General features: G+C 51.6%; 2 protein-coding genes and 1 pseudogene across 3 annotated transcripts; 1 reads left to right on the forward strand and 2 right to left on the reverse strand.

Moving 5' to 3' along the window:
* Window positions 1-9,018: 9,018 nt before the first annotated feature.
* Window positions 9,019-185,629, forward strand: COL26A1 (collagen type XXVI alpha 1 chain; the record flags this gene model as incomplete). The annotated part of the gene is made up of 13 exons (XM_082645850.1): window positions 9,019-9,176; window positions 53,627-53,749; window positions 84,415-84,518; window positions 162,682-162,743; window positions 168,197-168,353; window positions 170,863-170,961; window positions 171,639-171,791; window positions 173,648-173,731; window positions 175,700-175,752; window positions 180,018-180,053; window positions 181,217-181,264; window positions 183,133-183,217; window positions 184,032-185,629. The coding sequence occupies 13 exons, from the start codon at window positions 9,019-9,021 to the stop codon at window positions 184,190-184,192; spliced, it is 1,323 nt and encodes a 440-aa protein (XP_082501976.1). The 3' UTR covers window positions 184,193-185,629.
* LOC309817070 (histone H3.3A-like) lies at window positions 25,394-25,957 on the reverse strand (annotated as a pseudogene). The gene has a single exon. The product of its transcript is annotated as a histone H3.3A-like (transcript).
* Window positions 185,630-215,439: 29,810 nt separating the features above from the next.
* On the reverse strand, window positions 215,440-223,454 carry MYL10 (myosin light chain 10; the record flags this gene model as incomplete). The annotated part of the gene is made up of 6 exons (XM_082643503.1): window positions 223,374-223,454; window positions 222,759-222,834; window positions 221,725-221,829; window positions 218,259-218,337; window positions 215,818-215,866; window positions 215,440-215,538 (listed from the first exon to the last, which is right to left on the reverse strand). The coding sequence occupies exons 1-6, from the start codon at window positions 223,407-223,409 to the stop codon at window positions 215,440-215,442; spliced, it is 444 nt and encodes a 147-aa protein (XP_082499629.1). The 5' UTR covers window positions 223,410-223,454.
* Window positions 223,455-285,914: the final 62,460 nt, after the last annotated feature.

Consider the following 285,914-nt stretch of genomic DNA (forward strand, 5'->3'; position numbering starts at 1 on the left):
GGATTTGGTGAAGAGCTGCATTCTGAAGAAGGCTCACCAGGAGGAGACTGAGTGAGGATAGAAGTGTCTTAATTCATTCAGGCTGCTATAATACCATGAACTGGGGGGATGATAATTCTCATGGTTCTGGAGGTTGGGAAGTCCAAGATCAAGGTGCCAGCAGATGTGGTGTCTGGTGAGGGACTGATTCCTGGTTTATAGAGGGTCATCACCTTGCTGTGTCCTCACATGGCCCAAGAGGGGAGGGAGCTCTGTTGGGTCTTTTATAAGGGCACTAATCCTATTCATTAGGGCTCCACCCTCATGACCTAATCACTTCCCAAAGGCCCCATCACATTAAGGGTTGGGATTTCAACATATGAATTTGGAGGGGACACAAACATTCAGTCTATGCCAAAAACATGCCAGATAGAGAGAACAATCTGTGCAAAGCCATGGCAGTGGGAAAGATCTCAGCCTGTTGAGGGAATGCAGGTGTTGCTCTGTGGCTGGAGCATGGGGTGGGTGGGGGTTAGGCGGAAGTGGGGGTGGTGTGGCAGCAGGACAGACAAGGAAGGCAGGACGGGAACAGGTGGCAGAGGATGTGAGTGCCCAGTCAAGGAAGTGAGGATTTTCCCTGTGATGATGGGGCAGCAGCAGATGTCTCTTTCAGCAAGAGCGAGGGGATCACAGAGTGTTTTGGAAGGAGCTTTCTGGCAGCCAGGCAGAAGAAAGGGCGGAGGGAGGGGAGACAGGAGGCCAGGGGACTTCTTAGGAAGTTATTCTAAAAGCTCATAGAGGACCTGACAAAGGCCAGACAGAACAAGGGCAATGGTGGTGGCCGTGAGAGCTGGCAGGGGTGGGAGTGTGCAGGGAATGAATTGAAGAGTTATCTAGAATAGATGGGACTTGGAGACTCCATCAGCTATTGGGGCAGGGGGACTGGATTTCAGTTTGGGTAGTGGGGGGCGCAGTAACACTGTGATACGGATTCCAGGTGGAAGAGACACGGTGGGGCTGGCCCACAGGGCTGGTGAGTAGGTGTCCTGCTGCTTCTCCAAATGGACAAGTGGGAGCTGACATCCAGCCTGGGCTCTGAGGGCTGAGCCTGACAGGGGCTATGTCCACCCAGAAAACAGGGGGCACCTTTCCCTAATTTGCATGAGCATGGGCTGGCAGTGGCCCTAGCGAGGCGAGTTCAGTTTTAACGTGCTGAGTTTGGGGGCCTCCAGGAGATGAGGATGCAGTGGTCCGAGGGGCAGTAGGTGGCAGCAGCCTGTGGTGCTTAGAGGATTCGGGCATTCAGAGCAATAGGACTGAGCACCACCCTGTCGGCGATGTCCAGGGTCCAGCTTTCGCACGCACCTTTGATTTTTGGTCTCGGATCTGCAATCCTCACCACATTCAGCCCTCTGACTTTAGACCTGCTTATAAGAAGACCTTGGTCCCCTATTGCCACCCTTAGCCTGGGGGCTCCCCAAAGTCCCACAAACGACTCCTCCTCATGGGTTTTCTCATGAACCCTGGGCTTCCAGCAGGGAGCTGAGTTGAAGATGATTCCTAGAATCAGGGGTGGGGAGAGAAATGTGTAGGGGGCCAGAGCCCTCGCTCACCTGGACAGCTGCCTTTGGGCAGTGGCCTCTCTCCAGCTCTAGAAGGGGTTTGTGCCTGCACACACATGCGTGTACCTGGTGTGTGCACAGGTGTGTTGAGCTGAGCATGCCCCTTCCCCTCCATCCCAGGTCCTCCACTCCTCAGCCCTTCCACCACAGCACATGATCCACCTTCACTCCTTTGCCAGGCTACCACTCACAGCGCCCTCCCTGCCTCTCAGCTTGGTCTAAATCCTTCCTCTTGTTTCAAGGCCTCTCTCAACTCTGCATGGATGTCCCTGAACCAGACCTTCAGCCCCCACTCGTTCCTCGGAGCTGCTGACTTTGGATCATACGGCATCAGGGGCAATGCCTCTTTATTTACATCCTTCTTAAGGATCCTGTAGGTCCAACTAAGGGTGAAAGTGATGCCTAACTTGGCTGGCCACCACCAGGGCCAGCATCTACCCTCACCTATGAAGTTTGGTTGTCATGGATTAGGACTTAGTGAGAATAAAGGACACAGCTGGGAAAGTACAACCTAGGTCCTGCAAAAATGCAGTGAGAATAAGGGACACAGCTGGGAAAGTGCGACCTAGGTCCTGCAAAAATGCAGATGGACAGGCATCAGAAGGTCCAACCTAGCCCTCATGCGGTCATTTTGTAACAGCTCCTGCAGGGCAAAAGACCCCTTTGCACCAAGGCACCAAACCACACATACGTCCTCAGTGTATTAGTCAGGAAACCCTGGGTGATGCTGTAACAACTTGACCCTAACATCCCAATGGCTGAACAAAACAAAAGATGTTCAGTGCTAGTTAGAGGGTTGGTGGTGGGGAGTGTCTTCTGCACTCAGGGATCCAGGCTGACAAAGGCCCAGCCTTGGAGAACATCTGCTGTGGCAGGGACAGAGAGGGCTTGGAGAGAACTCATACTCTTTCTTTCCTCTTTGTCCTGGACGTGGCACAGCTCCCTTCTGCTCAGAGCTCACTGGCCAGAGCTAGTCACATGACCTTGCCTAACTGCAAGAGAGGCTGGTAAGGGAGGTCTTCTTTGTGCCCAGAGATGACAGGAGATCCAGATGTTGGTGAGCACTGGTAAAGTCTACCATACTTATTCATGCCTGTTCAGGGAAAATTCCAGTTAATTAAATCCCTTTCTTGCCTCTGAGGTTCAAGAATCACGGTCTCAGAGCCATAGGTAGTGCTTTCTGCTTAATTATAATGTTTCTACTAGGTGCTACCCCACTCTCTGGTTGGATCCCGCTAGTGATGGGGAACTCACCCCTCGACCCACCATGCAGCTAAATCCAACTGTGGACAACCTATTTCAAAGTTCTTCCTTATATTCAGCTGACATCTTCCATCCATTGGCCCCCAATTCATCCCTGTGGCTCAGAGAACAAGTTTAATTCTTTTTTCCTGCATGTTTTTTTTTCCCTTTTCCTTTTCTAAGCCCAACGTCTCTCTTGTTACCTACCTGCCCTGATGGCTCTCCTTTTCACTCACAGTTGGTTTGTTTTACCAGCAAGCTCTCATGTAGGAGCCCTAAGTGCTGAACTGCAGAACTGGGCAGTGAAGGGGGTATGGAGAACCAGGGTGGGGAGCCCTGAGCAGAGCCCCCACCACAGACCCCCAGCTAGGGGCAGCTAGAGAGGGATATCATTGACATGGGTTCAATGTGTCTAAACCCCCCACATCTTCATGCCTATGCGAGGATAAAGCTTGTTAAGCCAACACTCCCCAAGTGTTGTCTCTTCTTTATTTTATAGCTGTAATGGACTGAATGTTTGTGCTCCCCCCAGACGCATGTGTTGAGATACTAACCTCCAAGGTTTTGGTATTAGGAGGTGGGGTTATTGGGAGGTGATTAGGTCATGAGGGTGGAGTCCTCCTGAGTGAGATTAGTGCCCTTATAAAAGAGACCACAGAGAGCTCCCTTGCGCCTTCCACCATGTGAGGACACAGTGAGAAAACAGCTCTCTGTGAATGAGGAAGCAAGTCCTCACCTGGCTACGAATCTGCTGGTGCCTTGATCTTGGACTTCCAGTCTCCTGAAGTGTGAGAAATAAATTTCTGTTGTTTTTAAGCCCCCTCGTCTATGGGATTCTGTTATAGCAGCCAGCCAGAAAAAGACATCCCCTTTCTTCATTTTTTCCCAGTAATCTCATTAAGTTCTTACGGAAGCATTTGTTTAGCTGTGGCTGCATTAGTCAGCAGTCAAACTTCTTATCACCACGCTTGAGTTGGGCTTTTGGCATTGGCAGTTGGGCAGACTCCATGTTTTTAATGTTTTTTAGGTTTTGCTTTTAATACTTCATTTTCCCTTCCAAATTTGTGTTTAAGATCATGGGCTATGGTGGTAGCCATCTAATTTGCTGTCTACTTTTTGTGTGTGTGTCTGTGTCATCATTTATTTCTTACAAGAGAAGACAGAGACAGTCGACTTGCTAAAGCCATACATGAATGTTAATGCAAAAAAGACCTAGATGCATGAAGTATTTGTCTTAATTTGCTGTCTTCTGCACGTCGATTTCACTGCCAAAGTTTAGGGAAACAGGTATGCTGAGCAAGGAAGTGTTCCCTTTTATAGGGTTGGGTGGAATTTTGCGGGTGTCCAGGTAAAGAAGAAAATTCAGAGTCGGCATCTTCCATTATATCCACATTCTGCTCATATTTTGCCCCTGGCCAAGTACAGAAAGCTTGGAGCAAAACAAAGAAGGCCCTTTGTTGCAACTGTCCCGCTATGTTGAGTCAATCCAGCCCATTCCTGTGCTGGCCTGGGATCTGGAACAGCTGGGAGGATGGGCTGCTAGAGAGATCAGTATGAAAACCAGGCTGTCCCTACTATTGCTTCCCTGAACTTCTGGGAGAATTGCAGGATCCATGTCCTATAAGGGTACTCATGGGGGAGGGGGAGATTTCTGTTTTAGATTAACAGGAGGGTTTATCATGCCAGAAGGTCAATATTTACCTTGGCTTCAGCTTGATGAGTATTTACTTCTCCGTTCAGTTGGTCTCTCTGCTGACTTCAGCAGAAGTGAAGATCTGCTTTTTGTCTGCCTAAGAGGATGCTGACTGATATTTTCTTATCAGAAGGGCCTGGAAACATAGTTGCAGAGGAGCCCACTTCTCTAGTGTGTGTTTGTTGGGGGGTTTGTCTACCTGCACCAAGAAATCTGATCCCTCTTTGTACAAACAACCCCGTTTCTAAGGCGCTTTTGAACTTACAGACGGGGGAGAGAGCACAAGATCACAGACAGATCACTTCTCTCATCTCCTTGTATGATGAAAAATGGGGAGATTCTGAGAACCCTGATTGTCTGTGTCAGAGTTGTGGTGAGAGGTCGAGGAATTAAGGGCTCAGTGGCGCCCTGCTGACCCTCATTGGTCCAGTTTCCATTTTATCGAGGTTTGGGGGTGGGGGCACGCTGTATGATGCCTGAAGATCACCAAGGAACAGAGGAGGAGGGAGCCAGAACTACGACCCCGGTCCCAACTCCAAGGCTTCAGTGCTTGATTTCTTGGGCTCTTGGGAACAGTGGCTTCTGTCTCTCCTGGGACTTTAGCATGTATTTGGTGAGTGCCGCGGGCACAGTATAGAAATACAGAGACCAGTACTCGTGTGGAGTTTGGATCAGGGGCCAGCCGGGGTGGCTGACGTTTGAGGAGGCACTGGACCTTCTGAGGGCACCAGTACGCCCTTCAGTTAGGGGCTGCTCAAACTTTCCCGCTTTTGCCACCACTCACAAGTATGTTTTATCTTGAAAAATAATGCAAATGGCGCATTCTATTCAATACTATTCCTGTATTTGTTTTAAAATAAAGTTTCGTTTTAAATTGTCTACCACAGAGGAAGATGTACGAGGTTTATCCCGGGGCTCCAGAGTCTCCTGAGAAAGCTCCAAGCACTCCTGGGTATAAGCCCACTTGGGGCTTTGAAAAGGGGGCCATTCTTCAGTTTTATCCTTCACCAAAGCTCTGCAAATAATAATCATTAACATTTATTGAGCATTACAATGTGTCAGGCACATGATTCCAAGCACTTTGTGTGAATAATTCATTGAATTCTTTTAGCAAACCCATACATTAGGTACAGTTATTATTCTGATTTTATGGATGAAGAAGCTCAGAGAGGTTAGGTAACTTGTCCAAGGTCACACAGCTGGTACCGGTTGGAGTTGGACTCTACTACCTGATGTCCTCTGGGGGCGAGGGAGGGGTTAGAATGTGATACCACAGAATCCTTCTCCATTCTTCTCGGTTCCCACGGCCCCCCCTTACGGGACTGCTGCCGCTGGAAATCTTGCCTACAAGAGTGATGGCTTGCTAGGGTTGGGTTTATCCACAGCTGCCTTGGTGATAGGAGTGGAGGATGAAGGCAAAGTGAATTATAGAAGGCCACAACTGGAAAGGTCTTCAGAGACAAGCCAGTCCACTCTTCATTTTACAAATGAAGATGCTGGGGAGAACCGGAGAGGGAAGGGGTTTACTCCAGGTCACCCAGCAAGTCAGCAGGGGCACCAGGAGCAGACCTGGGGCTTCTGCATCTGAGTGGTGTGTGTGATATCACATTTCTTGATTTTCTGCATCTTTGTCTTTTTAATCCCTTGCCCTCTAAATGGAACCTCCTCTTGTTTGCAGAGTATTTCTCCAGACTGCCTGCTGGCTTTTAAAAATTTTTATTTATTTTTGTCTGCGTCGGGTCTTTGTTATGGCACGCAGGATCTTTCATTGTGGCCTGCAGGCTTCTCTCTAGTTGTGGCAGGGGCTCCAGAGCACAAGGGCTCAGTAGTTGGGGCGCGTGGGCTCTCTAGTTGTGGCGTGCAGGCTTAGTTGCCCCGCAGCATGTGGGATCTTAGTTCCCCGGCCAGGGATTGAACCCGCGTCCCCTGCACTGGAAGGCGGATTCTTAACCGCTGGATCACCAGGGAAGTCCCCCTGCTGGCTTTTGAAGGAAAAAAAAAAAAGCCCATTTTAATGCTTCCTAAAGAATAGTGTAAGCGTCCTGAGGGTGAGAACTATGTTATTTGCTTCTCTAAGAGTGTTCACTGCACCAGGACAGTGCTGGACACACAGAAGTTTCTCAATACATGTTCACAGGGCCAGAATGAACTTTTTGTCCTAGAAGTGAAACAGAGGACCAAACTAGACCTGCCTTAGTCCTGAAGTTTCTGGGATGTATTAATTCTTTTCCTAAAGCTTTTCATCCTAAAAGAATCCTGCAGTTACGGAATAGTGGTATCCTTTCCTGTCCTTGGCCCCTCTAGCTTGGGTGCAGCCCATGGCACTGGAAAAATGAGTTTAAGATAAAAACTAAATTCTTGTTCCCTTACTGCAATGTCTACAGCATAAAGCCAATTTACAGCAACATGGAATTCCTCTGGTCTTTAAGATCTCACTACGCGGGCTTCCCTGGTGGCGCAGTGGTTGAGAGTCCGCCTGCCGATGCAGGGGACACGGGTTTGTACCCCGGTCCGGGCGGATCCCACATGCCGCGGAGCGGCTGGGCCCGTGAGCCATGGCCACTGAGTCTGCGCATCCGGAGCCTGTGCTCCACAATGGGAGAGGCCACAAAGGTGAGAGGCCCGCGTACAGAAAAATAAATAAATAAATAAATAAAATCTCACTATGCAAGTAAAGGAGGGAAAGGAGGAAGACAGATGCTTACAAAATCCTGGCAGGGTAGGGGGGGAGGATGACCTCATCATTTATTGGGTGTTGGAAAACAGCCCAAGGAACACAGTTCAGATTCCTTTTGGGGGAGGCACTGAAAATCCCCTGATAATCCAAATTCTCCAAATCTTTTAGGCCTTGAGAAAAGGATGGAGGGCAAGATGAAGGAAGTGGTCCTAGGTGCAAGTGACGTTTCCCATTAGGGGGCTGTCCACTCAGAGATGGACTGTTCATGCCGATTCCTAGATGGAAACTCTGGACTTGGGAATTGTGGAAGTTCCATTTAAAAGGCCCAGGCAAGGGACTGCAGTCCAGTGGTTAAGACTCCACCCTTCCACTGCAGGGGGCAAGGTTTCAATCCCTGGTGGGGGAACTAAGATCCCACTAAGATTCTGCATGCCTAGTGGCCAAAAAGAAAGAAAGAAAAGGCCCAGGTAGGATTTGAGGGAATTGAATGGGTGGTTTGGGGAGAGGATAAAGGGGGTTGGAGATGATATCTTGGTATTTGTACTCAAGAGGGTACATAGGGGAAATGTACATATGGATACATATTGGGATATGTAAACAAGAGGACAAAAGCCCTGGGAGCGGCCCTTTCCCTCCACATTTTCAACAGCATCTTCCGGTTCTTCCTTTAACAACAATCCCACAGTTCTTTTACAAAATGGGTTGCAGTCCACGGAGCACTTCCATACTTGATGGCTTCTCTCCAGTCCTACTGGCATTTTACGGACTAGGAGTTCCCCACTGTTAGCAGGGACAGAGCTGGCCTCAGGACCTCTGCCAACCCTTGGTTGCTCTGGGGAGAATTAGAAAAAGACTTTCTCCCTGGGGGAGTGGGGCACAGGGTGGATTTCAGGTCCCCCCTGCTTTGTGCTGGGTACAAGCCCTATGGGGATCCTGCAGTCCAGAAAAGACCAACTTGGGGCCAGGCTGGCCTTGGGCTCAGGGTGCGATCTGAGACCCAGCCTTCCCATTTGTAAAAGGTGGGATTGTATTACATCTTCCCCCAGCTCCTTCCCAGATACGATGCCTCATGAATCTATGAGTCTAGGGACAACTTCTCACCCCACATCAAATGCTTCCTTCCTTCCCAGCTGCTTCTCAGCTTAGAGAGACAGCTGGCAAGGTAGAGGCTGGAGGTGAAAGGGGGATAGAATTCTGGGGAAGTCTGGGTGTGCAATGGTTTGGTCAAAAGAGCCTTGGACAAGGAGTGTGTATTTTTTCTGTTTAACTTTTTTGAGCCTCAGTTTGTACCTCTGAAAAATGGGAACGCGGCACCACCTTATATAGAGAGCAGTGCTGTAGGGATTAAACAACATTGCCCAGGTGAACTTGCCAGGCACAGAGTGGGTACTCCGTAAGCGCTTGCGACCCGAAGAGGGTTTGGTTGGGAAGGTTCTAAAGAGCATGTGTTTGGGGACCCAGGCACAAGATTTGGCTTTCGGGGCGCGCGGCTCCCTGGACCCCCAGCGGAGGAGGAACCCCAGCTCTGCCGCCACTGCCGCCTCCTCGGCCCCGGGCCGCCGAGGGTTAATGAGAAAGCCCCACGCCCCCTTTGACGGCGCAGAGCCCACCTCGCCGAATTTGAAAAGGCGGCCCTGAGAGGCGTGGGCGCCCCCCAGACATTTCCAGCTCGGACCTGGGCTCCGCTCGCTCACCGGCGCGCTCGCTCGGCTCCCGGCGGGGGCCGCGGGTTCGGTCCGGCCGTCGGTGCGCTCCCGACTGTCCTCCCGCCCGGGACTCCGGGTCCCCGCGGGCGGCCGCGCAAGATGAAGCTGGCTCTGCTTCTGCCCTGGGCGTGCTGCTGCCTCTGCGGGTCGGCGCTGGCCACCGGCTTCCTCTACCCCTTCCCGGCCGCAGCCCTGCAGCAGCACGGCTATCCTGAGCAGGGCTCCGGCTCTCCCGGCAGCGGCTACGGGAGCCGCCGGTGAGTAGCTGGGGGCGGCGGGACCTGGGGGCGCGCGGCAGCCCGGGGCTGGGGGCGCGGGGAGGTGGGGTTTGGGGCTTGGGATCTTGGGATTGGGGGTTGGGGGCGCGGGCTGCCGGGTCTCGGGGCGGTCTGGCGCTGGGGGCGCGGGGGCGGGGGTTGGGGCTTGGGAAAGTGGGATTGGGGGCTGGGGGCGTGGGGCGGTCGAGGACTGGGGGGGCTGGGGACGCGGAGTGATCGGGGCACAGACAGTGGGGGCTGGGGGCTCGGGACGGAAAGACTGAAGGTGCGGGGCTGGGACTGCGGTGGTCTCTGGCCGCGCCCACCCCCCTTCCTTTCCTTGCTCTCCCAACCTTCGCCCCTTCGGCTCCCGAATCCGGGTGGAGGTGGCTCAGACCTGCGGCGGGGGCGCGCGAAGGGGTGACCGTGGCTGGCTGGGGCTCGGTGGCTCAGTTCCTGGACGTTTACCGGCTCACGTGGCTCCGCCGAGCTCACCTGCGCAGCCGGGGCTTTGTGTTGGGGAGCAGGTTCCCGCGATGCCAAGGCCTTGCATCCGGGCCCCCTACTCTCACGCCGGCCGCCAGGGACACCGGAGGGGCGATTCCGTCCGGTCTTTGGGACTGGGCCCGCGGAGGAGCCTCGGCTGCGGCTCCCCAGCCACCTGGGAACGTGGTGCCGGCTCCGATCGCATGAGTCTGTGGTGGGGTCGGAGAGGGAGCAGGGTCACGGAGCCCGCGGTGCCCGGACCCACCCGCGTCCTCCTCCTCCGCCGGCAGGTGGCGCCCTGGCCACCCCAGGACGGTTAGGGCAGCAACTTCTCAATCCGTGGTTGAATTCCCCCAGAAAACGCGTTAAGTACTCAAGTAAAAGTTGCCAAATCCCTCATCTGCGTAACTCATTCGAATTTAGCTTTTCCCATTTAATAGTAATTACGACTCACACGGCTGTAATAGCCTTCTAGAACACACAACATGCATTGGTAGCATCCATCTCTTGATCCTAAAACCACCCCAGGGTTAGCTATTAGAGTATTATCTTTCCTTTAACGGAGGAAACTGAGGCTCAGAGAGAGGTCCCCCAATTCGGTGGCAACTCAGGGCTCACCTCTTGTCTTCTTTCTCCAAATCCTGTGCTTTCTATGGCACCACTCTGCTTATCGTTTATGGAGCAAAGCAAGAGACAGGTCCCAGTTCTTCTGTCCTCCATGGTGTTTACCAAGCCAGGGAGGGCTACCAAGGTGAATTCTGGCAACGTCTTGTATCAAGGAGACAGGAATATTTTGTGTTGAGAAGAGCGGTACGCTTAATGGCTGGATAAGGCGGTTCTCAGAAGAGCATTTAAAGTGCTTCAGGAAAATTTTGCGTGCAATTTTATTTCCTTCATTTTGTTTGGAAGTACTTCTCCAAGGCTCCTATTAGTATTACTCTCCAAACACCCACAGTCGTGTGGACTCTGCACACTTCTATAGGAGCATATTTTAAAAACTAAGCTTCTCAAATCGCAGAATGATACGTATAGCATGATCTCACTTACGAAAAAAAATTCGATCTATATCTAGATACCTATCTATCTACCTATCCAGAAAAAAAGTTGGTAGGAAACCATTTTTGGCAGTTACCTATAGGGAGAGACCTGGGGCTGGACTAGGGGAGAGAGTGAAAAAGGACTCCCATTTTTCCCCTCTGTCTGCTTGTGTCTTGTTTGCATGTTTTACAAGGAGGGTACATTCATGTATTACTTTTGTAATTCAAAAGTGTGTGTGTGTTGGGGGCTGGGAGTGGGGGTGGGGTGGGGGTGGGGGAAGGCTCCTGCAGCCTGGACTCTGCATGCAGAGAGGGGCCAGAGGGGAAGTCCATGAAGGGAACCAGTGAATGGGGATGGGGGTTCTAGCGTTTGGTGGGCTGGAACTTGGGGACCTCCAGAGACACTTGGAAAGGATAGCTTTAGCACAAGTAAAAAGAGGCCCAAACAAATGTAATCTTCCAGAACTCTTTCTACCAGGCTGGGAGCAGGGGGAAGGTACAATTAGGTTCAGGGAGGATCTGGATGAATTCGTGGAAAATGGATTTCTGAATAGGATATTGGGGGGTGTTAAGGACTTGGGGCAGGTTCCAGATGCTTGAGATGGGTGTTCCGGACCGTAACTGAGCCCTTCCGTGCAAAGCCCTGCGTGGGCACTGCAGGCACCTGATTCGGGTCTGGGCGAGTTATGGGCTGGAGTTGGCCTGGTGTCACATGTTCCTGTGTGTTATTCGCTCCAGAAGCAGAAGCCTTGGGGATGGCGTTTGGCACAGGGCTCTTCACAGCTTTGGCCTCTGCTTGGCTCCATACATCTGTTTACAGTGGCTTGGTTTCAGCTGATGGGCAGGGCTATAGGGCTGTTTCTTGACAAATAGTCTTATTTCATGGTTATTGCTCCTGTTGGCAGTTTGTGTTCTCCTTTCTGTGTGTGTGTGTGTGTGTGTGTGTGTGTGTGTGTGTGTGTGTACCTGTACCTACCTTCCTGGGCTGGGTGTCTGTGTCTAACACGTGCTGGGGGCATCTTGCTTTGCCCAGGGATGCTCTGCTCTGGTCACCTCCATCACAAGCCCAGGGTGGGCCCCTCTGATGAAGCTATTTTGGCAAAAAGAAGAGGACCCCAATTCCTTAGAGGCCTGTTTCCAGTAGAATCTTGCAGCCCTGTGCTTGGGCCACTCATGACTTTTGTCATCCACAGTGTTGTTCGGATGCCAAATAAAAGCTAAAGGGAACTGTAACATTAATTGACTGGCAGGGTTGCACAAGGATGGAGCCTCTCAGCTGCCCAGCCCTGTTCTTCCCAGAAGAACTTCCCAGTATAAGGATAACACATTGGTGAAACTCTTTAATGGATGTATATCTCACTCTTCTCCCCGCCTCCCTCCCCTGATCATTCCCTCCCTCCCTTTCACAGATGGTGATTAGAAGTCTTGTCTGTTGTATCCAACCCTAAAGGGTCCAACATAGCAGCGAGTCATCCGGGCACGAGGAGTGAGAACCAGAAAGGGGGCCCCGCACCCCATCTGGGGTGCACATCTCCCAGCTGTTGATGGAGAGGTTTTAATTTGGATAAAAGTTAATATTCTTGGAGTGGGAATGTTCTTCTAAGAGAAACCAGAAGAGTGGTGGGACCTGCCTGGATTTTAAGCAGAGGAAGGAATGAATACACCCAGAGGGCGGGTTCGTGGCACAGGGGATGAGGGACAGAGTTGCTTTATGCTTCTGCCCTGAAGAGTGGCACGCATTCCATAAACCTATTCCTTCTGTACAGGACCCGAGGCATGAAAACAAAGAGAGACCACATACTACAGGGCTGAATATCTACAGGTTATGAATCAAGCTAACGGATGGTTAAATAAGTAGGTCCTATCCTCTAACCTTGATGAGTAATACCTTCACAGTGACCTGGAAAGCCAAGTTCAAATGAGGAATTCTTAGATGCTTTAGAATTCTCTGCTCTGGCAAGTGGTGGCAGGGGGAAGCCTCCCCACGGCCCAGCCATCTTCACTGCTTTTTGACCTTCAACTTCCTGTCCTCTTATTGGTTGTTATGTCTCTTTAGTCTCTTTCATTGTGGGAGAATCCTCTCCTTTAAAAGAAAGCATTTCCAGGGACCTCCCTGGTGGTCCAGTGGTTAAGACTCTGCACTCCCAACGCAGGGGGCCTGGGTTCGATCCCTGGTCAGGGAACTAGATACCACATGCTGCAACTAAAGATCCTGTGTGCTGCAACTAAGACCCGGCACAGCCAAACAAATAAATACTTTTTTTTTTTTTTTTTTTTTGCGTTACGGGGGCCTCTCACTGTTGTGGCCTCTCCCGTTGCGGAGCACAGGCTCCGGACGCGCAGGCTCAGCGGCCATGGCTCACGGGCCCAGCCGCTCCGCGGCATGTGGGATCTTCCCAGACCGGGGCACGACTCCGCGTCCCCTGCATCGGCAGGCGGACTCTCAACCACTGCGCCACCAGGGAAGCCCCACAAATAAATGCTTTAAAAAAACTAATAAAAGAAGGCTTTTCCCCCTGCCATTGACTTGGTGAAGAAGGCCAGTTGTCCTGTAGAATCCCAGGTTCTAGATTTGGCTGACTGCTTCCCAGTGGTGTAAATAATTGGATCCTCTATGCCCTGTATCTCTTCTATGTTAGAGATTAGGTGTAAATGTTTGATTAGATTGAGGATCTTTTTTTTTTGGTGGTGGTGGGGGAGGACAAGAACGCTTTATAGTTGGCCCAGTGGGTCGTGTTATATCATATCAGGGGGTGTTATGGATTGAATGCTTATGTTCCCGCCATCCCACAATTCATATGTTGAAACCCTGACTCTCAATGTGATGGTATTTAGAGGTGGGGCCTTTGGGAGGTAATTATGAAGATGAAGGTTTAGATGAAATCATGAAGGTGGGGTCCCCACGATGGGATTTGTGTCCTTATAAGAAGAGGAAGAGAGACCAGGGTGCCGTTTCTCTCTTTCTCTCTCTCTCCTTCCCATGTGAAGACACAGAGAGAACTCTGCTGTGTGCAAGCCAGAAAGATGGTCCTCACCAGGAACTAAATCAGCCTTGATCTTGGACTTCCCAGCCTCCAGATCTGAGAAATAAATGTCTGGTGCCTAAGTCACCCAGTCTCTGGCGTTTTGTTATGAAAGCCTGAGCTGACTAATATGGGAGAGCATGGCAATTTTTTCCTGGAGAGCTGGGTGTCAAACCTTCACCGGAATACCACTGCCTATAGGTTCCCTCCTTCTTTGCTCTCTTTACTTTGCAATTTCTTTGGAAGCAACTAGGCTTTGATAGTGTTTTCCTTGTTCAGGATTTGTTTGATTATATCCTGATGGTGCCTGTGAATGTGTTCCCCTGTCCTCAGTGTGTCCAGAAAATTGGAAATTGGATAGGGAGGCTCGATTGGATTTTGGTTCCTTCTCCTCCTCCTTATTATTATTATTTGTTTGGGCAAAATTACCTCTATGGTTGTGTAGCCTTCTTCCATTAAGAATCATATCAGGGGGCTTCCCTGGTGACGTGGTGGTTGAGAGTCCGCCTGCCGATGCAGGGGACACAGGTTCTTGCCCCGGTCCGGGAAGATCCCACATGCCGCAGAGCGGCTGGGCCCGTAAGCCATGGCCGCTGAGCTTGCACGTCTGGAGCCTGTGCTCCACAACGTGAGAGGCCACAACAGTGAGAGGCCCGCGTACCACAAAAAAAAAAAAAAAAAAAGAATCATATCAGGGGGCTTCCCTGGTGGCGCAGTGGTTGGGAGTCCATCTGCCAATGCAGGGGACACAGGTTCGTGCCCCAGTCCGGGAGGATCCCACGTGCTGCGGAGTAGCTGGGCCTGTGAGCCATGGCCGCTGAGCCTGTGCGTCCAGAGCCTGTGCTCCGCAACGGGAGAGGCCACAACCGTGAGAGACCCGCGTACCGCAAAAAAACACACAAAAAAACAAAAACAGAATCATATCAGGAATCACACAACATCTTGTCATCTCTCCTCTTGTGATGTTAACAGGTGTTGATGATCACTGCCTAGGTCATTATTTCATTAAGGGTTACAAAACGGTCCTCTTCTAATTCTGACATTTCTTTTTCATTTAATTACTGGAATACTTGCATAAATAATTTCCCGCTTATCTACTATTTGTAGGGAATCATGTTTTTTTTTAGAAAATATTGGGGGTAGGAGTTTATTAATTAATTTATTTATTTTTGCTGTTGGGTCTTCGTTTCTGTGCGAGGGCTTTCTCTAGTTGAGGCAAGTGCGGACCACTCTTCATCGCCGTGCGCGGGCCTCTCACTATCGCGGCCTCTCTTGTTGCAGAGCACAGGCTCCAGACGCGCAGGCTCAGTAGTTGTGGCTCACGGGCCTAGTTGCTCCGCGGCATGTGGGATCTTCCCGGACCAGGGCTCGAACCCGTGTCCCCTGCATTAGCAGGCAGATTCTCAACCACTGCGCCACCAGGGAAGCCCCGGGAATCATGTTTTGAATTCATTTTTGATTTATCTTTCCATTGTTTCATTTTGCAAATGTAAGTGTGTGAGTGTGTCTTCCTTCTTTTATAAAAAAAAATTTTAATGAAGTTTAGTTGATTTACAATGTGTTAATTTGTGCTGTACAGCAAAGGGATTCATATATATGTATACATATACATAATTCTTTTTTATATTCTTTTCCATGGTGGTTTATCACAGGATATTGAATATAGTTCCCTGTGCTATACAGTAGAACCTTGTTGTTTAGCCCTTCCTTTTTTTCTCATGCAGAGGTGGTGCTCTAGTAACATTGTTCTGCACTTGGCTTTTTTTGTTTCACATTGTACTGTGGAGATTGCTCTAGATCAGGGCATAGATAGCTTCTGCATTCATTTTGTTTTTCACGATTTAAAAATTTGTGGTTGGGCTTCCCCGGTGGCACAATGGTTGAGAGTCCGCCTGCCGATGCAGGGGACACGGGTTCGTGCCCCAGTCCGGGAGGATCCCACATGCTGCGGAGCGGCTGGGCCCGTGAGCCATGGCCGCTGAGCCTGCGCGTCCAGAGCCTGTGCTCCGCAACGGGAGAGGCCACAGCAGTGAGAGGCCCGCGTACCAAAAAAAAAAAAAAAAAAAAAAAAAAAAAATTCGTGGTTAAAATACACATAAAGCTTACCATCTTAACCATCTTTAAGTGTACAGTTTGGTGGTACTAAATACATTCAGAGGGTTGTCCAGCCATCACCAGAATGTTCATCTCCTGCATTCTTTTTTTTTTTTTTTTGGCCACGCCCTGCGGTTTGCGAGATCTTAGTTCCCCCACCAGGGATCTAACCCAGGCCCCTGAAGGAAAGTGCTGAGTCCTAACACCTGGACCTCCAGAGAATTCCCTCCTGTATTCATTTTTGTAGCTCTGTAGTTCTCGGTGGTGCCAATGACTGTAGTTTTTTCAGCAAGTCCCCTACTGAGAGACATCGTGTTGTTCTAACCTTTTGTGTCACGTAAATGCCATAATAAATAGCCTTGTGAGTTATTCATTTCATATTTTTGCAAATGAATCTTTAGGATGCATTTTTTTAAAGCGGATTTTCTGAGTGAAAAGATAAATGCACGCGTAATTCTGCCAGATAGTGTCAAATTTCCCGCCATAGAAGTTACACCATTTTGTATTCCCATAAGCAGGTTTTTCTTGGGATACATTTGAAGATGACGCTTCAATGATGCTGGGTCAAAATAGCCTTGTGGGGATGAGAGCGGCCTTCCCTGGCCTATACCACCTGCCAGCCTGACCCACTCCTCACATTTGAGGGGTCTGGAGCAAGTGTACAGAGGGAAGCCCACACATTGTATGTCTAAATATTTAAAAGGTATAATTCAAGCTTACGGACTGTTAAATAAAATAAATTCTGTCATTGACCTTGACAAACACACCCTCCTCGTGACCTGGGGGTGGGGGTTGAGGCTCAGGTTTAGAAGTCTTGCCTCCATGAATTTTGTGTGGGAACTTGGCAGTGCAGGAAGAGCCACCTTCCCCTTCCCTCCGTGTCCCACCAGATACCTCGCCCTGGTCAGGCCTCACCCACACCCTGTGGACACTCTAGTCCAGCCCAGAATCCCCTTTCCTTACCCTGACAACTGCCACTTGGCCATACCTCCTGCTTGAGTGTGCCCAGCTGTTTGGGGAGGGAGTTCCAGGCCCCTGGGTACCCACCTTTGCTCCATAAGGGGGGCTGTGGTCTCTGGAGGGTCACGTCCCCTAGGCCCCATAGTCTCCTCGCCCTGTGGGGTGTGGTGTGGCTGGAGAGGGGCCAGATTGGGGTCCTTGAAACCTCAGTGCCCAGGATGGGGCTCCTCTCGCCCAGGTTTAAGGCAGTTCTGGGGGGATGTGGAGTGAGTCTTGGGGATGGAGCAAGGACACGTGTACCCTGAATCCTCAAAAGTTGGATAGCCTTTCCCCAGATGTCCACGGTCAAAAAAGGCTGCGTCGTGGTGACAGAGCTAAGCTGTGTCCAGATGTTCCCTTCCTGTGTCCTCCCTGCCATGTCCCCCGTTAGACTGTGAGCGCCAGGTGGGACATCACCCACCTGTTTGCGACCCAGCCCAGGGCCCAAAAGAGAGTTGGGCTCTGTCGGTTGTGTGGAGTGAACCAGATCGCATCCACCAAGGACCCACCAAGGCCCTGAATCCAGAGCGGATGTGGGTCCCACGGGGGGTCACTTTGCAGTCCCAGTGGCACAGGTCACATACTCTCTGTGGATGTAAAGACCCCTTTCAGAGATGACGGGGAGCTTTGGGGAAGGAGACTTCAGGGTGGCTCACAGGGACTTGCTCCTGCTCTTTTAGAAGCACAGCTATATTCTGGCCTGACGTTAGGATATTTACCCATTTTCAGACTATTCTAAGAAATGACGGGATGGATTTCAGAACTTGCTACTGCTATGGTTTTCCGTTGAGAAATTCTCTGGGAGTCAGTTTCAGAAAGGGTCTAATCCCTGCTATGATGACAGTGCTAGACCGCGCTATTTCCTCCCTGTTCTTCCTGGTCCAGCCTCCCCATCCCCACCCCCGGCTTCCCAGGCAGGACCATTTGACCAGTGCAAAGGCCAGGGCGCAATGCTCAGCAGGGTCCCTGCTTGGAGTTTAATGCTTTGCGCTCACCATCTCCAAATTCTCGATACTCTTATTCTTAAATGAGTGCTTTGTAAGTGAAGTCCGATGGGACCATGGGGCACCAGGAAATTGACCCTCAGCTTTGACCATGACCCACCTCTCACCACCTCCTACCGCCTCCCTGGGGTGGGTTCTCTGCTACTCACTCCCCACCCCTCTGGCACCCCAGGTCCACCTGGCCTCCCCCTCTCCACCCCTGCCCAGTACCCACTGCCACCCTCTGCCTCTGGCTGGAGCCTGGGTGTGGGCTCAGAGAGGGTTGGGATTGGGTGCCTGCACCCCGTGCCACCCTGGAGTGGGACATGGCAGCTGCAGTCCCGGCCCTGGGCTGGCAGTGCTACCGTGTGCTTAAAGGGTGACTCAGCAGGGGAGAGCCTCTGGCCACACCGATCCTAGTGTGTCCTGAGGAGAGATTGCAATACCCTGAAGCGTTGCCCATCCGACGTACGATGGTGGGCCCCGGGGAAGGGGATATGCCTGGCTTGACTTCCCTGCTCCAGACCGGGGCACTGTACTTCAGCCCGCTGGCTGGTGGGAAGGGTGGCAAGCGCACTTACACAGCGTGGAGTTGCAGGGAGTGGTCTGCACTTGCCCCCCAAGGATCCCTGTGCACGAGGGAGCACATAGGAAACACTAAACAAATGACAGGTTGTGAGAGACAGAGAGACAGAGACCCCAGAAGAGAGGAAAACACTTTGTATTTTACTATCTTTAATGACCCAGCTTTTTGAATGAGGGGTCCCTTAACTTCAGTTTGCCATGAGTCCCACAGATTATTTAGCTGGTCTTAGATACAGCAGGTCGCTGATTGGCTCATCACGGTGAACTGGGTGATTAAAGAATTGGGTATCCAGACCCACACTTGACTCAGGAAGTCTAGGTCCTGGAGAGCTGTATTTAATGGCCTCCCCAAGCAGGTTTTTTTTTTTGAGATTCTTTCATCATGACCCGTAGTAGGAAATACCTTTTATATGGTGCCTGAGTCCATGCGCGCGCACTTACACACACACACACACACACACACACACACACACACACACACACACACACACACACACACACACCCCTGAAATAAGTTTCACAAAATCATGCTTACTATTACCATATGTGATACTTTCTCTTTTATGGTACTCTATCTAGTTCATAAAAAAGTGCTTGCCAAGACTCAGAAAATTGATTCCACAGCCCCTCTGGCTTAAGACCTGCAGTGGGAGACCCCGTGCCCTGGGGGAATTCAGGGGTCTTCTGGCCCCATCACCCCAGTTCCCCTGCCTGGTTCTCTAGACTCTGACTCCGAAACCTCTTTCTTGTTCTTTCTGCTGAGCTGAGGTGCTTGGCCAGTCCCCTCCCCACCCCATACCTCGGCTCCACCCTCTTCTGGGGGCAGTCACACACCCCCTCCTTCAGGAAGTCTTCCTGGACTGCACTGCTCCCGTCTCTGTGGGCGGCTCCCTGTGCCTCCTGTATCCGTGATTGCTGGTGGTTTTTGTACCGAGAACTCACTTCCTGCTCTCCTTCCCCACAGATGGAATCATTTCTCCTACCTGTTTCGCCCCTAGCATGGCCCTGATGGGCCCACCTGGGACATGAGTGCATGAGCCGGGCCTGTGCCCTGAGCCTGGGCTGCCCACCATCCACCCCTGCCTCTTGGACATGTGAGCTTATCCAGGCTGGGCATTTAACCGCCCAACCTTTTCCGATCCCACAGTCGGTCGGTTGTAGGCTGAAGCTGGGGGCTGAACCATGGGGGAAGGGGTGTTCTGCCCTGAGCCCTGAATGGGAGGGGTTCTCTGTAAACTCCAGGGGGGTGAATGATCCCTTTTCCACCCCACCCCACCCCGACCTGTGGGCCTTTTCCCTGCCACTGGATCCAGGTTCCCTGGAGCCTTACATTCAGGAAGTTACTACAAGCACCTACTGCATGCTTGGTGCTGGAGGTAGTGAGATGATTGCTGATTCAGACTCAGCCTCTGCCCTTGATGAGCTCAGAGGCTGGTTGGGGAAGACCCAGGAGCAAGTGTGGAATTTGCTGTGACACAAATGTGTGCAAAGTGGGCCAGGTAGGCAAGGGACCTATGAACAAGTACCTGTTTAGGGGAGTTAGGTGTGTGGGAGTTTGGAGTGTCTTTGTGCCTCGGTTTTCTCCTCTGTAAAATGGGGACGATCTACTTCATAAGGTTATTCTAGGCTTAGATGAGTTAAAATTAATAAATTGCTTAGAGAAATATGTACTAAACATTCTGTTCGTGCTTGTGGTGTATAGTGTGCTAACCTTGCAAAGACTGCCAAGAAGGGGGGGTTTTGCAAACATATGAGACTGTGGAATCCTTTTGTTGGGATGATGTTCCAGACTCCATACCTTGGGAAACGCTGGCCTGGTGGACCAAGGCTACATGCCAAGGCCTTTCTAGAGGAATCACGTTTGAAGTGGGTCTTGTAGGGTGAGGGGGGGGTGTTCTCTGCAGTGACTGAGGGGGACATTTCAGGCGGCAGGACAGCTGTGTAAGGGCTGGAAGGTGTGACGGTGCCTGACATGTATGGTTTGTGCAGTTGGGTTCAGAGTGGCTGGACCAAGGGCTGCGATTGTGGGGCAGGTGGGGCCTTTGGAGCCTGAGGGTGAAGCCCCTTTTCTGCCAGCCCTAAGGAGCTTGGGCTTTGGGTCGAGGCTTGGTCACAGTGGGTCCTGTGTCAGCGTTACTGGTGTGGAGGAGATGGGGCCGGAGGAGGGAGGCAGCTAACAGGCAGTGTCAGGAACCATGAAACAGGGCTGGGGCAGTGGGGATGGAGCCGCCGAGTGACGAGCGCTCAGAGTCTGTGCATTTGGCAGCATCCGGCCACTTGCTGGACCACGGACAGGCCGGAACAGGTTGCAGCCTGGGGCTCCTGGACTTTCCCGGTGCCTGTGGGGTGCCAGAAGCTGGCTGTTTTGCTTTCTGGAACCTTGCAAAGACTCCCCAGTGTTTTCTCAGCTTTGAAAAGGTAACAAAGCGTGGTGTTCACGCACCTTGTGTTTTTGTAAAATACTTGTATTTTTAACATCTAGCGCAGGCTTGCGCGTATCACGTGTTCCGTGGTTGCTTTTTGAGCAAGTGAGTGAACAAGTGCCTTGACCTCTGTCCTCTGGGAAGCCGAGGGGGTGGCCTCTGCCCCCGTGCAGTTCTGTCCTTCTAAGAGGTCCTGGAGTGAGGTCGTTCTCTGTGCTCCACCCCCCACCAGGCCAGCTCTGGAAGCCACATTTAGGGGAGCCACAGAGGCCACCCGCTTTAGGGGGTCCTGCTTCTTCCTTTGAAGTAGGATTGGGTGGAAAATCACATGGAATGGCCTCGATGTAAATATCTGGCGAGGCCTTTTCTTAAGGCCCCAGGGTTTTCTGAATCTCCTCGCCCTTCCTCTGGCTGTCCTCTCCCCCCTCAGCTTCTCTGTTATTTTAAAATCCATTCCCAGAGAAACAATTCCTATGGCAATAAGAACACGGCTGCAGGCTTCTCTTGGCTTGAGCTGGTCCGACACTTCACTGCCGCTTCGAGAGTGTGCAAGCTGGACCCAGACCAGCTCTGCCTGGAGCAGGGGAATAGAGTAACAATAACTAACTGTTAGAGGATTTTCAGGAATCCTGAAGCAGATCCTATGGAAGGAGACACACGGCACGCTGTTCTCCTCTCTGAAGAGTCAGGGGTCCCCAGCTTCCTTGCCTGGGCTTCCTTTCCCTGCCTCCCTGAAACCAGGGTCTAGATGTTTCTTTGGTGGCCTGGACAAGACCACCTTGAAAGAAGCTGGACCCAGTCCAGGTTAATTCTGTAACACTTGGGCAAGAGGCGGAGGCTCCCACCTTCTGGGCCTCTGTCTGCCCTACCCCCAGCCGCGTCCGGAGTGATGGGCGGGAAGGTCAGAGCTGGCCAGCTGACTGCTGACCTTTGCCAGCTCCCCTGCTGCCTGTAACGATGTTGCCAAGCTTGTTCTGTCAGGTGTTAATGGAAGTTATGAGAAGCAGCCTGGGAAATGCTCGTGAACCAAGCTCAAGAGTTTCCTTAAGAAAGAGGGAGGGTGTGAAGAGCAGGCTCTGGAGCCAGGCGGTCTGGGTCTGAATCCCCGCTCTGGGTGGCCCTGACCGAATCATCTGACCTCTCTGTGCCTCAGTCTCATATGTAAAATGGGCATGGGTTTACTTCCTCAGGTCATTCTGGGGCTTCAATGAGTTAATTTTCATAAAGGGCTTAGAACAGTATCTAGTAGGCACTCTATGCAGCTCCATGAAATGATAAAGGCTTTCCCAGAGTGGGCAGTGTGATGATGGACCTTGCAAAGCTTGGGGAAAAGAGGAGTTTCGCAGACATCTGGGACCACTGGATCCGTTTCTGGGGAGCGTGTTGGTTGGTGTTCCAGACGCGGTGCTCTGGGGAACGCTGGCCTAGTGGGTCAAGGTTAAATGCCTCAGCAGTTACGGTGCCCTCTGCCTTTTGCAAAGGACCTCTGGCTGGGGTCATTTGCAACCTCGCCCTGCAGTTGCCCACCCGGGTGCAGTGGAGGAGCCAGAGAAATACAGAAGGGAGGGTCCTGTCAGGGTTTCGGAACCCCTGAGAGCCTGCTCAGGTTTTCAAGGCCAAGAGTGAGGGATGGGGGCTGGTCCTCTCTCCCAGCAGAGCTTCCACCACTGGGTGGGGTGGGGCGGTGGATGAGCACAGAGGGTCGCCCTCAAAATATGACTGGCGAGCAGGTTGGAGGGTCTGGGGTCCTGAGATGCCCGTGGCGAGTCAGAGGCTGAGGAGTTCTGAGGAACTTTGTGTCCCGGGAGTGTGACAGCTGAGGGGACCCTGTGTGGCCCCAGGATGGGGGAGAAGGGACTGGGGGACCCACAGTCAGGCCAGTGCTTCCCTTCATTGACTCAGCGTCTCACAAGTAACCTGAAACTAATAGGATTGGGCTGAGATCAAATGAGGAAATGTGTTTATTAAATATGCAGGCTCGTTATTACTCAGTGCAGCCTGCTCGCTGGCCGAGGGCCCCACCTTTGCAGCTCCCTCCAGCCCAGTCCGCCCTCTGAACAAGCCTGGGGGCAAACATTTTATGTCTTTGAAAGGGTCTGGTCCCCTCCCCCTTCCACATTCTGGAAGGTCAGGGACTGTGTGACATTTGCTGAGAAGTCCCCCAGCTCCTAGCACGCAGGAGGCCCGGCAGAGGGGCTTCTCTGCTTGGAGCCATTGTGAAAGGCTCAGGCTTCCCTCTTCCCCAGAGAGTACCTTCTGGAATCTGGCCCTGCTGCAGGTTGCCCGCTGACCCTGCCGGCCCTGCTGGCCCCCGGAGGCACCAGGGCCTTTGGGGAGAAGGTGGCAGTTTCCTTCTGATTTGGCTCCAGCTGTCTGCACCCCCGCCAGTTGCCTCTGGCATCTGACATTTTTGTCATTCCTGCAAGGGCTTATCTGGGGAATCAGCACTTACCTCTTCCTGCCCCTCCCTGATTGACCTCGCCAGACGGCTGATTCTCCCTTCTGAGAGGTCTCAACCTGCCTGGACACCCTCTATTTCTGGGGTCATGGGATCCTGGGCCTCGACAGGGTTTGCCAGGCTCTCTCTCTCTTTTGTCCCCTAGCTGACGATGACAATTAACTCAGATCCTGAAAGTCTTCATGCAAGAGCTCTGAATACGTACCTTCCTGGAGAGGCAGCTGAACTGATGGGAGAGACCCCTATATCAGGGGCTTGGAGGGAACCCAGTCGAACCCTGTCTAGCCTGCTTCTTGTCTCTCTGGGTGCTCTGCTCATCACTGGCTACCTTTTAATCTCAAGCTGCTTCCTGCCTCAGGGCCTTTGCACTGCCTTGATCAGTTTTTGCTTTTTCTTGGCCTAGCTAGTTCCTGCTCAAAGCTTAGAGATCCGCTTAAACATCACATCTTCAGGGAACCTTTTGCTGGCCCCCCCTCCACAAGGTAAGGTAAGGCCCTTTTGTTAAATGCCCTCAGAGCTTACTCTCATACTTAGAAGTTCATGATAACTGTAAGTCAATCCTATAATTAATTGATTGATAATTAGTTAATAGTTGTCTATGCTAAGACTGTCAATTCTCTGAGGGCAGGGATCTTGTTTGGTGCTGTATCTCTTGGTTCTTGCAGAGTGCCCGAATCACAGAGAGTATCCAGGAAAGGACTAACCACTTTGCAAGCTGTGTTAGTTTCCTACTGCTGCTGTAACAAATGGCCATAAACTTTGTGGCTTAAAACTGCACAAATTTATTATCTTACAGTTCTCAAGGTTAGAAGTCTGAAGTGGGTCTCACTGGGATAAAAGGTATTCTCAGGATTGGTCCTTCTGGAGGGTCCAGGGAAGAATCCATTTCCTTGCTTTTTCCAGCTTCTAGAGGCTGCTGGCACTCCTTGACTTATAGCTCCTTCCTCCATCTTCAAAGGGCCTCCTCCAACCTCTCTCTCTGACTCTGATCCTCCTGCCTCCATTTTATAAGACCCTTGTGATTAGATTGGGCCCACCTGGATAATAATCCAGGATCAGCTCCCCACCTCAAGATCCTTAGTTTAATCACACCTGCAAAGTCCTTTTTACCATGTGAGATAAATATTCACAGGTTCCTGGGATTAGGATGGGGCATTATTTAGCCTACAGCACAAATGGAAATGAAAAGGGAAAGATTTGGGGCCTTGAAGAGTTGGATTGAGGTTAGATTTCAAACAGTATTAAGACTGAAAGTGGCTTTGAGCCTCAGAAACCTGTTAAGACTCGGCCTTGTGTAAAGAGTCATGATAAGGGCATGGCCTTCCCACTGAAGTTTTTACAGAGGCTGTGAGGTAGGGATTTAACTTTTGCTTTTTTCCCCCTGCAAACCTCCCCTCACACTTCTACTGAAAAATCCATCTATTCCCAATAATTTGAAATGCCACTTTTTTCACATACTAAACTTCCCTATGTACACAGTCCTTTTTCTGAACTCTTAATCTGATCTGGTGCCAAAACTACACTATTTTAATTACTATATCCTTATTCTATGTTTTGTTAGTTGATAGAGCAATTCCTCTTTGCTGTTCATCTTTATCAAAATATTCTTAGCATTTGTACACTTTTTCTTTTGGGTGAATTTTATTTTATTTTTTAAATTTTATTTATTTATTTATTTTAATAGATTGATGTATTTTAATAGCAAACTTACAGGAAGAGCACAGAAGACAGACAACATTAAAAACATGTACTTGCATATAGGACAACTCAGTTAGAAAAGTATAGTGAATGGATGGAATCTATTGTATGATAAAAACGCTACAAACACCATTTAGTTGCAGTCAATAAGAAATTTACTTGTTTTAAAAAAATCCCCAAAAAATCCAAACGCTGGCATTGTCCAGAAAAATTTGACAGATTTATAATTGTTATAAAGTTGAACTGCTGAAACTTGCTCACTGAAACATTTTGACCTGCATTAATGCTTTATGTCCCCACATTTATATTAAAAATTCACACACAAATGAAAATGGAAAAACTGCCAATACCTGATTTCTGTCCCCTATTTTTCCACCTGCAATCATATACTTAGGTACCTTTTGACTCCGTGTGGGGGAAAAAATCTAACGTTCAGAACTACCAATAACAGGAAGAGAAATTTTTTTCTTTTTTTTTTTTTAAAGAATGAAATGTTTCCCATCAGAGTTGATCCTTAAGCACCTTCTCCACGTACGCGGCGCGCTATAGCTGGATGTCTTTTGGCATAATTGTTACACATTTGGCATGGATAGCACACAGGTTGGGGTCTTCAAAAAGGCCAACTAGCTAGGCCTCACTTGCCTCCTGCAAAGCACCAGTAGCTGCACTCTGGAAGCGCAGATCTGCTTTGAAGTCCTGAGCAATTTCCCGCACCAGGCGCTGGAAGGGAAGTTTGCGAATCAGAAGTTCAGTGGACTTCTGATAACGTCTAGTTTCACGGAGCGCCACGGTACCAGGCCTGTAACGATGAGGTTTCTTCACCCCTCCAGTAGAGGGCGCACTCTTGCGAGCGGCTTTTGTAGCCAGTTGCTTCCTCGGTGCTTTACCACCGCTCGCTTTGCGGGCAGTCTGCTTTGTACGAGCCATGGTAAAGAGACCTCCTGACTTACCCCACTTCTCCTTCTGCTGGAGCTCCGCGAGCTAGAGGCAGCGCTGGCGTTGGAGAGCGACAGCGGCGCGGCGGCAGCAGCGAACACAATTGAAAGATCTTGGGTGAATTTTAGAATCATCTTTTCTTGTTCTATAAAATATGCTGTTGGGATTTTGATCTAGGCTGTGTTGACTTAATGGATTAATAGAATTCAATGTTTATAATACTGTGTGTTTTTCAGTCTTTCTGCTCCATTTATCCAGAGCTTGTTAGATTTATTCTTAGGCATTTTGTAGTTTTTATTGCTATCGTGAATGAGTTCTTTTTGTTCCCTGACACTTTTAAATGTTGATGTCTGGCAAATAGGAAAGCTGTTGATATGGGGTACGTTGATTTTATGTCCTGCTACCATAAGGCATTAAAAAAATATTTTGATGGTTTTTCAGGTAGTTCTCTAGGGTTTTTGAGGTAGAGAATCCTATAGTCTAACAATGTGTGTGTGTGTGTACGTTTGTGTGTATGTGTGTGTGTGTTGGTCACTGTGTAAGTCAACATCTTGGTTGAGTTGGAAGAATGAGGCTTCATTTTTCTTTTCTTTCTTTTTTTTTTTTTTTTTTGTGGTACGCGGGCCTCTCACTGTTGTGGCCTCTCCCGTTGCGGAGCACAGGCTCCGGACGCGCAGGCTCAGCGGCCATGGCTCACGGGCCCAGCCGCTCCGCGGCATGTGGGATCTTCCCGGACCTGGGCACGAACCCGTGTGCCCTGCATTGGCAGGCGGACTCTCAGCCACTGCGCCACCAGGGAAGCCCGAGGCTTCATCTTTCTTACAAAGGATGGTGAGGTAGAGGGTTCTGAGGAGAGAGAAAGGAAAGTGGGTTGTGCTTTGATCTCCCCCAGAGTCATCTTCTCTGCTGCCTCTTCTCCTCCTTGTTTACTCTGAAGAGAGGCAGACAATGTGTGGGTCCTGGACGTGGTTAGAAGATGATGGTATATTTGCCTCACTTCTTGGTTTATAGATAGGATATTTTTGGAGTCCAAGGATCCAGGATTCACCCACCTTTCCCTCCCTTTCATCCCCCCTTTATTAAACAAATAGCCTAATAATAGACTGCGGTTTCTAGACTCCTTGTAGGGCCGATCGTTCTGATGAGGCTAAATTATTTCTGCCATTATCACGCATCTGCCCTCTCCTTCCCCATCAGTGACAACTTATTCTTCCTGAAAACAGCCCTGGTCCTAGACCATGAGCTATCAGCTTCTGTTTGGTCTATCTCTTTTTCTCTAACAAAGCCAGCATCTGTTTGAAGCGGGTGGGGAGGCAGATGCTGCACTGGGAGTGGGGAGCATGTGAATTCCTCCCTCCCCCCACCCAGCTTGTCCTATGCCGGGAAATGCAGTTAAAATGAAAACCAAGGGCCATCTTGTTTAGCAGAGCCAAGAACATGAACCTATGTCCTTCCACACTGGTGCTCAGGTAGATGGTGTTCCCTGAAAACCACAGGTGGCCCAAAGAATTCCTAAGGCGAGAGAGCAGTGTTTCAGACTGGCATGACACTCTTTTATAGACTGATGCCAGCTGTATTTTAGTCCATGCGTTAGCTGTCCAGTTGCTTCTATGGACTGGGGCTGACCGCGTGGGCCAACTCTGGTCCTCTGCCCCCGTTGGTGGGGGAATCACAGGGACAGCTAAGACTGAGTCACAGCTGTGTCCCAGAGAATACAGAGGGCCAAAGTCATCAGTGCCTGGGATCTTGGCACATCCTAGCAGGGAAGCTTCGGGGGCCTGGGATTGTCTGCCTTGGTTATTGCCATATCCCTGGAATCTGCCCATATGGAGCCAGAAATCGGTGATAAAGCCAAGTAGGTTCATGCTGGGTGGGCATCTGCCATCTGTGAGTAGGTAGGCAGGTCAGTTTATAAAGGTTCAGCCAAGTTGGGCTGCAGTGGGTGGTCCCAAAAGCACAGACCTAATACTCAGAACTTTAGAGTCAGGCAAATTGACATCAGAACCTTGGCGCCTCGTCTAGCTGTGGGCAAGTTCCTATTACCTTGCATCAGTTTACACATCTGTGAAATGGGACTAATCCTAGCCAGTTCCTGTGGGAGCATTCAGTGAGCTGTTTGAATCAGGGCTGTGTGTTCTACTTGGAATCTAGAGTGAACAGTGGCCCCTGGGGTGGGTTGTTCTGCCTTCTGGATGGCGGAGCACCTGGCCATGTGGCCGCCACGAGCAGCTTTCCCCAGGTCCTGTCCTGGCTTGCTTTATTCTTGTTTCATGTGCTTGTTCTGCAGCTGGGCTTCGAGCCCCTTGGGGTCAGGAGCCCCATCCTAGATGGCTTTGTCTGCCCCAGCAGGTAACCCGGGGCTGAGCATGGAGCGTGGGCTCAAACAATCCCTTATTGATTCAACCGCAGCCCAATTGGGACACCACAGTTGCTTTCTAGGCCAAGAAGTCCAAGTCACTTAGGATCCTGGAGTTGCATTCTAACCTGGAATGAACCAGGGAGTGAACAGGGGCCCACTGGGCCATGACGCAGTGTGAGGGTCCAGGCATTGCACGAGCAAGGGGTTTGGAAGGAAAGTTCAATTCCCTGGCTGGCCGTTGGCAGGGAGGCGGGAGGGCTGGAAGTTGTCTGCCTGCTGGCCCGGGGCAGCTGCATGTGGGGACAGCTGTCTCAGCTTCGGACATAGGATCTGCCCCAAGATTAATAACAGAGCCTGGCCATGCCCTTGGGGAGCAGAGAGGGGCTTGGGTTACCGCGCACCAGGAAATTTGCCTGCCCCACTGACAGTGGGTGGTTAGCCGGCAGGATGGATGGGCTCTGGGGGCTGGGGGGTGTCTGGGCAAGACAGCTCAGTGCGGGCCCAGCCAAATGCACCCCGACGGGATGCAAGCTGACCCTCCCAAGGGCCGCTTTCTTTCCGCTGGGCCCGAAACCGGCAGGAGCTGATCTCCAAGAATTATGTGAAGCGTTGGGAATGGAAACCAAATGTTGGTGTCAGGTAGAGAAAGCTGATGGAAGCTCTCGGCCCAGCAGGCCTGGGAGCAGCAGGGGTTGGGGCTCCGGTGGCCAGCACAGATGTTTAGGTGAAAGGGGCCTGACATCTTCTTTCAAAAAAGGTTTATTTTCCCCCTGATTATATTTATCATAGATCATTCAGAAAATATGTAAAAGTGGAAAGAAAGAAATCCTTTATAATTCCATTTTTGTAGGTTTAAAATTTTTAATTCTTATTCTGATAGAATACACACAACTTAAACTTTACCACCTTAATCACTTTTACATGAAGAGTTCACTAGCGTTAAGTATATTCACACTGCTGTGCAACCATCACCACTATCATCTCCAGACCCTTTTGATCTTGCAAAACAGAAACTGTGCAACCATTAGACACTAACCCTCCATTTCCTCCTCCCTGCCAGCCCCTGGCAACTGCCATTCTACTTTCTCTCGCTATGGTCTTGACTACTCTAGGTACCTTGTATAAGTAGAATCATACAGTATTGGTCCTTTTGTAACTAGCATATTTCATTTAGCATAATGTCCTCAAGGCTCATCCATGCTCTAGCATGTGTCAAAATTTCCTCCATTTTTAAGGCCGAATAATATTCCATCGTATGGGTGGACCACATTTTGCTTATCCATTCATCTGTTGATGGACACTTGGGTTTCTTCCACCTTCTGGCTATTGTAAATAATGCTGATAAGGACATGGGTGTACACATTTCTCTGAGTCTCTGCTTTCAATTCTTTTGGCTAGATACCTAGAAGTGGAATTGCTGGGCCATATGGTAGTTCTATTTTTAACTTTTTTGAGGAACCATCGTACTGTTTCCCATGGTGGCTGCACAATTTTATGTTCCCACTAACAGTGCAAATGGGTTCCGATTTCTCCACATCCTTACCAACACTTGTTATTTTGTAAATTTTTTTGGATAGTAGTCATCCTAATGGGTGTGAAGCGGTGGTTTTGATTTGTATTTCTCCAGTGATTAGTGATGTTTAGCACCTTTTCACGTGCTTATTGGCCATTTGTTTATCATCTGTAGAGAAATGGCTATTTAAGTCCTTTGCCCAATTTTGAATCAGGTTTTTTGTTGTTGTTATTGAATTGTCAGTGTTCTGGATATTAACCCCTCATCAGATATGTGATTTGTAAATATTTTCTCCCATTGTGTGGGTTGCCTTTTCACTCTGTTGACTGTGTTCTCTGATGCATAAAAGTTTTAAATGTTGATGTTGTCCAAGTTATCTATATTTTCTTTTGTTGCCTGTGCTTTTCATGTCATATCCAAGAAATCATTGCCAAATCCAGTGTCAAGAATCTTTGGCCCTATGTTTTCTTTTCTTTTCTGCCCTAGGAGTTTTATTCTTTTAGGACTTACATTTAAGTCTTTGATCCATTTTGAGTAAATTTTTGTAAGTGATGTAAGGTAAGGGTTCAACGTCATTCTATTACAACGTCATTCTATTACAATGTCATTCTATTACGTGTGTACAATTTTCCCAACACATTTTGTTGAAAAGACTGTCCTTTCCCAATAATTCCATTTTTGAGAGGCATATTTCCTTTGGTCTTTGCTGTGTGCTTGCATATATATATATATATGTATAATTTCGCACAGTTGAGATCACACAGGATTTGTTAAGGAGGAAAGTCAATATATTTAGTCTTGGGTCCTGCCTTTTTTGTTTTGTTTTGTTTTTGCAGTACGCGGGCCTCTCACTGTTGTGGCCTCTCCCGTTGCGGAGCACAGGCTCCAGATGTGAAGGCTCAGCGGCCATGGCTCACGGGCCCAGCCGCTCCGCGGCATGTGGGATCCTCCCGGACGGGGGCATGAACCCGTGTCCCCTGCCTTGGCAGGCGGACTCTCAACCACTGCGCCACCAGGGAAGTCCGGGTCCTGCCTTTTAACACATTCGCCTGGAAGCCTCAATGAAGCGGTCTTCAGTCATTATGTAGATATTCCAGATGCCCAGGGTTTAGCAGGGACTGTTAAACGGTTGCTGAGTGTGCAGAAATGGTTCAGAGACGGTCACTGTCTTCAAAGTCCAATAGAGGAGACTAAATGAACAATTATCACAGGAGGTCTGGAGTCACAAAAGTCTGGACAAAGGGATACAAGGAAACAGAGGCAGGAGCAATGTGGTACCCAGGACAGCTGGGGAGGCTTCCCAAAAGGGGTGACATTTGAGGTGCCTCTGGAGGAAGAAGAGGCAGAAATGGGGAAGACTGAGGACAAGGAGTGAGCAAAGGCCCAGCAAGAGGGTGGGAGGGGGCCTGGCATGGTGTGACCCTGGGTTCTGAGAACGAGAGACAGAAGCAAGGATGGAGGTGAGAATGGTTCATCCTGGGGGCCATGAGGAGCCTCTGGAGGTCTGGAAGGATTGGAGTGGAGTGATGTGGGCCACCAGATATGACGCCCATCAGAGCCTTGCAGCCATATAAAGTCAGGGGCTCATGCTATGTCACCAGTCTGCAGAGAGATGAGTACAGCTTGGCAAACAGTAAAATGGTAAAATGGCAAATGGTAAAACCTTCTGGAGAATATCTCACCATTCACAATTCACCACCACCCTCTTTCAAGGCCTGTGGAGGCTGAGGAGTAATGTAGCACAGGGGAGGTGATCTTGCCTGGGGGTTTGTTTCTGACGGTAGTATAATTTGGTGGCCAAGGGTCTGACTTGTAGTTTGAGTCCTGCCTCTACCACCTGCTAGCTGTGTGACCTAGGAGAAACCATTTCTTCTCCACAAGCCTCCATTTCCTCATCTGTAAAGTGGGGACCACCATCATATCTACCCCAAAAGTGGAGGAGAAGATTTATAATAGACTTTATCACATTAGGAATTATTATTATTTTTTAAATTAATTAATTAATTTTATTTTTGGCTGCGTTGGGTCTTTGTTGCTGCGCACGGGCTTTCTCTAGTTGCGGCGAGTGAGGGCTACTCTTCATTGCAGTGCGTTGGCTTCTCATTGCGGTGGCTTCTCTTGTTGCAGAGCAAGGGCTCTAGGCAAGTAGGCTCAGTAGTTGTGGCACATGGGCTCAGTAGTTGTGGCACATGGGCTTAGTTGTTCTGTGGCATGTGGGATCTTCCCGAACCAGGGCCCAAACCCGTGACCCCTGCATTGGCAGGTGGATTCTTAACCACTGTGCCACCAGGGAAGTCCCGGAGGAGAAGATTAAACAAGAAAAGTCTTTAAAGCACTTGGTATTATCCATCTTGGATCATGTGTTTTAACTTTTAATTTCATTTGTAAACTTTTATGCAAGTTGCATATGTACATAGTTTCAAGAACCAAATAGTTCTACAAGTCTTAAAATGAAAAACAACAGCCCTCCATCATCCACTTTCTTTCTCATGTTCTCCGGAGACAACCACTCCAACTCTTTTAACTTTTCATATTTTTAGTATTTGCACCCACATCTATTAGATACGTAGTTACATTGCTACAGCTTGATTTTTCTGTTTTGGGCATTAGGTATCAGTTTTCCACTATGAAAGAAGAGAGTGGAGCATCTTCCACACGCTGCCCTCCCCTTCACACACATTTCCTGTGCCCCCATTTTCCCAAGACACTTTATGTCACAATCTAGTTAGCACAATACTCAGGTCTTACATTCTATGCCAAGTGATAGCTGAGCCATGCAGTGTACCATGAGGGCTTTTCCTGAACACATTTTTGACACTTCTTGTTTTTGTTCACTTAGCTTTTCTGTGTTTTTATTAATTCATCTCCAAACTCTCTCCCAGTTGTGCAGATTTCCTCCTGACACTTCATGAGATATTCCATTACTTTCATCTTCTTCCAGCAATTCCTCCTTGAACCTCTGATCTGCTGTGATCTGGGCAGGTAGAAACCTACAATTTTGGGATTGCTCTTCACCAACAACCTGGGGATTTCCTTTGCCCCAGGCTTCCTCCCTGTATTGGGCACCCTCTTTCCTACTGTTCATATCCACTCTTTTTGGTTTGCTCCCTCATTGTGATGGAACACATCCTCCAGTAGCTTTCTGAGAAAAGGTGGCATGCTTACGAGGCTTAAGGTTAGGTGTTCTACCCAAGAGCCAAGGCTGAGACATTTATATATTTCTCCTGCCTGCCTTGTCCATGGGGCTTTACACCAGTGTCTCTCACTGACTTCCCATCATCCTCAGGCTAGACTGCCAGGGATCCATAAACCCAGCAATGCAAGCTTATCCCTCTGAATTCATACTTTTTATTAGTTTCTGGCTTCTTACAAATTCCTTTCCTTTCTCTCCAACTTAGCCACGCATTCAGTAATATGTATTTTTGATATTTTAACCAGCATCATTAGTTGTGCTGAACCAGGAAGGATTTTGTGCACAAGATAAGGGCCTTGGGTGGGGGAGGGGAAGAGAGACCATCTGGGGAAGATAAGAACCAGAGCCTTTCTCCAAAGGCCACAGAGAAAATTGCCTGTAGGGAATTCACACTCAAACACTCCAGGTGGGCCTATGAGTGCCAGGAACTATGGAGTTGACTGAGGCAAAGTCAGCTTTGCATGGTCCAGGGGCTCATATGGGTCAGACAGCCCCTGGGAGCAAAGACCCAAACTTCAGCCCAGTCACAGGTGCAAACAACCGGGGACAAAACCAAGGGACAAATAAGTGAACACACAAGTGAACGCCTGACCCACCATCTTCCGGGAAACTGAGGCGCTGGCCTCACCTCTCCTCAGGGGCAGGTCTATAATTCCGAGGGGTCCTGGAGCAAAGTCCTCTTCTGTGCTTTGTTCCCACCAGACCAGCTTTCCAGAAGCCACTTTAAAGAAGCCACAGATGCCACCAGCTTTAGGGGTCTTGCTTTCTCCTTTGAAGTGGGAGTGGGTGGAGAAGGAGTTTTCCAGAAAATTCCTTGAGGCAGCCTCAATGTAAATATCTGGTGAGGTCTTAGGAATTGGGAACTGCTTCTCTGGGGCTGGGAAGCTGAGGGCCCGCTGCAGAGGGCTTGGGTGGAGGGGTGGGAAAGGGCCTGGCCAGCTGGGGCCTCCCACGCACCCCCAGAGCTCCGCTCCCCTCTCTCCTCCCCTGTGGCTCCAGGTTTCCCTCCGTAGAGCATCCCCCCTCTGTAGGTCTCCTCTTTGGCCTGTGCCCTTTGCCCCCACCCTGCCTCTCCAGCCTGACCTGCTAACCAAAGCCTTCTGTGCTAGGTCAGCGCTGCCTGGCGGATGCCTGGGGGATGGGGAAGCGGAAGGAAAGGGGGATGGGGAAGGCCCCAACCTTCAGAGCCAGAGCAGATGGCGAAGAAAAGATGCTTGTTTTCCTCACCGGGGGTCCGGTTCCAGTACAAGAGGGGAGTTTCTCCAGTCTCGAGAGTTTGCTTGCACACAAGCACACGTGGGAATGTGTGTGTGGGGGGGTGGGTCACCCCCTTTTTGCTGGAAGTGCTGGGCCCTGCTGGCGATTCTGGTTGTTGTTTACCTTCCTGAAGGCCTGACTTTGTCTGGGCTGTGAATTCATCCCGGGCAGGGGCCGTGACCCACCCCCCAGTTCCTGTGTACCCTGGGTGTGTGTCAGCACAGATCTGGTTGAGTGACAGCTGGTCCCAGGAGACTTCAGACAGAAAAGAGAGTCTTCGTCTTCTCCAAGGCTCTATGGGGGAGGGAGCGATCTCTGCATTTGGACCCAGTTCTAGAGGCCTTAGAGCTTAGAGACAGCATCTGTCCTGCTCACTGAAGTCCCTGGAACATCCTCGATGCCTAATTACAATGGCAAACACTTCATTCGTGCTTATTCTGTGCCAGGCGGTCTTCTTCCTGTGCTACGTATATTGACTCATTCCGCACAATGACCCCACAGGTTAGGTGCTGGTATTATCCCCATTTTCTAGGTAAGGAAACTGCCTAGGGAGGGAGAAGTCACTCTGGGCGTCACAGCAGAGCTGGGATGTGGGAGGTGGGTGCCGAGGCGGGAGGGTTCTCCAGATTGGTGGAAACAGCTGCAGCAGAGGCGCCCCGAGGGCAGCGGGTCTGGCCCTTTGGAGCCATCCACACCCACCCCTGCGTCCTGTCTGTAGGCACCTTCCAACAGTTCCTTTCTTTTCGTATCAGTTGTTTTGTACTGCACGCCTTCTGTATTAACTAGGGACCAAGTTTCCCCAAACCAGGCTTATGGTCACATCTGGGAACCCCGGAAAGGTGGCAAAGGTCTGTGACCCAGTTCTCACTTGTCTGAACTGCACCTCCCTCCACAGGCCTGGTGTGGCCACCACTCGGCTGTGTGGCCTGGGGCCAACCCTGTGTAGGAGGTGGAATAAAAGCCCCTAAAGATGTCCACATTCTACTCCCCAGAGCCTGTGAATATGTTACCTTATGTAATAAAAGTGACTCTGCAGATGTGACTAAATGAAAGCTGTTGAGGTGGAAGATGTCCCTAGATTCCAGGTGAGCACAAGCTAATCACAGAGCCCTTCTAAGAGGGAGGCAGGAGGGCAGATGTGACGACGGAATTAAGAGGTCAGAGTGATGTGAGGAAGGGGCCTTGAGCCAAGAACTGCAGGCAGCCTCCAGAAGGTGGAAAAGACTCGGGACAGATTCTCCCCTAGAGCCTCCAGAGGGAACCAGCCCCACCGATGTCAGCCCCGCCGACACCTTGACCCCAGCTCAGTGAGACTGATTTTGGACTTCTGGCCTCCAGAGCTGTGAGATAATAAATATATATCATTTTACATTGCTAAGTTGATGGTACACCAACACACCATGTCCCCACTCTGAACCACAGTATTTTCATCTGGAGAATGGTCACAGCACCCACGTCCTGACTCCAAGGCTCTGGGGATCAGAAAGCAGGAGACCTTCTGCTCTTCTGGGCTGTTGCTGGAACTTTCTGTCACCTAAAGCAGGTTTCTGCCCATCAACGGATGAATGGATAAAGAACATGTGGTATTGGTGTGCAGTGGAATATTATTCAGCCTTTAAAAAGAAGAAAATCTTGCCATTTGTGACAACATGGATGGAACCGGAAGACAGAATACTAAATGAAATAGGCTACATGCAGACGGACAAATACTGCCTGGGGTCACTTATAGGAAGGACCTAAAATAGTCAAATTTATAGAAGCAGAGGGTGGGATGGTGGGAGGAGGGACAATGGGGAGGTACTAGTCAAAGGCTACAAAGATGAGTAAGTTCTAGAAATGCTGCGTAGTTAACAACGCTGTAGTGTGTGTTTAAAAATTTGCCAAGAGGGTCGATCTTGTGTTAAGTGTTCTTACCACAAAATAATAGTAATAATAATAATGATAGTAAACAGGGCAGGAGGAAACTTTTGGAGGTAATGGATATGTTTGTGGCATAGATTGTAGTGATCGTTTCCCTAGCATATACTTACCTCTGAATTCATCACATTGTATCCATTAAATATGTACAGCTTTTTGTATGTCAATCATACCTCAATAAAATGGTTTAGAAAAAAAAAAAAGCGGGTTTCCAGGCCTCACTGTTGTGAGGTCTCTTCTGGAGGGGAGAAACCCTTATCCAGAGGAATTCTAACCAAAAGCTTGGCAACCCCACCATAGGCCTGATGAAGAGAAGCCTTTCTAGCAGGAAAACTGCAAGTCATTAGTTTTCAGCTTTTTCTTGTGTGAACGACCGTTGGGAGGCCTGGTTCACAGCATCCTGCAGCTTGTGATGCATTTAATTTTCTTTCTTGATCCCATGGCAAAACCCACAAATAGGAGTGCATTAGCCGGCCTGGTCCTGGCGGCCGCGCTCCTGGGATGGATGAGGTGCGGATGGAAGGGCCCTCCTGAGTTGCTCTGTGGGAATCACCTGTCTGCAGGCGTTCCTGGGAGGAAAGCCCTTTCATCAGCGGGAATGGAGGGACAACGGCACTGCAGAAACAAACCAAGAACTTGAAAGTGCGTCTCTCTGCTGGATGCCAGGGGAGAGGGGCAATTCTTCTCCGGTGATTTTGTGTCTTTCTTGTGGCCGGCCCTGTGGTGCCTGGAGGACTTGGGCAAAGCCACCAGATGAAAGGCGAAAGGTGAGGGGAAGGTGGGCTGCCCGACCAGGGGGACATCTGCCCTCAATCACAGCGGAGAACAAAGTGGGGCTGAGGAATTACATTGGACCAGGCTTCTCTGGAGGCTGCAGCCTTCGGGTGGTGTCTCAGCCCTGGGGTCGTGCACACAGGGGCTCTGGAGAAAACCTTCTGGAACTTAGCTGTGTTCACGTCCTGCCCTTGCTTACAAACTGTTCTGAAGGCTCCCCCGGCCTCAGGCCAAGGCTGGAACCCCGAGGCCACTCCAGCCACATACCGCTTCTCTGGCAATTCTAGCGCTTTCAAGCTTTTGCAAATGACCATCCTCCTCATGAAAGTTCCTCAGCCCCCGCTCGGAGTCAGGCTGATGCTGGATGCTGCGGGTCCTTCCCCTCCGCCCAGGATTGTGTGCATCCTGGGAGGGACCTGGGAGGCCTGGACCAGTGGCAGCAGGAGTGAGAGGGTGATGTAGCAGCCCAGTGGGTGCTGAGGAGAGAGCATAAAGCCCTGGTGCAGGCGAGGGGGCTGAGATGCTGGGGAATGCTGCTGTTTGCTGAACGAAGGGCCGAGGTGTGGCGAAGGGAAGTCAGTTTGGTGTGATGCTGGGTTTGCATCTGAGCCTGGGGAGAGTGCAGTGCCCAGACGTCCTGGAGAAGATGACCAGGGGCCTTCCCCGTAGAGGTCTGGAGTGGACGAGCTCCCTCCAGGTGGGCATAGAGGGAGATGGGGGAGGGTTCATGGGATCTGCGGGACCCCGACATCTAGATGAGGCTCAGAGAGGGCGGAGGAAAGGAGGAGTTGACAGGGTTCAGAGAGTCAGGAGGGGAGATTTGGGAGACAGGGACTGAGACGCGGGCGTGTGGACTCCTCTTTTGAGAACTGCAACCCTGAAGAAGAGCAGGAGAGAGAAGGACGAACCCTGGGCATGGGGACCCAGATCTGGTGCGAGAGCCTGGAACATGCAGGTCACTGGAGTAAGATCCAGTGGAGAATGGACATGAAAACATGGAATATATAGGGGTTGGGAGGTGGGGGGACACCTGGCATGGCCTCCTGATCCCAGGTGAGCTGAGAGGCAGAGAGGCCACCTGCTTCCAGGTGAGTGGGAGGGGGAGCACTCAGCCCTGGTAAGCCTGGAGGAGGCTGGGGAAGAAGCCAAGGGAGTGTGTGCCTGTGGGCTCAGCGTTCTCAGTGGATTGGGAGGTGGGCGGCCTGCAGGTGGGGGGAATGGAGAGGAGGGGAGGGGAGGACAGCAGAGCATCTTGGTGGGGGACCAGGGAAGACTGAGCTGCTACCGGCATGGAGGGCCCTGGGGGGGCCAGGCAGGACGTGGCTCTGGGGGATCAGAGTCCCTGGGCAGCGGGGCAGGGCCGGGGCGGTTTGACCTTACCATCCCTCCCCGGCAGAACCAGGCATCTCCTCCTCAGGGCTCCCCCAGCAACCCAGGTCCTGGCCTGTTCTCATCACCTGCCTCCTATTTCTGTGGTCCTTCGCATCGTCTGTGTCCTTCCCCCAGATCGCAGCTCTCCTTCCTGCTCTGTCAGCCAGTGACCACGTCAGGGGCTGGTGCCTAGAGAGGGCTTAATAAAAGTTAATGGACGGGGACTTCCCTGGTGGCGCAGTGGTTACGAATCCGCCTGCCAATGAAGGGGACACAGGTTCGAGCCCTGGTCTGGGAAGATCCCACAGGCCGCGGAGCAACTAAACCCCTGTGCCACGATTACTGAGCCTGTGCTCTAGAGCCCGCGAGCCACAACTACTGAGCCTGAGTGCCACAACTACTGAAGCCTGCACACCTAGAGACCCGTGCTCCACAACAAGAGAAGCCACCACAATGAGAAGGCTGCGCACCGCAACGAAGAGTAGCCCCCACTCGCCGCAACCAGAGAAAACCCACGCGCAGCAATGAAGACCCAGTGCAGCCAAAAATAAATAAATAAATTTATATTAAAAAAAAAAGTTAATGGACCAAATGGCTTAGAACCACCATCAGGAGCTCAGAGTGTCTTTGCTCTGGAAGCCGCAGTTAGACGGGGTAGGTGGACAGTGGCTCACTTCTGTGCCTGACGTGACCCACACGGGTGGCTCTGCTTTGCTGGAAATTCTCTCCGAGCCCCTGGCTGGCGGATGATTTTGGAGACCCAGGTGTTTGCAGAACTACCTGCCTGGAAAGGATGTAGGGCTAAGGCTTTCCCTGACACCACCAGTTCTGTAGGTGGTAGAAGCCTGGCCCTGGCCGGCTGGAGGACGTGGTACCTTGCTCGGCCAGTCCAGTTTCCCAACTGTTCTGGCTTCTGGGCGAGAGGCAGTGTTGCTCGGGCCCTTCTGCCGAGGTGGGGGTGATGGCCTCTGTAATAGTCCCCCAGCTCTGATGCTGCCTTGTGAGTTCCATCCGCTGCTGAGGAGGAGGCAGAGGACCAGAAAGGGATGTACAAAGTCACACAGCAATTCCTGCAGCCGGACCCCCCAGTCCAGAGCTCTGGAAGCTCTTGTGAGGAAGACCCCTGGAACCCACTGGCTGATATCAGATGGAAAGGGCAGGATCCACTGATGTCTACCCATGTTTCCCAGCTACCTGCAGGAGGGGTGAATGGGCCATCAATGAGTAGTGCTGATAGCAAGATACCTCTAAGAGGTAGGAAGCAAAGGCAGATTTGAGAAGTGGTGATCCCAAAGAAAAGGCAAACTTCAAAAACAGCAGGATGTAATTTGGAACACTTCATTCATTCTCCTGGATTTTGCCCTTTGCAGGGGAATTGAGGCATTCCTTAGAGACTCCGACAGCTGTGGGTTTCTGGGGTGTCATGGGCCACCCAGCTGGGCCTGGTGTTTAGAGCCGGAACCCCTTTCCTCTGGAAAGGGATGCAGGTCCAGAAGGTGTTCTGCTCACAGGAGACTCGCTTGGTCGTAATTGTGTGTGATCCTCCGCGGGTATCAAATGCCAAATTCCACAGTCAGTCCCTTTCAGCCGTCACATTCCTCAGATTCTTATCAGTTTTTTTTTCCTCAAGTGAACACTGGGAACCACTCTCCCCGCTGATTGCAGAAGGAGGGGAGAAAATTAAAAACAGGAGTCCTGGCTTTCGTCCCCGACTCTGCCACCAGCTTGCCATCCACCTTGGGTCCTTCCCTTCTTTTCTCACCTGTAAAGAGAAGGGGTTGGGACAAGATGATCTTTGCAAAACCTCTTGTGGTACAAAGCTTTCGTCATCCTCCATCCAAGTCCATAGCAAGATGCTGTCTGGAAAATACACCTAAACAACATTCCGACTGCTTCACCAAGCAGGAGAATTTTCCAGCACATCTGCAGTGGTGGGAGCTTAGGAGTGGTGGCCTTTCCATGTGTCCCCTCCCTCACGGGGCACCGTTCCTTCCCCTGGATGTTGCAGCAGAGATTCTCAGAGGTGGGCATTCTGAGTTCCAAGGGGCTGGGCCCTCAGGGGAATGTTCCAGTAATTTGCACCTCCCTGCCCAGCAGTCTGCTGTATGGCCTTTGGCCGTACCTGTTGGCAGCAGTAACCATGGTGGTCACTACCACTGATTTTCCTTTACAAGTGACAAACTGCTTACACATTCATTTATTTTTGTGGATCCCAGGCTGCATGTTATTATTCCCATTTTAGAGAGGAGGCCACAGAGGCTCAGGTGCCATGAAGCCCGTTCAGCTAGGCAGAGCAGAACCAGGACTGGAGCCCGGCTCTCCTGACCCACCCACATCCTGGGCACTTTCCACATCCCATAGTGTGTGGGATCACGCAGCTAGTCAGGGGCCTTGCATGAGGCAGGGGCTCCATGGACATTTGTGCAAATCGGCGACTGATGCCCCCTCGGCCCCGCCATGCAGAGCCAGCGCCTTGGTTGGCAGTCAACAGTAGGAGTCTTGGGGCACATGCTATGCTGATGTTTATGGAAGTGAAACATTTATATCCCAAGGATCCTAAAACCCCAAACCAAGGAGCTGGTCAAGCCAGAGCAGTCTGACCCTCACAGACCCAGATATAGTCTCTGAAACTGTCCATCATCTAGTGGAGAAAAAAAATGCAGATACCATTGGGTAAAGAGCAAAGTCTTTCTTTGTCCTGGAAAAGATAGAGCTAGTTCAGGATCATGATTATATTTCCATTATGAAGTACAATCAACGTAAGTGCTCAGTAAACATTACTCATCCCCGCAATGAGTCAGCAAGGTGCTGTGCATTTGTTCTGGACCTGCCAATGGTCCTCGGTGTCCACTGGGGCACCAGGATGCATTTGGTCAGTGAGTGACCTCTGCGGAAAGCGGAGCTTTCTTGTGTCCAAGATCAGGACAGGATCTAGCAGTGTCTTTCTCAAAGACACAGTCCTTCATGGTCTTTCTCAAGTGCACCATCTCTCAAAACCACCTACTGCCTCAGATCCTGTGAGGACGGGCCCCAGGAGTACGCATGTGTAACAGGTTTCCGGGTGATGCTGAGGAAGGAAGGTGACCCTATCCACTTGAAGGAAGTTGGAAGCTAAAGCAGGAGTAAGAGTAATGTTTACTGAGCACTTACGATGTGCCAGGTTCAGGGGTTCTCATGAAAAGTGCTGGTCACGGGACCACTAAAGTGCTTAGCCAGAGAGCATCTCAGCACGTGGTCCCCCCAAACGTGGGCCGGAACGCTGACCCCATGCAACGCCTTTGGCCCCATCTTTTCACAACTTGTGGCAAAATGCTCAAAACCACATGATCTGTTCGGCCAAATCATATACTCCCTTAGCTGCCCTCCTCTGAATGGGAAATTCAACCCCTAAGTAGCTGATGTTCTGTGCAAGGCTCTTTCCAGCCTCCTCTCAGTGGGGGGAGGCCTCAGGAATTCTCAGCTGTGGAAGGTGCTAGAGGATTAATGCAGACATAATTAAGTGGGAGGAAGCCCAGAGGCTGCCTGTGGCACAGCCGTGCTCCCCGGGGCCTGCCGGCTCTCCAGCCCCCCACACACGCAAATCTGCATTCGCCCTCCAAGCCTCCTTGCGTGCGGGACCCCAGAGTCTGTGCCATCGCCCTCCTCTTTTACAGAAGCATTTGGTCACTTGCCGCAGGGCTTTCGGATCAACATCCTTTACCTCTAAAAGTCAGTGACCTTAAATGTACTTAAATTCCTCCCCAGTGTTGCCTTGAAACGGACCGTTCCAGTAAAAACGCCTGTGAGGAGATGCAGGCAAATTGATCTGCTTATCCAAACACTCCTACTGGTTTTTGTGCCCTGAAAACCCATCAGGCCTTAGTGTAACATACACTCAGTTATCCTTACATAAACAAAACCCTCACTCCGGACAGTGGTTTAGGTGGATGAGAGATGAGAGATGGAGAGCAACGTCAGCCGTAGAGACACTTACTTTGTTGGGAGACAGTGCGTAGTGGTCCATGGGTTGGCCCCGTTTGGATCCAGGTGGTAAAGACCATTTCAGGGGGCTTCCGCAGGGCCTCGGCTGGTCCTTTCATGGTCTGTGCCCGTTTATCCCAAATGGGCTCAGCCTCTGCACCCACCCACCCACCCCCGCCATCAGAGGGTCCTTCTGGAACCCCACTGACCAGGTTCCCCTCTCATTTAAAAATCTTCCAAGTCTTGGGAATTCCCTAGCAGTCCAGTGGTTAGGACTCGGCGCTTTCACTCTGGCGGCCTGGGTTCGATCCCTAGTCGGGGAACTAAGAGCCCGCAAGCCGCACAGTGCAGCCAAAAAACCCCCCAAATCTTCCATGTCTTACCTCCTCTTTTCCAATAGGGTGAGTCTCCATGCTCTTTGAGGGTCAATTGTGTATCTTCACCCTCCATCCACCGAGTGGGTGTCCTGCCTCTGCTCACCGTTCCCCTCCCAGGACAGGGCGCCCACTACAAACATGCGGGCAGCTCATTGCACCCATGGCCCACCCTCTGGAAACAGGTACCTCCCCAGCCTGAGTGGAATTCTGCCTACTGGTGGATGTCGTGTTCTGACCCGACTCTGGGCCCTCTGCGGCCCCACGAGCAAGTGTTGTCTAGCTCCCCTGCACTTATCTTGGTGGGGGGGAGAGCTGGCCTCCCAGAGCTGCTTCCCGCCACCACGGCCCTCAGCTTATTTCTGCTCAGTATATCTGAACGCTCCATTGTCAACAGGCCTCCGCTGCTGGAGAGGGCAGATGTGGACCCGAGGGGCATGGGGCCTTCCCCTCCACGTCACCAAATCTTGGGCTTCTGACCTGTCCTCCTCCCATGGACACTCACTGCTCTGCAGGCCAACCTTCCCCTCCTCCCAGCCCTGGTGTCTCCTGCTCAGAGGACAGCGGTCGCAGCCCTCTCCTCCCAGCGCACTGGGTCTCAGTTTGTTCCTTTTCCTGTTGGGGCTCATGGCAGACACCAGGTGGAGTCTCCAGGAAGCAGATTCTGAGATGCGGTCCAAGAGGGAGGACGTGTATTGGGGGCGCCTCTTAAGATTGATGCCCTTGGAAGGGAGGGGCAGAAGCAGGAGTTAGAAGGAGAAGTTGAGCTTTGTTGTGGACCCAGTGACAACTACCATTGACCTCCCGGGGGCCCTGCACCTACAATGGCCCTTCGAGTCATCCTGAGGTCCATATGACTGAGCCTTTCATCTTATGCAGGGACCAGACACTGGACGGGGCCCCAGGAAGAGCCGGCCCTTGGGCAAGGTGGTCCTGGGCAGCTGAGGTCTAAAGACCCTTCACTGAGGGGGATCTGGGTGGCATGGCCCAGGGTCCACCATATGTGGGCCAGTGCAGAGGCGAGCAGGGATGTTCTCGACGTTCTTCTGCTATTAAGACGGCCTGAGATTGCCTTTGCTTTCTGGAGGCTGCACACACCTCTGACTCACGGCGAACTTATTGTTGGCGAGAACCACTGCGCCCATCTGGGGCCTGTCCGCTGGGTGGGGGGCTGCAGTGCAGGACTCCACATTTGCCTGGTCATGTTTCATCTTGTTAGATTTGGCTCTTTTCTCTGGGCTGGGGAGCTCTAGCTTGGATCCTGACCCCCTCCCAAGACCCAGGCCCTGCATCTGCCAGGTCCTGGTCTTCCGCGGTTTCTCTCAGCAGCCCCGCTGCCTTCATCATGGTCTGTGGCACAGCCCTCTCCTGGCAGCACGTCCCCAGGTGGACAGACCACCGTATGCCGAGACCCACGCACTTAGGGTGAGCTCTAAGTCAACTCGGCAGGGTAGTCAGGGGGCTAAGGGCTGGGCTCGAATCTGGGTTGTCTGTTGACTTGTTGGGTGGCCTTGGATGTGCCTCGGTTTCCTTACCTGGAAAACTGGCATAACAGCAGTTCTGACCACCCAGGATTGTGTGAGGCTGAATGGAGGTCTGATTTAGGTAACCGCAGGGAAGAGGGGGCAGGGGACAGGGCAGGGGCCTTGGAGCCCACCCTGTGAGCCCTGCTGTGGCCTGAACTGCCCTCAACAGTTGTCCCAATGGTTTCACACATGAGGTGGGGCCATCCCCTCTGCTTGCTGTTTTGCATGTGGGGTGGTCCCCTGAGGGACACGGCTCGTAAGGGCCTGCCAGGGGATGCTGTATTTGCTGTCTAACTCTCTGCTGTTCTCACTGGCAAGGTGGATACAGCCTGGGGTTTGGAATCAGAAGGCTGATCTTCAAGACCTAAGATAAAAGGTATAAACTTCCAGCTACAAGATAAACGAATCTCAGGGATAAAATGTACAGTATGGGGAATATAGTCAATGATATTGTAAAAACTTTGTATGGTGACGGACGGTAACTAGACTTATCGTGGTGATCATTTTGTGATGTATAGAAATATTGAACCGCTGTGTTGTACACCTGGAACTAACATAGTGTTGTAGGTCAGTTATACTTCAATTCAAAAAAAAAAGAAAACAACCTAAACTGATCACTTATCACTGTGTGACCTCGAGTCTCCCCTGCAGTCTGGGGTTCCTTCTTTGTAGAATTCCTACCTGAGACTTGTTGAGAAGATTAAACAAGGTCACGTATGTGTGTGAGTTGACTAGGGCAGCCATAACAAAGTACCACACAGGGGACAGCTGAAACAACAGAAGTTAATTTCCTTAAAGTTCTGGAGGCTGGAAGTCCAAGATCAAGGTGCTGACAAGGGTGCTTTCTCTTGAGGCCTCTCAGATGGCCACCTTCTCCCTGTGTTCACATTTGAATCCAAACTTCCTCTTCGTTTTTCTTTTTTTTTTTGCGGTACACGGGCCTCTCACTGTTGTGGCCTCTCCTGTTGTGGAGCACAGGCTCCGGACGCGCAGGCTCAGCAGCCATGGCTCATGGGCCCAGCTGCTCCGTGGCATGTGGGATCTTCCCGGACCGGGGCACAAACCCGTGTCCCCTGCATTGGCAGGTGGACTCTCAACCACTGCGCCACCAGGGAAGCCCCCAAACTTCCTCTTCTTATGACACCAGTCCTATTGGATTAGAACCCACCCTAAGGCCCTCACTTTAATTATCTCTTTAAAGACCCTATCTCCAAATACAGTCAGATTTTGAGGTAATTGGGGTTAGGGCTTCAGTGTATGAATTTGTGTGTGAGGGGGACACAATTCAGCCTATAACAGTATGTGAAACTGCTTTGCCAACCATAAAACGGATCTTGGGGTACTGGGCCTGACTCTGCCCACAGAAGAGGGTCTCTGTATGGTAAGGATCCTGGCAGGCTGATTCTGTTTGCGCCAGAGTTGTTCTTCCTATCCCTGGAAGGGGCTGGGAGCTGGCTCCTCTGCCTGCATCTCTCAGGGAGCCAGTCCAGGCCCTGTGGGCTCTTTGTCATGGGTGTGGCCTCAGCGTCATCTGAATTGCCTATCCACTTGGCCATGGCCTTTAGGTTGCAAACCTCATTTCTCACAGAGTTTCTTGAGCCAAGCTGGCAGGCAACCCCACTGGAATTGGCCTCTGTAGGGGTCAGGCAGGTGTGGTCAGGTAATAGAACAGTGAGGGCCAGGTGGAGAGGGGCCTGACACAGGACACCCCCAACCTTGAGGTGGGTGGCTGCAGCCACATGAGCAAACCCCACGGTGCTAAGCCCAAGAAGCAGTTTTTGGTAAAAGAGTGAGTGAATGTGGATGGGAAAAGGTCCCTCTGGGATGTGGGGCTTGGGGTCAGATGAGCACACCTTTATGGGGCCTGCCCTGAGCCTGCTGTCCTCCGGAGCTTGTGGTCTTCAGGTGTGATGAGGGTTAAGATAGAGGCATGCAGGGGGCCCTGTGGAGCAGGGGGTCAGGGAGGGCTTCTAGGAGGGGACAGAGCCTGAATGGAGACGGGTAGGGTAAGAGTTGGCTGAGTGAAAGAAGGTGGGATGGCATGCCAGGGAGGACAAAGTAACAGCGTAAATGGCAAGGTGGAGCGTGGTGGGAGGTGACAACAAGGAGGTGGGTGGGAACCGTGGAGGATGGGGAGCTAGGAAAGGGTTTCCAGAGGCCGGGTGACAGGGCCAGATTTGTGGTTTAGGGCGCGCCCTCTGGTGGCACCTCGAGGAGACTGCAGGGAAACAGGACGGATGCTGGCCGACCAGCAGGGGCCTGGCTGTGGGAATCAGGACTAAGGGACCAGGGCTGGGATGCAGGCAGGACTTGCCTGACGTGGGGGCTGATCAGCTGTGGAGAGTAAGGGAGGGAAAATGTGGGTTCTGTGGCGACTTGCCCCGGGCGGTTCTGGGTCAGGGGACCGGGAACTTACTGGTGCTGGTCACCAAGATGGAGCGAGAAGGGGTTGGATAGCGATGGTCTCCGTAGTGGATGGATTGAAATAGTGTGTCCTGAGGTGTTCCATGGGCTATGAGGATGTGTGTCCAGGCAAGTGGAGCACATGTGTTGGGGTTCAAGAGGAAGCACTGAGGTGATGCCACACTGGGGTGGAGCAGAGCATGGGACAGTGACATGGGGGCAGACTGGGTGGTCCTTGTGGGGAGGGAGATCACTGTCAAAGCCCTCGGGCTTGGTTCAGGCTCAGGGTCCTGGGGGTGGAGGGGAAGGGGAGATCAGGTCCCAAAGCAAAGCTCAGATAGAACTGGGGCTCATGGGCCGGTGCAGGAGGGGGCCCCAGGGTTAAGGGGAGAAGGGCTGGTGTGGTTGCATCCCCCGGGTGAAATAGATGGGTTGGTTAGTTATGTTCAGAGGAGGGCATGGGCTGGCGGTGTCCTGAAGACCCCTCCATTCCATCATGACATGATTTCCTGAAAGCACTTAGCACTTGTTTTCCCAAAGGACTCTAAATTAAGGATTTCACGGCTTGGCCAAGCCACAGAGCCAGACACGTAGCGTGGCAAAAGCTGCTGTAGGAGCAGCCCCCAGGCCTGGTGGCGCAGGGCCAAGTCAGCTTCTCTTCCCCATCAGGGAGCGGGCCTGTCCTCATAAGACGGACCTGGAGGGGAGCAGCTCCGTCCCCAAGGCTGGGAGTGAGTTTCCCATCCTGGACCCTCCACGAGAGCTCAGCTGAGGAGGGTGGTGGGGAGATGATGAAGGGAGGTCGCTGAGATGATGCCCCCAAAGAAAGCCAGTCCTGCCCCATCCTGATAAAGGCTGCTGAGGCCACCCTTACTTCTTAGGCAGTTTGAAGACCAGCCGTGCCACTCCCAAAATCTCTGCCCCTGGGCCAGTCCTTCCAGTAGGGTCACAGAAGGGATGTACTTTTCCTGCCAAGCCTGTCTCTGGGTGGAGTCATCCTGTAGCCCTTACAGCCTTGTTGACCCATCACTGTGCACCCACCATGGTCAGGGGTGGCGGTGGTGGTGTGATGCCACCCACAAAACAGGAGACATAGATATGATACTCAGGAGATGGGGATCCTAAGGGGGACCCCATATGGGAGCAGACTGCCTGACACCAAGATTCCTGGGAACTGCGGATGCCTGGAGATGAATGGGGTTTAGAATTCCATCTGAAAAGGCCCGGAGCCCTCTTTCCTTGTCTCTTGCCTGCCTTCTTCATTGTTTTTGGCCAGGTTTTAATTTTGGGAAGCCATTTACAGCCCGTTAAAAGATCAAGTGTCTGGAGATGATGAATCAAGGCATTTGAAAATGTTTTCCAGTTCATAGCTCATTTCCCTATAGAAAGCTCTGACCCAGAGGTGGCTGGACTCTGTCTGTTCCAGATCGCCAGCGGCAGATCTCAGGGTGGAGCATTGTCCTTGGATTGGACAGCAGTTCATCCCGAAGAGACTCATGCTGAATGCCCAAGGTGGTACTGATACTCCCTGGTAGAGATGGAGGAGGGGTCCAGGCCCAGTTTCCCTGAGTAACTAGCAGAGGCAGTGGTTTTAATTGTACAGGTGGGACCCTACTGGCCGCCTGGGCAGGAAGGCTGGATTCCCTTCCCAGCTCTGCCTCTGATTTGAGCCATGGGCAGTGAGGTTTCATCTCTCAGTACTTCTTTTCCCATCTGCAAAATAGGAAGGACAGTCCTTACACTTGTATGAACGTTGTGGGGTTTCAGTAGCCAACTAATCAATCATGACACCTTGGGGTAGGTAGTGCCACATGGATCTGCTCATTTAGTCCTCACAATAACCTTGAGAGGTAGAATTTTTTTATTTAACTGAGGCTCAGAGAGGGAACATCACTTTGCTCAAGTCACACAGCAGACTGGTGGCAGAACCAGGTCTCCTGATGCCTTTGGGGAGAGGGATCAACTTTTGATTACTTTTTCATGTTCTTTCATGGTATTTTTGACTGTGCCAATATATTCTCCTAGAAAATTGTCCAATTGTCAAGATTTTGAAAAATGTTGATGTAAGATCAGACATAATATTTATTTACAATTTCTAATCTCTATGGGGATTTTTTCTTGTTCTTAATGTCTTCTTATGTCTTTTGTTTGTTACTCGTTAAAAATTGTCTAGGTTTTGTCTATTTGATTTTTTTTAGACCTGTGTTTGACTTTGTTGATTCACTTTTGGAAGTAATCTATTTCATTAATTTCTTTTTAACAAATTTTTATTTATTTTTGGCTGCATTGGGTCTTCGTTGCTGCACGTGGGCTTTCTCTAGTTGTGGCGGGGGGGGCTACTCTTGGTTGCGGTGCGTGGACTTCTCATTGTGGTGGCTTCTCTTGTTGCGGAGCATGGGCTCTAGGTGCGTGGGCTTCAGCAGTTGCAGCACGTGGGCTCAGTAGTTGTGGCTTGAGGGCTCTAGAGCACAGGCTTAGTAGTTGTGGTGCACGGGCTTAGTTGCTCCACAGCATGTGGGATCTTCCCCGACCAGGGAGCAAACCCATGTCCCCTGCATTGGGGGTGGATTCTTAACCACTGCACCACCAGGAAAGCCCTATTTCATTAATTTCTGCTTCCATCTTTGTTAAATCCTTTCTTCTCCTTTCTAATTTCATTGTCTTCTAATTATTGTGTTTTCTTTGCTACTTTCTTGCTTTTCTAGCATTCTGTTGGGTTAATCAAATCTTTGTTTTACTTCTTTCTTTCATGGTTTGTCAGTTTTATGTCCTCTTCCTACACTCTCTAGTATTTATCTTAAAATTAAAAAATTTTTTTAAATTAAAAAATTTAATTGTATATTTATCTACTGCACCTAAAGTTGCACAGTTTCTATATCCTTTCCTTAAACAAGACAAAAATCTCAGCAAATATTAGTTCCTTCTGTCCCCTCTTTGCCATTGTCCATATTTAGATCACCTTGGATTTTAGATCTAGGCTGTTTTTAAATCTTATTATTGTTTCTTTGTTTGTAACTGCTCCTCATATTTAATATATTCCTCCTATGCTCTCCTATGTCCATTAGTTTGTTGGAATACATCCTCTAGTAATTCTTTCAGAAAAGGTGACTGGTAAACTTTCTGAGTTCTTGTGCATCTGAAAATGTCTTTATTTTGCCTTCACCTTTGAAGAAGAGTTTGTTCAGGTATAGAATTCTGGGTTCTAAATATTTCCCCTCAAAACTTTGAAGCAGTTGTGTCACTATATTCTTGATTCTGATATTGCTCATAAGAAATCTAATTTCAGTTTATTGTAGGTGATTTGTTTTTTCTTTTCTTTCTTCAGTGTTTAGTATTTTCTCTTCATTCTGAGTGTTCTGAAATTTCACCGCAATATGTTTGTCTTTGTTCATCTTGCTTAGCACTCAGTGGGCCCTTCTGAATTAAGAATTCATGTCTTTTACAAATATCATAGGTTATCACTTATGTGTGGAATCTAAAAACATGATACAAATGAACTTATTTACAAAACAGAAATAGACTGACAGACATAGAAAACAAACATACGGTTGCCAAAGGGGAAAGGTGGGGGGAGGGATAAATTAGGAATCTGGGATTAATAGATACACATTACAATATATAAAATAGATAAACAACAAGAACCTACTGTATAGCACAGGGAACTATACTCAGTGTCTTGTAATAACCTATAATGGAAAAGAATCTGAAAAAGAATATGTATATATAACTGAATCACTTTGCTATATACCTGAAACATTGTAAATCAACTATATCTCAATTAAAAAATAAACATTATTCACACACACACAAAAGAATTCAGGTCTTTCTTCAGCTCTGGGAAATATTCTTTATTATCGCTTTAAGTCTATACTTCCCTGTGCTCTCTCTGATCTCCCCTTCCAGGGCTACTAATAGATGTATCCTGGAATTTGGTCTGTCCTCCAGGTACCTCACCTTTTCTCACACATTTTCCATCTCTATGTCCCTTTGCAGTATATCCTTGGAAAGTTCATGGCTCAGATTTCCAGCTCATCAGCTGATTCCTTAGCTTTGTCTGTTCTGTGTTTTCAGCCCATCTGTCGAGCCTTTTTATTTTCACAGTCATACATTTCATTTCTAACATATCTAATTTTTTGATTTCATAATATTTCTTATGAGTGAAAAATTCTCTCTCTTTAAGGACTTTAACTGTGCTTGAAAAAACTGTCTCCATTATTTGCTTCATTAATTGTTTTTTCTTTTCTTTTTTTTTTTTTTTTTTTTTTTGCTGTACGCGGGCCTCTCACTGTTGTGGCCTCTCCCGTTGCGGAGCACAGGCTCCGGACGCACAGGCCTAGCGGCCATGGCTCACGGGCCCAGCCACTCCGCGGCATATGGGATCCTCCCAGACCGGGGCACGAACCTGTATCCCCTGCTTCGGCAGGCGGACTCTCAACCACTGCGCCACCAGGGAGGCCCTAATTGTTTTTTCTTGAAGTGTGATGTATTATCTGTTGAGTCAGTGCCTTTCTTTCAGGGTATTGGCCTTTTTTCTTAAATAATTTGAAATTCTTGGCATTTGGGTTTTTCCATCAGCTTGTCTCTTTCTCTGTTCACTGCTGCTTGCCTCTTGGAGGGTTGGTGGTATAGGATAAAGAATGTGCAAGAATTCAGTTGTCTGACCTTGCGAGGGTCCCTGTTTCTTCTGAGGGTCATCAACCTTTGAAGCACCCATTCTGACCACACCTGCCACAAAACAAGTGAGTTCAATGCCTGATTCTTGACACCAGCAGGGATAGGGACCTGGTCCTACCTGTCTGGCTCCTTCTACCATGGTCCTTTGACAGTCACCTCTGCTGCTCCTATGTTGCACCCACCTTGAGCCCCCATCTTCCCTGTGTGTTTTGGACTGTGCTTCCTCCTTCAGTTTATTCCCATGTGCTTTTCAGTCTCTCAAGGATTCCTCAAAATATCTGGCCCACTGCTTTTTGTTTTCCAGTGCTGTTAGGGACTTATTTTTACTTTATTTGTATTTTCTGCTTTATTGAGCTCCGACTGACAAATTTAAAAAGTGTTTATTCAAGTTGTACAACTTGAGTTTTTTGGTTTAAAACATGATGATTTAATTGCATATACATCGTGAAATGATTACCATGGATTATTAACACATCTGTCATCTCACATAGCTACCTTTTTTATGTGTGTGGTAGGAACACTTAAGATCTATTCTCTTAGCAAATTTCAAGTATACAATATGGTATTATGAACTATAATCACTACATACAGATCTAATCTGTACATTAGATCCCCAGAACTTATTCATCTTATAACTGGAAGTTTGTATCCTTTGACCAACATCTCCCCATCTCTCCCATTCCTCCTCCCCTGGCAACCACTATTCTACTCTCTGGTTCTGTGAGTTTGACATTTTCAGACTCCACTTATAAGTGAGACCATACAGATTTGTCTTTCTTTGTCTGACTTACTCACTGAGCACAATGTCCTCTAGGTTCACCCATGTTGTCACAAATGGTAGGATTACCTTCTTTTTTATGGTTGAATAATTGTATTCCATTGTACATATACATTACATTTTCTTTATCCATTTATCTGTAGATGGACACTTAGGTTGTTTCCATCTTGGCTGTTGTGAATAGTGCTGCAATGAACGTGGAGGTGCAGATATCTCTTTGGGATACTGATTTTGTTTCCTTTGGATAGATACCCAGAATTGAGATTCCTGGATCATATGGTAGTTCTATTTTTAATTTTTTGAGGAACCTACCATAATGACTGCACCAATTTACATTCCTACCAATACTGTACCAGGGTCCCCTTTTCTCCACACCTTCAACAACTCTTGTTGTCTCATGTCTTTTTGATAATAACCATCCTGACAAGTGTGAGGTGATATCTTATTTTGATTTGCACTTCCCTGATGATTAGTGATGTTGAGCACCTTTTCATATACCTGTCAGCCATCTATATGTATTCTTTGGAAAAATGTCTATTCAGATTTTTTGGCCATTTTTATTGGATTATTATTACTATTTTTTTTGCTATTGAGTTTTATGAGTTCCTTATATATTTTGGATATCAATCCTTATCAGATAAATAGTTTGCAAAAATCCCAAAGCTCCCACAAAGGCATTTTTGTTCGAGAATGGCTGCCAAATTATTGTTACTGAAGGGTATTGAGTAAGGGACCTCCTCTCCCACCATCTTGCTGATGTCACAGTGGGGACTTATTTTTAGATTTTCAATATCTAGGATCTGGAGATGGGAGGGGGAGGTGTCTGCCATCTTGATCCAATCACCATATTGTTTGCACATGTCCCCTCTTCCCTGCTGCAGGCCCCAGCTCAGGCCTCCTCAGCTCTTACACACTGCACCAGAGGGGCTTTTCTAAAATCAGACCCATCTGAGTCATTCCCCACCGCGCCCACCCCCCAGTCCTTCAGTGGCTCCCCACCAGTTCATAAGACCCACCTCTGGCAGGTTCCCCGCCTCTTCCTTTCTCCTGGCTACTCCCCTTCCTCCAGCCTTCAGGCCACGCCTAGTGGAACGCTGGTCCCTGGGCAGCTGCAGTCCGTCTCGCCAACGTGCCCTTGCTCACCCTGCTCTCTCCTCTGTGAACTGTCCCCCCTCATTGCCCCCACACTTTGGGTCTGCTGACTCTGACCTTTCAGTTCTCAGCTGATTGGCCTTTCTTAGGACCTGGGTTGGGGGCCCTGCTGGGTTCCCATAGTTGCCTGTGCTCATCCTGTGGCTGTTCCTATGACCCAGCGTTCCCGTGTGTTCTCTTCATCTCGCCGACCGTCTTCCCCTCCAGGGTGGGAGTTCCTGGCAGGGGGACAGCCTTTATCACTGATTTCGCACGGAGTGTTTGAAGACTGAAATGATGCTGGGGCTTGATGGCTAGGGGGTGTGGGTACTCTCCCTTCCCCTTAGACCGGTACGCAGGGTCTCAGTGGGCCCCTTACCCAGGAGCACTGTCCCTCAGGCTTGTGGAGGGGCCCCTCCTCGGCCCACACGGCCTTCTGATCCACAGTCGGCACCTCAGGAACAGGCAGGACTGACCTGACTGTTGCTCTCCCCACAGGCACTGGTGCCATCACACGGTGACACGGACGGTGTCCTGCCAGGTGCAGAACGGCTCAGAGACAGTGGTCCAGCGCGTGTACCAGAGCTGCCGGTGGCCCGGGCCCTGCGCCAACCTCGTGAGGTAAAGGCCGCGGGGCTGACCAGCTCTGCCTTGCCTTTCTGTTCCCTTGGATGAATCCAACCCTCGCACAGCTGCTGGGATAGGGGGGTTGACTCTCAGAAACAGAGTCGGACACGCATTTATGGAGCACCTTCTGTGTACGGGGCATGGGGGGTGTGCGTGCGCAAAGATGAAAGGGACATGCTTCCCACACAGAAGAGTCCTCACAATCCAGTGGGTATTTGATGAGCAGAAGGGCCAGGTGAGGCCCCCTCACACACGACCCCACAAGCCCCGCCTCTCAAGACCCGCCCCCTCATAGGCCCGCCCCCTCAAGCCCTGCCCCCTCATAGCCCCGCCCACCTCACGCCCCGCCCCGTTCACAGTCTTGCTCCTCTCTCCAGTGCCTTCCTCTCCCAGCCCTCAGCAGCTCCTCGGCGTTCACAGGGAGAGCTCTGAATGAATGACCAGACTTTCTGGGTCTCTGCGACCCCACCTTGCAGTGCCTCATTGTCCTCTCCCCTTCCAGGCCCTGCTCCAGCTCCAGGGACTGGCTTCCCTTACGCCCTCACCCTCACACCTCTCCAGCCCCACGTTTCTGCCTCAAAGACCCTTCCTCATCTCTGCCTGGGACCACCCTCCTCAATCTCCAAATCCCTTTCCCGTCTGTGTTAAGAGAGCACTTTGTGCCCTCCACTGAAAGGACTTACTGCATGAGGTCTGTTATTAGGCAAGGTTCTCCAGAGAAACAGAACCAATAGAATAAGTGTGTGTGTGTGTGTGTGTGTGTGTGTGTGTGTGTGTGTGTGTTGGATAGATATATAGGAGATGGAGAGATTTTTAAGGAATTGGCTCATGTGGTGGTAGAGGTTGGCGCATCCAAAAGCTGCAGGATAGGCTAATGGGCCGGAGACCCAGAGAAGAACTGATGTTTCAGAAGGAATCAGAAGGCAATCAGATGACAGAATATACTCTTCCTCAGGGGAAGTCAGTCTTTTTCTGAAAGCCTTCACGTGATTGGATGAGGCCCACCACATTATGGAGGGTCATCTCTTTACTCAAAGTTTACCGCCTTGATGTTAATCTCATCTAAAGAAATACTTTCAGGGCTTCGCTGGTGGCGCAGTGGTTGGGAGTCCGCCTGCCGATGCAGGGGACATGGGTTCGTGCCCCGGTCTGGGAGGATCCCACGTGCCGCGGAGCGGCTGGGCCCGTGAGCCATGGCCGCTGGGCCTGCGCGTCCGGAGCCTGTGCTCCGCGGCGGGAGAGGCCACAACAGTGAGAGGCCCGCGTACCGCAAAAAAAAAAAAAAAAAAAAAAAAAAGAAATACTTTCATGGCAACATCCATCTGCATTTGACCAAATATCTGGATAGTGTCGTTCAACCAAGTTGACACATAAAATTAACCATCAGAGGGTCATCATGAGTTGGATATGTTTTCATCACCAGAGATGGAGAATGAGCCCATGAGTCAGGGCCTGTGCCCACACAGTGCTGTCCCCTATAGGGCTCACCATGGAGCTGACACCAGAATCAGCCTGCAGCATGAATTAGTGGGACCCACAAATGTGGCAGAGAGTCTGGTCCTGGGCCAGAATTATCATTGTTTGTTTTTATTATGAAGATAGTGATACATACTCACTGCAGAAAAAGTTCAAACATTTGGTAATAACTGAATAGGTAAAAAATGAGCATTCTTTCCTCTCCCAATGCCACCTCCATAATCCTATTATTAATATGTCATTCCAGACTTTTTTCTCCACTTATATGTATATATGTAAATATATTTTCTTTTTTTAATTTATGTTTTATTGAAGTATAGTTGAATTACAATGTTGTGTTAATTACTACTGTACAGCAAAGTGACTCAGTTATACATATATATACATTCTTTTCATATTCTTTTCCATTATGGTTTATCACAGGATATTGAATATAGTTCCCTGTGCTATACAGTAGGACCTTGTTGTTTATCCATTCTATATATACCAGTTTGTATCTGCTAATCCCAAGCTCCCAATCCCCTCCCCACCACCCTTGGCAACCACCAGTCTCTTCTCTATGTCCCTGATTATAAATGTATTTTCTTAAACAAATACTAAATGATGTTATTTTGTTCTACAACTTGCTTTTCCCCCAGAAAAATATTTTGAAATATATTCCCATAGAGCCACCTCATTTTTAACAGCTGTGTAGTATTCCACTGTAGAAAAGCATCATCATTTATTTCCCATGTCCTCAATTGATGGATATTTAAGTGGTTTCCTAGTTTAGCCATTCCAGACCATGCTTCAATTGCATCATTATATATATTTTAATACTTTTACAAGTGTTTTTTAAAAAATATTTATTTATTTATTTGGTTGCACTGGTTCTTAGTTGCGGCAGACAGGCTCCTTAGTTGCAGCTTGTGGGCTCCTCAGTTGCAGCATGCATTTGGGATCTAGTTCCCTGACCAGGGATTGAACCTGGACCCCCTGCATTGGGAGTGCGGAGTCTTAACCACTGGACCACCAAGGAAGTCCCTACAAGTGTTTTTTTTTTTTTTTTTTTTCAAACTTTTTTTGGGGGAACAATTTTAGATTTACATAAGTGTTGCAAAAAATAGTAAACAGAGTTTCTGCATAACTTTTCCTTTCACCCAGCTTCCCTGTCTTAGTCCGTTTGGGCTGCTATATCAAACCACCGTAGACTGGGTGGCTTAAACAACAGACATTTATTTCTCACAGTTCTGGAGGCTGAGAAGTCCAAGATCAAGGTGCTGGCAGATTCATTGTCTGGAGAGAGCTCTTTTCTTGGTTCACAGACAGCCCTCTTCTCAATGTATCTTCACATGGCAGAGGAGATGAGGGAGTTCCCTGGGGTCTCTTTTATAAGGGCACTAATCCCATTCATGAGGGCTCCACCCTCATGACCTAATCACCTCCCAAAGTCCCCATCTCCAAATATCATTACACTGGGGATTAGGTTTTAACATATGAATTTAGTGGGGTGACACAAATATTGAGTCTATAGCATACCCCTAAGATTAATATCTTCTGGGACTTCCCTGGCAGTCCAGTGGTTAGGACTTCGCCTTCCAATGCAGGGGGTGCGGGTTTGATCCCCGGTTGGGGAGCTAAGATCCCACATGCCTTGTGGCCAAAACACCAGGACATAAAACAGTAGCAATATTGTAACAAATTCAATAAAGACTTTAAAAATGGTCCACATCAAAAAAAATCTTTAAAAAAAGATTAATATCTTCTATAACCATAGTACAATTATCCAAGCCAAGAAATTAACAGCAATGCAATACTATAAACTAAGACCTTATTCAAATTTTACCAACTGTCCCACTAATATCCTTTTTCTGGGTTTTTTTTCCCCCATTTTTCATTTAAGTTGTCATATCTCCTTAGTCTCCTCTAATCTGGGGCCATTTCTTAGTCTTACTTTGTCTTTCACGACCTTAACACTTGTGAATGTACTGGCCAGTTATTTGATGGAGGTTATGCATTTTTGGCAAGGAGACTGTAAAAGGCATGTTGTACCTTTCTCAGGGCATCATTTTAAGAGGTACATCAATCAATACTGGTGATGTTAACTTTGATCACTTGATTAAGGTGGTGTCTGCCAGGTTTCTCCACTGTTGTGTAATTATTTCTCCCTTTTTCATTTATAAGTATCTTGTGGGGAGATATCTGAGTCTAGACAAACGTCCTGTTCCTCATCCTACTTTCACCCAGTAATTTTAGCATCCATTGGTGATTCTTGCTTGCCATAATTATTATTATGGTGTTGGCCAAATAGTGATTTTCTATTTTCATCATTTTTTAGTAGTAGAGGTTCTTAACTTGGGGTCCGCATGGTACACAAGTGTTTTTATATACTCATCCTGCAGGAGGAATGGCTAAGTAAATGGATATGTCCATTAAAAAATTGAAGGCAAAGGACTGCTTTTATTTTATTTTATTTTAAAATTATTTATTTATTTATATTTTATTTTTGGCAGTGTTGGGTCTTTGTTGCTACGTGCGGGCTCTCTCTAGTTGTGGCAAGTGGGGGCTACTTTTCCTTGCAGAGTGCAGGCCTCTCATTGCAATGACTTCTCTTGTTGCGGAGCACGGGCTCTAAGCACACAGGCTCAGTAGTGATGGCGCACAGAGTTAGTTGCTCCACGGCATGTGGGATCGTTCCTAGACCAGGGATCGAACCTGTGTCCCTTGCATTGGCAGGCGGATTGTTAATCACTGTGCCATCAGGGAAGTCCCTAAAGGACTGCTTTTAAATGCTGTGCTAGAGGGATGGCCAGTGGATCCATAATGAAGAAAAGATGCTGACCCCCTTTCCTTTTCAGCAGAGGGCTCAGAGACACTGCCCCTTCCCCTCCCTCCCTCATTTCCCAGGAGCCGAATTCCAAGAACCTCCTGCCTTTCTCATCATCAGGGAGCGTCAGATGACCAGGTCACCACCTCCTGATCCTGGGAGCATCTTCTGAGAAGGGTCTTTGGAGTCTGGTCTCTAAGTGGACCTGACAGTGTGGATCCTGCTCAGTGTTGGAGTGGCTGCCCTGCCCTTCAAACAGCGAAGCTGCTGGTTGGTCCCAGAATTCAGGCCACTGAGAAGCAAGGCTATGCCTGTCTCACAGTTCCAACCCCACCAGTCTCGCTTTTTGCAAGTGGGGAGCCAAGCTTGGAAGTGGCTCTTTACAAGACATGGGATTTGACTTCAGCAAACTCATATTGTCTTTGGAGTTGAGGCACACGGAGAGTTTATGCCTCGACTTTAGCCACAGTCCCATGTGTTGGGTGCACCCCACGGTCAGCTCCCAAGATGGAAGCAAAAAAGAGCACGTAAGCATGTGCGCACACACACACGTGCCATCGTATTGTATTGGGGTTTAGAGAATGAACTGTCGGGATTCCCTTTACTGAAAAACCTTGGAAGGAAGGGAACAGTGGGCTGGCTTTCTTAATGTCAAAATTACAGCTTGAGGTTTTTATATTTTCTAAATACAATAAGGCACCTTTAAGAAAAGCCAAACGAGCTGAGTACTGAATTACTGACCTCAACTGAAAAAATGTTAAATGATCATTAATTTTCACAACTTCCCTTTGCTTTATGACTAAGAAATTACAGGAATAATGTTTCAGAAGCGTCAGGGTCTTGTCTTTGGGGTCGGTGTTTACAGGCCTTTCAGGGAGGCCTCTCCCTCTCCTTGGCATCAGGAGCTGAGAACAGAATGTTCAATCAGGGCAGACGTGCATTTGTCACGAGCCTTCCCTCTGCCTTCAAAACTTAGCCAGCAGGAACTTTGTTAAGGAAAACTTAATTCCCATTCTTTCAAGGAATTCTGTATTTCTGATGTAATTGTCATTTCTACTTCTGTTATTATTTGTTAAGGAAGGAGGGGTTACCCCACTTTTCTTCCTCACCAGTAACACATATCTGAGTTAGAACTGCGGTGTACCCCCTTTGTGGTCTCCGGCTGCTGGCTGGGCAGGAGGGTGGTGGGTGGTGCTCCCTGGTGACCTGGGGTATCGCGTGAATCCTGCTTTCAGGTCCCAGTTCTGCTGGTTTCACATACGATGCATTGTTTTTGTAGCAGCCACCTCACTTGTGTCCCCACGTCCCTCCTATCCCCCTCCAGTTCCTTCTGGCAGATCATGGCACGACCCTACTCCAAATCTTCCAGAAGCTTCCATCTCACCTAAAAGTCCACCCCTCTCTCTGCGGCCAACCAAGGTCTCATGTGACATGGACCCTGTTCTCTTCCTGACCCCATGGTCTTTCATGGGCTGCCTCGCTTCTTGGGCTCCGGTCACACAGACCTTGCTGGCCTGGAGGCTTCATCCCTTTTCGGAGCTTCACATTTGCTTGTCCTTTTGCCTCGACTGCTTTCACCCCGAGAAACTGGAAAAGCTAGATCTCCTTACGTGATTCAGTTCTCTGCTCCAGCGTCTGTCTTACCTCAGTCCCCATAATTCTCCAGCCTTTATCCCACTTAATCTTTTTTTAAAATTTATTTATTTTATTTATTTTTAGCTGCGTTGACTCTTTGTTGCTGCACATGGGCTTCCCCTAGTTGCGGCGAGTGGGGGCCACTCCTCGTTGCGGTGCACGGGCCTCTCATTGCGGGAGCTTCTCCCGTGGCAGAGCCCGGGCTCCAGGCGCACGGGCCTAGTAGTCGTGGCATGTGAGCTCAGCAGTTGTGGCACACGGGCTCAGTAGTTGTGGCATGCGGGCTCTAGAGCACAGGCTCCACGGCATGGGGGAATCTTCCCGGACCAGGGCTCGAACCCGTGTCCCCTGCATTGGCAGGCGGATTCTCAACCACCGCACCACCAGGGAAGGCCTATCCTGCTTAATCTTATTCTTAGTATTTGTCACTCTCTGACCCACAGTGTTCATCCTGTGGTCAGCCTGGTCATCGTCTGCCTGGCCCTCTAGCCTGGGGGCTGGGGGTGGGTGGGGGCTGTCTTACTCCCTTCTGTACCCCCAGTGCCTAGCGTTCAGGGGCTCAAGAAGCCTTGAAAAAGCCTTACCGAATTGATGGTTCTATGTCGGGAGGGTGAAATGAGATAAAGTTGTCAGAACACTTTGAAATCGTGCACAGCCAGTACGTGATGGTGAGCTGTGACTACAGATCTTTATGGAGCAAAGTTCTTGTCTTCTAAACTGGTCTGCAAACTTGCGATGAGGACATGGAGGCTCAGAGAGGCAAAATGACTTGCTCAAGGTCACGAGGAGAGTCACAGGGACTGGGTTGGGTTTGATGCTGGCCCATCGAGCAGGCCCCATTGGGATGCTCCTGAGGTTTCAAGGCCCAGCTCCCTTTAACCCCAAATGAACATTTGTAGACCTCCTCCTGTATACAGGCCCCGAGGCTCCCAGAAGAGTGTGGGTGAGAACACAGACCAGTTCCTGACTTGGAGAGATGACTGTGGGCCTGGGGAGGGGAACACTAGTCAGAGCACCACAGTAACAAGTGCACAGTTATGTCTGTCCCTGGTGCTGTGTGGAGACTGAGTGGGGCCCAGACCCCCGGGGAGAGCTTTCCTGAGCTGGGGCATCCTGTGAGGGGAGTTTTCCGAGGTAAGAAAGAGCTCCAGGGACTGCCCTGGTGGTCCAGGGGTTAAGACTCCGCATTTCCAATGCAGGGGCAGGGAGCATGGGTTCGATCCCTGGTCTGGGAACTAAGATCCCACATGCCACGTGGTGTGGCCAAAAAATAAAGACAAAGCTCCAGACTGTATAGCCCTGTCTCAGTGAGATTATTGTTTCTTAGCCTCATTTTTTAAAGCATATTTTTACAGTTTTCTTAAGAGTCTGCATGCTGCAAAAGTCTGTGTGCTGGGCTGATTACCCAGAGCAGAGCCTCAGGGTGGGAGGAGCTTGGGAGGTCCCTGGGAGCCCTTTGAGGCAGAGACTGTGTCTTATGCATGTTTTCCCGTGTCTCACAATACCTTGGGCTGAAAACAATAGATGACATTGCTGAAAGAGGCTTCGATAACAGGAGCCTGTTAATCTCACAACGATCTGGAAGAGCTGCTTCCGTTTGGGCCGATGATACGCTCAAGATCTCGGCCTCCTTTATCTTCCTCTCTGCCAGCCCCTGTGTGTCTGCCACATGGTTCCCCAAGATTATAGAAGGGCGGCAGCAGCTCCAGGCATCACGTCTCATATAACAGTGTCCCAAAAAAGGAGGAAAGGGGATTTGGCATCGTTTTTTCCTATAAGAGAGGATTGTCTTTTCCAGAACCTTCAGCTGATTCCCCTGATGTTTCATTGGCCCGGATTTGTCCTCTCAGCCTGGGTTTCCCTGCCTCTAAAATGGGAGTGATAGAGTGCTCCTTAAGAGGTTGTTGGAGGATGGTTTGAAGTTCAGTGGGGAAAGTCCTGCACAGACCCTGGCTTGTAAGAAGTGCTCTGGGAATGCAACCTGAGGCCGGGCCATGGCTCAGCTAAGAACAAAAACAGACTCACAGATAGAGAGAACAGACTCGTGGTTGCCAACGGGGAAGGGGAGTAGGGGAGGGCAGGAATGGGAGTTTGGGATTAGCAGAGGCAAACTATTATGTATAGGATGGATAAACAACAAGGTCCTACTGTATAGCACAGGGAACTATATTCAATATCCTGTGACAAACCATAATGGAGAAGAATATGAAAAAGAGTACATATATATATGTATAACTGATTCATTTTGCTATACAGCAGAAATTAACACAACATTGTAAATCAACTATACTTCAATAAAATTTAAAAAAATAAATAAAGAAGCAGATCCCAGGAAAACCACTCCAAGGCAGCTCCCAGCAGGTAGTTTGGGCCTGGGTGTGCTCTGAGCTTGCATTTCTCATTCTGAGGTTAGGGTGGCAAACCCCAGCTGAACCCCCATAGCCACCTTGTGCTGTATTCTCTTGTTTATAATCCTGGCTACTCAGCTGTGTCTTGCCATATTTCAATCCGTTGTTCCCTTCATTTCTGGAAACATTTTGGATGCTTTTATTTGAGTTCACACAGAATTTTGCACAGAAAACAAGATGGCGCATGACTGTGGCGTGATCAGTGGCAGATTGCCTCTCCCAATTCTCCATTTCATCCTCCATCTTACCATCCCTTTGATCTCTAGGACATGAACAGATCCTAGATTTCTTACCTTTTTTCTTTTTTTAAAAAATTGAGACATAATTGACACACAACATTGTGTAAATTTGAGTTGTACAAGTTGATACATTTATATATTACAATCCAATTGCTGCAGTAGCCTTTGCTAACACCTTATCACGTCACATCAGTATCTAGATTTCTGGTCATGACGACACAAGAAAGAGAAAGAGGGAGGGCGACTCATTCTCATGAGAGCTGGTGCAAATTTGTCAAGATCCCCGTGAATGTTTTGATTGGGGCTGATATAGTTTAGCTTGTGCACAATGTCCCCCAAATGTGTCATCTAAGATGATGTGATAGTGTTTGAACAGATATTTGTCCACATTTCACTGGAAGAGGAAGAGGCTGTTCTCACCATCGCATACTAAAGACACCCAGGCTCCCCCCACTGCTTTTCTCCTCCCTTATTTCCTTCTTCATTTCTGACTCTTGGAGGAGTTTTCCTTTTGGTCCTGGGAATAATTCACCTGCACTCTCTTTCTATCTGTGGCATTTTGTTTACTTTGTTCTATGCATCTCACGCCTTCTTGCCATCCTTATAGCCTGTTATGGGGGTTGGGGGGTATACAGTAAGGTGGGCTTCAGAATCAAAAAGACCAGCTGTGTGACTTTGAGCAAGTTACTTGCCCTCTCTGAGCCTTATTTCTAAAACGGAGACAATGCCTGTCTTGTAGGGCGGTTGTTAGGATTCCAGGAGAGAAAGTGCTAGTTTGTGCTGTGTGCGTGATGTGTTTTGGGACGTGCTAATGACAGTTGTTTGTTAACTGTTATTTTCCGTTGGCCAGTGAATTCCTTCTTTGCCTTGGAGGTCCAGCTGCACCCTCCCAGGCAGAAGTGATAAGTCCTTCAGTTATATTCCCCCAGAATCTTATTTGGCCTCTCCTAGAGCACAGCTGGACTTGTTTTAGTTAATTGCCTGCCTGGCCAGCTCTCCTCTTGCTGGAGTCTGTCCCTCGAGGGCAGGGGGTGTCTGCCGTTCACCTTGGGATCCTCTGGGTGTTTTGTGTCTGCCTGGAGAAGGTTATCACGAACTTGGTAAAGTTTTGCCCACATCCCCCTCCTTTCTGCTTCCTGTCCCCCACTCCCCCACTGGCTGGGTTTCCCTCAGCTGGATCCCTTCACCAGAGGTGTGACACACCTCAGGGGAATTCTTCTTTAACTGAAGACTCCTGGACCAGGCTTCACCAGGTCCTGTGTAGAATTGTGGGCAGTCCGACCAGAAAAGAATAAACATGACAAGGAAGCTTGTAGAACCCTAAACGTCCTGTCTTCTTCTGGCCGTGTTTGGAAGCGGGGCTCCATCCCAATTCCCTCGTGTGGCTGTGACGGTGTGACCAAAAGGGAGGACATGGGGCCCCAGCCTAGTTGTCAGGAGAGCGGTCTGAGCCCCGGTAGAGAAGGGCTGGAATGTCGGGTTTAACCTGGCTGTTGTCTCGGGCAGTGAGCCTGCTGGTGGGAAGGGCTGGTCGGTGGGTGGGGCCAGGAAGTGAGATCCGAGGGGCTCTGGGTGGCATGTGATAGGGCACCGCCTGGGGAGGGGAGGGGATGCTCTCTGACCTGTGTGTCTGGAGCCTGTGGTCCAGTCAGGAGCCCTGTCTTCATCCCTGGCTGTTTGCTGGCCTCCTCCCCCCTTCTCCCCAATTTGGGTGCTGAGTCTGGGCCCGGATCCTAGTCCATCCCTCTCCCCCGACTCCATTCACTCACCGTGAGCTCGATCTGGAGTCGAACTTAATAACTGGATGCTGGTGGGCCTGCCCAGTCACCTGGACACGGCTGTCCATGGGCGTCCCCTCCTTGGAGTCCAGGCAATGGCCTCCTCCCTTTCCTAGAGGTGCGCTTAGCTTTGCCTAGAAATAGGTAACATGATTTGGGGTGCTCGGAAAACCCCTGTCCCCGGATATCCCTTCCCAGGAGGCCTGGAATGTCTTGTTTGTTCACTCATTCATTCATTCATTCATGTTTACCTGGAGGCCGGCTGCATGCCAGGCCCTGGCCGAAAAAGAGAGCCCATGACTATCTGTCTCTCTTCAAAGGCATGACTCTCCAAGAGCGAGGAAGGATGGTTTGAATGGTGGCTGGGGTCCAAGGTAAGCCAGGCACTTCATCCTGACAGGGGGCTTGGGAAGGCTCCTGGGACGAGGTGACATCTGAGCTGAGGCAGGGCCTCACAGCAAAGAAACAGAACAGCTGGTGGCCACGATGGAAGGGGCTCAGGGGCTCCAGACCCCTGCATGGGGCTGGGTGATGACAGATGGGGGGGCACATGAAGCAGGGGTGGGGGGACCACAGGCCCAATGCACTCAGCTGAGGAGTTGGGGCTTAGCTGGTCCTTCCCTTCAATTCTGCAGCATCTAGTCCAGGAGCCTTCAGTTAAATAGAATTATCTCCTCACTCCTCCTGCCAAGACAACTGGCTGAGGGACTGCTTTCTCCTCTGATGGGAGCACCTTGGGCAGCGAGAGCCCAAAGCAGGAGGGAGGAGGCAGAAAGGAGCAGGAGCTGCGTGAGAAGCCCTCTACCCATCACATGTGTGCCTGGGGAGTGTCCTGCTGGCTCAGAGCTCCGGGTTTTCTCGGAGGAGCAGGCTGGCCATGCTCTACCATCTGCGGAGCCGTAGGAGATGGAGCCGGACTCAGGCATGATGGGGGCCTACCTGCACCCCCTCCCCTACCCCGCAGAACAGAGTGCCTGGGTCCTAGGGCCCTTCTACCCAGGCAGAGGGGACCCTTTAAGGAGGCCACTCTGGCCCTCCTTCAGCCGTGCCCATCCTCATGGGGCAAAGAGTCCATGAGGCCAGGGGGATGTGTCCATCTGGATCCTATGCCCCGCTTCTAGACCATTCTCTGGATACCTGGCTAAACAGCCCTGAGTGGCTTCCAGGCCTGCCCTGGCCTCTTCCTTGAATCTGGGGGACGGTGCCTGTGGTGGGTGCACCCCAAGCCTTAAGAGGAGGGTGAGGGGTGGCTATTTGTGGGAGTGAGGCGCATGGATGGAGCTGGGACGTGCAGGCTGGGTCCACACACCAAGTGTGGGATGGAGCTGAGGGTAGGAAGAGAAGGGGTGGGGATCAAGGTCTCACTTGTTTCATTTGTAAAAATGATGCGTTGTATGAAGTTATTGGGGAAATTCAGTGCTGGGGCGACGGCGTGTGTCGGCCAGTGTCTTGCTGGTGATATGCTCTTGATACGTTGGCTACGACTCCCAGAGAAGAGGTATAAATACCAAGTGACTCATGAGGGGACACAGAGCTGGTTTGCTGCCGAGTGGTTGGGGCACCTGCACCAGCACCCTCCTGCTGCCCGTCCTGCTCCGTGTGAAGGCTGGGCTGGGGCCACCACAGGGAGAAGGCGTTTCTGCAATTCTGCAGAATTAGATTTGGGGATCAGCGGGACCATAATCCTTGGTGGCGCCTCTCTTTGCCGAGCGCTATGAAGTCAGCACATTATCTCATTACACCCCGATGACATTTTTATGACAAAATTGTGCAGGTGGGGGAAGGGAGGGTGTGGTTATGAAAACATGAGTGTAACAGAATCTGGGCACACTGAAGCCGATTTGGAATGCACTAGAGGACTGGCATGTGTCCCCAATCCCTCCCTGTGCCCCCACCCACTCCCCCCAGGGGCTCCACATAGGCCTCTTTGTGTTTGTTCATCCACTCAAGCGTCTCAACAAATATTTATTAAGGGCCTACTTTGTGCCCGGGGGGGAATATGATGGTGAATAAGACCAAATCCTCTCTCTGATGGAGTTTCTATTCACGTAAATATAAAAACAAGAAAAAAATATTCCCTCCTAATGAGTTCAGGAAATTAAAATAGGGTAATGACTGAGTATAAATCCGGGCTACTTTAGAGGACATGGGAGAGAGATTCTTTGAAGAGATGACGTTGATGCTGAGTCATGAATGGTGAGAAAGAGCCTCCGTGTGAAGATGGGGTGGAGATAGTTGGTGCAAAGGCCCTGAGGCCGTGAGGTCCCGAAGGAACAGAGAAAGGTCTGTGTCCAGAGCAGGTTAGGAGGATACAGAGGCAGAGACTGATCTCAACAAGCTTCAGTTTGGAATTTATTGTAAGAGTACTGGGACGTCACTGAAGGTTTTAAGTACTGATGATAAATGTCTTGATTTAGGTTTTTAAAATAATTAAACTTTTTATTTCAAGGTCACTGTAAATTCATAAGCAGTTGTAAGACATAATTTAATTGTGTTAAAATACACATAAATCAAAATTTGCCATCTTAACCATTTTTTTTTCTTTTGGCCACACCACATGGCATGCGGGATCTTAGTTCCCCAATCAGGGATCGAACCCGTGCTCCCTGTAGTGGAAGCGTGGAGTCTTAACCACTGGGCTGCCAGGGAAGTCCCACCATCTTAACTATTTTTAAGTGTACAGTTCAGCAGTATTAAGTACGTCTATACTGTTGTGCAGCCGTCACCACCATCCATCTCCATAATTCTTTGCATCTTGTAAAACTGAAACTCTATGCGCATTAAACAATAACTCCCCATTCTCCCTTCCCTCCAGCCCCTGGAAACCACCATTACCACTAATCTGTTCTCCATTTCTATAATTTTGTCATTTCAAGAATGGAATCATACAGTATATAACTTTTCAGGAATGGGTCTTTTTATTCATAATTCTCTGGAGATTCATCCAGGCTGTTGGGTGTGTCAAGAATTCCTTCCTTTTTATAGCTGAGTAGTATTCTGTAGTATGGATGTGCCACAGTTAGTTTAACCATGTGTCTGTTAAAAGACATTTAAAAACAACTGGGTCGTTTCCAGTTTGGGGCTATATTGAATAAAGCTGCTATAAACATTCAAGTACATTCAAGTTTTTGTGTGAACATCAGTTTTTATTTCTTTGGGTAAATGCCCAGTAGTGTAATTGTTGGGTCATATGGTACTTGCATGTTTAGTTTTTAAAGAAACTGCCAAACTGTTTCCAGAGTGGCTGTACCATTTTACATTCCCACCAGCAAAGTCTGAGTGATCCAGTTTCATGCATCCCTGCCAGCATTTGGTGTTGTCACAATATTTTATTTTAGCCATTCTGTGTAGTCTGTTTAATTGTGGTTTTAATTTGCATTTCCCTAGGGGCTAATAATGTTGAACATCTTTTCATGTGCTTATTTGTCATCCAGATATCTTCTTTTGTGAAATGTCTCTTCATGTCTCTTGCCCATTTTCTAATTGGATTTTTTTCTTTTTTACTGTGGAGGTTTGAGATGTCTTTATATATTCTAGATACTAGCCCATTGTCAGATACGTGGTTTGCAAATATTTTCTCCCACTCTGTGGCTTGCCTTTTCATCTTCTAACACTCTTTTGCAGAGTAAAGGTTTTTAATTTCAACGAAGTCCAATGGATCAGTTTTTCATTTTATGAATCATGCTTTTGGTGTCAAGTCTAAGACCATTTTCTCCTATTTTTTTTTTCTAAAAATTTTAAGTTTTATATTTGACACATAAGTCCGTGATCCATGTTGGGTTGGTTTTTGCATGAGGTGTGTGATTTAGGGAGAGGTTCATTTTATTGGTCTATGGATATCCCAGCTACACCAGTACCATTTGTTGAAAACATCCTTCCTTCACTGAATTGCTTTTGCATGTTTGTCAAAAATCATTTGGGCACAATTGTGTTGGTCTCTTTCTAAGTTATCTTTTCTGTTCCATTGACATGTGTGTCTGTAGTTCTGCCAGTATCACACAGTCTCGATTGCTGTAGCTATGCAAGTCTTGGAATCGGGTAGACTGATTTTTCCCACTTTATTCATCTCTTTTGAAATTGTTTTAGCTACTATAGTTCCTATGTCTTTTCATATAAACTTTAGACTAATTTTGTCTATATTTACCAAAAATCTTCATGAGATTTTAACAGGAATTGCATTAAACCTGTATATCCACTTGGGGAAAATTGGTATCTTTATTACATTGACTCTTCCAATCCAGAACTATGGATTTCATATATTTAGATATTTTTTTCATTTATTTAGATATTTTTTAATTTCTTTCATCTTTCTTCATTGATTTCTTATAGTTTTTGGCATACAAGTTCTATTCTTTTTTTTTTTGAAGTGATTGTAAATAGGTTTTTTGATACAGTTGGTAAAATTGTATTTTTGATTTTGATGTCCATGAGTTCATTGCTAGTATATAGAAACACAGTTGATTTTTGTATATTTATCTTGGATCCTATGACCTTGCTGAATCCATGTATTAGTTCTGGGAGTTTTGGGGTATATTCCTTGAGATTTTCTCCAAAGACAATCAAGTCATCTGTAAATAGAGACAGTCTTGATTCCTCCTTTCCAAGCTGTATGTCTGTTATTTCCTTTTCTCAACCTTTCACTGATTAGAACTTCCAGAACTTATAAATGAGTGGAGAGAATGCTTTGTTCCCAGTTATAGGGGGAAAGCATTTCACCATCAACTATAATGTTAACTGTAAAGTTTTTGTACATGTTCTTTATCAAGTTGAGTAAATTCTATTATTATTTTTCTCGGAGTTTTTATCATGGGCACTGAATTTGGTCCAAAAATTTTTTTTGCATTGATTAACATGGTCATGTGATTTCTTTAGCTTGTGAATATGGTGATTACATTGACTAACTTTGCAATATTGAACCAACATTGCATTCCTGGAATAAACTCCACTTGGCCATGGTATATAATTTTTTCAATGTAATACTGAATTCTGTTTGCTAATATTTTGTTAAGGATTTTTGTGTCTATATTCATGATGGATATTGGTCTGTAGTTTTCTGGTTTTGTACTGTCTTTGTCTGACGTTGGTATCAAGGTCTCATAAAATAAGTTAGGAAGTGCTCCCTCCTCTTTTATATTCTGGAAGAGATTATATAGAATTGGTATTAATTCTTCTTAAACATTTGGTAGAATTCTCCAGTGAACATCTGGGTCTGGAGATTTCTTTAGGGAGAGTTTTTCAGCTACAAATTCAATTTCCTTAATAGTTATAGGGCTATTCAAATGATCTATTTCATATTGAGTGAGCTGGGGTAATTTGTGTTTTTTGATGAATTGGTCCCTTTCCTCTAAGTTGTTAAATTTATGTGTATCATGATCTTCCCAATGTCATTCCTGATATTGATCATTTGTGTCTTCTCTCCTTTTTTCTTTGTCAGTCTTGCTAGAGGTTTATCATTTTTTAAAAAATCTTTTCGGAGAACCAGCTTTTGGTTTCATTGATTTTTCTCTATTGTTTTTCTCTTTTCAATTTCATTGATTCCTGCTCTTATGTATACTATGTCTTTCCTTGTGCTTGCTTTCTGTTTATTTTTTCTCTACTTTTTGGAGGTTCCTGAGATCGGCTGATTTAGCTTTCAAAAAGATCACTGGCTGCCGAGGGAAAAATGGACACAGGCTCAAGATGATGGTGGGTGATAGCTGGGGAAGTGGAGAGAAGTGAGTGGATTCAGGAGGTGTTCTGGAAACTGAGATGACAGAAATGTCTGATTACTTATGGGCGGGAGCACTTTGGGATAACCCTAAATTTTTGGTGTGAGTGGCTGGTTGGCTGGGCATGCCATTCATTGAGTTGGGGACACTGACAGGAGGTCACCCCTAGGAAGTGGAAAACAACAGCTCTGCTTTGGCCAAGTGAAGTGTGAGATGCCTATGGGGCATCCATGGGAAGAGGGGTATCAAGCAAGAGGTCGACCTGAAAAGTTTGGAGTTCCAGGAGACCCTGGGGCCATATTGAATTTCATGGATTCTCAGATGCCATTAGTTTGGAAGAAGTGCATTATCTTATGATCATTAAGAATGTTGCTAATTAAGCTATAGTGCACCATCAACTGTTACATGAATCCCAATGTCAGAGATGTTAAAGTGTAACAGTATGTGCATGTTAGAATTGGGGAAACTTGATGGTTGAGAATCATAAGCATTTTGATGGTATTTAAAGCTATGGGACTGGATGTGAACTTGGGGATGAATAGATGGAGAAGAGGTGCTGATTCCAGAACAGTCTGGGTACCCCAGCCTCTGAGCTAGGGCTAAGGAGATGAGAAGAAGCAGCCAGGTCAGAAGGAGCATCGAGAAAACCCAGTGTTCTGGGATGAGACTTTTGGGAGGGAGAGTGTGAGTCTTTCAATGCTTCTGGGTGGCCGACGGGATGAGGGCTGAGGAGTGACCATTGGATTTGGCAATGTGGAGTCACTGGGGACCTGGCAACTGCAGTTTTGGGGAGTGGTGAGGATGGAGGCTGAGATGACGTGGGTGGAGGAGAAAAATGAGAGGTGAGGAAATGAAGATCCAAAGGATAGAAAACTCTTTCAAGAAGTTTTGCTGTGAAGGAAGCAAGAAATGGGGCTTGGGGGACTGCCCTTGTGGTCCAGTGGCTAGGACTCCGCACTCCCAGTGCAGGGGCCCTGGGTTCGATCCCTGGTCAGGGAACTGGAACCCATATGCTGCAACTGAAGACCCCACATGCCACAACTAAAAGATTCCTCATGCTGCAACTAAAAAAAAAAAAAAAAGATCCTGCATGCCTCAAGGAAGAGCCCACACGTGGCAACGAAGATCTTGCGTGCCACAACTAAGATGCAACGCAGCCAAATAAATAAATACTAAAAAAAGAAGAAATGGGAAAGAGGGGATATATGTATACGTATTGCTGATTCACTTTGCTATAGAGTAGAAACTAACACGATATAGTAAAGCAACTATACTCCAATAAAATTTTTTTTTTAAATGGGGCTTGGTAGCTGGAAGGGAGTAAGAGGTCCAGGGAGGTGTTTTTTTTTGTTTGTTTTTTAAGATAGGAGATACAGGAGCATGTTTGTAAACTGCCAGCAATGACCTGGGAGAGAGGGGAGGCGGCTGGTGAAGGCGGGCAGAGGATGGCTGTAGGAGCAAAGCTGCCCGGGGGTGGGGGTGGGTGGCGGTGGGGAGAGGTGGGGGGTGAGGGGTTGGGGGGAGTTAGGGGGTGTGAGAGGAGTGGGGGGTGGACCCGGAAGGGAGGGGGAGGGCCTTGTCAGGGCAGCACTAGGAGAGAACGCCGGGGTGGGGGGCATCCATCACCCATGTGGGTCCAACCATGTGACACCAAGACGGTCTGATTTCGGGGCTGACTCTTTCCACCCACTCATGAACACCTCAAAGGCAGGACCACAGTGTCCTCATCCCAGAGCCTGGGCACATTAAGCTGCTTAACAAATGTTCATTAAAGAAACGTATCCATCCTCTTGTTAAATGAAAATAAAATTGTAATACAACTGTGTCCCGTTTGGATTTTCCCATTCCATGATTTTTTTATATTGGGATTTTGTAGTGTGTGTGTGTGTGTCTGTGTGTGTGTGTCTGTGTGTGTGTGTGTGTCTGTGTGTATGTAGGTGAGGATGACACCCAAAACTAATGTTCACATACAAACATGAGCCCCAGAGAATGGTGCCCGGCGCCCAGTCAGTCCAAGCTGGTATGGAGCGGGGTCCTGCCGGGCTGGGTCTGGTCTCAGGACCTGCGGCCCTGACTCGGATTTCTCAGATCATGCCTTTGGTCTGTTTAGCTGTTTGTTTGGTACTGAATGAGCACTTAAGCGCCAGGCACTAGTGTGCAAAAAGATCATGGCCCCTTCCTCTCAGAGTTGGGGGGGTCGAGTGGAGGGAGGGTCAATCAAAGACTCACAGCTATGCGGGGGAGGAGGGTTCCCTGCTATAAGACCTGGTTCTGGGGTCTCCCTGGGGGGCATTTGAGCTGAGATCTGGGGGATGAGGGGATTTCGCTAGGGGAAGGGGTGCAGGTTGGGGAGAGGGAACAGCCAGGCAGGGGGCCCTGGCCGGGGCGGGGGAGGGGGGTGGGAGTCTCTTCCCTGCTGGCTTCTCCTGGCTTGTAGTGAGGGGCTGGACCAGGACACTTCCCTGTGAGGGGCCTTCAGAACCAGTGGAGAGGACTAGGGGTGCTGCCCTCCCGTGCCTCAGTTTTCCTTTCTGGGAAATGGGGATAAACGCCCCCGTCTTGCTCTGGGGTGGAAATCATAGCCCTGGCTGTGCCTGGTTCACTGCAGCCGGATGTCTCATGTTTTCATCGCTGCCCTCCTGCCCTCCCGAGCCCCCGGTCAGCTGCTGGAGGGGGTGGGCCCCAGGGCCAGACAGATTTGGAAGGAGGAGCCCCAGGGCCTCGGGGGTTAAGTTTTCCTCGGCCTGGCTCTCCTGCCCTCAGCTCTCTCCCTGGCCCCTCCGAGCTCTTTGATGGCATTAGAGCCAACCTTTTCCAGATGTGCTGAGCCGAGGGGTTTGCCGGAACTTCATCTGCCTCCGCCAGACGGCCCCCTGCCAGGCCACCTCCCCCCTCTGGTTGGGTTGCCTGCGGCCCTCAAGGCCACATGAAGTCCTGGACTTAGTGCTTTCTTAAAACGTGGCCTGCTTTCCTGCCCCTCCTCGGCCAGCCTGTGTGGTTCGAGAAGCCCACGATGTGTCCACCTCCCCCCGACTGGACCGTGGTTTTGGGCTTGAGTGGGAGCGGCGGCCTGGGCGGGGGGACACTGCCCTCTGGGCCTTCTGTCCCTTCCGTCCGCACTTGGGAACGACTAGCTCGGACTGTGGGGAGACCAGAGCCTGGAGGACCCTGCCGGCTGCCGCAGAACTGCGGTGGGACTGCCCATCCCCCTCCCCGCCGGCCCGCTGCTATTAATCAAGAGATTAATAATCTCCTGCCTCCCTTTCTGAAACCCCCACTCCCGTTTCCTGTTGAGTCTCCAGTCTGTCTCGGTACCTCCCAGTCTGGTCCTCCTCGTGGTGGTCCCTGCTGAGGAAGTGGGGCTGGGGCAGGAGCCGGGGCCTGCAAGCTGCGGTGCCCAGTGAGGGAGGGGGGCCCCCCGCCTCCACCCGATGAGGTCTCTGCCCTGGCAGAGTCGTTCCCAGCAGGCAATGCCCGGACGATGGCCCTGTCCTGGCACCCACTGAAGGACCTCATGATGCTGTGGGGACATGGCCTTTGGAGGCCAGAGAGCCATGGCCTGGGCTTACACACCTCCAGTGACGGGCACCTCACCCCTCCTGGAGCTCTTTCTTCATATTCCCTCTCACATGACCTTGTGCACCCAGGGCCACCTTTGGGGACACACAGGACTCATCTGCACCCTATCTAGGACAGTCACTGAGTGGCTGGAGGACTGCAGCCAGGACTCTCAGAGCACCTCATGACCGCTGTGCTCACTGGGAGGGTCCCGGGGGCGCTGCAGAGGGCAAGGACCTCCTCTGACTCCTGGGAGGGGTCGGGGGGGCAGCTTCGATGTGTTGTTGAGCAGGAGAGAACATGGGGCTCCCATCAGGAGGTCTGGTTCAGTCAAACCTCTGCTGCTTTATCACCTGGAATCTGACCCCCTCTTTGGCCTCAGTTTCCCCTCCATCACGTGTGGCCATTCATCCCTGCTGGCCCCTCTTTCTCGGCCAGCAGCCTCTTGACTCACTTCCTCACCTCCCATCTCTCCTGTCCAATCCGGCTGCCATGCCAACACAGGTGGGGTCTTTCTTGAAAGCAGATCTGATCATGATGATCCTCTGAGCCACAGTGCCTGGGTGGCTTCCCCATGGCCAGGAAAAGGGTGGTCTCCCCGTGGGTACACAAGGCTGTCTGTAGAGGGGTGGAAAAACTATATCAAGTCTTGTGTTTATTTTTTAATCTACAAAATAAGAGAGAAATTAAGCTCTACTGATTTTTTATACATGCAAAGATGGTAAATAATACACATATATATACATGTATAAATTAATAGAATCTCCTGCAGGCTCAGAAATATGTTACTGATCAGGAGCATCCCTGGATGCCTGGAGAGCATAGCCAGTCTCCACGGACGCAGTCCAGACTCCTTGCCTGCACTACAGGCTTTCACAGCTGCCCCGAATGCCCTGTCTGCCTGTCCAAGCACTCTGCCCCCCAAATGCACCAAACTTCACCCACATTTCCTGGCTCTCCTGGTGCTGGTTGCCTCCTCACCTTTTTAGCTCAGCAGAGCTCCCTCAAGTGTCACTTCATGTGGGAAGTCTTTGCTGGCCACTCCTGGTGGATGGAAGTGGCCATGTCCTGCTCCCTCTCCCTGCATCCATCAGTTTCCATGGATGCCATCCTGAGCTCCTCCAGGGAGCCACCCCATCTTGGTTAGCATTACAGTTCCTGGCCTGGGACTCCATCTGGTACAAATGATTCAGCGATTGTTTTATTCATTCCACCAGTCTTTATTGAGCATGTATGATGTGCCAAACCCTGAACTAGGCCTGGGGTTAGTGGAGGAGACAGACATCAGACAAATGATCGCACAGGTGCGATCACCCTTATATACTTGTAAGGCTGATAAGTGTTTAGAAGTCAGGGTTCTATGACAGTGTAAATCGAAGGGGCTCAGCCTGCAGTGGGGTGGGTGGAACTGATGGGTGGGCTGATCAAAGAGGGCTTCTCACAGGAGGCGACACTAGAGGCTGCATTGGAGTTAGTGGACATCTTGGGCAGAGGGAACAGTGGATGACAAGCCCTGATATAGGAAGGAGCTCTGGGGGTTCAGAAACTCAAAAGCCGATTGCTTCTGGAGTTCTGAGTAGCCTGGAGGCGGGGCGGCAAGCAGCGGGGCAGCCAAGGTAGACAGTGGTTAGAAGTCTACGTGGTCATACTAAGGATTTGGTTTTTGTCCTAAGATTGAAGAGAAGCCAGGAAGGGTGCATGGAGGAGATTTGTGCTTTGAAAACATCACTGGAGCCAGCTTCTGTGTATAGGCTGGAAGCTTGGGCACCAGTCAGGGGCCATTGCTGCTGTCTGGGAGGGTGATGAGGGAGGCTGGACTAGGGCAGGGTGGGGGAGAGCAGTGGGCAGGTAGGATCTACTTGGTGAGCGATCTCCACGGACTCGTCGATGTGAGGCGCCAGAGAGGGGTGGGGTCCATGGATATTTGTTGAGTGAATAACAACCCCCTGGAGAATATATGTCCCTGAATTTGCCGAGTGACAGCGAGGGAAGTCCCAGGATCTGCCCTACAGAGGGAACAAATACACAGAGATCAGAAGTCCCTAGAATTGGTCTGTCTTGGAAAAAAAACCCAACAACCAGGGCTAGTGAGACACCAGATGGGAGACTCCGCATTGTATCTGGAGAATTTCAGGGTAGCAAGGGATCTGTATGTTTTTGCATCTCAGCCCAGACTTCACAGGGGGTTCAGAGAGGCAGGACTTGTTCAACGGCTCACAGATGGGCAGAGTTGTATTGGGATCAAGTGTTGGTGAGGATGTTTTAAACCACCCAGACTACGATATTTTGATATGGCAGCCTGAGCAAACTAATACAAATACCTAGGGGTAAATTTAACAAAAGATGGCACACTGATGAGAAAAATTAAAGAAGACTTAAATAAATGGAAAGTTATACCATATGTATGGATAAGAAGACTCAGATTATTAAGATGTCAATTCTCTACAAATTGATCTATAGATTCCATATAACCTTATCAAAATTATAGTGGGCTTTTTTTTTTTGCAGAAATTGATAAGCCAATTTAAAAAGTCAATGAGAATGCAAAGGACCTAGGTGTCCAAGACAACCTTAAAGGAGAACAAGATTGGAGGACTTACATTGCTGTATTTCAAGACTTACTATTAAGCTATATTAATTAAGACAGTGTGGTTTTGGTGCTAGGATGGACAAACAGATCAATGGAACAGAACAGAGAGTCAAGAAATACTCATATTTAAACAATCATTTGATTTTCAACAAGGCACTAAATAATTTAATTTTAGTGGGAAAATTTAGGCCAAAAGAAGGTCTTTTCAATAAATTGTGCTGTAGCAAGTGGATATCCAAATGGAAAACAATGAACCTTGACTCCTACCCAGCAGACAGTAAAATTTTAAAAATGATAAATTGAACTTGATCAAAATTTACAACCTGATCATTAAAAATACACCTTTAAGGGACTTCCCTGGTGGCGCAGTGGATAAGACTCCACAATCCCAATGCAGGGGGCCCGGGTTCAATCTCTGGTCAGGGAACTAGATCCCACATGCATGCTGCAACTAAGAGTTTGCATACCACAGCTAAGAAACCTGCCTGCTGCAACTAAGACCTGGTGAAAATAAATAAATATATACATACATACATAAATAAATATTTTTTTAAAAAACTGGTATCAAAAATACTTCCAAGTTAATAAAAAATACACCTTTAAGAAAATGAAAAGGCAAGCCACATATTGAGAGAAAACATTCACAATACATATATCTGACAAAGGTCTCTCATATATCTTACAAATCAACAAGAAAGACCCAAAACCCAATTTAAAAGTGGGCAAAAGACTTGAACAGGCACTTCACAAGAGGAGATATCTAATTGGCAAGCATGAAAAGGGGTTCAACTTTAGTCAGTAGGAATTGCAAGTTAAAACCATAATAAAAAGAGTACTGCATACACCCTAGAATGACTAAAATGAAAATGATTGACAGTATCAAATGTTGGCGAGGTTATAGAGCAACTGGAACTCATACACTGCTGCTGGGCATGTGAACTTGGTTCATCCAGATAGGTTTGGGACAAGTGTTTGTAGCATCTACTAAAGTTAAACATATAATCATCCTATGGCCCATCAATTTTATTTCTAGGTATATACCCTAGAGAAGTGAAAAAGTGTCCATGAAGACTTGTACGAAAACACTCATAGCGTCTTTATTCATCAAAGCTCAAAACTGGTAATAATCCAAATGTCCATGAACAGGAGAATAGACACATTGTGGTATATATGCATAATGGAATATTATTTAGCAATAAAAAGAAACAAAGGAGTGCTACACTTAACAGCATAGATGAACCTCACAGACATGATGGGTGAGTGAAAGAAGGCAGACACAAATGAGTGCATGCTGTAAGATTCCATTTATATAAAATTCCAGAACAGGCAAAACTGGTATCTGGCGAGAGAAGTCAGAAGAATGGTTATGTCTGGGGGCTGGGTAATCAATTTGGAAGGGGCACAAAAGGACTTTGGAGCAATGGGAATGTTGGTGTAAACATATTGAATAGGTAAGAGTTCATTGAGCTAAACACTAGATTTATCTACAGATCTTCCTCGACTTAACAATGGGGTTACATTTGCAATAAACCCATTGCAAGTCGAAAATGCATTAAATACACCTACTGAACATTGTAGCTTAGCCTAGCCTGCCTTAAACATGCTGAGAACACTTCCATTAGCCTAGAGTTGGGCAAACTCATCTAATACAAACCCTGTTTAATAGTAAAGTGTTGGCCATCTCATGTAATTTATTGAATACTGTACTAAAAGTGAATAACAGAATGGAAGGGTACCCACCGTTATCATACACAGCTGAAGGCACGTTGGGCCTGAAGAATGTTTGAAGCATTGAACTAAGATTAATTGCTGGATGATGGGGATGCTACAGCAACAAGGTCATCAATCTCTCTCTCTTCTGATAAGGCTGGAGAATAGCTGGGAGAAGGCACTGGGGCATCGGCACTTGTTGATGGTTTAGCAGGCATAGTGTTCTTTGGGGAGATATCAAGTTTGGACTGTCCGGTTTGTTTCTTCTTTCCATTTTATATTTCTCTAGAGCAAGCAAGAACATCCTGTATCTGCCTGTCAGCTCTTGCTAATGTCTCATAATTGACGTCCATTTCTTCTAACATCCTTACACCCACTGCTGATAGCAGCAAACGTCTCTGCCAGTTTCTTTACTGTGAACTTTCCTGGTGCCTCAGGCATAACTTCTTCCTCTTTCCTTCCTTCTTTCTTCCTCCAGTTCGATCAGCTCCTCAGTGGAAAGTTCTTCAGCTTCAATACCAACAATCTCATGAACATCCTCTTCATCAATGTCCAATTCTAGCTGTTTCCCAAGCACTAATGTCTTGGGACTATTTCATCCACAGCAGAATCTTAGTTAAAGCCTTTGAACGTGTTCACGCATGTCTTTAAAACTTTCTTCTAAATGCTGTTCATGCATTGCCATGTGACTCCTTCCCATGAGGCAGCGATGGTCTGGGTAGCATTTTGAATGCTAAAAGCTTTCCAAAACTCTCAGAGTGTTCGGCCAGATCCCATCTCTTCAACAGCCTGCACAGACAGTTGGTGTAAAGAGTGTGCTTTGAACGTAGCTGTGGTGCTTTGGTCCATGGGTTGAATGAGTGCAGTTGTGTCCGGTGGCAACTGCACAACCTTGACATCAGGATGCATGTCGCTGGTATGCTGTGGATGCCCTGGAGTGTTGTCTAAGATCAGCAGACTCTTGAATGGGATGTTGTTTTGTCTTCAATATTCTCCTGTCTGAGGGATAAAACACTTCAAAAGCCAGGCTTCAAACAATGCTTATGTCATCCAGGCTTTCTTGTGATGGTGATAACAAACGGGAAATGAATGCTCACTCACATATTTGAATACTCTAGGGATCTCCGAGTGGTAGGTTAGGAAAAACTTTAATTCGAACCCTGCAACATTTCTACCCCAAAGCAGCCTTACACAATGTTCGAATGCCTTGAATCCTGGCATTGTCTTGGACTCTTGATGAATGTATGTATGCTCTGGCATACACTTCCAGAACAAGCTCATTTCATTGACATTCAATATTTGTTCTGGCAAATATTTCTCATCCACAATTATCCTCTGCAGCTCTTCCTTAAAAACTTTGGCACCTTCAATATTGGCACTTGCTGCCTCACCACTGACTTTCACATTATGAAAACTATGCTGCCTTTTGAAGCATTGGAACCGGCCATAACTTGGTATAAACATTTGCGTTATTTGTAGAATCATCGACACACTTTTTTAGTGTATGGAAAGACTTCTTGCCTTAGCCTGGCTGGTCAGTAGGCTATGAACTTCTGTACCTGGTCTTCCATCCACGTGACAAGTTTTTTTTTTCTTTTTTTCTTATTTATTTATTTATTTGGCTGCACGTTGCAGCTTGCGGGATCTTAGTCCCCCCACAAGGGACTGAACCCGCGCCCTCAGCAGTGAAAGCACAGAGTCCTAATCACTGGACCACCAGGAAATTCCCAGACAATTTTTTTTTCCATGTCATCCGTCAGCCCAGCCCTTTTCTTCATGATGACAGTGAATTTAACCAATGCTGATGATTTCACTGCATCACTCATTTGCTTCTTATCCTTTAAGATGGTCAAGATCATCGATTGCCAAAGTCCTAACTCACCTGTGACGGCTGTTCCTGGCTTACCGCCTTCATGCTGGGTAGTTATCTTGAGTTTCATCTCAAGAGTAATTGCCCTCCTCTTCTTCTTCTCACCAGAAGCAGGAGACACAGATGGGCATTTTGTAGATACGATGGGACGGGAAAACGTGAAACACAGTATCGAAAAAAAATGCTGGCAACACAGTACCCTGTTGAGTATTGGTTGTTTACGCTTGTGATCGCAGGGCTGACTGGGAGCTTCCCATCATCACCAGAGAGTACCATACCCCATATGGCTAGCCTGGGGAAAAGATCAAAATTCAAAATTCCAAGTATGGTCTCTACTGAATGCGTATCACTTTCGCACCATCGTGAAATCCAAAAAATTGTAAGTCAAACCATCATAAGTTGGGGACCATCTGTGTTTTACTGCATGTAAATTATATTTTAATTTAAAAAGAGAAAACAAATCCATTACAATGTGAGGCGTGAACTCAGCGCTTTCCTCCCTGGCACTGACCACCACGCATGGCCACATATTCATATGTGTGATACAGGATTAGTGCCACCAGCTCTGGCAGAGTGGAGCTCGTGCTGCCTCCTTCATTCTTGTATTCCCAGTGCCCGGCACATGGCAGGCACCCCACACGTAAAACCAAGCTGTGTACAGGGTGTTGGGGGTACTGAGGAGGGAGCCTGTCAGCTCTGGCTGGGGCTGGGGGTGCTTCACAGAGAAGGGGATGTGGAGTCACAACCTGAAGGCTCTTGGGGATTTTTCTCAGCAGAGTAAAGAAGGAGGGTGAGTGGGCAGAGGAGCCTGCATGTATGTGCAAAGGCCCAGAGGCAGGAAGAGCTGCTTGTTTGTGCTGTGGTGGGAGGAGTGGAGGGGAGAAAGGTAGGCAGGGCCTTATTTGCTGACCTAAAGAGTGTGGGCAGTCACAAAAGCGGATCTTCATTTTAGAAAGATCAGTGAGTTTGCAGACTGGAGCCCAGGGGAAGGGCTGGGAGTTCTTCATGGAGGGTGAAACGATGGGGACAGCCCATGAACACTTGCACCTGCCCTGGGCATTCAGGGGAGATCTGAGGGTCTGAGCCCTGGCCTGCTGGGCTGGGGAAGCAGCGCCACCTACTGGCTCGCCCTGCTCCTGGACTTCGCAGGCCACCAGGATGCTTCTGGTCCCGCAGTGGGACAGGCCAGCCCGTGGCCCTCAGAAGGAGGGGGCAGAAAGAGACCTTCTCTGGGGTATGAGCTCTCCCTCTGGTTCAGGGGCCTGAGATCAGTCCCTTGTGCAGATGCAGGGAGGAACAATGTTCCCCTGTACTGAACGAACACAAATTAGTATTGCTAGGTTCTGCTAATTCTGCCTGGGTTTGGAACCAAGTTCCACCATCTTCTAGCAGTGTGACCTTGATAAAGTTACTGAAGCTCTCGGTGCCTCGGTTTCCTCATCTGTAAATTAGGAATAGTAATAGCATCCACCTGTCAGGGTTGTTATGAGTCAGCAAACGTAAAGCACTCAGAACTGTGCCTGATATGTGGTAAGTATGCAAAGCTCTTACTATAGCTATTATTATTTTATCACCATCATCCCTCAGGGCACGAAGTGAGGAGTGCCTGGCGCCTTTGGAGGGCTCATGGGCTGCAGGCCGAGGGGCAGCCTATGGCACAGGGGGCCTGAGGGCAGCTGTGGCAGCTGGAGAAGGGCTGGGCCCCGTGGCTAAACAGCTCAGACTCTCTCCTGACCACAGTGGGGACAGGTGAAAGGTGCTGGCCAGGAAGAAAGGGGTCAGATCTGTGTTTCGCAAGCCCAGCAGCTACACATCCCTTTCCGCTCTCACACGTGCTCTCCCAGGGAGCCTCATAGCCAGCATCCCAGTCCTCAGCGTGCAGACCCGGAAACGGGCTCAGGGAGGTTAAGGAACGTGTGCAGTTCACATGGTGAATCAGGGGCAGGGCCCTAAACTCTCAGCTTATGACCCCACAGCCCGGGGCTCCATCTCCTCCATGGTGCAGTGGTTATGGGAGGGATTCCATAGCTTTTCTGGTCCCTCTCAGCCAGAGCAACAATCTTCTTTCAAGAATTAGTTTTAAAACTGATGTTTTAAATTGAAATTAAAGCGTCTTCCCTTTCCCAGCTGGGCCAGTTCCTGGCTGGGAAATTTGCAGCAGGAAGAGGGTGTGAGCGTGTGTGTGTGTGTGCGTGTGAGCATGTGAGTGTACATGTGAGTGAGAAATCGTGTGAGTGTGTGTTTGTCATACAGACAGTCTATTTGGACTCCTTGGACCCAGTCTCGCCTACCCACTTATGTCCCACCAGGCTCCTTCTATAACTAGTGGTGACAATGACTGGTCCTCTGCCACCCTCCCACCCCCTCCACAGTGGCCTATGCCAGCTGCTTCCTGCCGTGGATCTGAGAGTCCAAAGGCCTGCATTTGCTCTTGGGCACTTCTCCGTGCAGACCTCTGTCTCCTCACTTGAAAGTTCCAGCCCCTGGCTGTGCACTGCCAGCCCCTGGCCCGCCCCCACCCCGCCCCCCGCCTTCCCACTTAGAGCTCCAGAGGGGAAGCTGGTTTGCCGGAATGTTTACGAAACATGAGTGAGAGGATTTTTTTTTTTTGAAAGAAAAATTAGTGTAGCAGGATTCTTCAGATTTAGTGCAGTATTTCTGAAATTCAAAACCTGACTTATGTATTTTCCTGTCAACAGTGCATCTCAAAACGTCACGCCTGCTGCCACCAATTAATTCATAATTTTCCCATTCACGATTAAGTTGCTTGGTGTCAGCAGATGCAAATTCTGTGAAGTCATGCAGTTTTGCTTTCAAGAGGAAGTTGTGCAGACTTTATCAAGCAGCCAAGTTATAATGATGCGTGTAAATCGAACAATAAAGCCGAATTTTTGCCCCTCATGAAAATCAGTCATATGTTTTTGTGTTTGTGTGTGTGTGTTCACTGAGGTGTAAGTGATAGATAACATTGAATTAGTTTCATGTGTGCAACATAGTGATTCGATATTTGTGTATGTTGTGAAATGATCACCACAAATAAGTCTAGTTAACATCTGTCACCACAAGTAGTTATAAAAATATTTTTTCTTGTAATGAGAACTTTTAAGATCTACTCTCAGCGATTTTCAAATATGCAATACAGTATTATTAACTATAGTTGTCATGCTGTACATTACATCCCATGACTTATTATAACTGGAAGTTTGTGCCTTTTGATCAGCTTCACCCATTTTGCACTGCTCCCTATCCACCGTCCCCCAGCTTCTGGCAACCACCAGTCTGTTCTCTGTATCTATGAGCTTGGTTTGGTTTCATTTTTTTGTTTTTAGAGTCCACCTATAAGGGAGATCATACAGTATTTGTCCAAGGTCTTTCCATGTTGTCAAAAATGGCAAGATTTCATTCTTTTTTATGCTGAATAATATTCTAGTGTGTGTGTGTGTGTGTGTGTGCATGTGCCACATTTTCTTTATCCACTCACCCATTGATGGATACTTTGGTTGCTTCCATATCTTGGCTATTGCAAATAATGCTGCAGTGCACATGGGGGTTCAGATATCTTTTTGAGTTAGTGTTTTCATTTCCTTTGGATAAACACCCAGAAGTGGATGTTACGGTAGTTCTATTTCTAACTTTTTTAGCAACTACCGTACTGTTTTCCGTGGTTTCCAATTTACATTCCCATCAACAGTGCATGAAGGTTCCCTTTTCTCCATATCCTCACCAACACTTATTTCTTGTCTTTTTGATAATAGCCATTCTAACAGGCGTTAGGTGATATCTCAGTGTGGTTTGGTCATATACTTTATATTCACTATTCTTGGAGTTTTACAAAATAGTATCAAACTTATTTTCAAGAAAAATTTCAAAATTGAGTGAAAATTTACCATGGAATCCCACAGCAGTTTGCAGGAGCATTTCGTTGCTGCAAGGGCCCCACTACTGAATTGCAAGTATTCACTGGAGTGTCTCTCTCTCATCTATCAGGCTGGGATTTTCTCAAGGATGGGACTCCATTTTGTTAATCTGTGACCACAGTATTGCCTGTAGTTGATGCTCAATAAATATTCATTGGGGACTTCCCTGGCAGTCCAGTGGTTAAGACTCCATGCTTCTACCACAGGGGGCAGGGGTTCAGTCCCTGGTTGGGGAACTAAAGTCCCACATGCCACGGGGTGCAGCCAAAAAAAATACATATATATATTCATTGGATGAATCAACCAAAAGAAATAATGATTGCGAAAAAGGTTGGAGTTAAGTGACTTGTGGGTGGTTGGAAGTTGTACAGGTTCTAATGGTATTTTTCTTTTCCTTATTCATTATCTTGGGCTGCCTTAACAAAATATCATGGACCAGATGGCTGCAACACAGAAATTTATTTTCTCAGCCAGCCACCTCTCTGTGTCCTCACATGGCCTTTGTTCAGTGTGTACATGTACACAGAGAGAGATCTCTGTCTGTCCTCCTCTTCTTAAAGGGCCACCAATCTTATTGGATTATGGGCCCACCCCTCTGACCTCATTTAACCTAATTACCTCTTCAGAGCCTTATGCTTAAGTACAGTCACATTGTGGGGGTTAGGGCTTCAACATATGATTTCTGGGAGACACAATTCAGTCCGTAGCAGTCATTTCCCCACCCTAGGGGGCCACCCTTGGAGATTTGTGGGAAGGCAGAGCTGGAAGGGACTTTACAATGCACCCGACACAGAGAGGGGTGGTCACTCACCCAGGGCCGCATAGCCTGTGAGCACAGAGCTAGGATGATGGGCTCTACTGCCTGGGGGGCTCCCAGAGCCCTAGGCTGGGTGGTTTCAGCAGGAGTGGGATCTGGGGTGGGCGGGTAGGTGCTCACACTGTCCTGACTCTGCCCTTGTGTTAGTTACAGGACTCTGATCAGACCCACGTACAGAGTGTCCTACCGCACAGTGACGGCGCTGGAGTGGAGGTGCTGCCCTGGCTTTACCGGAAGCAACTGTGATGAGGGTGAGTCTGCCGGGGGCAGGGGGCAAGAGGAGGGGTGCCGGCCGGGCCAAGCTTCAGAGTCTATGGATGCTCCTCCCTCCCCTGCCCTCCTTCTGTGAGCAGCTCTCCTTTCTTCCACATTCCTTCCTTCTTTTTCCTAAGCATCTCTGAACCAAATGCTCGGGACTGGCCAAACTGGGGAGAGCCCGGCATCCTGCGTGTGGGCACAGAGGTGGGGTCCCGTGTGCACTGCTTGGGCCAGGCATGAAGGAGAATCGTAAGCCCTGGCCTGAGGAGGAGAGTCAGTGTACAGCCTATTTCTTCTGCTCTTGCTCTGACTTACCCCAGAGCCGGGGCAGGCAGAGCTGGATATCTGGGCTCTGAGCAAATGCAGATGAGGAGCCAGGAGCCTTGAAGCCATGCCGGTTGTAGAATAAGGCAGATGGACCTGGTGGGCGGCAGCAGCAGGAAGGCCTCACCCTGCTGCCCTGACCCTGTTGCTGGGCAGGTGCCCAGAGGGAGGAGGGGAGGTCGGGACCCAGAGCCGGAGCCTTCCTTCTGAGCCCCGGAGCCAGGCTCACTCTGGCTCTGGAGCTTGATGGGCCCAGAGAGCAGCGCTCAGGTGGGATTCAGAGACAGCGACAGAGCCCATCCCTGCCGCACTCACATCCAGGGACAGTGGGTCCTGCCTGACAAACAGGTTTGCAGCCCACCTGGTTTTCCAGAAGAGCTGGGCAGTCCCAAGGCTCAAGGGTCAGTTTTGAATTTGGAAACAGTAGTTCTCCTCAACCTCTACTTTCTGACAAAATGATCCTCTCTCATCTTTTTTTATTACATAACTTACTGATTTTAGTTATATGTATATTTAAAATATAAGTACTCTATATGTGTATACTTTTATTGTAAACTGCCTAAAAGTCTTTGGATTACAAATAATAGCCTAAGAACAGGAAGAGCAGTAATAACAATGATGATGATGCTTCAGTGAGCCTGTGGCCCAAAGCTGAGCTGAAGGAAGGGGTTGGGACGTGGAAGCATCCAGTGGTACCTCCTTTACTGGTTTGTGAGCCTGATTCTGGGAAGGGAGGTGGACAGCCTCAGGGGCTGGCCCATACTTGGGGGGCACAGGACTGCCTTTCTTTGGGGAGAAACAGAAGGGACCCCAGGTGTGAGGGGCTGAGGGGAGGCCTGGCTCCCCCAGGTGAAGGCGTGGGTGGCAGGACTTTGTGCTTTTTGTGTTGAGTGACCACAGCTCACACTGGGTCCCTTGTTGAGGTCGGAGGCCCTCAGAACCAGGATTTGGACCATGGTTGTGGGAGAGAACTCTGGCCCCTCCAACAGAGTAGAGCAGACCTGTCCTCTGGATTCTGCGAGGGGCTGGGGAGACAGGGCTTTCAAGGGCAGTGACTGATTTACCCTTAAGTAACTGACTCAGCGCTTTTCAGTGACCAATAAAATAAATACCGTTGGCTCCACCCGATGAAGTACTGGCTTGCCATAAAACCTTAACTTTAGAAGCCCTCCCTAATCCTTAGGAAGGCTCCTGGGTCCTTCTTTCAGCTCCGGAGCCTCCGAGGGCCCCCACCACCACCGCCACCTCGTCATGGCCTCAGCCAACTATAATCATATGTCTTCACATCGGCCTACCCCCGCCCCTCACCATCTTGCAGGGCTGTCCAGTTCCTCTAGGGGTAACTAAGCCCCACCCGAATGGGCCCCCTTCCTTCCTCTCTTGGAAACACTGCAGTCAGTGCTGGAGCATATATGTTTTTCATCTCTCTTCATATTCTCTTCATTAGAGGAATGAATGAACCACGAGATGAAGTGTAGTAAGTCTCAAAATGTGTAAGTCATAATTCTCACACAAGTGGCTTGTGAGCGTGCGTTGTGTTGAACTCATGGATTGTGGAACCAGCAACATGGCAAAGCTGATTCAAAAGAGATTAGAGAAACTGATAAATATGCAGATGGGGGTCCCCAAGACCATGCTTAGGTTGCTTCCCTGAACCAGAGCTCTTAGTGGGACTCAGTCGTGTATACATGCTGGCTTCCTGCATGGCTGAGCTGTTTCTAGCCCCTCTGGTGGTTGAGCTGGCACAAGGGATGCCCCCAGAAATCACAATGTTGGCATAGACTATCTGGCCTAAGGCTCCCAGACCCTCTTATCAGATAGGACATTTCAAGAGCTTAGAGATACCTCCCAGGAGTCAAGTGCAAAGACTAGACCTCTCTTTGGGTTAGGTTTACTGGTGTGTGTGTGTGTGTGTATGTGTGTGTGTGTGTGTATACACATATATATGTATATACACATATATAATGCATATATTTCACACATATGAAAATATAGGAACTATGATATATTTTGAATATATATGAAATAAGAACCTGAAATAAAATCACTACATTAGATCCTACAGGACAATAAAAACAAAACCTTTGGGCTTATCCTTTCTACTGAGCAGAAATCATTTACATATCCCCAGTTTTGTACAAGTTAGCATCCAGCTTTGCAGAACCTGGGCTGTAATACACAGTGAATGGCAAGTAAACGAGGTGAACTTCCCCCAGGATGTCCCATGGCCCTTGGGTGGGCTCCTTAGAGAATGCTGTAGCGTGACACTGAAAGGTTAGGCCATCACCTTTTTGCCCATGTCCATGTTTTGGGTAATTCTTGCAGACCGAATGGATGAAGCACAGCGTTTGGCGAGCAGCAGACCTGGCATATGTGGGGGGCAATCCTCGTCCTCAGGGAGGTTCTGCCCATCTGGACAGAAGTAGGTTCAAGCAGGGCTGGGGACCCATCCTTCCTGGGAGAGGAGATGTAACTGTGAGTCAAATGCCCCCAAAGGTGCCCGCCCTTGAGAGCTTGGCACCTCACCTCCAGAAGAAATCTCTGACCTGGTAGACCACAGGGATATGGATTATCAATGCACCCACCAGAAACGTCTGGGCGTCCTGAGCTAATTATTAAGAGGTGTCGGTACCACTCCAGACACTGTCAGCCTCAGAGTCTCTGCCAGCCCCTCCCTGGTGGAGGAACCTTCCAGATGCGCCCACTTCGATGAGGGATGCGTGTTCATCTTAGGGCATGGGATGAGGCTTGCCTCTTTCAGGGAGTATCAGGGTTGAGCAGCCCCTTCCCAGCTCTGAGCACGAGGGTCCTGGGAACCCTGCAGGGCTGAGGAATTCCTGGGAGCGTGAGGCCCTGGGCTGAGGTCGGGACTGGCTCCTGTAAGCCCTGGTAAAGACTCTGCATTCCCAAACATGAAACAGTAATGACAGAAGACAAAATCAAGGCGGTGTCCGTGACTTCAGACACATTCCTGAGATGGTTGTGGAGGGGTCTGGACCATGAACTCCCACTCGGTTCCCAGTCCAGCCTCTCTGGAAATCCAACAGGTCAGAGGTGCCCTCCTCTGTGGTTTTGCTTTGGTTCAGATGAGATTCCCCAGGAGATGCATCTTTCTCTGCTGTGTCTGGCTTTCCTTCCAAGTTGTCAGGTCTCTGGTCTTATGACTTGGGGCTGGGACTGCCTTGGGGTAGGTGGCTCTTGCCTCCCAGGTGGCCTGTCTCTGGGCCTGCTTCCCCCCTGATGGGTCTCCCCCTCCCTTTCCTCCCTGGACACCCCAGGAGTGCTGGCCCGAGGCTTGGGGATACTTTCCTCCATAGATAAGTCTATATACAGTTGATCCTAACTATTTGAGGATTCCATATTTGTGAATTTGGCCTACTTGCTGAAATTTATTTGTTACCCCCCCCCAATCAATGACCACTTTTGTGGTCATTCACAGCTATGTGCAGAGTGACAGAAAATTTGAGTCGCCTAACACGTGTGTTACCAGCTGAGGTTGAACAAGGTGACCCTCTGCTTCCTCGTTCCAGTTCTCACGCAAACAAGTGTCCTTTTCATGGTCTGTTTAGTGCCGTGTTTTTCGCATTTTTGTGCCCCCCCGCTTTTTTTGTGACAATTCCCTTGTCCAAAATGTCCCCAAGCATAGTGCTGTCCAGTGTTCTTAAGTGCAAAAAGACTATGATGCGCCTTCCTGAGAAAATACATGCGTTAAGTAAGCTTTGTTCGGCATGAGTTATAGTGCTGTTGGCTGTGAGTTCAACGTTAGTGAATCTACAATATATGTTCAATAAGATGTCTTTAGATAAAAGCCCACATAAAACAAGGTTATGTATTGATTAGCTGATAAAAAGGTTGTGACCAGACACTCACAGGAACCAAATCCTGTATTTCCCCCATGAGTGATGGTTCAGTATTCACTAATTCAGAGTTCTGGGGACTTTATGAAATGTTAACTACCATGAATAAGGAGAATCAACTGTATCTATGGATCTATAACATCTATCTAAAAATATTTTTTTCTTATTACAAAAGCAAGTACGTGTTCCGTGTAGAAAAAGTGAAAACATCCAGAATTATACCTCTTAAGGTAACCTCCAGTCTCACTTTGATGAAAAGCCTCCAGACCTTTTTCTGTGCTTACACGTCTGTTGTACTCTACATGCTGTTTGATAACTTTCTTTTACACATAAATTATCATGAACATCTCTCCTTGTCAATAGGTTGCTTTCTCTCGTATCATTTTCAGTGGTGTGGAGTTTGGGTATACACTTTATTAACTATCCCCCACTAGAAGATATTTAAGTCGTTTGCATTTTAAAAATTGCTGTAAACATCTTTTTTTTTTAACTGAGGTAAAATTTACATATACAGAGTACACCAGTTCTAAGTGTACAATTTGATGAGTTTTGATAAATGCATACATGTTTCCATCACCTCCCAGAAAGTTCCCCCACTTAGCAACCTCTGTTCTAATTTCTATCATCATAGATCAGTTTTACCTATTCTTGAACTTCATGTAAATGGAACCATACAGTATATACTCTTTTGTGTATAGTTTCTTTCACTTAGCATAATGTTTTTGAGATTTATTCATGTTGTTACATGTGTATCAGTAGTTTATTTTTGTTACTAAGTATTGTTCCATTGTATAAATAACCACAATTTTATTCACCCATTCTCCTGTGGATAGATGTTTGAGATATTTCTAGTTTTAGCCTTTAAGAATAAAGCTTCTGTGAACATATGTATGTTTTTACTTCCTTTGGGTAAATCCCTAGGAGTGGAATTGCTCGGTTGTGGTGTATGGTTAACTTTATAAGAAAGAGCCAAACTGTTTTCTAACGTGGTTTTACCATGTTACACTCCTGTTAGCAAAGTATGTTCTAATTGCTCCATATCCTTGTCAACATTTGGTGTTGTCAGCCTTTAATTTTAGCCATTCTAGTGGGTATGAAATGCTTTCTCATTGTGATTTTAATTTGCTCTTCCCTGTTGACTTATGATGTTGAGCATCTTTTTGTATGCCTAACTGATGTGCTTACTAGCCATTTGTATATATTCTTTTGTGAAGTGTCTTTTCAAGACTTTTGCCTGTTTTTAACTGAGTTGTTTAATTTTAATAAGAAACAGCCAAGTTGTTTTCCAAAGAGATGTTAACATTCTATACTCTCACAAGCAAAGTGTTCCAATTGTTCCACATTCTTGCTAAGATTTGATGTTATTAGTCTTTTTAAATTTAGCTGTTCCAGTAAGAATGGAATGGTATGTAATTGTAATTTCTTCTTTTTTAAGACTGTTTTGACCACTCTAGTTCTTTTGCATTTCCATAAAAATTTTACAATCCTTTTATCAATGTCTACGGAAAAAAAGTCTATTGGAATTGGGATTAGGATTGTGATGAATTTGCAGACCAGTTTGGGGAGAATGGAGGTCTTAATAGTGAATCTTCTGATTCATGATCATGGTATAGCTCTCCATTCATATAAGCCTTTAATTTTTCTCAGCAATTTTTGTAGTTTTCACAGTGGAGGGCTTGCTTGTCTTTTATTACATGTATTTCTAAGTATTTCATATTTTTAGTGCTTCTAAAAAATGGGATTGCTTTAAAATTTTTCATATTATAATCATTTTGCTGTTACTATATAGAAATATATTTGATTTTTGAATATTGATCTTGTGTCTGAAAACCATGCTAAATCCATTTATTAGTTCTAGCAGCTTATTTATTGATTTGTTTGGATTTTCTAAATAAACTATCATGTCTTCTGTGAACAAAAACATTTTTGCTTTTTCCTTTCAAATATTTTGCCTTTTATTTCTTTTTCTTGCCTTATTGGACTGGCTAGAACTTCTAGTAAAATGTTTAATAGAAGTGGTGAGAATAGATATACTTGCTTTGTTCCTTATCATAGGGGAGAAGTTCTCAATATTTCACAATTAATTATTAAGTATGTGATTAGCAGCAGATTTTTTTTTTTTTTTTTTTTTTTTTTTTTGCGGTACGTGGGCCTCTCACTGTTGTGGCCTCTCCCGTTGTGGAGCACAGGCTCCAGATGCGCAGGCTCAGCAGCCATGGCTCACAGGCCCAGATTTTTTATATATGCCATTTATTAGATGAGGACAGTCACTTCTAAGTTTGTTGAGAGTATTTGTCAGGAATAGGTGCTGAATCTTATCAAACGCTTTTTCTGCATCTATATTGAGATGATTATATTTTTATCCTTCATTATGCCAATGTGGCACATTGCATTGATTTGGAATACTAAACTAACTTTTTGTTCCCGGGAATAACCTTATTATTACTGGGATAAACTTCTTTTAGATACATTATTCTTTTTTATATTTCCGTATTTGTTATTTATCTGTAGTTTTCCTTCCTTCTAGTGTCTCTAATTATGAGGACTTAGCTGTTCTCATAAAAAGACTTGGGCATTTTTCCTCCTCTATTTTCTGAAAACTTTTTTTTTTTTTTTAAAGATCATATTGCTTTTTCCTTAAGAGTTTAATTGAACTTTGAGTTCACAGTGAAACCATCTGGACCTGTAGTTTTCTTTGTGGGGAAGTTTTTTGTTTTTTTTTTTTTTTTTGCGGTACGCGGGCCTCTCACCGTTGTGGCCTCTCCTGCCATGGAGCACAGGCTCCGGATGCACAGGCTCAGCAGCCATGGCTTACGGGCCCAGCCAGTCCACGGCATGTGGGATCCTCCCGGACCGGGGCATGAACCCGTGTCCCCTGCATCGGCAGGCGGATTCTCAACCACTGCGCCACCAGGGAAGCCCCTGTGGGGAAGTTTTTGATAACAAATTCATTCTCTTTCATCTATATAGGGCCACACATGTTTTCTATTTCTTATTTTAATAATTATTTACACATTTTAAATTAACTTTATTGAAGTGTAATTTGCATACAACTCATTACGTGTATTTAATTTACACACACCAGAAGTATACAGTTCAGTAAGTTATGACCCCATGAATGAATAATTTTCTACATAATTCTCTTTTCTCTGGTATTCCTCTCACCAAATTTGCCTCAGCCTCCCTGTACTCTGATTTCTCACGCTTCAATTCAGAGAGATTGCCATGTTCTACATAGTGTCACCCTCATGTGCTCCAGTGCAGAAAGTGCTTCCAGGAATGACCTTGTTTGTTTTCCTTCTCTCAGGACTCACTGCTCATATTGTTCAATGTCTGTGAACATTTGTTTCATAAATTTCATCCCATTTTCTAGTTGTTTATGGTGGGAGGGCAAATTCAGTATGACTCAGTCTATCATGACCGGAAGCAGAAGTTACATATTTTCCTTTATTGGGTTTCTAGTTATACTTCTCTGTATCATGTATTAGTACTCCTTCTAAGGATTAAAATCTGTATCCTTAATTTATCATAGTAAACTTAGAGTAAATATGGGATTATTCCATGTAAAATGAAAGAAAATTTTAACAGTACAGTTTTAACCGTTCGTTTATCTACCCCACCATCCTTTGTGCTATTGTTGTCATATGCTTTATTATTTAGTTATTTGTTTGTTTTAAAGATTTATTTATTTATTTATTTATTTAGGGGGACATTGGGTCTTCGTTGCTGTGCATGGGCTTTCTCAGTTGCAGTGATCAGGGGCTACTCTTCGTTGCAGTCCCCAGGCTTCTTATTGGGTGGTTTCCCTTGTTGCAGAGCATGGGCTCTAAGCACACGGGCTTCAGTAGTTGCAGCATGTGGGCTCAGTAGTTGCGGCATGCAGGCTCTAGGGCACATGGGCTTCAGTAGTTTAGCTGCTCCACAGCATGTGCGATCTTCCCAGACCAGGGCTTGAACCCATATCCCCTTCATTGGCAGGCAGATTCTTAACCACTGTGCCACCAGGGAAGTCCTTCATATGCTTTAAATATGAATATGTTATAAACTTTACAATTCAATATTATACTTTTTTGCATTAAACAGATTACTATTTAAGAAGTGAAGAGAAGGAAAAGTAGTCTTCTCTGTACTCCATAGTTATCATTTCCAGTGATCTTTATTTCTTCCTGGAACTCTGAGCCTTCATCCAGAATCCTTTTTCCTCAACCCCAAGAAGTTCTTTCAGCATTGCTTGTAGTACAGATCTGCTTGTAGTGAATTCTCTCAAATTAAAAAAAAATTTTAGTAACTATTTTGCCTTAATATTTATCTATCTATCCATCTATCATCTATCTATATTATATATATATATCATAAAATACACATAACAAAATTCACCATTTCAGCCATTTTAAAGTGTATAATTCAGTGTCATTAAATACATTCACAATGTTTTGCAACCATCATGCTATCTAGTTCCAGAATTTTTTATCACCCCAAAGGGAAACCCTACACCCATTAAACAGTTATTTCTCATTCTCTCCTTCCCTTGGCCCTTGGCAACCACAAATCTGATTTCTGTCTCTATTGATTTGCCTATTCTGGATATTTCACGTAAATGGAATCATATAATATGTGGCCTTTGTGTCTGGCTTCTTTTACTTAACATAATGTGGGGGTTTTTTGTTTTTACTTTTGGCTGCGTTGGGTCTTTGTTGTGGTGCACAGGCTTCTCATAGTCATGGTTTCTCTTGTTGCGGAGCATGGGCTCTAGGCGCGTGGGTTTCCATAGTTGTGGCACGCAGGGTCAGTAGTTGTGGCACGTGGGCTCAGTAGTTGTGGCTCGCAGGCTCTAGAGTGCAGGCTCAGTAGTTGTGGTGCATGGGCTTAGTTGCTCTGTGGCATGTGGGATCTTCCTGGGCTAGGGATCGAACCCATGTCCCCTGCATTGGCAAGCAGATCCTTAACCACTGTGCCACCAGGGAAGCCCTTGACATAATGTTTGAAGCTTCATCCAAGTTGTGGCATATATCTGAATAATGAATAGTATTCCATTATATGGATGCACTACTTTTGTTTATTCATTCATCAGTTGATGGACATTTAGGTTGTTTCCACCTTTTGGCTATTGTGATTAGTGCTGCTATGCACATTCATGTACAGTTTTTTGTTTGAACACCTGTTTTTGATTCTTTTTGGTATATACTTAGGATTGGGATTTCTGAGTCATTTTGTAATTTTCTGTTTAACTTACTGAGAGACTGCAAAACTGTTTTCATAGTGGCTGCACCATTTCACATTTCCGCCAGCAATGTACAAGGGCTCCAGTTTCTACACATTATCTACAGTACTTCATTTTCCATTAATTTAAAAATATTTTTATTGAGTTTATAATTGTGGATTGATTTTTTTTTTCTTTCAGTTATTTTAAAGTTTGGTCATTCTATTGTCTTTTTGCATCCATTATTTCAGGTGAGAATCTGCTGTCATCATATTGTTTCCACACTAAGATTGTTTCCTTTTCTCCTCTGGTTGTTTTAAGATTTTTTTTTATCCTTGCCTTTCAGCAGTTTGACTATGATGTTACCAAGTGGGATTTTAGAAATCCTGCTTGGGGTTGTTTGAGCATCTTGGATCTATAAGTCAATGTTTTTGACCAAATTAGGAAAATTTTGTCCATTATTTCTTCAAATATATTTTTCTGCCCTATTCTCTCCACTCCTCTTGAGATTCCATTTGCATACATGTTAGATTGCTTGATACTGTCATTGAGGATCTTTTTTCCCCTCTGTTCTTCAGATTGGATAATTTCTGTTGATCTGTCTTCAAGTTCATTGACTATTTCTTCTGACTTTTACAATCTTCTTTTAAGGCATCCAGTGAAATTTTCATTTCAGATATTATTCTTTTCAGTTCTAGAATTTCTGTGGGTGTGTGTATGTGTGGTTTTTTGTTTTGTTTATATTTCCCTGATAAGATTTCTGCGTATAATTTATTTTTTATCCAAGAATGTATATGTAATAGCTGCTTTTAGGTCCTTGTCTTCTATTTCTAACATCTGGGCCATCTTATGGTTTGTTTGTATTGATACTTTTCTCTCGACTTGGGTTACATTTCCCCCTTTCTTCCTCCCTTCCTCCCTTCCTCCCTTCCTTCCTCTTTCTCTCTTTCCCTCTTTCTTCCTTCCCACCTACCTTCCATGTTAACAACTTTTGCTTGTATACTGGACCCTTTGAATGATATTTTGTAGAGATTCTAGTTTCTTGGGAGAGTGTTGATTTTTGTTGTAGCAAGCAGTTAAATCACTATACATTTGTGAAGGCTTGGTTTTTATACTTTATTGGGGTGGATATGTAAATCTCTTAGACCTGGGATATAGCTTTTTCACCTAAGGCATAGCCTTTCTCTAGTTTGAAAGGCAAGCTTAGTTAGGTGTTAACTAAACCCCTTAACTTGGAGAGACTCAAGCTCTAAATCACCTTCCTTTTATTGGGTAGCAGCTGATACATCAGCTCAGCTTTTGTAGCCTTCCCACTGTTGTTTTCTGCTGAGCTCATTGGAATCTCCGCTACACATGCACAGTTCAGGGATCAGCCAAGGATTTCTGGGTAGTTTGTACACAGAGTTTGAGGCTCTCTGCTCTATGTTGTTCCTCCCTAATTAGATTTCTTCCCCCAGTTTCCAGGTCCTCTGGCAGCCTTAAGACTAAACAACTGCAGTTTTTGATTTGAGTTTTGGCCACCCTGCACTGCTTGAATTGGGGTGTGCCCTTGGGGGAAAAGCCATGTAATGTAGAATTCACTCAGTGCTATTCCCTTTTTGCAAGGGTTGAATTCCCACCAGTTTCTGCTGGCTTTTTGTTGCTCTCTAGTGCCTTCAAATAGTTGTTTAAAATTTTTTATCTAGAGTTTGTTATTTTTATCTAAAGTGGAATTAGTCTGACACAAGCTACTCTATCCTTACTGGCACTGGAACTTTGCGACCATCTTTTTAGTTAAATTTTTGTCCATACCTTTAATGATTTCCTTAGGATAAATTCCTAAGCAGAATTATTGGGTCAAGGAGCATACACACCACATCAAGGTTTTTGAATCATACTGCCAAATTAGCCCCTAGAAAGGTTGCTGATTACACTGCTGTGGACAGATTGAGAAATTCTAGAGGATAATTTCCATTGTGGTACCTGACACAGTGCCTGGCACTTAGGGTCTGTAAAGGCTGTTGACTGACTCTGAATCTGGAACATGATTTTTGCCAGTGCTGATCAAAGGAGTCAGCATTAAGCATGGGATACAGTACTGTTACTTCATCACTAGAACTAATTTTAAAAGTGTTCCTTAAGTCACATTCCACCAGTAGATGTCCCTCCAGTGAGTGCAACTGGCTGGCAGCAGAAGTGACACCAACACCTTTACCAACATCATATAATCACGTCAGTATTCCTCACCTCTGAAATGGTATTTCATACTTTCAAAAGGGCTTTCAGTCACGTTATTCTGTATTTCCACAGTATAGATGCTGCTCTATACTGTCTGTGTCCTCCCTCCCAAGATTCATATGTTGAAAGCTGTTCCTCAAAATATAGGTATATTAGGGGCCTTTGGGAGGTAAGTAGGTCATGAGGGTGGAGCCCTTATGAATGGGATTAGTGACCTTGTAAAAGAGACCCAAGAGGGCTCCCTCACCCCTTCTGCCATGTGAAGACACATGAAGAAGACAGACACCTGTGAACCAGGAACTTGGCCAAGTTCATCCAGCTGAGAAGTGGCTGATGCAGAATTGGAACCTGGGTCTCTTGCTCCTGATTAAATGATCCTTACTCTTAGTTACCTGTGACCTTTAAGGTCTTGGGAAATCCCACTCAAATTTGCCCCAGCACAAAGGACAGATCAGCTGGACTCTCAGCTGGCTCCTTCATGCAGTACCTGATGTGGCCTGGTTCCTGGTGTTTTAAAGGTCAGATCTCATGTTGCTTTGGTGTCGTGGAGGAGCTTTGCCTCAAATTCATCAGGAGATGATAAGTTTCATTCAACTAGGGGATGTTTCCTCTGTGTGTGTGTGTGTGTGTGTGTCTGTGTGTGTGTGTGTCTGTGTGTGTGTGTGTGAGCTGGAGTCCTGGCCAGGACAGGAAATGAATCCTCTGGGCCGCCATATGGACAAGGGCAGGCCTGGGGCGAGGTGGCTCAGCCAGTGCATCCAAGCACTGAACTGATTGATTTGAGTCCAAGATGATGCTGACATTTCACCCCTGGCTCGAGCTCTGTATATGAGTGTGTTTGTGTTTTGAATGGCTGAGGGTTCAAAGCCAGAAGGAGTCCTCTTGGGAGGAGGCTGTAGCCTCCTGGCCAATCTGCAGAGCTCAGCATTTTAGGGAAATGATGTTCAGTGAATCTGATGTTGTTTCCGAGACTTGCTACCATGGCTGCCATTAAAGGGTGGGACAAGCCAGTAGAACCATATATTCAAATTAGCCTGGAGGTTCCAGGCACTGTGCAAGATGCTTGGGTCACATTGATGAAAAGGAGACCTCAGGAGCTCCCAGATGGGGTTTGTGTATGTGTTGCTGGGTGCTGGGGATAGAAGGTGAGCAGATAATCTGGTCCAAAAAAGGCTTTGATAAAGACTTGTTAGAGGTGTTGTGGGACCCACCTGAGGTCGGGATTGGGGCAGGGGCTATCTTCCTCCAGCTCAAGACCTTACCCTCTGGGTCCAACTCAGCTCACTTTCTCAGGTCTGCACTCCTCTGGGTATCCCTTAGCTCCTGTAGGTTCCGTCTTTCTCACTCACTGGTTTCTTGCCGTCAACACATAAAGCATCTCCCATCTTCACGAAAACAATCTTATTGAATCTGCATCACCCTTTACCCACCACCCCATCTCGGGCTTCCTTTCTTGGCCAAGCTTCTTGGAAGAATTGCCTTCCCTGCCTTCCCCGACTTGGCTTCCTTGCTTCCAGGGTCTTCTGCAGCCTGCAAGGTAAAACCTCTGCTCCACTTACCACTCAGAGGGTCTTTTCACTGAGTGACCAGTCACTGGCCAGGAGCTGGAATGCAATACATTTCTTGAATGAATCAATGATTACAAAGGCCATTTTTATGGGTGTGAGATATGAGGTTCAGATGGTAGATGGACGATTCTCCCCATTGTAGAGAGGAGTAACTGAGGCTTAGAGAAATGTTGATATTATTTGTGTGAGGCCCTGCTGGAGCCCATGGGGGAGCTGGAGACTGAGTGATGGGAAGAAGAAAGTACCATCACCACTGCCCACTCTCTGGCTGGCTGAGCTGGGAGGACCACTAGGGCGCTGACCATTCAACCGCTTATAACACCTGCCTCTTTCCTGGCATCTTTGGTAGACTTCCGGCCCTGACCTGATGTGGAGAATGAGCTGAGGGTCTGCTCCATTCAGCATCTGCTCTTGCTCTCCGCTTCAACAGACAGTGTGGCCTCACTGATGAGATTCCGGGCCCTTTGATACTCCATCCCAGCCTGAAGTGGTTCCAGCCATCGAGATGGGTTTTGTTGTCAGGCAAGCATCTTTCAGCACCTCCCGTCATGCTGTGTGGGGCTGTAAATACCCACAGATGTCACCTGCCTTTTCTTTTTCTGGAAAGCGCTTGCACAGGGGCTAGCCCAGGTTGCTGGCGCATTGCTCAACTGCTGGGCTGTCTGCACATCCAGAAGGCTCTCAGCCCTCCCCGAGGCTGCTGCTTCTGCATCCACAGGCATTTCACAGGGCATGGCAGGGGCCACAGTGATGCCAAGGGAGATGATTGCTAAGCTCATGAATTTTCTGAGACTCTCCTGTCCAGGGTTACACGACCTCCAGGGGAACCTAGACATTTCCCGTTGGCCACAGGGATCCGGCGTCTCTCCGGGGCAGAGGCTCCAGGTGTAAGACAAGGCTCTCCTGTCACTCCCTCTGATGTGCTGAACACAGGGAGGGAGATGGGGGCCTCTGCTGAGGTGAGCAGAGCCTGAGACAGTCAGGCTCTCTTGCTCTAATCAACCACCTCTTTGAGAGGTGAGTATCAGCCAGTCCAGAGACTGGGGGCTGGACCACATAGACCTGGTATGGGGTGAGATGCCAGGGAGCTGTGCATGGGTGAGAAGGAGGGGCCAGGAAAAGGGCAGCAGATGTGTGTTCTGCCCGCTGAGTGGCTGGGCCAAGGCAGACTTTGTGGGGGAAACTGGGTCCCACAATTACCATCTGAGGCTCCAGGGAGAACATGTTCATCCCCTAAGTGACCTGCTAGATGCCAGCGGGCTTCTTTCCAGAACGCTCAGGAAGGGAGTGGACGACTCTCTAGAACACAGCCTGCATGCTGGCAGGGAGAAGTTGGGCTGGGGTGGCGTGGTATTAGGAAAGTAGGGGAAAACATAAAGAGAGGAGTAGTTACACTAACTCAGCAGTTCAAGGAGTTGGTTTTCTTCCTCTGCCTCCTGCTTCTCGTTAGGATCCTCTTTGGGGCCAAGTCCACACGCTGGGACTCAAGGTCACACACTTTGGCTTTGGGTGGCTGCAGTAGTTGCCAGGGCCAATGCATTGGAGAGGACTGGGTTGGCCAGCTGCAGGGAAGCATTTCCAGAACCTTCCAAATGGGGCTGGGGTCCCAGGCAGTGAGCACATCACACCCACGCTGTGGCCGGGAAAGGGGAAGGGCCTTGGCCAATGGTCATTAGCCATAAGCTTATATGTGCGATGCTGTCCAGGCTGGGCAGAGCCCAGCTGGACTCTGGCTGGAAGAGGCTGTTGGTCCACCCCAGCCCCACCCTCAGGGTCTAGGGGTGACTGTTTGGGGCCTGCCTGTGCTTTGGCAGAAGCCTTGGCCTGTTATGGTGGATGGTGCTCTCTGGGCCCCACCCAGGGAGCACCTTCGACCCGATAACTCCATCTTCTAAGTATTTCTGCTTCTCCTCCTGGGACCTCCAGGACTGCAGTGTCATCAACAGCTCCCCATACTCTTACTGGGAACCTCCATATCTCGACCCCAGGTGACACATGGGAGGGTGAGGGGAGGTCTGGACCCATCATGACAGTCCTAGAACTGGGGTATACTGAAGATTGGAGAACAGCGGTGTCCACAGGATGAGACTGAGCAAAGCAGACCATGAGCCCCATGGCTGAGCTGAGGAGGGGCTTACAGGGAGGGTGTCCCACCGTGACCCATGATCTTAAAGAGCGACACGGCTGTGAACCACTCTCTCCTTCCCCAGAAGAGTGGTCCAAACCTCTTAGATGGCAAGGACAGGCCATGATTGACAAGCAGATGTGGGTTCATTGGACTAGGCTTCCTCTGCTAAAACCTGCTGCTATCCTGACCCTCAGCTCAGTCTTTTCTAGAAAGAGGATGGAGGTGGGTGGCAGTCCAGCCCTTCTGAAGGCTGGACAGGACATTTTTTTACAGTTGATCCTAGTGTTGGGCAGAGAGGGCCCAGCTCTCAGGATGGGAAGTTGAGAGCATGGCAGGGCCTTCCTGGTGAGGAGGGGCTGGTGGGAGCTGAGTCTCCTGGAACCACAGAATCAGCTGTGTGTGCAAAGCGCGAGCTGGAGCTGTGCAAGCCTGCTCTCTTGGTGCCTGACCATAATCCTCACCAGCCATGTCGGAGTCATGGCAGGAGGTGGTGGGGATGCTGGAGTCCTGCCTGATGTCGCCAAGCTCACTCTTCCAACCTCCGCAGGCTGCGTCCAGGGTCCCCAGAGGGAACACAATGCAGCCCCATCAGGCACTGTTCTGTGAGGGTGGCTGGGCTGTCCTCCCCCAAGGAAGGATAGAGAGCCACCCTCTGGGCTGCCCGAGTGCCCCTTGGGGAAGCTGGACCCACTTTACCTGTATGAGGTGACAGCGCAGTTTGTATGCTCATGAACTCGATGACGGGCTCTTTGGATCTGCTTGTCTTAGCTTGGGCTGTTGTAACAGAACACCATAGACTGGGGTGCTTAAACCACAGACATTTGTTTTGCATAGTTCTGGAAGCTATGCAGTCCAAGATCAAGATACTGGCAGATTCGGTTCTCAGTGAAAGCTCTCTTCCTGGCCACCTTCTCGCTGTGTCCCCACATGGTGGGGACGCAGGGAGAGGGAGAGAGCTCTCTGGCGTCTCTCCTTGTAAAGGCACTAATCCCATCATGGGGGCCCACCCGCAATATTTGCTTGGTGACATATCTATCCATCCCTCTATCCCTCTCTCCATATTACTTTTTGGTACCTGGGTCCTCACGTCCTAGGTGGATGGACTCAGAGAGGCAGCTTCTTTAACATCTCATCTGAATCCCACCCCGAGCCTGTGTCTATGTGTAAGCCCTGCTTCATATTTACAGTTTCCCATCATACAGTATCTCTCCCTCTCTCTTGCTGAGCAGACTCAGTTTCCCCAGTCCTTTTCCAGATCACACAGGCCACTGTGGCCTCCATCCTTGCTGCCCTGTCTGGTTCTCCTGCCCCTGGGGACCGTGGTGGATGAACTTACCAGGACCAGTGGGTGGAGCTTCAGTCTGATTTGCTTTATGGGCTCCATTTAAATGTTTTTCTTCCAATGCCACGTGACCGACCAAGGCCTGCTTGGGGTCCACTGGGAGCCCAGGAAGGTTCTCTCTGCACCATTTTAACAGAATTGCAGCCCCTGGGCCCTGGGCTGGGGGAGGGGAGGGGAGAACTCCAGCCCGCGCAGACATCAGGAAGCGCCTTGCGGTGATGTAAGGCATCAGGCCCCTTCCCATGTAACCAGAAACCCATGGGCAGAGTGTGGTCATTTTGCAAACAGGACAAGCAGAGTGGAGAACAAAGTCTCACCTCCCTGAGGACCCATACGTGATCCCCTGGAGTGTGGAGTGAGCCAGGCCAGCTGGCCCAGAGTGAGGGCACCCTGGGCACCATGGGGCAATGGCTTTCCACCCATCTGGGAGGAAAGGAAGGGTTGGTCACCCTCCCCCTTCCTATGGTCCTGCTTTGCCCATGGTGGCTGTTTCCCAGTTAGAGCTCCCAGACAGGGGATCTAGGCTTGGTTCTCAGCACAATTCACATGCCCAGCACCATGGAGCAATCAGTCTATCCCTGCAGAAAGATTCTGTATCCCTCATTCACTTGGACAGTGGAAAGGCCACAGGCTTCAACCCAGACCAAGGTCTGAAATCCTGGCTCCACACAATTGCTCTGTAGGCAAGTCACTTCCTCTCTCTGAACCTCAGTTTCCTCATCTGTAAAGTGGGCACAATGGTACTTGTCTTGCAGAATTATTAATTCTATTGCACATCAAATGAGATGAATAAAAAGTACCTGATGGGCATAGGAGGCCCTTAATAAGGGATTCTTGTTACTGTTATTGTTCTCTCAACTTGCCCAGTGCTAGACACGATGCCCAGTGCTAGGTACCAGAAATATACATTGACTGATTATGGTGTCTTTCCCTTCCAAATACAGGTGCTTAGGGCTGAAATGGACCTTAACATCTCTGTTCTTGTACGCGCGCATGCGCGCGCGCTTGTGTGTGCGTGAGAGAGAGAGAGAAAGATTGATTCAGTCTCTGCTGTTTTTGAACAGGACTGGGATCTGAGTGCAGCATGAGAATTAGGCCCACAGTTTCCCAGGCACTAGGGGCCACAGAAGTGGGGTTCATTCAGCTGCCAGTGACTCTGAGCAGCCCCAGCAGGGAGAGGGCATAAGGGGTCCCTGGTCCTGCTGGAGGTGCTGGGTGTCCTAGGCTGAAGGCCAGGTGAGTGATCTCACCTGCTGAGGTGCTGTTCTCCTTTGGGGAGTGGAAATTTACAGCCAGGGGCTGGGGTCCAACCAAATTCCCCTTCAAGGCAGCTGATCAACACCAAGGATGCTGGGAATGGAACCTGGGAGGTGGCAGGTGGTGTGGACAGAGCTTGGGGTGCGAGGCCAGAAGTTGTGGCTATTCCTGGCCAGGCGACCTTTGTAAGTCACCTGCGCATCCGTTTCTCCCCTGGAAGCAGTTGTTTTGCTGAGGAGGAGTGTAGCTTTGAGGTCTGCAAGCCTGCAATTCTGGGCTCCCCTCAGCAGGAGCAAGGCTGTTGTAACAATGATGCTGAGCTCTGGTTATTGTAAACTTCCCACAGAACGAGGCATACCTTACCATGATGTCATGTCTAGACACCCAGGTCAGGTATAAATTATGGAGACAAAGTAGCATGTTCAGTGGTTAGACTGTAAAACTTTAACGAGAGATTTCTGTGACTCCAACATATGCTGGGCAAGACTGTTCTTGGGGGAGGAGGAGGAGGAAAGGCGCTTTCTTCCTTTTTCACTTCCTCTCTGGCGTCTGTGGGTGGCAGGCACCGCCTTTGGGACAAGGCCCTTTGGACTCATGGAGACTCTGGTCCCAGGTGGCGGCTTCCTCCAGAGCAGGAAGTGACCGGCACTGGTTTCCGGAGACCTGGTAGCTGGAGCTCTGCCCTGCTGAGCTGGGTGGACCTTGGGCAAGTCCCAACCTCTCAGGGCCTCAGTTTCCTTATCTGTAAAATGGGGGCGGAAGAGAGAAGCTTCCTGCACGAACGTTTCCCCCTACCAGTCCGCTAGGGCCTGGCAGAGCAAAGCAGTAGACACGCGTGTGGAGCAGAAGGAATGCCTTTTTGCATTTAAGACTTACCTCCTGTGGCTTTGGTGATGAGAAATGTAGCAAGACAGAGGAACAGCTTGGGAGGCTGTAAAGTGCTGACATGAGGGGACCTGGCCCGGAAATCCTGGGGTCTCCTTCTGTGAAACAGGCTGAAAGTTATGCTGGTAGCAATTTAGGGGATATCTTTGTGGCATAGATGGACGCTGTTGTGTTTTTCTTTTTCTTTCTGACACCAAATACATTGTTCCAACACCAATTCTCCAACTCCCTGACCACGACTGGGGGTTCAACACTCCAATTCAGTTCTGATACCAGCTACCGGGAGTTAGTGGATACCCCACAAGTTAAGGGCTCAGTCTCACAAGACTGCCCCCCACTTCAGACGCCAGCTGCAGATGAGGTCCCTGGGCTATCTGCACTTCTGCCACCCTGCTGACTACAAATCTGTGGGTTCCCACGACACCCCCTCAAGTGTGATAATTCACTAGAATGACTCAGAGAACTCAGGAAAGCACTAAACTTACCATTACAGTTTTATCATAAAGGATACAACTCTGGAACAACCAAATGGAACAGATGCACAGGGCGAGGGGTGGGGGGAAGGGTACTGAGCTTCCATGCCCCCTCTGGGTCTACCAACTTCCCAGCACCTCTGTGTGTTCATCCACCCAGCTCTCCAAACCCCACCATCTAGGATCTTTATGGAAGTTCCATTACATAGGCACGATTGATTTAATCATTGGCAATTGGTGATTGAATTCAATCTCCGGCCCCTCTCCCCTCCCCAGAGGTCAGGGCTGGGGCCGAAATTTCCAACCTCCTAATCACGTGGTTGGTTCCCTTGGCTGCCAGCCCCCAGCCTAAAGTTATCTAGGGACCCAACAGGAGTCACCTCATTAGTATGAACTCAGGTGTGACTGAAAGGGGCTCCTTATGGGTATCAAAAGATGCTCCCTTCACTCTGGAAATTCCAAGGGTTTTAGGAGCTTGGTGCCAGGAACTGGGGACAGAGATCGAATATATACATTTTATAATACCGCAGACACGAAGGCCTTTGTAGCTGGGATTGACAATACTGAGGATGCTGAGGACGCCCACCTTGGGCCCTAGGTTTGAGACAGGGGAGGCCCTGGTGTCTGGCAATGACATTCCATGGTGCCAGAAGCCGTGGGGCACAATACAGGGGTCTGTTCCCAGACGTTGTATACCTGACAGCATGAGGACTCTGCTGCAGTCATGCACATGGCAGAGGGATGGCCAAGCTTTTGAACAGGGTGGCTAGCTTTGCGGGGCACTTGTGCCTTTTCTGTGTAGGTGGACCCATTCAATCATGGAAGGCATCGATGCCAGACAGTGGTACACTGCATGCGCTAAGGATACGGACTCTGCGATCCCTGTACATGTGGACCAGGGTCATGTTCATCACATGAAAATGTGATTGAACATGGAAAATGACCCCCAGGGGACCACAGAGCAGCTGGGATGAGGACAGCCTGTCCCTCAGCCAACTGTTTCACCATCAAATCACATTTATGAAGTGCCCACATATCTGAGGAGCCCATAAACACTGGAATCTATGGCGCAAACCCTCACTCATTCCAGCTGAAGTGTTGCAGGGGGCGGAGGGGCCTCCCTGGGACCCTCAGGCTCTGCGGAGGGGGTGCATTTGGCCCTGGGTACCCTGTTCCCATAAGAACCTCCTAAATGTTCTTTGTGGCCAAGCATTGCCTGGACTGCCCCTCAGGAGAGGCTGCATTTCCTGACTTGGGGTTGGAATGTTCCAGAATCTCTGTGCCTCACTCTGCTTTGAACAGTTATTTATTGCCTGGGCCTCTTATTCAGCGCTTCTCTCCCAGTCTTGGGGTTTTCTCCTCCTGCCCCTCCCCCTCGCCTTCTTCCCCTCCTCCTCCTCCTGTTTCTCTCAATTGCCTGCATGTCCATCTTCCCAACTACTCTATGAGCTGCCTGGGGGTTGGGTCTTTCTCTGCTGCCTTTTGTTCTGCAAGGACGCCACCCAAAGGAGGAAAAATGGGGTTTGGAGCCTCTCGGTCTACAGTCAAATCTGGCCCCAGTATTTCTTAGGTATGAAATTTTGGACAGGCAAAAGATTGCCTAGAGCCTCACTTTCCCCAGCAATGAAATGGGAAAGTTAAGGCTTACCCTGCAGGGGTCTTAGGAGGTTCTAGAGGCTTCTGGAAGTGCCCAGCTCACTGCCCAGCTCCTGGGAGCACTCAACTGGTCCAGTGCCTGGCCCGAAAGAAGCAGGTGCTGCCTTACACCTGGCCCTAGGGCACGATTTCCTTTTACCTTCCCGGTAACCCCATGGAACAGGCAGGCGTTGCCATGTTCCCATTTTACAGATGAGAAAGATGAGGCTAAGTGATTAAGTGGGTAGATGAAGGCCACATGGTTAGTAAGTGATTGATCCTGGACCAGAAACCTGGTCTTGCCTTTGAACTGCTCCACACTCACTAAGGAGGAAATGAATGGATGAATGAATGATTACATACAGGGTCATGCTGTGGCTGCAGCTGGCTCTGCTTCCCCAGGCTCGGGGAGAAGGCCTGGGAAGGATGAAGAGAAGCAGGTGGCTGGCTGGTTGTTCTGGCATCAGGATAGGTCTCCAGAGGCCTCATTCAGAGACCGAGGGCCAGGTTGGGTGTCCAGGCCACTGGGTCACAAGGTGGACTCATGGACCAGGGCTGTTTGCATATATCATGTGCATCTGTGTCCTGTTTATAATGTGTGTGCGCGCCTAGTGTGTATGGGATGTGTGTGGTGACTATGCATATTGTCCGTGTACGCATAACACTGGTGCAAGTGCATGCGTGTGTGAGGGGTAGGCGTGCTATGTATGCATGGTGGGTGCTTGTGATACGTGTGAGCATGTGAGGGGTGTGTATTTTGGCGAGTGGATTGTAAGGTATTTGTGTCTATGTGGTATATGTGTGTAGTGAATTATGATGTGTGTAATGTCTGTGCACATGTGTGCATTAGTGTGTGAGGTTTATATGTGTGTGGTGTGTGCAGATGTGTGGTGAGTGTGTAGTAAACCCTCCGTGATGTTCTCATGGACTGGTTAGATTCCCCTGAGATAATATGTCTAATCTTGAACTTGGAGGGTGTCCGTCTGGCCACTTGTATACTGGGAGCTGAGATGGGGAGGAGGGCTGGGGGGGAGGTTCTGACCCTCAGCCTGTAAACTTGCACTTAACCCTCAGGCTTTCTGTATGGCTCCCTCACCCTCCATCACACCTGGTATTCTTCCATCACGAGATTCTGGTTTTTTTCGCTCCAGAGAATAAGTCTCCAGTTTTATGCCTGAGTGGGCGTGAGGACCTAGAAACTTCTTCCTCCTTGAGACTTTGCATCTGTCCTATTTTTAGCACCTCCATATAGCTTCACTTTTCTGAGTACCTGATCCGCTGCCCTCTGGGCGAGGGAAACGAGCTTTTCTCAGCCTGTCCAACTGCTGACTCAGGACTCAACACCCTTGAGTCAGCAAGGGCAGCTCCCATTTGTCCATTTGTTTTGCACTTTTCACATTTGCTGCGGTTGACTCCTCTCCTATTTCTTTTTTTTAAAAATAAATTTTATTTATTTATTTTTATTTTGGGCTGTGTTGGGTCTTCATTGTTGTGCGCAGGCTTTCTCTAGTTGCGGTGAGTGGGGGCTACTCTTCACCGTGGTACGCAGGCCTCCCATTGCTGTGGCCTCTCTTGTTGTGGAGTATGGGCTCTAGGCACACGGGCTTTAGTAGTTGCAGCACATGGGCTCAGTAGTTGTGACTCGCGGGCTCCAGAGCACAGGCTGAGTAGTTGTGGCGCACGGGCTTAGTTGCTCCGCGGCATGTGGAATCTTCCCGGACCAGGGCTTGAACCTGTTTCCCCTGCATTGGCAGGCGGACTCTTTTAACTACTGTGCCACCAGGGAAGCCCCTCCTATTTTCTTTATCCTTGTCAATTTATATCTTTAAAAAACCCAAACCCCAAAAACTCTTCCTGTCACTTTAGTGGGGTTTCAGGAGAGTGTGGATAAATGTGTATCTGACATCTCTGCTGAAAACAGGTGAGCCAAGGAAAATGGCACGTCCCTTTGTGGAGGCATATGTCACGACACAGGGTGACTTAGCTCAGTAACCCTTAGTACCTCTTACCATACGAATGGTCAAGTTAAACTCTTAATTTAAAAAATGTACATAAGAACTATTTCAAACTAATTAAAAAGTACATAAAACACCCCATAAGATACTTAGGTACCCACCACTGAGACTAAACAGCGGTCGTCAGCATCATCTCTTATTTGCTTCAGAACAGTTTTTTCTTTTTCTTTTTAAACTTTGAAATAATTCAGAACAGTGTCTTAAAGACCTAAAATGTTAACAGGTATGGCTAAAGCCAGGTACAGCTGAAGCCCCACTCTCCATGCCTTTTCTATTTTTCCTTCCCAGACAAAACACTAACCTCAAGTTGGTGGGTGCCCTTCTCAGGCAAATTTCTACACTATTATTATATATATTTATATCTATAAAAATATATATGAGTATGTGTTTTAAAATTTGCATACGTGATGTTCTGCTGAATGCATCCTTTTGCAGTTTGCTTTTTCACTTAAGATATTTGTGAGCTCTATTCATAATGACTTTGTTACCCCTAGCTCATGAATTTTGATTTCTAGTATTCCACTGCATGAATATACTATACTACTCCACAGCACGAATTTATTTATCATTCTCCCACTAAAAGACGTATTGCTTCCATTTTTTCACAAATACAAGCAAGACTACAGAGAATGCCCTCAGGTCCTTCTGCACATGAGCAAAGGCTTGCCCAGACTGAGAATGCTGATCTTTAACTCTTTTAGATAGTGTCAAATCGCTCTCCAATCTCGTTGTTCCAATTTCCACTCCACCAGCAGTGTACAAAAGTTCCCCATTGCTCTATGTCCTTGCCAATATTTGGTGTTGCCAGATGTGATTTTTTTTGTACTCTGTTAGATGAAAAAAATGTATATCAATTTAAAGATCTGCAGTCCCCTAGTACCTCTGAGTTTCAGCTTCTTTCTGTTTTTGTTTGTTCAAAAATGTTTGTATGTAGCCCTGACTCTTGAATGATAGTTTAGTTGGGTATAAAATTCTATGTTGACAGTTACTTCCCCCCCTGCACTTTGGAGATACTGTACCATCATCTTCTGGCCTCTGTTGTTGCTGTTGAGTGGTCTACTGAAGAGATCTTTGGAGATAGTTCATCGTGGGTTTTTTTTTTTTTTTTGGTTGATTGTAAGTTTTTGTCTGCCTTTGGTGTTCTGCAGGTTCACTGTGACTTGTCTAGGTCTGGATCAGTTTACTTACCTATTTGGGACTCATTGCAGTCTTTGAATCCTTGATATATGAGGATCCATATATTTTTAAATCAATTCCAGAAAAGTCCAAGCCATTATCTCTCCAGATTTTTGCCTCTTTACCATTTTCTCTATTCGGTGCTTCTGAAATTCCTTTTAGGCAGATAGGATCCCCATTTCGTCTTCTATGTCTCTTAACCACTCATTCTTTCCGTTTCTTTATGTTTCACTTTTGCACTTTGGGCAAAATTTCCTCAGATATAACTTTTATTTTATCAGTCTTCTCCTCAGCAGTGTCCAACATGCCTTTTAACCTGTCCATTTCATTTTCATTTTTAATTATTATATTTTTAATTTTTATAGATTATATTTAGTTCTTTTTTATTTCTATCCAATTTCCAACTTCTTTCTTTTAGCACTCTACATCCTTACTTTATATGTTTCATATTTTCTTTCTTATTGGAATCTTATTTTCTCCTGTCGTTGGGGTTTACTCTTCCTGGTTGTCTTCTTTGCTCTCTCACTTATGGTAGCTGTTTTCCTTGTTTCTTCTTTAATTTTATTTTATGGTGAACTCTTCTTTGTCACTGCTTGTTTTTTTTGTAAGGATCCCTTGTAGCCTGGATTGTGGATCCATTCTCCCACAAAGTTTTATAAGGTACTTCAGAGTATCACTGACTAGGAATAGATTTTTAGGTTAATTTCTTGGTTTGTGGGTTTCTGGGTAAATACTTCCGGGTTTATAATATTAATTCAAACCCGAGATCCACACAAGGCACAGGCCTGAGGTTGGCTGCATCAGGGGAGATTTTCTCTTTAAATCTAAGCAAAAGAGAGGAGCTTCATTATTCCCTCCCTGTGCTGACTGGAGATAGTCTTCTAGAAAATCTTCTATGAGGGAGTGTTCCCCTTCCCCCCTTCATGGACACTCAAAGCACATGGGTGTGGAAACCCCACACTGAAGCAGCCAGGTTACCCTGGTGATAACCTTCTCACTCCTTCCCCAAGGTCAGTTAGACAATCTGCTCATATAGTAGCTACTCTGTTTTCAGTTTCCTCTTTATCCTTGTAAATACCTCCTTTCTTTCTTGGGAAGTCAGCTATGCATTTAAAATAATCTTTATTGTATTTTGTCCAGCATTTCTTTTTATTTTAATCCAACATTTCTAAGTGTTTGTAGAAAGGCGTTTTTCTGATTTTCCCATACACCATCTTGTTAGAACCCGAGGTCTCTAATCTCCTTCCATCTCAATTTCTCCACTTAGAAGGTAGGAATAATGTTACCTCCTACAAAGAGTTATCAGGATCAAGTAAGGGTTTACATAATCGATCTAGCCACAGGGTAAGTACTCAATAAATGCTAGCAATAATGATTACTGTTACATTGATATCATATGTGCTTTTTCTTTTTATTGATATTTGTGGGTAGACTAGCTGGAGACCTTTGAAAATAAAATAGCTAATTTTCTCCCCATGCAGGTTGTGATCTTTAATTGTACCATATTTATTCTCAGAGGGAGGTGGGGGAAAAGCAATAAAATTAAAAGTTAGGGTTCACATGGTATGCTAATTACAATAATATATATTATTTCATATCATCCATATAATAACCCCATGACATAGGATGTTGTAACAGTCAGGATGGTAACAAACAACCCCATGATTTTAGGGGTAGTTGATCCAACAAAAGTTACTTTCTTGCTCAAGCTGCATGTCATCCAAGCTTAGGCAAGGACTCCCACCCCAGCCCCTCCCTGTTTGCCCAGCAGGCTGCAGGGCAGCAGAGGACCCAGCATGTCAGAGCTCCTTAGGGCTCTAGGTTGACAGAAGTTCCACCATCTTGCACCTGCACCCTGTACAACAGGTGGGGAACTGGAAAGCTGTGCATGGACTTTTCACTGTCTCAGTCTCTCATAACTTACTATCCTAAACTAGTCATGTGGCCCTGGTCAACTCTAAGGAGTCGAGGAAATATAATGAAGATAATGGGGTTTGGGGTGATTACATCTGTCTCTGCCACAGGCAGGATGGAAAGATAGGAACTTTTCTCAGACGCCCTCTAAGTATCCAGCACTGTGCTAGGCATGTGTCCTACTTTCTCAACTCTCAACAGTGCTTCAAGGTAACTTTGCATATGAAGAAACAGGAGCTGGAGAGGTTAAGGAACTCATGTGAGATGCCACTTCTAATAAGTGGTAGAGCCAAAATTTGGATTCTACCTTCTGACTCCATGTTATCTACTTCTGCCAGGGGACAAAAAGGGCCAGAGACATGCAGGGAGGTGAGAGGAGCCCAGAGGTCAGCACTGGACATGTTGGCATTGAGAGGTGACGCTGCCTCTCCCTGAAGCCCCAGCAGCAGGGGAGCCTGATCAGCCTTCCAATTCACCTGTGTGAGGGGTTCACCCCTTGGCTTCAGGGGCTAGTCATGCCGTGCCAGACATATGCGTAGTTATGGACACATTCCAAAGTCAGGCATGAATGCTGTGTGATAAGTGTGAGTTTGGATCCTTTGTGCCATAGGCTGCTGTGCTTGCAGGGGCCACCCAGGCTCCCCTGGGACATACACTTGGGAGCTCATGGACCAGAAAGGTCCTCATGCTCTCAGCCTCTGTCCCCTGACCTGTGGCTGCCTTTGTTTGCATGTCTGCTTTGGTCAGGAAGCTGGGGTCTTCATCTAATTTATCTCAGTGTCCAGGACAGGGCCTGACCCTGAAGAGGCCTCAGGAAAGGCTCTTTGGTGGGACAGAACTGACTGTTCTGACATCCTTGAGAGCAGGTTGTTACAAACCTGTGTTGCCTGGGCTGCTGGGGAGTGGACAGGGGAGGCTTGGGGTGGGTCCAGGCCTGGCCGCTGCATTCTTGTGACTCTGGGATGGCTACTTCTCTCTCTCAGCCTCCGACTCCCATCCTGGATGGTGGTGTTGGGGGGCAAAGTGATCCCAGCCGGTCTGAGATTCTCTGGGATTCTGGGATCTGTCTTCACCTTCCCGCATGCCTGAACCCTTGGGAAAGGCTTGGGCAGGGATCAAACCCCACAGAGGACCCAGCTGAATTCTTTTTTTTTTTTTTTTTTTGAGGTATGCGGGCCTCTCACTGTTGTGGCCTCTCCCGTTGCGGAGCACAGGCTCCGGATGCGTAGGCTCAGCAGCCATGGCTCATGGGCCCAGCCGCTCTGCGGCATGTGGGATCTTCCCAGACCGGGGCACGAACCCATGTCCCCTGCATCGGCAGGCAGACTCCCAACCACTGTGCCACCAGGGAAGCCCCCAGCTGAATTCTTGATTCCGAGGCTCCTCCAGAGCCCAAGTCTGCCTGTGTCTACCTTACAGCAGTCTTGGGGTTCACCCTGGGTCTTGGGGTTCACAGACCAGGCTCAGCAGAGACCTTGAGAAGAGAGCGGGCTGGGACTCTGAGCCTGAGATGGGGGTCCCCAGGACGGCTCTGTGGGGAAGGGCTGGAGCCAGACCCACGCTCCTCAGCTAGCCGCAGCCTCTGTCCTCAGCAGCTGCGGGGAAGAGGACCCTGTCTGCAAAGGCCACGCAGTTGTTTTAGATTAGCATACAAATCGACATTAGTGTAGTACATCTGTTGTTAATCCACATCCCGGGGAAGGGGGGATGCCAACACGTCGTTTATTAGGCACCTCGATCCCATAATGTCCTTTTTTTTTGCTGCCTTTGTCTTCTCTCGGCCTCCATAATGGGTTCCAGGATGTCTTTTATTTTGCTACAGACCACGTTTCCTCCTGCCTAACAGATCAGAACGTAATGGATTCCAGGATGTAATTTATGCTATTTTGGAATCAGACTCTGTACTATTAATTCTAAAGCCTTTGGGCAATCTCCAGGGAGGCCGGAGTTCTCTGTTTGCCCCCCTGGTCATCAGACAGGCACCAGGAACCCAAGCACAGTCCAGGGGCTGGAGAGGGAGGGAGCCCAGGCCGACAGCTCCCAATTAAGGGAATTCCAGGCAGGCGTGGGAGAGGAGGCCAGAGGGTGCTGGTAGAGACAAAGGAAGCTGAGAGGATGCAGAGCCAGGAGGGGGAGGCACGAGATGTTCAAAAACCTCAGACATGAGCAGAACCCCTGGGGAGCTGGTCACAGACACTGGACCACGGTTTTTGAGCCCTTGGGGAAGAGAACTTGGACCCTGGGCATCCAGGAGGGACGAAGCCCCAGGGAGGTGTCTCCCGGAGGAGGGCAAGGCCATGTGAGCAAGAACACTGCCCTGGGAGCCACCAGACCTGGACCCGAGGCTGAGCTTGGTGACCTGAGTCCTCTAGCTCACGGTTGACCCTAGCATGGTCACTGCCCCTCGCTGAGGCTGGCATTCTTTGCCCAGAGCCATCACTGAGCCCGAGAGACACATCAGAAGTGTCGTGGACACGTGCAAGTTCTGGAGAAGCCTGCGGATTTTGGTCCTGAGTGCAGAGTGTGTCCAGTGCACTGCCCAACCTGCCCCCAGCTCTGCCAGGTCCCTTCCCCGCGCAGGGTACCTTCGTTTGAATTAGAGAAAGAGCCTCTAGGAGCATGGGTTCCGGGGAACTCTCTCCTTCAGGCCCCGAGGGTGGGGGAGACACAGGGGTCTCTTCTGTGCCCTGTGCCTCGGGACCACACACACTCCAGGGGTGCACAGCCCAGGCAGATCTCTGGGGCCTTCCTGCCCCCAGGTGCTCTCTCCACCCTGGTGGGCAGCTCCTTCCTCACCAGACAGCCTGGGCTGTAGTCTGAGTCCTGCCACCCCGTATAGGGCTCCCCAGTCATACCTGCCTGCCCCCTCTGCCTGCTGCCAGGCCCTGGGGGCTAGGGGCTGACATGGCCCTAGGGGGTGGGGTGGGAGGGTCTCCTCCATGTGACCTCAACCTCTCCCCTTACGACCAGATGTTCAGTGTTCTCTCCTGCCGTCCTGGACACCTTCTCGAGAAGGGGAGGGGCTCAGGACCAGCCGCCCTGCCTGGGGGTGTGTTGTGGGGGCTTCGAGGTGGATGGAGTCCAAGGCTCCCCTCCCTCTTCTGGAACGGTCATGTTCACGTGCAGCCCTGAGGCCTCCCGCCCCCACGCTAGCCCTTTAGTTTTCCACCCCCTGTGAGGGACGCCTCCCCCCTGAAGCTGGGTATGGAGAGGTTCTGAGCAGAAAAGAGCCCCTGGGGCAGATCAAAGCCCTTCGCAATACTGGTCTCTGAGGCCACGAAGCAAACCCTCCGTGTCACTGGTGGGGCTACTGCCGTATCTTTCACGTGGAAGCCTTTTTAAAAAAATTGTGGTAAAGTATACATAAGATCAAATTGACCGTTTTAACTAGTGTTAAGCGCACAGTGCAGTGGTATTAAGTACATTCACGTTGTACAGTCATTACCCGGCATCCATCTCCAGAACTTTTTCATCATCCCAATTAAATTGCAGACTTTTAAAGGGGAAAAAAAGTTGACTGTGTCTCCTGACCAATGTATTCTTCTGGGTTATCTCCACCTCTCGTTGTCTTTGAGGTATTTACAGCTCTGTAAAGCTGTACCAAACTGGGAATAATGCGAACGGTGCTTGTCCATATTAAAATAAATTAATTGAGTCCAGTGAAATGCAGTTGGTTATTGCCCTAGGGATGAGTCGGTTTGCATTTATTTGTAAATTCATCCCAGCATTCCTTATTTGCCTACATGGTCTTGTGGTTCTCAGAGTTTTCCTTTGAGCTGCTTGTAGCATCTTACTGGTTTGTTCCCTCTTTAATTAATGCGTTAAATAAAATCTTTGGCATATGTTCATTTTATGTTTGTTAGAGAACTATGGCTTTTTTTCCCTTTTGTTAGAATTGGTCCTTTTTAAAATTTTATTTATTTATTTATTTATTTATTTATTTATTTATTTATGGCTGTGTTGGGTCTTTGTTGCTGCGCGCGGGTTTTCTCTAGTTGTGGCGGGGGCGGGGGCTACTCTTAGTTGCGTTGCGCGGGCTTCTCATTGCGGTATCTCCTCTTGTTGTGGAGCACAGGCTCTAGGCGTGTGGGCTTCAGTAGTTGTGGCACGCGGGCTCAGTAGTTGTGGCACGTGGGCTTAGTTGCTCTGCGGCATGGGGGATCTTCCTGGACCAGGGCTCAAACCCGTGTCCCCTGCGTTGGCAGGCGGATTCTTAACCAGTGCGCCACCAGGGAAGCCCTAGAATTGGTCCTTTAACAAGATTATAGTCTGCGGAGCTGGGGGCGAAGTGGTTGACCCCTGAAATTCCTCAGCCAAAGTCACATTCCCACATGGGGCTGGAATATGTGGATACTCAGCAGGGCTGGGGATTCCTTGTACCTTAGCCTCACTGGGAACCTGTGAGGAGCTCAGATCTGACAGATGAGAAAGTCACAAGGGAGAGGAGGGGGGTGGGGAGAAGGGCTGGGGGTGGGCCTTTACCCAGCTGTAGAAAGGGCAAGGCCTGGGGTCTTCTCAGCTGTCAGAGCTGGAGAAAGAGATGCCAGATATATTCCATCCTGTCACCCTGGGAGAAAATGACATCAATGACACAGTCAGTCAGCCAGAGCTGGACGGGTTCCTGCGACCACGTCACCCGCCAACTTGCTTGTGTTACTGCCAAGGCCGCGGGGCCAGTTTGGATCCGGCCGGGTTCTGAGTGCTGTGTGCCAGCACCTACTCTGGGCCCATCACATCTGCCCTTGTTGACCCTTGGGACATCCCTGTGAGGTGTGGAGATGAACTTCCCGAGCCTCAGGAGGGTCAGGTGACCAGCCCAGGTCCCACTGTGGCCAGATGGACAGCAGCTAAGGGTCCCAGGCCTCCAGCCCTGTCCACCCACTGACATTGGAGGGTCAAGAGGCAGAGGGACCCAAGTGGTCCCCAGGGGAGCAAACCACATTCCAGGGTGCCTGGAACTGCTCAAACAATGGGCTTTTGTTTGGTTCAGAAGAAAGGGAGTTGTTAAAGAAAAAAACAAAACAATAAAAAGCGTTTGCAGGGGAAATGTAAATACCGCCCGCTGGGTGGCTGTTCATTTGGTTAAAAAAATGCATCTGTCACTGGGGGAAATTGCAGGCTTGGTCCCTTCCGCAGTTGTCTGAGCTGGCAGGTCACCTTGAGTCCAGGGCTGCACCGGTGGGTGGTGTGGGGTGGGTGCAGTGTGGGTGCGAGGCTGGGCCCCTCCCAGGGGTCTGTGGATAGTGGAGCTCCCTTGCAGCTGGCTCCCGGCAATCATAGCATCCCCCACAGCCTCTCTTTGTCCATCTGTCCTCTGCCAGCTCTCCAGGGTTGTTCTAAAAATAATGCACTTTTATGGGAGGCCTCATGGTAAAGCAGAGAGACATAAATTCAGAGTCTCCAAGGAAGCTCTTTGAGCCTCAGTTTCCTCATCTGTAAAATGGGGACGATCGTGCTTTTCCCTGCAAGGTCTGGCCAGCTGTGCACTGGAGCTGCCTCCTACTTGCTCACAAGAGCCGATGTTGCATATCACCATCCACCTTTGTGTTCAGTGATGTCATTTTGGTAGCTTGAAATCGGCCACGGGGGTTGGGGGGAGTATTTCCACCACGGAAACCAGCAAACACTACAAATAAAGGATCGCCCCTGAGGAGAACCAATTGTTAACCACTTGCCAGCACGCCACTGGAGGTTGTGTGAATGCATGGCAGGTGTTTGGTGCCCTGTACTTGGGACACTTGTCCCCTCTGGGGTGAGAGCACTTTGGTGTAAAAGGATGCAAGATCACTGGGTTTGGATGGGCTGACAAGGGGGCGGTCCTGGCCTGGAGGCTGAGACTCTGGATGCCTGAGGGAGAGTCCAGTGGCTCAGAATCCAGGTCAGCACAGGTGCTGAACTGAAGAGAAGAGGGTAAGAAGTGAACTTTGCTGGAAGTGACATTTCCTACTCTCTCTTCTCGCCCAGACAGTGGGACCTTCTGGGAAAAGCCTTCTTTGCTTTTTCTTAAGAACAAAAACAGTAGATCGAAGTAGTGGTTCAAATAATATGGATAATGATGACAACGATTTGTCACCATTTCTTGGGCCGCTGCCAGGTGCCAAGTATGGTCAGCAAACTATGGCCCCTTGTTGCATTTAACGCCCAAACAAGCCAGGCGTTGTCATACCCCTCCCACGGGGGAGCAAAATCAAATTCGGAGAGGCACAGTCACTTTGAGGGGCATCCAGTGGGTAAATGGCCAGAGCTGGGGTCCTACCCAGAGCTGTCTGAGCCCCACTCACTGCACTAGGGAGAGAGAAGCTGGGACAGACCAGCCTGGCCCTCACCGCACCCTGGTTGCCCCCGCAGCACCTGCGCCCCCTCCCCACCCTTCCCCACCCCTCCTCACCCCTCCCCTCCAAACTGGCCACGCTTCCTCCTTCCTCCATCCCAGCTTAGGCAAGGACTCCCACCCCAGCCCCTCCCTGTTTTCCCAGCAGGCTCTGCTCTTCTGCAAAGACCCAGCTCAGAAATCACCTCCTCCGTGAAGCGCCCCAGATTCCCCGGGGTTCCTGCAATGGCAGCTCTGCTCCATCATCAGAGTCCTGGCCACACTACGTGAACACTGCTGGGCATCTCGGCCAGCCCCTTTTCACTTTTGGTGCCACAAACCCCTTTGGCTGTCTGCAGAAGCCTGCAGGTCTTTTCTCAGAATAATGTTTTTAAATGCATAAAAGAAACGATGAGGATTACAAATTACTGCAAGCTACAGTTATCAAAAAATCTTTTTAGGGGGGCTTTCCTGGTGGCGCAGTGGTTGAGAGTCCGCCTGCCAATGTGGGGGACACGGGTTTGTGCCCCAGTCTGGGAGGATCCCACATGCTGCGAAGCGGCTGAGCCCGTGAGCCATGGCCGCTGAGCCTGCGCGTCCGGAGCCTGTGCTCCACAACGGGAGAGGCCACAACAGTGAGAGGCCCGCGTACCGCAAAAAAAAAAAAAAAAAAAATCTTTTTAGGGAATTCCCTGGCGGACCAGTGGTTAGGACCCTGCACTTTCACTGCCGAGGGCCCGGGTTCGATCCCTAGTTGGAGAACTAAGATCCCACAAGCCGCCTGGCAAAAAAACAAAACAAAAAAAAACCCTGAAAAAACCCCCAACTTTTAAAAAATACAAATTATAGGTAGAATAACCCATGTATTTCTATACTAACACACAAATAGGAAGATCTAATAGCGAGCCTAATGGCTCCCAGAACGTCAAAGTAGCGCTGAATGTAAATAAGATTTCTAGATAGCTGTAACAACTGTAACGTGAACTCTGTGAGTTCTGGAGGGAACAAAGATACAGGTACTTCTACTTCTGCATCGTTCACGTTGTTGTTAGTACGGTCACCATGGAAAGAAATGCCAAATTTCAGTTAGAAGTTGGTGAAAATAAAGATGTAATTCTAGGGAACTTCCCTGGTGGTGCAGGGGTTAAGAATCCACCTGCCAATGCAGGGGACATGGGTTCGAGCCCTGGTCCAGGAAGATCCCACATGCCACGGAGCAACTAAGCCCATGTGCCACAACTACTGAGCCTGTGCTCTAGAGCCTGCGAGCCACAGCTACTGAGCCCACGGGCCGCAACTACTGAAGCCCACCTGCCTAGAGCCTGTGCTGCACAACAAGGGAAGCCACTGCAATGAGAAGCCTGCGCACCGCAACAAAGGGTAACCCCCACTCGTTGCAACTAGAGAAAGCCCGCACGTAGCAACGAAGACCCAAAGCAGCCAAAAATAAATAAATAAATTTTATTTTTAAAAAAATATATATATATAATTCTATTTCCCATCAGAGTTCATACACTCCTGATTTCTATCCTTGGACCCTGGCTAAGAACCTGTGCTCCAGAGTCAGGGTTCCTTGAGGGCCGGGATTGTCTGCATTTCCAGGACATTGAGTCGTGCCTGGTTTGGACCATGCACACAAGCTGAATCTAGCAAACAGCACGTTTGTTGAATGAGTGAGTGAGTGAGTGAGTGAATTAAGTGAAGGAAGGCATGGCAGGGGGCCAGGCCTCACTCTTCCCCAGGCTCTGGTCCTCCACCTGTACTGGTTTAATGGTGTGAACGTGACTTGGCTTAGCCCGGCTCTGTGGTGGGGAGCATACGCTGGCTGTCCGGACCACCACAGGTTGCAAGTGAGACACCCCCTCTCTGAATCAGTGCTTGTCACTTGCTGCCCCAAACTGGCTGTGAGTCATCTTATCTCTGGGGGAGGGGAGCTGTAATCATCCCCAGCTTCCCCCCTGCTTCTAAACCTTCCTCCTGGCAAGTGCAGCCTGAAGGAGCTGCCACAGTTGGAGAAATTAATTGACCCGATACTATTCTGGCCCATAGGAAAAAGACTTCGAGGGTTATCTTAAAGAGGCATTACACTATCCGCTGAGAATGTCAGGCTATCATGGAGCTGCCTGGGAAGAGGAGCCATCACCCCCAGCTGTCACTGGCACGCAGTGCAGGGTTGTAACGTTATCCAAGCTCTGGCAGTTCGGGGCTTTGCAAAGCACGTGGCCTCAATTTCCCTTTCTTCCCAAGAGAAGCTGTCCAGCTCTCCAAGTTTCCAGGGGACTTCCGGCGATGGGATTTGGAGCAAGGGCACAGCCGGGCACTGTGGACAGCCCGGGCGACGCTCTGGGCCTGGAGCCTTCAAAGACCCCCTGCAGAAACCAGAAAGTGGTTCAGCGTTCCTCCATGTGACCTGGCCTGTAGCAGCCCCATGTCTGTGGGCAAAATTGACATTACACTTGCCAAGATCATTTGCTACCGTCTGGAGTGGAGCAGGGTCTCAATGCAGCTGACTCCTGGACCAGGGGGCTGTGGCCAGGGCCATGGGGCTGATGGCAGGCCACGTCCAGCAGGAGCCATCTGGTCTTAGGAGCAAAGAGTGGCTTCAGCCATTGGCCTCCATCGGGGGGAGGAACGTGCACCTGCCAGGTGCCAAAGGTAGCATGGCCTCATCAGAGCAAGATGTCCCCAAGAGGTGGATGCCTGTGGCTCACAGCATGCTCTGTCTGGCAGGCTGGAAAACTTGCATCATCCTTAGCCTTTTTTTTTTTTTTTTTTTTTTTACTTCCTCTGGATCTAGTTTGTTACCAAAATGGGTCTGCAGCATTTAGGAAGCAAAGTAGGACCTTGCCTGTATGGCTGCTGGCGGGCAAGGTGGGCGATCGCTCTGCACTCCCAGTGTTTGGAGCTGAGACCTGTGGCTATGGCGGCAGGAAGTTTATCCTATTTTGTGTTCAACTCATTTTGTCTGTCCTGTGCTGAGCGCCTTGCGTGCCGGGAACTGGGTTCAGCCCTTTAAAGACATTTAATCTTCACTGAATCCCTGCAACTACCATGAGAGGCTGGCATCATTTTGTAGCCAAGGAAACTCACCTCTCAAGGCTGAGAGAAGTTGAATAGTTGGCCTGAACTCACCCAGCACATAAGTGCCAGGGTCAGGACTTGAACTTATAACCTGTAATGATCTATGGCCCCAAGAAGTAAGGCAATAAGTGGAAAATTAGGGAAATAAGACCCAGTCTTTGTCCCAGAGGAGCTCATGCCAGTCAGCAAGGGGACAGACGTAGAGACAGATAAACTGGACACAACCTCATATGTACCATAACAGAGGAGGACACAGGCTGTGGGTACTCAGGGGTGGGGCGGCCATTTCCCCCAGGGGCAGGGCTTCCTCGAGGAGGCGGACCTGGAAAGATGAGGAGGAATTGGCCAGGTGAGATGTGTTGGGAAAGCCCTCTTGGTGGGGGGACAGCAAATGCACGAGGCAGATTCAGCAAGAAATGAGTGGTTCTTTGTAAGCTCTGGAGCACGGGTGCGTGGGGTGCATGGCTGCACATGGTGATGCCGCCTGGCCAGGCGGACTTGAACTTGGTCCTGTCGACAATGGGGAGCCATTCAAGGCTGGTGAGCGGGGAAGCGAGGAGAGCTCATACCCACGTTTCAGAAAGAAGTCTGTGGAGTTCCAGGAGGAGGATTCCAGATCGGGGAGGGAATTCAGGGACAGTGGTGGTCACTGCTCTGCTGTTTCCCTCACTCCCCACGTCCATTTGAGAAGAGCTACGTGGACTGGTGGAAGGAGGCTTCTGGTCCAGGAATTTCCCCAAACTAAAGCCCTTAGTTCGCCTTATAGGAAAACTAAGCCCAAGGCTGCCTCCTGTGCTAGGTTGCTTGGTGCTTCCCTGGGCATCCTCCCCTGGGGGCCATCAAAGTCACATCAGAGTGATTGAGAGAGGAAATCCAGGTGTGAGAACCGGGCATGGGGTTGGGAGCTCCGGGTTCTCATGTTGGCTCTGAGCACCCTGGTGGACCTTGGGCAGCATCCCACGCCGCTAAGTCTCGTTTCTGTATCCGCAACATCCATGGTGTCCTCAAGATGCTACCCACCCATGAGTTACTTCATGACACTGGTTTGAGGTCAGGAAGGGCTCTTGGAGACTAGCGAACAGTAGTGTGTTTTCCTTGACATGTTTGTCACCAGCTTTCGTGAAATCCCAGTGGATGTGTTCCCAAGGCGAAGGCTGCTGTCTTTTGGAGACACAGACTGGAGACGGATTCTTTGGGATTTGCATACTCGAGGGAGACAGAGAGGCCGTGCAGTGGCTCCCCGCACGCGGCACCCCCGAGAATCTGGTCTCCATTGAACGCTCGCAGGCATGGGTGTAAGCTGATCCGCGCACAGCAACAGCGCATTAATGAAAGTTTTGACAGGGAGATTTCATTTTGGAACGCACATTCCCTGAAGGGTTTGTAATAATTGCGCTTGAAATGGAGCCATGGGTCTCAATGCTTTCCAGATTGGGGGAGCAGAGGTATGCTTCTTTCTGAGAAGGTCGGGCTGGGGAGGGGGAGGCCCTCAGCCCCTCTCTCCGCATGGGTGCAGGGCCGTTGGCTGACCCCAAGACCTTGCATCTCCAGCTGTGGTCTCCATGTCCTCCCATCCTGCAAGGTGGGTGTTAGGACTCAGTTTACAGCTGAGCAATGGTGGTGATGGAGCTTGCTGGGGTCTGAGTCATAGACTGGGTGGGGACACACTGGGGTCTCCTGCCTCCCCCCGGGCCCCTTGCTTCTTGCCCCAGAAATGCTTCAGGAAACGTCCGCCTCCCAGAGTCCCACCCTTGTGTGATCTGTTCTCAGGTGTTTGGGACCCTTCTCCAACTTGGCTTCTGCCCACCCTGGGGGGCAGCCACGGAACAGGGCAACTTCTGGCATCTGCCTCCCCCACCCCACCTCTCAGCCCCCCTTGCCCCCTCCATCTCAGCCACACTGACCCCCTGGTTGTACCTCAACACCAGAAGCCCACGTCCACCCCAGGGCCTTTGCACTTACAGTTTCTTCCAGCTGGGACACTCTCCTATCAAGCTATCTAAGCAGAGTGGCCCCTGCCCCACTTTACCTATTCCTTTACTCTGCTTTATTTCTCCCCATGACATGTATCACCCACAACCTATGAGTGCCACATAATTGACTATTATTAATTAATTAATTAATTATCGTGCTAACTATCTTTCTCCACTGGAATGTTGGTCATCCCTCTAAACATGCTGGAAAACAAGCAAAGGACATGCCCTTCCATGGGGCAGATGCCTTTATCCCAGAAGGTGTGTGAGAAGCAGGACTTGTGGATGTGGTCAGGAAGCACTTTTATTATCGTTTCCCACACTCCCTTTAAAATGTATTCAAGGTGGGAGTTCTGCCCCGGCTCTTGAGCTACTCAGAGTGGGGTGGGCATTCTCACCTTCTCTGCCTCATTGCTATGCCCCCATCTCTCTCAGCACTGTTTCTGGCCTCTCCAGGGTTGAAGCAGGGGTGTGGGGTGGAGGTGAGGCCAGAAGGGCAGGAGAGTGGCTACTTGTGTAATGATCATAAATGGCTTCTCTGTGTGGGGCTTCCATGCTTAGAGCTGCCTTCTTTTTGGAGGGGCACCCCTCACTTCCCCATCCCAATCACCTGGGCAAATGCACTCTCTTCTGGCAGTTGCTTCTGCCCTTTTCAACGGCCGGGAATCCAGAGGCCATCTCTGACTTCTGTTGAGGTCTGTTCATCCGTGATGGACAGGAGTTAAGATGATGCCCAGGCAGGCTGACTCTACAATTCTTGTTGGTACTGCCAAAGCAGCCAGCCTGCCAGCCTCTCACCCTCTAGATTTCCAGGGCCAGGGCCACCTGACAGCTTCAGTATCCTGTAATTACAAGGAACTCCCCTTAAGCTCTCCCAAGTGGCCGGACCAGCTGTCCCATTGAAGCCCGCTCACCAGACTTGAGGTAAGAGGCCAGCACTTTGGGGTTCCTCAGCACGCCCCATCCTGTCCGAATAAAACTTCAAAAATCCTCTCAACTCTTGGATAGCTCTGATGGGAGCGAGCTAAGAGGTTCTCCGTCACCTGTTTTGAACTTCCTACATGATGGTTTGTTTCTAAATTCACTTTGGTATTTGACAGCTTAGTGCTTTAGTGGAAACTTCCAGTGGGGACGTCCTGATTCATGGTGGAAACAATACCACAGTTAGTGAACGCTTTCTTGCTGCCAGTGTTCTCTCACTGAATCCTCCCAACAACACCATGAAGCAGGCTATATTATATTATTTTATTTTATTTCATATCATCACATTAATATATGTGTTATTATATAACATCATAATATATATTATCATATATTATTACGATTGTTATCCCCATTTACAGATGACAAAACTGAGGCTCAGAGAGATCGGGTAACCTGTCAAAGGCTACACAGCCAGCAAGTGGCTAGTCACTGCCAGTCCTTTGTTTACCCACTGGGCTTTTCTGCCTTGATCCAGGCATAAGGGCCAGAACGAGATCTGTCTTTTTCCAAAGTTCACGTGCAGGAAATGTCCCTGCCCATGGGGGCAGAGGCAGCCTCGAGGCGCTAACACAGGCTGAACTGCTGATCTGCACCGTGCTGGAAGGAGCAGGGTTGTTCTTGCAAACCACTCCCTTTCCTCCTGAATCCCCGAGGATCTCAGGCCTCTGCTGGGAGTTGGTGTGTTTAGGAGGGTGTGTAAAAATGCCCAGCTGGGGGCTCTCTTTCCACTGGCTGACATGCCCAGGGCTTGGGTACTGGAGGCCCCAGGAATCACATAGAAAGGTAGCCCAGTGGGCATGGAACCGGGCCTGGTGGGCTGGTGGCATCTCTTCCAGATCATGGTGAGGCCCAAGGAGCATGCTGCACCTGGCCTTATGCAGAGACCCCTGATCTGGGGAGGAAGGGGGTCTTTTGACAGCAAATCCTATATTACAGACTTCCAGGGTGATCCTCTGTAAGTCACACTCATCTTTAATGTCCTTTGTGTAAGCCAACCATCTCCTCACATGGGTCCAGCAGCATCGGCTCCAGGATGAAGCCAGGCCTCTGGGGTGGGGCTGTCTGCTTCATTAGAACCAGATTCTCACTGCAGGGCTGAGGAGTTGGGCCTCATATCCGGAGGTGTTTTATTTTTATTCTTATTAAAAAGAAAATTGCCCTGATCATTTAAACAAGGCCGTTAAATATGTAGGGACCTGCCAACTGAAATAAGCCTGCAGGATTAGGGAGGAAACGGGATGGTGGCCGTGAGAGCTGCTGGCCGGCAGACCTGCACACACCCTCACTGCTGGCCCTGCTGCAGCTCCCACTGCCACCCCGTTGGGTCTGGAGGTGGTGGCGGTGGTGGGGTGAGGCCAGGAGGGGCTGTGAGCTCAGAGGTGATACCCCTTGGAGACAGCCTATCTCTTCACACCCCAAAACCTTCTACTCTTTCTTCCAGATTCACTGGGCACCTCCTCCAGGATGCCTACCTGGGTCTCTCCAGGTGGAAGCCAGGCTCTCTCTAGGAGTTGCCCTCTTTTCAGCTCTTGTCACTCTCTGCCTGTTGTTTCTGCCCCAGGTCTCGATCCCCTGCTCAGCCACACGCTCCATTTTGGCAAGATAGTCGTGGGGTTTGTCCCCACAGTGCCCAGCACACACCCTGGTCTATACTGGTGCTCGGATTCTAGGTGTGTGTGCCTAAGCCCGGTGTGTACGTGCACCTCGTGTGCAAGCCTGGGCTGTGTGCATAGTATATGTGTGCTTGGGATGTGTGTGAACCTAGGATGTGTGTGTATAGGACTCTGTGTGTGCGTAAATGCTTGTGTGTGAGCTGTGTGTACATGGCTCTGCAATCTTAGTTCAAACAGCTCTCCAGAAAAATACACGTGGGATGCATTATCCCTGAAAAGCCTTAGAGGTCATTTGGTCCAACCCTCTTTTTGTTCAAATGGAGAAACCGAGGTTCAGAAGAGGTATTGGGCATTCCATACCTACTGGCCCTGACTCTGAAACTCTTTCAAAGCTAGAGGTGGAGACTTCTAAAGGACTGGTGGCTGCCAGGAAGGAGACGGGGCTTGGGTGGGATTTGGGCTGGAGCCCCACCGTCCTCAGGGACCCGTGAACAGGGCCTGGCAGCTGCAACCTGGAAGGGTGGCTTGGCCAGGAACCCCCTTCCCTGGCCCCATGTGAGTGGGCGGCTCAGCCCATGGGCGCCTCAGCCCATGCGTTCTTGGGGGATCAATCCTCCCCTCGGCATGCCCACCAAGTGGCTGTCCACCCTCTTCCTGGCTACCTCTAGGGATGGGCACTCCCTCCCTCCCTCCCTCCCTCCTGGGGAAGCCCCTGCTCTCTCCAGGGAGCATGTCCTCTGAGGGGACTGCGACCCTGCGTGGTGTCTGCACACTCACTCTGGTTGTCCCCAGCGCTCATCTGCTGGCCCAGGCCACCTCCTCCTCCCCAGGGTGAACTGGCCCAGTACCTTCTGTGGCTCCCCAGGACCCCGCCTGCCTGCTCCCCCAGAACCACCCCAGTTTGCCCATAACTCCCAGAGAATCAAGCCTGGGCTACATGTACTGGGTCCCTCCTGTCACACACCTTTTTCATTATTTCTTCTCTCATCAGCGATGGGACTTCATGGCAGGACCCAGGTCTAGGGTTCTAGGTGCAGAGACTCTGCAGGGCTCCCCTTCTCCTTTGTTCCTGCAACGCTTTCCCTCCTGTGGCCCTGAGGGTGCAGGGCACTGGTGGTGGCACAGCTGTCACTGCCCTGTCTCCCTGTTCCTGGTTCTTTGTGTCTCAGAAACCGTGGCCGGAAAATAAGGCATGAGCCAGCGCTTCTCAAACTATCTCATTGCTCATGAATCACCTGGGGTCTCGGTAAGATGCAGATTTGGGCTGGGCAGGTCTGGGGCCTCACCTGAGAGCCTGCATTTCTAACAAGCTCCCGGGAGAGGCGATGCTGCTGGTCTGTGGACCCCACTTGGAGTAGCAAAGGTGCTGATGAAACACAGAGCCCAGAGAAGGAGCCTCAAGGCCAGACGTGGGGACTCTTCATCTTTCAGCCTGAAATCGTGGGCACTGGGCAGGTTGGAGAGCAAAGGGGTGTGCGTGGCAGGTGTCGCTCTTGTCCATAGAGAGTCCTTTGCTTCAGCCTTCTTTTGGGTTATTGAATCCAGCTCCGGAACAGTCGTAGAAACATGTTTGGGCTACTATGGGTCTGCCCCTGCCTGTTTTACAGCTGTTCAGCCTTTACAGTGACTTCTGGGAAGAGGGTGTGTGTAAGGCACCAGCTGACCCTTTCTCTCAGCAGCAGGCTCAGGAGGCGGCCTTGACCTGAACCCTCATGTCCATCTGGCTCCTATGGACCCCAACTTCTCTGCCCCCCTGGGTTTACTGCCCCGCGTGAGCCAGTGCCCCCTCTTTGCCTCAAGGTGACCCCTCCTCACGCTTCAGGATTTAGGGATCCAGGCTGTGTCCCCCCATATGCAAGTCCCAATGCAGGGGGTTTCCACCAAGCTCCCCTTCATGCCCAAGGCTCCAGCATTTCTGTCTGCCCGGGCGACACCAAAGCTGAGCATTGATATGTGCGCCGGAGCCTGTGATTCATAAAACATCTCCCTCTGCTGCCCCGGGAGGCCATCGGGGTGGAGAGGGTTTTTATGATGTTTTTTTATTACACACACGAGGCTCCCGAGCTCAGAGGAACTCAGTGACTTGCCCAGAGTCCCTGGCCACCAAGTGTCACAGCCTAGCCTCTTGATTATTGTTCAGATTCTCTGACTCCAGCGAGGACTCGGGCCACTGTCAGCCCCGCCCACAGTGTGTGTGTGCGCACGTGCGCGTGTGTGCTTGTGTGTCTAGTCACGTGTGTGGATGGGCCTGAGTGGGCCTGGATGTGGCCATGCGTGTGAGTCCCATGTGTGTGCCTGAGTGCATGTGTGTGTGCACGCATGTGCATGTTTGTACACAGCACATGTGTGGCACTGTCCCTCCCCTGCCGTTCAGAAATGGCCTGGGGACTGGGATGACCATGGGAAACCACAAACTGCAATATTTGCTTTTCATTTTGACATCCATGGCAAGTGCAACTCCCTTGGAACCAGGCCCCCGGAGGTTCTGGTAAGTTGGGATAGGGCATCCGTAGAACAAAAGGAAGATGCACAGAGAGGAAGGGCAGGATCTGTGACTGGGGCTCACACTCACGGTCTGAGCCTCCCAGGTGGTGTGTGACAGCCCAGGGAGCAAGGGCTCTGTGCCTCCGATCCTTGGAAGTGTTCTAGAATCCGTAGAGATTTGTCATTTCATAGAGAAGCAAATGCAACCTTCGTGCCCCCCCGCCCCACCCCTGGAAGGAGTCTTTTGTGAGGTGGCTGCTGGTCCCCCACTGTTCTGTAGAGTCCGGTGGATCCGGGATCACCACATAGTGCCTCAGCACTGCACTGTGACACTCCCTGTGTGACACTGTACCAGGTGCTTTACGTAAACTAGATCCCACTACAGCCCAAGGAAGTGGGTCCTATTATTATCTCTATTTTGCTCATGAGGAAACTGAGGCTCAGAGAAGTTAAGCAACCTGCCGGGAGTCACATAGGTAAATAGAGGTGAGACCAATCTTTAGACTCAGGTCCTGACCACTGGGATGCACTGCCTCCTGATACTTCTGAGTGCTACACACGAATCAGGCGACTTTGTGCAAATAACAAGACTGTAAAACAGGGGTCCCCACGAGGAGGGAATGACAGAACGCGAGGGAAGCATGCCTGGCACATCATAGGTGCTCAAGAGATGCCCTGCCCTCCTCTGCCTGTTCCCTCTGGACGCACCCATGGAGGGGGTGGTGGAGTGAGCTGTTAGCAGAATGGGCTCTTGTCCACCTGAGCCTGCCCCAGGTGGACACCAGACCTGCAGGTGGAGGCTGCAGAGTGGGATGTGGGCCAAGGGTTCAGAGGAGACTTGTCCCTGCTCCCCAGACATCTAAAGTGCTGTCATGGGTGGGGAAGGAGGACCAGCAAGCACACCTGGGACCAAGGGACAGAGAGGGAGAGATGACCCCCTGGCAGGTTCCCAGAGAGGCAGTGGACTTCTTATTGGTGGGGGGACATTGAGGCGAAGAGTCACATGGCACACTGGGGTGGGCTTGATCGCGTTTAAGTGACCTTCTGACTCTACTTAATTGCAAGGACCCCACAAGATCCAGTTGTTACTGGGGCCACTCCACCAGCCCTGCTCCACTGTCCCACCTCCCCGCCTCCCCCTCTCCCCCAGCCGAGAGAAACCAGAGAATGTCAGAGATGGAAGTCACCTTTGGACATCTAGGTCAAGCACCTTCTCTTATAGATGGGGAAACCGAGGCCTAGCAGCCCAGAGCCGAACAGACATTTGCCCCGGATAACACAGCGTTGTTACAGGCTAGACCTTCGGTCTTCTGATCGCCCGCTGGAGCGCTCTGCCCTCCCCCACCTTGTTCCACTTCTGAGGACCCTAAGACAGGAGAAGCCAGGCCCGAGACTGTCCTCCCACCCCCCAAGCCACAACCCTTGATTTCTTCCACTCTGTCTTCCCCCCTCCCCTCCACCAGGCTTGAGAAAGCCTTGGTTTTATAAAGGGAAAGGACACAGTAAAAGCCAACCCATTCAGAGCCTTGAGGACAAATATTTGAGAGTCACCAATTACCTGATCCTCAAAGACATGCCTTTGACTTGCTTCCTGCTCGTCTTGATTATGCAGCCCGGCGGCCTCCCGGGATCCCGGCTGTGACAGCCATATTGCACACACATGTTCTCTAATAAGCTGATGCCGAAAACCACATTAAAATGAGCCGAGGAGAGGGAGTCACTTTGTAACATGCTTTATTTTATTTTATTTTTGACTTGGAAAGAAGCATGTCTTGGCTGCTAATCAAAGAGCTGGTGGGGGCCTCTTAGCAGAAACCAAACCCATCCCAGGCCAGACCTGCCCACCCAGCCCCCATGGACAGCGACAGCGGCTCCGGCTCAAGGGAGCTGGGAAGGGGACCCGAGACCTTGGGTGGGCCATGCGGCTGGTCCAGACGTTGGAGGTGGGTCCTCGGTGCCAGCCTGTGTCTGCTGCATCCAGGCTGCGGGACGCTGGATCTCTTTGTTCTTTTTGGTTCAGCTGCAGTGTTCTGGGGTGTCAGGGCTCCATCTGTTCCCAGCAACACGGACTCCTTCTTATTAGTAAGGGGGCTCTGCAGCCCCCATGGAGAGAGAATGTTTAAGGATCTTCTTGGCACGGGAGGGGGACAGTGACTCAGGGTCCCACTCAGGTGGGATAGAAGTATATCCTGGCTTCACCTTGACTTGCTCTGAGACCACAGAAAGATCCCACTCCCTCCCAGGTTTCCCCTGATAGCTCTGCAGGATGGTCTGGGTCAGAGGGGATTCCCAGCCAGAGTGCTACCATCTCTAATTGATGGGTCGTGCACTGAGATTCATTCCTTCACCTTCAGCCACCCTTTGGATGTCCTTCTTAGATTCCAAAGGTCCCCTCACCCCCTACACGTCCAAAAGCCAGCTCATCATCACTCCCTAGAACCACTTCGGGTTCTCCTTGCTTAGGGATGAGTGTTACTCTAGCGGCTGTTGAGTCCAGAAACCTCAAAGCCCCAACGCTTTCCTTTCCTTTGCAACCCCAGTTCCAAGGATCCCTAAGTCCTGTGGATTCACAGCCTTTGAATCCATCCTCTCTTCTCTGGCCCCTGGTTAGACCCCGCCCACCTATCACCTGGACCGCCCCAGCAGTCTCCAGTCCAAGATGCAAATTAAACATTCCCTCTCCCTCTTTGAGACCCTTCTGGGTATGAGCCAAAGAGCATCACCACTAGTGCATACAGTGTCTTTGTGCAGATTAGGAAAAGGTGCTTCTTCCTCAAGGCACTTGACTGCCATCTGCTGGAAAAAGGTTGTAATAAATATACGGATCTCTGATGGCCGGGCAGTGATGGCGCCCCCTAGGGTTGTGCATGCGCAGTGGCCCGAATCCAGACATCTCCTGAGGGCCCTCATATCTCCAGCCCCTTTTACGTGCTCACATCTTACCCTCCAAGGATACTGAGCTGTCTATGCTCCAAACGCATGATGGTTAAGGATGATTTGGGAGACAGAATCCCAGCTCTACCACATGCCGGCTGTCAAGTTCCTTACCTTCTGGGTCCAATAAGTTTCCTCATCTGTAGAATAGGGATGAGAATAAGACCCTCCTCACTGGGTTTTTGTGAGGATTAAATGAGTTAATATTTGTAAAATGTTTAAAATAGGGTTTAGTGGGGAATTCCCTGGTGGTCCAGTGGTTAGGGCTCTGTGCTTCCACTGCAGGGGGGGTCCCGCATGCTGTGTGGTGTAGCCCCCCAAAATAATAAATAAAGTAGAATAAAATAAAATAGGGCTTGGTGCATTGAAATGCTATATTGTATATTTTATTATATTATTATTATTATCATCATCATCTCACATCTCGGTCCTTTGCATATATTCCTTCTGCTGAGAACGGCCTCTCTCCCACCCCACTCTGCCCTTCTTTGTTTGGTCAGCTACTCATACTTCAGGACTTAGAAAGCCTTTCCTGACCAAGGCCAGGCAGGTCCCCTCCCTTCCTCCTCCAGGCTTCCCCAGCCCCTGGGTGACCCTCGGGCATAGCCCTTGTCCCTTAGATGTCCCTGGGCTGTGAGCTCCTTGCCAGCAGGAAAGAGGTTTTATTAGGGTGTGAATGTTCAGGCCCCAGCCCAATGCTGGCCTCAGAATAGGAACTTCCCAAAGCTTGTCCTGAAAATCACCTCAACTCATTTCGAGCATTTTGCTGTTTCGTACTGGTTTTAAGTGAAGTAGCCACCATGTAGGATCTCAGTTCAAAATGGTAAAATAAATATTCCTTTGTCGATATTGTTTATGGAGTAACTAAGCCCTTTTACAAAAGGAAGCTTAAGGGGAAAATGAATAATAACAATGCACATTAATTGCCCACTAAGGTGAGCACCTCCTGTGTCCTTCCTCATGAATTTTTACAAGAACAAAAACAACCCTACCCATAGTCCTGTTGCAGGAAAGAAAAGCCGGGCCAGAGAAGACGGTCATGTCCCAGGTCTCAGGCAAGTCCCTGGGACGGCCGCCGAGTGTGGGTTCTTGGCTTCGCACAGGAAAGAATGCAGGAGCGAGCCATAATAAAGAGAAAGGAGGTTTACTCTGGGAGATACACACCCCATAGACAGAGTGTGGGCCATCTCAGAAGGCAAGAGAGGCACCAAGGAATGGGGTTGTCAGTTTTTATAGGAGTGGGTAATTTCATAGGCTAATGAGTGGGAGGAGTATTCCAGCTATTTTGGGGAAGGGGTGGGGATTTCCAGGAATTGGGCCACTTCCCACTTTTTGACCTTTGTGGTCGGCCTTGGAACTGTCATGGCACCTGCAGGTGTGTCATTTAGCATATGCTGATGTGTTACAACAAGCGTTTAATGAGGCTCAAGTTCTAGTGGAAGTCAACTTGTCCGCCATCTTGGACCCTGTAGGTTTTAATCCGTTTATGCTGTGTCCTTGGGCTATGTCATTCTTTTAAAGGTTGTGCCCTGCCCCCTTCCCATCTCAGTCCCATTTTACAGAAGAGAACATTGAGGCCCTGGAGGTTAAGTAACTTGCTCAAGACCTGTCGACTAGTAAGGGGTGGATCCAGGATTGGAGCCTAGGTCTGACTGATTGCAGGAGTGGAGGGAGAGGTGGAGAAGCCTGATGGTCTGCAGGCTGCTGACTTCTGCCCTGAGGTGGGATGGGGGGGCAGGGCCTGGAGCTCCAGGGACTGAGAAAGGGACATGCTAAGGAGGTGGAGAGGGAAGGGCGGTACCCAGGGCTTTGCCCTCTGAGTCTGTCTTGGCATCATGACCATTCTGTGGGAGCCATGGGATTGTATGCTGGGAGACAGGAAGTGAAATGGACATTGGGCATCACAGCAGCCTGGGGATCAGAAGCCTGGGCTCACATTCCCAGCTCTGTCACCCGCTGTGGCCCTGGAGAGTCACTCACCTGACTGAGCCACAGCTTCATCTTGCAAATATCGCATCTGCCTGGGGCTTGCGTGGAGGCAACTGATAAGAAAGGTTGTGTAAATTGGTCCCAAAGAGAAGCAGTGCCTGGGGGCCAGGAATTCTCTAGTGAGGTTGGCAATTATCTGAAAGGAGATGGGAGTCTGGGACTGAGCCAACATCCTTTCCTGCTGGGGCGTGACTTTGCCCGTCATTCTTGGGGTGGGGCCCGTACACCAGAGCAAAGCCTAAGAGGTCAGGCTGGATGTGTCCTTTAGTGGCTTAGCTCAGGGGACTCGGCTCAACCACCGTGGGGCGGTTGGAGACAACTTACTGGATCAGGCTCCTGAGATGGGATGGGGGTCTTGTCCAGCCTAGGGAAGTATATCCTATAGTTTCTACTAGATTTTCAGGTTTATTTATCTTAAAAATAATTTATTGAGGTAAATTTCACATAACATAAAACTGACCATTTTAAAGTGAACAGTTCAGTGGCATTTAGCACATTCACAATACTGTATAACTACCATCTCTCTCTGGTTCCAAAATGTTTCCATAACTCCAAAGTAAAACCCTTTAACCAGTTATTTCCCACCTCACACTGCCCCCACCCCTGCCACCCCGCACCTGCCTCTGTCAACCACCAATCTACCTTCTGTCTCTGTGGATTTATCTATTCTGACATTTCATATAAATAGAATCATACAATATGTGACCTTTTGTATCTGGCTTCTTTCGCTTAGCATAATGTTTTGGAGGTTCATCTACATTGTAAGCATGTATCGGTACTTCATTCCTTTTCATGGCTGAATATTATTCCATAATTTGTTTATCCATTCATCTATTGATGGGCATTTGGGCTATTTCCACCTTTTGGAAATAGTGCTGTTATGAACAGTTAGCCTCTATGTACGCCTGGTTGTTTGAGGACCTGTTTTCAGTTCTTGGCATGTACCTAAGGTCTAAGGGTAGAATTGCTAATGTTACCGAGTCCAAGCTCACTCTGCTCACTGGACGACAGGCCAGTGAGTCGGAAACAAGGTGCTGAGGCAAAGAATACGACTTTAGGTAGACTGAGAAGGTGGCAGACTAGTGCCTCTGAAAAACCATCTTATCTGGGTCTGGATACCAGTTTCCTTTATGGAGTCAGAGAGGGAGAGGCGGTGAGGAAGTAATAAGTAAAAGGGCCATCAGTCTTGCAAAACATCTCCTGGAATGACCAGCCTCAGTGAGGGGATGTGTTAGTTTCTTTTTTCTTGCCGCCATTCACAGGTGGACAGGGTTCCTTGAGACAGGCCATTATGTATGATTATAATAACAAAAGCAATGAAAAGCAAAGGTTAAAGTCAAAGAAACAGATCCAAAGTGGAGTCCGATTTAGCTCTTGCCTGTGACAATTCCCCACTGTCAATGTCCATTCCACAGTCTTGTGGAAAAAAGAGGTGACAGCGTTCTAACAGCTCTGTCAGACGGATCTTTCTGGGAGTGTCCGCCATCGGTGTCAGTGTTCCAAATGTTGAGATTTGTCTTTCGTTCCGCTTTGCAAGTGTCTACTTTATACCTGTAGACTTAAAAATATTCACAACCTAAAAGTTGAGAGTTATCAGGAATTTTGAGGACTTCAAGCAGCCCAGGAGGCCGCATCTCAAGTTAAGGAATTTAGTGTTTTCCTATGTATGGGAAGATGTAAGATATGCACCTCAGCTATCTGGGGCCTGTATCCTGTATTTTCATATCCTGAGTTTCCTCAGGGCTCGCCATAGGGATTGGCTGCAGTCTGATGGCTGCTAGGTGGCAGGTATTCTTCTCCTTCCTGAGTTTCCTTAGGGTTCACCGGCTCACATTGGAGGGCTGCAATCGCCAATGACTGATCCTCTCCTCTTGGTCAGGAATTTGACCAATATTTGGGAGACATTTCACGATCAAATTTTGTCCACGGCGCTGGGAGGCTCATCCCAGGTCAGGCAAAAATTCTTGATATGCCACTCCAGGTGCTAATTTTCGGATTAGGTCCTATTGATAATTAAGGATTCTCTGGATCCTCTGTCTAATTATGATCCAGGAGACATTTTCCCTCGTTGCTTCTTCCCATACCTAGAATCACATTATTACAATTATTTTATGTTATAAAAGTGATATATTTCCTTAAGATGTTTAGCCATAGAAGTTTTGTTGGAGGCCCGGTTACACACTGGGTACTGCAAGAGACAACAATCTTGGGCTTCCCTGGTGGCGCAGTGGTTGAGAGTCTGCCTGCCGAAGCAGGGGACACGGGTTCGTGCCCTGGTCCAGGAAGATCCCACATGCCGCGGAGCGGCTAGGCCCGTGAGCCATGGCCGCTGAGCCTGCGCGTCCGGAGCCTGTGCTCCGCAATGGGAGAGGCCACAACAGTGAGAGGCCCGTGTACCACACACACACACACAAAAGACAACAATCTTATAAAATAGACAGGATATAAGTAATGCAGCTAGTAACATTGACAAAGACATAGTGCAGCAGGGAGACAAAGCACAAACAATTTGGAAAGAAAGAACAAATTAAAACAATGGTTAGCCTAATATCAAGTCCACAGGAGAGCCAGCTGGAGACAACAAATTCTGGCAGGACCAGGTAGAGAGAAAAAGATAAACGTTTTATCTTTGTTTACATACTTTACAAACTTGTGTAGGTCATAGCATAAGAGAAAAGGCTTTTCCGAAAAACAAAGATTAAAGCCAGTATATTTCCCAAAGTCATAAAGTTATAAATCATATTTACCAATTCATTCAGTCCCATGTAATTAATTCCTATTGATTGGAATAAAATAATCAGGTTTCCCATTAGTTCTGTCAGTTGTTACCCAGCCCAGTGATATTACCTAAAGGCTATCAGAAACTTATGTTTGTTAAAAAGTTCCTTTTTAATCGGTCTTTCTTGAAAATCTTCATTTTGTAAAAGCATCAGGACAAAACTTAAAATAGCATGGTTAAAGATTTGAGTACAATGCAATTAGCAGGAAACTTGGATATAACATTTTAGAATAACTAGTATTATGATTGATAACATATCAGGACATATCAGATGTTAAGGATTCCATATGAATTTTGGAATATCTATATAAATGACATTTATCCATACACTATAACCTAAGGTTCATCTCCAATAACCTGACAATGTTTTTGAAGTAATTTAACATACCAAATAAACTTAGTTTGACATTTTTCTCTGAGATGTCTCAGAGATGTTCTTTTGAAGTATCCCAGAGTCAGCTGGAGGCTAAAAAGCTTTAGTCAGATTTTGATATTTGGGAAGTTTGTTAAAAATATCAAAAAGGTTTTAAAACACAACAGGATCGTAGGTCACTGTGAAACAGTACTTATTCATTTAACCAAAGTCACAAAACGATTAAAAGAATACAAATACGGATCATCTGTTATCAAAAGGAGCACAGTCTAACAGAGAGAGATCAAATTCCAGCCTTGTATTAGCTTACTTTAAAAAATCCATTTACTTAGTTAACTTCAACATAAATTTAGTTAATCCTGACCATGTATAAAACTTTCTCAGTAAAATGTAATTCCATTACTACCTTCTTAACTGAAAACACACATTCTACCATACTGAAATGTCTTATTATTTTCAGTAGCTTTAATTATATATTTAAATTAGAATCCCTGATTCTTAAAAACCTTAATTTCCAGTGACAACCAAGAGGCAAGTAATAGTTACCAAAATCTGGAGAAACTATTTTTGATGATTTTTAGAACATAATTATTCTTTTTTTTATTATTTTATTTATTCAGTTTTTGTCTGTGTTGGGTCTTTGTTGCTGCGCACGGGCTTTCCCTAATTGCGGCGAGCGGGGACTACTCTTCGTTGTGGTGCGCGGGCTTCTCATTGTGGTGGCTTCTCTTGTTGCAGAGCAGGGGCTCTAGGCACATGGGCTTCAGTAGTTGTGGCTCACGGGCTCTAGGTGCATGGGCTCAGTAGTTGTGGCGCACGGGCTTTGTTGCTCCTTGGCATGTGGGATCTTCCCGGACCAGGGCTCGAACCTGTGTCCCCTGCATTGGCAGGTAGATTCTTAACCACTGCACCACCAGGAAAGCCCCATAATTATTCTTATAGTTTACCTAAAAACTCTTATCTCATTTATATTTAAAGTTTCATCATATCAAGTTATTTTTCTTGCTGACAAATTTGCAACAGATATAACAAGATTTATTTAACTTTTATTAAACCTAGGTGCAGTGAAAGTACTGTACTTAATGTTGATGGCTCTAAAGACATGTCTATATTAATTAGATCAAAACTTAAACATTAATACCAGGTATTAATTTAATACTATATATTTCCCAGTTTACGTGAACCTGAAACTCATTTAGCTTAATTTCTCTCTTTTTTTTAAATTTATTATTTATTTATTTTTGGCTGCATTGGGTCTTCTTTGCTGTGAGCGGGGGCTACTCTTCCTTGCGGTGTGCGAGCTTCTCATTGCAGTGGCTTCTCTTGTTGCAGAGCATGGGCTCTAGGCACACGGGCTTCAGTAGTTGTAGCATGTAAGCTCAGTAGTTGTGGCTCGCAGGCTCTAGAGAGCAGGCTAAGTAGTTGTGGCTCACGGGCTTAGTTGCTCCACGGCATGTGGGATCTTCCCGGACCAGGGCTTGAACCCGTGTCCCCTGTATTGGCAGGCGGATTCTTAACCACTGAGCCACCAGGGAAGCCCTAATCTCTCTTGTATGTAGAATTGTTTGGTTTGTAAGCGCTTACTTTTCTTTAAGCCAATTAAATAGAGCTCATTTACAGATTAAACTCAGCAATGTTATCCAAAGACACAAACACATACAAATACACAAACAGAGAAACATCATAGTTCTCATTTCAAAATTTCAGCCCTGAGTCAGGTACAGCAATGTAAAACCCATCAGTTTACAAAAGAGGTTGGATTAAAGTTGGTTTTCTGGCAGATGGAACAAATCAAGCTCACTTGTCTAGACGGCTAAACTCTTTCTACTAATATTTATGGAAAGGAAAACAAGTCAAGTTCTAAATTACTGTACCCGCTTTTTCAAAATTTGCATTTTAAAAAGATGGCAGAGATAAGGGTTTTTGAGAAGATCAGATAGGACATTTGTATCTCAAAGATACAGTCAAGTTTCTCCTAGGATGACTTTGTTTCCCCTTTGTTTAGTATTTACAAGCCTCTTAAGATCACCCGTATTTATTAGAAAATCAATCAACCTGTTCCCCACTGTCAATGTTACCCAGGCCTCTGTGGGGAAATCGGAATCAGACGCCTCAAGTACAAGGGAGTCCCCTGGCCTCTTACAAGATATTGGGGCAAGGGAAATTGCCCTGCTGCAGAAGTGGCTCCCGGTCCAAATTGGGTGCCCTGTCGGGTCTTAGATGGTGGTACTAAACCAGGTCCCTGGGCCCTGGGGGTTATCATAGAAACTTCTATTTGATCCCCTTGGGTAGGGGAAATAGGAGGCAGTGAATATGTTGACGGCACGGGAGAGGGGCAGTTGGAACAACTGCTGGGGCAGCCTGCTCAGCCACTGGGGGAGCTGGATAGGCTGGAAGGGGGGTTAAGTTTTGAAACAACATGTCCCCACTCTTCATTTTTTTCTATTCCCTTGTAGAACAGGTTTCCCCTTGGGTTTCCTTTCAGACCGCTGGGCCATAAAGGGGCAGCCCTCTGACTCCTTTTCCTCCTGATGCAATAACATAAATGCTCCTACATATGAAATCTCATCTCTTTTCCCTGCTCTTTTTTTTTTTAAGTAAATTTATTTATTTATTTATTTATTTATTTATGGCTGCGTTGGGTCTTTGTTGTGGTGTGCAGGCTTCTCATTGTGGTGGCTTCTCTTGTCTCAGAGCACCAGCTCTAGGCGCACGGGCTTCATTAGTTGTGGCTCATGGGCTCTAGAGCTCAGGCTCAGTAGCTGTGGCGCACGGGCCTAGCTAGTTTCTCTGCTGCATGTGGGATCTTCCCGGACCATGGCTTGAACTCATGTCCCCTGCATTGGCAGGTGGACTCTTAACCACTGCACCACAGGGGAAGTCCTTCCCTGCTCTTTTGCAGAAGATTTCCAACTGTGAGATTGTGTAATAATTGAGTGAGCCATTCAGGGGCCATCGTTCTTCTGATCCTAACATATATTGGGTCCACACCCTATTACAATAGTACATCATATCTTTCTTAGTCATAGCCTCACGGCTATGTTTTGCCCATTTATCTAATATATTCCCCAAAGGGCTCTCCTTCAGGATAGATATTTTCCACTTTTAAAAGTTTGATAGGGGCTTCCCTGGTGGCGCAGTGGTTGAGAGTCCGCCTGCCGATGCAGGGGACACAGGTTCGTGCCCCGGTCTGGGAAGATTCCACATCCCACGGAGCGACTGGGCCCACAGGCCATGGCTGCTGAGCCTGCGCGTCCGGAGCCTGTGCTCAGCAACGGGAGAGGCCACGGCAGTGAGAGGCCTGTGTACCGCAAAAAAAAAAAAAAAGAAAAAGAAAAAAGAAAGTCAGTTGGCCAAGACTTATGGCTCTGGCTTTTTTAAAGGCCTGGGTTCTTTCCCTGGCTCTGCCACTTCTCAGTGTGTGCTGTGGGGAAGGCCTTAGGCTCTCTGAGCCTCCATTTCCTTGTTTATGAAATGAATCCTTGGGCTTGCTCAACACTGAGGCTGTGTGGCTCCCTCAAGGGCTCCATGTTCTGAGTTGTAGTTGCCGTGGGCAGGCCAGTTCTGAGTTGGCTCTGCCAATGTGGAGGAGTATCGCCCTTTCCTGGCTCCCACTTACGGCTGATCCCTCTCTGGCTTCTTCAGAGAGCACATTTCTCTTTCCCGTTGGTGGAGCTACTGAAAATCTTCCGGGTCTGCAGTCTTCCATAGCCCTTATGTTGGAGTCAGACTTTCAATCTGCTGTTTGGGGGTGTGTGTGGAGGATGTTAGTTTTCCCATCCGCCTCCCTGTTTATTTATTCTGCAACTCTGAAAGCATTTGCCCAGTAAGTTGGAAATGAAATCCCCAGACCAGACCCAAGTCTCTGCTGTGCTGCCAGGATTACAGTTCTGTTGGGGGATGCTCTCGGAATACTGCAGTCCTGAAGATGCCAGAAAATTCCTAACAGTTGCCCACCTGGCTTCTCCCTACCTTTCGATGGTGACTTGTCCTGTTCTTTTCATTAAAAAAAAACACATTTATTTATTTATTTATTTTTATTTTTGGCTGCGTTGGGTCTTCGTTGCTGCATGCAGCCTTTCTCCAGTTGCGGCGAGCGGGGGCTACTCTTCATGGTGGCGCACAGGCTTCTCATTGCGGTGGCTTCTCTTGTTGCGGAGCACGGGCTATAGGCGCAGGCTTCAGTAGTTGTGGCAGGCGGACTCAGTAGTTGTGGCTCGCGGGCTCTAGAGTGCAGGCTCAGTAGTTGTGGCACATGGGCTTAGTGGCTCCGCAGCGTGTGGGGTCCTCCCGGACCAGGGCTCGAACCCGTGTCCCCTGCATTGGCAGGTGGATTCCTAACCGCTGCGCCACCAGGGAAGTCCCTGTTCTTTTCATTTTGAGGAAGAAAACTCACATCTGTATACAGCTCCTGCCTACTCTGGGCCTGGCTCAGTGTGGGGTGGGGATTCATGCCAGTTGGCGCCTATAGTTCTCACCATAGCCATGTGAAGGCAGTAGAATGGCCCGCAGGACAGGTAAGGGGGCTGCCTTGCCCAGGTTTGCTTTTAGAGGCCTTGGGAGGTCCTGGGAGAGGCTCCTTATGTGCCGATATGGCTTTCTGCTGCGGAGGCATTGGGGACGTCACCTTTCCACTTACCGTCCTTTTTGGGAGGCCCCTGAAGGAGCTCCTCAGACCTTTGCCAGAAGTGCAAGTTCCGTTTTCTCCAGCAGCTGGTGGTTTCTGTTCTAGGGATGTGATTCTCTGTGTTACCTTTTAGAAAGCCTAGAGTCCCATACTATTGAACGGTTGACAATTGTGGTGGTTTTCCCAGTTCCATTTTTCATCCCCTCACTTACCCCTGGCTCCATTTTCTGCCCTGATATTTCCTCCACTCCATCTTTCTACCTGTTTTTGACCTGCATATGTGTGTTTCAGCATCTCCAACCAATCTTCCCTCCTTCCTCATCTGTAAGAGGAGGGATTGAACTGGACAATCAAGTCAGTGGTCTTAACATTTAGGGGGGTCATGGATCCCCAACTCTGAGAATTGGACAAAACTTCAGACAGTTTCTTCTAAAACATGCCCAGGACAGATCATCTTGCTTACAGTTTCCAAGGGTTCAGAGACTGAAAACCTTCGAGGGTTCCCTGATGTCTCATTAAGAAGCCTGAATCCAAGGTCCTTCGGCCTCAGTGGGAAAACAAGGAGAGACCCCCCCTAATCCTTGCCGGGTCCCATTTCACATGGGATAAGGGTCACTTTTCAAATTCTCAGGCACTTGGGACTTCCCTGGTGGCTCAGTGGTTAAGATTCTGCCTGCCAAGGCAGAGGACACGGGTTTGAGCCCTGGTCCAGGAAGATCCCACATTCCGCGGAGCAACTAAACCCGTGTGCCACAACTACTGAAACCCGTGCACCTAGAGCCTGTGCTCCGCAACGAAGAGTGCCCCCACTCGCCACAACTACAGGAAGCCCGCACGCAGCAACAAAGACTCAACACAGACAAAGATAAATAAATAAAATAAATAGATTTATAGAAAAACAAACAAAAAAAGCCACAAAACCCCCACAAATTCTCAGGCACTTGCCCACCCACTAGAGTGGCCCAGACCTTTCTCAGCTGATCCTTGGGGGTAAACACACTAAGTCCTGATAGAGCAGCAGGACTTTTGGGACCGCCCCCCATCCCTCATAACTGGGGAAGAAACCCAAAGGAAACTCTGTCCTTGGGGGGGCAGAGCAGTGTATGGGGGAGTTGGGCTCCAGATGGAGCCCAGCCAGCTTCCAGCTGACCCTGGACAGGGCCTGGCATCTCTCGGGTCCACTGGTGAAATGGGGCTAAACCAGGAAACCCCTAGTGGGAGTGTCTGTCTCAGGGAGCTCGGGTCTCCCTTTACAGTGAATAGATAAAAGATTCCTCTACCTCCTCCCATAAGTGGAGCTCATGTCTGTTTTCCCTAGCTGGGACTGAGTCACAAAAATTCTTTTATGATCCATTTTCTGGCCCCCACCCCTGTTTTTTTTGGAAATCTGAAGCAGCATCCTAAATTTCCTCGGCCTAATTTTAGTCTCTGGAAACTGCAGCCAGATGATGTCAGGCTGAATATTAGATGCCCTTGGTCTTCCCAGGCCAGGCTCTGTCACCAGCTCCCTGCAGCTGCCCCATCCCATGGGGTCAGGTGTGGGCCTGGGAGGTGTCACGGTCACCGGCCACAGGGGGGTCGAGCAAGTGATGGGAATCTTGCTTGTCTATAGGAAATGCCTTCAACATTTGGAACCCACCTAAGTGCAGGACTGGGAAAAGTTTTCCCAGAGGGAAGGGGGCAGGTCTCACTCCATCAGCAAGCGTTCCCAGAATACCCTACTGTGTGTCCAGAAAAAGTGGGCAAGACCCTCTTCTAAGAAAGTGGACCCCGTCCACCTCCCACACTCAGCCGGGCAGCACCTTCCAACGGCAACTTTTAAATTTTATTTATTTATTTATTTTTGGCCACGTTGCGCGGCTTGCTGGATCTTAATTCCCCGACCAGGGATGGAACCCATGCCCCCTGCAGTGGAAGCGTCCTACCCACTGGACCGCCAGGGAATTCCCCAGCAATTGTTTTTTTTAAAGACTTAATTTTTTTCAGAGCAGCTTTAGGGTCACAGCAAAATTGGGCTGAAGCACAGAGTTCCCTTGTACCCACTGCCACCACCCATTCACAGCCTGTCCCATCATTGACATCCCCCACTAGACAGGTGGATTTGTCACAATGGATGAACCTACACGGACACACCCTAATCACCCAAGGTCCATTGCTCATGCTCGGGCTCACCCCTGGTGTCGTACATCTTATGCTGGGAGCACCTTCTAAGAACCAGATCTGATCTCATCATCCAGGGGCAGATCCAGGTTCACGGGCCCTGAAGCTTATCTAATCTGAGGGGCTTTTAAATAAAAAGAATACATAGAAAACTCTTACTTTGGTGAATTTTACAAAAACCTGTGATCATGTGAACACATTGCCTAGAGTTTCTCTCTTGAAGGACCCCTTGCAAGTGAAGGTTCCAGAAGCCTAAGCTTCATGGTGAAGCCTCTGCTGCTGCAGAGGCTTTTAAATTGTTCATCTGCTTCTGCCACTCTGAGGATAAATCCCAGGCACCTTAGCAGGCGTGCAGGGCCCGGCATGATGAGACCGGGGCCCATGTTCTAGCTACCCTAACCCGGGACGTGCTGGGCTCTCTGCTCTGGGGCGCCTGCCCGGGCTGGCCTTTCCCCTAAACAGCGTCCCTGCCATCTTGCTTGCTCCCGCTCTGGGGGCCTCTGCTGACAAATCATGTCTCCGTGTTCTCAAATGGCCCATCACTACTACTATGACAGCACATGGGACATTACAGGAGCTGTCTGGTGACTCCATGTCTCCTCCATCAGACTCAAGGTCACGGAGCATGTTGGACCCACTGGCTACTATGTGCCGTAGCCCCTGACCCGCGGCAGGACACAGTAGAGCATCTGTTGCATAAACGGACGATGGAAGGTTGAACGTGTGAACGGTGGAGGGAGAAGCATCCTGGGTTCCCATCCTGCCTGGAGCCCTCTACTGGCCTTAACACAGCTGCTGAGCCCTGCTGAGTTGAGCATCCTGCACTCTGCCGAGTGTGGCTGGGTGATACATTTAGGGGAATAACCCCCTGCCTTTCCAATAGACATATTCTCCTGAGGGCTCCTCTGTTCCTGGCCTCAGTGTGCTGTCCTTTTCCTCTCCCTAAGCCCCAATAGCTTTAGTGACTCAGAGCCCTCGGCTGCCTGCTGGAGGATGGAGCGTGGGATGTGGACTCCCCTGACCAGCCATTCCCTCCTCCCCACCAGCCCCAGACCCTCCAGGTTCACGGCCTTGGTGATGTGATGCCAGCCTGCTGCCCGGTCTCCTGCACTTCCCAGAATGGAGCAGACTGATGCTCCCTCACTGCGCGGACCCAGAAGGGCTCCAGCTGCTGAGCTTCTGCATCACTTGCAGCTGCCCAGAGCCCCAGCTGTGCTCTGCTGCTGGGCCTCCAAGAACTCACAGAGCTGGAGGCAGCCCTTCCTGGCCAGATGTGGAAACGGAAGCCTCTCCCATGGAGATACTTCTCGAGACATCTTCTTATTATCAGGTCATGAAGCTTGGAGGTGCTGTCCCTTTGCAGGCTTGCAGGGGTTCTGCGGCCTGCAGATGGCTGGTCCAGCGGTGCTGACTCTCCATCTGAGGATCCCAGCTCCAGCCCCCCTGGCCTGGGGTGGGGTGGGCAGTGTGGACGGGGGAAGAAGCATTGTCCTGGGAGGTAGGCAGGTGGGGTTCAAGCCCTGGTTTCTTTTGGGTGATCTTGTCTAATTCCCATTTCTTCTTTGAGTCTCTGAGTCTATTTCATTTTTAAAAATTTATTTTATTGAAATATAGTTGATTTATAATGTGTTAATTTCTGCTGTACAGCAAAATGATTCAGTCATATATTTATATATATATATATATATATATATATATATATTCACACACACTTTCTTTTTCATATTCTTTTCCGTTATGGTTTATCACAGGACATTATAGTTCCCTGTGCTATACAGTAGGACCTTGTTGTTTATCCATCCTATATATATAATAGCTTGCATCTGTTGAGTCTATTTCTTTATCTTTATTCAAGGTAAAATTCTTCCTCCTCCTTTTTCAAAAAGTGAAGGATGCTTTGGTGCCTCCTTGTATTTGCACTTGATCTGGGTTCTGTAGCCTTTGATCAAAACCGTAGTCTCCATGTCTTGTCCTAGGGTGGGGCTGCAGTCGGCTCATAAACAGTGGTGCTAAATATGGGCACAGCCCAACCCTGCCCAAAGCATCAAGGAGCAATCGTTTCCTCAAAGTCCCCCGAGACCACCAACCTCCCAACATGGGACCCCAGTCCTTCTAGGTCCATTGCTCGGCCATAATTGAGGCGTCTGTCAGTGGGGTCAAGGAGGGCCCTGTCACAGAGATGCTGTGCAAAGTTCAGGAGCCAGAGAAGGGCAAGATCTGTTCTGGGAACTGCAGGCCATGCGATGAGATGCACAGGGAGGGCGTGGGGAAGGTGACAGGTGGGGGATCCGGGCTGGGGGTGTCCAGAGCCACTCTGTGAGTGTGTTGAAGGGCAAGCTGAGGGGTTTGCACTTGACACCACAGGTGATGGGGAGCCCGTTGTCCAGAGGATTTGAGACTTTGCTTAAGGGAGCTGGTAACAGCCTGGAGAACCCTGACGGGACTGAGGACAACTGCAGAATGGAGAACTTGCAGAGGCCTGAGCCCTTCTGGAGCTGGTGTGTGGGCCCCAGGCTCTGGTCCAGCTATGCTCTTGACTGGCTGGGCTTTCTTGGGTAGATTCCTACCCTCTCTGGGCCATTGTCCCTATCCAGATAAGACGGAGTTTAGCCTCAATGTTCCTTGAGGGACCAACTATGGTTACAGCCATCATGGACTCATGGGAATGCAGACCAGCCCCACTTGTTGAGAAAGAGGTTCTACAGTCGGTGAGAGATCCTGCTGCTTTGGACCAACAGGCACCTGGTGGAGCCCTGGGCACGCCTGGGCTGGAGTCTTGGATTCCCGGCATCAGTCTGGGGAATTATGAACCAAGTTAGATTTGGAAACGACCTAAGTACCACTTTCCCTTCCCAGTAATTCCAACTTACTGTTTTTATTCTGGCCACCACCCTCAGGAAGCCCTCCTTGACTACGCTGCCCCATCCCCTTGGCTTCCTTGGCTCGCTATTATAATGGTCCCATAGGTTGCCTCTGGGGCCATGGAACTTTCAAGGGCTGGGTCTGTGTTCTCACTCCCTGAATCTTGAATGCCAGGGCCAGTGCCAGGGTCCTGGGCAGTGTTTGCCAAATGAATATCTGTGAGGTCATTTACTATCTATTTCTCCCAATGTTGGGCAGTTGTGAGTGCCCAGTTCTGTGTTCCGGAATTTTCCAGGGTCATTGCCATCTGGGGAATGCTCTGGGAGCTGATCGGTGCTGAAACCTGGCCTCCCCCTTCACATACAGCCTCAGGCCTGCCTCCCAGAGCTGGTTGCTGCTTCTGCCTGGCTCCCCTAGACCCTCACATGCCACAGGCCTCAGGACTGGATGGAGGGGTGTCCCAACTCTTGGCTTTTGAGTCAAGTCTCAACCTGGAATGTCCTATATGGAAGGCTTCAGGGACTTCCCTGGCGGTCCAGTGGTTAGGACTCAGTGCTTTCACTGCCGGGGACCTGGGTTCAATCCCTGGTCTGGGAACTAAGATTCCATGAGCCACAAGTCTCAGCCAAAAAAAAAAGAAAAAGGAAGACTTCAGAGAGTGTCATGATGTATAGTGTATGTGTGTAGGCATCTGCACATGTGTTGTGAGTATATGTGCATGTGTGTGCCTGTGTGTGTATGTGCGTGCATGTTCGTGTGTGTGTGTGATCCCAGCATCAGACTCCTCATGCTCATTCAGAGCTTGGACATCAGTCCTTGGGGATATATATATATGTGTGTATATATGTGTGTGAATATATGCACATATATATATATATATGTAAATATTATATATGTGTATGCTACATAAGGGACTTTGGGCCCAAGGGAATTGGCTCTGGCCAGTAGCAGGAGCCCTTGTTCATAAAGGTGTGAACCCAGGGCAGAGCTCACACACTGAGAATCTCTCCATAATCCAGGCCCAGGTGACCGCTTAACAGTAGACTACTGTGAATTCTACCAGCACTTAAGTACTATGTATTATTACCCTGTGCTTGGATCGGCTGGTTGACTAGGAAGAAGATTGTATCCTTTTGCCTCATTCATCAGCATTTTCAGGAACCATTTCTTTTACATTTTACATAGAACTTCAGCTTGAAAAAAAGCAGGGAAGAGGTTGCCGGTGCTTCTGTGCCTCCCCTCCAGGGCAGAGACCAAGCAGGGGCCCGCAGGATCCATCCAGGCTCTGTGGCCCCCTCAAGCTCCGGTGCCCAGTAAGCTAAGGAAGCAGAGGGTCTGACGCTGTTGCTGTGATTGCCCGTGGTAGGCGGGGAAGTGGGTCCTGGGAATCTGGGACCAAGTTTTATACCTGAGCCAAAACAGGGGGAAAGGGTGGGCTCCTGTGTTACGGGGTGCAATAGCTGAGACGTAGTGAAAGAAGAGACAGGAAAAGTCCACCCCTGGCTCGCGGTAGCGAGGAAGCTTGTCTGTCTGGACTTTGGAAGGGGAAAAATAAGGCTGAGAAACCAAAGCCTTGGGCTTCAAACTTCCACAGGTTCAGGACTGAAAGTTACCCTAGTTCTGGGACCACCAAGTTGTTTCTGGGTTGGAGCTATAGATGAGTCAAGTGAAAAATCAGAAATAAAATATTAGCTATTTAAATCTGGCCATGCACAAAAAGTAATAGATTGTGACCAAGGAGAATTTTGAAAATCTATTCATGTGATTCAGCTCACAAACAGTTTAAGAGATACAATTAAACACATATTCATGATGGAAACTCCTGGCAAACAAGGTAGAAGAAGGAACTTCTGGCCATGTAGAACTCAGCTACCGAGTCAGTCAATATCACGCTAGTATGAGTGAGTCATTAGAATTGCCTCTTTAAAGTTGTGAACGGGATAGGGAGGTAACTATCACGACTCTACCTGATACCTTTAAAGGAATTAAAAGCAAATAGTTTGGGGGACTTCCCTGGTGGTCCAGTGGTTAAGGCTCTGAGCTCCCAATGCAGGGGGCACGGGTTCAATCCCTGGTCAGGGGAACTGTCATCCCACATGCCTCATGGCATGGCAAAAAAAAAAAAAAAAAAAAAAAAAAAGTAGTTTGGGAAACTTCTCTCTGACAAAAGGCAGCCTTACCAAAGGCAAAAACACAAGCCACAGACTGGGAGGAGATACTTGCAATGCGTAAAATTGACAACGGACTGGTATCAGAAATACAGAAAGAACTCACATGAATCAATATGGAAAAGACAGAAAAATCCAATAGATAAATGGGTCAAGAACACGGACAGTCCTTTCACGGCTGGAGGGGAGGCGCTGGGGAGAAATGGCTCCAAAACCTATGAAAAGATGTTCAGCCTCATTAGTGGTGTGGAAAATGCAAATTCAGACCACAATGAGATAGCATTTCACACCCACCAGATGGGCAGACTTTTGTAGTCTTGGACGGCTGCCTCTTGGGGCTCCTGGATACAGGGCTGAGGGGGCGGTGTTGGAGGAAGAGGAGACCCGGTGCCCCACACTCCCAATAAGGAGGCTCATTCCAGACTCCTTTCGTCCTTGGACTTGGCTCTGGCTGGGACGGTGAGTGGTCCCAAAGCGGTGCTGTTTGGGTCCTACCCCAGCCCCTCCCCGCTCCACTCTTTGCCCCTCCACTCCAGGCCCTTGGGTTCTGCGAAACCGCTTCCTTGGAATCTGTCGGAATCCCTGGCCCGCCTGCCCCCCCACCCCCCATATCCCTAAAGCTCAGCTGAAGGGAGGAGGGTGGGGCTCTCCCTCCCCGCATACTGCAGCCCAGCTGTGAGCAGGGAGCAGGCATCAGACACCGAGGCCAGCCTCTGGCGGTCCCCTCAGCTCCCCTGCAACGGCTCTGCTTCTGGCCCGAGCCCTCTCCCATCTGCCACTTGGTGAGTCCAGTGGGGCTCCCAGGAGCCTGGGGTAGGACCAGTGTGGACATGAGCCCTGTTCATGGAAAAGAAACTTCTCCCGCTGCTCCAGACCAGGATCTGGATGCGGGAAAATGTGGCCAATAAGAACCCCGACCCAGTAACCGCACTCCGTGCCTGAGCAGAAGGTTTCTCATCCCCCTCCTCTAATCTGCACGCAGATGGAGCCGCTGAGCAAGGAGGATTGGCATTTCCGGACCCTGGGCCACATTTTACCTTTCTGGGCTGGACCATCTTGCTCCTCCTTAATTATGGGGATTATATTATCTCCCTCTTAAGCTCTTCTGGCAGGTGAGTGGGATGGCAGAGTGCTTTGTAAGGTGTTGTGCTCCCAGTGGTACTGTATGGACTCATTCTTACTATGGTGTAAATGACTAAGGGGGAGTAATGAGGTGCCTGCCCTGGGAAGGTGAAAAGGTGCATACCCAGAACTGGGTTTTAGCCCTGGGTGGGCCACCACCTCAAATGTGTGACTGTGGCCATGAACCACTTACCACCCCAGATCTGTTTTCTCATCTGTTAAAAGAAAGGGCCCGGTGAGATAGCCCTAAGACCCTTCTGTTCTTTACAGTTGTATGGGAGATTTGCTTTCTAATATGAGTACAGATAATAGCTGCCTTTTCTGTGCATGTACTCTGTGCTGATCCTGCATTCTCTCTAACCGGTTCAGGGCCCTAGGAGGTGGTCTTGATTATCCTCATCTCTTGTCGAGGGGCAGGGCCCAGAGAGATGACTAAGCCTTGAGCTATTAGGCAAACACTGTAAATCCTGCACAAATGCCTTTCTGTTGTTCGAATGTGTTTTAAGCTATTGGGACAGTCGGCGGAGGGGAAGTGTCTCTAAGAAACAGTCAGATTGTGTCTGACTTGTGATCTAGAAAGTCAGATCAGGGGCTGAAAACTACAGGCAATTAGCAGAAAAATCCATCCTCAGTGAAGGTCTGTGCCTGATGAGGGGACTGGCCCCATCTCAAGTGGTCTTTTAGTTGCCATGACAACCTCCTCCTGTTGGGAAGGATGCAGTCCAGGTTTGACCCTGGGAGTCAGGAGTCTTGTCACCTGCCCGCTCCTCCTCCCTCCGTGTCTCAACAGGAGGCCATGTGGGCCTGGGCTCCAGCCAGAGCCACTCCTGGCTAGGAGGGTGGAGGGGCAGCTGACCAGTACATGGTGGCCCCTGAGGGAGGGGGCAGGCCAGGCCCGGAAGAATGTAAGCCCCAGACATTGCCTGGGGGAGATGAGTCCAGACGTCACGAATCAGGAAGCTTCTGTGTGGGCGCTACGTCCCCCACTGGACGTGGGATGGGCCTCATCACATGCTGTTCCCTTGGATGTCTGAGAACCGGGGATGGGGACACCGAGACCCATCCACCTCTTGCCCACCTTGAACCCAGGGGGCAGATGGTAGCTGATTTGGGGGCTCTGGGCTCCCATCCCCTGCAGTCGGAGCAGCCTCTCTTTGATTTGTTACCTGTTGGGGTCCCAGAAGCCACTGTGTGTAGGAAAAAGACTTCTTCCTTTTAAAAAGGCATTTGATGGGACTTCCCTGGCAGTCCAGTGGTTAAGACTCTGTGCTTCCATTGCAGGGAGCACGGGTTTGATCCCTGGTCAGGAAACTGAGATCCTGCATGCCGTGGGGCACAGCCAAAAAAAAAAGGGGGGGGCAGCATTTGATAACTGCTGCTCTGGGCCCTCTCCAACATGAGGTCAGGCCCATGGTCTTCCAGACTGAGGTTCGACCTCTTATAGAGAACTCAGGAGACCTGGTGTCAGAGGAAGCATCCCACACTCATGTCCCAGCTCCCCTAAACAACCATCAAGAGGCAGATGGCTCCATGAAGAGACCAAGGCCTTTCCTGGAGCCCAGATGACCCCTGAATAAAAGCTGAAGCTACCTTGGGCCTTCCCCTTGCCTTTGGAGGGATAGAGACTCCAAGAGGAGAAGGGGCCTGCCCAGGTGCATGCAGGGAAAGGTCAGAGCTGATTCCCAGGCCTCTTTGCCTGGGCTTCTTCTGATGCACTGCCCTGTCCAGACCTCCCGCCTGGGGACTTTGAATTCTGCCACCATTTTCCTCTGAAAGCCCCAAGACCAAAGTGACTATGTCCCCTTCTTGCTGTCTTTGGGGCACCTCATCTGTTTCCCCAAGAGAGATCATCACCTCTCCTGAGCCTGGACCAGTGCTGCAGGAGGGGGAGGCCCCAGCCCGGGGCCAAGGCTGTGGGCGCTCTACCCAGCAGAGTCAGGCAGCCCCTCCCATATTCTGGAGGCTCTCGGTCAGCCAGCTTTGCTTTATGGCCCCTGAACCTTGACCTTGGGCTTGGAGCCTTGTTAAAAGGGATTCTTTCCCACTGACACAGAGTGATGGTGGCAGTACTGACGCCACATGTCCGAGAGGATCGGGAATCAGAGCTCGTCTCCCTGGGCTGTGCCTGGTGTCAGCTTTCAGATCCAGGCAAGGCCGCCTGCCAGCTTTGTGGGACCCTGGAGATATTTATGATTTCTTTCTGGATGAGGAAAAAAGAGGAAGAGCACTTCAAACAATAATTTCAGTTTAAGAACACAAACCTCAGAAATCCAACCAAAAGAGGCAGCTTGCTCAGTGAACCCTGAAAGATAAAACATATGCAGGGATGACCCTCCCCCCCGTTTCTTGATCCCCCAAATGGCTGCAGAGACTGTATCTCTTATTTCTGTTGTGATAAACCCCCCTTTAAGTCCTGAGGGATGTTCCTGGAAGGCTGGAAATCGCTCTGCTGAGCAAATGGTCCCACAGCCACCTTCATCCAAGCACCCCCCAGCTGTGGGGACCCTACTCCAGCCCCAACCAAGGACCAAGAAGTCCTTTATCCTGCGGGATTCTGGCTGTTCCATTCTCATGCCATGGATTTCTGGAGATGGACTTCTCCCAGCCATGCCGGTCTGAAGGAAAGCAACTCCACAGCCCATTGGGAGCAGTGCTGATGAGAAAGTCATTCATTGTGTCAAACAAAGCTGCCGTCACCTGCTATAACTCACCTGTCCAGAGACAGCCATGACAGGGATAGATCAGCCTCAGGGGGCCCCAGGGTCCAGGCACTAAAGCACACACACTTTTCTTGGGTGCACTCACCAACGTTACAGTTCTAACTCCCTTGCTTAGGAGGTTTCCAACATGGCCAGAACAATCAGAAGCCAGGAATTGTTAAGGAAAGAGCACTGGCTTTGGAGCATCTCTGATCTGGTTCCTGCCCCTGCCTGTGGGGCCTGGGGCAACTTCATAACCTCTCAGAGTCTCCGTTTTCATCATCTGTAACAGAGGAACCAAAACACCTATGGGGAGGATGCGTCATGCACGTGATGATGCCAGAAGAGCATTAGAGGTACCCAGGAAGTACGGCTTTCGTTACTACGTCATCATCAACACTCAGGGAGAGCATGAATCCAGACCCAGAATCCAGGGTTCAGGAATCCCAGTGGTTAGTGAGGGCGGAAGGAGGGGTGCAGTGGAGACATTCATTTCAGGGGTGAGCGCCCTCCACACTTGGGTGCCCCGTGAGTGGTCAGCACAGGTGTGCTGTATACCTCCACTCTGGGGGCTGGGCAGTCAGGTACTTAGATGAGTTTCTCTCCAAAATGGTCCAAATACCAAAGGCTTTGCTGGCCAGAAGGCTGGATCTTTGCTGCCTGGAGAGTCCTGAGGACACTGTGCTCTCTCCAGCTGTGCTGTCCTCCTGACGGCTTCTGGATGTCCAAGCAACTGCCCCACCCAGCATGGACCCAGGAGAGTTTGTTCCTTCCTGCATATCCTTCCTGCGCAAGCACGAGTACCAAAGCCCATGGCAAAGGTCTGGATTGGGCCTCATGAATACACAGGGCAGGGACTATTGTCCCACTTTATTGTGGAGGAAAGCTGAGGGCCCAGTGATGGGGAGGAGGTGAGCTAAGATGCTCCTCACCTGGGCTGTGGACTGCCTGGACCCACCAAGTGGCCTCTCCAGCCCAACAGGATGCTTCCCAGGGGATCACATTTCACCACAGAAGCCAGGGAATGGGCCACCGTGATATGATCCATTTGCTTGCAGGAAGCAAAGCCTGGCTCCTCTTCCCACAGGAGACAGAAGGGGAAAGGTGGATGCCCAGCTGATATGCCTTCTGGCTCCAGTTATGGTTACTGACTCAGAGAACAAAAGGCTGAAAGGGAGCATCCAGTCCATCCCTGCATCTGACCAATGGGAAGCTGAGGCCCAGAGAGGGCTGCACTCTGCCTGAGGACACACAGCACAGTTCCTAATGCTGACCCCATTCCTGGTCCATCAGAAGGCCTATGCTCCCAGAGCAGGGGACCAGCCCCCTGGATTTAACAGCTCCTCCTCCTGCAGCCTCTTCTGGCTCATTTGGGTCCCCATGGGGGCTGTAGGTGGGGTGGGAGGGTTCCTGGCCTTCCCCAGAACACATTGGGGTTTTTGCTGCAGTTCTGTGTGACCTGGGGAGGTCCTCTCCCACTCTGAGCTGCCCTTAACACAGCTATAAATTGGGACCATGGATTGTGGGGCCTCACTGGCCACAAAGGTACCAAGAGATGTCAAAGATGCGAAAGGGCTTTGTAAACCCTGGGGCCCGTGGAAATAGAGAATGTTTCTGAGCTTCCACCCACATGTCAGAAATAGGACCAGACACGGACTTGCCTGGCGGTCCAGTGGTTAAGACTCTGCGCTTCCATGGCAGGGGGCACGGGTTCGATCCCTGGTCTGGGAACTAAGATCCTGCATACTGTGTGGTGTGGCCAAAAAGAAGAAAGAAAGAAATAGTACCAGACAGAGACACAAACACAACGTGCACACGAATGTCCACGCGCAGAGACACTCCCATGTAGACCCCCTGCCTTAGACCTGAGTGTATCCACACTCATGCTCACTCCCATGCGTACCCTTGAATGTCTGCATTCTGGTACAGGGACGTGGCCTGTGGGTTGGTCTCTCTCTATGCCCCCTCCCACACCCCCTCCCCAGCAGCAGGGCCCTGACCCTCTTGGAGCCACTGATGCTGCTCTGATGCCCCTCCCTGCGTGCCAGCCCCTCTGGCCCCACAGTCCCCACCCCATGCCACTGCCAGATTGGGTTTCTTCTCAATAGGGCCCAGCTGCCTTCTGGGGAAGGGGGGCAAAGGGACCATGTCATCCCTACATAGCAGCGGGACTCTACTCACTTTTGGGAAGGGTCTCATTTCTTAAAGAATTACATTTATTTAATTCCTGTCTTTTCCCCGCAGAAGTCGAGGGCCCTAATGTTTTAGAAAGGAAATGCCATGGTACCCTCAGCTGGGGTGAGGGGCCAGGATGGCATCTGGGGAAAGGCTGTGGAGCCCCACCCCACAACCCTGGGGGTAGGACTTCCAGAGGACAGCAGGGTGGGGGCCACAGAGGGCAGGGCTCCAAGGAGCCCCCTGGGACTTCAGGCGTTTTCAGCAGGCCAGTTCCTGAGGCTGCCAGGATGATGGCTAAGAGCCAAAGGCAGCCCCTGACTCCCTGGGTTTGAATCCAGCCTCTGGCACCTACTAGCTGTGTGACTTTGGGCAAGTTACCTAACCTCTCTGTGCCTCGGTTGCCTCATCTGTAAAACAGAGATAATAATGGTTCTTCCCTCATTGGGTTGTTGCGGGAATTAGACAAATTTACATGAAAAGCGGTGCATCAAGGTCTCGCCCTTCTATTAGCGTCTGGCAGATTGAGTGCTCCGTGAACTCCAGTTGCTTTTTCTTCTTTTGATCATTATTATGACCTGCATGGCTCCACATGGGCCAGACCCTCTGCTCTTGTGAAATCGGAAGAGAACGTTTCCTCCCTTCCTCCCCTCCCACCATGACACAAGCCAGAATATAATGAACTTCAGCATCAAAACATCTTCCTTATCTCTACTTTAAACCTCTTCCGTTTTCCCTGACTTTGGTGGAAATGGAAAACAGCTGCTCAGGGGCTGCAGTGCTTGCCGTGTACAGTGAGGAAGCTCCCAGCGCAGAGCTGCCAGGGTGCACCTGGGACAGACGGCCCCCTTCGGGAGGAGAGCAGTCCCTTCCCTCCCCCGGGGCCCCCTGAGGTCCTCCAAGGCAGGCTACCTGGACAATGAGCTGCGGGTCCCCTTCCATATCTGTTCACCCCACTCCCCAAGGGTGGCACTGCTGCTTCCCAAGAGGACACATGAGCATCTTTGCAGCCCCATATGATGGAGGAATACTCTGCCCCCATTTTTCAGAATACGAGAATGGGTGAGACATGGCCCCATAGGGAAGAGGGGTACACAAGAGGTTCCCCGTCCACGCCGCCGAGTGCTGTCAGCAAGGTGTACACAGGATGCATGGCAATTGGTGGGAAGGTGGGTGCCTGAATCTGCCTAGAGTGGTCAAGGAAGGCTTCCTGGAAAAGGTGGTGCTTCACTAGGAATTCGCTAATCAGTGGAGTGGTTGCAAGACATTTCTAGATGCGATGACAAGATAGACAAATGCTAAAGGCCTAGAAGAGTCAGAGTTGCTCAGAGCATGGCAAGTAGCCCATCCCAGGGTTGGGGGTTGTCCTCAGGGCATCGGGGAGCATTGGAGGCTGACGTGTCAGATTGCTGGTTTAGGATGAGCAGGACAGCAGCTTGACATGTTTTACATACACTGACCACACCTGTGTACTAGCGTCCAGCTCAAGAAAGAGAATATTTCCATCATCTTAGAAGCCCTTCTCCTGCCTCTTCTGGTAACTGCCCTCCCCAAGATAACCGCTAACCCGCAGGCCACTGCCTTTGACCTGTCCTGCCTGTGCTGGACCTTTTGATAAATGGACTCACACAGTGTGTGCTCTTTGTAGGGGGGTCTGTCATCTTTGTGAAGTTCATCCACGTGGCTGCACGTGGTTTGCGTGTGCTTCTTACTGTGTCAGTAGTCCATTTTGTGAATATTCAATTTACCCAGTTGGCCACCGATGGGAATTTGGATTATTTATAATTTTTGTTTATTATGAGCAATGCTGCTCATTCTTGCACGTGTCTTTTGGTGAAAGGATTTATTCATTTTTGTATCTAGAGATGGAATTGCTCCTACTCAGCCCTATTAGAAACTGCCACATTTTAAAAATGTGGTTATTCCATGGACGTTCCATTGATGCTCTCTTAGAGTTCCAGTGGCTCATACTCTCTCTGATACTTGCATTGTTAGTCTTTAATTTTAGCCATTCTTGTGGGTATGGTTTAATTTGCATTTCCTGATACGGCTAATGAGTTGACCCCTCCGCCTATGGCTGTGGGCCATTTGGCATCTTTTTTTAAAAATTAATTTATTATATTTTTATTTATTTTTGGCTGCATTGGGTCTGTTGCTGCGCGTGGGCTTTCTCTAGTTGTGGTGAGCGGGGGCTACTCTTCTTTGCGGTGCGCGGGCTTCTCATCGTGGCGGCTTCTCTTGTTGCGGAGCACAACTCTAGGCACGCGGGCTTCAGTAGTTGTGGCTCGCGGGCTCTAGGACACAGGCTCAGTAGTTGTGGCGCATGGGCTTAGTTGCTCCGCGGCATGTGGGATCTTCCCGGACCAGGGCTCGAACCCGTGTCCCCTGCGTTGGCAGGCGGGCTCTTAACCACTGTGCCACAGGGAAGCCCTTTTTTAAAAAAAATTTCTTCACCATCACTAAGATGTTTTTATTTTTTTTAATTTATTTTTTAAATAAATTTATTTATTTGTTTGTTTGTTTGTTTATTTTTGGCTGCATTGGGTCTTCGTTGCTGCGCACGGGCTTTCTCTAGTCGCGGTGAGCGGGTGCTACTCTTCATTGTGACATGTGGGCTTCTCATTGTGGTGGCTTCTCTTGCTGTGGAGCATGGGCTCTAGGCGCACGGGCTTCAGTAGTTGTGGCACGCAGGCTCAGTAGTTGTGGCTCGCGGGCTCTAGAGCACAGGCTCAGTAGTTGTGGCGAGCAGGCTTAGTTGCTCCACAGCATGTGGGATCTTCCCGGACCAGGGCTCGAACCCATGTCCCCTGCATTGGCAGGTGGATCATTTGGCATCTTATTTTGTGGTTTTATGTATTCCAAGGACCTCTTCTACTCAGTGATAGGCCTCTTCATTCTCTTAATGATGTATTCTGATGAAAAGAAATTCTTAAATTTAATGTGATCCATCTTATCAAAGTTTTCTTTAATGTTAGTGCTTTTTGTGTCCAAAGAAACCTTTGTCTATTCTGAGGTCATGAAGGTAAGTTACCTATTTTTTCTAAAACTGGTATTGTTGGAAATTCCCTGGCGATCCAGTGGTTAGGACTTGGAGCTTTCACTGCTGGGGCATGGGTTTGATCCCTGGTCTGGGGAACTAAGGTCCTGAAAGCCATGCTGCGCTGCAAAAAAAAAGCTGTATTGTTTTTCTTTTAACATTTAGATCTACAATCCATCTGGAATCGACTTTCATGTGTGGTGTGGGTTAGGGGTCAGATTCTTTTATTTTACTTTATTTTACTTTTCAATTTGGATGTCCAATTGACCCAGCACCATTTATTGAAAAGTCCATCCTTTCTCTCCTGTACTCATATGTGCCTTTTAAATAAACCAGGTGAATGTGTAAGTGTGGGTCTGTGTACCAATAATACAGTGTCTTAATTACTGTAGTTTTATAATAGATCTCATTTCTGGTCCTAAAAGTCTTCAACTTTTGTTCTATTTGTTCTAGATCGCCTTGGCTATTCTTGGACCTTTGCATTTTCATATATATTTTAGAATCAACTTGCAAATTTACACACACACACACACAACATACACAAAGCCTTCTGAGATTTAAATGGGACTGCTTGAATTTATAGATCAAGTGGGAGAGAGTTAACATCTATAATATAAGGCCTTCCAATCCATGAACATATCTTTCCATTTATTTAGATCTTCTTTAATTTCTCTCAATGATGTATTATAGTTTTCAGTAGATTTATTCCTAGATAATTTGATGCTTTTGTGAATGATGTTATTGTCAATATATAGAAATGCGGTTGATTTTCTTTTTAATTGAAGGCAAGCTTTTTATTTTATTTATTTATTTATTTGGCTGTGCTGGGTCTTAGTTGCTGTAGGCAGGATCTTTTTAGTTGTGGCATGGGGGATCTTTAGTTGTGGCGTGCAGCATGTGGGATCTTTAGCTGCACCGTGCACCACCTAGTTCCCTGACCAGGAATCAAAACCAGACCCCCTGCACTGAGAGTGCAGAGTCTTAACTGCTGGACCACCAGGGGAGTCCTGGAATATGGTTGATTTTTATAAACTGTCTTTGTATTCCATCAACCTTGCTAAAATAACTTAATAATTCCCATAATTCCTCTTTAGATTTCATTGGGGCAAAGATGCTTTGGGGTGTGATCCAGCCATGGTACAAGACCCAACAATCTTGAACTCTGGGCTGGATGTGGAGGTAGAGAGGGAGGAAGACAGACTTGGCCAATTAGGTCAGCAGAGTCTTTAGGGCCATGGTGGGGTGAAGAAATCACAAACTTCACCCATGTCCAGCCATGGTCCAGGCACTGTTTTCACATCACGTTGAGAGTTGCTGCCCCAGCCAGGGCACCTAGCCCAGCCCACCATGGCCTTATGGGAATGGAAGGCCTGGGTTCTGATTCTGGCCTTTAATCGACAAGCTCTGTGACCTTGAGTGCATTGCTGAACCTCTCTGAATCTCATCATCCTCACTCATAAAGGGAGGGACACATGCCAGGGTATTTCTGCCTCTCACCCTGTAGGTGACTGATTAACATTAGTGAATTGGTTTCACTCACCAGTGTTGTCCCTTTTCCCCACGGGGGGTTTCTGAACATCACTGGAAAGCTCTGCAGTCCAGGGGCTGCTGGTGTCGGGGGTGGAGGTGGCCAGCTACCACTGTGCTCTGAGCAGCTTCAGCACAGCTGGTCCTTTGGGGATTTGTGTTTCTAAAGCGATGACACCCATGCAAGGCTGCCCCTTTCCAAGAAGAAACTCAAATTACTTTTCAATAAAAACTCTTGGCAGAAGTTCTTGAAAAAATATCTGGCTTTCTCTGTGATCCGTGATATAGAAAAAGATGGAATTTAATTATTCTGTCCTGTCCATTAGCCCCACGGCTGGGCCTGGCAAGCAGCCACAGCTCCATCCAACCAGCAGGCTCCTGGCCCCTGATGGGCTTCGTTGCTCTGGCATGTGTGGAGGAGCACAGCGGGGCCCAAAGTAGGGCCCCCATCTTTGGCCTGGCCTTGTCCTTTCCACGCTTCCTTCTGGGAAGTATGTATCTAGGTATGTGTCTTAGAAAAATCCGATCTGTCTGCAAGTACCTGGACAAGCGGCTCTCTACAAGTTAACTGGAAAGGTGGCTTCCCAGGCCCAGGGAAGGTTTTTTTTTTTTTAATTAATTAATTAATTAATTAATTAATTATTTTTGGCTGCGTTGGGTCTTTGTTGCTGTGCACGGGCTTTCTCTAGTTGCGGCGAGCGGGGGCTACTCTTCGTTACAGTGCGCGGGCTTCTCATTGCGGTGGCTTCTCTTGTTGCACAGCACGGGCTCTAGGCATGCAGGCTTCAGTAGTTGTGGCTCACGGGCTCTAGAGTGCAGGCTCAGTAGTTGTGGCGCACGGGCTTAGTTGCTCCACGGCATGTGGGATTTTCCCAGACCAGGGCTCGAACCCGTGTCCCCTGCATTGGCAGGCGGATTCTTAGCCACTGTGCCACCAGGGAAGCCCCCCAGGGAAGGTATTTACAAAATTCCTACCAGGTCCTCGCTGCTACCCACGGAGCTAGGCTCAGAGCACCAGAGGGCACTTAAGAGCTGCAGGCAGAATTGGAAACACCAGGACTGGAAAAATCTGGAATGATCATGTCTTGGTGGCACCATCTCTGGAGCTCCAGCCTGCAGCTGGCTTGTTTCCTGCCGGCTCATGAATAGATACAATTTTGTATATTTTCCACATAGCATCATAAGCACGTTTCATGTTTTCACTCAGTTAAAAATTTAAATTATATAATGTATATTAAATATATACATGGTTTTAAAAAGGCCAATAGCTCTTCAAGCCTTACCATGAGAAAGGAGAGTCCCCTGTACCCCTATTTACCCCCAGTTTTCATTCCCTAGAGTCAGGCTTTTGGCAGGGGGGAGCTTACCTCCATAGCTCTTGTCACATTAGGGAAACAGATCACTCAAGACTCCCTTGTTCCTGTGGTGCCCTGTGTGCGCCCATGGCCAGCCTAGCTGGCCTGCCCTACCCCTGTCCCTGCAGTATCTTACCCTATTGACCTCCTTGGAAGTTTCTTCCCCTAGGAGTCTTGACTAGGGTCAAAGTTCTCCCAGGGGATTTTAGGGGTCTCTTCCAGCTGGGCCCCGTTGGGTTGGCTGCAGGTGACATCCACCCTGTGTATGCCCTGTACCTGCAGACCATTTCAGAGACCTCTCAGAGGGAGCTGGGCCTCTGGGGACAGGACCATCCAAGTGCCCTGGCTGCGCCTGTCAGGGTCTCGTGGCCCAAGCAGGAAAGGAATGGATGAGGTAAGCAGAAGCTGGAGGCACCAAGGTGGGGTGCCCTGGGAGGAGGAACAGAAAGAGAGAGGCAGAGAGGGCAGCCGGCCGGCGAGGGCAGGAGCAAAGAGACCAGGAGCCCGAGGTCCCTGGAGCTGAGCAATGTAAACCCCTTTTACAGATGGGGAAACTGAGGTACAGAGAGAAAGAGGGCCTTGCAAGCCACACAGTGAGTTAGTGGCCTCTATAGTGCTCTCTCTACTGACCACGCCAAGCAGTCAGTTTCTCTCTCTTTTACACACACACATACACACACACACACACACCAGTTTGCCTGGCACATCCACCCTTCTGATATATTGGCAGAGATTTCCCAACACAGGTTCTGCCGCTGTGTCCTCAAAACTAGGAAACACTCGCGGGCCTGTGTGTGCTGGGAACGTGGGAATCCTCAGAATCCCAGAGAGTTAAAGTCTGCGTCTCAGGGAGGGGGAACCGGCCCAGAGCCAGGCGGCAGGGCCTCGGCCAGTCACACAGCCAGGATTGTCCCCACCAGGCCCATCTCCGTATTTCCACCGCTCCGAGGAATAGTTAGAGAAAGTCAAATGCATAATTTAATTGCTGTCGATGACAGAATGCCAGGGGAACCATAAAACCCGCCCAGTCTCAGAGCGCCTGCCCGGGCAGGTGGCACAGGGAGGCTGAGCTGGCAGCCTCGCCCCTGCCCGCTGGCTGGACCTCTCCGCGGCTGGGGAGCTGGACCCCTCTGTGCCTGCTGGCAGCCAAGCCGCTCCCCACAGGCCAAGCAGGGTGCCCGGTGCCAGAGCAAACTAGGTCCGGGCCCAGCACACTTTCCAGAAATAGGTTTCTGGGAGAGCTCAAGGCTCACCCCTTCCTCTGCTGGCCTTCCCCCCTGCAGCGAGTCCTATTTGTTGCCTCACACCCTGGAAACGTGTTCACAGCCCCTAAATGCCTCAGGAATGTTCACTGGGCGGGGCTGGGGCTCTGATTGACACCTCACCCATGGCCATCCTGCCCTCCCCGCTTCCTGCTGGGCCCCGGGGTGGGGTGGTGCCCTCCTGTGTGTGGAGGGGACAGCTGAGGTTCAAACAGGAAAGTTCTCCAGGCCAGCCCTCCTCCAGAGTCAGCACCTGTTCCCCCATGAGATGCTCTTGGGCCTTTGCTGCGAGGGCAGGCACCCCATTCATGCTGCCCTGCCACCCGCCCATCAGGATCAGCACGGGGTCACCAAGGGGCTCACGGGCAGCCACGGTGCCTCCAGGTGGATGAAGTGATGGTTAGGGATGGGTGGCCTCGGGGGGTGAAGGGAGGGGTGGGGGATGGATGAATGGGAAGGTGGGTGGGTGGAAAGTAAGGTGGAGGGTGGAGGGTAGCGTGGGTGGAATGACAAATGGGACCCTGTTTGTTTTGATGTCTGTCTTTCCCATGAAGGGCCTCTTTCAGAGGCACGGGAATCCTGGACCATCTGTATTTAGGAGGGAGGCACTAAAAGCCTCCTGGGGCTCTTTCCATGTGTTTTGGCCTTGTTGACTGGAGGCCATTGTACAGGGGGTGCAGGGGGAAGGGGGCCTCCCTAGGTATCAGCGCCTGTGGGCCTTTCCCCTTGGGTGGGTCGCTGAGCCCAGAGAGGACCCTCGCCTTTCCCTGATCTCCAAGCCCTCCTGTGTCTGCGAGCCTGGGACTCGGCCCCTGGCTGCCTTTCACTGCAAAGTCTCCTCTGCCCATCTCTCTGCTTTGTGGTTTGTACCTTTTTCTTCTTTACCATCCCTTTCCTGGGAGGAACTAGAGGGAAACATGTGTGTTCAATTCCCCATGTTTAACCAGAAAACCGCCTCCTTTCTCGCTGATCCTTTGTGAAGTCCTGCCCCGTCCCTGAGTCAGACAACTGTATACATTCTTCTGGTTGTTTTAAAGTTTCAGTGTTTACGCCTCAGTCTTTAATCTCTTTTATGTATCGGGGTTACTGACATGGTTTTATTGGGGGAGAAAGAGTTGTGTTCCTAAAAAAGGCTTATAAACCACTGACTGGGCCCAGCCCAGGCTAGATGGGGAGGGAGATGAGGATGAGGGGACCCCTGCCAGCCCACATAAACCCAGGTAGGGCTGGTGCCTTGTAAAGCCAGGTAGGGCTGGTGAGCAGAAAGTGGGGACTGTCAGCACCCCTGGCCTCAAGGCTGGGCGCCCCTGGGGAGGACACAGCCTGAATCACCTATTCCCATGGTCCTAAGATCCTGGTGGTCTCCTCACATCTCTCACAGAGCACTCGTTATTTAAAAATAGGGACATTTACAAGGTGGTTTGCATTCAGCGACAAAGATGGGGGACAGACAAGGCTGATGATGGGGTCCGGGGGCCTCGCTGTGGCCAAGGGGCCTCTGAACACCAAGTGGGACCTGCCGAGTTACCCTAATACCTCTCGTGTGTCTGTTTAACCAGAATGGGGTTCCTGTAGGGTCAGGCTTTGAACTGAGGGAGGAATCTAAGCATCTCTTTCTTGACTTCTAGAGCAATAAAAGCTCTTTAGAACAGCTTTGAACCATCTATTTCCTCATTAAAGAGCTCTGGGTCTCTGGGGGAGACAGACATAAATAGATGATTACAGCCCAGGGAGATGTATGCCTGGGAGGTTAACAGTTACTGGTCTCCTAATTGGCCTTCCGGCTTCCAGGCCCTCCCACTCCCACCCATGGGACACTTCCGCTGCCAGAGTGAGCTTTTAAAAATGCAAATCTGACCTTGGCTTTCACCCCCTCCAACAGCAGCCCATTGGCCTCAGGATACTGCCAAGCTCTTCCCCCCAGGCCTCCTGTGTCAGGGCCCAGCCCACTGCTCCAGCCTTGGTGGCCCGCAGGTGTGCTTGGATAGGCCAGGCTGCTGGCAGATGCTCCCCTGTTCTGTTCTCCTTGGGGCCTCAGCCCTTATTCTTCCTTCTGCTGAACCTGACCAGTCATTGTGCATCCCTCAGGCCTCACCTTAGGTGCCACTGCCTCCAGGAAGCCCTCCTGGACCACTGCCCACCCCAGATGGGCTTTGACATCCCCCATGATGCTCTTTTGCATGTTCTGTTCTTACAGCCCTTACCAGCCTGTTTCTATTTGCCTGTATCCTTCCCCAGACTGTAGTTATCAAAGTCAGGGAACGTGTCTCATTTACTATCCATTCATCAATTATCAGATATTTTTTGAGCCTCTATTTTGTGCCAGGCACTGAAATTCATGAACAAACAAAATAGACAAAGACCCCCCCACCATACGGCACCCACAGACTGACAAGGCATCCCAGGTGCTGGCTCAGACAATTCACTGAGTAAACAGACAGTACTCTGTGCTGTGGATGCCCAGAAAGGAGGGTCAGAGGTCAGGCAGACTGCATGGAGGAGGGGGTGCTAAGGATAAGGCTCTGAAGGATGGGTAGGAGTTTTGCTGGCAACAGCTCAGAGATTTCCCTGCCTGCCTGACCAGAGGCTATCCTTCTGGCTGGGCTGCTCTGTCCCCAGGATCTACTCCACTCTCACCTCTTCTCTTTCAGAATGCATGAACTGTACCCGGCTCAGTGACATGAGTGACCGGCTGACCACGCTGGAGGCCAAGGTCAGATGGGCCTGGGGAGCTGGTTGGGGAGGGGCTTGCATCAGCCCCAGGGAGCCCAGCAGGACTGAGCAGCCTAGTCCTGGGGGATGGGTGCTGTTTGGGGCTTCAGTGGCCTGGGATAACTTACCTTCTCTGGGCCGGGCCAGTCTCCTGGGGTTGGGGAAGGGAGTGGGGTGAGCAAGAAACCTGAGGGTCCCAGGTGTGAGGGATGCTGGGGAGGATGCTGGGATGAACTTCTGGTACCCGAGACTTTAGAAAAGGTCGGGTCCCCAGGCTGGCTGGCCTGATGGACATTTTCCAGGCACCTGAAACCTCTGCATGGTTTGGCAGAGCACTGGCTGACAGCCTGCTCTGGCCCAGGCCCAGTACACTGGGGTGTTAAAAGTCACAGCTCTGGGGGAGGACTGGTACCGTGCCAGCTGTCCCCCGCCCACTTAGCCCTCGCCCATGCCCTCCCGCCATGAGCAATTCCTCCCCTGGTCCTCCCACCCTGACACCTCCCTCTGCCTAGAGAGGCTGCACCACGACCATGGCCAAGGCCACAGCAGTGGGCTGGGGGTGGGGCTTACTCTCTGGCCCTGAGGGTGAGGGTCATGACCCTTCTGTAGACCTCAGGGGACTACAGAGTGGGGGGTCGGGCTGTCCCAGTAATTGCTCTGCCTTGGCAGGTCCCTTCCTAGCTCTGTGCCTCAGTCTGCTGCCCTGTAAAATGGAAATTGAAGGAGACATTTCCCAGCCCCTCACTGGGTCATTCTGAGGCTGGTGGACGGGGTGAGCTCAGGTGGCTCCTGGGTGGGGAGCAGGAGAGGTAGCTCGAGACGGGTGTGCAGAGAGGTGGCTGCCACTGCGTTTCTTCTGGATCCCCAGGTAGGCGGTGGGAGACTCCTGTCTCAACTCCTGTCTTACCTGGATCATCTTCCAGCTGCCCACCTTCCTGCTTTATGCCCAAGTGTCCCCTGGAGAAACTGGGCCCCTGGGAGCTTCGTCAGCCCGGTCAGAGGGCCCTGAGAGGCGGCAGCCTGCAGAGGGAGGGGGACACAAGCCAGGCTAGCAGCCAGGACAGCCCCACAGCCTCAGGGGCTGTGCTGAGGTCAGGTGAGCCCGCAGGGGTCAGAGAGAACATGGAGCTGGGGTCAGGGGCTGGGGTCAGGTGGGTGAAGGCAGAACCAGGCAGGCAGACCCCAGATGGGGAGTCAGAACCCAGGCAGCTGGCATAAGAGAACAGTAACTCTGAGGCCTGGAAACTGCAACTTCTGCTTCTTCAGATAAGAAACCTGTTTTGGCATATCAGAAGGGATGTGTTCAGTGGCAAGTAACAGAAACCCAGCCACTGGCAGCTTATTCCTTACCATTTATTGTTAGTTCAATAGGAAGTCCAGAAGTTAGTGGTCTCAGGATTGGTTTGGTGGCTCAAGAACCCAGACTCTTCACAGCCTTCCTCTCCACCTACTTAGTGAATTGGCTTTTGGTGTCATGGTCAGTGCCTCATGGTTACAAAGTGGCTGCTGCAGCTCAAGGCCTCACATCCTTATACCTTGTTCAAAGGCAGGAATTAGGGGGGGAAGTAAAGCACCTCAACAGATTCATTATGTGTCGTTGGCCAGCACTGGGCTATATGCCCACCTCCTAGTTGCAAGGGAGCTGGGAAAATGAGTAATTGGCCAGTCATGATTCCTCCTCTGGGGCACACCTGCAGGCACACAGTAGGGGGTTCTGGAGCCAGGGAAGAGGAGGAGGTTGGAGGCCAGGCGACCATAAGGGACTGTTCCATTTACACTCCGCACGGTGCCCGAGTTGCCAAAGGACCCAGACCTAGGAGCTCATCTAGATTCCTGCCACCCTCTTTTCCTGGGACAGGCTGGAATGGTTGTTGGGCGATGGTGGGGTGGAAGGCCAGCAGAAAAAGTTTCCTGCCTTCCTTCCTCTCCTGCCCCTCAGTTTACACTCTGACTCCAAGGACCAGACTGAGTGGGAGGCAGCCCGAGGGCATTTCCCTGAGTGAGGGTCACAGGAGCCTCGGAACTCGACTGCTTTCTAGTGCAGGAGGGCGGCGTCCTGGCCAATCAGCCAGGCCGCCATGACGTCATCAAAGCCACTGCCCTCCGAGGCTGGCCGAGGTCTGGTTTTCTTGGGCTAAGTCCCCACGCCCACTGCTGCCCGCCCTGGTGTGCTCATGCCTGGCAGGAATGGGGCCAGTTTCTCTGGGAGGTTGGCCATGGCCAGGCCAGGAGGACTTGGATTCTGGTGGGGGCTGATTCTAACTTGACCGTGGCCAGGGCTGCTCTGCCTGGGTCCGTGGGCTCTGTGGGCCTTGGTGTCTGTGTGGGAAGTGCCCCAGGAGGAAGTGAGCCGGGTGTCTGGTGCAGGGGCAAGGCTGCAGGTGGCAGGTCCCCTTGGGAGTCCTGGGAGCTCTGCCACAAAAGGAGAGCTGGGCCTGACCCCAGGAGCCCAGGCTGGGTGCCCCCTCCTTGATCTTTCCAAGCTGCTCCAAACCCCCTTCTGCTCCTGGCTACTACCTGTTAAATATTTCCATCTGGAGGTTCCCCCGAGACACTGCATCTCAACTCACCCCCCGGACTGATCACCTTCACCCCCAAACCAGCCCTCTCCTGCGCCCCTGTTTGACTGGTGGCAATCCCACCATCCCCGGAGCCAGGCCAGAAACAAGGGAGCTACTCCTGCCTTCCCCCACCCTCCTGCCCCCAAGCCCTGGGGCACCAGGTACTGACAGTTCTCCTCACCTCCATCCTCACGCCCACGGCTCTGGGTCCCACATCACGGGCACCAACAGACAAGTCTCCTTCCCCTGCTGCCCAGCTCCTCCACTTGGCCGTGGCCGGTCAGCTTCCCAGTGGACAGTCAGTAGCTGGGACAGGAATTGTAACCCTCCCTAGAGGGGGTTCCAGGGCTCAGGAGATGGGGTTCCACCCCCGAGCTGCTGTGTGATCTGAGCCAGCTGCTCCCCTTCTCTGTGCCTCCGTGAAGCTCCACTGAGGCCAAGGTTGTGGCCCGGCTGTGGGGAGGTGGGTGAGGCACCACATGGGGCCCTGGTCCCACCACCTACTTGCTGGGTGACCTTGGGCAAGTCACTTGCAGTCTCTGAGCCTCTATTTCCACCTCACCTGTGATGGGGCTGCAGTGGCCCTTCCTGCCTCATGAGCCCTTGTGAGGACCAGAAAGGAGAGGGGCTGAGAGACAGGGGCCCTGGGGGTCACCAGAGCCTCAAGGGTCAGGAACCCACCCACCCAACACAGATGGGGACCTGAGATCTGATGCAGGGGTGCCACTTTGTTCCCAAGAGTCCTCAGAGACTCTGTCACCCAGGCCCCGGAACACTGCAGAACTGGTGGGAGGGGGCGCTCAGAGGGACCCTTTCTGCACAGCCACAAAACCTCAGTCCAGCCAGGCCTGGGCACTGGGAGGGCAGCCGTTTGTTCCCGTGACTGCCCCCACCGTCCCAGCATCAACAGGACTAACCAGGTTGTCCATGTATTGAGCGCTCCCGATCTCCCGTGGCCCTGCAGGGTCAGTGTTATCACCCCCATTTTGCTGATGGGAAAACTGAGGCCCACAGAGGTCACAATGCTTGCACAAGGTCACACAATGGTCACCTAGTAGGAGAGCAGGGATTCAAACCAGACTGGCTGGTAGTAGGGTCTCAGCCTCCCCCATCACAGGGCACTTAACCTGTGCTGGGCTCTGGAGACCCAGAGCAAGGAGGGAGCCCCCTCCCCAGGTGGTCCCTACTCCTGAGGACAGGGCTGGTGGCATTGCTCCCACCGCCGCCCTGGCTGTGGGCACAAAATGATTGTACAGGAGCTGAGGGGACACACAGGAGGGGAGGCCCCCCTTCTGCCCAGAGGGTCAGACAGACACAGGGAGGAGGGGACAGCTCACTGGATCTCAGAATCTTCCAGGGGTCGGGGTTGTGGGCAGGGCTGGTGGAGGGCCCTGCAGGAGCTCGGGCTTGGAAGTGGGGAGGTCTTGGGCTTGAGGGGCACTGGGAGAGTTCAGGGCAGCTGGAACAGAGCAGGGTGGAAGAGACGCAGGTGAGGCCAAGGCGGGAGCCTGTGTACGAAGTGTGTGGAGATACTGGCGGTTTTTAGGGGGGTTGCTTTGCAGGAGGTCCTCACGCACTGCTATTGATTGTGGGGACCGGGGGCTGCAGGAGAGGGAGGGGGCAGGCGGAGGTGGGGGAGGCAGAGGGCTGTCACAGAGCCTGAGGCCACAGGCAGGTGGAGGGGCACTGGAAGAGGCCTGGGGGCCCATTAGGCCCTCCGGGAAGTATGGACTCCCGTGTTGGGGCGGGCGTAGGGTGGGGTATAGGCCAGGGGGCTGGAGTTTGGATGCCTTCAGGCAGCAGCACCTGCGGAATTAGACGCCAGTGACTCTGATGGGGGGTGCCTGGGGGTGCCTGGGGGGCGGCAGAGGTGTGCCCAGCCAGGCCCACCCTCAGACCCATCCTCAGAACGCTTTCACCTCACACACTGAGTCGGAGACTCCAGCAGGACACGGGATTTGGGTTTCTAAGAGCTGGAGCGGACGTGAGACACTGGACTTCTTCCTTCCTGTCTGGCAGATCAGGACAGGAAGCCGGGATCCCTCTGATACGGCCCGGGAACCCCAGGGCCCCCTCTGCTGGGGTGGGTGGGGCTACTGTGTGCTAGCATCTGCCTACCTGCCCTGCGCAGATCCCGGGCACGCAGCGCCCCCTGCCTGCCTCTTTGGGGACAGCAGGGCCTCTCTGAGGCCTCCTGGCTCCCAGTTCACGTGAGTTAGGGAGAGTGTCCCACTGAGGCCCTGGGTCCTTTCGGTTTTTGACCCCTGCTTTCCTCCAGGGGAGAGGACAGGCTGCTTTCCAGGCTGGCCCTGAGTGACCATGGCCACTTTTGTCTCTCTGGAGCTCCTGCTAAATATCATGCATCAAGCTGGGCCCATTTACTTATTCTCCTTTTTTCTTTCTTCTTTTTTTCTTTCCTTTCCTTTCCCCTTCCCTTTCTTTCCCTCTTCCCCTCCCTCCCTCCCTCCCTTCCTTCCTCTCTCCCTCCTTCCATCCATCCGTTCATCCACAAACATTCCCTGACTGCGTTGTTTGTGCCCTGAGCCAGGCAGTGTGGGGGACAGGCGGGCCCAGTCCCTCCCTTGAGAGGAGCCGGTGAAGTGAAGGTGACCGTGGTCGTTATTCCAACAGCCACTGTCTAATCCCAGTGACAGCTGCTCTACGAGAAAAGTACGGTGACTCTGAACGTGTCCAAAGGGGACCTGCCTGAGCCCAAGGAGGAGGGCTTCCTGAGATGGGAAGGGGAGGTGGGCAGGGGTGGGAGAACATTCCAGCAAGGGGACTGGTGGTCCCAAGAGCAGCGGGCAGCTGCTGGTCTCCTGGGGCACACGTTCCCATTCACATGTGTCCCTGACCTGGCCTGGGCCTGACCCTCTGCCCTTTTCCGGCCCAGGTTCTCCTTCTGGAAGCAGCAGAGCGGCCCTCGGGCCCGGACAATGACCTGCCGACCCCCCAGAGCACCCCACCACCCTGGAACGAGGATTTCCTCCCTGACGCCCTCCCTCTTGCCCACCCCGGGCCCCAAAGGAGAAGGCCCACGGGCCCAGCCGGTGAGTGAGGCCTACAGGGGAGGCATGGCCTCCCAGGGCCTGCACAAGGAGGTCATACATGCCCACGTGACATTTTGAAAAACTGAGCTAATGTTTAAAACCTGGGGGGATTTCACATAAAAACCAGGATTTCTCACTTCTCTTAGAAAAATGGAAGATCTGGCCATTGGGGTTGGCTGTCTCTTAATAGAAACAATTGGCTGGGACTTCCCTGGTGGTCCAGTGGTTAAGACTCCGCACTTCCAATGCAAGGGGCACGGGTTTGATCCCTGGTCAGGGAACCAAGATCCCACATGCCGTGTGGTGTGGCCAAAAACATATATATATAAAAAAAATTTTTTAAGAGAAACAATTGGCTGCAGCTAAGCCACAGCTGCCCCTGCAGATCCCGTTCAAGCTCTGCAGTTTGCCGCAGTCCTCACCATTCCTTATTGCCTCACAGTCCAGCTATTGTCCTTACTGGCTGCCCTGCTGCCCCTTAGCATCTGCACTTAGGTCCCCAGCCCAGCTCCATCCTTGATTGGCTCAATTTTTTTTTTTTTTTTTTGCGGTACGCAGGCCTCTCACTGTTGTGGCCTCTCCCGTTGCGGAGCACAGGCTCCAGACGTGCAGGCTCAGCGGCCATGGCTCACGGGCCCAGCCGCTCCAAGGCATGTGGGATCTTCCCGGGCTGGGGCACGAACCCGTGTCCCCTGCATCGGCAGGCGGACTCTCAACCACTGTGCCACCAGGGAAGCCCTGATTGGTTCAGTTTTACAGCAGCCCCTGCCTGCATACCACCAGGGACGGGCAGCTTACTGACTGCCCCCCTTCTGGGGGATCCTCTCTGAACTGCTCCCCTTCTGAGGGATCTTCTCTGAGTTGGAAGACATCCACTCACCTGTTGTTTTCACCCTTCCCACCACATTTTGAAGTCAGAGGTAAAGGTTTTCTCACTTCAGTTTCTATCCATTGGTTTGGGCTCTGCTCCCTGGGACTTCAGAAAGTAATAATAACTGTAATACTGGTAGTCAGCATTGTTGAATGCCTGCCACATGCCAGGAGAAGCGCCCAGAACCTGGGTGGTGAGCTGGCACTGTCTGTGTGGCTGAACTCAAGGGTTTAAGGCTGAGATCTCGTCTGACTGGTCAGTATCCGTGCTGTGCCAGTTATTAAATATTTTTATATCACCCTAGTCTGTACAGATATCATTGCTAATCATTCCTGTAAGCTTGTAAAGCTCAGGTTACAGAGGAGAGAACTGAGGCTCAGAAAAGTGACCCCTGGGGTCACCCAGCGATCCAGGGCCATTTTGACTCAGTGATTCTCGGACCCACTGGAGCCCTTTGCAGGTGACGCCTTCCCTCCTCCTGTCCCCAGGATGAGCCCCCATCTTCTTAGCACTTCTGCCCAGACTCAGCTCTGAGCACACGCTCCATCCCCTTCCCTGCCTGTAGACCCCCAGCAGTGGGAGAGTTGCCTCCAGTGGCCAGTCCCAGGGCCAGGGAAGCATCAGATTTTCTGCAGTCTCTGGAGGCTGGGAGGGTGTAGGGGTGAGCTTAGGTCTGCTATGAGAGGAGGGGGCATCTCACTTTGGGCCCCCCCCTGCCCCCCATACCTCTCTAGCCACTCTCCCCAAAGTCTCATTTCCAGAGGGCTGCCCCATGCTCATCTTCAGATCCTTCTTCTGGGACTGAGGAGGGAGCGGGTGCTGGGGGGAAGGGGGGCTTCTCATCCCCTGGAGGACCCAGGCCCCAACACCCCCTGGAGGGGAGGGAGGAAGCTGGGATGGGCTCCAGGTCTCCTGCGGCACCTTTCTTCTTACCGGGACGTGCAGTTCCCAAGAATGGCCACCAGGTGGAGCACAACCCCTACAAATGCTGACACCTGGGTGAGCCCTGGAATCCTCGCGAGCCGGTGGGAATCTCTCTGGAAACCGGCAGCTCCAGGGCCTCCATCAGTTCAGCAGGCATTTTTGAGCATCCTCCCCAGGCCCAGGGCTTCCAGAGGGAGAGAAGGGGCTGTCCCCAGGCCACACAGGGGGACTCTGGCCTCTCCATCTACTCTTGCCCACCCTTGGGGCCTGGAGACCCTGAAGCTGGGCAGACATGTCCTTCAGGGCTTCCTGGGGTCTCTAAGGAGGCCTCATTGGGAAGTTCTTTGCCAGAAGCCCAGTTCCTGAGCCTGAGCAAGGAGACAGCAGGACGCGGAGAGAGTATTCTGACTCATTTACAGCCTGGCTCTGCTACCTTGAGCAAAGGGCCACACCTTTCTGAGCCTCAGTTTCCCCAACTGTCAAGTGGGGACACAAGTAGCTCTTGAGATCATAGAAGTTAATAGGAACAAAAATGGTTTGCAAGTTGTAATGACTGATGTGAGCTAATGATGGTCCCTTTGCCCATTGTGGAGAGCCCCAGGTGGGCCGTATTCCTATAGGCAGGTCTGACCGCAGCCCAGGTGGTCAAGCCTGGAGCCACGGGGGGCAGGTCAGACCACAGTGTTCTCAGGCCTCATTTCATTCTATCCCCAGGGCCCCCAGGACAAACGGGACCACCAGGGCCTGCAGGTCCCCCAGGCTCCAAAGGTGACCGGGGCCAGGCAGGAGAGAAGGGCCCAGCGGGTCCTCCTGGTAAGGACACCCCCACACACGCCCCAACCCGACTCTGTCCACTGGGGGAAGGGGGTTGGGGTTTTTCCCCTGTCTGAGCAGGCGAGGCATCCCAGACACCCCCTTTCTTGCTGGGGCTAATGACTGCCATCTTGGGGGGCTCCAGGCTCACTTCTTCCCACTGCCACCCTTACGGCAGCCTCACCCCAAGCACCTTAGGGCTCCATCTTGCCCCGGGGCTGTGGGAAGAGAGGGCTTCTGGAGTTGTGGGTGCAGGTGTCCGGGGCAGGGGGGCTCCTGGGGGCTGGGGATTGTGCTCAGCCATGTAAACAACACCTCCAGAGACCACCCAGCTCCTCCTGGGCTCTGTCGGGGCAGGTACAGGGCTGGCCCAGGCTGGCTGCCACCCTCGGCACCCCTTCCCCAGAGCTGAGGTCCCTGGAGCGGGCAGAGGGCATCTGGCTGGAGCCCCCACTGGTTCTGTGGTCCCTGCCTCCCTCACCTCCCATCCAGCTGCCCCGGGTCCCCTGTGCACTGGGCTGGGAAGGGGAAGTCATGTTATTAGCTCCTGGAAGAGCCCTCCAGGGTGTCCCTGGGCCTGGAGGTCATCACCGGTCCCCTTCAGGGTCCGCTTCTCGTCCCTGTTACATCAGCCACGAGGCCCGGCCCTCCTGTGACTCCTCTCCTCCCCACTGCAGGCCTCTTGGGGCCACCAGGGCCCCGTGGGCTTCCTGGAGAGATGGGGCGCCCCGGCCCCCCCGGCCCCCCCGGCCCAGCAGGCAGCCCAGGCCTCCCTCCAAACGGCCCCCAAGGCGTCCTCTACTCCCTGCAGCCGCCGACAGACAAGGACAGTGAGTGTCATGCCTGCGGGGTGGGGCGGGAGGGCGGGCCTGAGCCTGTCTTCAGGGGGACCAGCCCTCCCCAGAGGACCCCATGAAGCAAGCGGACTGTCAGTGAGGGGAGCCTTGGCTCTGCCAAGTGGGAGGCGGGGTCGCCTGGGGGGGACTGACGCAGGGTGGGGCGGCAACCCGTGCTCAGCTCCTGCCCCGGGGTCTGACCCCCCACGGGTCACTCCGCTCTCTGGCCTGGCCTCGGGTCATCCGTTACCCCATGTCCTCTCCCACAAATCCCCTCACTGTAGGCCACTGGACATGTGTTGATGGATCACCTACGACGTGTGGGACTCTGTTTTTACCCGCCCGCCTCGTACAGCCGTGAGCAAAACAGCCTCCTGCCTGCAGAGGCTACAGTCTAGCGCGAGAGGGCGCCTCTGAGCACACACAAGCCGCCCCAGCGCGCGGGGAGGGCGGTTCCAGGGAGGCCCCGAGGACGGGGCTGGGGGTAGGGTCGGCGGCCCACGGCGGGCATCGTTTTGGTTAAGGGCCCTGGGGAGTGGGAAGGGTTTTAAGATGCAGGATTGACTTGAAATTCTGAATGGGTGACATCCCAGGGACCACTTTGTCAGCTGTCGGAGAAACCCAAGCCCCCTACTGCTGGTGCTTCTGCGCCCTCCGCCCCGCGGCAGCATAGCCCTCCCTTGAGCGTTAAGACCTGTGCCTATTCAGTGTCCCGCTCTGAGCCTCAGTTTCCCCATTCGTAGAGGAGGGGTGGTAATACATCCTGATGGAGTTGCTCTGGGGGTGAAAAAACACAGCCCCCAGCCATGAGGGAGGGGCTCATTCCCAAGGGGACTGAGGGGCCTGGGCTGCCCTCAGTGGGTACAGGGGCAGGAGAAAGTGTTAACTCCCTGACGACCCAACAGCCTCACCCTCACGGTGGGCTCAGTGGTGCCCCCTAGTGGGGAGAATGGATGATGCGTGTAAAGTGCCTTGGGAGTCTAAGGGCTCAGCAGCCGGCATCCCTGGGCCAGGAGGGCTGCAACCTGCCCTGGCCTGGGCGCGATGCCCTGCATCTGGCACTGCCCGCTTGCCACGTCTAGTGCTGGGAGCCCTTCTCAGACAGGACCCTCATTCCCCAGCCCTGGGGTCCCCGAGGGAGTGCAGCTTTCCTGGAAGACCCAGGTGTGAATGTTTGGGGACAGTGGGGGGAGCCCCAGTGGGGGCACCTGGCTGGCCAGGACTGAGCACCCGTAGGAGGCCACCTGACGTGAGGCCTATGGAAGGGCTCTCCAGGCTTCCATGAGTGGAGGGAGAGGCAGAGGCAGCCACCGCCATCCAGACGTTTCCAAGCCTGGCTGTCTGGTCCTGGCTCTGAGAATAGGGCAGGGTGAAGTCACACGGGGCTCACCCTGGAGAGACCCAGGCCATTAGACAGACTCCACTCGGCTCTGGGGCCCTGATGGAGGCAGCCCAGGGCCCTGCAGCTCAGAGGGGTGGGCAGGGAGGGCTTCCTGGAGGAGGCCCCACAGGAGTGAGCTAGTCAGGTACGTCAGGATGGGTATGTGGGGTGGACCCTGGAAGAGCGTCCAGCCTGGGTTGTAAGCAAGGTGGGGCTAGAGTCAAGGGCCTGGAGTGTTCAGGAAGGAGTTTGTGCTTTAAATGGAGCCCACGGGGCTTCCCCTGCCCTCTGGTTTGGCCTCTGTGCGCTCCTCTTGAGTCGTGGGAGCAATGGCACCTGCTCACCAGGGCTGCAGTGAGGCCCAGCGGGGCTGGGCATGCCCATCCTGGCTCCGGGGGATCTCAGCTCTAGCCCCCCAGCCCCGCCGGCCCTGCCCCCCAGGTCACAGGCTGCTCTGCCCTTCCCGCAGATGCAGACGCGCAGCTGGCCTCTGCCGCCGTGGACACGGTGCTGGCGGGCGTCCCAGGGCCCCGGGGCCCCCCCGGCCCTCCAGGTGAGCACAGAGGGCAACAGCACAGGCTGGTCTCCACTGGTAACCCCTCCTGGGCTTGGCCTGGACCAAAGGGCCTTGAGGGGGGCAGTTGGGGGTCATGGCCTTGGCAGGGCACTGGGTCTGCCCCAGCCAGCAGTGGCTTGAGGTGGGGCCTCTTGCTCCCGGGCAGCAGCTCCCCTGGGACTGGACACAGTGTTTCTGCCAGAACAAGCCCTGACACCCACATGATGCAGCCCCGGGCTGCCCTCGTGTGAGCCAGAGCAGGGATGCTCTGGGTATGGGGAGGCATGCATCTGCACGGGCGGTGTGGGGGCCATGCGGGAGACCCAGGGAGCTGGTGGGGCAGGTGCCCATAAGAGACAGGAAGCCCTGGGCCTGTAGGCAGAGAGCAGGGCCCTGGGGGAGGGCATGGGATGGGACCCTCACTGGGGGAGGAGGGGAGTGTGGGGAGGGACGGGATGGGGCCCTCGCTGGGGGAGGAGGGGAGTGTGGGGAGGGAACGGGATGGGACCCTCGCTGGGGGAGGAGGGGAGTGTGGGGAGGGGACGGGATGGGGCCCTCGCTGGGGGAGGAGGGGAGTGGGGGGCGGGGCTGGCACCCAGGTGTATGGGCGTCTCCTCTGACAGGTTCTACCTGTGCATGAAGGAGCAACAGAGGCCCTGGGGGCCGGCGGGTGGGGCGCCTCTTGATTAGGGCTCCAGACCCAGGCACTCATTCTCTGTCATTCATTTACTCTCTCATAATTCAGGAAATATTCACCGAGCACTGTTCAGCTGGGCAGTGTTCTAAGTTCCTGGGATACTTAAATAAACAAAACAAAGATTCCCGTCCTCGTGGTACTGGTACTTACGTTCTAGTGGAGAAGGCGAGCAGTACCCACATACCATCAGTGAATCCCATAGGGTCTGAGAAAGCAGGGCTGGGCGAGCAGCTGGGCCAGGGTGGCCCCATTTAAAAGGTCGTATTTGGAAAAAAAAAAAAGGTCGTATTTGGGAGTGAGCTAGGAGGGTGTTTGTCTTTTAGCTAGACTGAGTCCAGATCGTCACCCCACCAGGGGTACACTTTCCTGCGGGTCCTCCCTAAGCATGCCGGGGGCACATTGGTACAGCCTAGCAGCCCAAGAGGCACAGACCTGTGCTGGCCGCTGGGGACGGAGGCTTCACTCTTCCAAGCATTCGGGAAGTTCAGTCAGGAACACCACTCCCTGCGCTGCACCCGTCAGGCCTGGCCTGACCCTCTGGGCACTCCCTGGCCTGTGGTGGGGGGCAGGCATGCGAACCGACAGTGGCCAGAGGTGGCGGCTCGTCTGTGTCAGGGCTTTGCCTAGAAAAGAGGTGGGGTAGGTTCCTGGAAGACTTCCTGGAGGAGGTGATGCTTAGCCTGAGACTAGTAGCAAAGAGTTTGCTGGGGTGTGGAGGGGTTGGAGAAGCTCCAGGAGGAAGCAACAGCATCGGCAAGGGCACGGATGCAGAGGAACTTTCCAGAAGGGGGTATCTGACTGATGAAGGTGGAGGAGGCTGGGCTGACAGGGACCTATTTGAAAGGTCACTCTGGGGGGCTGCGTGGAGGGCAGATGGTCAGGCAGCAGTTGTAGTAACCCAGGCAAGAAGGATGGCCTCAGAGGGATCAGGTCTGAGGTCCCGAGGAGGGAGAGACTCGAGATTTGCCGGGGGACTAGCCGGCTGGGGAGGGGCTGCGGGGCGGCCCCGTGGATGAGGCTCTGGTTGTGGTGTCAGGGCTGCAGGGAGAGTGGGTGGAGGTGGGCTCTCCGCTCTGGCGGTGGACAGGGGAGGCCAAGGGGGCGGATACTCCCTCCCCCACCATTCGTTCACCGCACCTTCCTTTGCTGCCCATGGAGACAGACCCAGGGCAGGGGCTGGGGTGGGAGGGTGGGAAGGTCCTCTCTGGAGCTGATGGGGGCAGCGGGCTTCTCTGGCCCCAGGTGACCATCTGTGACTCTGCCGGCAGGGCCCCCTGGACCACACGGTCCCCCTGGACCCCCAGGTGCACCAGGATCCCAGGTAAGGTCTTTTCCATTTCTGGCAAGGGAGGGGGCATTGTCTCGCCAGGAAAGGAGGAGCCAGGCTTCTTACCAGCACAGTTGCTCAGGAAGGAGCCAGCCCACCTGGCCGGTCCCCACCTGGGTCCAGGCGGGCCCCAGGGGAAGGCAGGCGTGGGGTCCTGGTTTTGTTAGCAGCAGCGACCCTCTGCTGCCCACTCTGCCTACGCCAGGGAGGTGCTAACATGGCTCCCGGTTCATAAATGAGCTGAGACCCAGGTGCCACCCTAGGTCGTCCAAAGTGTGTGGTGGAGCTGGGCCAGGACCACAGAACGTCCACCCTGGCCCGTGGCCCCTCCTCAGGGAGAACTGCCTGTGCGGGGGGCACTCTGACGCCTGACTGTGCGGCCCGGAACCCCAGCTGGCACTGCCTCCCAGCTGTGTGGCCGTGGGCAGAGCCAGGGCTCCGGCTTCCTCAGCTGCTAAGACGGGGTGTACAGGGCCTCCCTGGTGGATTGTCACAGGGAGTGAAAGAGAAATAAATTGCCAGGGGGATGTGCCTTGTGCTGCAGGGGCCCAGGGGCCTTGGGGGGAGGTCACATGGAGGGGGGGTGGGTCCTGGACGTGGAGGCAGCAAGGGTGGCGGCTGGGGATGTCTGCATGGAGCTTCCTGCAGCCCCTCCCCTGGGTCTCATCCAGTCCGAGGGCTCCGAGGTCCCTGGAACTCAGGCCTGGGTGGGGTGGAGTGGCTGAGAGGTGCCCCCCTTCCCACTGCAAGGGAGGTGGATCCGGGCCTTGGCCCTGTGGGTGCTGGGACCTCAGGAGTCCCACACATTCATTCATCCCTTTAGTCATTTGACAAATATTCCCCAGACACAGGGAGGGCACCAGCCACGCCAGCCGAGGACACAGCCGGAGCCCGGGGCCACAGGCCAGCCCTCTAGAGCACATGTTCTAGACGTCAAAGAACCAGTGCCCCACGGCTCCTGATCTCTCTCTGTTGTCCCCCACGTGTTTTCACACCAGGAGGATGCGGCGTGGAGGAGAAGGGCCAGTGGGGTGCACGGCGTAGGGCAGAGCCAGGGTGGATGTGGTACAGACCAGGCCGGCAGGCGGGGCCTGGGGGTGGGGGTGGCTGCAGGGGGGACAGGAGGCCCTCAGTCCTGATCTGCCCCTGAGTCAGGTGGGGTGGCCAGGTTAGCCAGGGGTCTGGGCCCCCCAGAGCGCCTTCCTGGCCCCTCAGGCTCCCAGCCACAGGCCCAGGCCCCAGAGAGAAGGGGTGGGGGCGGGTGGGAGAGAATGGCAGTGACAGTGACAGGACTACGGTGAGGGTCGGAGAGGCCCCGGGAACTGTAGGAGGTTGGCAGGGGTCGTCTGGCCGAGCTCCACACGCCAGGAGCTCTGTGCCAGCAACGCGGTCTCTCCTGGTTCTCCAGTGCTGGGGGCTCCCTCCTCCCTTCAGGCTGGGCCTGCTCAGCCCTGACAAAAGGGCAGGAAGAGGGGGAGGGGGGCACGTGAAAGGCCAACAGATACTCTCACGGAAAGGGCTGGGGGCAGTGGGGCTCCTCCAGAGGCCCAAGCGCACAGTGACAGGGCAGGTCAGCGATGTGAAGGGATCCCATCATTCTATCCCAGCAGCGATGGGGCAGTGGAGGCTCAGAGAGACTCTGTCACCTGCCAGAGTCACACAGCAGGGCAGCAGAGTGCCAAGAATGCAGTGGGTGCTTTGGGGTGGTTGATCCTGCCGGCCGGTTGATTTTTAGGGTCTCCCAGGCCCTTGCGGGCAGGGCTGCCTTGGGTGGCTGTGCAGACCGTGCCCACAGCAGCCTTGTGGGGACCCAGGGTCTGCAAGATTCCAACAGGTTCAAGGGGACCAAGTCAGAGCTGTTCGTCCAGCCCCGCTCGAGATGGTGTGACCGGGCATCGGCATGGGGAGTCTTCAGGCTGGTGGCATCTTGGCCCCTTTCGTCCTTGCGGTGGTCCTTCCTTAAACCTGAGGGTCGGGTTTCCCTGGTGGCACAGTGGTTGAGCGTCTGCCTGCCGATGCAGGGGACACGGGTTCATGCCCCGGTCCGGGAAGATCCCACATGCCGAGGAGCGGCTGGGCCCGTGAGCCATGGCCGCTGAGCCTGCACGTCCGGAGCCTGTGCTCTGCAACGGGAGAGGCCACAACAGTGAGAGGCCCACGGACCGCAAAAAAAAAAAAAATAAGAAAAGAAACCTGAGGGTCTGTAGCCAGGGCTGGGATGCCAGGGGCACCAGACAGTGCCTGGCCCGTCCCTGGCTCCCCAGGGCCCCACTGAACAGGTGTCGAAGAGCCCCCTTCCAGGACCCACTGCCAGGACCCACCGCCAGGACCCACCGAGGCCCCTACACTGCAGGGATGGAGCTGGGTTCCAAGGCTCCATTGTCCCAGTATTGACAATGTCAGAATGGCCACCAAATGGGCTGGACTGTGGCTTCACTGTGGATGGTGGGGCCAGTCTGATGACCCAGTCTCCATCTCCATCCTTGCCAAGGACTCGAGGCCTCTGAGAATTGGCGGTCTGTGGGGCGGGATGTCTCCTAGGCAGGGGTCAAAGAAGAGTGAGAAGGGACAATAACAGGGGACCATGTGGTCCCGACTTTCTCAAGTGGGATGGACAGCCCTGGGTTTGAAGCCTGGTTCTGCCAATTTCCAGCTGGGTGACCCTGAACAAGTCCTTGAGCCCCTGGGCCTCAGTTTCCCCATCTTTGAAATGAGGATAAAAGTCCCTTCTGGGTAGGTTCGTTGTGAGAAATAATGGGGAAAACAGGTGGAGAATGCCAGGCTCTTCGGAGACCCTTAATGAATGCTATTCATTAACTATGTATGTCCTGGGGCCTCACTTGCTTCAGACACTGTACTGGGCACAAGAACAAGGACGTGGCGGGCTTCCCTGGTGGCGCAGTGGTTGAGAGTCTGCCTGCCGAGGCAGGGGACACGGGTTCGTGCCCCGGTCCGGGAAGATCCCACATGCCACGGAGCGGCTGGGCCCGTGAGCCATGGCCGCTGAGCCTGCGCGTCCGGAGCCTGTGCTCCGCAACGCGAGAGGCCACAACAGTGAGAGGTCCGCGTACCACAAAAAAAAAAAAAAAATGAACAAGGACGTGGGGATCGCTGTCCTCCGGTAGCTGATAGTCTAGTGTAGGAGGCAGACGTGATAGAGAATAACTGGGAAAGGACCTATGGTGACAGGAGCGGGTGACAGATAGGAGGAGGTGACATTCTGACTGAGACCCGAGGAACCGGAAGTCCTACAGAGATGCCAAGAGCGTTCCAGGTCGAGGGAAGGGCAGGTATGGAGGTCCTGAAGCAGGGAAACGCCTGGTGCATACTGAGCGGAGGAGAGTGTGGGGTGAGATGAGGTGGGGAAGTGGGCAGGGCCTTACCTGCAGGGCTGATGTGTGGATTTGGGTCACAATGGAAAGGGGACTCATCGAGGTTCAGGGAGGGAGAGTCCGTGACCTGATTTACAGCTTTCCAAGGCCCCTCTGTCTATCGCGGGAGGGATGGAAGGCGGGGGAGGCGGCAGTGGAGCAGGGAGACCAGGGAGGAGGCCACAGCAGCACAGAGGAAATGGCAAAGTGAACAGACATACTTAGAAAGTGAACCTGACAGGTCTGGCTGATGGAATAAATTTGGCGAGGGAGGGAAAGGGGAGGTTAACTCCAAGGTGTGTGTGGGAGCAGCCACGGGACCGTGGAGCCGTTTCCGTTCCGAGAGGAGAGACTGCAGGGTGGGGGCGGGTCTGGGGGGGAACCGGGAGTTCCACTTTGGAGAAGTCGACGGGGGCACCTCCTGGCTGGCCGGGGGAGGGTGCTGGAGGATGGCTGGATGCACAGGTCTGGGGCCCTGGGGAGCCTTCCAGCTGGGCATCAGCGCTGATGGGGAGTCCACGCAGGCACCCTCACAATCACCGTTGCTGTCACTCGTTCTCTGAGGGCCCCTCTCTCGCGTGCTGGGGGGATGTGTGCTTTGCCATCCGGTCCCCTTCTCCGAGTGATAACCATACTTGGCATTGCCCCATTTCACAGCTGAGGAGATGGAGGGCTCAGCTGAGGCCCAGGGTCATACACAGGCCAGGAGCGGGGACGCCAGGACCGGGGAGGCCCCCAGCTGTGGCCTTCGTGTTTCCTCTACGCCATCCTCCTCCCTGCATCCATTTTTCAGATTTCCAGAGCCCAGTGCAGGGGGAGGGCGAGCGGAGGACTGAGAGGTTGTCAAGGGCAGGCAAAGCCTAATCTGCTTTGTTTGGTTTTCTGCAGGGCCTGGCTGGAGAGCGGGGCGTGACAGGGCCGCCTGTAAGTGTGTGACCGTGTGGATGGGCCACCCCCAGGACGATGGGCTCTGGTGCAGGCCCAGGGTACCAGGTGGACGGGCATCTGCCCCAGGCGGCCTGGCTGAGTTCAGCCCCCCAGCCTCCCCAGGCATGGCCGGATCCAGCCCAGCCAGGATGGGGCGGGGGGAGAGAAACGGGCAACCTGGGTGCAATGCCAGCTGCCCAAGTTGAGAAAGGGTGACTTTGGGAGGTGGGAGCCCCCTCACTGAGCGTATGAAGTAAGGACTGAGATAGCCTCCTGTTGCGAGGCTTGGATGAGAGTCCTGAGGTCCCCTCCAGGGAGCCCAGGCCCCTGGGTTAATGTGCTGTGTGACCTGCAGAGTCCCTTGCCTTCTCTGAACCTTCTAGGAATAGAGACATAGATAGCTGACCTCTAATTCCCCTCTTGGAAATAAGAATTCATGAGTCTCAGCCCCTATCTCCAGGGTCAAGGAGGTGGGTACCTCCTTCATGCCCAAGTCTTATGTCAGGGGCATGGGGCTGGGGGGAAAGGGGTGGATCTTTGGTGAGCATCTTCTATGTGGAAACCCTCTTCATCCCTAGCGTGTTTAAGCTTCACAGTAACCCCGTGAGACAGTGTTTTAATTTCCCTATTTGCCAGAACTGGCAGCTACGGCTCAGAGAGGTTAAGCAACTTGCCCAAGGTCACACAGCTAGGCAACGGTAGAGCCAAGATTTAAACGCAGGAGTGTTAGCCTCCAAAGCCATGCCTTCTCCAAGCTTATTATTGAGATTGATTTATTTAACCCTTCTAATAGCTCTATGAGGCTATTATTACCTCCATTCTGGAGATGGGAAAATCGAGGCACAGAGAGGTAAAGTAACTTGTTCAAGGTCACACAGGAGTAAGTGGCCACCTAGGTGTTATTGTGAGGCTGATGTTACTGGCCCCATTTTAGAGTCAGGGAAGCAGAGACCTGAGATGGAGGGGACTTGATCCCTGGAAGGGCCAACACCTGAGCTCTTGGGGTTCCAAACCTGACTCTTCCCTCCCTAGAAACAGAATTAAGCCCCTAAAATCAACCCTGTGCCAGGCTGTGCAGGGGTGCCCAGGGAGAGAAGCTGGAGAGGGTGGAGAAGCGCCCCACCCCGCACCCATCATTGACTGCATGACTTTCTTCCCAGGGCGAGCCTGGTGGGAAGGGGGAAGAGGAGGAGAAAGCTACCGCCGAGGTAACTGTGCCCCTGGGCCCGTGCTTCCCTCCTGCCCCTTGGCTGTGTCTCAGCAGGACAGCGGGTACCCAACAGAGCTGGACTGACACCATCAGCCCTGAGCCGGGCATCAGTCATGGGGTGAATGGGGTCCCAGCCCAGCGGGGGAGACAGCTGGGTGAACAGCAACTGCAGCACAGGTTGGAGTTGGCTGCAGGGGTAGCACAGGTGGGGTAACCGGCCTGGGGCCTGAGTCGGGGGGAGACCCCGCCGGAGAGGGCCGGAGGAATCACGGACCTGCAGAAAAGACCTGTCTTTTAAGGAGGCTTCAAGCCGTGGGGTCCCTCTCCGGGGACTGGACCCTCCCATGAGAGCACCTGGCACACGGGTGTGCCCAAGGTCGCTGTGGTGGACTGAAGGATACATGGGCACGTGGATGTGGGAGAGGATGATGACAGAGTGAGGTTGGGAGCACAGGGGCCAGGGCACGATGGGACGGGGAGGGGGCACAGATGGAGTGCGAGCATGGCTGTGGGGAGCCATGCCTTCTGGGACCAGGAGAGGAGGCTGGGGACCAGGGTGATGGATAAAGGGGGCAGAGGCAGTAGAGCCAGCAGGAGAGGTCTTGCAAGCTGAGAATGAGTCCCGTGGGAGTGTCAGGGCTCAGCGGGCTGGCCAGCTCAGTGGGTACACAGTGCCCCTTAACTGAGTGAGCTGAGGGAGGTTCTAAGCCGGGGGTCGGGGTATCTGCAGAGGTTGGAGGCGGACAGCTGCGGGAGGCGGGCTGGGCTGGAGGGGCGAAGCTGGGGCCAGGGGACATTCCAGAGGCCCTTGCGGGACTGGAGAAGGGGGAAGAGGCTGGAATCAGGGCAGCCGTGGTGGGCACAGGAGGCAGTGGGAGGAAGATGTGGATGCGGGGGTCACTTGGGATGGGAGACGGAGAGGATACCCACGACTTCCCCCGCCCCATCTCATCGGCATGCATCCTGTGGCCCAGGGACTGAGGCTTAGCCGGGTCCTGACAGAGGGGCCCTGGACCGCCTGCTCCTCGCTGGGACACCCCCATCCCAGACGCCACCCACAGCCCGGCTTCTCACGGCCTATGGTGGGAAGACCTCTCTCTTGTAACTCAGTAGCATGCTTTTGGTTTTCTTTTGTTTTAAGCTAAATTAATCTGAATGTCATGACAGAGCTGTCATGTTCTACCAGCCAAAGATGCCTGTTTGCTGCTGACTCCAGGGCGGGGCCTTGTCTCTCCACCATCACTTTTTATTTCAAAGTGGCCTTGTCACCTGTCTTCTCAATTAATCAGCTCATTCACGTGTCTCGACACACGAGGTCCTTCGCCCGTGTGTGGGCTGTGGGTCCCAGAAATGCAGACGTGCCCTCATCGCGTCCTCCTGCCGGCATTCCAGAAGCCGTGGCCCTGCCCGCTCTTTTTCTCGCCCGGGTGACCACCCTGGAAATCTCTCGGGTGGGCAGTGCCAGGAAGGAGACAGGCAAAGCACCCCCGACCCGTGGGCCCGTACTAGGTGCTCTGCCCACAGCTGAGTATTTTCTGGAAAGAAGGGCACACAGAGGAAGCGGCAGGCAGCCACGGGAGCAGGACGAGCCCAGGCTGGAGGCAGACAGGTCTGGGTGTGAAGCCCCGGTCGGCCATTGCCAGGCTGTGTGGCCACAGGGCTCTGGTAACCCTCTCTGTGCGTCAAGTTCCGCGTCTGTGATTAGTAATTGGAACCCCAGCCCTGGCGCCAGGATGTCCACCCTATGATGGCTGCTGTACTGATGTTGGTGACGGGGGGGGAAGTGGCGGGCGTGGGGAGGACTGGGACAGTACACTGAAGCAGGACAGCCCTGACCTTGGCTGCTTCCTCCGCCCCCACCCCCAGGGCGAGGGGGTACAGCAGCTGCGGGAGGCGCTGAAGATCCTGGCTGAGAGAGTCCTCATCCTGGAGCACATGATTGGGATCCACGGTGCGTGGTGACCAGGACCTGCGGACAGGAGACCCACAGGCGGCCGCCGAGTCCGCATCTCCCTCTGTTCCGCCTCCCTGCTGCCCTCGTGGTGCTGCCTCTGGTGCCTGCTCTCCCTGCCCCAGTGGCCCCTCACTTGGCTGCCAGTCTGGCCCTGTCCCACCCCTGCTCAAGGACCCTCCGTGGCTCCCTGCTGCCCGTGACCGACATCTAGGTCCCAAGTCCCTCTCCAGCATAGCCTGGTGTCCGGTGACACACAGCCATCATCTGGTTACCCCAGGCCCTTTCCCACCTCCGCACCTTTGCTCAGGCTGCTCCCTCGGCCTCCTGGGCACCAGCTCCCGCTTCAGCACCAGCTCCCGCTTCAGGACCCGCTCCAGGATCTCTTCCTCCCTGAAGCCGCCTTCCTATCTCCCCACCATATGCTCTGCTGGGCCTTCTGTTCCCTGATGGGGTGGGGTTTCCATGTCTCTCCCTAGCACTTCTGCAGGGCCTGGAGCCTGGCCCTGGTTAGCATTTATTGAAGAATGGATGAATGAGTGGATGAATGAGTGAATTGGTGAATGAATAGATGAGCAAATGGGAGAATGAATGAAATGAGCACGTGGATGAGTAGATGAATGAATGAGTGAATGAGTGGATGAATGAATGGATGAATGAGTGAGTGAATGGATGCGTGAGGAGTAGAAGCCAGCTGCTGCTTTGTCGTGTCCTTGCTGGGCACAGAGCTTCTGTTGCTGGCGGGGCTGGAAGTGAAGGTGCTTTGCTTGCTCCCAAGGCCCTGCGCAAGCCCACCCTCCTGCTCTCCTTCCAGATCCCCTAGCCTCCCCTGATGGGGGATCCGGCCAGGATGCCGCTCTGAGAGCCAACCTCAAGATGAAGCGTGGTGGCCCCCCACCCGATGGCTCCCTGGCTGCCCTGCTTGGCCCCGACCCTGGGCAGAGGAGCGCTGGCCGGCCCAGCGGCGGGAAGTAAGAAGCCAGCGCTCCAGGACAAGCCCCGACTCCGCCAGAGACCCAGCCCCGGGGCCTGTGCTGGCACCTGAGGACACCCCGAGTGGGACCGGGCTGCAGGCCTGGATGATCATCAGGGACACTGGCTCCTGGGGGCTGGGGGCCTTGGGGACAGATGGCAGCTCCAGGGGCAGGGGCCAGAGGCCAGAGCCCTGCCCTGGTCCCTTCCCTCCTCACCCGCACTCCCTGCTGGAGACGGGGTCTGGTGGGCCGGGTGGGCTGTGAGAATAGTCATAATACTCATCATTTACTGGGTCCCTGCATCATTTGGGCCTGTCCGAGGAGCTTCCCTGCATTGTCTCATTTAACCCTTAGGAGGTAGGCTTGTTACCCCGACTTTACACGGGGGACAGAGGCTTGGAGAGGATAACTCACCTGCCCAAGGCCCCCGGACTATGATGGCTGGGGCAGGGTTTGAACCCATGTTCTCTCTACCCTGCCTGCTTCCCCTCTTCACAGGGAAACTCAGGACGGGTGTCAGGCCAGGTAGCTCCTGAGGCTCCAGCTGGGAAGGAGGGCAGGGCCCTGCCCAGCATGAGACGGCGGGGGCCCTGGGCTTCCTTCCTCGACTACCCTCCCTGGGCTCGGGGTCTGCTCCACGGGTTGGGGAGCAGCTTGGCCTATAGCTGCTCTCGGAGGCCAGGGAGACCTTGAATAAACCCAAAACAGTCACGTGGACTTGGAGACCGTGAGAGAGGAGCGTTGGGGTGCAAGGACCCTCAAACTGAATTGGCATTGCCCACCGCTGCATCCCAATCTCTCTGACCCCACCCACCCTGCCAGGGCCTCCCACCGTTGAGCTGGTAGGAGGGAGGACTTAATGCAAATGTGCACCCTCCAGGGGCCGTCCCTGCAGCCCTGCCCTCTCCCAGGCTCTCTGGGAAGCTGCAGGGTTGGCCACTTCTGCGTTACACGGCAAGTCCTATGTCCCAAGGAGGAGGAGGGATTGCTGCCTGATTCCCAGGCCCTGCTGGAGAGAGATGCTCCCGCCCTCGGCGCTGCGGTTCCAGCCAGGCTCCTCAGCAGACACCCAAGTCCCCGGTGCCCCAGAGCAGCTCTCAAGGCCACAGTGCTCGAGGCCTCTCCGGTGTCGGGTGCCCTGTGCCCTGGACTGGCCCTGGTGCTCCTCTCTCGCTGTCTCAGCGAGGGCCGCAGACTCAGACATTCACAGGTGCTGGCACCGCCCCAGGTGCGTCTCTCCTTGTGGCAGGAGCGACTCGTCCCCACCGCCCTTGGTGCACCTGGGAGGCTGTGGCCTGGTCCCTCTGGGCCCTGGTAACCTCTCCCTGCCCTTGAGGCCTCGACTGCCCCCCTTGAGGCAGGGCTGGCCGTGTGGGAGCCAAGACGTGGCTTCCTGCAGGTCTGTCTTCACGGAGGGGCGGTCAGAGGCAGCGGGAAGCCTGTAACTCTCTGACAATAAAGGTGCTCTCCCCACTGTGCTCTGGTGTCCTGTGGCGGCGGCTGCTGGGGAGGCTGGCTGTGCCGGGTCAGCTTCGGCCAGGCCCAGCCCCAGGAGTGTCCGACGGGAGCCCCCGGGAGCCAAGGTGACCACAAGGCCCTGAGGCAGGGAGGCCTGGCTCTGCCCCCCCGGAGCCCCATGGGGGGCTGGGAGAGCGAGGGGAGCCCCTCAGAGGCTCCCCACCCTCTACCCAGCAGCGCTGCATCTGGGCTGGGCCTGGGCCTAGCTTTGCTAGATGGAAAGTGAAGTGGGGAGGGCTCGGGGCTCTGGGCAGAGGGACCCCTACCAACCATGCTCCTGCCCCGGGCCTGGGGTCCTGGACATTTTCGTCCACTTGGGGGCCCAGCATCTCGGACCTTCCCCTGAGCCCTCAGCCGAGGTGGGGGACTGGCTGAATGCCACCCAGGGCTTCCTGCAGGCTGTGTCCAGCCAGAGCTCACCCTTGCTGGGGCCACCCCACCACACATGAGGGGACCCAGGGGAGCTCTGCTCTGATGGCAGCCCCCTTCCCGTTGCAAGACCCTGTGTTCCCAGCCGGAAGCTTCGGGCTTGGTGCCCCCTGCCCCCGGCCCCACATTGTCTCCCTAGAATATCCTCGTCCCGAGCTGGCACTCCACACACTCCCTCACAGCAGGGCTGGGTCTGGCTGACTTCCATCTTCCCAGCCCACCTCCCTTCCCCACGCCCCCGCTGAGGGCCTGGCCCAGATGAAACATTAGTTTGTTAATAAAGGAATGCCTTCCCCCCAGATGGGGACACCCACCCCATTACCCAACAAGAACACCTAGTGACAGCTGCTGAGAGCTGCTGCCGAGCCCGGCCGCAGTGACCCACCGATGCTGCAGGAGGCCATCCCCGGAAGGTCCACTTCTAGTGACAGTGGTGAATCCTGGCCAATATGACATGCCATGTGGCCACATTGAAACAATGGAGGGGGCAGCTGATCTGCTGGGGTCTGAGGAAGAGCCTCGGAGGAGAAAGGGGTCTTCAGGCATCAGCGGGAATCTGCTAAGCTGGAAAGAGCAGGGGGAACAGCATTGGCAAAGGCTTGGAGGGAAGGGGGCAGCTCATTGGTTAACCCCTTGGGCAGGGATGCAGGAGGGAGAGGGTGGGATGGGCAGAGGTGTGAGTGCTCCCCCCGAGGGTTGAGCCCCCTTTTCTTTCTCCAGCTCACTGGAGCCCTCCCTGCCCAGAGCACCCCCTCTTTGTGGGGTGCAGCCTCATTCATGGAGCAGTGCACCTCCTGGGGCTATGTGAGGACCGATGCCATCTGACAAGCTAAGCTCCCCACCGCTTAGTGAAGCAGGACACGAGGCATCTCGTTCTCACTGAGCCAGAAGCAGATGGGGGGCCCTAAGAGAGATTGTCCTGCCTTACCCAGGACCCCAAATCTGCTGCCCCAGTGGCCCCCAGCCCATGGTCTGCATGGGCCTCTTTCCCTGAATGTCTGAAGGACAGACCCCACAAACATCAGCATCCTTAGATCCAGGGCTGCTGTTTGGAGGTGGGGAGGTGTAGACTGAGCACAGGCGGGCAGGGTGCGTGTCCACATGCACACAGAAAGACCCTCAGTGCAAACAGTCAAGTGGGCCGCGTGGGATGGTTCAAGGGGCAAGGGCCTGACTCTGCCCGGGCCATCACGGTCCAGTGCAGAACTCTGCAAGGTCACAACCTGAAATCAACCTGGCCTTCCTGGTCCTTCTAAAGGATATTTGTCAAAGTAGGAGCGTAGAGCATCTTTTATTGAACAGTTGGTTAGCTGAATGTATAAGTTTTAAATATTTAAACGTACGATGCCTCCCTTTGTACCCTGGCTCTGGACCCTGCACTTTACGGGTCAGGCCTGGGTTGGGGGCTGGCAGAGTCTGGAGTGACCCTCCCCCTAGGACTGGATGTCCAGGTGCTCCCAGGCCCATCTCAGAGCCACTGGGAGCAGAAGGGGTTCAGGAGGGAACCAACGTCCAACGGGGGCTCGTGCTGGATGCAGCTCCTGAACTCATAGCCAGGGACCCCCAAGTCTGGCCTCTCCCCTCCGTCTGGATGGTAGATCGATCTTTCCGAAATGCAAGCCTGGCAGCATTCCCCCTTAATCATGAATCTGCAGTGGCTCCCTTGTTTCTGGCCCCCAGCCTGGGCTCTGCAACCTGGAGCCATCATCCGGGCCTCCATCTTCCTGGCTGCCGGCTACACAAGAGAGGCACCACCTGGTCTCGTCTCTGTGCGGCCTGTGGGTGCTGGTGCCCCGCAAGGCCAGCGCTTGGTGCTTGCAGGATGTGGGAGAGAGCAGGGGGTGCCTGGGGCGTCCGGCACTTACAGCCCCATCGGGAGCACAACTCTTTGCTTTGGGCAAAGGCCTCAGACGCATCACCTCCTCTGACCCCTGCAGCCTGACAGCTGGGCTGTGTCCCTCTGGTCCTTGGTTCTGTCATGACCATGAGCATCTTTGTGTTGATGTGTGGAAACCCTAACCTGCTCAGCCTGCAGGTCTCAAGATGGATTCAGATGGTGGGGAGCATTGTTCAGAGCGCCCCTAGAATCCATGACTGGGCTTCCAGGGCCAGGCACCCTCCTCTGCCTGAAACTGTCCCTCTCCCTGCAGCTCCTGGGGACGGGGTTCATGAGGGTCAGCCCAGTGCAGGGGATGGGCATCTCTGAGCTCCTAACCCCAGCCCCGCCTGCAGGGTCCGCCCAGGGGGTTAAGGAGGGAGAATTGGCTCAGGCCGACCCCCTGGCCTCCCCTCCCCTCACTTCACCCCGCACCCCCTTCCCTGTCTCCTCCCCGAGTCTGCTCTGTTCTACATCCTCCAGCCACCCTCAGGGCACACCAAGCCTCCCTCTAGGCAATGCCTCCTGCACACACTTCTCTCCTGTGCCCCAGTGTCCAGATCAAACCAGGACAGGGGCCGACAGCTCTTTACTAATACCTTCCCTTCCAGACCCCCCTCCCCCAGAACGCTGAGCAGCCCTAGTCTGCAGGACCCTCTTCTCCTCACCCTCCTGCCTAGCTGAGCCCAGGGAAGGCACAGGCTCAGGCAGGGCCCCGGCTCGGGCCCCCCTTTCCTTGGTCTGGTCCCCAGGGTCTCCTGGGCAGGGCAGGTGTGGGACCTGGATGCAGCTCCTGAACTCATAGCCAGGGACCCCCGCCAGCCCCCCTTAGTCAGCCACCAGCCAAAGCAGAAATTCAGGATCCCCTTAGTCAGATGGTGACTTCTGGCAAGTGCCCAGATGTGGTGGCCACAGTGAGCGTGGAGGAGACTCGGGCTGGGCTGACCTTCAGTAGCTCCCACTGGGGCAGCGAAACCTGTAGTTAAAATATTGAAACACCCCTGTGCTGACGGACCCCAGCTCCTCACATGCCCCCCACCATCCCGACCCCTCCCGTAGCCTCCCCAGAATCTAGGACCCCGCTCCAGTGCTAGGAAGAGTACCTGTTCTGATGGGTGAGATCCTGTGCCATACGGATAATAAAATATTTTTAACATCTCTCCCGACATGGGCAATGAGAAGCTGATGGCAGGAGCCGGGGCTGAGGGGGTACGCTTTGCCGCTGCTCGGGGCACATCCTGACCTCAGGCAGAAATTCACAGCTGATGTGCTGCCTTGGGATGGGGAGCCGGATGGAGGAGCTGGATGGTCATGGTCAAAAACTGAGAAGTGGGCCAGAAGCCCTGGTGAGCCCAGGCTGGGGTTCCTCTTGGGAATTCCAATAGGACCCCACGTTTCCTGCTGCACCACCTTGGGATTGGAACTCAAGAACATGGTGACCTGTTTCCTGGGACCAGGAGGGAATCAGGGTGAGGCTGGAAATTAATCAGACACTCGCCTGACCCCCAGGGGTTCAGAGGTCACCTGTGAGTATCTCTTTTCCCAGAATGCACTGGGCGAGGTTGGCCCCCTCCAGGCTGGGGGGAAGGGCACTTGGGGGCACATTCTTCTCGTCCTGCACTTGGCATGTCCCAAAGACACACAGGGGGCTATTCTCCTGCTGGATGGGCAGGAACTGCCGAACTCTGGCCCTGGGCCCCAGCCAGACGTGGTCCAGGTGCTACTGGGGTCCCCCAGCCCTCACCTCCCTGGATCAACAAGGCACCCTCACAGCTCCACCCCCCACCCCACGTCACCCACTCGGCTGTGATCTTCTTGTGGGCAGGGTCACACGTGTGCCCAGCTCTGATCACTGCAGTGAGTCACAGGACGTTCACAAAGGAGAGGAACTCCTTCCCAGACCCCAGAGGCAGTGACTGAGGTGGTGGGTAGGGGGCCAGGTGGGCATCCAAGACGGTTCTGGTCAGAACAGAAGCCCCTCCCCACTGGCAATCCCAACTACCTCGAGGTTTCTGGAACACCTCTCTGTCAGACCTGTTTTATGGATTATAAAAAAAAGAGAATTTCATGAGATTTGCAATTACTTGAATTCCAGGGAGATTTATCTCCAATGTTATTAATAAATTCTAATGCCACCTATAACTTTCAATTCCCAGTTAATTAACATGCAGTTGGTGCATTGTAAAAGGCAAATTAAATATTTTCTCAGGCGGGGGCTGGTAAATCTAATGAGCCAGTGTGTCCCAAAGGAGACAGCTGGGCTCACACGTCCCAGTCTCCCACTCCCCCATATTGACGGGTGTGTGACATGTTGATGGGCAAGTGATAACCGGGCTCAGTGTCCCCATCTTAAAAGGGGATCACAGAACCCGCCTCCGGAACTCTAACGGTATCTGGGGTTGAAGCTGGTTTTTATTCACATAAATACAACTTGAAGGGGATTCAGGTGATAATTAGAATCCAGAGTCTGGCTCTTTGCTCCCATGGGCTGAGTGACCGGACCAGTTTCCCGAGGCTGCGTTAACAAATTGCCAGAAACTTATCCTCCACGGTTCTGGAGGCTGGAATCTGAAATCAACGTGTCTGCAGGGTCGTGCGCCCTCTGACGACTCCAGGGGAGAATCCATTTTTGCCTTTACCAGCTTCTAGTGGCCCCAGGCATCCCTCTGGCTCCTGACTCCATCAATCCAACCTCTGTCCCTGTCTTCACGGCCTTCTCTCCTATGTCTGTCTTGTCCTCTACATGTCTCTCATACGGACACTGGTCACTGGGTAATCCAGGATGGTCTCTTCATCTCAAGATCCTTGACTTAATCCCATCCACAGAGACTCTCTTTCCAAATAGTGTCATGCTCAGAGGTTCCACGATTGGGACTTGGACATATATTTGGGGGCCGTTCTTCAGTCTATGACAGTGACCTTGGGCAAGTCACTTAACCTCTTGGGGCTTCCGTTTTCGTTGTCCAACAAAGGGCTGCTTCACTGAACTAGTAAGAGCAGCTGCTGCTGTGGGTCAGACGCCATGGCGAGCCCGTCATGTGCATTGACTCATTCAGTCCCCATGCCAGCCCCAGGATTTGTCATCTTCATTTGTTGCAGGTGATCAAATCCAGGCACCAGGGGGTTAAGTGACTTGCCCCAGGTACCAAGTCGTGGGGCGAGGATTTGAACCCAGGCCACCTCACCCTGCAGCCTACACCCCCCTTTTTGTAACTGAGCTTTTTAAAATCAAGCAATACTTCACATGCCATTCAACTCCCCCATTTCAAGCGTACAATTCAGGGCTTTTTAGTATATTCAGAGTTGTGCAACCATCACCACAGTTGATTTTAGAACATTTGCGTCCACCTAAAGAAATCCCATATCATTTAGTAGTACCCCCCAATCCTCCTGTCCCTCCCACCCCTAGGCAACCACTGATCTGCTTTCTGTCTCTATGGATTTACCTATTCTGGACATTTCATAGAAATGGAATCAGACACTTTTGTGTCTGGCTTCTTTCACTTTGTATGATGATTTCAAGGCTCATCCATGTTGTGGCTGAATCAGGGCTTCATTTCTCTTTGTGGCAAAACAAGAACCTATATGCTTAACCACTACAATGACCTGTAAGGTCCCTGGCCGCTCTGAAAGCCCCTCTGTAGGACTGACACATTCCAGAAATCTCAGTCAAACCCTGAGGTTTGGTCTGTGAAGATTCTGTAGGACTTGGGGAACAGAATCTCTCACCCTCTCTGCCCGCGGCACTGTCCTCTCTCTTTACAAGATTGCTGGCGTGGCAAGAACCCTGGCGAGGCCGGGCACCAGTGGGTGAGCTAGAAGACCAGCCGTCAGGCCCGGTCACTCCTGAAGTGCAGCTTCTCGGCCCTCACCTGGGGCAGAGCTTCCTGATCTTTCTCACAACACGGCTCACGGGGAATAGGATATTATTTGCACAGCACTCGGGGTAAACAGCCAGAAGTGCACCCAGCAATGTGCCCAGCCCGGGGTCTCTGGCTGTCCCAGCACCACCCTGGTAGCCTCCAAGGGCCGCCACCTGAGACTGCCTGGAGCCCACCTGCAGCACAGGCCTGGGAAGCTCTGATCTTGGGCGTCAGGGCTCTCACCCAAAGGATGCTCCTGCTGGGTGTGAGGCGGGAGGAGATGCTGGCTCTTCAGGGGCCAGGCCTTCAGACCATCCTCTGTCACTGGTTAAGGAGGGGAAGGGAGGTCACGAGATGAAGGATGCCTGGACCCGGGCTCTACAGGCCTCGGTACCCGGGTCCTCACGGAGAAGAGGAAGGGGGTGGGTGGTTAATTAAGCCTGGAGACCCAGGGCCACCAGCACTGCCTACAGCTGTGCCAAGTGGAAGGCCAAGGGCACCAGGCTGGGGCCCCTCACACTGACTGCGATAGGGGCTGCTTTGGTTATAAGCGAGATGAACCCATTCCAAGGGCCTCCGAGAGTAACAGGGCTTATTGCAAGGCTCCAGGGACCGCAGGGGACCCAAAGGATAGGAGCGGGAGCAGGGGCGGGCCCCAAGGGAATAGCACCGGATCTGAGTCAGCCCTGGGGACCTCTGCAGCTGGAGGAGGTTGCTGATTCTCATGGCTCTGCTGCGTGTCCATCCCTCCTCTCACCACGATTTGTTGTCTGTCTCCTGCCTTAAGGCTTCTGCCTGCTCGTGGCTTCTGTGTGTTCCCACCATGGTTTCTGCATCTTCCCACCACGGCTTCTGCATCTTCCCACCATAGCTTACCATGGCCTCTTGCTCACTCTTTTCTCACGGTAGGTGGCTTTGCGGTCACCCAACATTCAGGGTGGTTATCAAGCATCTTCACGGTCTCCACTCCAGGGCTCAGGCTCCCTGGCACCACCCCAGAGGAGGACTCCTCCTCCTGCTCTTGGCAAATGAACTCAGGTCCAGGTCTCATCCCCTCCAGCCTGGACACAGATACCTGATAGGGAAGGAGAACTCTGGGGACCTAAGGTCAGAACCCCAGAGAACGGGCAGTGTGGGATTTGCTGCCTGTTGGTGGCAGAAGCTGCCTTCCCAGGAGGGGAAGGAATGCTTAGGGCCCCAAGCTGGGGTCCTCTGAGCCAACAGGGGAAGTCTCTGCTTTGTTTTACATCATAGCTGTATTCTCAAACATAACCGCTCCACCCCTGCCCTCCAGCTATTCAAGGACCTTGATGACATCCATCCAGGTCCTCAGGATGTATCAGGAGTACATCACTCTCCACTTTCTCACCCCACCGTCCATGCCCCCCGCCCCCGCCCATGCTCCAACCACTCTGGCAGGCCCAGCTCATAACAGATCAGACGTGAAAGGACCTTGGCCTTAATTTTCCTTTGGCATCATGGCTATAAAAGGAGAATTTTGTTTTTAAAAAAAGACAAAACCAAAAAGTGCATCTTAATTAGGGAAGATGTGCAGTGAGGCCAGACTGAGCCCTGCTGGGCACCAGCCCTCCACTTGGTGAGAACAAATGCTTTTAACACAGCCCCGTTGCCAAGGTGATCACCGCATCTCAACTTACTGAGGTGGCATTGCAAATCTGTGGGGAAAGAACAGATTATTCAATAAATTATGCCGGGACATTTGCTTAGCTATTTGGAAAGAAATAAAATTAGCTCTTTCCTTCACACCATACTTCAATATAAATTCCAGAGGATTTAAAGAATTAGATGTAGAAAGGGAAATTATAAAAAAAACTAGAAGAAATTATAGACAAATATTTGATCTTGGGGTGACTAAAGACTTCTAAACATAAAAGCAGTGGAAAAAATAAAAAGAATAAGATAGGTAGAATTTAATACTTAAAATTTAAATCTCTTTGTGTGTGTGTGTTTTTATTGTTTGTTTTTGTTTTTGTTTTTTTTGCAGTACGTGGACCTCTCACTGTTGTGGCCTCTCCCATTGCGGAGCACAGGCTCTGGACACGCAGGCTCAGCGGCCATGGTTCACAGGCCTAGCCGCTCCGTGGCATGTGGGATCTTCCCAGACCGGGGCACGAACCCGTGTCCCCTGCATCGGCAGGCAGACTCTCAACCACTGCGCCACCAGGGAAGCCCCTCTGTGTTTTAAAGAACATTTTAATTAAATTTATTGGGGAACTACAAATAAGGCTAAGACAGTTGCAACAAATATGACAAAGGGTCATATATAAAAAGCAATTACAGGACTTGCCTGGTGGCACAGCGATTAAGAATCTGCCTGCCAATGCAGGAGACACGGGTTTGAGCCCTGGTCTGGGAATATCCCACATGCTGCGGAGCAACTAAGTCCGTGCGCCACAACTACTGAGTCCGCATGCCACAAATACTGAAGCCTGCACGCCTAGATCCTGTGTTCCGCAACAAGAGAAGCCACCACAATGAGAAGCCCGCGCACCGCATCAAAGAGTAGCCCCCACTCGCCGCAACTAGAGAAAGTCCACGCACAGCAACAAAGGCCCAACGCAGACAAAAATAAATAATAAATAAATAAATAAACTTTAAAAAAAGCAATTACAAATAAATAAAAATGAATGTGCCAATAGAAAAATGGCTGAAAAGAAATGCACAAAAGAAGAAATAAAAGAAGTCAAGAAACAGATTTTAAAATATTCACCTTTGCTGGTAATCAAAGAAATGCCCAGTAAAACACCAATGAGATTTTCCTCTCTCACCACTTACATTAAACATTGTACTGGAGATTCTACCCAGAGTAATTAGACTAGAAAAATACAGTCACCCAGATTGGTGATTGCTGGAAATTTGTTCATTTCATCTAGGTTATATAATTTCTGGCATACACTTATTCCTGGTATTCTCTTATAATCCTTTTTATTTCTGTAAAGTCAGTAATAATGTCCCCACTTTCATTTCTGATTTTAGTAATTTGAGTCTTCTCTCTTTTTTTCTTGGTCAGTCTACCTAAAGGTTTGTCAAATTTTCTGAACTTTTCAAAGAACCAAACTTTGTGTTTTGTTTTTTCTCTACTGTATTCCTATAAGGTAAAAATTTAGGTTATTTGTTTGAAATCTTTATTCTGTTTAAATATAGGCAATTAGAACTATAACACTCCCTCTCAGCACTGCTTTAGCTGCATCTCACAAGTTTGGATATATTGTGTTTTCATTTTTATTCATCTCAAAGTATTTTCTAATTTCCTTGTGATTTCTTCTTTGACCCATTAGTTATTTAAGAGTGTGTTAGTTAATTTCCACATATTTGCAAGTATACTTCTGCTATGGATTTCTAATTTCATTCTGTTGAGACAGGAGAACACATGCTGTATGATTTCATTCCTTTTAAATTTATTTAGTCTTGTTTTATGGCCTAACATATGATTCCAACTGCAGATTCCAACATATGATTCCATGTGCACTTGAGAAGAATATGCGTTCTAATGTTGGTTGGAGTGCCCTGTAGATGTCTGTTTAGGTTCAGTTGGTTACTAGTGTTGTTCCCTTAATTCTTTAGACCTGGTTTCCTTTAGTTCTCTGCACATATTTATAAGTGTATTTAAAGACTTTGTCTAGGGCTTCCTTGGTGGCACAGTGGTTAAGAATCCACCTGCCAATTCAGGGGACAGGGGTTTGAGCCCTGGTTCAGGAAGATCCCACATGCCATGGAGCAACTAAGTCAATGTGCCACAACAACTGAGCCTGCGCTCTAGAGCCTGCGAGCCACAACTACGGAAGCCCACGCGCCTAGAGCCCGTGCTCCACAAGAGAAGCTGCTGCACTGAGAAGTCTGCATACCGGAACAAAGAGTAGCCCCCACTCATCGCAACTAGAGAAAGCCGCACACAAGAATGAAGAACTAAAGCAGCCAAAAATAAATAAAAATAAGTAAATAAATAAAAAAATAAATAAAAGAAATGCAACAAAAATATTTAAGAAAAATTTTAATAAAACATAAATAAAGTCTCTGTCTAGTAAGTCCAGTGTTTAGGCTCCTCAGGAACAGTTTCGTGTGAATGGGCCATACTTCCCTGTGTCTTTGCATGTCTCATAAATTTCTGTTGAAAACTGGACATTTAAAATAATATAATGAGGCAAATCTGGAAATCAGGCCTCCCCCCCCCATGCAACGCCAGTCGCCGAGGGTTTGCTGTTACTGCTATTTGTTGTTATTGTCGTTGCTACTGCTTATTTCTTTAGTGACTTTCCTGAACTAATTCTGCAAAATCTGTGTTCTTTGTTGTGTTTGGCCACTGAAGTTTCTGCTCAGTTAGCTTAGTGGTCAGCTAATGATTAGATAGAGATTTCCTTAAACCCTTTAAACCATTAAGTCTTCCAGCCTTTGTTGAGGGGCTTTGTATATGTGATGGGGCATAGCTTCGATGCTCTAGCCTTAGCTTTCACTTCCTGGTTGTGCAGAGCCTCAAGGTCAGCCAGAGGTGAGAAATTAGGTCCATCACAGGTCTTTCCTGGGCGTGTACAGAGCTATGCACATGCATATGGCCTTCAAGCAACCCAAGAATATGTTGGAGCTTTTCAAAGCCCCCTGTGGACATCTCATTTGCCAGCTTTTCCTTTTAATATTTTCTTTAGCTCCAACTGGTATCACCACTTCAGGCAGCTATGAAATTAAACAATTGCAGCTGATTGTTTTTGACAAATGTCCTGGAGCCAGGGCACACAGAGCAAAGACTGAGGTTAAATAAAGACAATCCCTGAGAATGCAGCTTCTCAGGGAGCTGCCAGACAGGTCAAACAGTGACAATTCTCTGGCCATGGGGTTTTAGGGGAAGCTCCAAACCTTTTCTTTCCCTTCTAGTAGCTGCTGGGCTACTGGTTTTCACAACCACCATAGTTGTGAGGCTATTGCTTTTCAAAACCTACAGTGGAGCTGTGAAAAGGGAAATGGGAATAAGGCAAGTTAAAACTTCACAAAGCTTGCTGTTCTGACTGTGATTTGGCCATATAATTTAAAAAACAAAGCAAAACAAAACACTCCTCAAGTGTTTAAAGCCTTTGGTTAATTTCTAGAGCCATGAAAAAGTTGATTTTGACAATTTTTGCCAGCATTTTCATTGCTTTTATGAAGTAGCATATTTTTGGAAGTCCTTACTCTGTCGTTCCGGAAGTGCTTCCCTCCCACCTGTTTGTGTACAGAAAATATTATAGGAACACAGCCATGCCCATTCATTTATATATTATCTATAGCTGCTTTCACACTACAATGAAGATCTGAGTAGTTGCAACAGAAACCATATGGCCGGCAAAGCCTAAAATATGTACTATCTGGCCCTTACAGAAAAAGTTTGCCAACCCCTTTGGTAAGGCAAGAAAATGATATAAAGATTGGAGGAAGCAAATTGCTGCTATTCACAGATGAAGAGATTTTTGCATTAAAAATTGTTTTTTAAACTTGTGAACAACTTGTTAGCATTAGTAAGTGAGTTTAACAAGGTCACTGAACGTGTTATACCTAACCCAATTATAGGACTTCTTGGATCCAGCTAAGAGAGTGTAAGCACACTCCACCTTACCTCTCCCACTGATGAGAATTAAAAAGATTGGACAGAGTACATAAAGCAGCTATCTGAGGACTCTGGAAAGTCAATCCTAAGAAGTGGACTGGGAGGGGAAATCCAAATGCAAAGAACGACTGAAATAGCTGTGAGTTTTCTGGTTTATTTGTTTGTTTTTCTCCACATCTCCTGGGTTAAACTTTAGCATAACCCAAATCCTGGAAGTGAAGTGAAGTGAAAGAAAACAGAATAAGCTCTAAGAAAAACTCTGTCTTCTGGCAGGAGAACCAGGAATGGGGCATCTTGCAAGACTGAGAGCCTGGTGGGTGGGGGTGTGGTGATCCCAGTTTTTTTCTTTCACTTTTAACTGTCTCTGTCCTGAGACAAGCCCCTGTTAGGAATCTGCATTCCTGGGGTTCCAGTAGACCCACATGCACCTAAAACTCTGAGAGAAAAAAATTCCCTCTGATCAGAGAACCTAGGCACTTTGCAGGCAGTATCTTGTCTGCCTCCTAATTTACTGTCTGGGGTAGCCATCATTGTTACTCCCATTTTCTTGGTGAAGAAACTGAGGCTCAGAGAGGTTAAGTAGCTTGCCCAGGGTCACCCAGCAGTGAAGTGGCAGAGTTAGTATTCTCAGCCTCCCTGCCTCCTTAGTGTAACTGTGAGCTCTAGCACCTGGCTCAGTGCCTGACACAGTGCCGGGCAGACAGTGAGCGCCCTGTGAGATGGGTCCATCTCCGCTCGCTGGCTCCAATGCAAGGCCTGGCTCAGAGCATCCATTGACCCGTGTCCGCTTCTCGAACCTGTGCACACACAAAGGAGACCAGCCCCCAGCCTCCCTGGCCGAGGAGGAGAGGCCTTGAACTCCACTCTGGATCAGCCTTTCTCAATGCAGATGAACTGCTGTTGATGTTCTTTGCACATAATTTTCAGCGAGACAGAATCATTTGGAAAGCCATAAATACACATTCAGATGCACATGATGGATAATAAACTCGGCTCCAACGAGTCACTTGAGCCCCCATAAATCTTGGCTGCATTTTCTTCCCTGGTGCCCGTAAATCAGTCCCTATCTCTGCCTTGTCTCTGTCATCCTGCCGGCCCCTACCTGCCATGCATCATGCTGCAGGTGGAGCGTCTGGCAGCTGGCTCACACACTGCCCTCGTGCCCCGCGCGCATCCTGCTGCTCCCCTAAGGGACCCAGGCGTCTGGCCCGTCTCAGGCGTCCTTTTCAGGCGTGCTTTTCTGAACAGCAGTCACCCTGCACATCATGGTTTACACAAGCCTCATGGGGTTTTCACAACATGCAATTTTTTAAAAGCAGGCTGTAGCTGTTCTCTGCCTCTCCCTCTCCTGGGCTTGTGCCGCTGTGGGCTATTGTTAATAAGCTGACAATGCAAGGGGCGGGGAACACCTCACAGGGTCTGGAGTTGGGCACAGTGGGCTGACAGTGGTTCTAGAGATTTCAGCCAAGTCCATTTTCTGGGCCTCAGTATGCTCATTTGCAAGATGGAAACAATAATCCCTATTTCCCAGGATTGTGTTATTCAGGGTAATAATGCACAGGTAACCAGCATTAGAGAAAGCCTCAAACCTCAGTTTGTGCATAGCCCAACACAAAGTTTAATTTTTGATGCAAAGTCCGATGTGGAGGCCTTCTTCCATCTCATAGCTTCATTATCTGGAACGTGAGGCCCTCCAAGATTGCCACAGTGGGAGAAGAGAGACATGGAGACACATTGGCTCATAACAGCTTCAGCCCAGAAGGGATGTGGGTCACCTCCACTCACATCCTATTGGCCAGAACCAGTCACATGGCCCCAGGCTAATCACAAAGGACGCTGGGAAATAGAGAAGCACATGGCTGATTGGTGAGCATTTACATTCCTCCCAGAGTGGTTGAAAATGCTTAATTAAATGCAATTCACAAGAGACAGCAAGGAAGGGCTCTAGTAGAAGCTCAAGATGTCAGAGGTGAATCTAGATCAGTATTGGCTGATGGAGGAGTTACACCCAGCCCTCTTCCAAAATGGTGTATGTTGGTCCCTGCTCATGGATAAAGCATTTGCCATCATGCCTTCCTTGGGGCCTGGTTGTGAGGGACCCAGAGCCAGGTTCCTAATAGGTGCTCAGGAAGTGGGACTCACCCAAGGTCATGCAGTTTTCTGTGATACACTGCATGCTCCCTTTCGAGCCAAGCTCTCTCCCCTCACGTTCCCACCACCCGCTCCTCCTAGCAGCACTTAGCAGCTCCGATTCTTTCCCAACCCCTGGTTCCTCCCAGCCTCCATTGTGGCTTCAGGCTCCCATTACTCAAGAGGATGGCTCCCACCCACAGCTGGGCCCCACCTACAGAAAGCCCTCTGTGATTTCCCTGGCTCTTGTGTCTGGGGAGAGGGTAGGTGGTTCTCTGAACTGTGGCTGGATAGGGAGGAAGTGATCTGGCATATGAGGGTCTTCCATGTCTCAGAGCCCGCCCGCCCACTAACAGCCTCCCACAGCTGGGCCACGTGATTTCACAGCTGGAACTCCTCATGCCTTCTGCCCCCCTTCCTCATGCATAGAAGCAGCAGGTCATGGTAAGGCTTGGAAGCAGGAAGTCCAGGAGGCCAGGGCCTGGTGCAGCTGGAGGAAACAGACTGATCTGGCGCCCTCTGCTATCAGGGTGGGAGGTTGGAGACCCCGAGGGCTGCTCTCCCATGGCTGGAGGCAGCTGCACTAGAAAGAATCAGCCTAAGCTGTAGGGGCAGATGCCCCTTGTTCCAGCCCTTGCCCGGCTACTAACTGAGCATGTGACCTAAGCTGATGCTTTCACTCCTGGGCCTCAGCTTGCTCATCTGTAAAATGGGGATCTGTATTCATTCTATCCAGCTTACAAGATAAGCTACAAAACACTTGAGAACAGGGTTCAGGGTGGGGGTGGGCATGGGGGTGGAAGGTGGGGAGCCAGGGGACCTCTGCTGGGGTCTAAAATCCTGCCTGGGACCAGCTCTGGGCCAGGGCAGCAACTCAGTTCCTCTGGACCCAGGTGGAGCCCAATGGTGAGCACTGGACCAGAGGGACTGTTTCTCCTCTTTCCTTCCTCCCAGCACAAAGATGAAATCTGCTGCTTATTCCTAGTGGAATTCTCTTTTTCCATCTTCCATCCTCAAAATCACCCCATAAAACACCAAAAATAAACACTGTGCCTGGCTTTCATTTGGGGAGGGTTTGCCTGTTCCCTTTAATTACTTCTTACCATGACATACCAGCCTTTCATCTTTGCGTGCCTGGGTTGGTGACCCTAAGAGGCAGGCCAAAGGCGGTGCTACTGGACCTCTTTGGTCAAATGAGGACTCAATGCTTAGAATGCTGTGGTAAGCATGGGGGACTGCCTGGGCTAGGCAGCCAACGCTGAACAGATGAGGAGACATTGAACCTGGGTTTAGAAGGATCAGTAGAAATTTGTCAGGTGGAAAAAGTTGAGGGAGAGCATTCCCAGCAGAGGGAACCATATGTGCAAAGGGATAGAGAGAGGAACTGAATGGAATGTTTTAGGAAGAAGTAGAAGTTCAGTGAGGCTTCATATTAGGGTGCCCGAGGGAGGAGAGGGGGACCCAGAGTTGCCGGGAGAGCTGGGTTGCATAGCCCTTGAATGCCAGGCTAAGGAGCCTGGACTTTATCCTAAGGGCCACGAGGAGCCGAGGAGGACTGTAAGTGAGGTGGGGACACCCCCGGACTCCTGGCCACCAGGGTCAGCCTTTGTGACACAGCTGCTTCGTGTGTCGATGGAAGCTTGCGGGGTGGCAGGGTGAGCCGTCTCCTCCCCAAACTCAACTTCCCTGGAGGAGGAAGTCTTGAAAGAATCTAAGAGGAGCCTCCACATAAAATGACTCTCTTAAAAAGTCAACATTTCTGTGATTTTGTAGAAATTAATCAGGAACACATGTGTTCTATTTTTCATAAATCACGAGGGATCAAAAGGGAAGGAAAAATCTCTTAGGGTAAAAGATGACATGAGATCCACCACCCGCTGAAAGACTCCACACCACTGCCTTGCAGCCTGGGGCTTTCCTTCCACCTGGCATCCCCCGTGCACCCTGGTGGACGTGGGCCCCAGGCTGGTTTGGGACACAGAGGGAGCTCAGACGCAGCCCAGACGCTGAGGTGCTCCCAGAAGGGAGGGAGCACCAGCCAGTGAGGGGCCAAGGCAGTCGCTGTGTGTGACGGGTGCTGGGAGAGGAAGCCTGGTGCTGGAGGAAGCCAGAGGAAGCCTCCAGCCCAGCTGATGGAGGGACCAGAAGAAGGGACACTTAGAGAACAGATGAGAGAGGTGGGAACAGATGAGGACTGCCTTGAATGCACTGCTAAAGAATCTGGATTGTCCCCTGCATTTTTCCCCACTGCTGTCTGAGGACCGGGGTGTGATGGGAAGGGCCCTGGGCTTGGGGACAGAAGCTCCATTCAGCCTCCCTCTTACAGTGAGACCTATCCCAGACCTGGAACCTCAATGTTCTCCCCTGTCAAATGGGTGTAATAATGAGGCATTCCTCCCCCAGGGGAGCCGTGGACAGGCGGGCTCTCACTCGGGCCTCTGTCACCCTGGTCTCACCCTTGCTGGCCTCATCTGTCCTCTGTGGGGGCCATGGTCAAGGGCAGAAGAGGTGAAGAAGCAGTTTCGCAGGCCTCCACCCCGCCGATGCCCTGTGTCCAGAGCCCAGTGGTTCCACAGCAAAGAAGAGGGGCCCAGGTCTCCCGGGGTCCCAACATCCCTGCGTCCATCCCGGGTGGAGCCAGACCAGGGGGCCTGCCCGAGACACAGAGCCCCGTAGGCCCCTCGTTCTTCAGCCCCCAGATCAGGGGCTTCCTCCCTCTCCACCTCCCTCTCCACTCCGGGCCCCCCCAGCCCTGGGCTGAGCAGCATCCAGCTCGCCCCCACTGTGGGCGCCGTGCCAGCCCTGTGGACGGGTGCTGAGATAATCCGGCTAGACAGGCTGCCACCTTGGCACGTCTTGGGGCGCCCGGGGCCGGGGGGGCCTCAAAAGGAAAATTAATGTCTCTTACCAGCAATTAGAGGAAATTATTTCAATAGAAATCTTGTTTCATATCTCCCCATCCTTGTTTTTCAATTCCCAGCCTTTGATTTCTTTCTTCTTCGGGGATTCTCAGAAAGGCACTTGAGAGCCTGGGCCGCGCACCCGGGCCTAGGGAGCACCGGGGTCTCCCAGTGCGGCTGGCGGCCCGTCGGCAGCAGGGGACGTGCTCCCAGGTGGGCAGTCGTGGGTGGGCCTCTGGCTGGCTGGCTTTTCTGCTGTCCGATGCGGGTGACTCTGGGACCCAGGCCTGGCCAAGGTCATGGCGTCAGGGGGTGGCATGGTGCTGAGGGGGAGCCCAGGATGGAGGGGCCCAGAGGCCTTTTGGGTGAAGGCCAGCACCCTTCATCTCTCCTTGGGGAGACCCCCCTCACATCTGCACCCTTCATGTCTCCCCAGTGCCTCAGACAAGGTCTCAACTCTGCAGCCTGGAGCTCAAAGCCCTGCAGATTCATGCCTGACAGCTCCCCTGGCCTGGTCCACCCCTCCACCCCCCATCCCCCTCTGCAGCTGCCCAGGATGCCTGGCTTGACCCAGAGGGGGCCGAGCAGCTGTGGCCCGGGGTCCCTTGCACAGCCTGGGCCTGGAATCAACAGCCTTTGCTTTCTCTACCTGGCCAGCTCCGGCACCTGCTTCCAGGTTCAGCCCTGCCTCACCTCCTCCGAAATCCTGACTCGGAGTCCACCTCCCAGAATGTTTGGTGCCCCCAGCCCTTAGCACAGGCCTCTGCCCTGATCCTGTCAAGCTATTCATGGGCCGGCTGCCCTAGGAGCTCCTTGAATCCAGGGAGCAGGTTTGCTTTAGCCCTAAGTCCCTAAATGGGTTTCAGCCAGCTTCCACTTGAGTGGATGGGTTATGCTTAACCCATAGAATGCCCTGGAAGGGACACTGTGCTAGTTCCAGTCCCGGCCTTTAAGGAGACTGGCCGCTTCTGCTTCTTCCCTCTTAGAAAACCCCCTCTTGGAATCTAGCCATCATGGTCAAGCATGTGGAGAAGCCACATTCAGGCATTCTGCTTAACAGTGCCAGCTAAAGTCCCAGCCAACTTCCAGCATCAGCTGCCTGTGACATGAATGAGCCACTGGGATATTCCAGCCCAGTCGAGCCCCCGGGTGGCTGCAGCCCAAACGAACATCACTTGCAGAAGAACCTCCTAGCTGAGCACAGTCAACTCACAGGATCACGAGATTTAGCAAGATTGTTTCTGTTTTAAACAACCAAATTTTGGGGCACTCTGTTGCAGCAACAAGTAACTGAAACATATAGTATACGCATTTACCAGATGTGTATGCATTTCCAAGTATTTAACTACTATTTTTCAAAAGATTAACCATTCTACACTATAGAACAGGTGTCCAAAAACTACAGAAAACAGCCAGCTGCCTGTTTTTGTGCAACCCGCAAGGAAAGAATGGTTTTTACTTTTTAAAAGAAATGTTATTTATTTATTTATTTATGGCTGTGTTGGGTCTTCGTTGCTGTGCGTGGGCTTTCTCTAGTCAAGGTGAGCGAGGTCTACTCTTCAATGCGGTGCATGGGCTTCTCATTGCAGTGGCTTCTCTTTGTTGAGCTCTAGGTGCACGGGCTCAGTAGTTGCGGCTTGTGGGCTCAGTAGTTGTGGCTCGTGGGCTCTAGAGCGCAGGCTCAGCAGTTGTGGCACACGGGCTTAGTTGCTCCACGGCACGTGGGATCTTCCCAGACCGGGGCTCGAACCCGTGTCCCCTGCATTGGCAGGCGGATTCTTAACCACTGCCCTACCAGGGAAGTCCTGGTTTTCACATTTTTAAGTGGCTGGAAAATCAAAAGAAGGATATGATTCGGTGACTGGTGCATGAAGATTATATGAAATTGAAATTTCAGTACGTAAAGTGTGATTGGAGCACAGGTATGCGTCATTTGTGTACGTATGATCCTTGGCTGTTTTTGCACAATGGCCAACTTCTGTGGTTGTGGCAGAGACCAAACGGCTGCAGAGCCTAAAAGATCTACTGTCTGGTCCTTTACAGGAAGTTTACCAACCCCTGCTGGAGGACATTAAATGTGCATCATCATTTTGTACTTCAAACACAGCATCAAAAGATTTGTATGTGTTTCTAAGCATTTATTTCTTTGGTCCACTAAGTATTAAAAAAAAATTTGTGAAATTTTTGGCTTATTTATTTGTTTATTTGAAAGTTTGAAAGTTCGAAGAAGTATAAAAATGGTCAAAGAGCGTACAAAAATTTAACAATTATGGGAGGAATGCTGAGAAAGCATTCGAGGAGAGGTCAAAATGAAACTTTCTGATGATGGGGAGGAATGGAGGATTTTGAAGAAAGGGATTAAAAATTGAAAAGAGGACAGGGTCACCCGCTAAGGCTTTGGAAGCATCCAGGCAGACTGCTTCCTCCTTCCCCTCCCCCCACCTCTCCCCCCACCATCCTGCCCTGGCCAGTGCTCCAGGCCTCATGCCTCTCTCTGGGAGGGGTCACAACATCTGTCCCCCTCCTCGTCCCCTGCCTACCTTCCTGCCCTCCACCAGTGCCCCTGCAGGCCTTTGAGTCAGCCATCAACCCCGCCCCTACCATAGCTCCCCCTACACAAAGCCTTCCCCCATCCGCAGGCCATCATTCACCCGCTTCTCTGTGTTCATCCTTCTAAGATCCCACCTGCCGTATCATACCATTGAGACCCACTTATTGTCCTTCTGCTTCTTGGGCTGGAAGCACCTCCAGGGCAAATGGCTGGATCCCAGGGGAGGTATCAGAGTCCAGCTGCTGAATGAAGGAGCTCCACAGCCTTTACTGAGCGGTGAGGATCAGAAGCCCCAAGGATGCTGAGTGGGCCAAACAGTGTAGGTTTCCGTGATGCAGCACCCCCTCCCCACGCCCAGCCTGTTGGGACCAGGGATGCGGAGAGATCAGGGTCATGCCTGAGCTGCCCCACCCTTGCCTGGCCTCTGGCAGGGCCTCGGGCCGGGCAGGAGCGGCTGACAGAGCCACCTCCCTTTCACAAGCCAGAAGCTGACAGCCGGGTTCTGGAGAACAAGAAGCCCATTCAGGGCGCAGGGCCAGGCGGGCCTGCTTTCAGGTGCATGATCTCACCTTTTGGAAACGCAGAGGGCCTGCCAGGGGGCCTCGTAAAGCCTTTGATGACCCATGTGCAGGACACAAATTACAGGCCCCTGGGCCTCCGGGGCCTGGCCGACACTTCGATTCGCTCCACGGACTCACATTCCAGTCCAGAAAGGGGCACGGATGGGTGGGGCCGCGGGCTGCACAGGCAGGCAAAGGGGTGTCCACCCTGACGGCAAGCCCAGGCCTGACTGGGGCCCAGGACCCGCCGAGCGCCCAAAGCAGAGGTGGCCCAGGCCCCTAGGCCCTACTCCCTGGGACCCGGCAGCATGTTCACTCTGGTTGGTCGACTTTGACCAAGCTGACTGGTGACACCAGGCAGACACACCACCCCAAACCGGTGGCCATAACACACCGGGCCCAGCTGGGGGCTGGAGCTAGAGGGACTTTGGGTCCGGGCTTTGTCCCCTGTTGGCCACCAGCTCTCTGCAGGGGAGGGACCAGCCACAGGGAGCAGCTGGCTCCCTCTTGAATGGAGAATTCCCTGGCCGGCAGCTCATGGGAAGCCCGACTTTTCTGTGAGCTCACAGGGCATGGCCCGGGAGCCAAAAGTGACCCAGAAGCAATGGAACTCAGATGGCCAAAGAAGTCACTGCCCTCTGTCTCCCTGGCACAATTACTTGGCTCCACCTGCAAAGATGGGACAGTGGCCTCCGGCTTCTCTGAGTGCCTGCAGGACAGGAGACCAGGACAGGGCATGCACACCTCTCCCTGTGCCAGCCTCGTGTCCAGCAGTGGCTTCTGTCACGACTTCTGTGGATGGCAGCATTGGCCTGCCATCCATTCCCTGGAGGGAAGCCCAGGCCACATTGCCCATGTGGGCCCCCAGGCCCTGGAGGGCAGCTCCCAGTGCCCTCGGGATAAACCTCCAGCTCTGGCTAGAGGCCCAAGGCCCTGCCATCTGACCCTGAGGGCTTCTCTCAGTCTCAGGGACTGCCTCCTGATCACCTGTGAACTTGGCCATCTGCTGGCCCCACTGAAGCTCCTCCTGTTCTGGCAGTTCAAGCTCATTGGTGCCCAGGCTTCTCCCTCTGGCCCTGGCAGCAAGGGGTCCCTCCTCCAGGCCCCCCAGGACTCTGTGCAGCCCATACGTGGGCGGTTTATGGATGCACCCACTGCTCTCTGGACACAGCTGCTCTGGAACAGAGACCAGGGGTGAGCTGGCCCTGACTCCCAGCCCCCAGCATGGACCTGGCCAAAGGAGGTGCCCACTGGTGGTTTGCAAAGTGACTGATGCATTCAGGAAGTCTCTGGTCAGCAAAAGGCAGTCTGGCCACACCCTTAAGAGTAGAAAGATGGCGGGCTTGGAGGGCAGGAGGCCCTGGGCATCCTTGGCCATTGGACGGGGGTCTTAGCTTCTCTGAGCCTCAGCTTCCTCATCGGCAGGAAGGGAATACTATATGCACCATCTTTTTCATTTTAGCCATTCTGGGGCGTGTGCACCTTATTGACGTTTTAACTTGCGTTTTCCTTAAGAGGAATGACATTGAACACGTTGTCTTTCTTTGCCATCTGGATTTTTTTTTTTTTTGTCACCTACCTGGGTTTTTGTAGATTTGGGGTTGTTGTTGTTCCATGATTGATCTGTAGGATTTTTAAAAAGTGTATTTAGGAGATGAGGTCTTTGTCAAGATCTATTTTCAGTTATCACAGGGCTAAAGAGAGGTTTCAGAGAGATCAACCACATGAAGCCCCAGGCACAGGGCCTGGCACCCAGGTGTTCAACAATTGTCAGTTTCTCTCCAGCCTCAGGCACTGCCCATCACCTGTCTCTCAGAGTCCACCTCTTTGCTTCATCCCCGGGCCGTCTAAAACGCCCCCTCGTCCTAGACCTTCACCATTACCCTGGTGTCTGCCTCAGGGTCCATGACCTGCCCCATCCCTGAGCGCTCTTTGGGCACCCATGTCCTCTGTGCCCACCCCCAGGAAACAGCCCAGAGCCAGGGACTAGACCCCTAGGGCAGGCAATGGGAAGAGCACTAGGCCCAGAGTCCTCAGCCTCAGCCTCTGGGGTTTATTCTGCCACTTCCTGCCTGCATGTCCAAAGGCAAGTTGCTTTTCCTCTCTGGGCCTCAGTCTTCTCATCTGTAAAATGGGCTCTCCTGACTGTCTGGCCCACCTCCCAGATGGTGGCAGGCCTGAACCTCAGAGTGGGGGTCCAAGTGTTGTGGAGACTGTCAAGGGCTAAGTACCAGGTGGCTCAGGCCGACCCCCCCACCCAGCACTCGGTGACAGGAAGCTCACTCCCTCACTGGCAGGTTGCATCGAGACCGGCTCCATCCAGGAGGGCCTCTCTGGATGGTGGCCCAGGGAGTGTCCACAGCCCCTGGTCAGGTCTCCTCTGTGCCAGCTTGATCTATGGTCCCGTCTCCAAGTCTCCCAAACTGGACAGCAGGTTTCTGGGGCCCCCACTTCCCTTTCCATTTTATTTGGAGATGCTCAAGCTGGCCCAGGCCTCCTGATTCTACAGCAGACTTCTATCTCTTGCAAACACTTTAAGCTTGGAGGTGGGACAAGAAGGAGAAAAAACAGTAATTACAGAGCTGATGGGGGCACTTCCAGGAAGGGGCATTCCACTCAACGGAGGCCCATGTGGAAAGAGGGAGGCTGGACCGGGACGGCCATCCCAGCAGCCTGAGCCTTGTGGCCCCATCCTTGGCCCTTCCATCCCCCACCGTGGTGGCCAGGGAGCTTGCTCCCCAGTGGAGGTGTTTGGAGGCCTAGGACCATGTCCTTGGCTCATCCAACACCTTGATGGGCTCACTGTGGGAGGAAGGGAAAGGTGGGAGCTTTCGAGCTGGAAGTGGCTAGAGCTATAATGTAACCCACTTTGCGGACCGGAAAACAAGGGGTCTCAGAGCAGATCACAAACAGATGGTGGCAGGCATTTTCTCCCACCCCCATCGTTGTCCTGGGAGACCCCGGATTCCCAAGTGGGTGGTAGGGTTAGGCTATGCAGGGGACCCCTGGAGGCCTACAAGAAGAGGAAAACTTCTCCCACCAAACTTGGAGGAAGGTGTGAGGCGGGCTCAACAGATGACGTCCCTCCACGGCTGCTTCTCCCTCCACTCAAGGCTGCAGGGCTCAGGTGGCCTCAGCCCTCTCTCCCGGATGCGGGAACCAGGATGAAGTTCCCTTCTCTCTGAACATCCAGTTCCTCCCCAGTTGCCAGCCTTCTGGTGCCCCAGGGATGCAGGACTGTGGCGGTATGAGGATGGCTTTGTGGACCAACCATCTCCGGGCACACGTGGACCAGCAGGGGCCCACCTGCTCAGAGCAAGGATGTCCCCGGTGCCTGAGAACAATGAGGAGCTCACGGTTGCCAGGGGCTGAGTGTCCCTTCCATGCCTCATCTCTGACCCTTGCGCTGAGCCATCGATGAAGACACTGAGGCACCCAGCGCTAGGTGGCTCACCCAGGCCCCACAGCTAGCGAGTGAATAGTGGAGCCAGGGCAAGAACCCAGGGCAATCGCAACTCCTGTGCTGGAGTCACTGTGACACACCACTTGAGCCAAAGGTCTTAGCCCAACTACCAAGAGTAACTCTTACCCGCAACCTTGCAAGGCAGCTATGCTATGTGTCTTAGCCTGTGGTGACAAGTAGGGGATGAGGACTTAGACTGCCTGGGTTCAAATCCCAGCTCTGCCACTTACTGTGCAGCCTAGGGCCAGTGTCTTACCTTTTCTGGTCTCAGTTTCCCCATCTGTAAAAGGGGGTGGTAGTAGGTTCTACTCCCCGTGGTTGTTGAGGAGTTCGACGTGTGAATGCAAGTGAAGCACAGCCCCTGGTACACAGAGGGTTCTCTTAAGTGCTGCTGCTGTCTTTTACAGGAATCTGGAGGTAAACGAGCTTGCCTTGTCTTTCAGCCAGAAATTGAACTGAGGCAGCAGGGACTCACATGCCAACTTGTCTGCCCTCAAATTGCACTTTTAACCTTGACCCATGGCTGCTTCGAAGATGCAGGCCCGGAAAGGCCTTGGGGAAGCTGGAGCCGGGCGAGGCTCCTCATCCGTCAATAGATGGCGCTGTGCGGCCATAAGGGCCACCCTCGCAGCCAGAGTGAGAGCTCACACACCAGGCCTTGTAGACTGAGGCCACCACCCAGGGCCAGGCTCTACACTGGGTGCTGCCCTCAGAGGGATGTACCACTCGCCCTGTTTCTCTGATGAGAAATACGAGGGCCCAGAGTGGTTAAGCCATTGGCCTGAGGTCACACAGCCATAAGGCACTGAGGCTCTCCAACCCCAGATGCTCCAATTGAGATCTTCAGCCCTGTCCTCCTGCCACCCACTCCACCCTCCAAGGGGCCTCTGGAGCTTGATGGGAACCAGGCACCCCCTCTCCACCCCCACCGTGGCTGGACAATTCCAATGAAGCTGAAGCCACCAGCTTTGAAGTCGGAGCTAAGTCCTCGATTAGGGCGGCTCCAGGCCAGCCTGTCCCTCCCGGCCCCATCTCCAGGCCCATGCCATGGGCTTCCCCAGCGCAGTCCAGCATTCTCGTGGCACCGAGAAGTCTGGGACCCAGAGACGGAGGGACCTGCTCAGCAAGACACAGCCCATCTCCTGGATGCCCTCTTCCTGGTCACTAAGGAGCCCCAGGTCCCCCACGATCCGCTACAGGCCCCAAATCACATCTCACAGTCCCCCATCATCACCCAAGAGGCTGCATGCTAACATGCCCCCAGCTCTGTCCCACTGACACACATGCATTAGAACCCATCACCCCAATAACAGGTCTTGGACAGTAATGTGATCCTGACCATGTTTTCAGGGGTGTGAACGGAAAGAAGGAAGGAATGTGGTAGGTCTGGAGCTGGGAAGGGGGAGCTCCCTCTGGGCCTTGGCTTCCTCATCTGTTTACCGAGGGTTCTTCTGGCTCAGCCTGCCCTGGGCTCTGTGATTCTGGTTGGACCACAGTGAAGCCACGTGGGTATGGGGGGAGGGATACCCCACTGTGCACCAGGCAATGAGCTAGGTGCTTTATGCACCCCTATCTTTCTGCTCTGAGGAGCAACTAAGGTTCTAAAAGCCAGCCAGCCCCATCCCTGCCACGTGTTCACCATGTCCGGCTTGCATACCTCCAGTCACGGGTAGTTCACTCCCTACTGAGGAGCCTGTCCCCAGGATGGCTCAGAAAGCCAGAGAGGTCCAAAGGCTGGGTGCCTGTACTCCAGACACCTGCCCGGCTCTGCCTTATGGGACACCTGAGCCAGCTCCACGCTCTGCCCCAGGACAGGGATTTGAAAATAGGTTTTCCCAGATTTACCTGGTGGTGCAGTGGTTAAGATCCGCCTGCCAATGCAGGGGACATGGGTTTGAGCCCTGGTCCGGGAAGATCCCACATGCTGCAGAGCAACTAAGCCCTTGCGCCACAACGACTAAGCCTGCGCTCTAGAGCCTGCGAGCCACAACTATTGAGCCCGCGTTCCACAACTACTGAAGCCCTCGCACCTAGAGCCCGTGCTCGGCAACAAGAGAAGCCACTGCAATGAGAAGCTCACACACTGCAACGAAGAGTAGCCCCCGCTCACCACATCTAGAGAAAGCCCGTGCACAGCAACGAAGACCAAACACAGCCCAAAATAAATACATACATAAATTTAAAAGAAAATAGGTTTTCCCCACCCTGCGTGCACAGACTCACAGGACACTCCCCAACCTCCCTCATCCCTGATCCTGGCCTCCCCGCCTTCAGCTTCCCTTCACCTTTGTCAAGAGAGACTTGAGGGCTGGATGTGTGAGACAGACAGGAAGAGACGAATAGACACAGATACTTGGGGGTCCCGGGAGGCCCAGATGAACCCTCAGCCAGACTGAAATCTTGGCCTAGCCCAGGGCTCAGCTCACAGAGGGAATGGAGTACTTTTCCCACCAAACAGACTCTATGGCTACTGGGGCGTCCCCTCGGAACCTCACTGCTTGCCTTCCCCACCCCCAGGTCTGAAATTCCACCGGGATGTTTCATTATTACTCTGAGATCTAGCGTCCCCGTTCCTGGCTGAGGACACCATTGCCTCCCCCCAGCCCCCCACCCCTGCCACTTCCTGGCTGTGAAGAGGTGCAGAGTCACCCCCAGGGTTGCCACGGAGACAGAGTGATGGTGGAGCCACATCAGGCAGGGTCTCTCCAGCAGCCACGAGGTCCTGGAGGGGCCCCACCCGCCCGCGGTTAGCAGAGCCTCCCGGGGAGATTCCCCGCCCAGCCGGCTCTAAGCCCCGGGGTCCACCCTGGAAAGACCTTCAAAGGACTTGGCCATTCTTGAGTGAGCGCCAGGAGGGAATCTGCTCTCAGAATCAATTTAGCCAGCCACACGGGTGGAAGGAATTTGCCATTTCTCTTAACAGTGACCCCCTCGTGATTTATACGGGGGCCACTGTCCGAAGGCCCCAGTTAACGGATCACAGTGGAAAATGAAAGGCCCAGACACAGGCGTCTCACTGGGCTAATTACCCTCAATAAGACCCAGCTGGCTGGGGGAGCTGGCGGGACCAGGGCAGGGCAGGATCCCTGCACGCAGCTCCCTGGGGACACGGAGACCTGCCATGGCCACGCCTGGGCTTGCTGCCCATAACCCTCCAGGGCACGCTGGAGCCACCAAGCATTCCGGGAGAGCCAACCCGGCCAGCTTACGAGACAGGTCACCTCTGGGGATAGCCACGGCCTCAGGGTTTGCTGCTGCCGAGGAGCTGGAAATCCCTGAGACCCAGAGAACCACAGGCTCCCATTCTGCCTATGCGGAGACTGAGGCCCAGACAGATAGGCAGGTCCCATGGAGCCTTGGGCGTGGCTTTGGCCTGGGCGCAGGCCCTGACCTCAGCCTCTGGACCGTGGTGTCTTCCTGGAGGCCCAGACCTCAGTGCTGGCCATGGAAGCCGCCTCCAGAGGCCTCATGCACCTCAAGATCAGCTTTCTGGGCTGCCTGGAGTTGGTTAAATGTTCCCCAAGAGTCTGTTTTGTGCCAGGTCCAGTGAGGGTTGCTAGGGGTAGAGCGATGGGCAAAATCCAACCTGATCCCAGGCTTACAGCTCTTTGGGGAAGGCCAACATCATGTACATCTCCCCAGCAAAAGTACCTGGTGCCATGAAAGTACACAGAAGGGGATTTGACCTATTCCAGGCATCAGGGACAGGGCATGTGACATGGAGCTGAGAGCAGAAAGCTGAGTAGGGGTAATTGGGTACTTATCCAATGAGATAGTGGGAGAGTGGGTGGGAGAGTGTCCTAGGCAGCAGAAGCAGCATATGCAAAGGCCCTGTGGCAGGAGGGAATGTAGGGCACTCAAGGAAATGAATGAGGCTGTGCAGGGAAGCACAGAGCCATAAAGATGGTGGTAAAGGGGCAGGTGGGCAGGTGGGGGAGGCCACAAATAGTTCTTGTACCTTTAAAAAGGTGATTCCAGATATGATGACTCAGGAGGGAGGAGTCAATTTCTCTCTGGCTTTCAGGAGCCTCAGCCCCCACCCCTGGAAGAGGCAGCTCTGTGGACCACCCCAGCTGCCTGGACCAGAGGAGGACCCGGAGGAACCCATCTAGGGGTCGTGGAGTGCCAACCCAGGTGTCCCTCGGGAACTAGACAGAGAGTCATGGAGACTGAAGGCAGCTGGTGGTAGGCCCAGGTCAGGGGCAGCCAAGACCACCAATGAGCCCCAGCTGGAGGGGGAGGGGCCCCGAGCAAGCAATGCTGTGAAAAATGCCAAGAGAAGCAGAGGCCAGGGCCTTGGAGCCATCAATAGCCTCACGACTTGTCCCCCACTCCCCTCCCGCCTTCTTTGCCCTAGGCCACTGGAGCCTCCTGTCCCTGTGGGTCCCCCACCCAGAACCCAGGTGGGTGTTATAGGCGCTACTAATTGCGTCTGGGCCCTGGAACAGAGTGGGTGTAAGTGGACCGCTGTCTGAAGGGTGGAGGAATGAATGAGCAAAGGAAGGGCTCCCAGTCTCCCCTCCTGAGCTGCATGGAGCCCCTCCGGCCTTCCCCACTGGCCACCGCGTGTCCTCGTGGAGCCAGGCCGATGCAGGGCCAGCAGGCCTGGTGTCACGGAGTAGGGCAACCCGGAGCTGCAGGACGGGAGAGCAGGTAGCCACGGCTCCCACTCCCTCCAAAAGCTTGGCTCTGGCCTGGTTCCTGGGGACACAAACAGGTCTGACGAGTTCCTCGGCAGCTGAGTCCTTGATTTCCAGGAAAGCTAAACTCTTAGAGAGCAGAGAGAGCAAGGCCTGGGAGGAGGGAGGGATCTTTTGGAATATTCCTCTGCCTTCCCCAGCCCTGCTCTGCAGATCTTGCCCCTTGTGTCCTGAGCCTGGGAGCCCCAGGCTGATGGGGACGCCTCTCTCCCCACCTCCCCCAGAGGGAGCATGGAGTGCAGGAGGGCAAGGGACAAGGAAAGGGACCTCCTCACTGTGACCCCAAATTCAGTCCCCGCCCCCATGTCCCAGTGCAGGGTGTAGCAGTGTGGGGTAGAGCTTATGGGCACAGGCTCAGAACCATGCTGCCTGGGTTCCACTCCCAGCTCTGCCATTGACCTCGTCACCTACCTGGTTTCTGTTTTCTGTTTTGGTTATCTTTCCCTTATTGATGTATAGGATTTTTTTTTTAAACCCTTGCTTCCATGGACCTTACATCCTTTTTTTTTTTTTTTTTTTTTTTTTTGCTTCGTTGCTGCACGCAGGCTTTCTCTAGTCGTGGCGAGCCTGGGCTACTCTTCGTTATGGTGCACAGGCTTCTCATTGTCGTGGCTTCTCTTGTTGCGGAGCACAGGCTCTAGGCGCACGGGCTTCAGTAGTTGTGGCACACGGGCTCAGTAGTTGTGGCTTGCGGGCTCTAGAGCGCAGGCTTAGTAGTTGAGGTGGATGGGCTTAGTTGCTCCGCGGCATGTGGGATCTTCCCGGAGCAGGCTCGAACCCGTGTCCCCTGCACTGGCAGGCAGATTCTTAACCACTGCACCACCAGGGAAGTCCCGATGTGTAGGATTTTTTTTTTAAGTATATTCGGGATTGAAGATGTTTGTCAATATCTATTGTTGCCAATATCTTCTCCAGCCTGGGCTTGCCTTTTCACACCCTTCATGGTGTCTTTTGCTGAGTGGAAGTTTTTACTTTGAAGTCCAGTTTCTGCCCTTTTATTATATGGTTGATGCTATGCGTGCCCTGTTCAAGAAATCTTTGCCTCTTCCTTAAACATCCCTTGAATCCACCACCCCCGCCCCCTCCGTCCCCTCCCCCCACCACCATCTTTGCCTCTGTCTGGCTTCTAGCTGCCAGATCTCTCCAGGCCTTCTCCCACCTCCTCCCCACTGTGTCCCCACCCCAATTCTTGTCTCCCTCACTGCATGATCTTTCACCCCGGGGACAGGGCTGGCTCATCTCCATGTCCCTGGGACTGGCACCAGGGCTGGCACGCACTAGGTGCTCAATAAAAGCTTCATAAATGAAGGCAGTGTCCCGTGCCCCAGCTGGGGATCTTTAAAACTGTCAATTAGTTCTAAACACCAGCTCATCAGGAACATTTGAGCAAAGCCAGGAAGTAAAAACTTTGGAAAAACCAACAACATAGGAATGTTTAGCTTTCTCCCCAACCGGAGCATTAATCACAAAACCTCAGACCTTGTTACATTATTTATTCTTACTTTGCCTCTGACCCACAGGCCAGAGAGCCTTTTCCTTACACACACACACACATGTTGGCTGCAGGGGCTCCTCAACGGCCGCCCCTCTCCCCCACCCCCAGCCCCATGTTTGCTGCCTCTGAATGTGTGTATGGGGTGGGGGTGGGCGTCGGTGGTCCCCTTTTTAGTCCTTCTCTTCGCCATGAGTGATGACGTAACACAGGTTCCTATAGTCCAGATTGCCACACACATCTGGCGGGAAAGCAGCAAACATCTGCTTGATCTGGGGAAAGAGCCGGGAGTCAGCCTCAACCAGGGCCGAGGTGGGGGCCAGAGCTGGGGGTCACCCAAGGGCATTAGGTAGAATGTCGCTCCCCTCTTTGGAGAGGGAGGCATCAGGGTGGAGGCCACAGAGGCCAGGCCAGCAGGCCAGGATCCCACCATCCTTGTTCCCATCCTAGGAGTCAAGGGGGACATCATCTCGGCAGGTCACTAAAGAAAGAGCACTTCCCAGGAAGATGCTCATCAGCGCTGGGCAAGGCCCTGAAAAGCCGGCACTCACCTCCTCCTCACTGAAGCGGTCGGCCTGCGTCATGAGCTTCTCTTTGATGCTGTTCAAGGGAGAGAAAGGGTCACATTCAGGGTAAGGGCCACTCTGGATGTGGACACGCGGATCCTGGGGCTGATGACCAACCAGGGCTGGCCCTTCAGCCCCCAGATGGCTGTGTGGCCTCGGGCGGCCACTTCAGCTCTCAGCCTCCGTTGTAACGTGGACTCCCCTCTTCACATCAGATGGGGACCCGATGAAATGACCTTGGGACCCCAACATGACTGTGGGGACCACTCTGATGTCCCATCACTAATAATCAACCTCTAGGTCACTGAGGGGAGCCTCTTTGCCCTGGTTCTAGACGCACTGCCTCTTCAGCTTATGATTTTTGCTGACATCTGTAAGGTGCTTCGCAGCGTGCAAGGTGCTTGCACTCAGCCAAGGGGCAGGAAGGCTACCCAGGTCCGTGTCCTCCTGCGCCTGCCCAGGTCTCCTTTGCTCCTCGCAGCCCTGGGAAGGGAGTGCTATTATCCCCCTTTTACAGAGAGGGAAACTGAGGCTCGGGAGGGGTACTGATGTGCAGCGGCAGGGTGGGGCCTGTCCCCCTGCGTGGTCCAGAAGAGCAGCTGCCCACAGGGGCCAGAGCTGCCCGGGGCCTGGAGGAATGGCCAGAGGTGGGGCATTTGAGGCTGTGGGGGAGGGGTTGGTGCCCCCAGGAACTCAGAGGGCCCCATAGAGCTCTCAGGGGGTGCAGAGGGCAGGGGTGGGACCAGAGGGCTGAGCAGGGCCCTGAGCACCCTTGTGCCCTGTGGCGCCGGCAGCCGCCGCCCTGCTCCAGACCGACGCACATTTTCCACTATTTATGTTACTACAGGACAGTCACAGTTTCCAACTCTCCACGCTAGGGACTTTTCACAGACTCTCTTTCAACCAGAGCCTCCTCTGTGGCCTGCCTGGCAGGCAGCCATGTCTTTCAGATCCCATACCTGGGGATGGTGCCTGCGGTTCCCAAACTGGGTCTCCAAAGGGTTCCTCCCAGCCCTGACTTTGCTCTAGTGGGAGGGAAGGTGGGTGGCAGTAGAGGGGTGGGTTCAGTTCACCCCAGGGGGTTCCCCCAGTGCCACCCCTAGGTCTCCAAGATGGGGGTGGGAACCCGGATTCTGAGGGAGAGGTGAAGGAGAGGGCTGCAGCCTGAAGAAACACTCGGGAACCTCAGGAACCCCTCCCCGACCCCTGAGGAGAGTGTGGCTCAAAACTCTGGTGGGTGAGGGGCTGTAAGAATGTCTGAGAGACAAGAAAGACCCTCCCCACTTCCTCCCTGCCCCCCTGCCCTCTTCCACCCCACCTCCATCACGTGCTATGCTAATATTGAAGAGAAAGCAAAATTAGCCTCCAGCCGAGGCCTCAAGCATCACAGTAATTGGTCGCGAGCCTGTGACTAAGGAAGAAATCCTGCCTGCCCAGGGTCACCCACAGGCCCAGGGAGGCCTTGGAGGCCCTGAAGGGACAGCTCAGAGGTTGGCTCAGAAGGCTCAGTGTCTCAGCCCCTGGACAGGCTGCCTCTGCCCGGCCCGCCCCGGCCCGCAAGTCTTGGCTGTCTGCCCTGTGCTCTCCCCGGGCTGAGGCTCCCAGGCATAGCAGGCATTAGCAGTCCCTCCTTCAGTGATGCCAGCCCAGTGGAGGCCGGACAGCTGCCCACGGCCACCTCACTCTCTCTGCAGCCCCAGCTGAGTTGTTTCTTTCCCATGGCTACGCCTCCATCCCCACATCCACTTGGGCCCTGGCTAACATCTGGCCCAGTCCTCTTCCCAACACCCTGGATCCCATTGGCGCTGGCCTCTTGTATTTCACTCACCCATCCACTCGCCTCCATCCCGATGGCCAAGACCCTTGTGGCAGCTGCAACCCTCTCTTCTCCTCCTCCAGGCTGGCCTCCATGTTGCCCCTGCCTAACTGCTTCTTAGGCTCTCCCATGCCCCCAGGGCAGACCCAAGGGCCAGGGCTACTCCACACAGGCCCTGCCTTCCTCTCTGTGCTGCCCGCCACCCCCCCAACCCGCCGCCATCCAGCCACAGCCTGTTCCTCCTCACCATCCCCAAACACGCCCTCTCTGCTCCAGCCAGGGGGATCCTTAGTCATCCTTCAGGGCCCACCTCTACCCCCAACCGTTCCTCCCTAGCTACTGGGAAGCCCTCGCCTGGGGACCCCATGTTCCCCATACACTTCCACACAGATGGGGACACCGAGGCCCAGAGAGGGGAAGGGACATCTAGTAATGGCTGAACTGGGCAGGGCAGCGGCCTCCTGGCTCCTGGCTGGAAGCTGCCTGAGATGCCTGAGTTCCAGGCAGGACAGGAGACTGGGCTGCGAGCCACCCTGACCCAACCTCAGTCCATCTATCACCTGAGACTTTGGGGAGAGAAAAACCAAAACAGAAGGCAGAGGAGACTTACAAATCAGCCTTGACGAAACCTTTCCCTTCAGTGTCGAACACATTGAAGGCGTGGAGAATGGTCTCCTCCGGGTCCGTACCTAGAAGCAGCACACACAGGCAGGGGGAGCATCAGGATAAAGAGGCCAGGCAGAGGCTGGGGGTGGGGCAGGTCCCATGGCCCCTACAGAGACCAAGGGCTCAGGGAGCTTCCTCCCCAGCTTCTAGTCCACAGTGAGGCCAGAGAAGGAATGTTTCAGAGAAACAAGGAACAGTAATAATAGCCAAGGGCTCTGCATATAGTAACAATCAGCCTGCACAGATGCTCCTGGAAAGGCCTACTAGGCATTTACTATGTGCTTAACCCTCCTGCCCATTGGTCCCATTTTGCAGATGAAGAAACTGAGGCTCAGAGAGGTTAAGCTACTTCTCCAAGTTCTCACAACTGATGCTATGTGATTCGGCTATGGATGGAGGAGAAAGAGCTTTTACTTGGGGGCTGGAGGTGGGGGCTCTGGCAGTGGCATTGGAGGAGTCTGAGAGGTTGTCCAGGCCAGAGGCGGGGCAGGTGGGTCCACAGGTTTGTGAGAGTGAGGGTGGGGGGACAGGAGAGGCAGGGCGCATCCAGAGCAGTTCTGGTTTTATCACTTTTATAGTGTGGGCTTTGGGGAAAGATGTCATTAGAAGAAATGGTTCTACTAACACAATGGGATTAAATACCCAGCCCCCGGGTGGTACAGATGGGGAAACTGAGGCCCAGAGAGAGGAAGGGTCTCAGGGACTGTGTGAATGACAGCAGGTGGCCTGGTGACCCTTACCTGATGCTCTTCCCCCCGTCACACTGACCTCCCTTCTCACTGTGGAACCAGGGGATGTCCCCTTCCTTCTTAAGGCTCAGCTGTGTCATTGGTGAAATGGAGACAAGGGCGGGGTTTGCTGCCCGCCTCCCAGGATCAGTTAAGATAAAGGGTCATTAATGGTAAAGGTCTTGACCAACATTATCACGGCCACAGACACATCTGAGCGCTCTGTGCCAAGTCCATCCTGCTGCTTCAGCATTGTACCCCGTGGGACTCCAGCACACCCCTTGTGGTAGGTCCTGATGTGCCAGGTTGTCAAAGAGGAAACTCAGGCTCAGAGAGGCTCTGTTACTTGCCTGAGGTCTCCAGCTATAAGGGGAGGAAGGGTTTGAAGCCAACTCCATGAACCTCCAGAGCCTCCTTCTTGTTCTGCCATGCTGTGCTCCTGTTTCTCAGACTGCGTCAGGGCCAGCTATGTCTCCCCCATCAGACTGGGTCAGGGCCAGCTGTGTCCCCCCCATCAGACTGGGTCAGGGTCATCTGTGTCTCCCCCATCAGACTGGGTCAGGGCCAGCTGTGTCCCCACCATCAGGATCATCCAGGACAGGATGATGTCTGAGTCGCTCAACATTTCTGAGGCTGGCCCTGAGTGACTGGGCCGGGCTCAGTGCTGGCCTTGCCAGCCTGGGAGCTCCTAGAGGCAGAGCTATGGGCTTCCTCTAGGTAGGGTGGCAGGGAGCCAGTGTGCCCAGGCCAGAGGCTCAGTCCAGGGCCCGTCACAGCCTGGCCTTGCAGGAGGAGAAGGGGTGGCCACAGGATTATGGTTGGGGAGCTGCTGTGCAGTCTCTGCCTCCCAGGGTCTCCGGAGAGACCTCCGTGCCGGGGCAGCCTGGCTGCAGCCTGCTTTCCTCAGGACTGGCTGCATGTGGACCAGCTGCCCTGGGTTCAGGCCCCATGGCTGGACATTTACCACACCCGGTCTTCCCTTCTCTCCTCCCAGAATGGGCCTCTGCTCTGCAGGCTGCAAACCTCATCAAATGGGCTGCAGGGAGACTGCTTGCCTCATTGCTGTTGGGAACCTCATGACAGTGTCCTTGTCCCAATTAGAAGGACGAGGTGGTGCCTGCCCAGCCCCCCGGCTCCTGTCCCCACCCCAGGCTCAGCCAAGTTTGCATGACAGGCTCAGCTGGAGCTCCAGCCCCAGAGCCCCTGCGAAAATGAGAAAAAGCTGCAGCCCTGGGTCAGAGCTCTTAGCTCAGCTACAGACGGACACGAGCTCCAGGACTTGCTTTAAAGTCGTGGCTGGAGTCACGCATGGCTTTGCCTGTGAGTGTACCGCTGCCCTGCCCCCTGGACTTCTGCGCTCTTCAAGGAGGTGGTCATGGTCCCAGGCATAACCCCTAACAGCTGCCCAGAGGTGGGCCTGAGGGCACTATTCTGTCAGCTGGACAACACCAGCCTGTCGTGGGTTTAGTGGTGGCCCCCAAAAGATATACCCAGGTCCTCATCCCCAGGACCTGGAAATGTCACTTGGCAAAAGGGCCTCTGTAGATGTAAGGAAAGGCTCTTGAGATGGACTGATCATCCTGGCTTATCCGGGTGGACCCTAAATCCAACAACAAGTGTCCTTACAAAAGTGAGGCAGAGGGAGACAGAAGAGGAGGGGGCAGTATGACCACAGAGGCAGAGATGGGAGCGAAGCAGCCACCAGAAGCCAGAAAAGGTCAAGAACGGGTTCTCCCCTGGAGCCTCTCAGGGAGGCTGACCTGCCAGATTTCAGGTTTCTGGATTCCAGAACTGAGAGAATACATTGCTGGTTTTTTGAGCCGTCACGTTCGTGGTCATCTGTTACAGCAGCCTCGGGAAACTAACACAACCCCCATTTTACAGACAAAAAAACTGAGGTGCAAAGAGCAGATAAGCCTTGCCCAAGGTCACCCTGGGGGTCAGTGGGAGACCAGGTCTTAAGCCCAGTTGTAGCCGAGGCGCCAGGGGAGGGTATCAGGCAGGGGCCACCTGAGCATGGGATGACGATGAGACCCACCCCGCAAGGGCAGCCGCAGCCCAGGCTGGCCCTTCCTTCTGACCACGGAACCCCAGCCCGGCCTGATGCTGCATCTCAGGGGAGTGCAGTGGTTACAGCCAAAGTTGGGGTTACAGTTCCATCACTGCCACTTCGATGCTGGGACACCTGGAGCAGGTGCGGTGACCTGTATGAGCCTGGGTCTCCTCACTCAGAATGAGACCCCTGATCCTTTCCCCGGAGGAGAAGCCCATCTTGTACTGGGGTTGGCCACAGAAGCTTCCAGAACCCCCCTCGCCCATACCACCTTCTCCTGCCAGCAGCGGGTGGTAAGGCAGAACAGGCAAGATGAGCCCAGGACTAGGAAGGTGGGGCTGGGGCTGGGGCACCATCCTGATGGTGGGCAAAGGGCTTTCTCGTAAACTGTCCCGCTGGGCGCCTCACAGCCCTGCAAACTGGGGGTCATTACATTTACCCCACTCTGTGATATAGAGTTGGAAACCGAGGCAGGGTCTGGTGTGTGTGCCCTGGGGGCTGGTGTCTGGGGCTGCGCCATGCTCCTAGCTGTGGCGTGCATTGGTGGGGGGTACGTCAGCACACAGGGCCCTGCCTACCCACACCCATTCGCCCATCCCCTCCCCAGGGCCCCCTGGGGCCTCACTCACCCTTCAGCTTCTCCCCAAACATGGTCAGGAAGACGGTGAAGTTGATGGGCCCGGGGGCCTCCTTCACCATGGCCTCCAGCTCCTCGTTCTTTACATTGATGCGGCCTGGGGGAGACACCCAGGAGTACAAGGAGGGTCAGAGGGGACCCTGCCTGCAGGCAGCCCAAGAGAGCTGAGCTTGGGACCACGGAACATCCTGAAGAATCCCCCAGCCCTACCATCTCACCGCCCCCCACTCAGCCCTAAGACCCTGCCCACCTGCTGGGGGACCTCGGGATGCAGGCACATTTAGCCGTGGTCAGCACTGGGCTGCCCCCAGCCCCACCACCCCACTGCCACCACCTCAGCCTCCCTGGAAAGGAAAGCAAGTTGCTGGTTATCCCCATTTTACAGATGAGGAAACTGAGACCCAAAGAAGCTGAAGCTGAGGCACACAGGGGTGGAAGACCTGGGCCTCAGGGCTCAGGTGCCCCAGGAGGGATGCACTGGCTGTCTGGAGATGGGGACTCGGGTTCCTCACGGTCCCAGTGGACAACCAGATCTCTGGGAGCTTAAGGCTCAGTCCGGAAGTGAGTTGGTTACACCCCTGTCCCCCAACCCCAGTGCCCCCATCCAGGCTTAAGGCCCATCCCTGGGCCCTCAGAGAAGGCAAAAGCCTTGCTGGCAGCTGAAGACCACCCGGTAACCCGAGTCCCGCCCCTGGGTATCTCCAGCCTCCTCCCCACCCACTGCGTCTCCCCCTGCTCTGCTGACACCTCCCTCTCCCCCTCCCCCTCCCCCTCCCCGCCTTTGCACTGGTCACTACTGCCCCTGAAATGCCCCCCTCCCTCCCCTGGCCAGTCCTCCTCTAACACCCGGGAGTCTCCCCTGACCTGCCAGGCAGTGGCCACCCCTCCTCAGCACCCCCAGAGAACACCAGCCCCTCACACCCACTGTGCCATCCGCCCTGGCCTGCCCCCAGCCGCCCACTCTTTCTGGATGGCCAGGGCTCGGCTCACCCCCAATCCCCAAGCCTCCGGCTGCTGGTCACCCACCCAGGGCAGCAAAGGTGTCCCTCAGGTCCTCCTTGTCGATGAAGCCATCCCGGTTCTGGTCCATGATGGTGAAAGCCTGGCAGAGACAGGGGCACTGAGCAGCCACCTGCCCACCTGCCCAAGCCCAGGCCCCCTCCCCAGAGAGATCCCCCCTCCCTGCAAGGGGCTGTCCTCCCAACCACTGTTGCCTGGGTAACCTCAATACAGGCCCTCTGGCCACCCGGTCACCCAGCTCAGCATGACACCAGCATGAGAGTGATGGTTAACTTGCCCTGGGCTCCTACTGTGCGCCAGCACGTGCTGGGGCTTCGGGCCCATCCCTCATGTCATGCTCCCAGCAACCCCATTTTACAGAGAGTGAAACTGAGGCTCGGAGAGAGGAAAGGCTTGCTCTAGTTCACACAGCAAGCAAAGGCTCAGGGAGAGAGGGGTAGGGGCTGCCCAACGACAGCTCGTCACATCTCCAGAGTCTAAGCTATAGCATAGCAGCCTCTAAGGATAGTGATGTCACCACCCCCCAGGGACTGAGGGCTGACCCCATGCCTTGCCGGCTCCCTAAGTGCTTTCCGTGCATTCCTGTAACCCTCCCAACGGCCCTGGGGGTGGTTGACCAACCTCTTTAAACTCCTGGATCTGGGACTGATCGAACATGGAGAAGACGTTGGAGCTGGCTCCACCTTCTGCTCTTTTCCGGGCTCTTCTGGATGCCTGTGAGGTTCCAGGGAAGGCCTTACAGAAGCCCCTTCCTGGGAAGGTCCCCCATTCGCCCCACCCAACCCTCAGGGCTCATCTGAATGACACTGCCCGCCCCCACGGACCCCAGCAGACAGACCAGGCTCCTCATGAAGCCTGGCAGAGAAGCAGGACGTTTCCCTGCTTCTTCTTCCCTGAGAGAAGCCAACAGAGCGGCTACCCCGCGGGGCTACCTGCTGCTTCCCCGACAGGCCCCTGACTCCAGAATGCAGGAGGTCAGTGCCCAGGATGCAGAGCAGAGAGGGGTGTCTTTTCTAGCACCAGCCGCCACGTGGGGGCCCTTTTCTCCTGCCACCCTTCCCGGTGTTCAGGGTAACACCCAGATCCCTTAGCCCTGCGAGGTCTGTCCCTTGTCCCCCCCCCGCCCAGAGCATCCGCCCCCCCCCAACCTGGGTCCCCCCCACTTGCTTTGAGCTTCCTTCTCTCCCAACATTCGCTCCTGTCATTCCCACTACCTGGGACACCTTCCCTGCCTTCCATGGGGATAAATCCTCATCCTTCAGGCTCAACTCCTCCTCCTCCTCTAGCCTTCCCTGACTAACCCCTCCCAAGGCCAACTTAGAGCTCCTCCACCCCCTCTGCCCCTCCCCACCAGTCTTGGGCTTCCACACCCTGTAGCGCGTAGCACACTGTCCGGCCGTATCTCCCTGTGTCTGTCCCACCTCTGGGCTCCCCTCCCCCACCCAGGGCCCGGCTCCCATCGGGGATTGGTTTGGAAATAGCTGCCCAGAGCTCAGGGCATATCTCAGGGCAGCAGGCAGAGCAGGTGACCACCCACGTGGAGGGTCTCTGGCCAGACTTCCTGCCTCCGTGTGTTTCTTTACGGATGTCACGGTGCCTGAGAGTGGTCCACTACTGGGCATTTGCTGAAAGCTCTCTGTTCCCAAACCCCTCCAAGGGACCTTTCTCTCAGCAGCCATCACTAAGGTCCCCATGCGCAAGGAGCCCCAGACTTGGCTTGTGATGGGGGGGAAAGGACAGCCGGGACTTCACAAAGGAGGAGGTGGAAGGGGACCCTCCACAGACGTGGGCGTCCCCACACCCAGCTCGGGCCTCCATCTCAGCCCCTTCCACCCTCTGTGCCCAGCCCCGGCCACCCCACCCCAGAGCCCGGGCTTCCCCGGCACCCCCGCGCCCGCCCCCAGCGCCTCTGTGGTCTCCCCTGCCCCCCGGCTCACTCCTGTCCGCTCACCCAATGTCCCCACCCCCGCACTTGCCCCCAACTCCCCCTGGGTTCCTGGGCTCACTTCAGGAGCCCCAGTGCCCGGCTGACTTATAATTAGCTTTTACTGGGTCCTTTGTCTCCACTAGTCCTTTGAAAGGGGGCTGGCAGGGCGGCCAGGACGTTATGATGCTGTAAAACCCCTGTAATATTTATAAATCCCTTCAGACATCATAAAGAAAAGAACCTCCCTGTGGAATTCATCTCACATAATTACATATACATTTCCTTCTGGTTAATAAAAAGCAATCACTTCCGTCTGTGGGATATGCTGCCCTTTCTCTCCTCAGACCTGCCCTCAGCCACAGCATCCCCCATCCCTGTCTCGCCCCAGCCTTTCAAGTCCATCTGGGGAAAATGTCACCCTACTGTGTGACAGACCCTTTCTAGAACCTTGCAAGGAAAGAAGAGGTTGTTTTCTCCTACTGCACAGGCAAACCTGAGGCCCGGGGCCCTGACCGGGCTTCTGATCTCCTAGTCAGGACCCTTTCCAGCCCAGGTATCTTGGAAATTCCCTTTTATAATGTGCCTCTAAAAAATAAAAATCAGCTGAAGGGAATATCTCAGGGCAGAAGGGGGTCACGCAGACCTGAGTTCTAATCCTGGCTTTGCTACTCGCGGCCTCTGTGATGTTAGGAAAATCAGTTTTCTGCCCTGAGCCTCATTTATAAAACTGAGATAACGTCTCCCTCAAAGCATCCGGACATGTATTAGGTACCTGCTGACCTCCAGCCAGGCCCTGCGCCCAATCCCAGGGACCTAGAGCTGAATCAGGCCTGGTCCTTGTCCCCAAGGAGCTCACAGTCCAGCTGGGAGACAGACAATCAGTAGAGGGTGATAGGGGGGTGGGGGGAAGACACTGAGAGCACAGAGGAGCCTCTGTACCACTGGGGCATTCAGGGCAGACCTCCTGGAGGAGGTGGCTTCTGAGCTGAGGCTTGACAGAGTTCTCAGGCCAGGAGGGACTGATGAGGGTGAGTGAGACAGGGGCATGAAAGAACAGCACCACTGAAAGCCTGCAGGGAGACCCAAGGGGCTGGAGCACAGGCGCAAGGGGAAGGTGGCAGGGCAGGCCCCCCATGGCCTGAAGGACCCCGCAGCAAGGCCAGCAGCCCCCATGCCAAGGCTCCATAGGACCCAGGCTGTCCTGGAATAGTGACCCCGACCCCCATAGGAAATATATTCTCTTAGTGAGATCTGAGCCCCACTTTTCCCTGAAACCTCCAAGCCTGGCCCACCCTGTCCCCCTCCACCCTCCTCTTCCTCGCCCCCCGCCCCAGCTTTCACCTCAGCAGCCCCCACCGAGTCTAGGAAGGCAGAGACCCAAATCAGGAGCCACAAGGATGGACTGGCCGGGTGCAGGGATGGCATCAAGGGTGAAGAAAAGGTCAGGACAGGCACAACATCAGGTCAAGGTCAAGGATGTCAGTGAGAGAGACAAGGTCAAGGTCAGGGTGAGTTCAGGCAATGAGGTAAAGGTCAGAATCACAAATGAAGTCAAGGTCACAGGAGGAGGTCAAGGTCAGGAGGCGGGGCAGCACCAGCCTACCATGGTCTGGATGGCTCCCTCGAGCTGCAGCAGGGCTGGGGGAGCATGGCGACGGCTCTTTAAATAGTGCTCCAGGTCCGGACAACAGTTTGGAAGGTGACAAAGGACAGGAAGGGGGCCTCCCTGCCAGGCACCTGTCAGGGGCCATTGAGAGTGGGTGGAGTTGTGGGATCCAGAGCCTGTCCAAACCACAGTGATCTCCACCAGTGCAGGGCCAACAGGATCTCTGCAGCCAAGGAACAAAGGCCCAGGAAGGGGCTCCTGGCTGAGGACACACGATAAGTTGAGGCCTGGAGCCAGCTGGGAAGACTTGGCCTTGGGCCATGCAAGTTCAGGAGAGCTCCCAAGGCAGGGCCACCCACGCCACCTGGGGAAACTCAGGGCGGCAACGTGGCCTGACCCCTCAAGCTGTGTGACTCTCGATGGGACACCATCCTCCAGAAGGCTCGGTCCTCTCATATGAAAAGCGGGAGCACGTGACTCTGCCTGGTCAGCCCATGGAGAGGGTTTCTGCATCAGCCTGGCCCTCAGGGACCCCTCAACCAATAGGACTCTACTGCCACCATTACCCACCCCAGCGTGGGCCCCCTCAGGGCGTTGAAAATAGTCCAGGGAGTTGAAAGAGCAAAGAGACAAACAAGAAAAATGGAGGTGGCTCTGATGAAGGAGAACTGAGAAATCACATGCCCAACCACTCTGGCCACACACATATTGGGACGTAGCCCGTCCCCACCAGGCCTGGGCCAGCCCAAGAATTCTCCAGTTCATGTGACAAGCCGAGCCTGCACCTGCCCCTGGCAGGGGCCCCGTGTGTCCAAAGCAGCCCGGCTGCCCAGTCCATCCAGCCAAGTCGGCCCCCACCTGGGGCCACCACGTCTGATGGGCTGCCAGGGCCGGCAGTGCTGGGCTCAGGCCGTGGGCCCACCCGGCCCCAGGCACAGGACGGCTTAACTGTCCCCGGAGCTGGCCTTAGGCCTCCAGGCCCCGGTACGGCTGATCCCCTGTCTTGGGGGAGGGAATGTGATGACAATGAAAACAGTAAGAGTAGCTAACATTTATGAAACACAGCAAGTCAGGCTATGTCCTAAAACTTGTGTCTTCACATTGACTCCTTTACCCCATTTTCCAGGTGAGGAAACTGGGGCACACACAGGTTAAGTCATTCACCCAGGCTGATAAGTAGTGGTGTCAGGATGAGGGCTCCTTTCTAGTGGTTCCAGAAGGTTGTGCCCATTGCGATGCTCCCCTCCTCAAGCCATCCTGGACCAGCTGACTCTGACCAGCCCCTCTGACCTCCCCGAGAACTGTGATGGAATCTCCCACCCTGAGCTGGGACCAGGCCCTGCCATGCTGCCCCCTGGCAGGGACCAGCCACACGGGCTACAGGTGTTCAGCAGGTCAGGGCGAAGGGAAACTGGCTCCAGGCACAGGAGCCAGGACTCCAGTCCCAGCCCCATCTCCACCCACTGTGGGAGATGAGCTGTGTGAGCACGGCAGGCGCCTGCCCCTTTCGGGGCCTGAGTGGAGGGGCAGGTGACCACTGTCCATGCCAGCTCTGGCAGCAGCTTTTCCTGGCCTGGTCCATGAGCCTGGCCCTGGGGCCTCCTGGCTCTGGGCTTGCTGAGTGGGGAGAGATGATGCCATCCGGGGCTACCACCCCTGGTTCCTGCTGGCCGGAGGTGTCCATATGCAAGGCCTAGATGCCCCTGAGCTCCTGCTTCTGAGGATCACTGCTCAGGACAATGCAGGGGCTCCTGAGGGCCCAGGACAGTCCTGAGCACTCAGAGAGCCGCCCATCCTGCCAGGAGGAGGGAAATGCAAGAGGGAATCGCAATGAAACTCAGAGTGAGTCACAACAGAGCTTACAAATGCTGAGTAAATGAGTCCCCATGGTTTCCTTCCCCGGCCGCCTCCTCCTTCATATTATGAAAGCAGGAAGAGCTAGTCAGAAATCTGGTGGAGACCGTGGAAACCCCCAAGGAGAGGTGGTCGGGAAACACTTGTCCCTGGGGTGGAGGGGAGTAGGGGGAGATGTGGGGAGCATGCAGCGGTCCTGAGAAAAAGAAGCTCTGAGTTCCACCCTCGTTGTGGGACTCTCTCTCAGCAACACACAGACCCTCAGTTTTCCCCATCCGAGAAATGGTGCCAGCAAGCTGGCTGCTTGGAAACGGCCATCAGACAGCCCAGTGCCCTGGGAAGGAGTCACTGGCCCGGTTTGGAGGGCAGAGCCCCCACATGGATGGAATTCTTTTTTTTTTTTTTTAATAAATTTATTTATTTTTATTTTTGGCTGCGTTGGGTCTTCGTTTCTGTGCGCGAGCTTTCTCTAGTTGCAGCGAGCGGAGGCTACTCTTTGTTGCGGTGCGCGGGCATCTCATTGCGGTGGCCTCTCTTGTTGCGGAGCACGAGCTCTAGGCACGCGGGCTCAGTAGTTGTGGTTCATGGGCTCTAGAGCGCAGGCTCAGTAGCTGTGGCGCACGGGCTTGGTTGCTCCGCAGTATGTGGGATCTTCCCAGACCAGGGCTCGAACCCGTGTCCCCTGCATTGGCAGGAGGATTCTTAACCACTGTGCCACCAGGGAAGTCTCTGGATGGAATTCTTGATGAAACTTACCACCGCAGTCCCCCATCAGCCTGATGGGGCTACGGCAAGTCTGTTGCCATCACCAGGTCACATTGTTCGGCTCGGCTGACCACTGGGTGACAGCCGAGAGACCCCCGAGGGGTTTGTGCTCCCAGCCAGGTGCCTCCAGGAGCAATTAGTCTCGGAACTGGAATTTCAGGTGGGCCCCAGGGAGTCAGAGGACTTAGACGCTTGTGAAGAGCACCCCACTTTCCAGAGGGCAACTCGAGGTCTCAGGGGTGACCAAGCCAGGATGGGAACTTGAAAGAGATCAACTGCCTTAGGACAAGGCCACCCCCCTGCAGGGTGACAGCTGTAACCCAGACCACATGAGAGCAAGCTGGGGCAGGTGACTTTACCCCTAACCTCTCACCACTAACTCTTTGTGATCAGCAGGCTGTCCCCTGACCTCCCAGGCCCACTGCCCTTGGGTACTGCTCCCACCGCCCCAGCCAGCCACCACCTTGGCCTCCAGTGCTTTCCAAATCCTTCCTTCATTTTCCTTCCTCCAAGCCTTTGCCTGAGTCACATGCCCCCTCCCCTCCCCCACTGGAGTCACTGTCTATCTCCAACCTCTACTCCGCAGAGCAAGGACCACCTGCTTTTCCCTCACCACCACTGCCCAACCTAGAGGCTTCCACTCACCTGGCCTATGGGAGCATGGAGGGAACCATCAGTCCTCTGAGTCCAGCCCTGCTAGATGCTGAGTGTCTTTTGCAGCCTCCCCATTAAGTGGCTGTTGCTTGCATACCACCTGTGATGGGGAGCTCACCACTTCCCAAGCAAAGGCAACTCAGATTGGCAAATGCTCATTGATTGTCTACTGTAGCCCTCCACTGGGTGTTCTGGGGGACTAAGAACTCATCCTTGACAATTCCTGGGCTTGGGTCATTGTAGTAACCCAGTCAGACAATGTACGCTGAGTTTCTTCATTCACTCATCAATTATTTATTGGGTGCTGGGCACAGCACTGAACAAAACAGGTGTGGCTCTGAGAGTGAGGGGACCAGACAAAAAGTGCCAACACCCACCTGTTCAGAGGGGACATTATGGGTTGGGACCCGGTGAACTGAGCCTTGAAGGATGAGGAGGACGCAGTGGGAGAGGTCACTGCTCTGGGAGGAGAGTAGATAAGGTGTGGGTGTCCTGGGGCACCCACGGAGTTGCTCAGATATGAAGGGCCAAGTGGGAGGGGCCGGGGCCCAGCGGGAGAGGGGGCAGGGCTGTTCAGAGGTGGCATCCCGACCATCGAGAGGTGACCTCGAGGCCCCAAGCAGGACCCAGCAAAGAGTTCCCAGACCGGGCTTGGGGCTCCATCTTCTCTTGGTTTAGGGTCAGTCTTGGCATACTGAGCAGAGGAATCCTGTCCTTTCTCTTCCTGCAGGCTTCAAACCCGCAGCTATTTTTATAGCAGGATGCTGTGGCCACAGGCCCCTTGAACGGGGTGCCTCTCCCATGCTTCTGCAGATGGAGCACACTGGCCCTCTTGGCCGCTGCTATGAAACAGGCAGGAGGCATCCTGGGAGACATTCTTCTTAGCTTTAAAGGCTTCCTTGTCTTTTCTAAGTGGCTCCAAATTAGAGGAAGGCTCCAGACAGGGGCGGGCCTGGGGAGGAGGGGACAGACCTCCCCCTAATTATCCTTTAGATCTCGGTCATCCCATCTGCTAATTAGAAAGCTGATGTATGTGAAAGGCAATTTCCTTCGGGATAAGAAGGAGCAAAGGGTAAATCGGCTCTAAGTCCGGGTTCTGCTTGAAACATTAACTGCAGAGTGGTGGCCTGAGTCTGGCCCCCGGCCACTTGGGAGGGGGCAGATGCCTCAGCCATGAACACAGGGACTACTGTGCCAGCAGCACGTGTTGGATGTTCCTCGACCAATGCCGGATTTATTGGTCTGGATTCTGAGTGGGGAAAGTGGTCCTCAGGAAGCTTGTACCTCCCTGGTATTAGGGCCCTGCCTCCCAGGGATTATTTGGTGAGCCTCCTTGGGGGAGGGAGGGGACCGACCCCTTTGTCCAGTCTCTTATCTCATGACTGGGGATGTAATGGGGAGGTAGGGGATTGTGAAAAGCAGGTATCAGAACCCAGACCTCCTGACCCCTGGCTTGACCACCCCCCGACCCCCCCAGGGGAGATCCTTCTCACATGCTCACATCGCCTTCCTCAGAGTTAAGTGGCTACAGAGTTTGACAGGACGGTTTGGCGACCAGCTCACAGCCAGGAGGATCCAGGGGTCCACGGGTAGAAGTGGGGTCTCTCACTGCAGCATCACTGCAGAGGGTGACGGTGACTTGTCTTCCCAGCCTCCGTAGCCACAAGGCAGGTCAGACCTAGCAGCAACTTGTGCTGAGGAGTTGCAGGGATGTATAGTGGGACAGGAGCAACCTAGGGATTGTAGCTCACAGCTCAGCTCAGACATGTGGTTGTAAAAGTGCAGGTATTCTTGGGTTGCATTAATAGAGGTCTAGGTCCTCAATACAGGGAGGACCTGTTACAGGGTCAACCTTCTGTTGACCTACACAAATAATAGAAAACTTAGACTTGAACCTAGTACTGAGCTTTGCAGGGGAGGGCTTTGTGGAGGATAGCCACATGAATTGTGGCCGAGGGGCTGGGGGCTCTCAGCTGGAGAGTAACAGCCTTGGTGGGAAGCATAATTGTGTCAGTTTATCAGCTGGGCCATGCATGGCCTGTACCCACTCAACTGGGACCACTCTTCAGCTCTCCAGCCTCCATTGTCCTTCCTCTGGGTATTTGCCATCAGGCCCATAGGCTTTCTCCAAGCTCTGTGCCTTGGGAAGAACTTTCCCTCTGCTATCCCATTTTAATTCTACTTTGGGTTATTAGCTATTGCTACGTAAAGAATCACCCAAATCACAGTGGCGTGTTCACAGTTTCTATGGGTCAGAAATTCAGAAAATGCATAGCAAGGAAGGCTTGTCTCTACTTTGTAGTATCTGGGACTAAGGCCAGGGATGGCTGGACAGCTAGCACTGGAAACATCTGAAGGCTTGACCACGCATGTGTTTGGGGTCTGGGCTGGGAAGGGGAGAGGGGCACAAGCGGTGAATAGTGGGGACCAGCCCCCTGGTTCACAAAGCACAGACCTCATCCCATCGGACAGCTGAGAAAACTGAGGCCTGAGGCAGGGAAGGGCTGGCTCGAGGTGCCACTGGAAGACTTTTACCACATCCTGGAAGAGACACCTGGGAGGCGAGTCAGCGGGGACGTCCAGACGGGCTTCCCGCTCTTCGAGATGTGGGACGTCCTGGCGGCAGACAGTGGCACAGGCAATGCTTGGACTTGGGGCCCTCCCAGGGGCCGGGAGGCTGCCAAGCAGGCCAATTTGCTGTACTAATGTGTGCTTTCTGCTGCTCGGGGCCTCCTCACAGCCTCTCCTGTGAGCCGGGCCAGAGGCAACAGGACAAACTATAATGATGTCAAGCCACGCCCTGCTGCCCTGGCTTAGCAATTAGCCCAGTTGCCCAGCATCCAGCAGCTTCCACCCCCGTCTGGCTCAGGGTGGGGTGAATCAGAAGCCAGGACAGGGGGTGGGCCACTTTTTAATGACCCCTCCCACCCCTACCCCCCAGGAAAAGAGTCTGAAGATGGAGCTTCCTTCCCCTGTGAAGGACATCATGGAGCCGGGCCCCCTCCCACTCCACAGGCTGGAGCACCCACAGTGGAGGGTCAGTGGAAAGCAGAGCCCTCCCTGGAAGGCATCTCTCCCCAGTGCCCAGAACTGTGGGCTGATCTGTAGGGGGAACAGCAGTACAGCTGCAATCTTCTCCCCAGGGTCTGGGGGCTGTGGATAGACTAGAGCTTGAATTTGGGATTAGACCTGGGTTCGGGTCCTGCTGGGCCTGACTTCTCTGTGACCCTAGTGCACGTCACTTAATTGCCTCAGGGTCTCTGTTTCTTTACCCATAACCCAAAATTGTTTGTATTTTTTTAAAAATTTTATTGAAGTATAGTTGATTTACAATGTTGTGTTAATTTCTGCTGTGCAGCAAAGTGACTCAGTTATACATATATATATTCTTTTTCATATTCTTTTCCATTATGGTCTATCACAGGATATTGAATATAGCTCCCTGTGCTATATGGTAGGACCTTGCTGTTTATCCTATATATATATATATATATATATATATATATATATATATATATATATATCCTATATATAATAGTTTGCCTCTGCTAACGAAATTGGTTGTATTTACTCAGCAAGTTTGTTATGAGGGTTAAAGCATCGTGCCTGGAACATGATCTGTGATTATCAATTGGGGCTACAGACCCTGTCTGGTCATTGGCAGAAGACATGGCTGTCAGTGACAAGATCCCCCAACTGCAAGGCCACGTGGCCCAGTCATCCTTGGGCCCAGCGTATAAGCCGGCTGTTATGTCACTGCACTTCCAGATGCTAACTTGCAGGGGAATGCTGGCTGTGTCTGTGTCACGCACATAGAGGCCTGCACCCCAGCCCGAAGCAGAGGACCCAAAACACAGTGGGCACTTATCATCAACAGCTGTGGACTGTGCTTCGCATTGATTCCTTCTGCAAACGCTGGCTCGACCACAGGCCGGGCTTGCATCCTCCACTGTTCAAGAATCAGATTAGCTTCAAACTCGTCCCAGTTGTGTAATAACCTTTCCTTGAGACCTTCTGGAAAGATCAAGGAAGAGTCAGCATCTTAGGTGGAATGGAGCACAGATATATTGCGAGGATGGTGGGTTGGGAAATGTGGAGGGGGTGTGTGTGTGTGTGTAGATAGATGCTCGCCTCCTACAGTAGGAAGTCCTTAGATAAACTTGACACTGAAAAGACAACTGGTAGCAACACAAGCTTGTTATTTAGTGCTACAGAGGGAACTCTGAAAGAATCAGCTAGAATTGAGAGCAGTGGCCTCTGAGGCAGGGGAGAAATGGGGCAGGAGGAGGGGTAGGCCTGTGTAACTGTGTAACTACACAACTCTTATTACAGCCTCTAATTGAGGGGTCTGCTTACATTTGACAAATTAAAATTAAAAAGAAGAAATATGTACTGTTGAGTCGACCTCTGTCTCCCTAGTCTTGGGGGCCCTGAGGGGAATGGGGTGGGGAGCAGGGCTGCCTTGGGCCTGATATAGCCCACGCAGGGCTGGGCACATCGTGGTCCTCAGGGAAGCCACCCGAGGTCACGTTCTCACTGTCACCAGACCCTGGGACCCAGTGGTGCAGCAGACACCTGGTGCTGACTTCAGGGTGCTCACGCTGTGGGGAGCCTGCAAGGCGCCCCAGTGGCCCAGGGGCACTTTTGAAGTCCCAGTACCTTCTAAGGATTCCGTTTAACAAGCTGGGTGCTGCAGGCACCTGGATGAAAGATGCTGTATGAAGACATGAGATAATTACCAATTAAAGCCATTTTCTTAGAAACAGGAAGGTCCCATTTGCCAAGAGTAAACAGTGGGGGCGGACCCATCCTGGGAAGATCATGCTGGGGGGCCTCAGAAGCCGGTGTGAGTCAGAGCTCGGGGTCAAGTGAGGACACAGCTCCCTCCCCCGAACCCCGAGGGTGAGAAGTCAGCAGAGATACAGCGGCAGGGCCCCCCCAACCCCAAGATGGCAGGAGAGGCCCCACCCCACGGCTCTCCACCCTGCCTGGCAGGAATGGAGGAACTACTAGACCAGCCCAGATGGAGGAGCCCCGGCACTGAACTCAGGGACATCCCCCCATCCTCTGCAGGATGTAACCTCGATGAAGGGACAAACAGGAGAAGCGAGCCCCGGGGCTCCCTTTTCACTAATCTCACAAACCCCTATTGAGGACCTCCTGCGTGATGCTGGGTGCCTGGAGTGAAGCAGTGGACAAGACAAGCATCCTGCCCTCCTAGGGCGTAACTCTTAGTAGCCAAGCCTCATTGGTGCTTACGATGGACCAGACAACTCTGTCGAGTGCTTTAAGGGCTGGCTCTTTTTACCTTCACCCTGACCCTAGAAAGTGGTCTGTTAGGATCCCCATTTACAGAGGAGGCTAAGTGACTTCCTGAGGTCACCCAGCTAGTAACTGAGAAGCTCCAGGCTCTGAGCAAGTAACCACTGCACTACCCATCCCCCAACCTCCTTGGCATCTGCTCTGCCTGCAGCTGCGAGGCTGGTAATCCGGCTGGCGTCCATCCCTTGATGGGCAGCCTCACCTTGCAGACTCCCAGCCTCCAGGAGGACTCGAACCCCTCTCCAGCCCCTGCCTCTTTCCTGGAAGCCCCTCAAAGCCAGATCAGGGAGTCAGGCACTTCCTGCACACACCCATGCTGACTGTATCCCCGACACTGAGAACCATCCATTCAAGCTTCCAAGCCAGGGAGCTGGGACCAGTTCCAACTCCTCCTGTTCCCTGCTCTCCAAGTTCCATCAGCTCGCAGAGAGGAGAGGCCGCATGTCTCTGATGGGCCAAGTGGAACCTGGGGCCAGGACCCAGCAGCCCAGAGCAGATCCACAAAGAGACTCAGCTCCTTTCACCACGTGTCCTAGTTACCTGGTTACTGCTGGCCGATGGCTAATTCCTGCTCCCCTGCCCAGTGGGAAGGTTCCTTGTAAACTATAAATTCCCTAATAATGGAAGCAAGTCTTACAATGCTCAGGTCAAATGTACAGGCATAGCTCAGTTTCCCAAAATCACATGGTTCTTGGAGCTGATTTTATTCAGCATTTCACAAAGCAGCCTATTGTGTTCTGGCATCTACTACATGCTGAGTGGATCTCAGATCTTAGCTACCCCAGGGTATCTCCGATAACCTGTCCTTACAAATGAGGGGCTTGATCCTCAAGGAGTGTAAGTTCTGCCAGAGGTGAGGGACAGCTACACCAGAGATCAGTTCTTTCCCTGATGCCTCCTGAATTAGTTTTCTGTTGCTACATAAAAACATAACCAGAGGGCTTCCCTGGTGGCGCAGTGGTTGAGAGTCCACCTGCCGATGCAGGGGACACGGGTTAGTGCCCCGGTCCGGGAAGATCCCACATGCCACGGAGTGGCTGGGTCCGTGAGCCATGGCCACTGAGCCTGCGCGTCCGGAGCCTGTGCTCCGCAATGGGAGGCCACAAGAGTGAGAGGCCAGCGTATCGCAAAAAAACAAAACAAAACAAAACAAAAATATAACCAGAGATTTAGTGACCTAAGACAACACACAAATTTGTTATCTGACAGTTTCCTTGGGACAGGAGTCTGGGCACAGCTGGCTGAGTCACCTGCTCAGCATCTTACAGTCAAGCTGTCAGCCAGGCTGTGTTCTCATCTGGAGGCTTGACTGGGGAAGAATCCACTCCCACACTTATTCTGGTTTTTTCAGAATTCATTCCATTTCTTGGTATCTGTATGGCTGGGGACTTTTTGCTGGCAGTCCACTGCAGGTGGCCTCAGGTCCTACAGGCTCTGTGCCATTCCCTGCCACATGGCCTTCTCCAACATAACTACTTTGGGAAGCCAGTAATGAAAGTCTCTCTCCAGTCTGCTAAAACGGAGTCTTATATAATGTAACATAATCATGCGAGTGACATCTCATCACTTTTGCCACATTTTTTTGGTTAAAAGCAAGTTACAGGTCCACACACACTCAAGCGGAAGGGATTGTACATTGGGGGTCATATGAGGGTCTGCTCCTGATGTGCCCCCAGGAAGGATGAGGGGCACTCCTGACCCCAGTGGGGTTGTCACTGGTCAGGCATCCAGGCATCACTGGTCAGGCATCCAGGCATCACTGGCAGCCAGAAGGGCATGCACACACATGCACGTGCACATGTGCACACACAAAGCATCCTCCTGCTGGGAGTTTCACATCAAAGACCCCATAACAAGCTCTCACTTTCTTGGATCCTCACCTCAGGAAATCCTCACCTGGTCCCCTGAGCAGGAAGCAGGGCAGGGCTTACTGTCCCTTCATGAGCACAAGAAACCGAGGCTCCCAGTTAGGCTGTGACCAGGCTGTCCCCTGGCCTCCTGCCCAGCGTGTAGCCCTCACCCCCATGCCTAGGCTGTGTCACCTCTTCTGTCCTGCAGCGTCAGCGCAGCCTCAAGCTACGGCCCTCTCTAAGCCCCGAAGGAGTCGACGCACCGCTTCCTGGCAAGAGTGTTTCTGCAGCCTTGTTTACAGTTGTTGAACTATTTTCATCAAATTAATTAAATAATGCTAAATCCTCTCCAATTTGTTGTGCGATAAATTAAAGATGCTAAGATTGTGAAATGCATAACAAAACCTGTTTATTCTGATAAAAGCCCGCATGACAGCCCTGAGACAAGCGTCTGATGGTCCAGAATCTGATTCCACCGCTGGCTTTATCAGAGCGGGGCTTCCGGCCAAAAAGCCCCTCGGTGGCTGGGGTCCCAGTGAGCCCACATTGCTACCCAAAATGGGGACTTGAGGCTCAGAGGGAGGCGACGGGTCCCACATCCCCAGAGAAGATGCTGCGTGGAGGCCAGGACTGCAGAATGCATTGTCCTTCCCCAGAACCTCCTGCTGGCTTCCTGCTGCACCGGGTCAGCAGCTTGTAGGAATGATAACAGCTAATATGGGCCTGGTGTCATAGTATATAAACTCAAGTAATCCTCATGCAACTCTCAGAGGGCAGTGCTGCTATTACCCCATTGTACAGAGGAGTAAGTAAAGGCATTGCAAGTAACCAGCGGAGTGCACACAGCCTAGGACATGGAGGAGCCGGGATGGGGCCAGCAGTCCAACTACAGAGTCTGTGCCACTCACTCTATGTACACAGGATCCTCCTCCAGCTCTGGCCACCCATCCCCAGGCCAGGCTACAGTCCCAGAATCCCTCTGGGTCCAGGACACTCACCACTACCACCACCACTCCATCCCACAGCTAGTGTCTGTCTCACTCTGTTCCTTCTCTGTGCAAAGTGTGCCCCGTTGGCCACATGAGCATGACGGGTCACCTGTGAGAATCCCTTTCACCCACACAGGGGCATCCTGCAGCTCCTGAGAAAAAGAGGACAACGGCATTCCACCTATCCAATCTGAGACACAGAGAGCCTTGCAACCATCAGCCTGTGGCCCGAACCCTCCCTCCCAGAGCAAGTGGATGTATGGATTCAAAGCGACTCCACAGCCACTACCCATGTGGGTCGCTTGGCCAACCCCAGAGCTGTACTTTGTTATTCCCATTTTGTGGATGAGGAAACTGAGGCCCAGGGAAGAAAAGGGACTTGCCCGACTCCCATAGAGAGATTGTGGGCTAACTAAGTTTAGACCCCGAAAAGGCTGAGCTGCAGGTACCCAAAGCCCAGCTCCTGACTTCAGTGCAGCCTGGTCATCACTGTCACTCAGCCTCCCTCGGCCTAACCAGGTGTTCTGGGCATCTTGGGACCCAGAGCACACTTAACAGAGGCCCCGATGCAGGCCTGACTCCACTCCAATCCTAGCTTCCACCCCCACGAGTGGGCATGTGCAGTACCCCACTTGCTGGGCCCTTAAGAACCTCAGAGCAACTGTGGATTGTTACACCTTGTAAACTCTGAATCCCCAAAGCGATGGTAATTGTTAGCAGTACTGCTGCTGATGATGAGGAAGAAGAAGAGGATGAGGACAAATTGGGTGACTTCCAAGATGGTCCCTCCTTCCGAGGCAGGCACCCCTTATTCTTATATGTCCACTCAGATGAGCCCACACTGCCCAGGGCCAGGCTTCCCAGGAGGGGAGGCAGGACACACACCCTCAGTGGTCTCTCCCAGAACTCTTGCCCCTTTGGTGTCCCCAAGTGGTGTGGCCCTGGCCCCCTCACAAGTTCTTTGATGACAGTTTGACCACGTGGCTCCTGCCCCGTGATGTCCCCTTGCTCCTCAGCACATCAGCTCTCCCATCACCCTGGCATGTCGGAGGTCTGTTGACTGGTCACTCATAGGCAGAGGGAGACAGAGAGCAAAAGGCCACTGTCGTCCAGTGGGACAGGGAGAGGACACTGGAAGCCCAAGGAACTGCAGGAGAACCAGAGGGAGTGATCTGTTCTAATGGGGGCCAGTGGGGAGGGTGTGGCCTAGGGAACAAGTGAGCGGAGGTGAACACTGAGGCTGAAGTTCTGAAGGATGGATAGGAGTTTTCCAGACAGACACATGGGAGCGGTGGGCAAAGTGGGGAGTGGGATTCAGACAGCCTATCTGCAGGACACTCCCTTTCCCTCTCATTTCTCCCAGGACAATCATTAGCGACACTGATTCAGCAGGGGTGGAGGGGGCGATTTGGAGTGGCTGACACAGGGCACAGGATGAGGAGATGGTGGGGACTTGCCTGTGAAGGTGGTGAGTGTGGGCCTGGCAGGGTCCCTGAACCCCAGGTAAAAGTCTTGGTCCTTGTGCATGGCTGGGAGCCGCAGAGAGATTTGGGGCAGAGAGAAATACGAGCCACAGACACAGAGCTGGACCAGAGCTAGAAAACCAGAAAAGACTGATGCAAAAATAGTGCAGACGAGAAGTGACAGAGGCCTGGATGGAGGAGCACATGGCGGGGTGGGGGGGGAGTGTGTCAATTAGAGGGACAATAAGGGCGTACAGCCAACAGGACATGGGGAGCAATTAATTATGAGCTGAGGAGGAAGGGGGCATCCAGGCTCTGCTCTCACTTACTCTGATGTGGGTAAGGGGTGGGCATCATTTGGGCTCAGTGAGGGAAGCAGAACCCTGGTGAGGGTTATAGTATAAGAATTAGCACCCACACCGCTGGGGAGGGTCTGGGAAGGAAAGGTCCAAAGTAGGAAGCTTTATGGTACCAGGGAATGTCACCAGCCAGCCCTCTCTAAGCAAGGGTGCAGGTGGAGCTTGCAGAAAAACCTAGAAGCCAACTGGGTCTGGCTGCTGGAGTGGGAAGGCAGAGCCAGTGTAGACGTAGATGGAAGTGCCTTCACAGCTTCTGCTCTGCAAGATCATAGCCAAGCATCTGGTGGAAGGCCCAGGTCACCGTGAGCCAGCAGGGCCAGCAGTCCTCAAAAGGAGGAGAGAGGAAAGGGCAAGGACAAACCAGAACCTGCTGGCATCTCTGTGTCTGTCTCTCCCACCTCTAGCCTGGATGGCCTCAGAGCACAAATTTCTCTTCAGGCCAACTAGAGGGGAGAGGATTCTAGGGAACAAGGTTCCAGCCAACTTGATCGGCATGAGCCACCACAGGGGAATGACTGAGACCCGGCACCCAGGAGGGGGCAGGTGCAGGGCCACCTGGTACAGTTGTGCATGTCGTTCACTGCTCGAGGGCACTTGGCTAAGGGAGCCACAAAGGCTGAACCCCTGATCCTGGCATGAAGCTGCATCTACCTGGATTCAGGGGTATCTTTTTCTAATTTATATAAGATATTCTCTGAGCCTGGGAAGGGTGCAGGGAAAGAGGATGTGTTCCAGGTGGGATGGGGGGTATCTGGGTATCTGTGGGGGATGGGCTTCCCCATCTGTGGCCAACACCAAGGAAGGGATCATTTCCCTTTAAGGGCCAGGCACACAGGTTTCTTGTTAATGGTTGGACTAATCAATAACAGGTGTGGGGCATAAGGTGCTGGTCCTAAAATCCCCGGAGGGCAGAGCTAGGCCCAAGAAAGAAGCCAGCTTACTCTGAGGGAGAATTCTGCCCCAGGAAAAAGCTATTTCAGATACAACAAGCTGACTTTTCAGGTGATGAGCCCCCCGTCACTGGAGATATGCAAGCAGGGCCCAGCAGAAGCTTAGAGGGTTTGGTGCAGGGGATGTTATGAAGCATCAGTGGCCATTCAGCTACCTGCCCCTCCTGGGCTATGAGTCAAACAGGAGAGAGATCTCTGATGATGGGAGGGTGGGGCTCCCCCCAAGCCCACCCCCACACTTTCTCTCTGCTCACTTCTTTTTGGAACCGCCTTGGGTGTTTAGAAGATTAATTTCATGTTTGTGCAAAGCAAGGGATTAGAAAGGGAGGAGACTGACGTTCTCTGTAGGTTGTTAAGAAAACATCATCTAAAAAAAGACTGGCAAAATCGTTGTGGATACAGGTTACAGTTGAATGCCCTGTTTACCACCAACAACCCAGGGCTTTTAGTTGTAGGTAATTTGCTCTCATGCTCTGCAGTCTCAGAACCTAAACCCTTGGGCTCTGGGATGTTAAAAGACAGAGCATGGCGGGGTGGCCTCTATCCCTCAGGGCAGGGAGAGTGGGGCATCTTACCACCACCCCGTCCTGCCGGGGTCCGGGCTACAGACCTCAGGCAGAATTCTGCCGTGGGGACCACTGGCTCCTCTGTCCACTGCTGCTTCCTGCATCACTTCTCAGTGCTCCTGGGGGGATCAGGGGAGAGAATGAGGCTCAGAGAGGGCACAGGCTCACCCCAGCACACAGAGCAAGTTGCTGACTCCTGATCCAGAGCTCCTTCTCTGAGCTGCCACTTGCGCTTTGAGATCAAGATGGTGGGAGCTGCCGGACCATAGCAGACCTTTCCGGGAGGGCCTCGGGAGACAGAGCCCACACCATCCAGCGTACTATCCTTTTTTTTTTAACAGCTTTGTTGAGATATAATTCACATACCATACAATTCACCCACTTAAAGCATACAATTCAAGGGCTTTTAGCATATTCACATTGTTGTACAACCATCACTACAACTAATTTTAGACCATATCTATCACCCCAAACAGAAACCCTGTACCTTTCAGCAGTTACCCTCCAACCCCTGCCAGTGGCTGCCAGAGCGTCCCCACAGCCCCTGGCAACCACTAATATATTTTCTGTCCCTATGGAGTTGCCATCTCTGGACATTTCATACAAATGAAATCTTATAGTAACTTGGTCTTCGACTGGCTTCTTTCACTTAGCATAATGTTTTTGAGATTCATCCATGTTGTAGCATCCATCAGTACTTCATTCCTTTCTATGGCTGAATAATATCCCATTGTATGGATACACCATATTTTGTTTATCCATTCACCCACTGATGGACATTTGGGTTGTTTCTACTTTGGGGCTATTATGAATAGCCCTGTTATGAACGTGTGTATATAAGGTTTTTTTTTAATTAATTAATTTTTGGCTGCATTGGGTCTTTGTCGCTGCGTGTGGGCTTTCTCTAGTTGCGGCGAGCGGGGGCTGCTCTTCATTGCGGTGCGCGGGCTCCTTGATGCGGTGGCTTCTCTTGTTGCAGAGCATGGGTTCTAGGCACGTGGGCTTCAGTAGTCGTGGCACGAGGGCTCAGTAGTTGTGGCTCATGGGCTCTAAAGCGCAGGCTCAGTAGTTGTGGCGCATGGGCTTAGCTGCTCCACGGCATGAGGGATCTTCCCAGGCCAGGTCTCGAACCTGTGTCCCCTGCATTGGCAGGCAGATTCTTAACCACTGCACCACTAGGGAAGCCCGTGTGTATAAGTTTTTGTGTGGTCATATATTTCTCCTCAGAGAACTGGAATTCTGGAGATAAATAATAATTATAAATGGGAAATAACTATGCTGGAAGAAGTGGGGCTGGAGGGAGGATAAATAAGTTAAATCTTCAGGTCTTAGAGGAAGAAGTCGTCAGATATTTAAAATTGATAAATCAAGAAATACCAACATAGTAGACATATGTCATCCTTGTCAACTACTCTGAGTCTGGGCCCCTCTCCATTGTTTGGGGAATCTTCCTCCCATCCGAAAAAAAAAGGGAAAATGCCAAACACTCTTTCCCAGCCTCCCCCGCAGCCAGAGTCAAGTTCATGCCCCTGCTCAGCCAATCAAACGCACCCACTCAGACTCTGATACTAAAGCCATGAGGTGGAGAAGCAGACGTCACACAGGTTCCATTCTGGTGAGGTTGGAGGCTGCTTGGGGAGACAACACTCAGATTCTAGAAGTGGCAGGGACCACAGAGCAGTGTCCAGCATTGAGGGCTCTGGAACAAGAGGCTGCACCACACCGATGCTAGAACGCGAACTGGGGTGTCATTCCTATGCAAACCTCTAGCCCCTAGCTCTCCAGCCTCTCACTGATGTTGTAAATCTCTCGATATATATACTTCTAATAAATGCCTTTTCTACTTAAATTTCCCGGAGTTGGTTTCTATTGCCTACAACTCACATTGCTGACAAAACAAGCAATACTGGCTTGTTCTTAGAGATAAGAAGGTAATCTCCAGGGAGAAGTGAAAAAAAAAATGCAGTTGTTCCTCGGTATCCTCAAGGGATTGGCTCCAGGACCTGCCACAGACACCAAAATCCGAGGATGCTTAAGTCCCACAGTTGACCCTCCGAATCCATGGATGATTCAACAAACCGCGGATTGTTGCTGTTGGGTGAATCTGCGGATGTGGAATCCAAGGATATGGAGGGCAGACTGTATACATGTTTATTGGGAAAAAAATCAGTATAAGTGGACCTGAGCAGTGTAAACCCGTGTTGTTCAAGAGCTAACTGTAATTATAAGTGGTTGTCGCCAAAGAGGGGGACTTGGGCAGGGAGGGGCAGGGCTCCAGTGCTTTTCATTATATAAGCCCCTCTGTATGATCTCTCTCTCTTTTTTTAAAATTTATTTATTTATTTTTGGCTGCGTTGGGTCTTCTTTTCTGTGCGAGGGCTTTCTCCAGTTGCGGCAAGCGGGGGTCACTCTTCTTCACAGTGCGCAGGCCTCTCACTATCGCAGCCTCTCTTGTTGCAGAGCACAGGCTCCAGACGCACAGGCTCAGTAGTTGTGGCTCACGGGCCTAGTTGCTCCGCGGCATGTGGGATCTTCCCAGACCGGGGCTCGAACCCGTGTCCCTTGCATTGGCAGGCAGATTCTCAACCACTGCGCCACCAGGGAAGCCCTGTATGATCTCTTTTTAACCCATGTGCATTTATTAATTTGATTAAAACTTAATATATCTATTTTTAAATTTCAGGGGTCAAGTTCTAGTTGATGATAAGGCAGAGGTGTGACAGTGGGGGGAAGTGGCTGAGTGATGTGGAGAGGAAGTTGCCGGCCAGGGTGTGGCATGTGTGACCCACAAGGCAGGAGGCCATCAGGGTGGTGTGAGAGAAAGCGGGGGCGGTTTGGGGGGCTAAGGTCTTCACTGAATGGGGGGTGATGGGGATGGGTGAACTGGGGGTCCACGGATCCTCAGAGCAGTTTCTACTGCCAAGCCAGGCTGGCGCCCTGCAGCCGTGGGAGACAAACTCTGTACTTGGTCCGTTGCCCCAAGCTCCCTCCAGTCCCCCAGGCTCATCTCCTTGCCCTCCCACAGGTTCCCCTCCCACTCCATGGCCAAGTCCACCCAAAACCTGAAAAAGCCTTAAGAAACATCCCCCAGGCCCTCATAAAGCCCCACACTGGTATGTGCACAGTAGGGAGTGGATTTGATTTTCAGACAGATCAGCAGTGATGTTTGGAATGAACTGAGAAACTAAAGAAGTTTTCCCAGAAGGAGAAGATGGGGGTGGGGCAGTAGGGAGGACCAGGCTGCCGTTGGCCCACATCTGCAGAATATCCAAGGAAGAGAGGTAGACCCTTCTGAGTCGTCCCCCATCTGGGACCTCAGATGGCTGAGCCATCAGCCATGGGTCGATGCTACAGGCAGTTAGAGTTGGGTTCAAATAAGGAAGCCCTTATTAAGGGCTTATTAAGGAACTGTAATTATAAGTGGTTGTCGCCAAAGAGGGGGACGTGGGCAGGGAAGGGCAGGGCTGTAGGAGTGAGTTCCCCATCAGGGGAGGTGTGTAAGCAGAGGCTGCACCTCCACCCAGCTGGGATGGTGTTGGCAGGATTCCTGCATGGGATGAGAATCCTCCAACCCTGAAATTTTAAGAAAAGGAGATGAGGAAAAGGAGCAAAGGGAAGGAGAGCAAACCAGGGCCCAAGGCAGGAAAGGAGATGCCACAATAGCAGCTGCTGGAACAGCAGCTCAAGATGGAAACATGCCCTTATTTGTGGGGAATTTGTTTCAGCAAATGAGAGACAGTGATGATGCCCAGGCTGTCTCCTAAAATTAATACCATCTGGAAAAAAATACCAATTCAACAGGACTCATTTTTTCCCCCCACTAATGAACTAAGCCAAGTTTCGTGCCCATCCTGATTTATCTATTTAGAAAGAAGCTCTTTATTTCCAGGAGCTGGACCATCCTTCTGGCCAGATGTGGGCTCATGACCGCAGAGAAGTTCCATGTCTGGGGATTTTTGGTAAAACGATGTTTCTTGTGAAATATATCAGCTCTACACAGAATGGAGTAAATGAATAGGTACACTTTATATGATAAACATGAACTTGACACCCAGGAACCCATTCCCTGGCTTAAGAACTAGAATATTACTAGAACCTTAGAAGCCCCCTGTGTGTCCTTGGAGATAACCGCTGTTCCAAATTTCAGGTTAATTACTCCCTTGCTTTTCTTTAAAACCATCTACATGTATCCCTAAATAGTATATTTTTCACTTTGCTTCTCTGTGACCTTACAATAAATGGACTCATACTGCATACATTTTTCTATGACTTTCTTCTTTCGATAAATATTGCTTTGAGATTTATTTACATTGAGGTACGTAGCTATATTTACTTTGTTTTTATTCTCCATAACATCCTACCTCATGAATATGGATATTTTTTTATCGACTTGTGAACTGAGACATTTTTTAAAAGTTTCTAAATGTATACTGGTTTTCTGGTTATCTATTTATCATTGACTTGTGAATTAATTTACAAATTAATTCTAGTCTTATTCTAAGACTAGAATATAGTCTTATGATACACATCCTTTGAAATGTGTTCAAGCTAGCTTTATGAACTAACGTGTGGTCTTTTTCATAAGTATTCATGTGCACTTGAAAAACATAAATATTCTCCTCTGGTTGGGTACAATGTTCTCTACGTATCCACTTGATTGAGTCTGTGATATATACTATTAAATACTTTCTGGTTTTTATGTACTTGATTTATTAACTATCATAAGCAATAATTTTAACTGTCCCATATCATTTTGGACTTCTGTATTTCCTTTCATGTCTGTCCATTCTTTTTCTTTTTAATTTTATTTATTTATTTTTGGTTGTGCCGGGTGTTCGTTGCGGCCGGAGGGCTCCTTAGTTGTGGCAGGCAAACTCTTAGTTGCAGCATGCATGTGGGATCTAGTTCCCTGACCAGGGGATCGAATCCGCGTTCCCTGCATTGGGAGGTGAATTCTTAACCACTGCGCCACCAGGGAAGTCCCTGTCTGTCCATTCTTGCTTAAATATTTTAGGCTATGTTATTAATGTATAAAAAAATAAGAATTTTTCTACCTTCCTGGTGAATTAACTCTTTTTAATTCTTCATTGATCTTCTTTATCTTTAGTAAAACTTTTAGCCTTAAAGACAATTTGTTTTCTGAGCTTAATAAAGCCTTTCCACTTTTCTTTTCTTTTTTCATATGCCTACAACATATTTTCCCATCCTTTGCTTTTCAATCTTTCTGTGTCCTTATGTTTTGTGTGCATCCCTTGTAAATAGCACATGGTTGAATTTTATTTTAATACTGTTTGACAGTCCTTGTCTTTTTTTTTTTTTGGCTGCACCGCGCGGCAAAGCACTGAGTCCTAACCTCAGGACCGCCAGGGAATTCCCAACAGTTCTTGTCTTTTAACTGGAGAGTTTTAGTCCATTTATGTTTTAGTGATTGGTGATCAATTTGGGTTTATTTCTACCATCTCATTATATTTTCTGCTTCTTTCCTCCCGCTCTTTTCCTGTCTTCTTTTGACCTGTGTATTAATTTGATATGACTGCAGTAATATTGCAACAGACAACTCCAAAATCTCAGGGGCTCACAACGACAAAAAGGTATTTCTCACTCTCAGTCTGAGGTTGGCTGCAGCTCTGCCTGGTCTTCCTATTATTCCATATTGTGGGTCGATTCCAAAAATAAGCTCACTGGGACTGGGCTGAAGCTGCAAAGGCTGTCTAGGGCGGGTAACAGTGGCAAGAACACAAGAGACAAAGCCAAATCGTGCAAGGACATCTCAAACTCCTGTTTGTGCCACATCTACTCACATTCCATTGGCTAAACCAAGTCACGTGTTCAAGCTCAAGCTCGGTGTAGTGGGGTTATCTATTCCCCTCGTGGAGTGGGACGTAGGCAGGGTGAATACTTGCTAAACGATAATATATCCCACCATGAGTGACTGAAGATTTTAGAGGGGGTTTCCTCTCTCTTTTTTTTTCATTTTATTTTCCCACCTTGTCCCCATTTGTTTGAGTAATATATTGCATGTCTATTCTTTTAGCCCTGATAGCTATTTTAACATTCATACTTAATAAATTCTACAGTTAACTCATTTCCCCGTCCTGACAAATATGAGAACCCTAGAACTCTTTAAGTGAAATCACTTCTCCTTCCAATTGCCATGCTTTTTTTGATCAGCAGTTTAGTGCTCAACTGTTTCCCCGCACACACATTAGGCATTATTATGTTTTCTACAGGCGTCGTTTATTTTTTGTCCCCACATTTACCATTATTTTTTGCTCCTCCTTCCTTTTTGCATCTCAGTCTTTTCACCAGAGATCCTTTGCATTCCTCAAGCACAACGAAATTTCATTTTATAAAAGTCTGGCTGAATATTTATTTATCTGAAAATGTCTTTATCTCACAATCATGACGAATATAAAATTGATTCATTCAGCATATATTTATTGTGGGCCTACTATGTGCCAGGACACATCCAGACATTTGGAACACTTCAATGAACAAAACCCCAAAACTTCCTGCCTTTGAGGATCTTACATTTTAGAAGACAACGTAGGGATAATAAGCAAAATGGACAAACCAAGTGTCCTGTATGTTACAAAGTGAAAATCCACATCAAAAAGAAAAGTAGAGCAGGATAAGGGAAGTCAGAAATGCCTGCAGAAGAGCCGGTGGTCAGGGTAGACCTCTGAGAAGATGACTTGTGAAAGAAGAGCATTCCAGATGGAGTGAAGGGCTGGTGCAAAAGCCCTAAGATGAGAGTGTGTTTGGCACATTCAAGGAACAGTAAGGAACAGAGTGGATGGAACAGAGTGTGTGAGGGAAAGGGTGTGAGAGGCAGTCAGAGCTTAACAGAGGGGTTTGTAGCCATTGTAAAGGCTTTGAGCAAAGAGAGCAGCTACTGGAGCATTTCAAGCAAAATGACATTTATCTGAGTTTTTGTAATGATCATTCTACTTTCTGTGTTGATAGATAAAACTTATAACAAATTCTGGAGAGGGTGTGGAGAAAAGAGAACACTCCTACACTGCTGGTGGGAATGTAAGATGGTATAGCCACTATGGAAAGCAGCATGGAACATCCTCAGAAAACTAAAAATAAAATTACTGTATGATCCAGCAATCCCACTCCTGGGCATATATCTGGACAAAAGTATAATTCAAAAAGATACACGGGGCTTCCCTGGTGGCGCAGTGGTTGAGAGTCCGCCTGCCGATGCTAGGGGACACAGGTTCGTGCCCCAGTCCAGGAAGATCCCACATGCCACGGAGCGGCTGAGCCCGTGAGCCATGGCCGCTGAGCCTGTGCATCCGGAGCCTGTGCTCCGCGACGGGAGAGGCCACAACAGTGAGAGGCCCGCGTACAGCAAAAAAAAGATACACGCACCTCTATGTTCATAGCAGCACTATTCACAATAGCCAAGACATGGAAATAACCTAAATATTCCTTGACAGATGAATGGATAAAGAAGATGTGGTACATATGTATACAATGGAATACTACTCAACCATAAAAAATAACAAAATAATGCCATTTGCAGCAACATGGATGCAACTAGAGATTATCATACTAAGTGAAGTAAGTCAGAAAGAGAAAGACAAATACCATATGATTATCACTTATATGTGGAATCTAAAATATGACACAAATAAACCTATCTATGAAACAGAAACAGAATCACAGAGAACAGACTGGTGGTTGCCAAGGGGGAGGGGTTGGGGGAGGGATGGAGTGGGAGGTTGGGGTGAGCAGATGGAAGTTGTTATATACAGGATGGATAAACAACAAGGTCCTACTGTAGAGCACAGAGAACTATATTCAATATCCTATGATAAGCCATAACAGAAAAGAATATACATAAAAAGAATGTATATATATGTATAACGGAATCACTTTGCTGTACAGCAGTAATTAACACAACATTGTAAATCAACTATACTTTAATTTTTTTAAAAAGTAATTTTATTTCAGCACATTGAAAATACTGTTTTCCACCGCCTTCTGACTTCCATTGCTGCTGTTGGAAAGTCAAGAGGCCCTGGGAGATTCTGGGGTGCTTATGGTAGACCCAAGTAGGAAGTACAGCCTCCTCCCTATGGGCCTTGTAGCTGGGGATCCCCGGGTTCTGCTGGGCTCCCCTTCTGGCCCTGCTTGCAAGCATCTGGGCCCATGATCTGGGCCCACTCAGGCCTTGCCAGCCCTGGGGAGGAGGGTGCCCCCTAAAAAAGTCTGTTGATGACCATCATTCACTTCTCCTACCTGGAAATTGGGGGTAGGGTTGGGGGAAGGGGAGCAAGGCAGAAGTAGGGGGCTGGGCGGGCTCGGAGTGCACGCAGCCCCTCCCCTCTGGTCAGCCTGCCCCTGATATCTCTGCAAAGTGACCTTATTAGCGACTGGGAAGCTGCCCCCCCCCGCCTCCCCAGGCCTCGCAGGAGCTGAGAGACCACCTTTCTGCAACCCATCGTTATCCCTTCCCTCGCCCAGTCCCACCACCAGGTAATTCCACTGTTAATTAAAATCCTGCAGCCTTTAATACCACAGCTCATAACTGCTGTTTTCACCAACCCCGGATTGGCTGTGCAGGCCTTTGGGGGACCTGGAGTTTTGTTTCCTGAGCCTGACCTTGGCAATGCTCTCCAGCTGTATATTCACTTGTATTCAGCCAAGACTCCCCATGGCTTCAATAGTGGGATGAGGGGGGCCAGTGTCCCCCACCCTGGGGGCCAGCCCAAAACACCCTTGATATCTCCTACGGGGAGAGGTTAAAGAAGGAGGCAGGCTCTCCACCCCCCAGAGACAGGGCTCCAGGTATAACCCCCAGCAACACAGCCTGGGTGCAGACCGGCTCCCACTCACACAGTGGGCCTGTGAAGGTGTCCCGCTGACCTTGTCCCCCTGTGGCCGTGCTCATTCTCATCTCCATCTCCTCTGAGGCTCCCCACTGCCCCAAGTCCCCATGTGCAAGTGAGGAAGCTGCAGATCAGAGAGGGAGGAGGATTTCCCAAGGCCGCACAGCAGGCAGGCAGCAGAGCTGGGCTTCCTCCTGCCACACTCTCCACACTGACTTTCACGAACGTTTTCACTTTCTTGCTCTCCACCTCCACATCCTTCTCCTCCCTGCCAACTCCCTCCCACTCCCCACAGCCCTTGCTTCTCTTCCTCGGTCATTCTGGGAGTGGACCTAGGGTCCTGCAAATGTGCAGAGGCGGGCCGAGATGGGGGAATGGGAGGGGGACCGGAGGACCATGGCTAGAGGACCCAAAGGTCCAAGGCCAGGGGGCCCTTGTGGCCACAGTGGAGCCAGGACAGCAGTTTGGTCCTGCCCCGATGATCCATGGGAGTGGATGTTCTACTGCCCACCCCAAGTCTCCTTAAGGTCTGAAGCATCATCCTCAGTGGCTGGAAAATTGATCCATTACTCTCTGCTGAAGAGAATCACCCCGCCCGAGGCCAGGCCTTTTCCTGGGGCAGCCTGTGACCAAGAGTGATGGGTACAGGGCTGCGAAGTTCCAGCCCCGGCAATGAGGTCCTGCCGGGTTGACTGAGGTCAGCTACTGAGGTCAGGTATAGGTTGACCTATAACCCCTGGCTCTCCCTCTGTGCCCCCCGTTGCTGTCCCTCCCCGCCAGACGCTGATCCCTAAAGCATCCCCATTAAACTTCCCGCACACATACTCGATCTACAGTCCACTTTCAGGGGACCTGACCTTTTAGAACCATCCTTCAAGGTGGGATTCCAGGTCCTGCTCCCTTCACTCTGCCCACCCCCACTACCCCCTCCACCCAGGACCCCAGACCCCCAACACCACTGCCCGTTACCCAAACCCAGCACATGCTCCTGGCTCCTCCACTGCTTCAGAAGGAAGGACTCGGCAGTCAAGCTATAAATACCCCCGGCACCCCAGCTGAGAGTCTCTTGAGGCCAAGGACCCCTTCAGGGCCCTTTATGCCTCCGAGGTCGGCTGTGTCATCCCCATTTTACAGATGAAGGAATTGGGAAAGCTGTCACCTGCCCCAGTCTGCACAGCTGGGAAGTGTCAGAGCTCGTACCATGGCTGGTTCTCATCCAGCGCCCAGCTCACAGGTGCCTCAGCCGACCTCCTAAAACACCCCTTCCCTTGCTGCCAGCTTTGTGAGAAAATCAACCTCTTAACTCCCCTGCCCTCACTGATGCCTCGGATGGAGAATCATGTTTACAAAGAACTGCTTTCATTCATTCACTCACCGACTCATTCATTCATTCACTCACTCACTCGTTCATTCATTCAACAAATACGTTTTGAGCACCTTTTTTTTACCCGGCACTGTGTTTGGTGCTGGGGACACCTTGGTGAAGAAGATGGACCAAGTCCTTGTCCTCACAGAGCTGCTATTCTATGGAGGGTGACATACAATAAACATGATAAATAAGTAAACTAAATATACACTAGGTCAGATGGTGCTAAGTCCCAAGGAGAAAAAGGGGACATGAAAGGCTTGGGGTGGGGCCTAAAGGGTGACAGTTAAGACAGCGTGGCCAGGGGAGGCCCCATGGGGAAGGGGACTTTGGACTACAGGGTGCAAGGCCCATTTGTGAATGATAGGGCACCTGGAGCCCTTTTCCTGGGCTCTTGGTGGGGATGGGAACACTCGTCCCAGCAGGGTCTGTACCAGCCCTGCTTGCCTTGTCTGGTGGTCCTGGTGGGGCAGCCGGCAGGGCTCAGACCACCCACCCAGGGGAGGCAGCTTGTGAGAAGGCAGAAGGTCCCCTTGTCCCTGCAGACAACTCTGAACCCTGCCCAAGCCCAGTGCCCCACTCTGGAGGCCCTTCCTAACACCCAGGACCTCAAGTGCATCCTAGTGAAGAAATACCTGCACGTTCCTTGCAAAGATGACTGGATGTTGGCAGAGCACCAGAGATCCCAGATGAAGGGCATCACTTGCCCAGAGGTATCATATGTTCCCCGGAGCAGAGTCCAGTGGGCCCCGCCTACTAGCTTCAACCAGGGCCCCAAGCTCCCATGGGAGGTGTACCTGGTAAGGTCCTCCTGGGCACAGTTCCTGGGAACACCCAAGCATCAGCACATTCCACAGATCTGATTAGCTGGCTTCCATGTCTTTCTCTGGCACCCGGCCAGTGACAAGCCTCAGTCCCAGGCTAGAACTCTGTGACATACCACTAGAGACCTTTGGTGAATCTGTTCTGGCCACCCTCTCTGATGGAAAAGGCTTCTTTCTGAGGAATCAGGGACAAACGCCATGCTCTCCCCAGTATGTGACCAAAACATCTCTCTTTGGCTCTTATGTGTGGAGGAAAGGCTGAGGAAGGTGCCAGATGGAGGGGTGAGAGCATGGCAAATACAAGACAAACTGCTCAGGGTCCTTTGGAACGGAGCTGAACCTTGAATTCACAAGGTTCGTGGGAGTTAAAAAGAAGTACTCTGGGGGCCTCCCTGGTGGCACAGTGGTTGAGAGTCCGCCTGCCGATGCAAGGGACGCGGGTTCGTGCCCCGGTCTGGGAAGATCCCACATGCCACAGAGCGGCTGGGCCCGTGAGCCATGGCCGCTGGGCCTGCGTGTCCGGAGCCTGTGCTCCGCAACGGGAGAGGCCACAACAGTGAGAGGCCCGCGTACCGCAAAAAAAAAAAAAAAAATGTACTCTGCTCAAGGCCGGAGGATGATTGGGAAGAGATTAAGTAGCAGTGGGCAACAGTTACAAATTCAAAGGCAAGGGAAATGCCGTGGATTGGGCAGACCCAGGACCCTGACATAAAGTACACATCATCACCTCCTTTTTATTGGTAAGGAAGCTGAGGCTCAAAGAAAGTAAGCACCTTTCCCAGGGGGCACAGTGGGGAGTCAAACCAGGGTCGTCTTCTTTCCAAGAGACAGTCCACCCCCCAGGATCTGTACCTACCACACCCCTCCCCAGGTGGGCCCTGGTCTCTGACACTGGACCTGCAGGGAACCTTCCTCATTTGGTGTTGGGGATGAGCTGCCTGAAGACCCAAGGAACTGTTTTGTTCAGAGCTCTGGCCAAGAGGGTCACCAATTCCTCCCCACTCCTTGGGTTTCTCTGCCCCATTCCCTCGGCCATCCAGCGCCCCAGAGCTCGCCCCTCTCCCACCCCTCACTCCAAGGCCAGCTTGAGTGCCAGCAGGAGGCAGTGTGGAGCAGAGGAGAAGAGCAGGGTCACTGGAACCAGACCGACCTGGGATTGGATCTCAATGCTGTGCCATCTTGGGCAAGTTACTAAGCCTCTCTGAACCCCGTTGTATTAGTTTCCCGTCGCTGCTGTAACAAGTTACCGCAAAGTTAGTGTCTTAAAACAACACACATTGGGAATTCCCTGGTGGTACAGTGGTTAAGACTCCACACCCCCAGCTCAGGGGGCGCAGGTTTGATCCCTGGTCAGGAAACTAGATCCTGCATGCAGCAACTAAGACCCAGTGCAGCCAAATAAATAAATAAAATAAATAAGTAAATATTTGAAATAAATATTTCAAAAAACAAATAAAGGACCCTGTGATTACATTGGGCCCACCCAGATAATCTCTTATCTTAACATCAGCTGCTTAGTGACCTTAATTCTCCCTTGCCACTTAAGGCAACATATTCACAGGTTCCCAGGAATAGTACACAGACACCTTTATGGGAGAGGGCAGGGGTAGCAGCGTTATTCTGCCCACCACACCCGCTTTCCTTACTGAGTGGTTATGAAATAAAGATGAGTTTGGGGAATTCCCTGGCGGTCCAGTGGTTAGGACTCAGAGCTTTCACTGCCTAGGCCCGGGTTCAATCCCTCCTCAGGGAACTAAGATCCCACAAGCCCTGTGGTGTGGACAAAAAAAAAAGAAAGAAAAGATGAGTTTGTGTGATAAGAGCCCCAAGCACAGTGGCTATCAGAAGTAGATGTTTAATAAGTGCTCCGAGTATGTGTTTTTGTTTTGTTTTGTTTTGTTTTTTGCAGTACGCGGGCCTCTCACTGCTGCGGCCTCTCCCGTTGCGGAGCACAGGCTCCGGACGCGCAGACTCAGCGGCCATGGCTCACGGGCCCAGCCACTCCGTGGCATGTGGGATCTTCCCGGACCGGGGCACGAACCCGTGTCCCCTGCATCGGCAGGAGGACTCTCAACCACTGCGCCACCAGGGAAGCCCCGAGTATGTGGGGTTTTTTTGGGTTTTGGGGGGGTTTTTTGTGGTACACGGGCCTCTCACTGCCGCGGCCTCTCCCGTCGCGGAGCACAGGCTCCGGACGCGCAGGCCCAGCGGCCATGGCCCACGGGCCCAGCCACTCCGCGGCATGTGGGACCCTCCCAGACCGGGGCACAAACCCATGTCCCCCGCATCGGCAGGCGGACTCTCAACCACTGCGCCACCAGGGAAGCCCCTGTGTTTTTTTTATACTAAATTATTTAAGTAAGAAACCGTTTCAAGGGAAATGCAAATACATCGGGGAAACGCAAATCGAAACCAGGAGGAGAAAGCACCTCACACCTGTTAGATGCCCATCATCACACAGGGAGATCAGCTAGAAGGACCAGCTAGAAGGGTGGGAGGGAGGGAGATACAAGAGGGAAGAGCTATGGGGACATATGTATATGTATGACTGATTCATTTTGTTATAAAGCAGAAACTAACACACCATTATAAAGCAATTATGCTCCAATAAAAACGTTAAAAACAGTTATTAAACATCTAAAAAAAAAAAAGACGAGAAAACAAGTGCTGGCGGGATGTGGAGAAAAGGGAGCCCCTGTGCACTGTTGGTGGAAATGCAAATTGGTGCAGCCCCTATGGAGAACAGTATGGAGGTTCCTCAAAGAATTAAAAATAGAACTTCCAGATGATCCAGCGATCCTACTTTGGGGTATTTATTCAAAGGAGATGAAAGCAGGATAAAGAGATACCTCTACTCCCATGTTCATTGCAGCATTATTCATAATAGTCAAGATTTGGAAGCAACCTAAGTGTCCGTCAGTGGATGAACGGGTAAAGAAGAAGTGGTGTGTACATAATATGGAATATTATTCAGCCATGAAAAAGGAGGAAATCCTGCCATTTGTGACAACATGGATGGACCTTGAGGGCATTGTGCTAAGTGAGATAAGCCAGACAGAGAAACACAAGGTATCACTTATATGTGGAATCTTAAAAACAAAAAACAAATTTAAAAAAGTCCAACTCATAGAAACAGAGAATAAAAAAGTGGTTCTGAGGGCTGGGGGCTGGGGGAAATAGGGAGAGGTTGGTAAAAGGGCACAAACTTTCAGCTATAAGCTGAATAGGGTCTGAGGAGCTACTGTATAACACAGTGACCAGAGTTGATAACACTGTATTATATAATTGAAATTTGCTGAGAGTCAAACTTGTGTTCTCACATACACACATGCGTAAAGGGATAAATGTGTGAGGTGTTGGATGTGTTCATTAACTAGACGGGGAGAATCCTTTCACAATGTATATGTACATCCAATCATCATGATGCTTCCTATAATTTTATTGTTCAATAATACTGCAATAAAGCTGAAAAAGTTTTTTTAAAAAAAGGATAGAATGTGATTTCCTCACTAAAAGGGTCACTTAAAGGATCCATGGGCAGGTCCTCCGTGCATCCCCAAGCCCACCCCTGGTCAGCTACAGGCCTGACAGTGAGGGGGTCCCTAGGGGAAGTTCTCCCCCCAGCTGGAGGCTCTCACCCCACTGTTAGGATGTCTTCCTGGGAGGTGAGCTGGCCTGAGTTGTATGCCAGGATTTAATTAACCCTGGCACAACCATAACTCCAAAGCCAAACTCTGGAGCTGCTGGGAATGACCCACCCCAGATCTGGCATTCCCCAAAACAACCCCAGGTACAACGGGCTGCGGGGCCACCTCCCAGTCAGCCAGAGCCAGCTGGCTCCTGGCCTCTGGAAGTGCTAGTACTGGCTGTGCACTGAGCTTTTTGACTCTTCTTCAGATATTTCAAAGAACCTCGGCCTAAGTGAATTTGCTATTTGATGTATTGTGCATTTAAGTGGAATTCAAGCCATTGGTTCCAGAGTCTCATGTCACTGGCTTTTTACAAAAACATGCAAAGTCCTAGAATCCTTCAGCCGTTTTTCTTGAGAGACAGGAAGTCAGATTTCTCTTGTGAGGTAAGCCCTGAGTCTTCAAAAGTCTAGGGAGGAAGGTCAGGTTTAGGCTGCTCAGGTCCATACCGCAAGGACAAGCTTCCACTCCTGGCTACCATGGACAGTTGTGCAGTCTGTGCACTGCACAAATGTACCCAGCTGGGGAGTGGGAAGAGTGAGCATGGGAGATCCATGTGGGCTGAGATCCAGCCCACATTGCGCTCACCAATGGCATGTATGCCCTCCACTTGGCTCCTCCCAGAGTGGGAGGCACAAAGGCATGGTACAGGCTCAGACTCAGCTTCTCATACTAGATATCCATCAGGGATAGCATGTGGTCCCTCTGCACATGATCAGGACACTGCTCAGGCCGAATGCGACACATTTCACAATTGTATTGTCACAAGCTGACAATAACCAATTGCATAATGTGTATTTCCTGTTTGAGGAGATAAGTCCATGGATCAAAATTTAGCTGTCTTTGCAATGTCGAATTTTCCATCTGAGACACTTAGGCTCAATTTTGGTGCTATTTTGTCTCAACCAGTTAACCATTCACATGGCACTGGGCCTGGAGGCAGCCCTGCCCCCACCCTTCAGGACTTCCCCCAGGACACTCTGGGACCTCCCGACCTCACTTTTTGGGAGAGGGTCAGAAAGCAAGGGCAGAGGCGAGGTCTGAGAGTGACTTGATGTCTAGGAGTGCTGTGCAGAGGGGAAGGGCATTGAGGCCCCCTTTCCACTCTACCTGCACATGCTCTCAGAGGCTTCTCAGCTGGTGTGGACAGGCCATCTCTGGGGAAACATGACTCTCTGGGCTCTGAGAGGCTGCCTGGCTTGTGTCCTGTTTGTGAGAAGGCTCCACGTCACCCCAGAATCCTAGGCCAGGTCCTGGTGGCATGACCAGCACAAGGTATTCTGGTTATCTACTGCTACATAACTAGACTCCCGGCCAAACATAATGGCTTTTTAAATGTTATTGTTATCTTACTCATAGTTCTGTAGAGCTGACCAGTTTCAGCTGGATGAGGGGCACTGGCCTGCTCGTGTAGTTGCAGTTAGGTGTCAGCAGGAAGTAGGAGTCACCTGAAGTCTCAGCTGGGCTAGAAATCCAGGATGGTTTCTTTATTCACATGTCTGGGGCCTCAGCTGCGGCCTGCCCAGATCTCTCTCTCTCCCCCCACCAGACTTCTCCATGTGGTTAGCTTGGGCTTCCTTACAACATGGCAGTCTCAGAGTAGTCAGACTTCTAGCATCGTAACTGACTTCCCCCAGGGCAAGCCTTACCAGAGGTCCAAGTGGGAGCTGCAGAGCCTTCTTTTGATGTGGCCTCAGAATTCACATGGTCAAGTTCACTGCATTCTATTGGTGCACACAAGGCCAGCCCAAATTTAAGGGGAGGGGGCTATACAAGGGCAGGAATACCAGGAGGCATGGTTCATTGTGGGTGCCATCTTTGGAGACTATCTACCACAAGGGGGTCTTCCTACCGCAGGGGCAAGGTAGGGGGAGAAAAAGACAGAGGCAGCCAGGGAAGGACAGCCTGACTGTTCCCTCTGGCTCAGAATTGAGCGGGACTTTTTCAGAAACATAGTCATTCATTGGTTTCACAATTGTTCTCTGGCACCTGCCACCTGCCAGGACTCAGCACCAGTCCTGCCCTCAGGGTGCCCAGAGTCACCTACTCTCAGGAATACAAGCGTGTTTTTCTTACAGGAAATTGTCCTTCAAGGTGGAAAAACAGTGTGAGATATTCACACTGTTTTTGGATTGACAGTCCTCACTATTCAATCCAAATCACTGATTAAGTATATATATATATATATATTTTTTTTTTTTTTTTTTTTTCTTTTTGCGGTACGCGGGCCTCTCACTGTTGTGGCCTCTCCCGTTGCGGAGCACAGGCTCTGGACGCGCAGGCTCAGCGGCCATGGCTCACGGGCCCAGCCACTCCGCGGCATGTGGGATCTTCCCGGACCGGGGCACGAACCCGCGTCCCTTGCATCGGCAGGCGGACGCTCAACCACTGCGCCACCAGGGAAGCCTGAGTATCTATATTTTTAATTAACTACAGCCTACTCCATGATCCAGCTAGTTTAGAAATGCCCCAGAACTTTTTCCTCAAGCACAATCTCAAAATTATTTAACTCACTAGCAGATTTATAGCCAGTCCAAGGAACTACACAGCTCTATATCTATCCACCCATGTGATTCTGATCAGGCTCTTCCCTTTCCAAGTCTTGGTTTTCTCCTGTAAGAGAAGGGAGGGAGATGAGGTTGACCAGATGACTGGACTCCAAGAGACACCATCATGACCAGTGGGTTCCAACTACTTCTGTGGCCTTGGGCAAGTCCCTACCCCTGTCAGGCTCTTAACTTCCCACCTGTAACATGGGAAGTCAGACAAGATGATTCTAGGGTCCTTTGAGCACCGTCATTCTTTAATTCAGACTCCCATCTGGACTCACTTCAGCATATGCAAGAATGCATCCATTGCCTTAGGACCGGGATTCAAGCCCAGCTGTTTGGTGCAGATTGTTATTCCCAGGTCCAAGTCCCCCTGCAGTCAAGCTATTGTGGACAGGCAGACACTGCCATGGAAACTGATCTGGAATCCATTCACTGGCTCCCAGCTACAGCTGAGTGATGGGCCAGGCTGGGTGGCAGCTTTGTGTAGGAGAAAAGATTGAGATGAGGGGTCAGCCAGGTTGGGTAAAAATCTCAGCTTCTACTTGGTTATGGCATGACCTTGAGAAATTCCTTACCTTTCTGAGCCTCAGTTTCCCCATCTGTAAAATGAGGGTCCCCATGCACACCTCCCGGGAAAAACCTGAGGATTCAAGATCCTATCTGAGAAGTCTTGATGTAGTGTCTGTTATTCTTCAAACTGCATGCTGGAAAGCAACGTCTGTTTTGAAGGCAGTGGCGCTGATTCTTGTCACTGGCTCAGAGCCTTCCCTGAGATACTGTAAGAGGTCTGGGTTTGGGAGTGCTCCCCGGGCAGATCTGCCACCTCCCCTGTCGGCCACAGGATGCATAGGCCCCTAGCCCAGCTGGAAGGGCTATCCATGCTGCTGCCGCCAAAGATGCTCTGGGCTGTCGCACTCTCCTGCATGCTGTGCTAAAAAATGACTCCAAAGAAAAGTAAGCAGACACTCCAGGCCATAAATATTTCAGAGCGGAATGAACGTCCTTCCCACAGCACCGACTTGCCATATATATTATTTATAAAACCATAACTTGAGTTGAAAGGTAGTCGTCAGAAGTATAGACAGTCTCACTCAGATCCACTTGGTGATTGGAAAAACAATCTGGAAGGAGAGAAAATGGTGTCTGGGCTATGATGTCACAGGAGGTCATCTGGCCCCGCCCCCTGGCTCCAGCCCCGCCCAGAGGGCGTCTGGCAAGAGGGACAGGATGGTCCGGCAGGGACAGGCACTGGACACCAGCAAACTGCTGGGTTTCCACAGCCCCAGCCCTCACTGGATTTACAGGAAGTCTCCATTAAATTACAAACAGAAATCCACAAGTTAAAAAAAAATCTTCATCCACCTTTATAATAAGGAACGGAGCTCATCATGAGAGAAGAGGCTGGGAAGGGTTGCCAAAAGCTATTGGATGAGCAGAAAGAACCCTGGGCCAGGAATTGGGAGACCTGGGTTCTAATTCCGGTTCTGCTTTTTCATGGTGTGACATCCAGCAGGTCACTGTGCCTCCCTGGACTCGATTTTCCCATCTATGAAATAGGGGACTCAGTGGTCCTCAGTCCATCAGACCCAGCATCCCTGTCCTGCAGCAAATGCTTGGTAACATCTGTTATTCTCTCTAGATATAAAGTTCGATAATATAACCTATCCGCATACACAATTTTAAAAATCAACGTAGTAAAGCCTCAACCCAGTGACATGTACCTGTTCATATATTCACCATGAATATGGCATTTCCAAACACAAGCTGACACTGTGCTCTTATATTGGCCACTCAAATACCACGAGCAGCCTTGCATTTGGGGATGTGATCGTCTAACCGTAAGCACTCCTGGTAAAATCCTGCGACAAAACAAAGGACCTTCTTCCTCAATTTTCACTGTAGTAGCATGCCTGGGAGAGTCGGTGTAGGTTAAAACTGTGCAAAAAACAAACAAACAAAAAAACCACTGTGTGTTAGGATGTAAAACAGAGTTCAGTTCTTGGCTCAGATAATTTTCAGCAGGTTTCTCACCCATAGGAATGTCTAGCCGGACACTTGCAATCTGTGTGGGATGCAGTAAGCATTCTTCATGGAGCAGGGCCATTGGGCACATTAAGGAATCCTAGGCACCCCCCTCCCAGCATCGTGATGACCAATTAAATGCCCCCACTCACGTCCAAAACACCCCCAGGATGGAGTGAGTCCACAGAGCCACCAGACAAGCTGTTCCCACAGCGCTTCTGCACTGCTCTGGGCATCTGATGCCTCCCATGTGTGGCTCAATGACAAACACTAACCTTAAGGCCAGCCGCCACAAGGTGACCACTCCAGCTCCTGCCCTGCTGTCACATTTTGGTGGCAGCGGTGACTGGACTTTCCAGACACACCCACCACTGGCTTGAATGGAGGCTGGAACCAGGGTATGTGGAACAGATGCCTGATCCTTCCCTGGTCCTTCCCCTCCCACACTCTGCCCATTTGGGAAGTCGGGTGTCTGATGGGCACCCCCCAAGCGGGGACTCCAAGCCATCCAAACAGCAGTGCCATGAGCGCCCTAGAGGAGGTACGGGGGCTGAGCCAGGCTCCTGGGGCGGTGAACACCCCTCGTGGCATCCTTACTGTCAGCATCCAGCCAATGGGGAAGGAGCAGAAAGGGGACAGCTGCCACAAAGAGGTGACAAAGGGAGCGTGGATTTTGCCCCTGAGCGCTGACAACGGTGAGGGCTTGTTGCTTGATTGAATATATATATGAATCTTAACTCTTTCTTGTACCCCAACTGGGAAGCAGCAGGAGGGTTGGAGATTAGCTGTAATTAACTGTAAGAGTCAAGACATCTTGAAGACAATAGCTGTGTTCCAGAAAGTCTAGGAAGCTCCTAGGTCCTTCCTGTGAAGAAACATCTCCCCTACAACCCGTCAACCGCCACATCCCATCCACAGCTGTCTGCAGCCCACCCTCCTCCGGACAAGACCAGATATGCAGAGCCTTAAGGGGGCCATCATTCAGGCACAAGAGAGGGCTCCCATTACAACTGCCTCGGATGGCTGGTGAGCTGGGTTTGGTTTTCTTTCTATTACGTGATCGCTATGGGAAATTTAGAAAACACAGAAAAGCATGAGGATAGACATAAATGTCACTGGTAATTCCATGACCCAGAGGTAGCTCCAGTTAGCATTTGGGGTGTGTGTGTGTGCATGTGTTTACATGTCTATGCATATATGTATACACATATAGGAACAAACATGCACACACATATATATACATATACATACACATAGATATGCTATAGGATAGTAAGAATGAACTTTAATTAACTTAAACTTCCCTATTTTTTCTCCCACCTAAGGAATGGGATTCCCAGCTCCCCTTTGGAGAGTGACCGTCACCCAGGGCAGCCCCGTGGAGTCAATGAGCAGAAATGTGCGCCTCCTGGCGGAAGGAAGAGGGCTCAGGAGACCCAGAAGATACTCCTGGCATCAAGGCCAAGTCCGCTGCTCCAGGGCTGCACAAAACTTGGGGGCTGATGAGGAAGGATTGGGATCTGATGGGGCTTCTACCTGGGGGCGACCTGTTCAATGTGAATATAGCACCATTCTCAGCTCCCCAGCCAGAGAGGCTGCCCTGAGTATCCTGCCCTCTGCTGGCGGTCAGCAAACATTCCGGGACATGAGTGTCCCATCAGAGAAGATCCGGGTCTTTGGGAGGCACTTTGTAGCCGCCTGGCCTGTGCCAGGAACCAAGAGGATCCCAAAGTTCTGAGGGTGGTGCCCGGCCCTGGACTCACAGCTTCTTCAGGGGGGCAGACTCACCCATGAAGCTACGGAGTGAGAGCGCACAGCCACGTGCCACCACAGGGCAGCCTGTGCAGGGCTTAAGGGTGGCCTTGCTGACATACTGCTCTGCCACTCACCAGTTGCCCTTTAAGCCTCAATTTGTTCAGCTTTAAAATGGGTATAAAGAGTGTACCCACAATATCAGTTTATTGGGATAACCCACTGAGATAATGCATGTAAACTGCTCCATAAATGGTCACCTTATAATTATTATATCCAGAATTTCCCCAGGCCTTGCCAGACACTTTCTTATAATAAGCCCTATTTCTCTGACTCTCACCCTCCTGCTAATGTAGGACCTCCCGCCCAAAACCTCACTCAGCAGCTGCAAGTGCCCTGGGTGTGTTGCATGTGAGCTCAGGATTTTCTCTGCTACCCACGGGACCACCGTGATGCTTTCTCCCTCCTGGCCAAGACCACCTGCCTGCATAGGAGACCCTTCCTCTCTGCCTTCCAGGACACCCCTATTTGCAGTCCCCATTCTGAGATGTCCCCCTCTGTCACCCAGGCTTTGGGCAGAGGGCCTGGTACCTCGGGATCCTACAGTTCCCCAGCCCCAGTGCCCCAGCTCTGGCCAGCAGCTGCCTCTGCATAGACCAGACCCCAGGCCAGGGACCAGGCTGGGTTCCACTTCACCTTCACCCCCTGCTCAGACTGATGGCTCCGAGTGGATGACCCATCCCACCCTGCATTCAGCATACTGGGACATTTTTCCATGTCCACAGTGGACACAAATCTGCCTTCCAAGATCTGCATATCATGGTGCAGAGCAATGGGATATGGGGCGTGGTGGTGTGGTACATGGGCTGGGAATAGCCTGGAAGCTTCTCAGAGAAAGCAGAAGCTGAGCTGGTGAGGCCTGAGCCATGATGGGGCTTGATACCAAGAGATGGGGTGGACCTCCCAGGAGAGGAAGGATGTGCACCCAGGCCCCAACCAGAGACAGATGTCACCCAGCCGGCTGGGAGCCCATAAGGTCACAGCATCCCCCAGGGAGACCCACCTCCAGGGACTGAAGCCGCCGGCACACTCAGACTTTTAAAGATCCAATACCTTTTTTCTCTCCCAGCATTTGACGGGGGAAAAGAGCACATGGCCCTACTGAGATGGGAGGGAACAATGTCTGGTGTCACTGTGTCACTTCTCAGAGGGCAAAGACTCCTCCCCTGTGTTTGTAATACCTGCCTCAGGGGTAGATGTGAGAAGGAAAGGCAGAAGTGGAAGTAAAAGCCCTAGAACTGCAGGCTGGGCCCGTGTGCATTGGGGTCATCATTCTTGCACAGGAAGGCCTGATGGAATCTTCCAGACTGATGGCTTCTGTCAATGGGACAGCACGTCCCAGGAGGCCTGCTCTGGTCCCAGGAACCTCCCCCACTTGCTCATACCAGGGCTACTATGTTCTTCTAGTTGGTGGGCATAGAAAATCATCCAGGAAATGTGCTACGTGCGCACGTGCTTCCTCAAATGTGTGTTTCCACCCCCAGGTCCTGGCAGGACCCGAGGCCATGTCAGGGACAGTGGCCCCTGTCCCCAGCTTCAGCCTGCACCCACCTTCCCTCAAAGTCTCTCCTCAGCAGCCCTCGGGGGCCTCTCAGAGAAGTGGCCTCAGCTCCGCCTCTGGCCCCCGCCAAGCTCCCCCCCATCTGGAACCACCCACCCCCCAAATTAAAGAAATAGAAATAAAAAACTGGACGAGTTAATTTGCTAAAATGAAATGGAGTGCAATAACTGATTACATTTTTCCCCAAAGGAAACTTGAGTTAATTTGGCTGGTGACTCATATGCCAGACTGCCAGTTCCAACACAGCATCCCAGACACGACTCCTCGCTGGGCCCAGCTGGCAGCCGCCCTCCCCACTCACTGCTACAGGCACCAGTTCCCGCCTATGTTTCTCGGGGGAGCAGAATGCCCACGGATAGAGAGCTGTTTGTGGCACTTCTGAAACTGCGGGGCACACGCACACTCACACACATAAGTCCATACAGAAGCATGTGTGTCTACATCGCACTTGGCAGACAAGCATACACACATCCATATATGCACACGCACGCACACACACACGCGCTTGGGATGCCACAATAAACTGAGATGGGCCACTCAGTAAATCATCCAGCGATAACCTCTGCATACCAATACTGGGGGAAAATCCAATTAAAGTAACTCATTTCTCAGTCAGTCCTATTTTCTCAGCATCTTAAAGATCTTAGAGGGAGAAGAGGCTAGCCAGGGTACTAATGCGAACTCTGCTGAGCTTTGGGTGGATATTCCTGACCCAGCATCCCATGGGTAGAGGGCCCAGATGGGCTTTCCCGACTACTTAGAGTGAAGGGAATATTGAGACCCCACTACTACCACCCATACTCCTCACTTGGCCACATTTCTAATGAAAGCAGCTCCCAGCTCGGGCAGAAGCCCCCAAGGCAGGCCCTGGAGTTAGAAGGCCCCCAGGCCCAATCTTGTCATTTACATGCTGTGTGACTTTGAGCAAGGCACTTACCCTCACTGAGCCTCAAGGTTTTTTTTCTATAAAATATTTTCCTCATCTGGTTGTACAATAATATGAATGTACTTAATACCACTGGATGGTACATTTAAAATGATTTTATGTTGTATGTATTTTAACATAATTTTTTAAATTGGGGGGAAAAGGGCATAAGCTTTCCCTTCCTCTTCCCCCCTTGCCACTGGTTGGGACGTAGAAATGATGGCAGGAGCTGGGGCAGCCTTTTTGGAGTCAAATATGGAAGTCACCTGTTGAGCGTGGCAGAACAGCAAGATAAAAGGACAGTGGTTCCTGTGACATTGTAGAGTTGTCGTATAAGTCCTGGATTGCTTGTGTTCAGACTGTTATATGTGAGAGAAGTAAACTTCTATGTTTTAAAAAAAATATTCATGCTCAAACATGGAGAAAACTAAAACCATTCAAAGGGGTTTGTTCATTGGGACAAGGACAAGAGATACTCCGTAAGATCCCTCACCCCGTCATCCCCAGTGAGGGCACATGACCCAGGATTCTGGGTTCTGGTCCAACTCACCCACTAACATCTGTGCAACTTCAGGTAAATCATTTTTTTCCCTAAGCCCCAGTTTCCCTATCTGTTTTCGGACACTAATACTGTCAGCCTCAATTTTCCAAATCTGGTTAATGAGAGGTCCAAGCAGCAAAATCACTTGGAGGAGGGGGGAGGAGCAAGACCAGTGTCCAAGTGGATCTGACAGAGGGCCGGAGCAGAAGGGCGGAGGGAGCCTGCAGCCCCCAGCCCTTGGTCCTCTTGATAAGCCCATCTTACAGGAGAGGAAGCTGGGGAAGAGCAAAGAGGCATGAGAGGCTGCCAGAGCCCAGGGAGAGCCACGAAGAGTGGGAGGACCAGGAGAGAAGCAGGAGGCCTCACCACTCAGGTACCGGTGGTCAGAGCTTTCCGGAGCCAACGCCCTCACTCCCAGATGAGAAAATGGGGACAGAAGCCCTCTGAGCTCGGGGCTCTGTGTGGTCTCCCCGCCCCTACTGTGCCAGCTCACTCTGTGGGTCTCCCTGGGGCACCGTGGGGGTAGGGGGGTGGCCAGTCTCCTAGAGGAAGACAGCAAGGACCCCAGTGGCCAGTCCCAGCACTTGGGGCGGGGATGGGGGAGAGAGTCAAGAGATAGGGAATTGGTGAGAAGGGGGAGAGGTGGAGAAAATGTTTGCTGGTCTCCCTGGAGGGCATCTTGCTTCCTTGGGAAACCCAGGAGTAGTTATCAGAATGAAGGACAGAGATGCCTGTCCCAGGATAAGCGCTAAGAAATCTCTCCTTGTGGGTTGACATCCCACGGCAGTGCTCGGAGAGACAGAACCCCATCCCAGACTCCTGCCTAAACTCGGGACCCAGGGCTCAAGCAGAGAATAACCATCCACCCATGACATCACAGCCCGGGGGAGCAATGGCCAGGTTTCTGGGCAGCTGGCACCAGCTGTGTCCACTCTGAGGCTCACCCAGGCCCAACCATGACCTTGATACTAGCCAGGACTCCTCTGTACAGCCTTGAGGTCGGTTGAGCCCTGCTGAAATCCTCCCTCTGTCACTTACAAACAGAGGGACCCTGGGCAAGGAGGTTTTATAACCTCCCTGAGGCTCAGCCCCTGCCTCTGTAAGGAGGTACCCACACGGGGGGCTAAACGAGCTCGTGGCCCTCGGCCCATGGGAGCCCCCTCTCTCTCCACCGTGGACATCTTGGCTCCGTGGCTCCTGGGAAGGGCATTATAAAAGGACAAACAATGCTGGTCAAATTTGTGGTCAGCATCCTCCAATTTCCACAACAATTGTCATTTCAAGAAATAAAACATGTGCTGACATGTCCCTTCTTCTCCAGAAAACAGAGACTGAGCATCTGGGTCTCCATCCCTCCTCACTCGGGGTCTGGAGTTTTCCAAGCCCCAGACATAGCAGAAGAAACACGTGAGTCCTTGGGCACCTGGCTTTTTAAAGCACATACCAAATGGCTGCTTTATTTGTGACTATATGAATGTCCTCATATTTTCCACCTGAATATCCTTATATGGGATTCTCAGACTGAAGTAAAGCTGGGTGGCCCCAAAGTCCAGCTTTACAGAGAAATTTCCCTGAGCGGTCATGGCCCAAGTGAGCGTCTGCTGAGAGCTGGGGGAGACGGGAGCTGAGGCCTGGGGATGGGGTCAAGGAGACAAGGGGCCCCACTGCGAGGAGTTTGCAGGTCCCTGTGGGGACACAGGAGGGCACCCAGCTGCCCCAGGAAGGGATGCAAGGCCTGGAGGGTAGGTTGTCCCCAAATTCACAGCCAATGGGGCAGCTCTGCCCACTGCTGCACTCACACTGTCACACACGGATATGCATTCAAAGCACACACAGAGACATCCATTCACGTACACACACAGACACACACAGAAGTGCACTTACACACTCTCACATACATACACACACACCAATACCACCACCACACTAATGCCCCCAACATCCCAAAGCAGGTGTGCAAGCCTGCCTTCCCTGAGGTTCCAGTAGCAATGGGCTCCCAGTCACTCCTAAGCCCTTGGACCACGGACACCTCCAGCTTCACAAGCAGGAATTACTTAGCGTCACGGGGCCTTGTGCTGGTGAGAAAATCGTGGCTCGTCCAAGACCACTGGCAAATTCAGAGCAGAGCCAGGACCACTTCCCCCTCGGCTTGGGAGCCAGAGCACACAGGTGCCCACAGCCCATCCCACTGGCCTCTGGCCTCTGGCAGCCCCTGGCAGGTCCTTGACCCTCCCATCCCCGAATCTTCTGGCTCAGGCCCCCACCCCAAAGCCTGCCCCTCCCTCCTTATTTCAGCCCTACCCTGAGCCCCAGACTTGTACCCAGACTTCCCCCACCCCTGCTGAATCCTCGGGACCTTTCTTCCTCCCCACCCAGTCTCAAAGTTTCCTCCCTTCTCTTGCCTCCCCTTTCTGCCCAGAGGCTGGGCAGGGTTAAACCACAGGTACCAGCGGTCAAGGTCAAAGCTTAGTGTGCCTATCTGCTTCCCTCCAGCCCCTGCCTCCACTCATACAGACCCTTAGGCATCAGGTGTCACCTTCCGCTCCTCTGGGCGAGGTCCAGGGGCGGCCCCTCCCTCCTGGCCGCCCTGTCTCTGGTGGGGCAGAGGCCAGAGGAACTCAGGACCCAGACAGAGGGCTGGGGACGAGGTCGCGCCGTCGCTTCCCCCCGGCGCCGCTAGGTGGTGCCGCGTCAACGAGGATCGGCATGGACGGGAAGGTCTGCGCAGCGAGAGCCGGGGGCCGCGCCCACTCCTCCCACGCGGCTGCAACCATCAGGGTCCTCGTGCCTCGGGTCCCCATGCCCCCGACCCCGGCCCAAGCTCTCCTCAAGGCTCCAGGCTCGCCCTGGGGCTCAGGGCACGCACCCTGGGGCCCTCTTCACCACCTCTGCACTTGGTCCCTGGGTAGCTCACCTGGCCCCACTGGCTTGGCCAGCTTCCCCAAGGCCATACCTTCTCTGGAGGAGGTGACCCTGATTCTGGGGCACAGTGCAGAGGTGGATAGATAGGAAACTTGTGAGGAAGAAGAGCCTGAGTGTCTGCGTTGGGGCCAGCCCCCCTGATGGGTCCTTTCCTCTCCCTGAATTTCTTTATCTATAACGTGGGATTGATCCCAACCCACAGAGTAAATGAGATCAGCATGGATGACTCCTGGCACCGGGCATGGCACAGCCTTGGTACTCAGTAAGCAACAGTGCCTCAGTTTCCCCTTACACCTCCCAGGGATCGTACCTTGCCTCTGCCTTTGCCCTCCTGGTTCCGGGGTCCTCATGCCTCACTGTAGTACAGACTGCAGCTCAGAAGCATCTAATGACCAGCTACCTGCATCTCACCCCGCCACCCCCAGAACAGGAAGGTCATATTCTCCACCCCTTGGCAAAATTGGCCCAGTCCCCGCCCCCCTTTCAGCATTCAGAGAGACAGGAGAGGCCTCTAGGATGCTCCCATTCATCAGACTCCTCCTGGCCTCTGAGTCTGTCCTGAGGGTAGTCCCACCCCCATTGCCAGGCTGTGGACCTCCTGGGACAGAGATACCCCATCCGCTCAGTGTGGCCTGGCACAGGGAGGGGGAAGCAGTAAATGCCCAATAAATGCTTGTTAATTTGATTCATGTAAGAAGGAGGGCACTAACAACATACATTGACCCCACTCTGCATCAGGCACTGTGCCCGGGGCTTCTTTAATATATTCTTCCAACAACTCTGAGTATTTTTCCCACGAGGAAGCTGGGGCTCAGAGAGGGAAGCTGGGGCTCAGAGCTGTCACACAGGGGGTCAGTGACAGCTGGAGTTTCCTTGCTCCAGGGTGCCCCAGACCCTCTATGCCATGAGCCCCTCCTTCCCTGCCTGAGACTAAACCCCGAGGCGTGGTGACCAGGCCACTCTCAGACTTTCTGACTCTGTGGTCCACTTCTGACCCTCTGAGGCTCCCACTGTCCTCAGTCACCTCCTAGCCTTTACAGGGGCTGACCATCCTGCCAGGAAAGATGTCTTCCCAGCCTCATTCCATAGGGGCCACCCTAGCATCACCTCCTGCAGGAAGACTTCCATGACTACAGGGGTCCCCAGCCTCAGAGCCTCACTTGGTCCCTGGCTCAGACACACTGTGGACTCAAGCAGCTATTAGGGACCAGCTGAGAACACATCACCACAATGATGTGTTCCATGGGGGAGCCTACACCACATCCCAAACCCAGTTTACAAAGAAGCTTTTAGAAGGGCATTTAGGGTATCCCATGGACTGAAGTTTTGTGCCCCTCCAAATTCATATGCTGAAGCCCTAACCCCCAATGTGATGGTATTAGGAGGTTGGGCAGGCTTTTGAGAGGTAATTAGGTTTAGATGAGGTCATGAGGGTGAAGCCCACACAATGGGATTCGTGTCCATAGAAAAGAGGAAGAGAAACCAGAGCTCTCTTTCTCTCTGCCCTGCAGAAGACACAGCAAGAAGGCGGCTGTCTGCAAGGCAGGAAGAGGGCCCTCACCATGAACCAAATCTGCCAGCAGCTTGATCTTGGACTCCCCAGCCTCCAAAACTGTGAGAAAAAAAAATGTCTGTTGTTTAAGCCCCCCAGCCTATGGTATTTTGTTACAGTAGCCCAAGGTGACCAAGACAGGGTAGATGATGAAACCATGGCTCAGAGGGGCCAAGTGACCAACACAGTCACACAGCAAACCAGAGCAGACTAGACACAAACCAAGGTTAAAAATAAAAGAAAAGGGACTTCCCTGGTGGTCCAGTGGTTAAGAATCTGCCTTCCGATTCAAGGGATGCGGGTTGGATCCCTGGTCAGGGAACTAAGATCCCACGTGCCATGGGGCAACTAAGCCCACGCGTCTAATGAGCCCACGTGCCACAACAAAGAGCCTGCAAGTTGCAACGAAAGATCCCGCATGCTGCAACAAAGATCCCGAGTGCCTCAGCTAAGACCCCATACAGCCAAATAAATAAATATTAATTTTTTTTAAAAAAAGGAAAAAATAGGCTTCCCTGGCGGTGCAGTGGTTAAGACTCTGCACTTCCACTGCAGGGGGAGCGGGTTCAATCCCTGGTCAGGGAAGTTCTGCATGCCACAAGGTGAGGCCAAAAAAAAAAAAAACCCACACTCACTTAAGGGACAGGGCAAAGTGAAGTTGTAGAATACAGCTGGGAGAGGGGGTAACTGTGCTGGGGGTGCCCTGCGCTGGGCCCCAGGCCTCTGTGTCCCCATCGCACATCATCACCCAGTTTGTGTAACCAAGAAAGCTCTGCCATCCAGTCACCAGGACTGATGCCCCTGACCACCTATAGGTATGCTGGGGTGGTTCAGGCCGGGCCAGCCCCTGCTGTCCCCAGGACAGCAGAAACCCACTAACGTCATCATCTTAGCATCTCAGGCTGAGATTCGTCGGGCATTCTTGAAATTGCCCCCAAGACAGCATCATGTGGGACTTCCCTGGTGGTCCAGTGGTTAGAACTCGACACTTCCATTGCAGGGGCACAGGTTTGATCCCTGGTGGGGGAACTAAGATCCCACATGCCGCGTGGCACAGCCCCCCCCCAAAAAAAGATGGCATCATGGAGCCAGCCCCGGGATGGGGGTTGGAGTTAGGTTCTGGCCCTGCTCTGCCCCTGCCCCTGGGTAGCCCTGGGCCCTTCTTTGAGTTTCATCAATACAACAACAGGCTGGGGGTGGGTGGGCTCTGAGTAGCAATGCGCTGGAGGCAGCTCATCCCCCACTGTAGAGAGGTGCTGTGCCTCCGGCCACGGCGGGAAAATTTACACCACGGAAAGCAGCAAGCACTACTGCTTTTTCCTCTCTTTCTTTCCTTCTTTCTCTCCATCTCTGCCTCTGTCTCTCTCTTCTTTTTAGAGCCGGTTGTTAATCATTTATCTTCAGGGCCTGGGAGAGAGGCACATTCCTCCTCCACCGACAGGACAGGCCGGCCCAGGAAGCCAGCCGGCACCTCCCAGCAGCGGGCCTAGGCCCTCTGGTGCCCCTGGACCTGCCAGGGTGCACGGAACGAGGCAACATCTGTTTTGCCACTTGCTTGCTTTCTTTCTCTTGCACGAGTGCGGGAAACCAAGCTGATCCCCCCACCCTATTTGCCATGTGCCCCAAGCTTGTCTGGTCCCAGAGTGTCCCTGGAAGAGACAATACTTTTAGCAGAGTCACTGCCAGGCCTCACACAGACCATCAAAAACAAGGGGAGAGGGCTTGTAAGGTTCATCTTGGATGGGGGGCGGCACGCAGCAGTAAACCCGAGCCACAGAGTTCCTGTTCACTCCTCCCTGAGGGATTGCAGAGTGATCAATCAGTGAGCTTGGACGGCAGGACTCTCGTGAATTTGGGCAGCCCCAGCGTGGAGCTGGCCTAATTTGGACACGGGCTCAGCTAAACCTGGCCTTCGAACACTCTAAGGGAAAAAGAAGAAAAAAAAAGACTTTGCTAAACTATAAGCAGGATGGCAATGGATATGCTTAACTTGCTCAAGGAAAATGATCACTTTCAAACACTTTTTTTTTAATTAATTAATTAATTTTTTAATTTTTGGCTGTGTTGGGTCCTCGCCTCTGTGCGAGGGCTTTCTCTAGTTGCGGCAAGCAGGGGCCACTCTTCACTGCGGTGCACAGGCCTCTCACTATCGCGGCCTCTCTTGTTGCGGAGCACAGGCTCCGGACACGCAGGCCCAGCAGTTGTGGCTCACGGACCTAGTTGCTCCACAGCATGTGGGATCCTCCCGGACCGGGGCACGAACCCGTGTCCCCTGCACTAGCAGGCAGACTCTCAACCACTGCGCCACCAGGGAAGCCCCCTCAAACACTTTTAAGGCATGCATTTAAGCACTCCCAAACTCAGCCTGATTATGACTGCCCTTTGTTCCTAGAGATTGACAGCCTCCTCAGCTCTACCCAGAAGGCAGAACTGCTGTTCCTGCTGACTGTTAATAAAACGACCTTTTAAGAACATCCAGCCAAGCATTCGGCCAGCCAGCTTTGCTCTTTTCCATTTAACAACATTTCTTAAATGACAGCTGTGGGTAAGCCCCGATGAGTCCACCCACTCGGACACTTTCTGTGTCACTTTGGCCTTGCCACCCCTGTTGTGGGATCTGAGCACATTAGACCACAGGCACCTCCAGGTATGCAGGCGCCATGGCTGACTTCTCGCCTCGGTCTCACTCGCCCCACAATGCGTGTTGACTGGTCCTGCTCACACCTCAAGCAAGTGGCTGGCAGCAGGGCCTGGGGGAGGAAAGCCAGTAACTGCCTGCTCTGGACGAGATCACTGGCTTTTCGTTCTGTTTCAGCCATCGAACTTCTTTACACGTGAAATCATAGGCAGGACCCTGGGATGTAAACGGATGAGAACAGAGCAGCTCCAGGTGAAGTGCATGTTGCCAGCTGCCCCTCTTCCTGGACCTTCTTGGAGTCTTCCAGCTTTAATAACTTTGATTTCCACTGAGGCCTGATCCTTCCCTTCCTCCGGGAGCCCAGGTTTACAGGTCACTCTAACATGCGGATGTAAAAAAAAAAAAAAAGTACAAGAAACGGAAGCTGGAGGTTACAATAGCAATCCCCAGAACTGGGGTTCCTCATCTTCCTGGGCTCCACCTTTAGCCACTTTGCCTCTGTTTACTCTGTGGATACTTCCAGAAACCTCCAGACAGAATTTTCTTGTTTCCTGGCTGCTGGCGGCTCTCTTCCCTCTACTGTTCCATAGCATCTCTGTAGCAATGATGTTTCTGGTACAGCCTCTACCAAATGACTGGGATGCTGGGTTGTTGAGACCTGCCCCCCACTGCCCCTGCCTGCACCTGGGACAGACTGGACCGGGAACCACCTCCCATGACTGCCCAAGTGACAGCCAGTCACTCAGTGGTTCATTCATTCAACATCACCTGTGGGCCAGGCCCTGTGCTGGGTACCAGGGACACGATGGGGCCCGGGTGAGGCAAAGCTGCTTCCTCCGTGCAGTGTGAGTGGATGATGGGAAGGATGTAGGCAATCCCAGCCTGGAGCCATATGTGCACTCATGAGGGCAGGAGGGGAGCCTATGCGGGCACATGGGAGGAGCTTGACTCAATCTGGGGGTCAAGGACCCCTCAGGACTCTGCTGGTCTGGGAACTGTCCGCGGCTCCCAGAGGAGCCATTGCCCTCATTTTCCAAAAGGGTGCCTCGTGGGGCTGACAGGTGGAGAAAGAGTGGCGCATTATTGTGCACTTTTTCTTAAGTCTGTGATAAGCTCCTTCTATTAGACTATAGATCTCGTCACATAAAATAGATTTGTGGACTCGCAGCCAGGGTGAGCCACGTTCCTGAGCCGCGGAAATAGCTCATTTCCCCCACCCTTCCTTGAGTAACTGATGGTCATGAATTTTTCACCCAAATGTCGCCACTAAAGATGTCACCAGCCTCCCTCCCCTGGCGATTTTATGATCTGGCTCTAATGGGGTTGGGGTGGGGAGCACGGAGAGAAGGGAATGTCTGTGTCCTGGAGCCGGAAAGGGGACTCTGAATGTAGGGGGTCGGTGGGGGCGGAGAGTGGGGCGCAGAGGCTGGGGTTTCAGCTCTGTTTATTGAGCAGCTACCGTCTGGCTGACCAGAGCCAAGGACTTTCCTCCTACTAACTCATCTCAGCCGCCAACAAGCTGGTGAGGGAGGTGGGCACGTGGGCTAGGACTCAGAGAGACTGAGTAACTTGCCCAAGGTCACAAAGCTTATTAAAGTAGCAGAACCGGGACTTCACTGGTGGTCCAGTGGCTACGACTCATCGCTCCCTATGCAGGGGGCCCGGGTTCCATCTCTGGTCAGGGAACTAGATCCCACATGCTGCAACTAAAGATCCTGCATGCTGCAACGAAGACCCAGCGCAGCCAAATAAATAAATATTTTTAAAAATAAAAATAAAATAAAGTAGCAGAACCACAGGCATTGGATAAGTATTAGGCTCCTGGTTTCCCCCCACTGCAAGGCAGGAAAGGAGAGGGCCTGGAGGTGGGGTACACTGCAAGGTAGAGTAAAGGAAATACATCTTAAAAGCAAACACCAGAGCTTTCTGGGGCTGGAGAGGACAGACCAGCATCAGACACAGAGCCTCCCATTCGGGGGAACCTCTGGCCTTTGTTTTCACCCTTCCAGTGATGGTGAGCTCACCCCCTCCCAAGCCCACTCAGTCCATCTTACAGCTCTGACTGTAGATGAAGTGGACTCAGCCCCTCTGTAAGTCTGGCCTCTTCATTGAGCCATTCTTCTGGGGACTCTTAAGACAGTGGTCATCCAGCAATGCAATCCGCCAAATATCAGAGGCAGCTCCATGGCTCCCAGAGGACCCTCTTGTCCACTGTCTACTCAACACACAATCCTGTGAGGTAGGAAACCCAGGTCAGGGTTACCGTCCCATTTTTCAGATGAGGACATTGGGGCCTCATATGGAGGTGGTGGGGGGAGGGGCTTGGAAGAGAAAAGCTTTGTCCCTGGCACTGGGTAGCCGTGCCCAGTTCCCGCCACCCTCTTCTCTCCCCAGCTTCACGTCAACTGCTCAGAACCAGCACTAGCTGGTCTCTAGCCCTGCTGTGGGTCCAGCCCTGACCATGCTGAGCACTCTGGACCCGTTCTCCCAGGCCCCATCCCCAGGCCCCAGGGCACTAGATGGGAAATCAGGGTTACCCAGGGAGGACTGTTGTGGGACAGGGGTGCACTGCCAAAACCTGCCCCCAGTCTGCCCAGCCTGAGAAGCAGGGGGCCCTGATCCTGGTCCCCTTCGATCCCTCCCCAACACAGCCTCAGCTTCCTGCTCTGAAAGATGAAGGAAAGGGCTTCTGCAACAAGGTGAGACCCCACCCCTCCATCCTCTATGTCTCAGTCACAGCCAGTGCATCACCCTTTGTGACTTGTTGCCCATGAAGCTGCCAGGACCTGTGATTGGGGCTGGGGATGTGTCAGCTGGGCCCGTGTGTCGTAGCGAGGTGTCCAAGAAGAAATGACAGCAGCCCTTCAGCTCTCCAGGACAAGCGGAGGTCCGGGCCCCAGCCACATTGCAAAGCCTTCTCCCCAAGGCTGAGGAGTGGGGGCAGTGGGGACGAGGAGATCCATCCAGTGCCAAGCCCCCAGGGGGAACTAGAAAATGTCCAAAGGTTGATTGACACTTTACAAGAATCAAACACTTTGCTCGTGGCACTCTGGGCTGCAGCCAGATTATTGCCTTATAAATGAGTAAGAAGCACGTTGACTGATTCACGACCAGGAGGAATCCAGCCAGAGACAAGTTAACAGGTGATTACAATGCAACCCAGTAACTCTAATAGGTGCTGTGAGAGAAAAAGCAGCTCAGAGGGCTTGCTGAGCAAGTTACTAGCTCTGCCCAGAGGCAAGGAGACAGCCAGGAAGACTTCCTTGAAGAGAGGACAACTCAGCTAATAACCATTGGGGGCACTTGGACTGCGATTCTCCTGATGGAAGATGGTGATTTACACCCTGGGGTGGGTCAGCTGTGTGGAGGAAAGAGAGGCTAGGGCAGTGGAGGTGGGGGGCGGGATACAGGGCTGGGGGCAAGCTCCAGATTGCCTCAAAGCTTAGGGTTTTATCTTGAAAATACGTTTTCAGATTACTTATCACACTCATGAGTAGACAGACACATGGGACAGAAAGGCAAGCCCAGAAACACACGCTAAAGCACACTGGAGTTTAGCGTACGATAGAGGTGGCCTCTTAAATCAGGATGGTAAAGATGAGAGTTTTAATAAATGGTGTCAGCACAACCGGGAAACCATCTGGAGAGCAATAAAGTTGGATCTGTTCCTTACTAGAACACCAGGAGAAACTCCAAGTGGATCCAAGATTTTGATGTAGGAATTAAAACCATAAGAGAATCAGAGGAAAACATGAATGAATCCCTTTATAACTGTGGCACAGGGAAAGTCTTCTAACGACTCGAAATGCAAAAGCCAGAAAAGAAAATATGATGAGTTAAATAATAATAATAACAAATTCTACATAATAATAATAAATAATAATAATAATAACAAATTCTACATAAGCAAAGTCAAAGACAAACGGAGAAAATATTTGCAACTCACATCATAGCCAAGGGGCTAATCTTCCAGATATGTAATCCGGAAAACAAGAAGAAAAAGACCAACAATCAGATAGACAAGTGGGCAGATTTGAACAGAGCATTCAAAGGAAAAGAAATATAAGTGGCCCTTAAACATATGAAAAGATACCCCGCCTCATTCACGTGAAAAGAAATATGGATTAAAACTACACCAGGATGCCATTTCTTACCTATCAGATAGGCAAAAATCCAAAAATAGGACAACACAGCCTGTTGGTAAAGCTGTCATGTTGGGAAATAGACACTGTCATGTGTTGCTGGTAGGAATGCAAAATGGTACAACCCCGATGAGAGATGATTTAGTCATTTCTTGTCAATGTTACAGATGCTCTTACCCTGTGACCCAACAATCCCACTTCTGGGAATTTGCTCCGCGGACACCATGAACACATGAGAAAGGAGGTAGGTGCAAGCATATTGGTGGCAGCCGTGGGTAGCAGCAAAAAGCTGGCAACAACCCAAGTGTCTATGGAAAAGGACTAGTGAAATAAACAATGGTACATCCACACAGTGGAATCCTATGCAGCTATTGGAGAAGGAGGGGAAGGGGGAGGAAGGGGAGGCGGAAGAGGAAGAAGGGGGAGGAGAAGACAGCTCTATATGTTCTCATATGCAATCTCCAGTATATATTGTTGGAGTAGAACAGCATATATGGAAGCAAATACATACTGCTTGATGCATTTACGTAAAGAATTACTGAAGGACACACAAGAAAGTGAGTGTTTCTCTAGGGAGCAGCGGGATGGGTGGGCTGGGACATGGGTGGAAAGGGAGCTTCTGATGGATGCTTTCTCGTGTGGATTTCAAACCATGTGACTGTATTACACATTCAAACTTTGACAATGATGTTAAAGTAAATAACTTGCCAGGTAAGCAAACATCGATGTTTACAGGTATTTGTTTGTCCCTAAGACCTAGGCCCATAGGAATCTGTCCCTCAATTTGGGTAAAGAGCTGTAGGCAGTGGGGAGCCACTGAAGGTTCGGAGCAGGGCAGACACACGTGGGCAAGAAAGCCCACAGCCCCTCGACCAGGGCTCAGAGCCAATGGACATCTGCAGGGCAAGGGCACCTGTGGCTGGGGCACTGGGGGCAGCTCTGGATCAAGGCGGAACCTCCACCGGCCCAAGCCGCCACACCCCTCAATCTCAATGTCCAATTTCCCTGGAGGCAGCTTAGCACACAGCTCCTGGCTTCTCTGCAGGCTTCTTTCTACTAAGGAGGATCCCCTGATTTGGGGAGAGAGCAGCCACCTCAGTGGCTCAAATAAGCCCATGAGAGCCAGGTTCTGAGCCCAGGGTCCAGGGACTTGGCTGGCAGGACCCAGGGCCCTCAGCCAATATGAGAGCAGGTGGCCAGGGAAGAAGCTCTGGCGCTCAGTGGGGACCTGATGGGTCTCTCTTCTTCCTCTCTTTCAAAATGAAGATTTCCTTCTCTCCTCAGACAAGGGATAGGTGGGGAAGAAGGGATTCCTAGATGGCTCTCCACACCCCCTCCTTCAGGAAGCCTTCCTGGGTCCATCAGAATGGTGGGACACCTCTTCAGACCCTTTCTGCTGGGCGGGCTGCAACCTGCCCAGGGCTGGGACCCTTGATCCTGATGGCATATACCAGGAGCCTCCCCGTCAGCACTGGCATCTTGGTCCCCCGACCTGGAGCACACAGCCCTCCCTGTCCCGGCCCCAGCATGGTTGGGGCTCTGCTGTCCATATAAACACACCAGCAGGAACACTTTGCAAACTTTAAAGGGTTGTGCACCAGTAATGTCTCTCTGGGGTGGAGGGGGAAGGAGAGCAGGAGGCTGTCTGACTTGGTTCCCGACCATGGGCCTGGGTTTTACTGCCCACACTAAATGCCATGTTTGCTTGCACCCCACCCGGCGGCTTGTACACACCTGTACACAGAAGGTTGTCATTTTTCTGCATGAATCACAGGTAAGATCACACCCAATTTACTGGCACTCTGCTCCTTAGGGCGAGCTGTCTGGGCAGTCGCCTTTTTCTTCTAATTATGTTGTTTTTTACTGCTCTTTTAACTATAACAGAAACACCCAAAGAGGCAGGGTCTGGAGGGCAATTAATGACACGAAAAAGGCCACATAAAGCCACCAGATTTGGGGCCCGTAGGAAGCTCTGCGTCTGAACAAGGCACTGTCCATCTAGTTGGGTGTGAAGAGGTTGTGTGGGGTAGTGGCTAGTGCGTGTGCTCTGGCATCCCGCAGGCTCTGGCACAAACCCGCTGTGTGACCCCAGACAAGTCACTTCACCTCTCTGAGCCTCCATCTCCTTTTCTGTATAATGACATTGTTGGGGGGAGACTGTGCTGCCGATGGAGTGAAATGCCTGCTACTTAGTAGACATTCCACCAATGCTGAGTCCTCCTCAGGCCCTGCCACACTTAGTGCAGTTTTACAGACATGTTTCTTCACCCTGTGCACACAGTAGGTGCACAGAGCAGCAGAAAGGGCTAGGGGCTTCGGAGTCCATTTTTCATCCATTCCATAAATACTAACCAAACACCTCGATGTGCTATGGGCCGGGGATCTGGTGACCAAATCCCTGCCCTCAAGGGGCTCACAGTCCGGCCAGAGAGGAGACCCAGAGCAGTAACAGGTGACACAAGGCAGGTGGCAAGTACCACCATCAAGGGAAGTCCAAGGGGTACCCCTCCCTTTCCAGAGCAGGCATAGGACCAGTTTGATGGTGCAGAAAGGGTGATGCGTGCCTGACTCTGTGTCCTGGAGGAAGAGTGGCGGGAAGCGGGGAAAGGAGGAGAGCCGTGTCTCAGGCAGGAGAACAAGCTGTGCAAAGGTCCAGAGGTGAGACACAGCCTGGAGGAGTTCTGAGAACAGCTGCAGCGTGGACAGGAGGACATGATACAGAGAGAACAGCATGTGCCAGAGCCCTGAGGCAGCTCTGCAGCTACAGGGAGGGATGGAGCATGGGAGAAGGGCCATGACGAGGAGTTTGGGTTTCATTTTGTGTGCAGTGGGAAGACTTCAACAAGAGCTGAAGCAGAGTGGGGTTAGGGGGATGATCTTTGATCTAATTTTGGATTTTAAAAGATCTCTGGGAAACAAAAAGATCACTCTGGCTAAGTGGAGACTGATCACTGGGGAACTCCTAGGAGGCTCCTAGCTCTGTCTGGGAGACAGACGATGGTGGCCTGGACCAGAGAGATGGCAACAGAGAAGACGAGGTGTCGACGCATTGAAACAGGCCTCTGTGTTGAGCCGAGGTCTGGGGTCAGCAACCCCCTGGCAGCCCCACTCTCACCACCAGTCCCTTTGCTGGGCAGCAGGGCCAAAGTACCATTTCACATTCAGCCAGCACCTGCTGTGAGAGCCTTCCTGTCCCCCAGCCTAGCATCCTCTTGGCCACGGGGTCCCCTCCTGCAGAGGCACCCACAGGTCTTAACATACCATGTCCACATTAACCCTGTGAGTTACGTGCTCTTGGAGTCTCTAATACCAATAGGGAAACTGAAGTTCAGAGAGGAGAAGGCATTCACTCAACATCACACAGCAAGTGGAACCCAGGACGGACTGGCCCACTGCCCCAGGCTGGGTCCCTAACTGGAGCCCACCTCTTTCTCTGAGCCAGGAGGCTGAAGGGAGGTGCTGGCAGAAAGCTGCCCTGGTGCTCTTGACGAACAGGGGTAGGACCGACAGCCCGAGCCAGGCTGGGTCCACGCAGCCTGAAGATGGCAGCACTTTCACCTCCAGACTGCCGGGGCCTCAGCCCAGGGAGACCAGCCTCCCAGGATAGTTATTCTCACTAAGGTGTGAATGACTGACAGCTCTAGCCCTTTCCTGAAAGGCAGAGAGCACACCGGGTCATACATTGGGTTCCAGAAGCAGGAGAAATGAGAAGGCACTAAAGATAAAAACTTTGAACCTCCCTCCGTCCCCAGCTGTACACTCTAGGCAGCTGTAACCCCTTGGGGCTCAGTTATTAGCTGCAAACTCTTCCACTTAATTCCCCAAATCAACAACAGATGTAGGAACTCAGCCTCTTGTCCACCCCTCGCTAATGCTGGGGTCCCCTCCACCGTTGGTGGCCGTCCCTCCCCTGGCTTGGACGCCACCAGTGACAGGGCCTTATGCTTATCAAGGGAGTTTATGTTATTTGACAACAGCTACCAGAAAGTTCCTTTGAGAGGTTGGATCCTGGACCACTTGCCCCCTCATTAGCAGTCCTTTTGGTTAAAGTATGGTCTCCCGAAGGCCACTGAGGGGTGAAGGTGTGGGACACTGTGTAATGGGGACACCAGCCTCAGAGACCAGAGTCAGATTCAGGATGAGGCCTCAGGATGTCACCTCTCTGAGCCACACTCTGAGCAAAGCAGAGCTCGTATGACTGGCTCGTGTGGGTCCTCCCAGGACCGCCCCCCATGCAGAGCACACACGGGTTCCCCCCCACACCCCTCGCAGTGACTATGGGACTCTGGGATAAAGGGCGAAGTAAGTCAGAGAAAGCCAAATACCATATGATATCACTCATATGTGGAATCTAATTTTTAAAAAAGGATGCAAAAGAGAATGTGGTATATATATACAATGGAATATTACTCAGCCATAAAAAAGAATGAAATAATGCCATTTGCAGCAACATAGATGGACCTAGAGGTTATCATACTAAGAGAAGTAAGTCAGGCACAGAAAGACAAATATCATAGGGTATCATTCATATGTGGAATCTAATTTAAAAATGATACAAATGAACTTATTTACAAAACAGAAACAGACTTACAGATACCAAAAACAAACTTATGGTTACCAAAGTGTGTATATGGGGTTAACGTATACACACTACGATGTATAAGATAGATAACCAACAAGGACCTACTGGATAGCATGGGGAACTCTACTCAATACTCTGTGATAAACGATCTGAGAAAAGAATCTGAAAAGAGATGAATATATGTATACGTATAACTGAATCACTTTGCTGTACACCTGAAACTAACACAACATTGCAAATCAACTATACTCCACTACAATTTGTTAAAATAAATAAATAAAAATTTTAAAAAATTTAGGGACTTCCCTGGTGGTCCAGTGGTTAAGACTCCGTGCTTCCACTGCAGGGGGCACGGGTTCGATCCCTCGTCAGGAGTTAAGATCCCACATTCCTGGCGGTGTGGCAAAAATAAATAAATAATAAAATAAAATAAAATAAATTAAGGAAAAAAAATTTTAAAGGGATAAGAGAGGCCAGCCTCTCCTCCTCCTCCAGGGGGCCCCCACCTCCCCGTAGATCTGTACCCACATTCCTCCAAGGCCCTGTTCTCCTGGGTACTGCAGGCCCCAGCCCCATCCTCCCCCATCCTCCCACCCACCTAGGCCTCGGTGGCCAGCCGCCTCCATCCTGGCCCCCTCCCTCCCTGCAAAAGGCTGCAAATGCTTCTGAGGGCTGGAACATCTGGCTAATGACGGGGAAAGTGCTGAGACGACAGGTTATTTCAACACTGTCATCATCCGTTGGGTATTTCAACACTCAGTGCTTGTGCAAGAGACATAATGGGACCTGTCATAAACTCACGCCGTCTCAAAGCTTGGGCACGTCGCGGCGGGGCCGCCGGGGATTTGTTGGGATTCCGAGATAGGCGCTGTCTTGGGGCCTGCGGTCCCCTTCGGGTTATTTTGGCTCCACCACAGAAGGCCCTGGAGAGAAATCTCAAGGTGTCAGAGAAAACCCAGAGCAATTACCTCTTGGGGTAATTAGATGGTGGCAGAGATAGATCGCCCACCTTCCTGCCTTCCCGCCTTCCCTCCTGCCTGCCAGGGACAGGGAGAGGCAGAGGGAGAGGGAGGACCAGCCTGTCCCATCCCACTGGGCCTCCCCCACTTCACCCAGCCCCCTGCGGGGAGGAGGCCGCAGATGACCTCATGGAAGCAGCAGCTGTGAATCACCGCCCTGACCACATTCCCACTTCCCTGGGGGTGGGCAGGCATGTGGGTCCTCAGAGGTACGGCTCAACGCCCGCAGCTGACCCCCTTGCCATCACGGCGGCGTCTCCAAAGAGCCGCGGGGAGGCTCCCGGACCCCGCCGGCCTCTGCAGCAGATCAGAGTCACAACTCGGAATCCTTGATCTGGCTCAGCCCCCATCCAAGATTTCATGTGAACCCCAACCCCTCCGCCTTTAGGAAGCCAAGTGGAGGATGGAGGAGGCATAGCGTCAGCTGTAGCAGGGAGGTGAGGCCCAGGGGAGGGGAACTGCCAACCAACAGAGACACCTGCACGGGGAGTAATGCAGAGCCCTCCACCCCAACTTCCCAGCTCTCATGGGGCGAATCAGAGGCACTGCCCCCAGCTGGCAAAGGGGAGAGATGAGTGGGCAGAGACCGCCCCCCAAACCCAAGTGGAGCCATGCTGAGCTCGACCAGGGTGAGAACCAGCCCCCACCATCCTCCTGAGCCTCCATCCCCATGCCCACCCCGCCCCCAACACACACATCTCCAAAGTGCTCCAGGAGAGGGTCTGGGTGGGTTGCTGGCAGGACCTCGCGGAGGACAGGAAGGGAGCCAAGGGGTCCCACCCCTGGAGAGGAGGGGCAGGAGGTGCAGGAAGAGGACGCCCTGGAGAGGGAAGAGTGTGGAGAAAGACTCGGGGTCTGGGACACATCGCAAGCCAGCGGGGGAGCACGCAGACCCAGCCAAGGCTGGGGCCTCTGGTCGGGGAGGCCCAGGGGCGAGGATTCCTTTGAGAGGGCACCGGGGAGCCACAGAAGGTCTTCGACCACGGGGGTTCCAAGTGCACCAAGGTGCTTTGAGCCCTTTCTTAGGCTCCATCTGGCAGCAAAAAAGAGGGTGACGGGTTCCGGGGGAAAGTAGAGGAAGGCAGAGAGCATGACCAGGAAGCTGGACAATAGCCAGATGGGGACAAGGGCCAGGATGAGGGGGTGGAGGAGAAGCAGAGGGGGGTGTGGGCCAGAGGACATTTGGGAGTGGACCCCCTGGATCGGGTTCCACGCTGGGAGGGCTGGGACCAGGAGGGGGCCCTCCCCAGAAATGGGCCACAGAGGCGGGGAGGGGTTCACAGGGGACTTTGAGGGTCTTTGTGGAAATCGGCCCCCAGAGGACCCCAGCTGGTGCTGTGCCCCTCCACCAGCAGTGATGCTGATTCTCTGCTTTGATCAGAACTTTGGAGACAGTAGACACTCCCCGAGGGACACATCAACCAAGGAAATGGTTCTATAAGGTTCTTGGCTGCTACTCCAGGACCCAAACCCCTTCCTTCCCCCAAGCCTTCTCTCCCCGGATCCCATCTCCTGGCCCATCTCCTCTTCCTGCGGATTCCCCTCCATTGGCCTCTCAAGGGCTTCGTTCAAGGTCCCCTGTAGGTTCACCAGAGCAGCCTTCCCCAGCCTGCCAGCCCCCTCAGCTGGCTCTACAGAGACCTCCACACGGCCCACGCCTGCCCCTCCACTGCTCAGCCCGCACCTCGGCCCCCACCTGCTACCCGGGCTCCCACTGCAGCCTCCTCGGGGCCAAGTCCCCATAGGAAGTGTTGCCACCTTGACCTCAACCAGCCACTGGCTGTCCTGGAGCAGGGACCTGTCAGCAGAACTGTCACATCGCCTCTGCCAGAGGCTGTTTCCCAAGTATTGTCTTTACAATGGTGGTATTGTATCACCACCTCCAGACAGGCAAAGGCTGGGTAGGGGGACGGTTTCCTCTGACTGGTGTCTGGGTCAAGTTGATACTCACACCTGTCCTGTGTGGCAGGGGCTGTCATCATCCCATTTTATAGATGAGGGACACGCCTCTCCCATGTGGCAGGGCCCTGTCCAGTCAACCCTGGCCTCCAATGCCTGGGATACCCTTGACCACGATGAAGTAGCCTCGAAGTGGATGTGACCCGGCCTTGGGGGTGGCAGTCCCAGCTCTGCCCCTGATTTTTGGGCCATCATCTTGGGGAGTTATTTACCATCACGGGGTTTCTGCTTCCTCCCATGCAAAAGGATGTAGCGGCCTCCATTTCTCTGGTCATGGCATCAGGGCATGGCATCAGGGCATGGTGAAGAAAGGCCTCTGAGTACAGGCTGGCCGCTGGGGTTTCAGCTCTCTCTCTCTTAAAACTGGGCTCCCTCGCTGTTCTGGGCCTTGTTTTCTCATCTGTAAATGGGGTATAATAACATCTCTCTCATACATAGCCCAGGGCAGGTGCACGGGGTGGGTGGGGGTACTGTGTGATGTTTTCAGCGGGATGGTCAAGGTTCCATCTGGTTCTAGAACCATCTATTGTCCCTTAACACACCACCTCCCCCAGGGACAGCTCAGCACCTCTGAGGCTGAACCACCAACCCCTCACCAAAGACAGGCCCGTGACCTCAGTAAAGCCACAGCGGCAAAACCAGAAATGAGCCCTTTCCCCAGGAGCCCTTAGAGAGCTGCCAGAGGCAAATCCAGGGGTCTCTGGGGGAGGTGGGCTCGACACCCCTGCCCACCCAGTTGGGGGAAAGCAGCTGAATCTCTCTCTCTCTCTCCCGCTCATCCCCTCCGGATACCCCCGCCCCCGTGGATGCCTGCACCCAGGAGCTCTTCCTTGCACTTGACACGTCCCTCCCTCCCAGTGTAAGCACATTCAAGGGACTTGAGACTGACTCACACAATTACCAAATACAAAGGGAGGCAAATGCACTAGGTACTCAGGATGCGGAGCAGAGAAGGGGGAACCAGCCCCACACCAGGGCTGGGACAGTGGTGGACAGGAATGGCCACATCCCCTCCTCCTGGCTCAGTGCCAGCCTCTGGGGTCAGAGGTCCCTGCTCCCCACCCTCCAGGAGACACTCTCAGCCCATGGAGGGGCAGCACCCCGGGGGGAGGAGAGGCCCCCAGCCCTGTCCAAATGGGGCCGGCAGGGCGGCCGTGGGGTGGTAGGAGACCCAGAAGGGCACCCAGTCTGCCCTGATCCCCGGGGCGCCGGAGCGGCCTGGCTGCCTGGCTTCCTGCTGGCAGAGGGGCAGCAAAGACGTTGGCAGCCCAGGCCCCAAGCCTCCCATTGTCGCCTCCCCCACTGCTCTGCCGGATGGCACCATCTCCTAATGCATCTGCCTGTTTACATTCCCCCAACGAAAAGCAGCTTTGTTTATGGAAAAGAGCTATTTTAGTTCCACATTTTCTCTCTCCACTCCTCCAGCTCGCAGGCAGAGTGGTTGCTGCTCCCTTCGGGAGCTGAGAGGGTGACGGAGCCCATCTCCTCCTCCTTGGGGAAGATGCCTCAGTCTCCCTCAGGTGGAGACCCAGGACAGGGGACCAGGGCACAGGGCTGTCTCCTCCCACGAGGTCTCTAGGAAAAGGACAAATGGCCCACACAAGTCAGACAAGTCTCGCCCAGGGGCAGGAAGACAGAGGTCCCCATGAGCCGGTAACTCAGGACACCACCCCCTCAGTGCACCCCACCCGCCCTGGGCTCATCAACCATGTCCTTCTCCTCTCCCTGCCGGGTGAGTAATAGTATCCCCATTATACAGATGAGAAACTGAGGCTCCCAGAGGTGAAGTGGCCTCTCCAACATCACAAAGCTCGAGATACCCAAGGGCTTGACTCCAGATCTTGTGTCTGTTCCCCACCGTGCCGCCCTGGGATGGGAAGAGATGCACCTATGTAATGGGAGGGGAGT

Source organism: Mesoplodon mirus, assembly GCF_964341445.2.
Source record: "Mesoplodon mirus genome assembly, chromosome: 15".
Classification (NCBI taxonomy): domain Eukaryota; kingdom Metazoa; phylum Chordata; class Mammalia; order Artiodactyla; family Ziphiidae; genus Mesoplodon; species Mesoplodon mirus.